The sequence below is a fragment of the Eublepharis macularius genome, chromosome 14 (assembly GCF_028583425.1).
Source record: "Eublepharis macularius isolate TG4126 chromosome 14, MPM_Emac_v1.0, whole genome shotgun sequence".
Lineage (NCBI taxonomy): Eukaryota > Metazoa > Chordata > Lepidosauria > Squamata > Eublepharidae > Eublepharis > Eublepharis macularius.
Genome location: NC_072803.1, coordinates 43,996,636 through 44,284,993, shown reverse-complemented (window position 1 = coordinate 44,284,993; position 288,358 = coordinate 43,996,636). Strand labels below are relative to the sequence as shown.

Genomic DNA, 288,358 nt, shown 5'->3' with positions numbered 1-288,358 from the left:
GTTCAGGGGTATTTCACTGGCAGCTTTTGGAAGCAGGATGCTGGACTAGAGGGAACCTCGACCCCACAAGGCTTTTCTCATGCTCTTGAGACAGGTGGATAACAGGGTCAATGCAGTCAAAGGAGAATTGCTCAGCAAGCCACATCCCCCATTGCTCTCACGTGTGGCGTTTTCTATCCTGAGAACTGCTGTTTCCATCACTCGACCTCCTTTCAACATCTGGATGCATCCAAGTAAGCCAGACAATGCCTGCCAGATGGTGATGCCTACGGGGTATCCTGGGGAGGAGGGGGTCGGCATCATCAGTCAATGTGAAACGGCAAACAAAATGTATTACCTGTTTCATTACTGAATTCATTTAATTGGAATAAAAGTACACATTAAGAAGTGGCCAGCACTTTTCAGTCTTCCCAGGGCTTTGCGCTAATTAGTCAGAAAATTGGAGGCAGGAGCATGTATCTTTTTGACTGATTACTTGGGCAATAAACAGATGCATGAATTTTCTTCACATCTCTTATAAACAAAACAGCTAGATGTGCACTTTTTAAAAAATGAAAGTTGGAAACTGGAGAAGGGGCTTGGACCACTTGGTGGGGTGGAAGGCCCTTGCAGAGGCTGATCCCATTCTTGTTGTGCCATCTTTGGCATGAGAGGCTCTCATGCATATGAACAGGATCTCACCGGAGAGTCCCCAGAAGAAAGCCTTTACAGAACTCTTCTGTTTTGCGTCTGGAGTGCCTTTCCAGCGACACTGTGGAGCCCACCTTTTGGCTTTTGTGGCCTTTGGCCAGTGTTTCATAGCTGTTGCAATTCTTGGCAAGCTGAGATGGTTCAGAAGAGTGAGAACCTGCGGTTGGGCTGTAATGGCCTGTTCCAAGCAGGTTATAAGCAAATATTGTATCCTTTGGGGAGCATTGTGGACTCTGCCCAGCATGTCTTATCCCAAAAATAACCAAGGAAGTTCGTGGAAATTTAACATCCCTGGAGATGTTTTCTCCTCAGCTTTTCCAACTAATCTGGAGGGGGGCGGTTAAACAGAAAGAGTTTTGTTTAATATTTTAGGGGGGGAAAGCATAGTGCAATAATAATTTTGATGTGTGTGTGAAAGGGAAACTCTTGTAACCAGTCAGAATTAATCCCGGGGGGGGGGACATATTTTGGATAATTTGGCTGCACCTATTTAAGGCATAACAATCCTGCAGACTTACCTGTTTTGGACCTGTCATAGTTTCTCCCAAAGATTTTTAATTGTAGTTTGTTGAAGGACTGAGAATTCTGTTATGTGAGATCCAGCCTCTCTTGCACTGCACATCCCAGGATACCTTAGGAAAGATTTCAAACTATATTAAGCCTGTAGTATACCCTTGCCCTTTTGATGCCGTTTTCAGCTGCCTCTTGCTACCTCTCCTCTGCTCCTTGAGTTGGTCAAATGCAGTGGCTTTTTTCATATTGAATTGCGCATCATTTCTCCTGCCTCTGCACTTCCGAGCCATCAGAAGTCCCAAGGGCTGCTTCTGCTAGGCTAGTTTCCTTATGAAGTCCATGACATTGTCATGATATTTGTTTAATGTGCACAGTTCTTCTAGCCTTTAAGACAGCAACATCTCTGAAGCTGTATTGGTGGTGGTGGTAGAAAATGCCATCAAGTTGCAGCTGATTTATGGCAACCCCTGATGGGGTTTTCAAGGCAAGAGATCAACAGAGGTGGTTTGCTATTGCCTGCCTCTGAATAACAACCCTGGTCTTCTTAAGAGGTTTCCCGTCCAATTTCTAACCAAGGCTGACCCTGCTTAGTCTTCGAGATCTGATGAGATTGTGCTTGCCTGGGCCTCCCAAAAGATTCTGTCCTACCACTTTCTGTTTTTCAAAAGCAAGTAGCTTAAAGAAATACTTGCTTTTGAAAAACAGAAAGTATGATTTCCTGAGTAGCGAATTCTGTCCAATAGTATCACAGCGTGTGTTTTTATAGAGCACAGGTCTTGTTTGCATGTGTGTGTATGTGTATGCTGCCCTTTGATTTTGCCAGTGCCTGATGCTCCGTGTGCAAACCATCACCCCTTCTATCCTGTCTCACAGACACAGATGACCCACACTTCAGTTTCTTCTTTTGCTTTGTGCTACAACCCCAAGTCTTTTCTGCTTGGCAAAAACATGCAGCTGCAGGCTGTAGAAAAGAAGAAATGGAAAAAAATACACTCCGGTCTCTTTTTTCCTGTGCTCAGCACTTAGGAGTATATTAAAACAACATTCTCTCTGCCAGGTTAAGAAACAGGCCAAGAAAGAAAGTTACTGGCTAGGCAGGAAGAGCTGAGAACTGCTATGCCCCATCCTGGAAAAAAACAGACTCCAGGCTTCCCAAGAGGAGGAGAGAACAAGTGAATTCAGTTATTTTTCTGTTGGCTTTGGTTGAAGTCAAGATGTGGGCAAACGTCTTATTAGTTCTGTCCTCAACGGAGGGTCTCAAGAGCTGCTGTGCCAAGTGGCTAATAGTGTAAACTGTAGGCCAAGATATCTCAGGTTCAAGTTTATCCTGGTGTGACCTTACTCTTCCACACACCCCAACATCTGCAATAGGGGAGAAGCTAATGATACGCTAGTAGTGCAATCCTAAGTAGAGTTACACCCTTCTAGTTCCTAAGGTTATCTCTGTTTAGGATTGTAGCATAATCATAAAGATTACCGACATCATGTAAGTAAAATGCCCTGTGCAAATGCAATTACATTTTCTCATAGCAGCCTTGATGCTCTAATGTCTATTAGGGGGTAGGGCTGCACACAGACAAGGCTATGGTTTTTGCATAGTTGGGAACTATAGACCATTTTCACACTCTTTAGAATTCCACAAAACTCACAGAACGAGGGTGTCTTCATGGCACCATTTCTGACGTCACTCTGCCATGATTCTGTTTTTGTGATGCGATGACGTCAGAGATTGCACCAGGAAGACGCCCTCGTTCCACGAGTTTTGCGCGATGTTAAAGAGTGTGAAAACAGCCATAGTTGGATTTTGTGGGCAAGAGAGAAATGACTCTGCAAATTAACCACAAGAAGAAACAAACCCTGGTGAGGAGTGAGCATGCTTGAGGAGGAGTGGAATACTGAGCATCAGTGAAGGAGAAAACAGAGAGGAAAAGTGAAATTGACCTACTCCAGTACCTAACTATCCTGGGGAGTGATGTTGGAGTGATGGGCAGTTTCTCAGTCGTTTCTCCTGAGTCCCTCCTCCCATGACACCTTGCAAGGCTCCAACTTCCTCTCCTTGTTATGATGCCATCAGTGTGGGTGATACTTGTTCAGAAGTTGGATTCCTGCCTTGAGAAGGGGCAGCAACAAAGGAAGGTGGGCTGATGGTCAACAGGAACCAGTATGTGTGTTCAGTTCAGGTACATGAGCTTCTTAAGCTTAACTTAAGAAGGAGTTGCGGAGGGCTGTATATTGGTCTATTATTGAGCCTGGCTCCCAGTGCCAGATTGTGTAACACCCAGCTCCTCCCCCCCTTTTATTTCTGCTGGTAACCAGATTTATAGGCTTGAGCCGGAGTTTTCTGACTTTCATCTTTCAGGGAATAGAGTCCATGCTGGCTTGTTTGGCAAGGAACCCCTCTGGTAGAGTGGTTAGTGTCAGACTAGGATCCGGGGGACCTAGGTTTGCATTCCCACTCTGCTAGGGAAGCTTGCTGGGGTGACCTTAGGCCAGTCACACACACTCATCCCAACCTACCTCACAGAGTTGTTATGAGGATAAAATGGAGAAGGGGCAAATGTTGCAAGCTGCTTTGGGTTCCCCTAGGGGAGAAAAGAGGTCTAGAAATGAAGCAACAAAGCGAATGAATATGAGTAGCATAACTTCTGTGCATTGCTGTCCATGCCAAAGTGGAATTGGTTTGTGCAAGAGGGTTATCTGGGCTCATTTGTCACCCTTTGTGAACAAGGTACAAGCCCTAGAATAAGCAAACATGACCTCTGTGGCTCCAAATTACAGGAGAAGGTAATAGTGTTGGGCAAACCACCTTTTGAAGAATCTGCCAGCACTGGTTTTCTCATTGAGGGCCCCCTGATAAGCATCTGTATTCCTAAAAGCATCCTGAAAACCTCCAGCTTAGAGCATCGTGATGTGCTGAGTGAGCAAATCTGTACATCCTTTAAAAGCACTGTGAATCGCATTCCCTGTTCCGCTGGCATTTAACACCCAAGACATTTCACACTGCTTTCCTTACAAACAGGCTCTGTCTCATTTAGTGATATTTCTGAATGAAGTTGCAATCTGTCTCATACACCAAGGGTGTCCAATCCAGAGTCAGGCATGCCGCCATGTGATCGGAGAGATGCAGCCGGCAGATGCAGATCAAACATTTGCGTGCGTTTCCCCAATCAAATTTAGACTTGCAGAGAGCAGAATTTAGAGGCTTCTGAATCATGAGTGCATATGTGGGAGGGGAAGGAGGAACCCACAGGGAGTTGGCAGACAGGAAAGGGGTTGGCGGTTTGCTTCCTGCATTCTTCCCAATGTGAGTTGTGCGATGGGCTCTTGAATCCAGATTTTTCACAAGGCTGTCTTTGCAGCCTCCGGGGCCAGGGTCGCTGTTCCTTCCTTGTAACCACACAGAAATGACCATTCACAAAAGGTGAAAATAAAGCACATTCTTTCCTTTTTCAATTAGGCATATTCCCCCCCCCCGCCCCCCTGCCATCGGGCATCAGAAGAGAGAGTCCCTTGAATGTGAAAGAGAATTGCAGAATGTCTCTTCTACAGTCTGCCGTCTGCATAAATACTTGTCTTAAAAATAGAAGGACTAAGAAGGATGGGTTGCTTTTCAACCTGTTCCACAGGTTTAGCTTAAAGTGGCAGCAGGCCTTGGAGATAACCAGAGCCCATGACAAAAGGGATGGTAATGCTTTTCAGTGACTACAGATATCTTTTCAATGGCTCTTAAGTGTCAGGAAACCGGTCTTACAAAGGGCTTGAAAGAGCTGAGGCCCCAGTCCTAACTGGAGAGAAGGAGCAGGTGTGTGTCTGTTTAAAAAAAAACACCCCATAGTTTTAGAGCCTGTGGACCAAACCAGATGTTACCTTTGACCACACACAGATGTGATAGGAAACTAACATTTGCAAACAGGCCAGGGGCTAGTTTGCCTCAGGACCCCCATAGCAGGAAAATAGGGTCCCCCAACCTAGGGGAAATGGCCCAAGTGGAAAGGAAATGCCCCTCAGTCTCTAGCTGACTATCAAAACACCAACAGTCTCCAAGTCTTCTGTCCTCTGAAGGCAAAATGGTCTTGTACGTTTTTGCTACTCAAAGGAGAAAATTGCAGCATGTAACATGATTAAATAACAACAACAACTGCACCGCTCTTCTGGAGAGATTAGTGCCCCACTCAGAGCGGTGAAAAAAAAATCAGTGTTATTATTATCTCCACAATATAGCTTACCCAAGACTACCTAATTGTTTCAATCATAATGATGATATGCTATTTATCAAATTTGCACACCTCTGTTTGCAGCTATTCCTCTAAGGAATCCAGGGGGGTGTACATGGCACTATTTCATTTTATCTTCACAATAAGCCTGTGAGGTAGGCTAAGCTGAGAGAGAATGACTGGCCTAAGGTCACCCATTTAGGTTTGTATCTGAGTAGCTATTTGATCTAAATCTCAGTCTCTGCACCATCCATCATGTTGGACAAAGAAAAGCTTGCTCCTTCGTAGTTATTTGTTTCTGGTTGGGCTTGGTATTGCCAGAGAAAGTGTCCCTCTTATTCATGACATCTTTCATGCCACGAGGTTGGTTTTTTTTAATTCAAAGGAAGAAAGCACTCCAATATCACGAAGATGAAAGCGCTGGAAAGATTTTCCCATGTTTCCTTTTTTCAATAACCTTTTCTATGTAAGTGGAGAGGGGCTTGAAAATAGGCTTGCCAACCTCCAGTTGGAACCTGGATATCTCCCCGAATTACAACAGATTTCCAGATGGCAGAGATCAGTTCCTCTGGAGGAAATGGCAGCTTCGGAGGACAGATTCTATTGCATCATCTCCCCACCAATCTCCTTTCCCTCTCAAAATCAACAGGAGGCTGGAGATGGTTCTCACTTCCTTATTCACATTTCCTACTCGCGAACCAAAACACAAATATCGAGGTGAGCTGAAAAGATCTGCAACCCAAACCGAAGTTTGAAGCATCATATGCCATCTTTCCCAAGTTAGAGTTGGCAGCTTTATCTATGGCTGTGATCTGCAAATGTCAGCAACTAGCAGACATCAGGCCAAACCAGGGCCGCCTGCTCGATGGCCCCTGCTCATCTCAAAATAATCCAGCGGGAAAGCAAGGAATGGAAACAAGTTTTGGGAACCAATATGTAATGATTTATTTATCTTCATTTTTACCCCACCTTTCTGCCCAGCTTTCACCATTCTCTCCATTTTATCCCCATAACAACCCAGTGAAGTAGGTTAGGCTGAGAGTGTGTGACTGAGTGTGGCGAGGTCACCCAGCATGCTTCCATGGCAGAAAGCGGAATTCAAACCTGGGCTCTCAGATCCTAGTCTGACCCTCTGACCGCTTCACTACACTGGCTCTGTCTATGCTGTACTATTCTCCCTGGTGGCGATCCAAAGTGGTTTGCAACATTGTTCCAGAAATATTGCATACCTTGATAAGGGCCACTGAGGCCACAAGAAGCAGAACAGGTGAATTGTAGGAAGGGACTGGGGCAGCAGCTGAAAGAACCTGATGGGGCAAAGCTGGTGCCTGCCAGCATCTGGCATTTATTGGCTTCTCTTCCTCCCCTGTACATGCTTCCTGATGACACAGGTTTTCTGGCTGGACCACTAAAATGCTGGCTGGTAGCCAGATCTGGAAAAGAAGTGCATTTGTATGATCTGAGGCTGCCTCACGATGTCCACATTCCAGCAGCCCGGCCTCAAGGTTATAGACAACTGGGTCAGACAGGCCCAGAACTCCCTGGTGAATAAAAAGGATGTTCCTTAGCAACCTAGCAGAAATGGACAAGAATATGCAGGATTTTGGATTGCAGAACTCATTGAGCAAAATATAATGGTGGGGGGGGGAACCTTTGTTCCTTTGCTTTACAAATAGCCCCTTATCATCTCTTTGTGTGTTTTAGGTGGGGAGCCAAGATTTGAGTCCAGTAGCGCCTTAAAGACCAATAAGACTTTTGAAGTCAACTCCCTTTGTAAGATGCAAATAGAAATGGAGATCCCTGAGCTCTTACATCCCAGTCAGAAGGTGGGGGGGATGTTGCAAAGAAGGGAGTAGGGCTGCCACTGCCAGTCCCCCAGTGGGGGTGGGGGATCCTCCTCTTCTAGCCTCTGTCTTCTGCCACCATTCACCTGGATAGTGGGGGGAAAGGCCCGGGGAATGGGCCCGGGGGGCAACAAACCTACCAAGCCAGCATGCAGTGGGAGCGCTCCCGCTGGGTGCAATGTCTCTTTCTCAAGTGACGTAATCATGCCCAGCAGCAGCAGGCATTCTCCTGCTTTTCACTGGGGCCAAAATTCCAAAAGTGACCTCATCACCCCTGGTGGGAGTGCGCACGTGCTTCGCACATGTGCAAGAAGATCACCAAAGGTAAGTGCCAGGTACTCCCTCTCCCGCCAGGAGGGTAAGGGGACGTGGCAACCCTAGAAGGGACCCAGGATGCAAAGGTACATTGCAAGTTGTAATCAGCTTGATTAGGGCAGGGGAGGAAATGCAGAACAATCAGCATCTGTAGAGATAAGAATCCTATGTCCCTATTCAGCTTCTGGAAGGGAGGGGAAGGAGTCCATGGTTCTGAATCTGTGAATGAATTCAAGTTTTGCAATCTCACCTTTTAATGTCTCCAGTTTCTCTGCTTGAGGTCTGTTTTGTGATTCTGGAGAAGTGCAGCTGAAGAGCAGGATGTGAAATCCTGGGCGCAGAGTTCTACTTCCTGAGAATTTCAGGGTTCACTTTTAGAAAAACCGATTTCCAAAAATTAAGGACACTTTTCAGATATGTTCAACAAAGTGCTGGGATTTCATCCATTGTAAATAGTGAATGGTGCAGTGCTTCAATACCTTGTATATGCGTAGAAGCAAATTTGCTTTTCTTGGTTTAGAATTCTGATTTTATTTTTAGAAAGAAATCTCAGCTCGTGTACACAAAACCAACGAGATAAAGGCCTTCAGACTCTCAGAACATTCTCTGTATATGATTGAAACTTGGCTTCCTTTGTGGTCTTCCCAACAAAGAATCATATGAAACACAAGTTTACTTTTACAAAAATTCAGTCTTACAATAAAATACATTTTCTTTCTTTCTTTTTTTCTTTCTTTCAAGCAATTTTATCTCTCCTGTCTTTCAGTATCAACACAGAGTCCATCACCTACTGGGAAAAAGTCTTTCACCAGATGTTACAAATATGTGTTTTAAGAGTTTAGTTTAGGAGGAATGGATTGGGGGAGAGGGTTATCCAGATGTGAATGGCTTAGGATCAGACGCCAACCCAATGCCATAATTAAACACCCTTCCATCTCTTCCTCTAAATCTCAAACATCTCTTCCTACTATAACTTTCAGAACTTTGATGATTCAAGATCATGGCAAATACTATCCAGTAAAGAGCAAGGGAGTATTCATAAATATTTCCAAGCTGAGATCATGTTGGAAAGACTGACTCGGTGTGGGAGATTGTTCTGCAATTTGTCTACCCCAAAAGCGATCTTCCTTGCTTTCGGCTGGGAAGAAAAAGGGCACTAGTCCAAATACATTTTTTTTTAAAATGTAGAATGAGGCTTCAGAGAGGCGTCACTCCAATGTTTTTATACATTTTACTTCAGAGTTTCCTATCCCGGGATCATGTCATGCTTCTCTGGAACAAGGCTTGAAGCTGTAATTTTGTGCATTCCAAAAATAGGACAGCGGAAACCACAATATGGTCTTTGATCGAGTCTATCAGTAAAGGCTGGAATGCATTGCTGATCAGCATATGGGTATTAGTATTTTTGAGAGCCTTCTGCTCGAAATTCTGGCTGGCATTTGCACTATGATTTCTCTAGAGAAGAAATCTTTATAACGATTGACACGTGGAAGAGGCATCATGAGCCACAGAAGCAAGCACGCAAGCAGAGCAGTGCTACTCTACTCCCAATGCCACAACATTGTCCTAGTCCCCATGATCTCTCCGTTCCCCCCCCCCTCAAACTCTCAGGGTCATAGTTGCATTAGCCTGCCTTAGGGGGTTGTCATATGGGTGACTATCTGAGCAATTCTAAGCAGGTCTATTGGGAATCTTACTCAGGTCTGTCTAATGGGGGGATTGCACTGTATATGACGTGCTTTGAAATCTTGAAGCGGACAGTATAAACATTGAAATATAACATTGAAATATTAAGTAAGGAAGCCTGCAGTCCTAAAATCACTTTCTTGGGAGTAAGCCTCGTTGAATAAAATTGGGATCTAGAGTGCTTTAGAGTGCTTTTGCTGATAGAGGAAAAACAACAGCCTTGATTCTGATTCCGGATTCAACTTCTAGACTCCTCTTAGCCTAATAGCTAACCCTGCATTATTCTTCATTCCTGTATGTCATTTATCATGATGCATTTATTTAGTGGTGCTCTCTCTTACTAGTTCATTGAGGTTTCATGCTTTTTTTAAAATTTGGATTTTGGTTGTTATCAGGGCTTTTTTTCAGCTGGAACGTAGTGGAACGGAGTTCCAGAACCTCTTGAAAATGGTCACATTGCTGGTGGCCCCACCCCCTAATCTTTAGACAGAGGGGAGTTTAGATTGCCCTCCATGCCTATCTAAACTCCCCTCTGTCTGGAGATCAGGGGGCGGGGCCACCAGCCATGTGACCATTTTCTCCGAGGGCAACCCACTGAGTTCCACTACCTCTTTTCCCAGAAAAAAAGCCCTGGTTGTTATAATAGATGAAAAGAGAAGGAAAGTAAACAAACAAAACAACAAAGTCATTCTGGAGTCCTGCCCTGAAAATTTGGGAGAAAGCTCGTGGACAGGGAGGCACAACTGGATGCAGAGTGTTTCTGTCCCTGAGTTCCTCATGTGGCTATTCCTCGTGGCTATCTGTGCCCTCCTCACTTTGATTTGTGTTCTGCAGTTCTGTGCAGGCTTTGAGGGCGGGGGGGGGGGAAGCAGGTGGGCAGAAGTTGTCACATTTCCACCCTTGTGATTCCAGCAGTCTTTTCTAGCTCAAGGCAGCCTGACTGTTTCCACTGAGTCCCTGCTGATGTGGCTGTGGCTACTGATGCCGATAAGGAAGTAGAAGCCTCGACAATAGCAGCCTCGTTATTTTCCGTCTCACAGAGAGCCTTATAAAAGAGTGTGACTCTCCAGAAAACAATATGTCCCTTTGTGCAAGACAATCAGCCCATTGAATCCCCAGCTCTGCATTCACAAGGATGCAGCAAAAGGAGTTAATGGGAATTCAGTTGACTGAGCTGTTCGGAAAGAAACCACGCAAACCGCTCATCTATTTCAGGCCTGGCAGAAAAGGACTGTGGGAAGTAAAGTGGGTGGAAGTGCCCTTTGGCCAAGTCCTTACTTTTAATTGACATCCCACTCACAGCAGGCATGGAGCTGCCAATCTGTCAACCCCTCCGCCCCGCACTGACATTTGGTTTCATCATACCAATCTATGCATATGATGGTGTTTACACCATATCACAGATAGCCCGGGCAAAAGCCAAGATTGTGTTGCTGTTGGATTGCGATCAGCATTGCCAGGGAGTTCCAGGAAGCTGTTGACCAGAGGTTCACAATATGCCTACTTAGAAAAAGGGCATTTCAAGTCCAGGAGTCATTCTCCGGCCAAGGCCAAAGGTGAAATGTTGACCCAAAGGGACAGATATGAACAGGCATGGAATAAGATAGGAAGCCAGCCAGGCACAGTCCAAACTAGATTGTTATCCAGCAGCCAAAATGTTACACTTAACCTGAAAACATTTATCATCTGGGAAAGCCAATAGGCCTGGGGTACAACAACATCCCACCCACAGGCTGCATGCAACCCAGCAAGGTAGGGTGTGGTCCACAGCTCCATCAGCCCAATATGGAGATAATAATACCAGCCTACCTTACAGGGCCCTCATAATGATTACATCATGATAATATATGTGAAGAGCACTGAATATCACAAGTATTATTTAAACATTATTCCGGAGGAGTTAGCCTTGTTAGTCTGTAGTTGCAAAATAGCAAAGAGTCCAGTAGCACCTTTAAGACTAACCAACTTTATTGCAGCATAAGCTTTCGAGAGCCACAGCTCTCTTTGTCTGATGCATCTGATGAAGAGAGGTGTGGTTCTCAAAAGCTTATGCTACAATAAAGTTGGTTAGTCTTAAAGGTGCTACTGGACTCTTTGCCATTAAACATTATTGTTATTAAACTGATGGCAAAAAAACCTATAGCCAACTTGTTCCCATAAAACCCCATAAAAAGTCCTCCAGTGGTGTAGTGAAGAGGACGACCCTAATGGAGGACTGATGCACGGAAAGTATGGGGGACATTAGCGAGCGTGCTCTGTTGCTGCTGTAGAAGTCACATTGGCCGTGGAAGAAACATGGGAAGCAGTTGCCTTGTGGAAGCCACCAGTCTGTACCATCCAGCCAATTGCCCTCAAGAAGATTCACGGCTAAATACAACACAGACACTAATCCTACCCCCCCCCCAATCAATCTCTTAGCCAGAATCCCCATTTAAAATTTCCATGTTCAGAATAAGAACTTTGACCTGCAATTTTCCCCCTCCTTGCTGAAACAATAGGAGGCCTCCTTTCCCCTTCTTCTGGCAGCCTCTTTAGTCAATGGAAGTCTTTGCAGTATTTCTACAGGCAGGATTTTGTTATAAACTGGCACTGCAAGCAAGAAAAACAGAATATCGAGATAAATGAAGGGGCCCACCTGCTTTTGGAAAAAGGAGCAAAGCAACTTTGCAGGATGTTGCCACAGTTGACTCTCACAATCGGATTCCTGCCATTAACTTTGCTTGCAGAAACCCACGTATTTCCACAATTAGATGTTTTAAAAACTCTGCAATTATAGATGTCGATTCTTTTACAGGAGATTCAGCACAAATGTTAAGATCTGATGGTTCACAGGAAGGGGAGTAACTCTCGTCTTACCCCCCTCTCCTTACACAGAGATTGTGATCTCTGGGAATAAGGGCTAGCCCTTAACATAAGGGATCTGTAGCCAAATCGGACCCCCAGGGGCCTGCCTTTTCCACAGCAATGGAGCTTAGCAGGAGATCGTGTGGCTTTTACTGGCTAATTGGTCTGATGTTGTGTGTGTGTGGGGATCCTCGCCTGCCAGGATCTTGCATCATACCATTATTAAATTCTCTCTCACTCATGGAAAATAAATGCTTAATTGGATACTTCAGACTCCGGCTGTGTGTAAGAAATGGCTAAACTTCCTCATAAGTTGTGCAGCTGGCATAGCACGTCAGATAAGAGAATGAGCTGTGAGTGGGTGCTGAGGTCCCTAGCTCAAATCTCACCTGTGCTGCAGACTCAGTTGGTGGCTTTTGGCTAGCCATACTTTCGCAGTCTCAGCGCCTTCTTCTGTAATACAGGGATAATAATATTGGTCTACCATACAGGGCTGTTGTAAGAATCACAACCAGGCAATGGAAATGAAGCACTTTGAATGATTGCTGCTGCTTGTTGTTGCTATTTGATTAAAGAACACTTCTGCTACATTTGCATGGTGATTTGTGGAAAAAATTTTGTAATGGCAACTTCTGTGGCAAGGATTCATTATGCTGCCATGATGTCACAGAAGGAACTCTGGTTATCACTGGTTCAGCTGCTCTATCCCAGAAAGGGAACACCTAAAGAAGGAGGAATCAAATAAGCAATGGCCTGGGAAAGGAGGGAGAAGGGAATATTTAACATCAGATAGGACTTTCTGTCTTCAAAGTGCTTTATATATATTAACTTCCTATAATCCTTAAGACAACCGGGTAAAGTAAGCCACTATTATTCTCCCAATATTGCAGACTGGGGATGGCGAGAGATAGAAGCTTTCCTTAGGAGCCTAGTGTATTTGTGGCAGAGTTGAGATTTCAACTAGAGATCTCTGAGATCACAGCTTGCCTCTTTTTCTTTGCTGCTATGCCACACCAGCTCCGAGGGAGGGAACAGAGGGGGTGGGGTCTAAGAATGGTGGGCAGGAATGGGCGGTGGTCTAGAGGAGTAAGGGCAACAGGAGAATGCTAAGGGAAGGCTAATGGAGGAAGGATGCCCAAGAGCAGGAAGATTCACAGTGCTGCCCTTCCACCAAGCAGCTCAGGGAAGCATCTCTGCTCCTCCTTTCTTCCGTTGCATCCTCACAACAACGCTGTAGTCTAGGTTAAGATGTGTGACTGGTCCAAGCTCACCCAGGGAGCTTCATGGCTGAGCAGGGGCTTGTGACATTCTAACTACAACACCATTGTTGGTAATCAAGGAGAGGACAAGGACAAAGGTCAGTTTTCAAACCTGGCAGCAAACCCATTCTTTCTCCAGGTCTTTTCCACTGTTCATTTCCTGCAGCCCAGTGATATGGATCATTCTCTTCACAAGCTGGCTTTTTATATAACCTTTTTTTAAGGGCACAGTGGGGCCTGTCTCTGTTTATCACTCTTAATTGGAGGAGAAAAGCCTCCTCCGGCCAGTCACAGCTGATCGAAGCTCATCCACAGGAGCCAAGAGGCACCCAGTAAATGCCAGCTGTTCTCTTGACCTGCCAGCTTGCAAATTGGCTTCCCAGGAGCCTTTAGCACTTGGTAAGCTCTTGACCCACAAGCCGGGTCACTGTGTCTTTTTTTATCCCATTACTGCACAGAGAGGCAATAAGGCAGGGGTTGCATCTCTGCACCCCACCTGGGAACATCAGATACAATGCAACAATAAGAAAAATATTGCAAGTATAGTATATACAAACACATTTATATCTTGGAAACTTTGCACAGAAAAGGTCTTGGGGCTCATAGGATTCTGTTTAGGCTGTTCAGCAAGATCCACTAATATTGTAGACTAAGCTGTAAATGAACTTCTGCAATAGGTGATGGGTGCCTGTCAGTCCTGAATGGGAATTAGACAGGTACCCTTGGAAAGCTGGGGTGGGATAATAGACTGTGATTGAGAAACCTGTGTCATTTCACTTGGGAGAGAACCTACAGTTTTAAATAATACCCCTTTCTTTTCTCCCTAGGAGCTGCACTGGACATTTGCTCTGCTTTTAGGGAGCCATGGATGTCCAAGTAGAATCCACAGCTGTTTCTCCAGTTGCTGCTCACATCATAGTTCTATTTGCATGTCTAGCAACCAACACACCTCATATTCATCTTTGATCTTTTGCTTTCAGGGCTGTAAACATGGCATTATTCTAAGGGCCAAGATCCACATAATTTTGAGGCTCTGTAATTTAACTACAAAAACTAGCTGAAGTGTGCATGCTGGCATCAGTGCTGTAGTGCAGAAAGGGGTTTAACTCTTTGTCCTTGCTCTGTTTCCTCACTGATTAAAATGCCTCCTGAGCTGCTGTGTCTATCAGACACTGAGTATATTATGCAAATATATGCACATATGCCTAATCTGCATAGTTAATACAGGTTGCAGAATTAAGTTCCTGGTTTTGGGGTGTCTGTTATAAAAACTCCCAGCTGCACGCTGGTTGCTGTTGGCTGCCTTTGCTAATTACTTTCCCAGACAATAGCAGCTGAGCTAAAAATAGCAAGAGGAAGGCCCATGATTGAGGCTTGTAGCCTGGGAAGAGAACAGAGAGCAGCTGGCCAAGGCTGGGCACAGAACCAATCATGCTGGCTACAGTTGCCAACTCTCTGGGAAAAAAACCTCTGTCCCTTTAATAAATGTTTAATGGATGGCTATTTACCTCTCTGCTATGGAAAGCTTGAGCTGCCCATTTCCACACATTAAGCCTCTGTTAAAGGGTCAGGACATTTTTTTCCCCCTCCAGATCTGTTGGCAGTGTTTGGGGGGGGGGGGGCTCATTGGAATCTGACAGGCAAGGCTGTTGAGGGTGGAGTTGCCAGTTCCAGGTTGCGAAATTTCTGGAGATTTTGGGGGTGAAGCCTGGAGAGGGTGGAATTTAATGATGGAAGGGACCTCAACATTGTATAAGGCCATACAATCCATCCTCTAAAGCAGCCATTTTCTCTAGGGGAACTTCTGTCCATGGCTTGGAGATCAGTGGCAATTCCAGGAGATTTCCAGCCACCACCTGGAGGCTGGCAATCTAGTTGAGAGGGAATGTAGGGGTGAAAACCTCCCATGTTCAGGTTGTTTGGGGGGCTAAGAATCCAGGTAGCCTCTTCCCCTTATTCAAGAGCAAGTAAATAGCTTGCACAAAGCCTTTTGGGCTTCAATCTTGGGGCTTCAGCCACAGCTAAAATCTTCCTCATGAATCCAAAATTGGTCATTTTAATCCTTTGCTTGACAGCCGATCATAGCAAGAGCTCAGCTGCAAACGGATACTTGCCATGTTTTCCATTTAAGTGAAGAGTTAAAGGGAAAGACTCCAGATTTCTAGAAAGACTTTTTCTTTTAAGCATTGTTGTGTTCCTTCCCCAGGTGTACTTTCCTCCTTGTGTGCAAAGACCTTTCCCTCTCTTCCCTTTCTTTCCTAATTTTGTGTATCTTTAAACATATCAGGAGGATCAAGAGGGAATCCTTGCCTTGGGGTCTCTGATAATTTCCTGGAAGAAACCAGGCATGCCAACTGAGAATTCTCTCAATTCCTCTGACCTTCTGGGGTGATCTATGCAAGTGAGAGTATATGCCCTCTGTTTCTGGTTCTTGGGAAATGATGTGATTTCGTTCCTTTTTGTGTGTCCTTGAGGGACGCTTTGTGAAATTCTTTAGTATTAGAGTTGTCACTGATTTTTTCTCCCCAGGGTCTCCCTGAGCTTAATCTGTAAGTGTGTGTGCGTGGGTACATGTGCATCTTGTTCTTAATGCATGCGCATGTGAATGTAGGCACATTTCAGTGGCACCCAGCTAATGTTTTGACCCTGCAGTTTTTGAGTCATATTTTGATAACCCATAGAGAGTGGGCTGCCTGTGCACGCTGGAGTGGAATATATCAAGAGAAATGTTGCAGATTTCTAGCAGCATATTTTGAACCCAAAGAACAAACATCATTCAAGCTTTTAAATCATGCTCTTGCAGAGCAAAAGGATACAGCATACAGAAGGCAGAGTAGAGCTTTTCATGGTGGTGATGGAGGAGGCAGGAGAAGGGGCTTAAGTCGCAACCCCTTATATAGGGATTAGGGGGTTATAAGTTTATCCCTGGTTTTGCCTGTGAAATGTTGGAGAGGATGCGCTGTGTGTGTCTTTCATGTTTCTTGAACTCTTGGCAAGTGCTGATCTTGCCAGTCTCTGTGGCAGGACCTGAAACATCTCCCTGTTTGCCATTTCCCCTCCCTCCATCCTGGGTGTCTTCATGATTTTCAGTAGATGGGTGCTATTGTGTTGTGAGAACAGCATCAATTTCTGTGCTTAAGTAGGAAACTATCTGGAAGACTGAGGACATATATTAAAACATGCCAAGTAATAACTAATGCTTTTCTATTTTTGGGTATAGCTCCTCAGGTGTGTTTGAGATGAAACAGCAACTGACTACTGCCTGAAACAAAGCAATGTGTGTCTTACTGACTCAAACTGCTGCAAAACTGCTGTAACATATTGTTGGGAGACGTAGTAAGAGAGTTACAACATTCCAAGTTGCTTGGCTTGAAGAACCAATTCATCTCTGCACATGCTGCTCTGATTGTTACTCAAGGATTTGCAGCTTGACATGTGAACTCCTCCAAGAGGAAAATAATAGAATTCCAGCTGATGCTTAGTGATGGTCAAGTTCCAGCTATGAGTTTTGATCTGCAATGGCAGTTTCATATTTGCAGTTTGTCCTTTGATGTTGCAGTCCTTGGTATCCAGGAAGATTCTGGGAATGCCAAGGGAGGATTCTTTTGCACTGTTTCTGAGCATCTTAGATTGTCTATACTGAGTGAGACAATGAAAAAGCTGAAAAATAGAGGACTGGCAGAGTAACTGCCAAAAAACCCAGAAAACGCAGTAGAAGGCCACTCTCGCCAGCTCCACCTGTAGTGTGGGTCTTTCATGCCAGTCCAGCCCTAGGATCATCAGCCAGCCCAGCTGTGCACAACAAGGACAGACTCATCCTGCAATGACCTGTGCAGTTTGACATATGTGCATCTGGCTAAAGGAGACGGTGTGGAAATATGTCAGGTGGTCACAGCATGCTGCCCAATTCCTAGATGAACGAGTCAGCCAAGGGGACACCAAAGGCAGCAAATCCATAAAACGAGGAGGGAGTGAGGCCTGCCTGACTACTCGAAATGCAACATAAACCTTCATCTTCCAATCTGCAAAATAATTGCAAATAATTGAATGGGTGGATGTTTAAATGAAAGATGTTTGCATTAGGTTCAAAACAATGAGTTTAGCTGAGAGGCTGAATGCAGAGGCTGGCAAAGGTGTATTTGCAGGGAGGAAAGGAGGAATGGGTGCTTCATTCTTCCCTACCCAGGTATCTTTTGGAGGAGGTGGGGGTAATGATATGAAATTTAAGCACCTACACATTTGATTGGCGAGCCCCACCTATCCCTTCCTCGACTCCTATCATCCTAACCAGGTTGAATCCACATTACTCATTCTAAGTCGCATGTTCCCCGCATTCCCCACGCAATCCCGAGTGCCGGTCACATTACCTCATTAAACAGACGCATTTCATTCGCATTTCTCCCGAATATGTGGTCACAGGTTTTCAACGGGAGTTTCACGGTGGCCGTGAACGGGCAAATGCGCAATTTACGCGTTTTTTTTAAAAAACCACCCCCCTTCCTGTCTCTCCAGCCATTCCGAGGGTTCCTATTGGCTGATTCAACTTGCAAGTGCTCCGTAGTCTGCAAAAGACTGTTTTTGACTTCATAGCATTGGATTTATTGATTATGCTGTTTCTGAATCAAATCTGGTATTTTGAAAAATCATTTTGGGGTGAATCCATCCTCAGAACGGACTCGCGAAACTTCATTTTTAACTGTTTTTTTTTATATTACTGTAATATTGAAATTACAAAATATCGAAATAATGACACTCCAAGGAAGTGAAACTTCAGTAAAATTCAGGCACTGAGCTGTCCTGCATAGGAAATGCCCACGAAAGCTTCCCACATGCTTCCAAATTTCCAAAAAAGAAACGGGAGAGAGCCATCAGTGCTGTCAGTGGGGGAAAGAGAGGCATCATTATCTTCAATGATGTTTCTTTATAAGGCAAGATCGAAATAATGGAAAAGTGTGCTCAAAAAAATTTTAAAAAATGGGCGGGATAAAAGGTCCCGCCCAAAAAAGTGGTTTTCGAGCGGCCGTGTGACCGGAGGGACGAGCGAGAAAGACGGATTGGAAGCAGGAATGTGAACGAAGAGGAAAAAATCGCGGATTGGAGGCAAACGGAAGATATCCGATAAACATGCAGGTAATGGGTGAATGTGGATTCGACCCAGGAGTCAATCATCCGCCCATCTCCATCCTGCTTCTCATACTATATGAAGTAATGAGCTGCCTCATGCTGAGTCCAAATATAAGCAGTTTGGAATCCTAACTTGCTAAAAAGGGGAAAGTTTCTAGCCCTCATGATTGTGAAGAAAAGTTTGGAGATAAATGAACAATGCCTAGTGAAAATCTAGAGGTAAGTCTCTTTTTGGAGGATAGTTCACAGTGGCTGTTTTGACATGTCTTACCAGCCACGCAAAACTCCCGGAATGATGGCATCTTCCTGGTGCGATTTCCCGTCATGACTCCGATTTGTGGCGTGATTCGTGCCACAAACCAGAGTCATGATGGGAAATCGCACCTGGAAGACGTGGTCATTCTGGGAGTTTTGCACAATTTTGCACAGCCAGTAAGATGTGTCAAAATGGCCAGTGATTAAGGGGCTTTAGTGCTCTATATGACTTCATGCCACTCTCTGCCTCCACGAGCTATACAAATATGTGCAAGAATGCTTGTTTTGGAATTACGTCTGTATAGTGGTTTTTCTCCGTGGTAGTTATATTTGTATTTGAAATGGATTCTGAACAGACTGGCTCAGAAATTTGACCTCCCTCCTTGCTTCTCCCTCTCAAAATGCCATCAAATTAGCACTTCTGCTTTTATCAGGGGGAAAAGCAATAGTCCCACATCCAAACTTTCAGCAGCCTCAGGAAGCTGTCACTGTCAGATATTGGAGAATCTAAAAATACCAGAGAGGACGCAAGGCCAAAGATAATTCGAAACCCTGGAGGCTCTGCTGTCTGTTCCATGAGGCAGAGAGAAAGAGGAATTGAGCCTTCTTTCTCAGAAGAGAGAATCTCTCTTCTGAGATTGCTGGAATGTGCTTTGTCTTTCCTTTTCTTGAGGAAAGAAAATGAAGGAAAACAAACATTTTCTTTAAAAAACACACCCTACATTTAAAAAAAAATGTTACTGGTGCCCAAAATATTGCTCTATTAGCAGAAGTCCTTTGCAGTCATACAGGAGGAGAACATTTGCTTACCAAAGAGCATCATAATTATTAACAATAACAAACACTAACTTTTTTTGCACTTAAGGCTGGTTTATGTGCACACATCTGTGGTGGAATCTCTCCTTGGCATGAAGAAGGTCCCAGGTTCTATCCCAGCTATAAGAGATTTTGAATCAGGCCAGTTCACACATTGCACAGCACAGGTAGGGTCCAGGGTCTCTACCCTATAATAGTAAAGAGTCCAGTAGCACCTTTAAGACTAACCAATTTTATTGTAGCATAAGCTTTCGAAAACCACAGCTCTCTTCGTCAGATGCAGGAAGATGCATCTTAAAGGTGCTACTGGATTCTTTACTATTTTGCAACTACTAACTCAGCTAACTCTTCTGGATCTACCCTATAATACTCACACACTCATTTCCTGTGTGCATGGGGCCTGATTCAGATGTGTCTGTGATACATATGTAAGCAGTCGGCCCGGCCTCCACCATCTTTAATAGCCATTTTATCATGGCTGCCTGTGATATTAAATGGCACCAGGCCTCTGCATTTAAATTGGCAGCTTGCATTGCTACCAGAAGGCCTCCAGCTAACTGTTGCTGAGTCCCGCCCGGGAGTCCCTGGCATGAATGGAATGCTGCATAGGAATGCGGTGTGATTAGAGGTGATTGGATTTACAGTCACCCCAGCTCCTAAGGAATCCAGTGCAACAAAGGTCTCACAGCGTCATCCCCACTTAACACAGTCCTTTCCCTCCTTCTGTGAGGAGATCTCCTGTCCTTGACTGAGGAGCTAATCAAATGACATTCATAAGTTTATACAGTTGTTCCTAGCAAAGTACAGTCCCTACCTAAATTCATTAACTTAGCTCTGGTGGACTTCACTAATCAACTATCCCTTTTGTTAGTGCTAGAACAAATTTTGCATTCTCTTTCACACACCCTGGCAGCTACCAATCAAGGTAATCAAACCCTTTGTCAAACCCAGGAACTGACCATTGGAGTCTTTGTTCTAATGGCTGGGTGGGTTCTCCCACCTCAGGGCACATTTTACTCTAGTGCCTTGGCCCATTTAAAGTGTGCACACTTCCTTGCTGCTCCCTTAGGGTTGGTTCCCTAAAACTGTCTCTCTCCTTACACACTTACTGGATCCAAAGCGCTGTTCCCTTGAGGTTTGCCCTAAGCCTCTTGCCCTCCTGGCCGAGAATGCTGATGTTTGAAGCTACTCTTTTCCCCCCTGGATTGGGCTACTCTTTGGATAGGTAGATATACTTATTCCCTCTCTCTATTCTCAACTTCTTGCTAAGCTTCCTAGGACTGCGTGTGTGTACAACCATTTTACCCCACAATTCTGTGTGTGTATGGGCATGAAGTCTTGTTCTTTAATAAAAGTTGTTGTTTGACTTTAAGCACCAGCCTTGTTTGTTGCAACGGAAGGGACCCCGTAAAAATTAGTGATAGATCCCTGTGGTTACTGACCTCTCGCATAGCTGTCTTCCTTGCTTGCTAATTCTCCCCACAAATTCTTTTATTGCAAGGAGACCAATTCCGGTAACACATGTAGTGAAGAAGCTTAAGCATGTCTCCTTTGCCATCTCCTGGACCAGCAATGGTCTTTGGGGTATGCTATTTGGCCCACTGGAGAAAGCTGCATGGACATTTGTGGGCTTCCCCCAGCAGACCACATGCACTGTTTCAGCTCAGGAAAATGTTTTGGGGGAAGGCTGAAGCTCCTTCCCCAAACTCTGCTGTATCTGAAGTAGCAAAAAGGAAAGGAGAGCTGAATGTTACCTCACAGTTCAAACCATCAACTGAAAACTCTGAATGCAGAACTACAACAGTTCTTGTGGGGGAGAGGGAAGCGCCAGAGAGGCCCTGAGGAGCCTGTTCTCTGTCGCTTTCCCAGGCCCCACTCTGTCATTAGTGGTTGATCAGAAATTGCTACCTAACTTCCACCCCCAAACCAAGATGGGCCTCCACAGGCTCTTCCCAGGCGCCACTTCTAGCTCTGGCTCTGAGACGGGTCTTTTTCTCAGAAGTTCAGAATTTAGAGTATTCCAGTCTCCAGGTCAGGGGGTGACTTGTCTCGAGTATCAAGAAAAAGTCTTTGAGTACTGTAGGAGATCTTGAGGAGGCAGCTCTTTTCTGTTGGGCTGGTCCAGTAGCAGTGCACCCCAGTTTGTTCTTAGCATTTGGCTTTAGAGGTCCTCTTCACACACAGTCCTGACTGAGTCCTGACACTTACTTCCATGTGGGACAGCCCCAAATGGCAGGGATGCTCGTGTGAATAGCATGACCGAATGGGTGTGGGTCCTGTCGTAAGGGTCTTGGCCACTCAATGGGCAGTATCCTTCCTCAGTGTTGTGTGGCCTCCTCAGGTTATTCACCTAGGCAGGGTCATGCATGCCAGGAGCATATGTTAATTATACGACGATAGGAGTAGGGGTGACTGTGAGCCTCCCCCCCCCCATTAGTGGTTCTTATTACAATGTACTTGATGTTGGATTTTCCTGTCCCTAAAGCTAACTTGGAAACTTCAATTAGTGCAAAACACAGCTTCTGTGCTGCTGATTGAGGTAATCTGATGCAAGTGTATAACACTTATGCTAAAATAGCTGTTTGTTTCCAGGCTTGGTAATTCTCCTTAACAAGCCCTTCAGGACCATAACTCATATAACAAAAAGACCCCACTTTCACACATCTTTAAAATAGCGTGATACTCACGGAAGGCTGCCGGCTTCCTTGCACGATTTTTGATGCTATCTGTTTACAAATCAGAGGCAGGCAACCACAAAAGTGCCATTATCATGGGCGACGTCAAAAATTACGCAAGGAAGCCGGCAGTCTTCTGTGAGTATTGTACTATTTTAAAGACGTGTGAAAACGGCCCATCTTTCTGTGCCAACAGCACAAGTCTTCCCTCCTAGGCACTACTTTTACTTTTGGAGGCCCCACCTTGGGTTGCCAGGTGTGTTTGAAGCCAATTCTCAAAGAGTGCGACTGCGTACCCTCCCCACAATGATGTCACTTCTGGAAGTGATGTCATCGTGTGTGGTGCTGGTATGGGTGAATGCCACCCTCCCAGCAGTTGCCAGGAAGACCTGACAACCCTAACCCCACCCCAAATCATATCAAACATGCTAAAATACACACACATACCACGTTAAATATAAATTTTGTGCTTAAAAACATTGAAGGGATTTTTACACTTTTATAATGACATATGAGTTGAGTTGACTAGTTGACATAGTGTTATGTTTTGTAGACATTTAATTAAATATTTATTACTTTTGATTTTGTGGTTTTTATGTTTTGGAGCCAATAATTGTTTTTTCCAGTCTCAAACATTTTCATAGGCTCTTGAAAAGCTTGTATACCTTAGCCACTGTACATATAGTTGCTAACCGATAAATCAGCCCTGATTCTTTTGATATTTTGGTGACTGTGAAAAGGTCAGCTATCTGCTCTTTCTGGCTGTATATTGTAAATAACTATAATTTTTTTTAAAAAAATGTGGATTGGAAAAAATGGTATACAGATGCCTATTGGCATTTTTTTTAAAATTTTAAATAAACAACTTTTATTAATTATAAACAGAAACAATAACAATAAACATTAAATTGCAAATACATAGAGTAATATATTGGTTATACAAGCTTGCAGGTTTCGAAGAAAAACATTTAAAACACTTGCTTACTATAATTTGTAGTTCATATACCACAAGAATAAGTCACAGTATATTGGTATAGTTGGTTTAGTTCATAGTGCTAGACTTTCAATATATCTTGGTATAGATGGTTGGGAGGAAGTGTTTCAGTATCGTCAATGAAATTTAAGAAAGACCACCATTTTTCATAATAGTTAGATGTCGAGGAATTAGCCGATAAATTGTCTGTTATTTTATCTATAATGAGCTGATTCCACACTCTGGAGTACCAATGGTTCAAGGATGGTGGAGACTGGTTTTTCCAAAAATATGCTATTGATGATTTTGCTATGGCAAGTAGATTAGTAATTAAATCTCGTTGAGGCGTTGGCACATTTACCCCTTGCCATAGATTCAAAAAAATTAATTGGGGCTCCAGGGGTATGTCGTAGTTCGTTATTAATTTTATTTGCTTTAGTATCTCCTCCCAGAATGTTTTGATTTTGGGGCACTGCCACCGAAGGTGGGCAAATGTGCCGATATTTCCGCATTTTTCCCCTATTGGCATATTTGATTGCTTCATTGTGTCATCTGGGGGGCATTTTGCGTTTTTTAGTTTTTAGGGAGAAAAATGATGATTGAGGCAAGAACATGATAGAGGTTTCCAAATTCAGGGACAGCATGGAGAGAGTATAGAAAGATTAACTTTTCTTGCTCTGTTATAAGAGAATTCAGAGGCCCCAAGTTGGTACCAAGTTCAGGACTGACAAAAGAAAATTATTCACACATCACTAGCTTGTGGAACTTGCTGCCAGAAGAAGCGCCAAAGGCTACAAGCATAGGTGGCTTAAAAAAAACAAGAGGATAGGACAAATGCATAGCCCGCTGATGGCAATTATCCAGCATTATGTACAGCAGCAGTCTACCTTGAGGTACAAAATGCTGGGTCAAACATCAGGAGAGGGCAATCTCCTATCAGACCTTGCTTGAGAGATTCCCAAAGGAATCTGGGGGCTGTTGTTGGCAAGAGGGGATTGGATGAGGTGGAGGATCTAATAAAACAAAATACTTCTGCTGACCTTATGAATGAGATTTTCTGCCGAAACTTTGGTGCTTCATGCTCAGAAAAGCAGGACAGCAAAGGAAACAGAGGTGTTCTGGCAGGTTTCTTCTATCACTACATATGTAATAAAGCCAAGACAGAGAGGGAGCAAAGCCAGACCTGAGGCAGTTTCTTTCACACAAGCTATTTCCAAAAGTGTAGTTAGCAGATGGTCTGTATCAACCATTCTTTCACAGGAAAAAAAGAGAGTTCTGGAGGGAAAGCACTGTTTGCTGGCTGTCTTCTGGGAGAGATTTGGTGCGGGGGCCCAACCTAAATTAGGAATAAAGGCTATAAACACAGAGAAACATTGTTGAGCTTGTATTCATGGCTGCTAACCCAATCAGGCTTCCGCTGCTACAATGGGGACAGATGGGCACATTCATTCGATTTGGCTGTGAACACAAGGCAGGTCTTTCCCTCTCTCTTCGTTGCATGAGAAGCTGCCCTCACCTCCATGTTCTTCTGGAGCAGTTGTGGGTTTTTCTCCCAAAGTCCTAGGTGGAACAAAGCCTAGTATGGAAGAAGCAGGTGGTAGTGAGGAGGAAGGATGCAAATGAGGAGGAAAGAAGTGGGGGGAATGCAGGGCAAGTCAGGAGCACAGCTGAACACATGGAAGCCTGTACAGCTGGAAGTGTTGCTTTTCCTTTGCAACAACAACCAGAGAAAAAGAGGGCAACACAGCTGTGGTTCCGGAATCTTTTCCCCACAATGGTAGTCTGAGCACAGCTGGCTCACCAATGTCCAGTGAGATGGACGATTTTGGTTCAGGATCAGCATGAAGAGCTGAGTTGTGAGTGCTACATGCTCACCCTCCCCCCCCCCAAATTCTGATCCAAAGTGCAGCTATTGAGGGACTCCAGGCTGATTCCCTCTGGGGCTCCCTTGCATTTGCAAACACACAAGATACTATGAGCCAAGCTACAAGTGACGCCTGATACAGGTTGGACGCTTGTCAGCATACCTCAAGTTTTGATGGGAAATGTAGGCGTCCTGGTTTTACAGCTTGGCTCTCCATTACAGCTGCAAGACCAGGATGCCCACATTTCCCATCAAAACTTGAGGGAAGCTGACAAGTGTTCTACCTGTGTCAGGCATCACTTGTAGCTTGGCTCTCAGAGCAGGAATGCTGCTGTTTTACTTTGTTGCTGGGGACACCAACAAGACCCAGCCCCTGGAATTTTATACTCCCCACCCCCCACCCCAGCAGCCTGATTGAGGCTGCCTGCCGGAGTTTGGGTACCTGACACATGAGGTGTGTCGCCTCTTGGACCCATGTCACTGTTACTGTTTGGGGAGGCAAGATGACCCAGCCTAGTCCGATCTTGTTAGATCTCAGAAGCTAAGCAGAGTCAGGTCAGTACTTGGATGGGAAACCATCAAGGAAGTCCAGGGTCACAACACAGAGGCAGTCCATGGCAAATCACCTCTGTCTCCTGCCTTGAAAACCCTATGGGGTCACCATAAATCAACTGTGACTTGGTGGTACAGAGTACACACACAGAGCAATGAAAACAGCTGCTTGTTATTTTTTTTTTGTGCTGTTGTTGATGTTGTCTGTCAGTCTGGGCAGCAAAAATGCCAACCTGTCAGAATTGCTCACGGTAGAATAACTTATTTGTTGTTCTTGTGCTGACCATCAGAAACACACACCTGCTATCTGGATGGGAAAAGGATACAGGGAAAGGCAACTCAGACTGAATCTGCCCCCTCCCCAGATCTTTGCACTGCACAGCAACAACAAACAGCTGTCTAACACTACGCAAGTGTATCTGTCTCTGCTGTGACCAGACTAGGAAGCCAGAATTATGAAGATGGGGAGGCCTCTTGGTCGTGGCTGAAGGGCCTGTCCCAGCAGATGCCAGCGGCTGAGTTTGCACATCCCTCTCCCCAGCTGGATCCCTTGGTTTATTTATAGCTGCAGCTGGAGGGGCGGTTCTGGCCTGCCAGCCTTGGTTCCTTCTCAGGGGGGTTTCATTCCAAAGCGTGCTGGCTGGAGTATTACCAGCTGTCAGGCTGGAAGCTGGAGCCAAATGTTTGTTGGCTGTGTGGCTGCAGCTCCTCCACACCCCTTTGCATAGAATAACAAACACAGACTCACAACAAGGGCGGGAGATTTCAGCAGGGAAGGGAAGCCCTTGGCCTTGAGGAATTTGGCCGGGGGAAACTGGGCCTGCATTCCGGAAGAGAGGAGGAAAGAACTGTCTTGCTTTTAAAAAGCAGCACTGAAAGATTCAAGCAAAAGGTAGAAGGCACACACGATCTGTATTTGCGTAGGGAAGCTAGAGTCCCAGTTGCGAAATTCCTGGAAATTTTGGGGTGGAGCCTGGGGGAGGGTGGAGTTTGGGAGGGGAGGGGCTTCAACAGGGTGCAATACCATAGAATCCACCTTCCAAAGCGTCCATTTTCTCCAGGAGAACTAATCTTTGTAGACTAGAGATCAGTTGTAATCAGGGCTTTTTTCTGGGAAAAGAGGTGGTGGAACTCAGTGGTGGAACTCGAGACCGCACAAAGACGTCACTTTGGGTCAGCTGGAACAAGGGGGGAGTTTTTTAAAGTTTAAATTGCCCTCGGCAAAAATGGTCACATGGCCGGTGGCCCCACCCCCAATCTCCAGACCGAGGGCAATCTAAACTCCTCTCTGTCTGGAGATCAGGGGGCGGGGCCACCGGCCATGTGACCATTTTAAAGAGGTGCCAGAACTCCATTCCACCACATTCCCGCAGAAAAAAAGCCCTGGTTGTAATTCTGGGAGATCTCCAGGCTTCAACTGGAGGTGAAGAGGAAAGGAAGACGCCCCAAAGCAAAATGAAGATGAAGAAATAATTAGCGCAAAGGAAATGAATCTTTAATATTTGTATAACACCTACGCCTTTCGCATTCAGCTTCATCAGGGGGGATCTTCTGTTCCCGTATACACACTTTAGCAAAGGTGGGCAGACCTAAAATATACATCTGAAGAAATCATTTTTGTGTTGTTACAGCCACAGTTGTAGGTGCTTTCGTAATGGTGGCCGTCGTCACACGGGCATCTGTTCCGTTAAATTTACAGCATATAGCGTCATCGCTGATATTGGCACAGTAACGTTTCTTTGGGTCACCTCGCGTTTCTTCGTGCTCCCAGCTGTCCACACCTAAGCGCTCTGTTCCGTTCTCTCTAATGGGCGCAGAAGCAGCTCCTCCCCCCCTTTTAAAATTTTTTTTGGTGTTTAATTCCGCTATAACGGAATAACATTAGCTTCCTAATCTACTGCTGTTTCCTTAATAATCTGAAATCCGTGTGCACAACTGAAGTTGTTGTCAGCTGGATGAGGCTGCAGTCTTCCGCGCCTAAGATCCTCTCGGTAACGCAAAACTGAGAGCGGAAGTCGGATAGAACGGTTGCGGAGTTTAAAATTTTCCCGCGCAAAAAAAATAAAGGCATTATATCGATATAACATCGTCATTAAAAAAAACAAAAACGGAAAATGACTGAACACGGCCATTTTTAGCGAGGTGTGGTTTTGGGTTAAAATAAAAATTTCTCTAATGGCAATTCAGTCATTTTTACTTGTTTTCTTCAGCAGAAAATTTTCATTGTGTGATGTCGTTATCGCGATATAAGGACATTTTTACAAAAAAAAAGGGGAGTCGCGGGAGAAATGGATTCTGGGATTGAGGAGAGAAAAAAGGGTGGGCCTATGGCGTGGCGAGGCGAAAAACATCGATGTGAGGCATTCACACTGAGGCGCAAAATATCGCGACTATCAAGCACAAAGCAGAAGAGAGAAAATCGCATCAGTGTTGGAATAAGGTGGGTGTTTGCCGGGAAATTGCGCCATTTTTGCGCTAAATAGAAGCCCGTGTGACAACGGCCTGTGTTGCTCAGGGCCTCTTAATCACCATTTGCTTGCAAACCTCTCCACTGCCCCATGTTTTGGGGGTTGTCATCTTCATGGGTCTAGATACAGGAAGTAGCTCTCTTTTATCTGTTCTTGTCCTTGCACAAGGATGATCAGGTAGCTGAAATAGCATCAGGAAACAAATACAAAATCTGCCTAGTTTGAAGGTTATTCCTCTGGAAAGGGGCCCTGGCTACTACACTAGCAGGGATAACTGTGTTCAGAAACGGGAAGCAGCTGCTCAGAACAGAATCCAGCCAGCTCTAAAACCAACCAAGGAGATGGCCAAGCCAACTTCCAGGTCTATCAGAATACGCCACCTGCTGTTGGGCCCTGTTGGCTGCAACTGTGAGCTGAGGAAGGGGTCTGCTACTCTGCTTCCAGGCAGATGCGTGTCTGCGGCTCTTTATTTTACTGTTGCAGAGGGAAGGATTGTGACCAGAGGAGAGGGGAGGATAAGGATGTTTTGCTTTTTTCCTGTTTTCTGATTTTGAGTTAGTCCCCTTGAGTGGCCCTCCCTGCTTCAGAGGGTTGTCACTGCATGTGTACTCCTGGGTTTGAAACTCCACTGCTGGGGGCAGGCTTGCCAGTTTACTTCCAGGCTAGATTCAGAGCGCTGGCGATAACTTTTAAGCCCCTTTCCGGTATTAACTGGAATACCTTCTTCCAGTGGTTCCTTCCTGCCCACTGAGCTCTATAGGGGATGATTTAATCCATAGCATTTTTACAGTGCTCTCTGCTTTCAAAGTGTGACAATTTTACTTATTTTTATTTTTACTTATTTCATCTATACCCCACCTTTCTTCCCAATGGGAACCCAAAGCAGCTTATGACATTCTCCTCTCTGTCAGCTTTCCCTCACAACAACCCTGTGAGGTAGGTTAGGCTGAGAGTGTGCAACAGGCCCAAGGTTGCCCAGCAAGTGTCCACAGCAGAGCATAGAATTAAACCTAGGTTGCCTGGATCCTTGTCCATCTCTCTAGCCACTACACCACCCTGACTCTCACTAGCCCCACACACTGCAACAGGGTGAGAGGCTGAGAGGCTTGCCTAAGGAGGCCAGATGTGAGCTTGTGTCAGAGGTGAGATTTTAACTGGCACCTTCTTGGATAACATTCTTGTTCATAGTTGGTGGCTATTTCTGAGTGGTTGTTCTCTGTTGTGGCAATGGAACCCCTTCTCTGCAATGGCTTGCAGGAATCAAAATCTTACCACTTTTAAAAAAACTATCTTTAGTTTAGATACCTTTGTTTGGTTGATAAGGGTTTGTTGTTTACAGAGTTTTGTCTTCTGCTCAGAACTGTAAATTAAATGACTGATTCTACTTCTATGTACTGTAAATCATTTGAAGGAACTTTTCTCTTGGTTGAAAAACGAGACATTAATTCTCTAAACAAGGAAATACTTGGTGCTGGGAAATAATTGGTAGGCAAAGGGTTAAGCATTTCTCCTATGTTCTCGCTCCTTCCCTCCCCAAAACCGCTTTTGTTTTGCTGATTGTGTTGTATAGGCTCTTCTGTTCTGGGATTAAGAGCAGATTTTAGTAAATGGGTGTTTTGTGATCTTCCTGGTCAGAGTTGCTTTGCCATTGTTGACATTGGCTTACAACAGAGGTTTACTAAATTATGAATGGTCTGGAGAGAATGAATAGAGAGACACCCTCCCCCCAAATTCTAAAACTTGATCTTGATGGGCAGTAGTTCCAACAGAGACAAAAGGAAATACTACTTAACATAATTAACTTCTGGAACTGGCTGCCACCAGATGTCCTGGCAACTACTAGCTCAATAAGCATTTAAAGGAACTACACAAAGTCAGGACAGGCCTATTATCAGCTATGAAACCTCCTTGTTCAGAGGCAGTATACCTTATGGCCTTGGGGCGGACCCTGGTCCAGCTGTGACCACTTCTAAGTAATGAGTCTCAATTGCTTAAAGTATGTCAGTTGCAGTCATAGGGTACCGTAAATCAGGGTTCCCCGATATGGCATCTGTCACTACTTTCCCTGGTGCTTGCTAAGTTTTTCAGAAAGTAGGCGCAGTCATTGTAAAGCAGGGGTTGTTACTGGCTGCCCTCATTCCAATGAAAGGATTTGCCATGGTTGCAATAAGTTAACAGCTATAGCCACTGGAGTATCAGGAGGACTGAAAAGCACTCAGGGTTTTCTTAGCCAGTGTGTAATTCTATTCCCTCTTCAGGCTTGATGAACCAGTTTGGTGTAGTGGTTAGGAGTGGCAGGGCTCTAATCTGGGGAGCTGGGTTTGATTCCCCACTCCTCCACTTGAAGCCAGCTGGGTGACCTTGGGTCAGTCACAGCTCTTCCAGAGCTCTCTCAGCCCCACCCATCTCACAGGGTGATTGTTGTGAGGATAATAACATGCTTAGTAAACCATTCTGAGTGGGTGTTGTCTTGAAGGGTGGTACATAAATCAAATGTTGTTGTTACTGCCATGAGCTTCTTTTGCAAAGCAGGAATGGAGCTGTGTTCTAATCTTAGAGTCCATGCTTCCAAACAAAGTACAGATAATATGACCCTTGATTGACAAATGGTTGGAGTCTGAATAAAGCTGCTTCATGTGTCCAGTGCGGTGATCATGCAATTCTTTTGGAAATGAGGCAAGAAGTATTGTGTTTGGCTTCCCTTCCTGTGACAGCCCATTTTGAGTATGGCTATGCCTTCTGTGACAGTCATTTAGGGGGGGCACTCTCCATCCCCTTTCAAAATTTCAAAGGTGCCTACAGGTTAAAAAAGGTTGGGGACCCTTGCCTTAACTCATGGCAACTTTATTCTTGCATGTATAATTATAGTCATTACAGATGTCACAACTGACTGTGAAATATATAATCTGCATATAAATAAAACAGTCCTGAAAAGCTTTTTCTTGGAAGAGACATTCCCTCTAGGGAGACTTTCCCATAACAATAACAACAACAACAAACATATGCTGCTCTTCTAGAAAGATAGTACGTCACTCAAAGTCAGTGTTATTATTTTCCCCATAATACAGCTGGAGAGCTGGAGCTGAGAGGAGTGGCTTACCAAAGGCCGCCTGCTAAGCTCATGGCACTAGTAGGATTCAAACTAGCAGAGGGCTGATTTGCAACCCAACCACTATGCTACAGCAGTTTATATGTATGAAGCAGAAATGCCTACAACAGTATTCTAAAGTGTTAAGGTGTTGCTTGCCACTTCAGTATATTAAAAACAATTAACAATTGGAAAAATCTGTGTGATTAAAACATGCTGTTTCTGATTGATCAATGAAAAGCTTTAGGTCAGTAGTTTTAAGGGACTCTAAATGGATTAAATCTGAATAGTGTTGCAGCCTTAATTATCGCTTGTTTCATAGTATGTGAAGTTAACAATAGCAAAGGCCATGAAATTAAACGTATTGTGAATCACAGCATATTAGAGGGGGATGGACTGCTCTTGTATGGAAGAGCTGAGACAAACAGCACTTCTTCACAAAAAATGCATATAGAACTCTGTGCCCCGAGATGTCCTAGAGTAAGGTAAAGGTAGTTCCCTGTGCAAGCAACAAATCATTACTGACCCACGGGGGAACGTCACATCACGACGTTTTCTTGGCAGACTTTTTGTTACGGGGTGGTTTGCCATTGCCTTCCCTAGTCATCTACACTTTACCCCCAGGAAACTGGGTACTCATTTTACTGACCTCGGAAGGATAGAAGGCTGAGTGAACCTTGAGCTGGTTATCTGAACCCGGCTTCCGCCAGGATTGAACTCAGGTCGTGATGTGAGCAGAGCTTGGGCTGCAGTACTACAGTTTACCACTCTGCATAGGGTTGCCAGCCTCCAGGTAGTGGCTGAAGATCTCCCAGAACTACAACTGGTCTCCAGGCCACAGAGATCAGTTCACCTGGAGAAAATGGCTATTTTGGGGGGTGGACTTTATGTAACTATGCCATGCCAAGGTCCTTTCCCTCCCCAAACCACATTTTTTCCAGGTTTCACTTCCCAGATCTCCAGGAATTTCCCAACTTGGAGCTGGCAACTCTTAACTCTGCGCCACCGGGCTCTTCTGTCCTAGAGTTGGAAGGGGTTTAATAGACTATTGGGTCCAACCCCTGCTCGATGCAGGAAATCCAAAGGTAGAGCTTCCCAATCAGATGTGGCCATTGGCTTGGACAAATTAATAGAAGCAAACCAACAGAAATTAACCAAATAGAAGCTCCGTGTTCAGAGGCAGCATTCATTTGAATACAAAATGCTGAGAATGTATAACGTGGGAGAGCTGTTTTTGACTGTTTTTAAGACTGTTTTTGGAAACATCTGCCTGGGCTATTCTAAGCAGAGCGTGAGACTAGAAGGACTAGACCCCTCTGATGTTTTTGGGGTGCAGCCTTTCTTCTCAGTTTGTAACATTTTCTGCTTCCAAAAAACAATTTGCGTGGGAGAGCTGAATAGGTAGTTGTATATAATTTACATATATGTACTTTTCTTGTTGGATAGATAAAATGGCTGTCGAAGGTGCCTGTTTGAGCAGCTAACCTGCATAGAAAGAAAGTGAAGCACTGATTGGCTAAGGTATGGGATGTGATATAAGCTTCGCAAATGATTTCTGTTACTTTCTCAAGTACAAATTGTGCACGAAGGAGCAGATGTAGAAAGAGAGAATGCAGCATTGCAGAGTTTCCCACCGGAATGGAGGCTGAAAGGCTAAAAAATTACCACCGTGTGTGGATGGGTCTAAAAATAGAAACAGCTTCTAATTTTAAACTTCCCTGGCTGTGTTACTGAAGCAGCTAATTACAATCCTACCAAGTTGTTGGCTTAATTTGCTAATTAAGCCTGTCTGCTTCATGAAGCAAGAGCCAAATAATGCTGAGTCATCTTTTGCAGCTTAAGTGGATGTCACTGACTCAGGAGAATCCGCTGGCCCCCAACCAGCCAATGAAGGCTACAAGATAAGGGGTACTTCTCTGTGCTAGCTGGCTGAGCATTGCTTAGTAATTCTGAGTAACCATGCTCTCCGGAGGGGCTGGATTGAAGCATTATGCTCATTACTCAACAGAACAGAGGCATCTGCTGTTAAAGAATATATTGAAAAGGTATATTCAGCTTGAATTTGATTTTGGCTGCTTCTGGACTTAATATCAGACCCAACCTCAGTCAGTTTCCTGCCTTTTGCTGCAGCACTTGTGGGTTGACTCTTTGATTTAAGGCTGGAATATGGAGCAACTGCCTGAGTTGAAACTGGATGGGGGTGCAAAATGAATAATAATAATTTTTAAAAATCTTGCAATATGTGGATTAAAAGAATGTTCAGTTACAAGTTTTATTTCTGGTTTAGAATAATTTGGCAGGTATTTAAGTTGGTATATAGAAATCAGATTGCAGCTTCCTCAGAATGTAAGCTTTTGAGAGTCAAAGCTCCCTTCCTCAGACATGAGAGAGTTCTGACTCTTAAACGCTTATACTCCAAAAAGCTTGTTGGTCTCTAAGGTGCCACTGGACTCAAATCCTGCGGTTCTTCTGCAGACCAACACGGCTACACACCTAAGGGGGTTAGTAAGGGCATTATGCCAGGAAGGGCTTTTAACACCCTTATTTTCATAACAAACTTCATGTGTGTTTGAACACACACCCCTCTCTCCCTCATTAATGGCTCATCTCTGCCATTTGCTCTACAATAGCTTGTCCTTCACTAAAATCCAGGATGGTGTTCATACTTTTGTTACAGAGATAGTGGGGAAAATGTGTTACTGATAGTTCCAAATGTGTTATTAATAGTTTCAATAGATTGTGTGTGAAAGGGCAGGCTGTGCCTTCATGTTCACACACACATTTATACACATGCACTTTCATACTCATGCATAATATTCATAGGACATTGACCTTCAACCCAGAGATTTCGCTAACAGAAACTCTGGAGCAGAAACTGAACTGTGAAGAGCTTGGGCATTTCACACTAGGAAAATTTTTAAACAGGAGACCTCCTCCCAGTGCAAAAATAAGAAATGTGATTTATCAGGAACAGTAAACAGGGTCAGAGTTTGAGCAAAGGTACCACCCTGTGCCTGGTGTTCATGGTTCTCTCCTCTTCCATTTTATCCACCTCAAAACAACCCTGTGAAGTGGTTTAGGATAAGAAAGAATAACTGGCCTGAAGTCACTTACTTAACTTAATTACTGAATGAAGATTTGAACCCCTAGCGTCTACTAGTACTCCACCTGGTGCCTGTTGAGCTTTTCAGAAGGTGGGTAGGGCTATTGTAAAGCAGAGCTTGTTATTGGCTGCCCTCATTCAAATTAAACGGTTTTCAGAGCTGCAATAGCAGCCATCTTGTTGGTCTCCTGAGGATGAGGAGGACACTTTGGGTCGGCCCTGCTGGTGTTATTAGATTTGACGGCAGCATTCAACGCAGTTGATTATGATCTTCTGACCCTCTGCCTTGCCAATGTGAGGATACTTGGGGCCACCTTACAATTGCATGAGGAAAATGTTTTATATTACAATGACTAGTCTCCTTTCTCCATGGTCAAGAACAGAGGGTGACGCTTGAGGAACAGATGTTGCCCAGTACCTGCTGATATGCCGTGTTCCTCAGTGGGCGATTCTGTCCCCCGTGTTATTTAACATCTATATACGCCCCCTTGCCCAGTTAGCCCAGAGCCTTGGACTGGGTTGCTATCAGTACGCTGATGACACCCAGTTGCATCTGTTGATGAATGGCTGGCTGGATGCCTCTCTGGAAGTTCTGGCCAGGGTTTTGGACGCCGTGACTGAGTGGATGAAGCAGAGTTGACTGAGACTGAGTCTCATGAAGATGGCGGTCCTGTATCAGGGCCGGAGTTTGTTGGGTTTGGGGATCTGGCTCCTTGCCTTGATGGGGCACCTTTGACGCCCATGATGGCAGTGAGGAGCCTGGGTGTGATTCTGGATGCCTTCTTATCAATGGAGCCCCAAGTTGTGTTTTTCTGTCTCCGGCAGGTCAGGCAACTCGCTCCCTTTCTCTCTGCCCACGACCTTCCTACAATGATCCATGCAACAGTCACCTCCAGACTGGACGATTGTAACTCACCCTACAACACAACTGCAACTGGTTCAGAATGTGGCAGTGCATGTCTTTATGGGGACCCCCCCCCAATTTAGGGCACATATACAACCTGTGCTGTGCCAGCTGCACTGACTTCCAGTTAAGTTCCAGGTTAAATTCAAGGTTTTAGTTTTAACCTTTAAAGTCCTTAGCGAGATTCATATCTGGGATAGGGATCCCAGACCCCCGGTGCGGGTAGAGGATCTCCTGACCCTGCTCCCCACCCCCACCCCCACTTACCTGAGCAGTGCGGGGGGGGGGGGTGCACCTTCCTTGCACGCTCCCCTGTGGCGTGGCGCGCTCCTGTGCACCGCAGCTTCCGGGATCAGCCCCGTTTTGGCCCAGATCGGGGCCGCTGCCGAGCACAGCGCTCCTGCACTCTGCAGTGCTCAAAACTGGCCCGATCCACAGCAAACTGGGCCTGTTTTCAGCAGCTATGGAGTGCAAGAGCACTCCTGCACTCTGCAGCACCCCAAAATGGGCCCATTTTGGTGCGGATTGGGCCTGGTTTTGAGGTGCTGTGGAGCGCAGGCGCTCCGCAGCGCCCAAAACAGGCTCCGCAGCACCTCAAAACCAGGCCCGATCTGTGGCAGAACAGCCCATTTCAGGCGCATTCTGCAGTGCCTGGCCATGTGATGACATCACCCCCGAAGTGACGTCATCGCACCTGTGGGGGCACGCGCGTGTGCTCTGCACCCGCGCACCCCCCTCTCCACAAAGGTAAGTGCCAGGCCCCTGGCCCCCGCCGGGAGATTGAGGGGGTCTGGCAACCCTAATCTGGGACCTTCATATCTGTGGGATGGTCTCCCTTCCGTGGCAGCCATTTTTGTTTGGTACCGCCTCCTGCAGCAGCCATTTTGGGGTGGTTCACACCACACCTTCTCAAAATTCCCAAAGTGCCAGCAGGCTCAGCAAAGTTGGGGGGGGGGGGGGCTGCTCCAATCACTACACCACACACATTGGGAAGCACTACATTTCTGCATGTCAAATAACTGGAACAATAGCACACTGTGTGGTGTGGAACGAAAGGGGTAAACCTGCTGCTTCTGGGTTGTGGAAGATCAGTGACTGAACTGGGCTAAGAGAGTCATTCTTGTGGGAGCGCCTATTGGCAAAGAAGCAAAGCCAGGTAAAAAAACATTCTTAAGTACAGTAGATCCTAGGAGAAGGAGAGTGTGTGTGAGTATAACCAGAGACTAGCGTTGTACCCCCCCACCATCTATATGCACCCCTTGGATCAGAAAGTAGTAGCATCAGATAGGGTTGCCAACTGCAGGTTGGGAAATTCTTGGAGATTTGGAGGTGGAGCCTAGGGAGGGTGGATTTGGGGAGAGGAGGGTGCTTAACACGGTATATTGCCGTAAGTCCATCCTCCAAAGCACCCATTTTCTCCAGAAGAACTGGTCTCAATAGTCTAGAGATTGGAACTCTCTAGGCCCCAACTGGAGGTTGGCAGTCCTATGAGAAGTGTATGTGTGTTGGGGTGTCTCCGTTTTTACCAGCGGAGGACTGCTGTTGGGCTTCTTCCAAGATCTTTCAAGTGCTAAATCATGCTTTAGTAGTGTCCTGTGGAATGAAAACAGTGGCAAGCAGCCTTTACAAGCAGAGGATGAGAAATTGCCTTTAACTCTGATTGGCATTCTGCAATGAATGGAATCTCTCTGCCTTGGCCACGGCCTAGCTTGCTAACAACAGCAGCAAAGTAGTCCAGAAATGTGTGGATTGCCATGTGCACTCCTGGCTTTCCCTTGAAAGCCCACAGGCCAGCTGCCTCCCTTCCCCCACCTCCATTACATTCACATGGCCAGGGCAATGCAAGAGAATTGATATTTGACGGGTGGGATGGGAAACATAGACAAACACTTTGAAAGCCAGGAAAGCAGACAAGGAACATAAGTTGGAGGCAGATAGGAATGCTTTGGATCATGGCTTGAAGTTTGATACCATTTGCACTACTGCCCCTATGTTCTGGTCACTGTGTTTGGTAAACCACTGTCCATGAAGGATTGCTTTCTGGGAATGGCTGTCTTACAAATTTTATCAGCATGATCTGTTAGAATTGTCACTCCTCGGGTTCTGCTCCTTCTCCATGGCCTATCGTGCGAATTTCTGTGGGGAGCTGATACATCTTTGCATGTAAATCATGCACATCAGCACTAAGGCACCACGTGGTGTGTAGCCTGCCCTTTCACACACACTGCAGCTCCTGAGATACATCTTGCACCATTGATAACCTAACCTGTTTTAGGACAATGGCATTTTCTTGGTATATATTTGATAAATAAAAACTCTCTTGGCTTTTAAATTAATTTAAGAGAGCCCTTTGCGGACTATAGCTGAGGGAATTGAGCCTTTGGCAGTGTGTAGAGGATGGGCTTAAGAGACGTGGATATGTATTTGGAGTGTTGCTGAGGTGCTCCAAATTCCACAAAAAGTTAGAAGGTATGGGAGTCCCAATGCAGCAGCGAGAGAAATTGAGGGGGCAATGTTATGATGGGGCTCCATAAACAAAAAAGATGGGTTGTTGCCCAAGGAGGTTGCATTTGAAACTTCAAGAGATGTGTGTGATCCCTGTTCAGCCATGATAGTCACTAGTGACTTTCTCTCAGCCTACTTCACATGGCTGTCATGAAGATTATCCCATTTTTGCTATCTCAGGGCTAAGCTACAAGTGACGAATGACACTTGAACGGCAAGTGGATTGAGTGGAGGGCAAGTGAACAGGGAGAAATACACTTGCCGTTCAAGTGCCATTCGTCACTTGTAGCTTGGCCCTCAGACTGCTTAGAGAAAAATTGGAATACAAAGGAAATAAGCCAGCATTTTAGAGATGGTGATTAAAAATTCACTCTTAAAGTGATGCTTTCCTCAAATCCTTGTAGAACAATGCCTTAACTAACTTCCTAGAACAGGGGTCCTCAATCTTGAGCCTGTGGATACTTTAGGAATTTTGAGTAAGGCAGTGGTTGCCACCACGAAATGGTTGCCATGGGAGGCACTGGCAGGACCAATTGCAAAATGGCTGCCATAGGGAGAGCAGTTATATAAAAAGTTGGAAAGTTCCAAGCCAAGCATCCTGCTGAGATGGTGGCAGGTATTTCTGAATTGATGCTCAGGTACAAAGATGGTGTTTCCTGGAGTTTTCTGAAGCACTTCCTGTTCCAGTGACGTGAAGGAAAGCCATTACTCACTCTTTTCTTCGGAGAAGAAGGAAGTGGGCCCCAGGAAATACATCTGTGTGACCCTGATGAACATGCATGCCATATTGGGGAAATGTGAAAGCTGTGAAAGTGGTATTGGCCCTTTCTCTCTTCCTTTCTCCATTTTATTCTCACAACACATTAAGGCAGGTTAGGCTGAGTCATTCACAGCCTGATACTAATGCATGTCTACTTGGAAGTAAGCCCTAATGAGTTCAGTTGGATTTTATTCCAGATTGCATCCTTAGTAATGTTTGTGACTGTGAGGATTTGAACCCATGACTTCCCAGTTAACTAAATGTATCACGCTGTCTCTAATGCTCTCTTATAAAAGCATACTGCCCTATCTGTACATGCTTATATTTCCTTGCATGACTATTTCCCCTCTTTTTCTTCTCTTCATTGCAGATATATTATACAAATCGAATAAAGCCAGAAAACCGCAATGCATTGCATTGCCCAGCCTGAATTCTAAACTTCCTGTATTTAAACAAACACACCAAGAATCCAGTGGCCGAAACCCTTCTAAAACGTGTGGCGTGGGAGGCAGCTGACCCCAAGGTAGACGCATGTGCTCCAAACGTGCTCTGGGGGCGGGGGACAGTAAGGAGGCCCAAAAGCATGGTTGGCTTTGGAGAGAGGCTGGAGTGAGAGAAGGCGTGAGTTACCTTAGCCCACCCTGTTCTTGGACAATAATGGATGCTCCACACGTGTGTTCCCAGACAGCAGCCCTGTTTAATAGAAGGCAAGAGTTCAGTGTCAGTGTAAGAGGTTCTCTAAAGCTCTGTTGTCAGAGGAAACTATTGTGGGGCTGAGAGCCATTGATAAACAATTGCTGTACCAGTTATATCTGTAGCTGCTTCTATCCCTGTCTACAAACAACAGCGATGGGGGCCATACAGGCAGAAAGATGGCAGCTCCTAAATTTGGAATCCATGACAAGGTGGTATATTGGTTCAAATGTCAGGTGAGGATTGGGCAGGCCTGGGTTCCAATTCTCACTCAGCCATGAAGCTCATTGGGGGTGACCTTGGAACAGTCTCTCTCTCTCTCTCTCTCTCAGCATAATCTACCTCACTGGGAGGATAAATGGGGAGAACTATGCACACTAGTCTGAGCTCCTTTAGAGAAGAGCAGGTAAAAGTAAGGCAGCTTGAGCTCAGGGGTAATCATTCCAGAGCTTGCAGAAAGCCACATTCCCAATTACCATTATTCAAAAGAGCCACATTGACTTCCATCCCTGGCATGAGGCCTACACCGCAGGGAGGCTTGCAGTTTACCCGTTCCTTTGGCAATGGTGGTTTCAAGGTGGGAACCACCTGCCAGCTAAAAGCCTTGCCTTTTTTCTGAAACATGGGGCAAGTACTACACCGGGGATCAGTGCCCAGAAGAGCCACGTGACATGTCAAAGAACTACATGTGGCTCCCGAGCCACTAAGTATCACTGCTTTAGCTAAAGCAAAATTTTGAAATGAATTTTGGAGGTTCCTTCTCATGTCAAATATCCAAGCAACAAGTTTCAAGTAAGCTAGCATTGAGCTTTCAAGGAAACTCGAGGTTCCTGGTGGGTGAATGATTCCACTTGGGCTTAATAGCTACTGGCCCTAAGTGTGTTGTTTCTTAAGTGACATCTCTGAGGACTATGAAATCATTGTCTTATTTGTATTAGCCAAGCATTTGCTTTTACTAGTAAATGTTACTCAGAACCATTGTGGTGTGCACTTGAAATGCATTAAATGCTATAGCGTGTTGTCCCGTCTTCGGATCTCTCCACTTCTCTTTAGTTTGAGGGTCAATAATTAAAGAGAATAGAAATTCTGGTTTGAGACTGCCTTTCTTTGCAGCCTGCCTTTTATAACTGGAAATTGGTCTGCTTCCTTGATGCCCCTAAATTATTTTCTCCTCAGGGCTTTGAGGTGCTGTTGCTTTCTGGTCTATATAGGGCATAAGCTGTACTTGCTGAGGGGGAAGCATATGAAAGTATGCCTTTGAGGAGAGAATGAAAATAGATGGACTTTGAGATTCCTCGCCACTTGGCAGTTTGGAAGTACCTGGGTTACCTTTTGGCATTGTGTTTGCATACACAACACGTTCATGGACACATGCATCTTTACTGCAGCCTGTGCTGAAGGTTATTTTTAGCTGCTTGCAAAATTGCTTGGGGAGGGGGAGTTAAACAAATCCCCTGCAGGCAACAGTGGTATCTAGTGGCCGTTCTGAGACAGTAGTTCTGTGTTTGCCTCACACTCTTTCACCGATGAGGGAAAAAATCCTGTTCTGAGGCAAAACGAGTTGTTATGAACTTTGATTTCTTCTGAATCTGGTAACTGTGTGTGTGTGTGTGTGTGTGTGTGTTGGCTGAGAATTGTAATGTGGAAAATGGCTGCTTTTCAGGTCTGTTAAAGGGCAACCCAGATTATGTAGGCTGTATCCAGCCTTCCCTATGAGAAAAAGCTTAACAGTTGGGGGGCTGGGGCTTTCTGTATAGAGAAAGGGATGACAGGAGAGAAACGCGATTGAGGTTTATAATATCGTGCACAGTGTGGAGAAAGTGGATACAGAGAACCTTTCTCCTTCTCTACAAATACTAGAACTTGAGGATCATCTAATGAAACTGATGGGTGGTAGTTTCAGGACAAACCATTTGACTTGTGGAACTTGTGCAACGTAGTGTAACAGTGACCATTAACTTAGCTGCCTTTAAAAAAGAATTAGACTACTTCATAGATCAGCCGCTATTACGGACTCTCCATGTTCAGAGACTGTGTACCATTGAAATTCTAGCTGTCTAAAGACATCTAGAGGGCTTTGGCCTCTGTTCCCCTGTTTGTAGACCTTCTGGGGTAGGAACTGGATCTTGAACTAGATGGTCTGATCCTGCCGGGCTATTCCTAGGTCTTAATTCAATACGACTGGCCTTAGAAATGCTGCAGTGCAGTTCAAGGCTGGGGGAGCTGCCCTGTTCTCCTCTAGAGTTGCAGCCCTGGAAACATGCATGGTTGGTTGTTTAAATTAAGATGGCAACCTAGAGGAATGCAAGATAAGTGTGATATTTTAAATAACTTTTATGACATGAACATGCCCACAGTAGCACAGCGTGACCTCAATAGGAGCAGACAGAGGAAATTAAAGAACAGATAGCATGTTTCCTGTGAAAGCAGCTTTTGTTTATGGCCTGAGCAACAAGCTTCATTGCTGACCTGAGAACAGCAGTTCTCAAGCAGAGAAACTTCAAAGGCAAATTACGGCATGAGATGGCTGAAATTGAGTTTATTTGCAAATTTCGAACAGTGGTTGAATTGGGGCATGGGATTTTCCTCACATCACAGATGCTAATTTTCTGCCCTTCATACCCAGGCTCTATCAAGTGGACAACAACATGTATTATAGCTAAGTTCCTGACACTCTGGTTTAGAAAACCCCTCCCATCCTCTGTCTGGATTATAAGGACTCCTTACTTTCCCTAGCCCTGGTATCTAAAGAAGGGAGCTCTGACTTTCAAAAGCTCATACCCTGGAGATCCAGTTGGTCTTTAAGGGGCTACTGGACCCAAAAGTGAAGTTTAACTGCCATCTTCAGGGTCATAGGAGAACTACAACAGAGAGGCAGCAACTGGACCGACAATCAATGAGGTCAGACGGTGGCTCAGGCCCAGCAGGAATATGAACGTGCATTCTGTAACACTGAAAAGCAGATGCACCTTTACTCAGGAAGGGGCCCACTGGGCCCCAAGGGGCCAACTACTGGAACAATTGTGAATACAGAAGTGAGCCAGATATATGGCAAATTGCAGTTTCTTCTCCAGACTTGAACTTGGCACTAATCCTCTGGGTCCACTGTATTTTCAACACACATATGAAGAGGATTGAACTGAAGCTTTCCCCAGCCTTTATACCTCCCTCTCCTCCACTAATAATGGCTGCAGCCCTAGTTTTGAAGTGAGCAAATGCAAAGCAATTTTTAAAAGCAAGAGTCATGCAGTGATTAGTATCTAGGACACCCAGGTTTAAATTCCAGATCTGCCATGGAAGCTTGCTGTTGATCTTGGGCCAGTCACACTCTCTCAGCCTAACCTACCTCACAGGGTTGTTGTGAGGATAAAAGGGAGGAAAGGATTGCAATGTGAGCCACTTTGGGTCCCCATGGGGGAGAAAGGCAGGGTAAGAACGAAGTAAATAAATAGACCTGCTAGAGTTTCAAAGGGAGGGAGGCAGATGCTGTGAGGGAATGAAGGCATTCACAGGGTAAGATCCTGCTGAGGATATGACACCTGTCTTTCCTATTCCTTCTCGTTGGCCTGTATAGAGAAGGTAGAAGGAGGGGAGTGTGAGAAGTTTCGGAACTTTTTCAGGACGTTTTTTCTTGCATGTAATTTCTCCTTTCATCCACAAGAGGGCATACCAACCACTAATCAATATTACTTTGGGGTGTATGTGCGTTTGTGCGTGTTTATATACACGTATAAAGGAGTTTGACAGCTTTGACTTAAAAGTGTTTTCCAATAACATGCAAACATCAAACAGAGAATTTGAATCTGTGTTACTGGGGCTGACAAATGGCAAATGAACCTATAAAAGAGATGCTGTAGACTTAACAAATACACACAGAACAATACAGGATGCTGCAGATCAAAAGGAGACAGGCTGTCTGTGATGATGCTTGTTTAAAAACGGGGCTTAAGAATGCAGCTACTGAAGGGATATCATAAGGCAGAGGTGTGTCCTCCTAAAAATGGATCAGACCAAAGTCCATCTGTTCCAAGAATACTCAGTTTCATGTGGTCTGCTGCTTTTACTGGAATCCTGCCCCTCCCTCCAATGATCAGTTTGCAAATCGGAGTGCCTATCTAGAATCTCCCGGCAGCAGAAGCATAATGCTGATCCACTTCAGTGGTCCTGGTCAGGCACTCTAGCTTGAGAACAGACCCAGTGCTGCCCTGCAGGGTTGGATACAAAGCTTGCACTAGTTCAGGATTCTTGCAAGTATGAAGATGCTTTCTGCCACATCAAGCTATCGGTCCATGTAGCCCAGCTTGTCTTTTCTGGGGGGTGGGAAGGATGAGTTTAGTAAATGATTTATTAACTAGTGGACTGATGTATTGGATATCTGTGATCTGCGACTGGTGGTGTGATTAGGGTTACCAGGCCCTCTCACCCTCCGGGCGGGAGACCTGGCACTTACCTCTTGGCAGTCTTTGGGCTCTGCAGTCGCTCAATTTGGCCCAATTTGGGCAGAATTCAGCTGCTGCAGAGTGCAGGAGTACTCCCAGGCTCTGCAGCGGCCCAATTTGGGCCCAAATCAAGCTGAATTCAGCCCTGGGAGGTGCATTCCCCTGCCTTCCTCCCCCCTACCCCGCTGGCCAGGTAAACAGGGGTAAGGGTCTGGAGGTGGGAGCGGGGGATCCCCTGCCCCTGGCAGGGGACTGGCAACTCTAGGTGTGATGTTGTTGGGTGGGCAGGCTGACGCAAGGTGACTGTCAATAAGGGCAGTAAGCATGGAGTCCCATTGATTGGGGGGCAAGGAAAGTATGGTGGTGAGGCTAGGTATAGTAGAGGGTGGAGGGGAGATATGAGTTTGTTCAGCTTCCTTCCAACCATCACCCTATCCTGAGGCAAGTCGGTCGAGGGGCTAGGAAAATGTGCCTCTCCCTGACACTGGTGTTGTACAATGCCAGGTCCGTTAATACTAAGATCGTGAGTCTGCAACATGGTTTTGCAGTGAATGATGTGGACCTGGTATGCATGACTGAGACCTGGATGAGGGCGAGACAGTAGCCCTGAAGGAGTTGCCTCCCCCACCCCCACCCCCAGTTTTTCGGTCTTTCAACAGGCCTGGGAAAGTGGGCGGGGGAGGGGTGGTGATACTTATTCGGGAGTCTTTCTCCTCAGGCTACTCCCCTCACCAAAGAGTGCTGGCATTGATTGTGTGGGCCTGGCGTGGGATGCTGAAGAGAGTTTGGCTATCTTTCTGGTGTACTGACCACCACCCAACGTACCCGCAGCTACCCTGCTGGGCCTGCTGGAGGCAGTGGCCAGCTGGGTCTTGGAGCACCCCTGATTGTTAGTTCCGGGGGGCTTCAACGTCCATGTCGATGACGATGCCTCCTTGCAGGCCGCAGACTTAGTATCATCCATGGCAGCCCTGGGACTGTATCAGCTCCCACAAATCAAGCAGGTCACATGCTAGATTCGATCTTTGGGATGGGGATAGATGTGAACCCGGATGCAACTGAAGCAGTGCCGCGGTTCTGAGGGCTTGTCAGAGTATCCCACCCACCCTCTGTTTGGGTAGCAAGTTGATTTAGGCTTGCCCGCAGAGCTTGATGAATCCAATTTGGTTTCCAGAGCACTCGGAGGAGCCGATGCCCCCTGGAGATTCGTAGGATGATCTGGTAGAGGACTGGTATGCCTGTCACTCTGAAGCCATTGATGAAATCGCTCCCCATTGCCCTCTCCGCTTCCATGCCAGAGTAGCCCCTTGGTATACTGAGGAGCTGCGAAGGATGAAGCGGGAACTGAGACCGTTAGAGCGAGTGTGGTGATGGGTCTGTGAGGAGCTGACAAGAACATCTTATAGGACATTTATGAAAGCCTATGAGGTGGCAGTGAAAGCCACACAGAGAGAGTTCGATGCAGCTTCCATTGTGCCTGCAAGCTCGTGCCCAGCTCAGTTGTTGAGGATAATTGGATCTTTGATGTCCCTTTTGCAGGGGGCCAAAAAACCTGTTAATTCTGTCATTAGCTGTGAGGCTTTTGGTAGCTATTTTGCGGACAAATTCTTGTCACTCTGCCAGGACCTGCCAGCCACAATTGATACAGTGTGTGAATTGGCGAGCCTTCTGAGCTGATATTGGATCAGTTTAGGTGACTCTCCTGGGATGAAGTGGACAGGATCCTGTGTGCTGGGAAGCCCACCACTCGCCCCTCGGACCCGTGCCTGTCATGGACCCGGTGAAAACCAGCAATGCTGGGATATGGACCCCCCCCCACCAGCTGACATCATTAATTTGTCCCTGAGTTCTGGGACTTTTCCAGGTTTTTTAAAAAAGGCAGTGGTGCCGCCCTTATTGGAGAAACCATCTCTGGGATCCAACCCGTTACCACCCAGCATTGGACCTTCCATTTCTGGGTAAGGTAATTGGGAGGGCGATGGGTGAACAGCTCCAGGTATTCCTGGAGGATTCCTCTACCCTGGACCCATTTCAGTCCAGCTTCTACCCTGGCCGTGGGATGGAGACAGCATTGGTTGCCCTCACAGATGAGCTTCGCCAGCACCTGGATTGAGGCAGGTCAGCGCTGCTGTTATAGTTAGACCTTAACAGCGGCGTTCGATCATATGATCTTTTGACCCACTGCCTCACCAATATGGGGATATGTGAGATGGCCTTGCAGTGCCTGGTCCCCTTTCTCCATGGTTGGGGACAGAGGGTAGTGCTTGGGGGCAGATGTCATCATGACATTTTGCAGCTCTGCAACAGCCTTTTTAGAATTGACGGTAGATGCCTCTATACTTTGTATTCATTATATTTACTTGGTTTTATTGTTTTAAAGTAAATTGTATTGTACTTGATATTGTTGTGACCTGCCCTGAACCGGCTTGTGGGGCTAGGCAGGCTATACATGGAATAAATGAAATGAAAATGATCAGTGGTGGGTCTCCAGCAGTACCCCCCTGTCTGTGATGGTTTATGGCAAGGTTTGAGTTTGGGATCACCTGCATGCATAGGCCTTCCAAATCAAGGCTCTTCAGGGTCCGAGGCAGAGAGGTCTTTTCCAGCACCTGTTTCCTAAGACCCTTTAGCTGGAAATTGAGGGGGGGGGGTTAAACTTGGGACCTTCTGTGTGAACCACGGCTTCTCCTACAATCCAGCAGGCACTTTGTTGTCCTCCAGAAATTGGCCCTATGGCCACAATCTGCTTTCTGCCACCCCAGTGTACTCCTTCATTCCTTTCAAAACTTTCCACTGACATCCCACCCCGATAATCTTATTTCCTGTTATAGGCATCTCTGTGACCTTTGCTTCTCCAACCCTACCCTTTTCAGCCCACTCCCCTCACAAATTTCTTGCTGACTTCAGCAGCTCCTCCCATTCCGTCTTGTGCCATTCTCTGTTTCCTCACATTCAAATCTCTCCCCCAAAGCCGCTTTTTCTTCTGTGAGGCCTTCGTCTTGACCCCTCAGCCTTCATCCCCAGGTGATAGCAAACCAAAATGCATCTAACTGCGGTGGTGCACATCCACCTCTTCTCTCTTGCTGACAAAATTTGGAATAAAGGCCAGTTATAGTTTTATTCTTCTGGGTCAAAGGTGATTTAAAAGAGGGCTCAGTATTCCTCCTGATGTGTGCTCTCCCTTCTGGTTTCTCTTGCAGGTTTTTGTATTATTTCAAACAACAACTCAACAAAATGTGTGGGAAGCCTCTCTCAAACCACAATCTCTTTTCTCCAACCTTAAGATTGTAAGCCCTTTGGGTAGAGTTGCCAGGTCCAGGTTGGGAAATTCATGGAGATTTTGGGGGTGGAGACTGGGAAGGGCGGAGTTTGAGGAAGGGAGGGGCCTCAGTGGGGTATAATGCCATAGAGGTCACCATTCAGAGCAGCCATTTTCTCCAGAGGAACTGGTCCCTGTTGCCTGGAGACCAGCTGTAGTTCCAGGAGATCTTCAGCTACTACCTGGAGGCTGACAATCCTACCTTTGGGGCAGGTATGTCTTTTCTGCTTATGATACTTGATCCAAGTGCTGGACTCAAGAGAGCAATTGAGGAACACCTCTAAGCCTTGATTCAGCTGCTCCAATTCATCGATGGGGCCTGCTTTCTTTTCTGTCTGTTGTGAGGGATGTACAGCAATTAACCACTCAGGCGTCTGTTTCCTGCGCTTGCTTTCCCCTTCTCTCTCTCATATATTATTCATCACTCATACTTGTTTAGAATATGTCAAAGTCTTCCTCTTTGAGCTGTGTTTGGGTTTGAATGCCTTGACAGCTCGGTGGAGAATGCCAGAGCATTAAGGCCTCGTTCACACATGCAGGCAAGTTAGGTGGGAATGGTGTTGGAGAATGCTGAGTTGCAGAACTGATCGGGACTGTCGGTAGACAATCACGTCTCCCGTCTTAAAAAAAAGCCTCTCTGTAAACAGAAAACCTTCACAAAATGCAAATATGGGTGGGAGAAACGAACTAGGAGGGAGCTTTTATGCAAAGGGACATCAAAGGCTAGAATTTGCCATGCAGCTTGAATTGGTGCGTTCCATCCTGCCAGCTCAGGGCTCTGCCACCTCATTCTCGTGCACCCATGAACCAGAACCTTAGGGTATAAAGAGATCTGGCAAGATCGCAGATCTCCATCTGTGTGTAAAAAGAAAATGGTGCACGAGTCCCCCATTCAGATCCGGACAGAATTAGAAAATTTAGGGCGTGCGGCCAAAGGCCATTAAGCAAATAATTAAAACATGAACAATAAACAATAAATCTATAATGTTAAAAATGCATACATATTAAAACATATCATCTTTGTTATACACAGGTGGAATGTTAACTTTTCACCCCCTGTTCAGAATTGCTAATCAAAACCAGAATACTCTCACTTATTAGCATTTCCGGTGGGCGGGGTGGGGGTATGAATCCTTTAAAAGTTATGCATTATCGTATACAGGGAACTGGTTTAGGGTTACTAACTCTGGCTTGGGAAATTCTTGGAGATTTGGGGGCGGTGCCTAGGGATGGCATTGCCTGGGGAGAAGAGGGAACTCAGTGGGGATGTGATGCCATGGAGTTCACCCTCCAAAGCTGCCATTTTCTCCAGGGGAACTAATCTGTATAGTCTGGAGATCCATTGGAGTGCCAGGAGAACTCCAGGATCACCTGGAGGTTGGTAACCCTACCTGTAATCAGTTTGCGAGAGAGAAGATTCTCCACTTTTGGTTCCACCCCCTTGCTGGACTGCGCTGTTAAGAATTCTGCTTACTGGTGCTTGTAGTATTCTACTTTGAAGGTAGCCAGGCCTGTCAAGTTTAACCTGAGGTTTATCATCTTGGGGTGCCATGCAAGGTATTAGTTTTTCTGTGGTGCCCCCTCCTATTGCAAGATCTGAGTTGTTTAACTTTATGACTCTAAAACAGGATGCTTTGATGCGATATCCAAGTAGGTCAATAAAACCTCCTTACTGACCCTTTGAGGGCCAAACTAAAGGGCAAGTTGGTCCAACTCACGTTCCCTGCAGTTACACATCAGCTGCAGAGAAGATCATTTATAAATCAGATTCAGCCCCTTTTAGCTTAGAACTGAGGCATGGCGGGGAGGAAGAGCTCCAGTCTCCCCTCCAGACCATTTTCAGAAGCTGAAACTGCCCCCTCCCCAGAGTTATCTTCCACATGCAGGTCCAAAAGTTATTTAAATAACTCCCTGCTGGGCCCATTTCAGCTTCTCAAAATGGTGTGGGGAGAGGCAGGAGCCCCTCCTGTCCTCACACCACAGTTTCAAGCTGAAAAGGGCTCCCTCTTATTGTTAAAATTATATTCCCTGCAGGCGCAGCTACTATATGACTGCAGGGAACTCGAGCTGGGTGGGTAAACTAAGACACAGCGCGCAAAAAACATAACCTCCAATTTGGGCCTGAGGCGTCTTCATTCCTATAATGTTTATTTTCCCTTCTGTCAATCTTCTAGGTACTGAACTGGATCCTAAATATCTTGCAATATTTGGCATTCTTCTTTCTATCTTACATTTTTATCTCAAGTTGAGAGCAGTGTACATGGCTCTAATTTCCTCACAAAAATCCTGTTTGGCTTAGGGAGTGGCTAGGCCAAGTGCACCCCTGTAAACTTTGTATCTGTGTATTCATTTGAACCTGTGTCTAACCAACATTTTGGCTCTGTAGCCCTATTAAGAAACAAGATTCTGGACATAGGCCTAATCAGGGCTTTTTTTCTGGGAAAAGAGATGGTGGAACTCAGTGGTGGAATTCAAGACCACACAATGACTTCACTTTGGGTCAGCTGGAACAGGGGGGGGGAGTATTTTAAAGTTTAAATTGCCCTCAGCAAAAATGGTCACATGGCCAGTGGCCCGCCCCCGATCTCCAGACAGAGGGGAGTTTAGATTGCTGAGCAGCATGGAGGGCAATCTAAACTCCCCTCTGTCTGGCCATGTGACCATTTTTAAGAGGTGCTGGAACTCTGTTCCACCACGTTCCTGCTGAAAAAAAGCCCTGGGTCTAATGATTTACACGATGTGAGCAGCAACAATGTTGCTATATGGTTGCAGTGGATTGGATCCAGATTAAATCTCCTGTTAGTGGAACACAATTTTCCTGCCTCCCGTTCCCACTGCAGCTCATTAATCTCCAAAAAATGCTGCTCCTAGGGAAGACATGGGACTCTGCGGAATGACATGAGGGGGGGTCTGCAGTGTGAAAGGGAAATCAGTGTAAACTGACAATTTAGTCTGGATCCAACCAACTGACATTTTTGAGATAGTCTGTCAAGTTTGTGAAGCTACCAAACTTCATAGAAGTGTCCCCAATGGAAGATATTAATTGGAAGTAAAAATTTAAAAAGTAAATGTAGTTAGTTTTTGAACCATCTTTGGATTTTTATAGCATATGCAAATCCTGTGAGGTTAAATTGAAAAATCCATATTGGCAGCCACAGGAACACGGTATAATTTGTTCCACAGAGAATCTGCATTGGCTTTAAGGATGTATAAAGAGGCCCTTTTTCATTGGGGAGGGGGGGTGTTTGGCATTGTGCAATTTTTTTTGTTTTGCCATTTGTGTTTCTGTTGTTCCCAGTTTGTTTGAGTTCTTGATGCCAAAAACCGACATCAGTTTTAAAGGTTCTATTGAATTTCATTAGTATGGTCAGGAAAAATGATGGCTGCCATTGCAGCCCAAGTGGAGAAAGCCTATGTCAGAGACTGTCATTTTTTATCTGAAATAGTGTACTCACACAGTTTGCTAGCATCGTCCTTAACTGGCACAGTGGATAGTGTCAGATTACAATCTGGGAGACCCAAGTTCACAATCTCCCTTCTGTCATGGAAGTTTGTTGGGTGACCTTGGGCCAGTCACAATCTCTCATCTTAACTTACCTAACCAGGCTATTGTTGTGAAGGTAAAAGAGAGAAGGGCACAATCCTTTAAGGTGCTTGAGTCTCTGTTAGGTAGAGAAGCAGGGTATAAATATACAAATACATATTTTAGCCCCACCTGATGCTGAATTTTTGTGCAAAGAGCATCTAGCCCTATACACTTACTACAGTGAATGTGCATTTTGCCTGCATATATGTGCATATAGCCAGGGCTTTTTTTCAGCTGGAACGCAGTGGAACGGAGTTCCGGCACCTCTTGTCCCAGGTGCAAAATTCTGAGGGGATGTTTGGTGCTGTGCGGAGATTCGGCATGAGTGGCTGCTTGGGGAGGGGAGTCTGGATTGTTGTGAGGAATGGGCCTCCCCAATAGATATGAGGGACTCACCTCGGCTGCCCTGGGGAGGGTATAGAGGTGGGTCTGGAGAAATGTTGCACCCCTCAGAATTTTGCGCTCAGGGTAAGAGTTCACAACTATTGTGATAAGTATGATCCTATGTCGTTTAATACCACCACCACCACCCACACACACAAGTTAGGGGGTTCTGTCTCACAGCTTATGTAAGTCCATAGCATATGAAAATAATATTACAAAGAATCTTGTGTGTTTCTGCCTCATTTCCCTCTTGAGAGTTCCACCACCTCTTTTCCCAGAAAAAAAGCCCTGCATATAGCTTTTTGTAAGAAACAACTGATGCATGTTTGCTTTAAATATAAAACAGGGACCAGTAGCTGGGTAACTGTGAGGTTTAAATTATATATTAAGCTCTACATGCATTGAATGTAATTACTCAATGTGCATAAAAGAAAAATCATGTATATGCTTTAAACGAAGCATATGTACCATCAGTGTAATGTATAGGGCTTCTGTTTTGAAGAGCCATGGATTGGCAAGAATGCATTAGCTGAAGCATTTTACAGCAGTGCTGGCAACAGCTGCACCAGCTTATCTTTGATGTGGAGCTGTAAAGAGCCACTTCAGTTAATCTATACAGGGTTATTTTGTCTGCCCAAATTCATTGTGGTTCCCAATTTGCCCAAGCATCCAGTGTGAGCTGTGATGCTGAAGGGCGCTAATACAGCCATGCACCCTACACTGGTAGTTCTTCAACCTTTCCATATCTGAGTTGCAAGCATATGACATCAGAATCATGTGACAGGAAGAGGAGGATCCAGAATTATGACCACAGCAGTGTCAAGGCCAGACTTCAAAGCAGCAGACCAAGAAAGCCAGGGACAGGAAGCAGAAGCCAAACACCAGAAAATATAATATAGAGAAGAATAGGTCAGAATCCTAGAGGCATCCTCTCCACTGCTGTAAACTTATTTCATCATCCTGCTGATTCTCTCAACATGTGTACAAAAAGAAGCAGGACTCATAGTGCCCTTATTCTCTACACAGGGGCACTAGCAGCAGGTTCTTCCAAGAGGCAGTAAAAAAAAATGGTGGCTCTAGAGGGGCTCATACGACCCAGTGGGTTGGGTTCATATACCTACCTGAGAGTCCTTCCCCCCCCCCACCCCGTTTCCTGTTTTTATTGGTTATAAATTTTATTTAACCAATAAACAGTAAACATAAAAGATAAGAAAAAACACAACGATCTAAAAAAACACACTAACAGTACATATAAACATGAAAAAACAAACAGGACAAGCAACTAATAATAAAAAGAAAATACAATTTTAAAAGACAGGAAAAAGAGAGAGAAAAAACCCTAAACTACAAGTTGAGTTATGATTTTCTCAGTGACAAATATATATTTTCAAAGTCCCACTTACTCTATGTTAAACATAAGAGCCCTATTTTTTCTATTGTTCATGATTCTTAATCCATAAATCCAGATATCATCAAATCATTATTGTCTATTTCATGTAAAAAGTCTATATACGGATTCCATTCAGTCAAAAATGTAGATAATATCTTTTCTCTAATCAGTGAAGTAAGTTTTGCTATTGATGCAAACTCCAAAACTTTTATCCACCATTTCTTCATTGTAGGCAATATGTTTTCTGTTTTTGTGCATACAGTATTCTTGCTGCTGTGGTCATATATAAAAATAAAGTTCCAAAACTTCTTTCCAACTGGCTGCCCATCATTCCCAAAAAGAGACTCTCTTGCTTCAACTGGATTTTAACCTTCAAAATCTTCTGAATCAATGATTGTATCTGCAACTTAACGCCGTAGCATGGGTTGCCAGCACTCTGGGCAACTCCAGTCAGGTGGCACCCCTGTGACCGTGTGCACGTGCGCATGTGTGCATGTGCTCCCAGGACTGCGCAGGGCTCCCATTTGCTAGCCTGGATAGGAAGGGAAAGCTGCTAATCCCAACTCAGGCAGGAGGCTGGGTGCACTGCCCAGTGAGGCATTCGTTCCTGCACTGAGTAGGCAAGCCGAGGGGAGGGGAGCAAGCTCGTCTGCTGCTCGGCGAAGTTCTCAGGGTGGCAGAGGTGAGAGGAGCGTGGCAGGGATGGGGCTGCTGGTGGAAAGCGGACCACCCCTGCCTGGCCCACGCTTGCGCATAAGGCGCTCCCTGCTTGGCTCTGCCGGCGCCTGTGCTGGGGATGTAGCAGGCAAATTGGGGAAAGGGCGTGAGCCAAGGGGTGGGGAGGGCTGGGAAGTGCTGCGGGGCCGCATCGCCTCCCACCTGGCCCAGCTTCCACACTGAGCATTGCTGTGCCTGCTGGCTTCCCGCGCTGCTAGTTCCGTGCGCTCCCAGCCACCAGCAGCCACGCCCGGCACCTTCTCTTTGGCAGCCCCCAGGGCAGGCGATCCCCCCCCCCCAATCCAGCCCTGCTGCAACCAGAAACTTTTTGCTTTCTTTCATGTCCACCACATATGATAAAATGACCCTTCTTGTTTAGCACATTTCCAACATACATTTGAAGCACCCTAATACATTCTAGGCATTTTTTTAGGAGTCATCATCTTATAGAAATTATCCTTAATACTAGAACTTAATGTAAATTTCAACCCTTTTGTACACATATTTTCTCACTGCTCCATTAATATCTCATGTCCACAATTTTTTATCTATTTAATCTTTTACTTGCTCTTCTTTTGTCTCAAATGTCAACAAAAGTTTATACATTTTAGAAATAACATGTTCATCACTTGTACAGAGGGCAATTTCAAATTCAGTTTAGGTTGCTCAAAGTCATAGTGTCTCTTGTCTAACTTAAATCTTTCAAAAATTTGCATATAAGAAAACCATTGGCAAACATGTCCTTCTGCTACTAAATCCTCTCTTAATTTAATTTTAACTTGACTTTGAGAAAATTCCAACAAAATAAGTTAACCATTTAATTGGAGTCACCATTTCCCTTCTAAAATGAGCTTCTTGCAATGATAGCCAGAGAGGTATTTTCGAACAAAATCTAACTTAATATTTATTCCATACTCTCAAAATGGCACGCCTGATGTAATGATTATTAAACTCTGCATTAACCTTAGCCTTATCGTACCATAAGTATCCATGCCACCCAAATTTTAAGTCATGCCCTTTGAGATCCAATAGTCTTCTGTTTTTTAACAAAATCCATTCCTTCATCCAAACCAAACAATAAGCTGCAAAATATTATCACAGATCTGATAAACCCAAACCTCCTCTTTCCCTTGCACCCTGCAGAACCTTAAATTTAACCCTTGGTTTTTTGCCTTGCCATATAAATCTCGCTGTATCTTTCTGCCATTGTTTAAATGGTGCCTCAGTTGTCAAAACTGGAATTGTCTGAAATAAGAATAACATTCTAGGTAAAACATTCATTTTCATTCTTCCCAGCAGCGATAGTTGAATTTTATCCCATCTTAACATATTCCTTTTAATTTCATTCCAAGTCTTAATATAATTATTTTGGAATAACATACAGTTCATATTTGACAAAGTGATCCTCAAGTATGTTACCTTCTTCTCAATTTTAAATCCTGATTTGTTCTCCAATTTCTTTTGATTCTGTGTTTTCATATTTTAATTAATACTTTGGTCTTGGCTTATTGACCTTGAAACCAGCCACTGCACCAAATTCTTTCCATTATAACATTAGGGTTTCAATACCCTTTAGGCTCTTATCTTGGAAGTCTCCTGTTTAACCTTTAAACCTCCAATTCTCTCATCTTGTCTTATATCTCTGTTCAGGACTTCAAGCACCAGTATAAATAACAAGGGTGACAGTGGGCAACCTTGTCTTGTGCCTCTTCGTATTCCACATAGTTTAGTTAACTTCCCATTAACCACTTTGTGTGCGAACTGAGATGTATAAATTGACTTAAGTCCATTTTATAAAATTTTTTCCAAAGTCCATATCTTCCAAAAACTTAAACAGAAATTTCCAGTTTAAATTGTTAAAGGCCTTTTCAACATCTAGAAAAATTAAAGCAGCTTGTTTTTATTATGTTTTTCCAAATACTACAAAATATCCAATACTATTCTTACATTGTCCTGTTAATACAGTATCTGCCTCTTGTATTTTCAATATCATTCTCTTTTCTCTATCCTTTCTCATGCCAACTATTTCCTTGGCTTACTTGCATATTCAAATGTTCTTTGTTTAGCATAATTCAATTTTATTTTCATTTCTCTTGACATTAACATCGATAATTGTTGTTGTAAAATCTTAATATGTTGCAAAATATTTGTATTTCCAGGAGTTCCCTTTCATTCTTCCTCTTACTCCAGATTATGTTGCTTTTTCTCTTGATTCTTTTTCTTTAGTTGAACATTGTGTTGAATTAAATAATCTCTAATAAAAGCTTTACTGGCATCCCAGACTGCTCTCATGTCTGTACCTTTAAAAAAATTAATTCAAAAAATTATTTTAGTTTACTTTTACAATCTTGAATAATCCCTTCATTTTGTAACAAAGCTTCATTTAAGCTCCACCTAAAGGTACCAATTTTCCCTCTATAAGTCATAGATACAGGATTATGATCTGAGAAGGTCTTGGGTAGGACCTCTGTTTTAACCCCCTTGGAGGCAATGGCCCTTGATGTCAAAAATGTCAGGTCCAGTGTATATCTAAACTGTACTGACTCCATTTTCTAATGCTTCTAGTGTTTAAGTGCTTTCTTCCCAGGTGCACCAGTTCCCAGGCAGCATTCCCACCGGAGGCGACTGTTTTGTCTAACACCGTTCCACCAAGCATTGGCCTTGAAGGAGAGCAGCTTCCCAGGACTGAGAGATGTTGTTTTGAGAACTGTGGGGGGAGGCAAATCCAGATGGGTATTGTTACTTTGTACCTCATGCTTTGCCCTTCATTGGTAACAATGACTGTGTACCATCCTGAGTCTCCTATTCAGGACAGTGGACTATAATGGACCTTTTCTGCAGTAAAGTTTCCTTGTTCAATCAATGGACTCCTGTTTGCTTTTGAAAGGGAACCTGTAGGAAGAGCCTTATCTAGCCACAAGCTGACATTTTGTTACCAATCATGTCTGAGTCGGGCCCAGCGGAATCCAAGGTAGTCCCGGACAGGGATCCTTTGTTTGATCCGTATGCGTCCCCCGACAGTCAAACAGTGCAACCCCAAGAATCTCATGTGCCAGCCGGGGCTGGAGCTTCGACGTCTACACCGCCTCTCATCGACCTCAGCAGTGAAGGGACAAGGCCGACGGCTACCGCTCTCCCCTTGATCTCGCTACCCACCCCGTCGGAGTGGGGAGCCAGACCCCGAGAAACGCGAGAGCGCAGGGCCGGAGGGCTTCATCCAAGAGTTTCGATGGACGGACGCCGAAGCCTAGAGACTGTCCCTGAGCTGGATAGCAGCCAACCGTGGCTGTTTTGGAACAGGACGGCCGAACAGACGGACGGGAACACATCTCGCCGCGGCGCCCTGAGTTGGGATTATTCGGAACTTGCCCCATGGAAAGAGCCAACGGAAGTTCCTGAACATAGTTGGGTGCAAATGCAAAGTCGCACCCATGCTGTAGATTCCGGCATCTCGGCAGTGACGGGCCTAGCCAAAGGAATTCTAGCAGCGAGATCACGAGTCGATCAAGGAGATCCTCTGCCTTGGGGGCCGTTTTCCCCGGTGAGTACAACCGAAGGAGGTTCCGTGATGGGGCAACCGGGTCCTAGCCGAATGCAACAGTTGGAAGCTAGGCTGATTGATATGGAGGAAAGTTTGGCTCATGCCATTCACCTAATCTCAGCGATGGGGGCAGGGGAGAGAATCTCACCTGAAGAAATGGCGGTACAAATCGCCACCCTCCAAAGTGTCATGTCCTATCCAGTGGAGGACGCCCCGCAGCAGCCTTCGGGAGAGGAGGAATACTATCCTGGAGAACTGGGAGAGTCGCCCGCGGAACTCCCTAGAAAAGACGAAACCCCGCCGCACGGGGATACTCCAGCTGAGATACCTGGAGAGACTCCGACGGAAACCCCTAAATCGGACGGGGATCCATCTCCCAAGGAGACTCCAGCGGAGGAGCCTAGAGAGGAGGAAGAAGGGCCAACCCGTCCAACTGAAACGACGGTGGTACCCCCTCCCGCTTCTCCAACGACAGTTCGGCCGGATCAGACGGAAGAGCCTCCGGCCCCTTCTGAGGAGGAATTACCGCAACAACCGCTAGAAGTGGTTCCCATTCAACAAACCCCGAGCGCCCCGACGCCACAAGACCAGCCTTTGCGTCCCAGAGACACGACGCCGAGAGGGGAAAGACCGCACGGCCCACCACCCATCAGGCCGTCGCCGCTGCGGCCCCTTCCGCTTCGACCGCAACTAACTCCTCCGCAGCAACCGATACGTTTGCCACTTGAGCAGCCCGTAATACCACCTCCGAACCAACCGGTGGGGCCTACACCACTACGACCCCACCAACCCGTCCCTCAGCGGCCGGTCATTACTCAGCCGCACCGGCCACCTCCACCTCAACCGCTACTGCCAGCACCTCCTGTATTGCCACCACCAGCCCGACCGAGATTGCAGCCGCCTGTCCGACCACGACTGCAGCCACCGGCCCAGCCGAGAGCACCACCGCCAGCCCAGCCGAGAGCACCACCGCCAGCCCAACCGAGGCCGCCACCCCCGGCTCAACCGGTGATACCGCCGCCAGCGCAACCAGCACCGCTACCACAACCGGGTCCCCCCATACCTCAAGTGCCATTGATGCTTCCGACGGACTTCTACCCAGCACCGGCTCCGAGGCAAGACCTCCCGATGGGTTGGGTGAAACTGGAAGCCACGTTTGATGGGGATCCCTCCAAACTGGGATTTTTCCTAGTGCAAGTCGTGCAATTCTTCAACCGGTGGGGACACCTCTTCGGCAGCGAGGCCAGTCAAATTGAACATCTCGGCTCCCGCTTACAAGGCAAAGCAGCGGACTGGTATGTAGGACTATACAATATCGGGGCCCCGGAACTTAATACTCTCCAGGGGTTGGTGGATGCTATTCGAGCGCAATATGAAGACCCCTTAGAGGAAACCAGGGCCCGAACAGAATTGCATGCCATTAAACAGGGCAGCATGTCGGCGAGAGACTATATCACGAAATTCCGACAATTGGCCGCCAAATGCCCTAGGTGTGAGGAGTCCACCAAAATCATTCTGTTCAAGCAAGGACTAAATCCGAGACTTTTGGACAGAGCCCTCATGCAGGACAATCCCCCTACGTTGTTAGGTTGGATCCAACTTGCATGCGAAGTTGAGAATCGCATTTTGGAAGTCCGTTTGGTTGAACAACAACAACAAACGGGACAAAGACGACCCTTGACTTTACAGAAGGGAGGACGGGGAGCTGGGTACGCCACCCGTGGAGCGAGAGATGCTAGATGGCAACAAGGGCTGTGTTTGCAATGCGGACAAGCCGGTCACTTTGCAGCACAATGCCCCTACCGGCCTGTGCAAAGACCTCCGCTTCAACTAAGGCGCCCAACCCTTGCTCCCTTTCCTACTCTCCAACGCCCGATTCCCGCGCCACGCACGAACAGAGGCCGCGGCGCTTCCCAAAGGCCCGCCTCAGAGAGAGGACTGGAAGCGGAAGAAGTTATGGAATACGACCCCGCTTCCCCAAACACAGAAGTCAATCCAGAAAGCCCCCAGTCGGGAAACGAGATGGATCTGTCGTAAAAGGGCCCAAACGACAGATCCGCCCCAAGCCCGTCCCTGCACGGAACCGGCCGCCTGGGTCCATCTTATTCATGCCAGTAACTCTAATCAACCCAGAGAGAAGAATGCACATCCGAGTGCAAGCCCTTATCGACTCGGGCTGTTCGAGAGACATCATCGCCCCAGCTCTAGTCAATGGACTAGTCTTACCGACTCGGGAATTACAAAATCCAGTAATCTTTGAACAAATGGATGGTACCAATATGAACCCTGTTACCACTGAGACCATCCCAGTGATCACAGGCATGGGACAACATTGGGAAAAGAGGTCTTTTGTCATCAGCTCCACTGCCAAATACCCGTTAATTCTAGGCAGCAAGTGGCTATGTGATCACAATCCCTACATAGACTGGGCACAAGGATGTATCACCTTCAGTCATACCAACTGCAAAAATCACCGTTGGAACCAAAACTGGGGCAATGATCCAACTCATACTGAAAAGGCCCTTCTTACTCAAGAAGAAATCAACCAAATACCCGAACCGTATTGGCCTTTTCTAAACGCTTTTTCCGAGGAGGAAGCTGATACTCTACCCCCGCACCGACGAACGGACTGTGCGGTGGAAATTTTACCCGGAGCCTCACTGCCCAAAGGACGACTCTATCCCATGAGTCTCCATGAACGAGAAGAGCTCCGGAAATTCATCGACACCAACCTCCAACGAGGGTTCATCCGCCCAGCCAACAGCCCCCACGCCGCTCCGGTTCTCTTCGTGAAAAAGAAGGATGGGGGACTACGACTGTGCACGGACTTTCGAGGACTTAATGCAGTGTCCACCAACAACGCCTATCCTATACCACTCATCCGAGACCTTCTCAACGTCGTGGCCCAAGGTAAGATCTTTACAAAATTAGACTTAAAAGATGCTTACTTCCACGTCCGTATCAAGGCAGGGGATGAGTGGAAAACCGCATTTAATACGCCCCTCGGACAATATGAATACCTAGTCATGCCTTTTGGATTGACGGGAGCCCCGTCTGTATTCATGTCCATGATAAACGAAGTTCTGCACGAATTTCTATACAAAGGGGTGGTGGTGTACCTTGATGATGTCTTAATTTATTCAGACACAGAAGAAGAACATATTCAAATGGTACAAAAGGTCCTGGCCACCTTGATGAATAATAAACTACCCATCAAGTTGTCCAAATGTGAATTCCATAAAACCGAACTCACTTACCTCGGGTATTGCATATCCCAAGAGGGTTTAAAAATGGATCCAACCAAAATACAAGCGATTCAAGAATGGCAAACACCCACCACCCGTAAAGAACTACAATCCTTCCTGGGTTTTGCCAACTTCTATAGAGACTTTATAGCAAATTTCGCCCAAATCACGCTCCCCTTAACAGAATTGTTGAAAACAAAAGATAAAGGGGACCAAGCTAAAAAGCCTTCCTCCAAACTACAATGGACCTCCGATTGCCAAACGGCTTTCGAATGCCTGAAAAAGCAATTTGTAACGGAACCCATCCTCTCCCACCCCAACGAACAGTCCCCTTTCGTAGTGCAAGTCGACGCCAGCGATACGGCAATAGGGGGAGTTTTACTGCAGAAGGGGGAGGATGGAAAGTTGCGGCCTTGTGCGTTCTTGTCTAGAAAATTTTCGGAGGCGGAAAGGAATTGGAATGTGTGGGAGAAGGAGGCTTTTGCAGTAAAAGCAGCCCTTACTAATTGGAGACATTGGCTGGAGGGGGCGCGATACCCCTTCGAGGTTTGGACAGATCATAAAAATCTGGAGGCCCTCCGAAGCCCACGCAGACTGAATGCCAAGCAATTGCGATGGGCGGAATTCTTTTCCAAATTCAACTTCACTCTAAATTATCTCCCGGGCAAAACTAACTTTTTGGCGGACGCCCTATCGCGCATGCCCCAACACAGGAGCAAACGGGAGGAGACTGTCGACACGGTCTTCTCGCCTACGCAACTTGGGGGCGTGGTGACTACTCGCAGTCGGGCCAAACAGCCCCTCCCGGCCAACCAGGAGTGGAAATCAAAACTTAAAACGGAGGTGGAAAAGGAGGGGGATAAGGCTCCGCGAAACAAACTGGTCCAATCCCCACAGGGGGATTGGCTAGCTGGGAGCAAGTTTTATGTCCCAGACAGCCTCCGGCTGGAGGTCTTGCAGCGCTGTCATGATGCTCCCACTGCTGGTCATTATGGGTATCTGAAAACATTGCATCTAATCCAAAGGCAGTTCTGGTGGCCGGGCATGCGCAAAGACATTTCCCAATATGTTAGTTCCTGCCCCGTTTGCCTCAGCGCCAAAACCAGAAAAGGAAAACCTCCAGGTCTCCTGCAACCGTTGGAAACACCCAACAAACCTTGGGAAATAATATCTATGGACTTTATCACTGATCTACCTGTTTCAAAAGGACATAATTGCATTTTAGTCGTGGTAGATCTGTTCTCCAAACAAGCTCATTTTGTTCCCTGTACTGCTATACCCACCGCTCGCAAACTAGCAGATTTATTTTTAAAACACATCGTAAAATTACATTCTTTTCCGTCCAAGGTGATTTCGGATCGCGGCGGACAGTTCGTTGCCAACTTCTGGCGGGAGCTTTTGAGAATGTTGAATATTGAGCAAGGCATCAGCTCAAGCCACCACCCACAAACCGACGGACAATCCGAAAAAACAAACCAGATACTAGAGCAGTTTCTTCGTTGCTACATTAATTTCCAACAAGATAATTGGGTAGACCTTCTCCCTCTGGCCGAATTCTCATATAACAACAGTGTACACGCTTCAACTGGAGAGGCCCCTTTCAAAATTGTCTATGGAACTCACTTCAATCCCTTCCCGTTGGACGCTCCCCCTCTCCATTCCTCTAATGTGCCAGATGTATCGTCGTGGTGGGGGGAGGCGGCGCAACAATGGACTCTTATTAAGAAACATCTCGAAAAAGCCAAACTGGATTACAAAAAATACGCAGATCGCCATCGTGTGGCCGAATGGGATTTACAACCTGGAGATCATGTGTATATTTCCACAAAGAACCTAAAACTAGCTCAGACAAGCCGCAAACTCGCTCTGAAATTCTTGGGACCTTTCCCTGTGCGCAAAATAATAAATAAAGTAACTGTTGCTGTAACGTTGCCCAAGAACTTACGCCACGTACACGATACGTTTCATGTCAGTCTTTTAAAAAGAGCTCCTACCGATGACAAGTGGCACATCAAAGCTCCACCCATTCCAACTTTGATTGACGACCAAATACACTATGAGGTGCAACAAATTTTGGACTCTAAACTCAAGCGAAATCAGCTTTTTTACCTCATTAGATGGAAGGACTTTGATTCTGGGTACGATGAGTGGGTGAACTCTGTACATGTTCATGCTCCTAGATTAACCAATGCTTTTCATACCCGCTACCCATATAAACCAGGGGGGGATCTGTTTTAAAGGGGGCAGAATGTCAGGTCCAGTGTATATCTAAACTGTACTGACTCCATTTTCTAATGCTTCTAGTGTTTAAGTGCTTTCTTCCCAGGTGCACCAGTTCCCAGGCAGCATTCCCACCGGAGGCGACTGTTTTGTCTAACACCGTTCCACCAAGCATTGGCCTTGAAGGAGAGCAGCTTCCCAGGACTGAGAGATGTTGTTTTGAGAACTGTGGGGGGAGGCAAATCCAGATGGGTATTGTTACTTTGTACCTCATGCTTTGCCCTTCATTGGTAACAATGACTGTGTACCATCCTGAGTCTCCTATTCAGGACAGTGGACTATAATGGACCTTTTCTGCAGTAAAGTTTCCTTGTTCAATCAATGGACTCCTGTTTGCTTTTGAAAGGGAACCTGTAGGAAGAGCCTTATCTAGCCACAAGCTGACAAAAATTATATCTGTTCTTGAAAAAGATCTATGCCTTTCTTTAAAAAAAGTATATTCTCTTGCATTACCATTTTTCTGTCTCCACAAATCAATCAAACCCAAATTATCCATCAAATTGAAAAAGACTTTGGGCAATTTACTCTGATGAATCTTAATGTGTTTCTCAGAGCACCTGTCTATTTTTGGGTCAATCACTCCATTTCAGTCCCCCCATCAAGCAACAATTTTCATATGATAAATCTGTTAAACATGCCCCCATTTTTTTTTGTAAAATCCAACTTTATCCTCATTTGAAGCTTAAAGTCCCGCCACGAACATTTTAGTCCCCTGTAAGTCCACTTCTACTGCCACATATCTTTCATGATCATCGCTCAGTATCAATTTCGGCTTTAAATGTGGTTTGATATACAAAAGAACTCCATTGTTCTTTTTAATATTTGCTGCTATAAATTCTTCACCCAATACTTTATAGGTCAGATATTTCATATATTTTTTTAATATGGGTTTCTTGCAAACAAATCGTATCATGTATTGTTGAAGGCTTTCACGGCCGGAGAACGATGGTTGTTGTGGGTTTTCCGGGCTGTATTGCCGTGGTCTTGGCATTGTAGTTCCTGACGTTTCGCCAGCAGCTGTGGCTGGCATCTTCAGAGGTGTAGCACCAAAAGACAGAGATCTCTCAGTGTCACAGTGCGGCCGTGAAAGCCTTCGACAATACAATCTCACTGTATGTCTTTAGAACACTCTTTCCTTACATACAGGGTTGATATGACGATGACATGGAGGAGGCAAGAACCAGTAAGGATCCTAAAGCAACCTAAGCTCCATGGATGAACAGCAGGATAAAAATGTGATAGACAAATCACATCTTTAGTCTCATGTCAATGTATTTTTACACTCTGTTGCACTGCAATATGGGTTTTACAGTCTTAAAGCTATTTGCTCATTTTATTTGTGTATTTTTACTCTAGGCCACACTGGATAGCATAAGATTGGATGATGTCAGTTCTGTGTCACAGGGCTAAACTATCAGGAGAACAAATTGTTTTTGCACAAGTGTATTTTTTAAAATTCCAGAGAGTTCTAACATTTGTTGATGCAACAAGAAGGAAAACATTATGGTCCAGAAGGAATGAGTGGCAGATTTGTTAGAAACTTGGCAATGAATTAATGTTTGCACTTTTCAGTAGCAATCCTCAATGCAGCAAGTGGTCCAAAATGCTGAAAAACATGCCTGTATCTTCAAGAAAAGTATATATTTAGGCTATTAATTTTTTTATAACCTATTCAGCAAGCTAAAAAAAAACCCCAAGAAACCAACAGTAGGCAAGTTTTGCACAAGATGTGGAAGAAAATTACATTCCAAGGTGTTCAATTTAATGTGGGTTAAATCAAAACAGAGATTCAAGAGCTGGCTTGTCTGAACTACTTCCCTGCTGTTTCAAGCCCCACTGAATGTGCGTTACAGGTATTTTGTGGCGTGTTAACTAGGTCAGTTATTTCTGTCGCTCATTATTACTTGTGAAAAATGTGTGCGGCAAATGTACGCCGGTGGCTTAATTTGGGTAGCTGTCTTCAGTTCTGACACGCTGGAGGATGTGTCTAAATGACTCCATTTCCTGGGAAGGTCATCTTTCAGTGCTCGACATTTTTGGACGTGCCGATTGGGAGTCTAATTCACAAAGCACGACAGCCTCTGTGGAAAACATCCCACCATTTCCTTAGAACTGAGCTCCACCAAGGGATTGTGGGACCAATGGGCTGGAGAGGCTGCAAACTCCATTATAGCCATGGTCGTGAGTAACAATTTAGGACTCCAACCCTGAGGAGATAGCATCGGAAAGCTTGAATGCAATAAGGGTACATTGGTATTGTGTGCTCGGGTGGTGGTGGAGGTGGAGAGGAACCAAGAGGGAAAAGTTGATAATATTTTTATCCCTTCCTTTCTCCAAGGACCTTAAGGCACATATCATTCTCCCCTCCTCCATTTTTTCCCTGAAACACCCCTGTGTTGTAGTTTAGGCTCAAGGAGAATGACAGGCCTGTGGTCATCCAATAAACTACATGACTAAGCAAGGGTCTGAACTTGTATGTCCCCAGTCCTAGACTGAAACACTAACCACTATACAACACAGTCCTTAGATCTGTGGGAGGAGACAAATAATACATTCTGCAGATCAGGGCTTTTTTTCTGGGAAAAGAGGTGGTGGAACTCAGTGGGTTGCCAGCACAGGGGGCAACTCTTAGCGGGAGGTGGTGCCCCCGTACCACATGTGCGCGTGCAAAGTACACACATGCTCCCAGGGCCAATGACGTCACTTTGGGTCATCTGGAACAAGGGGGAGTTTTTAAAAGTTTAAATCACCCTGGGGGTGTGGCGTCGCTGCCTGCGGGATGGACGCATGCTGAGAGATCTCCGATCCTCCCATCCCCTGAATCCCCATTAAAAGCAACACAACGGATCTTTTAAACAATAGAGTATGAGAAATTCAAGTGCTAAAAAGAAGAAAAACGATTCTAGAGCAGTGAAAAACTTACAATCATTCTTTTCGGCATCAAAAGAGACACTACTAAGCGAAGAAGGAAAAACGGAGCAGGCCAAAATGGCCGACGGAAGCTTTACAAATGGGACTGAAAAGGTAAATAATTCTGAAATTATACTGGATCCACAGCTTGCAAAACTGAAAACTGACATTCTAGACCAAATGTCTAAATTAATTGCCCCATTAACTTCACAACTTGCTGAAATAAAATTCGATCTGCAGTCAGCAAATCAGAAAGCAGACAGAGCCTTGGATATGAGCTCTGCTGCACAAAGTGAAATAAAAACGCTGCAAGAAACCATCGAGACCCAACAAGAGAGACTAATTAATCTTGAAATCAATGTCAGACAAAATCACCTTAAACTAAGAGGAATTGATGAGCTTTTTACACAAAAGGAGGACTTAACATCTGTGATTACAAGCTGGCTTGTAAAGCAAATTGAATTAGAGGAGGGTATAGCCCCCCTAATCACCAAAGCATATCGAGTTGGAACAATCAAGCAATATAGAAATAAATCAGTACCAAGGGACATAATTATAGAAATTCCTGACCAAAGAATAAGGATGAAGATAATTGAAAAGGTTAAAATAACTGGATCATTTTTATTTAATGGATCCCCTGTGCAAATATTCAATGACTTGCCAAGAGAAGCCTTACTGATACGGAAAGAACTAAAGCCTATCACAGAGACACTGAGGAAAGCCAACGTTAGATATAAATGGCTAAACTACGTGAAAATATTAGTAATACAGAATGGGAAGCATCATATTGCTACTAACTTGGAAAATGGAACAGAACTTCTCAACAACATCGGGGTGGAGATCCCTATGGAGACAAGCAAACAGAACCAGAAGAGGAAATCAACGGACTTACTTTCTCCGCAGAAGGGAAGTAAAATTCCCATAAGACATGCTTAAGGTGCCTTGAAGACAGGATTGATATCTCAGTAACAAGTAGTTTTCGTTGTGTACTAAATATCTTTAATAAATGCCAAATGGGGATTTGGGGGGTGGGAGAAGGGTGACCTCGGCATAGCTCCTTATTTGTAGAACTTTTCATTTGGAAGCTGGGCTGTCCAAGACTAGAGTGGGTATTGATCGCTCTAGTCTGAAAGTTCTATATTGAGCTGGAATTGTTGATATCAGGTGATAACTAGTTAGAATATACTTATATATAAGAATATTTACAGAGTTATTAGACAAATTGGGGGGTTGGGGGATAGAGAGTGTTTATAGGGCTGTTAGATAGTTTGGGAAGAGGGGAAGGGGGTGTTGGTTTATAGGGGGGGAATTCATTGTTGGAACAAGGTTCAAAGTGTTTGGAGAAGAAAGGGAAGAGGTGCAGAATTTTGCATGTTTAAAGAAAAGTTAAACTAATAAGAAGTCATTTGTTATTTACAAGTTATAGAAAATTAAGCTTGTTTGAAACAATTTTGAGGAAAAATATATTAGTTTAAAAAGTGGTTAAAAGTGTTAAAGTTGATTGGGAAAGTCATAAAGTTACTTGATATTCTAGGGGTAAGGGAGTGGGGAGGGGAGGGGGGACGTTTGAGGCTTGTATTCATTCTTATTGGAAGTTTTATACTAAGGGAAAGAGGGGGGGAGTGTTGTACAGGATAGTTTAGTGCAGGAGGCAGTAAAATCCCAAAGGAACGTAAAACACAAGCAAGGATAACATCGTTTTTGAAACTGTGGGAAATAAAAAAGAAGGAAAAAATACAGAAGCAAGCAAGGTTGATCAATAAGGTATTTATCTAGGGACAAGATTCAAGGTTTGGCTGCACGTATATTGATAGTATGTAAACTTGTAAAATTATATAAAGTAATATATTGTAAGCTCATCGCTGCTGATAATATTACAGGAATTCTGAAATGATATTTTAGTGCAACAGTAGAAATTTAATTAGTATAATATGGCTTCCAAATTTAAAGCAACTACTCTGAATGTAAGAGGTTTGGGAAACCCTATTAAAAGACGAAGACTATGTTAGCTAAGACTAACTCTCAAATAATCTTTCTACAAGAAACTCATGCTAGAAACGATGTTCCATGCTTACTAAAAGCAAGCTGGATTCAATCCCAATATTGTGCAGCAGGTAACTCTAAGTCAAGGGGGGTGGCAATAATACTGGCCAAAGGTCTTCCTTTCCAACACAAAAAAACTCTTAAAGACCCTAAAGGAAGATACATTTTTGTGAAAGGTTTACTGGGGAATCAACCTTATACCTTGGCATCTATATATGCCCCCAATAGTCAACAACTGAACTTCATAGAAGAAACTTTAGATAAATTGGGAAAATTTCAGGAAGGTCATCTCATACTGGGGGGGGACCTAAACCACATAATGGATTATAAGTGGGACAAATCAAATTTTGGGAAAAGTTCCACTCAGAAACATAGTAAAACGAAACTGTTTCCCATAATAATGAAGCATAAAATTACTGATATATGGAGACAACTACACGAAGGGGAAAGAGATTATACGTACTATTCCCAAAGACACAACACATACACTAGAATTGATTTCATATTGATCTCTAATTCAGTGATTGATCAAGTGACTGATTCAGATATTGGTCCAAGCACATGCTCTGATCATTCTTGGGTCAATGTGTTAATAACAGTAGAACCACATATTCAAGGCTCTAAACAATGGTGTCTGCCTAAGCATTTGATTTATAACCAACAGTCAGCTGAAGAAATAGGTAAAATTTTAAAAAGAACCATAGATGAGAATATGTCAGAAGAAATAGGGGCTAGCACTCTTTGGGACACGATCAAGACTGTGGCTAGAGGTCATATTATAGCTTTGTCATCAAAAATAAATAAAGAAAACATGAGGAAAAGGAAGGAATTAGAAGAGTCCATTAAAATATTGGAGGAGAAACATAAACTAACAGGAAATAAAAAGACATACATGGCTCTAACGGCTCAACGTAAAATCTTGGAGACGCTAGAAACAAATAAAGTACATAGAAGTTTAATTAAGACCAAGCAAAGATACTGGTTTAATACTCCAAAAGCTTTAAGGACCCTATCGAAAAGAATAAAGCAGAGGAACACTCAGAATGATATCCATCTTCTTCAAGATGTAAACAAGGTTAAATTTCACGATTCCAAATCAATTCTAAAAATTTTTAGGGAATTTTACACGAACTTGTACTCATCAACGAACCCTAATCAATCTAAAATCATGGAGTTCTTACAATCCCTCAAAAATGTCAAAAAAATAGAAAGTTGCCATAGGACTCTCTTAGACAAACCTGTCTCTTTGCAGGAAACATTAGAAGCAATCAACTTGGCAAAAAATAACAAAGCTACGGGACCGGATGGTTATCCATCAGAGTTCTATAAAAAATATGCGGTTCTTTTAGCTCAACACTTAACCAATGCATGCAATGTAGTTTTGAATGAATGTAAAATGCTCCCTACTTGGAACATGGCTGACATTATCGTAATACATAAACAAGGGAAAGACCCATTAAATGCAGAATCATATAGACCGATATCACTGCTCAACCATGATTATAAAGTATTCACATCCATTCTAGTCCGGCGTCTAAACTCATTCATAAGCAATTATATCCACCCCAACCAGGCAGGTTTTATCCCAAAAAGAGAAATCACAGATAATATCTACAAAACTCTGTCTTTGATAGAACATTGCAAAAACAACAAAATTGAAGCCTTATTTTTGTCTTTAGACATTCAAAAAGCTTTTGACTCTGTGGAGAAAAATTACTTGAGTAGTACCCTCCAATTTTTTGGATTTGGGGAAAAAATTTTGAATGCTGTAGGGGCTATATACTCACACACCTCGGCCAACATCAAAATTAATGGGTTACGATCAGAGAAAATTGTAATAAATAGAGGTACCAGACAGGGTTGCCCACTATCGCCCATACTTTTTGCAATTGCCTTAGAACCACTTGCAATAGCATTAAGGGAAAACATGGACATTCATGGTATTCCCATTAAAAATGACTCCCTTAAATTATCCCTCTTTGCGGATGACATGCTTATTTATCTATCACATCCAGTAAATTCTTTGAAACATCTCCATCCCTTATTATCGGAATTTGGTAATATCTCTGGCCTGAGGGTTAATCAATCAAAATCTCAAATTCTCCCCATAAATATAGCTAAAAATTTAGAAGATCAAATTGGCACACAGTACAAATTCCAATGGGCATCAAAATATCTAACATACCTTGGCATTAATATTTCCTCCAATTTAAATGACCTTATTAAATTAAACCACCAAAGGATAGAAAAACAGATCAAGATTGAGATCTCTAATTGGAACAAATTACAACTTAGCTGGTTTGACAGATACCAACTAATAAAAGCATTCATTTTACCCAAATTTCTCTTCATTTTTAGGGCAATCCCAGTGGTAATTCCCATAACTCTAATCACTCAATGGCAGACATTAATTAATAACTTTCTATGGCAAAATAAACACCCCAGGATCCCATTCTCCACACTGCGTCGGAAATCCAGAGATGGTGGTTTTAATTTCCCAGACCTCAACCTATACCAAACAGCAATCAGGCTTCTCAATTTACTTCAACTTATCTCTGTAAATAATACAGCAGGCTGGGTCACTCTCTTCAAGACGCTTATAGACACATACACTATCAACGATCTAATGTGGAATAAGCAAACAAACAGGCCCAATAGCATTCATAAAAATAGGTTTTTATTTGCAATACTGAACTCATGGGATAAACATAAAAATAAACTGGTTCCAGACATATCCAGATTCTCTTCCTTCATAAATCAAACCTGGTTTTCTCCAGGTAAAGATCCAGTTTTCCAAAACATTTTTCGACAAGCCAACTTGACAAGATTAATTGACTTAGCGTCACCCGCGGGTCTGCTGGGAAGACTAGAACTAGAACGTAAACTGAAACAAAAACTGTTATGGTTCAGATATCTACAGGTTAAAAGCATGTCAGAACAAATAGGTCTGAAGTCAATTATGAAAGAACCACTGACAGAATTTGAAATGGTGCTACGCTCCTATACAACACAAAAAAAGGGTATGATATCGATACTTTATTCTATCCTTCTAAACACGGTGAATAAAAAACAGATTTCATGTCAATCCAGCTGGGCCAAAGACAGTAAGGTAGACCAATCCTTGGAAACCTGGAAAAAAATTTGGACATCAGACATTTTCAAATCAAATGTTATTTCAACTAAGTTACAATCTTTCAAGATTGTGCACAGGTGGTATCTTACCCCTAAGAGAATATCACATATATACCCATTGGCCTCCCCACAGTGCTGGAAGAAATGTGGAGAGGTAGGAACATTCGCCCACTGTTGGTGGGAATATGCACTTATTAAAAATTATTGGGGTAAAGTGCTTGAAGAAATCAGAGTAATAACAGAGTATATAATCCCGTTAGACCCCAAGATTATCTTCTTGAATCAGTGGGGTGATTTACCTATACCTAAAATTAGAAGAGATCTGATTGCAACTTTTCTTGTAGTAGCAAAGAATGAGATAGCTTTGGTTTGGAAGAAAAACTCAGCTCCCTTAATTGAAGCATGGTTGGAAAAAGTGTGGAATTATTTCATTGTGGAAAAAACACACAACGATCTCTATGTAGCAGAGAAGTTTCCGGTGAGCTCTAATTTTGTGGAGAAATGGTTCCCGTTTTTTGAATATGTTGAAAAACATAACATTCAGCCGAAATCAAAAATCCTTCAAACAATAACTATGTCAAAGGGTTTTACACTATAAAGTTCCACAATGTATATAACTTTGTTGACATGTGCTGACTCTCCTTCTGTAACAAAATTCCATGCATTGAATTGATTGTTTGTTTGTTGTACATGTTCAAGTTTGTATGTTGTAATTGTTTTCGTTTAATAAAAAGTTTATAAACAAACAAACAAAAAAGTTTAAATCACCCTTAGCGAAAATGGTCATATGGTTGGTGGCCCCGCCCCCTGATCTCCAGACAGAGGGGAGTCTAAACTCCCCTCTGTCTGGAGATCAGGGGGCGGGGCCACCAACCATGTGACCATTTTCAAGAGGTTCCGGAACTCCTTTCCACTGCGTTCTGGCTGAAAAAAAGCCCTGCTGCAGATGATGGCATATGTCTTCTCATAAGTGGGGACTGGGTATACTAGCCAAACAGATGAAGAACAAAGGGTCTGTTGGAGACTCAGGCTTTGGGGTCAGCTTACTGTCAGTTCAATGGAGCCAGAGTACTGGACTGGTAAGACCATTTGCATTAGATGATCCCATGTAGTTCAGAATTCTGTTTCCTACAGAAGCCAACCTCTTGCTCTTTGAAGGCCTGCAAGAAAGACACGGAGGTCAAAGCCTTTCCTTGGAACTGCCCAACTCTACTGACTGAAAAGCCAAGGCATCTCTTGCCTACTAGAAAGATATAAGAGACCTGTAATGCAAAATATACCTCATCCAGTACAGAGTGTGAAATGGCATGCTTCGTGGCTCTCAGGTTCATGTGCAGGCATATATACACATGGGAAGTACTGATAAGATGCACCCCCCTCGAAGAGATATTTAGAGAGCAATCCTACACAGGTCTACTCAGAATCCTACCAAAATCTATTCAATGGGGTTTTCTCCCAGGAAAATGTTCTTAGGATGGGTTTATCCATTTTTGAGGAGAGAGCTGAACCAGGATGAATGGCAATGTGAGCAAACCAAGCTCACAGTATTTTAACAAAGCATCTGGGACTGTGATTGGCAGGCACCAGAAAACAGGGACTGTCTTTGTTAAATAGGGACAGCTGAAGCTTATGATTCTGTAGCCTGGGAAACCTTTTGTCCTGTCGCCCTGACTGGTTCTCCAAGCACAGTCCAGAGTCCGCAGACCTGACAGTTGCCAGATTTAGCTCTAGTAGCTCTAACAACACACCTAGAAACTTCAGAGCATGGCAGGATGCAAGGAACACCTCCCCCCTCCCCTTTATAGTAAGCCCTCTTCTTTGCAGAGAGACAAGAAGTCTGGGAAGAGCCATCATGGCTTCTTTGAAGGCCTACTAGCTTCTTGGTCCAACATGTGCTTGGAGCTGTCCAAGGTCTACAAGCGATCCTGGGTGTTTCTGCATGGGTTATTTACCCCAAGTTTGATGAAGCTGGAAAGTAGTTTTTTTTCCTGCTTGCCCACAGCATCATGGTGCATTCATGCACCTATTGGTGTTCCTCAGCTTTTCTCTGATCTACGTACTTTGCTCTGAAGTTTTGGGAAAGATCACAGCAAAGCTTGGGTGGCTGCCAAGTAGGCTGAAGAAGTTTGGGTTTCCCTTGTCTTGCTCACACTGCAGCCATTTCTCCCTGTGAGCTTCTGCTCCCCGGGCATCAGAACCAGGGGGTGGCACCCCCTCCAGGTTGGCCCATGTTTCCTCCCAGCAAGGCTAGGGTGGGTCTCAGAAATGGGGGGAGGAGGGTTTTTTTGGGGAGGGCCTGCTGGGCGGCCTAGCTCGCCTCAGTGAGGTACGGACCGATAATATAAGACCATTGGGACTTTGGCCATTGCTCCATCTCAGCTGTCCTTTCAAATACCTCTAGGTAGGCCTCAACATCCTCGTCAGGACCTAACCACGTCAAGGTGAAGGGCAGGGCCCTGGGTACCATTCCCAATGGGGCCGACGCCCGAACAGCTTGGGTGGTTTCCCAGGCATGGCACAGGTCTCTCACCAGCGAGGTATGAGCCTCCTGCTGCTGGGTCATCATATCCCACATCCGGCGTTCCTGCCTCTCAGCCAGCCACTGACCAAACTGGGCTAGGTCCACGGTGGATGCCCTGGAGGTCTCCACTGTCATCATCGCACTTGCCTCCATGGTGTTGCCAGGGGGATGTTTGTCTCTGTGGGAGCTGCGGCTACGGGCCACTGAAGCTTGGCCAGGAAGAGAACTTGGGAAATCCACAGGGTTCAGCTGGCCAGCGTAGGAAGGTGGGGCTGCGGTCAAGCTGCAGTCCCCATATGGACCACCAACTTGTGAGCCTCCACTCCCTGGGGGTCGGAACCAGGGGGTGGCACCCCCTCTAGGTTGGCCCTTTTTTTCTCCCAGAAAGGCTAGGGTGGATCTCAGAAATGGGGGGAAGAGGGAGGTTTACAGCACCCTCAGCCCTCTCTTCCTCTGCTGGGCAGGCAGGTCTCTCTTTCCCTTCGCTCTCTCTCTCTCTCTCTCTCTCTCTCTCTCTCTCTCTCTCTCTCTCTCTCTCTCTCTCTCTCTCACTCGCTCTCAAAGCCAAGCTACAAGTGATGAATTACACTTGTAATTCACATGTATTCACATGTATTCACTGTTCACTTGCCATTCACTTGCGTTCCACTTGATCAAGTGGAGTGGAGGGCAAGTGAACAGGGAGAAATACACATGAGTCTGTTCACTTGCCAGGCAAATGTAATTCGTCACTTGTAGCTTGGCTCTCAGTCTTGCAGCAATTCAGGGAACTACTGCATATTTTGGTACAGTAGTTTATTGATATAATGTTATTAAATCACTTCCTTATACAGGTAATAGGCTGTACTGTAAGGCAATGGTTCAAAGAGATGCTTTGATAAGGGATAGGGACTGCAAACTATACTACTGTGCACTGTCTGTTACCATTGTTAATTATGTCATGTCAAATTGCTTATGTTTGTTTCAACATTATTTCAGCTCTATATCAGATTTCTGTTTGTTTTCAAATTTCTGCAACCCATATCAAATGTCCCAGCTGTTGATTGTATTAAATGATATTATGCAATCTACCTTAAGTTTCAGTGAGAAACGCAGACTATAAATAATGAGAATAAACAAACTACCGGGGAAACCTGCTATGTGAAAGCCCTGTCCTGCCGCACTATATTTAGCATGGAAACTGTACAAGCCTTTCTCTGTGTGGCAAACATCCCTGTGTCTTTGACAAGAGACTTGCTCAGTTGTCACTGAGAGGTGATATTCAATCTGTCTCTGGTCTGTACCCTTACAAACTGCAGGGGGGGGGGGCGGGCGGCGGCTCTTGATTAGCTTTTAAGTGCACACAGAATGCTGCAACAAGGAAAACCAGCACATCAAGAAAAGGCTAAGCATCTAGTTTTCTATGTGCAGGGATATTTTGGGTCAGTATGGGGAAACTTGTGTGCTCCCAAATGTTGCGACTTGCATGCAGTGAGAAGGAAGGTGGTCTTAGCATTGCATGACATTGGAGTTCTGAGGTGTCATTTGGTCTTAAAACACAAGCGGTCCCAATATGGATGAGGTCTGTAGTGCTGTGGGAGGGAGGCATAATTCTTCCTCCTCTGGGCCTGTTCCCCATTTGCAAATGTTCCCCATGCAGCAGGGGGGTGGGGAGGCCCATTACTGGCCCTAAAATTAGTGGAAGAACTTGCTATCAAAATACTGCTTATTAAGTGTGGTATAATAAACACACAGAAATTTGAAAAAAAATAGCTGACTCTCTAGAGCTCAAACTATATCTGCTAAATGAAGACCCATCAAGCAAGAGCTTCAGATATTTTTCTCCTGGTTTTGACATGTTATTGCTTAGTGATAAACTGTGAAAAATTAATTTTGGGGGGGGGGAGTTGGCAGTGCCCCCAGTATTGGATTTCCTATAACTTAGCAGCTACCAGAGCTGGAAAATGTTCAGTGCCTGGCCTGTGTTCTCTTCATCACTTGTTTGGATTTTAGAAAGCCTGGTGAAAAAGAGCAAATCCCTAGGGGGAAACCGACTGTTTTTGTTGATAGTTTTAGACTTCTGTATTTGTATTCATAAACCCCACAGCTAACAAAATGCTCTGCAAAAATGCTCGTCATTGGATAGGAGATGTTGCTGTATGTTAAAGGATAACTAATCCACTTTTAACAATCTGGAATCCATGCTCTGAAATGTTTAGATTGGAATTGGAATATTTGAGCTATGCACAGTTTAAAGCAGGCAGGACAATGCAGGGGCTGGAGACTGTGGGTTTCGTGCTAGAATTCAACCTCCTATTTTGATTTTCAAAATAATTTTGAATTGAATTATAAAATCGAATGAAGGCATTTGATGTTTTTAGAGTGGAAAAGATGACTTATTTATCTGTTCGAGAAGATCTCTATCCCACTTCTTTCTGCAAGAATCATGCAAGGAGACTCGCAAGAGGAAATCGAGTATTGTGAAATTGTGCAACAGATTTTAAAAAGAACAAAAATCTAAGTGATTCAAGCCAGCAGTAGAATAAAAACAGGAAATGATAAAATCACTAGCAACAGAATGTAAGGAGTGTCAGACTAGGATCCGGGAGAGCCAAGTTTAAATCCCCACTTTGCTATAGAAACTTGCTGGGTGACCTTGGGTCAATTACACACTCTGGGTTTAGCCTACCTCACAGGGGTTTTGTGAGGATAAAATTGGATGAGAGGAGAATTATATAAGCTACTCTGGGTCCCGTAGGGGACAAAGGCAGGATATAAAATAATTAAAAGTTTCCAAATACTCTCTGGAAGAAAATTGTTTACACATTTTTCTGGAAGACCAAAAGAGAAGGGGCATGGCAGACTTCTTGGGGCAAGGAGTTCCACCTGCTGGGCTCAGCACTGAAAAGGCCTTCTCACACAGGGCATTTGCAGCCAATCTCAGATTATAATCAGCTGTGTGGTTTGGTATTAACATCAAAATTAGTTAATTCTAAACTTCAATTTTGGGATTGTAATAATAACATTTTACATTTCTATCCCACCTCACCCCAAATTCAGCAATGTCGCACAATATGAGGATAAGAAGAGAAGAGCCATACGACAAAATATTGGATCTCCAGAAACCTCTAAAATAAAATTTTATTGCCAGTTTGCATACAGCAATTCTAATTTTGTGCAAGCAAGAAAAAGTTGCTTAAGAGTTTCCCCTTCTCCCTCTTGCAATTTTGTTTCAGCTGTAGTTAAAATTCAGCATGCACTTATCTGTTAATGTTGTAAAACAGGACAGCCCCCCCCCCCAGTTTCTATTATAGGCTTCGAGCTTCAGAAATCGAATGCAAACTACATTCCAGTGGCTTATTTATAGATCTAGTGGCAAGGATTGCATTCTTCCAATCTGAGCAAAAACAGCGCCCCTACACACACTTACCACCTTCCCCTCTGGGATGATCTCTCTGGTTGTAAGATTTTTGAGACCAAGTCAGAGGCTGCATCTGAGCTCCAATATTCATCCTCTAATTTTCAGTAGAATTCTCTTTTCAAATCCTCTTTATGTATTCTCTTTGACTCCTGGGCAAAAGCTCATAAAACCTGCATGGAGATCCAGGACTGGCGTTCTTCAGTGTTTAAGATAAGGTTTTAGGGAAGGGGTGGGGACGTCCTCAAGCTAAACCTGGATTTCTTTGTTAACACAAGGGTATCAGAAGTGTCTTGGGGAATGTCTTTCTCAGAGAGGATTTCTCAGAGAGGATTTCATTTTGAACAGTGGCTAGCTGCATGCAAGGGGGCATCGAAGGGAAGAGCCTGCCCTTAGAGTGTGATCTGATATTCTATACTCGGAGGTAGAATTCCTCTGGGGCATGGATATACATTCTAGCTATGATAGAAACTAATAGATATGAATTTGTCCAATCCTTTTCTCCCCCCGCCCCCCAAAAAGGAAACCAGGCATGTCCAATGCTTTCCTACCTCTTTCCCCATTATTCTCCATTTTGAAACAATAAAAATGCTTAGGAGGTTGAAATGGAGATAAGAACTTGATAAAAAAACCCAGATCTATCATGCTCTGCAGTCAGGCAGGATGCACTCTTCTCTCCACCAGTCTCTATCTATGGAGTCCACACGGGCAGTTTTAGGAGGAAACCCAGCCTATTTCCAGTCCGGGGCAGGGGCAGGGGGTCAGCATATTTCAAAATTGCTCAGACGAAGTGGGTAAAGTAACAATCTGTTTAGGATTGACTCTGCCAGGCAGCCATCCAGTTTCAGGGTCAAGGGAGGTAGTTTTGCCCCCAGCATAAAAGCTGATCAACATGCAGTGCTTTTCTCCATAGACATGAATGGCAACCATTTGCTTCTATGGGAGAAGCCTAGCTAGCTTCTGGAGGGGCCCTTCTGTACCATCCGAGGGGCTTCTGTTGTTTCTGAAATGTGGCTGGCATTGGCCACAGAGAGCTCTTGGAATTGAGAGAACCACCTCAGCTTCCAGTTTAGTGGGGTTTCTTTTTAAAAGTTTAAAGTTCTTCTGTTGATTTTGATTTTTTTAAAGCCCTGAATTAGCATTTCAAGGAGGGGTAGCAGTGTTGGTCTGCAGTAGAAGAGCAAGGTTCAGGTCCTGTAGCACCTTAAAGACCAACTAGATTTCCAGGGTATGACCTTTTGAGAGTCATAGCTCCCCTCATCAGTGGAAAAATGAAGGAGTCCGTATAATCCAGGCAGAACGGGGGTGGGGTATTACAAATTAGACTGTCAGGAAGCCTCTGATTCAACCCTGGTGGGTCCATTGTTCCAAATTTGCAAATAAACTCAATTTCAGCAATCTTGCGATGTAACTTTCCTTTGAAGTTTCTGTGCTTGAGAACTGCTGCTCTTAGGTCAGTGATGAAATGTCCTGCCAGGTTAAAATGTTCTCGTACTGGTTTTTTAACGTGGTGATTTTTTAAATCAGGGTTGTCAACTCCAGTTTGGAAAATTCCTAGAGATTTGGGGGCGTGGCTTGGAGAGGGTCCAGGTTGGAAAGGCAGGAACTCCGTGGGGCTGTGATGCAATAGAGTTTACCCTCTGAAGTGCCATTCCTTCTAGGGGAACTGATCCTTGCTGTCTGGAGAGCAGTTGCCATTCTGGGAGACATCCAAGCTACACCTGGAGGTTGGCGACCCTAGTCAAGACATTTGAGTGTGATGCCATATGTCACATGGGTTGCATCAGCCCCAGTCTACCAAGATGGCTTATTCGGTGGACCTTGTTCAGCACGTTCTGTATAGGAACTTATTTTATTTGAGTTAATGACAACATTTCTAAGTTACTTGTCGACATTCCAAAACAGTATATATGTAACATAATAAAAACAACCTCAGTGTTAATAACATCATAACAGAAGAATGATCTCATAGCAAAAGTATAGCAATAAAAAGCAGGACCTAAAAACAATGTTTCAAAAGCCCTCCTGAAAGAGAAAGAAATGTCTATTTTTTTTTAACCCAAAGATCTGTGGTGTCAGAATATGGTGGATTTTTCATGGGGAGGCATGGGTGGGTGGAAGGAGTTTCTTTTCTGTCCTGAATCACTGTACATTAACTTCTTTAAGTGACCCAATCCTAATATTGTAGGAGAGGAAGAAAAGGTCCTCTGTATCTACTTTTTCCATGCTGTGCATAATTTTATAAACCCTGAACTGTGCCTCTCCTTGGTGGTCTTTTTCCTGAGCTGAGAAGCCCAAAATTCTTTACCCTTTTCTCCTAAATGAGAATATAATAAACGCTGAAGAGCATCCTCAGGTTTTTTCGGATAAATCTGATGTTGCCACATAGCTGCAGTACTCAAAGACATAATACTGTATCTGGGTTATATATAATAGATGCATACATACATATCTAAACATATATAAACACTTAAACACTTGCAAGCTTCTTCGCAAATCAGCACACTATGCAAATATAAATTCCTGATGAAATCACAAACCGTCAGAAGCCAAAACAGGCGTCTGAAGGTATAAATGCAGGGCCTAATAAATATTTTATTGGCAACAATTTCAGAAATGTCATCTTCGAAAATGTGGAAATGCTGCCTTGAGAGCACCAAAATATTTAATTTCTCCAGGAATGATTTAAAAGTAATTTGTTCTTTATCAAAACCATCCCAAGGAGGAAATTTAGGGGGAAGGTTCCTGATAGTGGAGCAGGCTTGATTTTTATTCCCCTTTATGGTCAGAGCATTGGATGCAGCTGGAATGAACAGCTGTAATCAGGGCTTTTTTTCAGCCAGAACGCGGTGGAACGGAGTTCCGGCACCTCTTGAAAACGGTCAGATGGCCGGTGGCCCCGCCCCCTGATCTCTAGACAGAGGGGAGTTCAGATTGCCCTCCATGCCAAGGGTGATCTGAACTCCCCTCTGTCTGGAGATCAGGGGGCGGGACCACTGGCCATGTGACCATTTTCGCCGAGGGTGATTTAAACTTTTAAAAACTACTCCCTTGCTCCACCTCACCCAAAGTGACGTGATTGCGCGGTCCTGGGAACATGCATGCACTTTGCGTGTGTACATGTGGTACCAGGGGCACCACCTCCCGCCAGGAGTTGCCCCCTTGCTTGGCAACCCACTGAATTCCACCACTTCTTTTCCCAGAAAAAAAAGCCCTGGCTGTAATAGTTCCATAGAACCTCATCCATCTTCAGGGGCAGCCTAACTTTGAATGAGGGAAGGGCTTCTTACTTGCTTTTGGGCTCACTGGTGGAATCTAACTGGCCACTGTTGGTAACTGGAAGTTGGGCCCAGTGAAAGGACCTTAAGAGGATCACACGAAGATTGGTGCTCTTCTTAATATTCCCCTCCCTCCAGCAGCTATTTCCAACCTCAGGAAACTGCTGGAGAGTAGGAAACGGTGGGAAGGTCAGCACCAGAAGTGTCTTCTGCTGATGGATCCAGCCAGGCTGCTCTTATGATGAAGCCAAGTTTGGGATTGGAAAGGTTGTTGTGGAAGGTAATGGGCAATTTGCTCCACTCCTCTCTTTGGTAGAGATGAGGTCACATTTTGAAAGCTGCCTGGTTCGATTCAACCCCCCCCCCCCCCTGTGTTTCAATTACTTCCTGGAAAGGAACAAAAGTTTGCTCTGATTTCATACCAGTGTTTCTTTCCTTGTTTTTCCCATTAAAAGGAATGCCCTTTTCAGTGTTGATTTTGCTTATCAAGAGTGGAAAAGAAACAAGAGGAGAGTTGATGACAAGAAAAAAGGGGCAACCGAAAAGCAACCAACATGGTCGCATAGTTTCCGTACAGTAGAACATTTCCATGCAGTGTGGCATTTATTTATGTCATTCCCTAGTTGTTGTCCTGGCCTTTTGTTTCTTTTTTTTCTTCATTTAAAAAAAAAAGAAAATTCATTTAAAAAGAAAAGATGGAAGTGCATAATAAAAGGCTAAACGAACACTATACATTAGAGATTAAGCTGAGACTTATACAATCTTATATAGACAATACATTTTGAATTAGTTTAAGAGTTGTACAGCACGACATTTGAAATTACGTTGAACTAGTAAAGAAGACATTCAAAATTTGCCATAACTAAACAAAATTATGTAACAGCCTTTTTTGTCGTCATGGCCATTTCCTCTTCCAGTTAGCAGCCATTGTGCACTGAAACAACTGTTGCACACAGCTTTCAGACTTTCTCCTTGCCTGTTTGTTCCCCAGGCTACAGTATCACAAGCTTCAGCTGTTTGTTTGGCTCCTAGTCCTGTGAGCAGGATCAACAGCAATGATGGACAGAGGACCCATTGCCTTTCGTTCTGCTGCCGCTGGCAACAGGAGGACACAATAGGCAAGCCTAGGCCAATTGATGGTGGGACAGCTATTTAGGTCTAAGCAGAGCAGCTCTGGCTAGCACCAGTAGAGCTTGGCTTGCTTTGTTCTTGTATAACTTTATAATATTATAATGATCCATTGTAACACAATGTACTAGTTCCCAGCTTTCAAGTGAGAGCCAAACTACAAGTGACGTCTTACACAGGTTGGACACTAGTCGGCTTCCCTCAAGTTTTGATGGGAAACGAAGGCATCCTGGTCTTGCAGCTGTAATGGAGAGCCAAGCTGTAAAACCAGGGCGCCTACATTTCCCATCAAAACTTGAGGGAAGCTGACAAGTGTCCAACCTGTGTAAGGCGTCACTTGTAGTTTGACTCTAAGACTCTAGCCCATTTGGTTGCAGAGTTACATGGAAAAATGTGCACCCAGTGCTTTCCCCCTTATAACTCTGCAATGAAAAGGGCCAGAAGCAAAACATTGCATGTTATTGGAAACAACCAATGTGGCCTGGCAAATCAAAATGGTTCTTAACGATCTGGAGGTTACCAATTGTCAAACTACAATCGATAGTAATTCAAAATTCTAAGAATATTTTAGTTGACAAGAATTGGCAGCAATTGTCTGGATTAAAAAAATCCTTAAACTGTTAGAAATGGTAGGCAAAAGTAAAGGTAGTCCCTTGTGCAAGCACGAAGTCATTACTGACCCATGGGGGGATGTTGCATCATGACTTTTTCTTGGCAGACTTTTTACAAGGTGGTTTGCCATTGCCTTCCCCAGTCATCTACATTTTACTCCCAGGAAACTGGGTACTCATTTTACCGACCTCGGAAGGATGGAAGGCTAAGTCAACCTTGAGCCGGCTAGTTGAACCCATCTTCCGCCAGGATCGAACTCAGGTCATGAGCACAGCTTGGGCTGCAGTACTACAGCTTACCACTCTGCGCCACAGGGCTCTTACTTGTTAGAAATAAATGGATGAGAAAGGAATAACTGTGTACATTCTCTTCATTTGTTTTTAATTTGTGAACTGAATACTGGTTCTGATTATGTATGGCTGCATTTTAATAAAATTCAGGAAAAGAGCTGGAGGCTAACTTTTTTTAAAAGTCAAAGGGCAGGACAAGCTGCCCCAGTTGTCTTGACTTGTCCCTAAATCATATGCTTTGGCAGAGCCATAACCAGACTTCCGTGCTAAGCAGAGTTGCCATTTCCTGGAAAAGAAAGACATGGCAAATCAGACATTGCTTCCTAACCATGCTAATCTCGGTATCTTTTAGTGTCTCAGTATCAAACAATGTCCCATTGAATAAGATTTTTTTTTAAGTTCAGAAAATTTTGCCTACTTGTAACAAACCTTCCTTCAATGCTCCCTTAAGGCTATAATCCTATGTATATGTAACAGGGTGGAAGTGCTGAGGCTGCATACTGGTGCTGGACTAGGTCCCTGGAGCCCCAGGTTTGAATCCCCAGTCAGTCATGCAACTCACTGGGTGACCATGGGCCAGTCACACTCTTTCACAGTATTGTTATGGGAATAAAACAGACAAGGGCAGGACTATGTATACCCCTTGAGCTCCTTAAAGGAAAGGCAGGATAAAAATGTGATAGCTGGACAAGTAAACATGCAGAAAGTCACACTGCACATTATCCTTTGGCCTGTCTAAGTGGTTTGCCTGCAGGTATAATAGTAAAAGTTATTTATTATTTTGGCATTCTAAGGATGATTGTGATCTTGAAAAATCTATGGGCTACTATGAGTGAGTAGGCCCCAGCATGTCCGTTGGATAGGGTTGCCTGCTCCAAGTTGGGAAATTCCTGGAGATCTGGGGGGGGGGGGGGTGAAACCTGGAAAACCTGGAAAAAGTGGGGTTTGGGGAGGGAAAGGACCTTGGCATGGCATAATTCCATAGAGTCCACTCCCCAAAGTAGCCATTTTCTCCAAGTGAACTGATCTCTGTGGCCTGGAGACCAGTTGCAATTCCGGGAGATCTCCAGCCACTTCCTTGAGGCTGGCAACCCTACCACTGGAAGATGTTTGGAGTGCTACCATCTTTGCATAGCAGTAGCTGCCTCTGATTACTTTTAATCATCAATTTCCCTAAAATAAACTTGAGAAGAACCCATCATATCATTAATTATAAAACTTGCTTTCTAAAAAAACTCCTTAGGTGGGGCAAGTTGGTGTGTGTGTGTGTGGCGGGGGGGAAGTTATCCCCCTCATCGGTCCCATCTTGATTCCAGCCCTGTTCCTTGGCTTTGCCCTGTGTGGGTACAAATCCTCCTTTTCTACACCTGAGAGATCTTGTTCTGTAACTGAGGGCTCAAATACACAATACACCTGATGTGTCAAGTCACAGGTGTGCTACCAGACTTGCATTCAGACGTATATCAGGGAACTTACTTGAAATGGTGCTTGTTCACTTGGGGCTGTGAAGAAGGAGCAGGAACTTCTGGTTTCCATCCCACCCGATTTCTGCTACCAGAAATGGGCAAGGAGGCTTTTTGCCCCCATGAAGCCAGAGAAAAGGGGTGAAAAGCCTCCTCTCGTGCTGTTTCTGCTGATGGAAATGAGATGGGAGAGAAAATGGAAGCTCCTTCCTTCCCTTGCGAGTGAACAAGTCCTGTTTAAAGTGAGTTTCTCCAATGTATGTCTGAATGTCATGCACCTATGACCTGGCACGTATCAATGTGTCAAGCGAACCATGTATTTGAGCCCTGAGTTGCCCACTGGCCAGGAAAGGAACTCTAGCTTGTTCTTCCACCTTTAACTGCATCTTCCTTTTGCAGAAATGAGCAGGCCAAGTTTCACAGCATGATCACCTGCTAACCCCAGATATCTAGCTATTGTTAAAGGCACTGTAAGAGCAAAGATGAAGATGCCCATATGATAAAGATGAAACCATTGAACACATGATTATAGAGTGTCTAATATTTAATTTGTTGAGGACCAGTTTAATTACCCCTTTGCTTAAAAATACGGAACTATGGTTGTTGTGGGTTTTCCGGGCTGTATTGCCGTGGTCTTGGCATTGTAGTTCCTGACGTTTCATGAAAGACACTGCAGACTTGGACAACCTGAAAAATCAGCAGTGGCTGAACATAGCCTAACACAAACAGTATCTTATTCCAGGACACCAAAACACTGGACAACACTTCCAACTACTTTGTCAGACTGCACAGGGAAGCCATTGCAATTCACAAGCATAAGCAAAATTTCAACAGGAAAGAAGAAACCTTAAGAATGAACAGAGCATGGTTTCCAGTTCTGAAAAACACCAGGCTAACAAAACACTCTACACCCGACAATAGCCCTGTGGAGAAGATTAGCACATCAAGCACCAATCCATATGCAAAAGAACCTCCTCAGGATACAGTGAAGCCTCCCGCCATTAGCATTCCACACCCTGGGAAACTCTTACAGGATGACTCAGCTCAACCCCACCCCTCCTGAGTAGATATAAATGACCTGCCAACATCCTTTCCACACTGTGACACTGAGAGATCTCTGTCTTTTGGTGCTACACCTCTGAAGATGCCAGCCACAGCTGCTGGCGAAACGTCAGGAACTACAATGCCAAGACCACGGCAATACAGCCCGGAAAACCCACAACAACCATTGTTCTCCGGCCGTGAAAGCCTTCGACAATACGGAACTACTTAATATGAGAGCCCAGGTGATGTGGTTATTATTATCAGATACAAATAATTCTTCCCATGACAAAATATATAGGGGCAATAATTAAATATCAGAGAAATAATATTAAGTTTTTTCCCATTTTAATCTCTACTTAAGGCAATGGCTGTATGAGCAGCGACGGATGGATGGATGGGCACTGTTACAGATGCGGGTTTACAAGCTGGCACTGTAGGTAACCAATTTCATTGTGTAACAGGTTGTGTCAGCTGAATCACTGGAGTTACAAGATGCAGTTGTAGAACTGAAAGTAGACTGCGGAATGGTTGCTGGTACCAGAAAACAGAAGGTAAGATAAGCTTATGTAGTCTTGGGCTCAATGTCTCATAATCAGTTTGTTTGCTGGCATTTAAAAGGCAGCTCCTCCCCTCCTCCCTTCGCTCAGTGCAGGGTGTCTTTCATGTGAAATGATGAAATTGCTAATTAGAATTTTCTGTCTTTGGAAGGAAAAAAAATTAAAAATGTATAACCTGCTCTGCGCAGTGTATGTATATTTTATTGTTGTATAATTGGGGCGGTTGTTGGGATTTGGGGCAGATGCGATGACAGCCTTTTTCAAGTCATAAAGAAATTAGATGCGCCCACATCTCATTCCCCCCCTCTTACAGCTAGGTACCCTCCCCAAGATGATGGTTCTCCCTGATTAAAGTGCATGCTTCTAGCCAGACCAGAGCAATGTGCCTCCCACAAAGGGGTGGGCTGGCCTTGCAGCTTACCTGGGAAGTTGCTGGTGGGCTGAGATCTTGGTGGGCTGGCAGTCAGGAACAAGGCAGTGGCAGCCCCCCAGAGGCTGCTCAGCTTGCAATTGCCCATAATTATTGATCTTAATGGTTCGGCTCCAAGCTCAGCTGCCCCTGCAAGGCTAGCCTCTCGGCTTTCTCCTGGCTTCTTTTTACATCCCACTCCACCGAGGCAAAAATAGCCCATGAGCCACATCTGGTGGCTCATCAGGAGCTCAATAAACTCCCTCCTTGGAGGTATTTAAAAAGAAGCTCGATGGACCCCTGACAACAATGATGATTCTGTGAGTCTCTCTACACAAGACTTCTGACACGTGTTCTTCACGTGTTGGGAGATGCAGTGTTAGCCAGGAAGCATAGTTTTGAAAGACAGAGCCAACAGAGATCACTCCAGAGGGGACAGATTCTCACACAGCCCTCTGGCGTCTTCCCTTCCAGAGCCTTTGCCCTGCCAAGACTCAATTAATTCAAAGTTTTAAGCAGCGAGGGCAACAGGGTAAAAGCTCTAGAAGGGGAAGACAGTCCAGCATGCCAGAGGTGGCAGAGGGCTTTGAGAAAATCCATCCCCTCCAGAGCGATCTCCACCGGCTCTGTCTTTCAAAACTATGCTTCCTGGCTAATGTTGCATCTCCCGACACCTGACAGACGTGTGCCCAGGCATCTCATGTAGAAAGACTCTATGACTCAAGATGAATTTAAGCAGATCAGGAGAGAGAGGGCATGAAGGGATGAGCTGGTCCCAGGCTTTCGTGGCCCTTTCTTATATGCCCAGGATAATGCCAATCATCAAATCACCACTTTGGGGTCAGGAAGGAATTTTACTGCAGGTGAGATTATTACTCCAGGGACCCTGGAGGGGTCTTGCCTTCTCTGGGCATAGAGCAGGGGTCACTGTGTGTGTGCAGGAGGGGTGATGGGGGGAGATAACTGTGAATTTCCTGCATTTGGAAGAATTTGGACTAGAAGACCTTTGGGGTCCCTTCCGGCTCTATATTTCTGTTTCCCTCCCCCTCCCCCTCCCGTTTTGATGCTTGCTTAGAACTAAAGTAATAATGGGGGAAATTGTCCCTTGAGTATCTTGTTGCAACTGAAAGCCTTCTAATTTCCTCCAGGTGCCTGGACAGGAGACACCACAGGAAAGGAAAGGTGTGACGGTGCATTTAAGATGAAAAGAGTGTCTGGTGATCTTTGAATTGTATTCTGATGCTGCTTGAAAAGATACAGAGTAGGAGGTAGGAACTTGAAGTCACCCAGAGCAGCATGAAATTTTGGGCTGATTCTGGCTGAAGCCCTGCTCTCTGCGCATACTACCACTTGGCCACCAGTTGGGCCCCATTTTCTCATCTGCAGATTCAGCCTGTGCCTTCCATAACTGCTTCTTCACCGGGAGTAAACAGCTGAGAAAAGAACCCCATGGTGCAGAGTGGTAAGCTGCAGTACTGCAGCCCAAGCTCTGCTCATGACCGGAGTTCACTCCTGGCGGAAGCCAGGTTCAAGTCACCAGGTCAAGGTTGACTCAGCCTTCTATCCTTCCGACGTCAGTAAAATGAGTACCCAGTTTCCTGGGGGTAAAGTGTAGATGACTGGGGAAGGCAATGGCAAACCACCCTATAAAAAGTTTGCCAAGAAAACTTTGTGACACGCCGTCCCCCCATGGGTCAGTAATGACTCGGTGCTTGCACCGAGGACTATCTTTACCTTTACCTAAACAGCTGAGGTAGTGCAGGAGTAAGTGACAGAGGGATGAATCTTGCCTGTGTGGGGTACTTTCTTGGTGGCCTCAGACAAGTCTTTCTCTCTCAGCCACTATCCCCCTGGGGATATTTAATACTTGCCAACCTTGCAGGATTGTTGGGAAGACTGCAACTAGATAATGTATGTGAATTGTATATATCCTCCCTCCCTGTGCACCAGCAGCCCAGAATCTGAATTGGACTCTGCATGCCTGAGAACTGAGGTCCTAGTCTGGATCTCACAACACATGTCTGATTGTGACTCAGGGAATGTCGTTAGGCCCTGATTGGGAATTTGAACCCAGGTTTCCTAGTCGATCTGATGCTCCACACTGACATATTTCACCCACAAATGGTGAGAACAAGGTTACTACTAGAGAGAGAAAGCTTGAAGAAAGGAAGCCCATGAGTAGGCCAGGAGGGCCTCCTAGTGGCCACGGAACTGCCTGGCAGCCCTCCTTTACCTCAGGTCTCCTAGCCTAGCACCTCTCTCCCGCCATCTTTTTTCTTTGCAGAGGACACATGGGAAGGAGACTGGCAAGAATACAAAGGATGCTCTCAGCTCCCCCTTGCGCAGGTACTTTGTGGAAAGTTTTGATGGGAGGGAGGAGGGGAGCCAAGAAGGGGGAGACTTTAGTGCTGTCAACATCAAGATGATCTAAAAGGGATGTTAAGGATGCTTCATGTCTGCAAACTGTAGGCCCTCAGGGTACAGACAAGCATTTGGTAATGCTCCATTGAAGACTGCGGAAGGAAGAAGTCAATATTCTCTCAGTGATGGGTTGAGGGTTGTGCTCATCTGGAAGCAGCCCGATTCCCAATACGATACTGAACGTGAGTCCTCAGAACAGCATAGTCCAGTGTGGTTTAAACTGACTTTTATATCCGAGGCCTAGATAGCCTGTTCTTTAAAGCGATCAGCATTGCCCAGTTGCAAAGAAGAATGGGACAGCGTTGTATGAATTAGGAAGCAGAGAGAAAAAAATGGGTGATGCTTTTTCTTACTCCTACCTGATATATGAAGCTGAAAAACAAACTTGGATCACAGTGTAAAAAAAACAAAACAAAGGCCAATGACACGGTGATTTATGGCGACTATATTGTATCATAAAATTACAAGTGGGCTTAGCAGATTACATAGATGACAGAAAAATATGAAGCTGCCACATTTGGAGTCAGACCTATCTCGCTCAGCACAGTTTACTTGGACAGGTGGCAGGTCTCCAAGATCCCTGGCAAATAAGGGTCTTTCAACACACCTGTTAGTTCAGATCCTGAACTGGAGATACCTGCGATGGAAAGCAGGATCTTGTGCATACAGGTGTGCTGCCACTGAGCCTCGTACCTTCTGAAATATGAAGTTGAGTCATATCAGTAGTCCACCTGTTTCCGTGTTTTGTGTTCTGGCTGGCGGTGTCTCTTTCACAGTACCTGTTATCTGAGATCCTTCAACTGGAGCTGCCAGGGACAGAACTGGGGACCTTCAGCTTGCACTGTCACTGAGAGGCCACCCCCTAGCTTACACATAAAGCAAATTGTCTTGGCCAGAATATCTTCTGTACATCTCTGTGAAGACAGGCCCATGTGAACTAGATGCCAAAAGGGAGGGACAACCAGTCCAAACAGACCCGATATCTTCGATTCCTCTCGTATCACAGACAAGAAATTTCCAAAACAATGTACACTTAAAGAATCCACATCTTCATTCTTTTTATTTCCAGGGTGAATTTTCAACCCACAAAATTATTATGCAGTGAAGTCATCCTGCCGTGCTATCCCGGAGGGAGCTCCCGGCGGGAGATTGGCAACGGGTTCACCAGCCTCGGTTTTTCCCGTTTCACCGAAACCGCTTCTTCACGGCCTTTCCCAACTGCTTATTCTGGCTAACTATATTGCTCTACTCCAAATCTTTTCACCTTTTGGTGGATTTTAGGCAAAAAGATTTGGAGTAGAGCAATATAGATAGCCAGAATAAGCAGTTGGGAAAGGCCATGAAGAAGCGGTTTCGGCAAAACAGGAAAAACCGAGGCTGGCAAACCCATTGCCAATCTCCAACCAGGAGCTCCCTCCAGGGCAGCACGGCAGGATGACTTCACTGCATAATAATTTTGTGGGTTGAAAATTCACCCTGGAAATAAAAAGAATGAAGATGTGGATTCTTTAAGTGTACATTGTTTTAGAAATTTCTTGTCTGTGATACGAGAGGGATCGAAGATATCAGGTCTGTTTGGACTGGTTGTCCCTCCCTTTTGGCATTTATACACAGACCTCCCCTTGACATATTGCATCCATGTGAACTAGAAACAGTTGTGTTTTTCCATTTATTTGTAAAAAGAAACTTTTCGTAGCATAAATTAATCCTGGCATGCCTTTTGTCAAGAATGCAAGAGATGATGTTTTATATCTATGATAAATCTCTGACTATAGAACCTAAACATAGTTTCAGGTCGGTAGCTGTGTTGGTTTGCAGTCAAAGAGATCTGGGTCCAATAGCATCTTAAAGGCCGACTAGATTTCCAAGGAATGAGCTCTCGAGAGTCAAAGCTCCCCCCTTTGTCAGAAACAGGCGCTGTCACCATTGCATGCCCTAATGCAGGGGTGGGCAAATTGCGGCCTGCGGGCCACATGCGGCCCGCTACAGAGTTTTTTGTGGCCCGCCAAGACAGTCAGAAAAATGCAGCTATTGATGATATGAAATTAGCACAATAAATAAATTGAATAAAACTACCACTATTTTATTTAACTTATATTTACTGATTTTTATGATACAATTTATACCTTTTCTGAAATGCAAAGTTAACTAATGAATGCAATCATTTTAAAAGGTGCGGCCCTCCGCTAACCTCCGCTCCCACAAAGCAGCCCCCGAGCCAAAACAATTGCCCACCCCTGCCCTAATGCAAAGCAGATATTCGCAACACTTTTTTGTGTGCTTGTGGCAACTTGTGTCCCCTCCAATGACAGCATGGGAACATTTCAGGAGGAGAGAAAACGAAGTAATCTGTATCTGTTGTTTCCTCATGTCAATTTTCTTCTGTGCCATTGTTCTGCCTTTCTACTTAATCATTCTTGCTTTGTCATTTAGGAGATCTTCCGGCAAGAAGACATGACAAGGAGTGAATTATGGGATAATAATTCATGCCTTGCAGAGTTGTCAGAGACAGGCCTGAAAGCAGTGGGCCATCCAGAGAACTGGAAGTAACTGCCTGCAGTGTCATTCCACTCCTGGCCTAGGGAAATAAGGAAGAGGTAGGTCAGGTGGGTAGGGCAGACTTAGGGAGGGATGTGAATCTCTGCTTTTGTTTTGGCTGCTATAGCAGAAAGAGCAGTTTCCCAATTTAGTTTAGCAGTGGTGCTTTCTGGGCAAATATGGTGGTAGGGCTGAACTTGCAAAACTTTTTTCTGGCAAGATTCCTCCATTTGCATCCACTTATTTAGAGCAAGGATCTCCTCACTGTCAGGGTTTTTTTTCAGCTGGAACGCGGGGGAACGGAGTTCCGGCACCTCTTGGAGCGGCACAGAGGGCAATCTAAACTCCCCTCTGTCTGGAGATCAGGGGGCGGGGCCACTAGTCATGTGACCATTTTTGCAGAGGGTGATTTAAACTTTTAAAAACTCCCCCCTTGTTCCAGCTGACCCAAAGTGACATCATTGTGTGGTCCTGAGAGCATGCGTGCACTTTGCGCATGCTCATGTAGTACCAGGGTTACCACCTCCCACCAGGAGTTGCCTCCTTTGCTGGCAACCCACTGAATTCCACCACCTTTTTGCCCAGAAAAAAGCCCTGCTCACTGTAGTGTCTTTGGTCAATGTAAGATTGACATCCATCACAAAGAGGGCCTTTTTGGTAATCCCACCCCATCATCGAATTCCCTTCCTAAAATGTCCATTTGTCTCCATCACTGATCTTTCTGCAGGCAACCAAAGTCTGCAGATTTCTATCAGACTTTTAATATTGAAAACTGAGACTGATGAGAGATTGAAACGTCTCAGTTTTGTGCTATTTTTATTCTATGTTTCGGGCTGCTTTTATGATAAATTGTTGGGGTTTTTTTTTAGTGTTTCATGATGATGATTTCATGTGATTGTGTTTTTAACAAGATGTAAGTCACTTTGAAATCTTTATTGTTCTGAGTGGTAACCTCCCCCCCTTCGGAATAGTTCACAAAAGGCAGATGTTTGGATGGTGCTGCCCTTCTGGGCATGGAGGTGCAATAAATAGGAACAGAGAGGTCTTCCTTTTTCTATAGGTTACAGTCAACCTCACTCAAGACTTTATCTATGCAGTCTGCCCAATCAGCTACCAGTTTTCAAAGTGTGTTGCTTTCATCTGGTAAGCAACTTTGCTTTGGGGACTTTGGAGAGATGAATTGATTTTACACCCTCCCAACCGTTCTTCTTAAAATTCTTTTTGACAATTGTTGAAATTTCCACATTAATATTTTGACTTGTGATGATATTTGACATTAATCAATAGCTGGATACCTGTCATTATTTGGCAGCTGATATGCAATGGGCAGTCAACATTTGGCAGGATCTGATTGTGCAAGATTGCTGCCAGAATTAACTTCAGACAAGATCTGACCTCAGGCTGTTGACATCTCAGTGCAAGAACCACTTGCACAATGACCAAGGGTCGCATTCGAATGAGGGCAATTCTGGTCCAATTGCTTGCTGATCTGTGAACCTGTAATTGAGGCTTTCTTAGCCCTTGAGGAAATTTCCTTGCTGGTGTGCCTGGACTAGTATGGGACACTTATAGCCTCCCCTCCTTCTGGGCAGCCGCAGTACAGTCAGAGGGCCAAACTACAAGTGACTCCTGACACAGGTTGGACACTTGTCAGCTTCCCTCAAGTTTTGATCGGAAATGTAGGCAGCTTGGCAGAATGTTGGACATGTGACAGTCGAAAAGTCCATTGGACAGCAGTCAGAGAGCCAAGCTGTAAGACCAGGATGCCTACATTTCCCATCAAAACTTGAGGGAAGCTGACAAGTGTCCAACCTGTGTCAGGCGTCACTTGTAGCTTGGCCCAGAGAGGCAGATTCTCCCATAATCCTCCTTTTTCTTGTCACCTCAGAAGTCCTTCTTCCTTCTGCCTCTTCTCAGCAGCCCTATCCAAGCCTCGATTTTTTTTCTGTTCCACAACTCCCTATATATTTGTAAGTAGGACCTTGAATTTATTTATTAGGAAATTTATAGTAGTCTTTTCTCCCATTGGAGAGGAGACCCAAAGCAGTTTATAACATCATTCTCCACACACCCCTCCATTTTATCCTCACAACAATGTCCCTGTGAGGGAAGTTCAGCTGAGAGTATGTGATTGGACCAAATGGGATTTTATTTCTTATATAGCAGCTCCTTGGGCAAAGTGGAAAACCTCTTTTGAAACTGAGGGGAACTTCAACATAGGGATCAGTATATTCCCCCTGTTCCATTCCTTTTTTTAAATAAACGATGTGCATGCAGCCTTGAGAGTATTTGGGTATGTTTGTTAGGGGAACCAAGTCCCATGTGATATATATGTATATGCCATACCATACTTCAAGTACTCCAGTTAGGTCTGTTTCCAGACCACTTTCATTTCTAATCACTAATATTCACACCTTTATGGGCCTCAGGCTTAGTGATGGAGGAACCAGTTTCATGGGAATATAAATACTTCAAAGCCACTCATTCCTCTTTTGTTAACTGGTTCTGAGTTGGTTCTTTCTATTGTTAATATAATTAGACATACATTTTGCAGTTGGCTTGGAATCAGTAGACTTCATTCTTTGCTGAGCTACTTGACAAGACCAGGTGTTAGAGGGATTTCTCAGAACAGATAAAGGCAGATCTTGTTGGGCTCTCAAAGCCAAAAATTTACTCTTCAGTATTGTTAATTTGTCTGTAATGGCCTTTCATTCTATTTGAGGGAGGGCTGTATAAGAAGATAAAACAATGTTCTTCCTCAGATTCTTAATGGAAAGTACTGAAGTTAGCTTTTTTTCTGAACGCTTCAAGATGACATCTTTACTGGTTAGGCCTTCCATTTACCCACTTAGGATGGGGAAATACCTACTCCCAGTCCAAATTTCTTGCCTCTGTGTATTTGAAGAGGGGGGGGGGAGGCCTCCATATAGTGACACTATAGGAATTTCCCTAAGTCTCTGTGGCAAAGGTAATAGAGACTAGAGGAGGCAGCCTAGACAGTCATCCAGAAGTGACATCACATTCTCCTAAAACTCCACTCCAAACCTCCCAGCATTTGCTAAACCAGTGTTGGAAACCCTATTACTGAGTTTAACATGTGTCATGTCTGGGTTAACAATGGGTTACCCCCAGTTGATCAGGTCTATCACTGGCCTGATAGCTTTCAGGCTGTGAGATTTAATCCCAGAATTTTCAGGACATACACCCTGATTTCCTTTCTTGAGAACAGTAAGAGTTTCTCAGAGTATGAATAAATACCCTTGAAGAAATTAATCCATATTGATATATTTTGTCTAATCCTGTATATTAACATTGGTACCCTTGAGCTTTTAAAGGTTAAAATGTATCCCATGAAAAAGACTCCCCCACAGAGTGCTTCCAATCAGATTTATTTTATTAAGTGGTAGTCATAAAAGACAGGTTAAATACTGAATGGCTTTTTTTTTTACCCCAATACCCCTCCTGCCCAAGACTTTAGCTTAACTTGGATAAGAGAAGGAGAGTTCTGGGGTCTTCTAGGCTCTCTGTAATGTTTGCTCTTCTTTGCAGGTGGAGTTACAGGTGCTCCTACAGCCAGGGCTTTTTTTCTGGGAAAAGAGGTGGTGGAACTCAGTGGATTGCCCTTGGGGAAAATGGTCACATGGCTGGTGGCCCCGCCCCCTGATCTCCAGACAGAGGGGAGTTGAGATTGCCCTCCACGCAGAGGGCAATCTAAACTCCCCTCTGTCTGGAGATCAGGGGGCGGGGCCACCAGCCATGTGACCATTTTCAAGAGGTTCCAGAACTCCGTTCCACCACGTTCCTGCTGAAAGAAGGCCCTGCCTACAGCACTTCTCAGAGACATGAACTCAGCATCAGAGTCACAGTCGGAAACTTGTGCAACCTCCCTGCCTCAAGGCTCCACCCCAGTTCTAGCTAGTAATTCCTAGCTCTCCCTTTCCTATCCAAATTGTTTGCCTGTCCCCAGTTTAGGACCAAAATCATACAACACTTGTAAAATGTAAGAAGGTTGAAACATGATAGTAAATCATTCTTACTGCATGGAGAGTCCTGGTGCCTTTGAAGCTGCCGTTCTGAAGCTGGCTTTTGGCATACCAGAAATGGGAGAGGTGTCAAAAAAGTGGCAGAGGTGAATTCCGTTTAGCTGTCTGAAGTTTTGCCTTTGGAAGGCAGAAATGCAGGCCATCAGGAAAAAACAGCCCCAATATTCTTTACATTAAGCCCTTGACTACTCACTGAGATGTCCAAGCACACAAAACACCTGTTCCCATCATCCCGGAGTTTCACAACAATCCATGTAAAGCATGGCTTGACCCCAGAATCTGATGCTTTTTGAGTGGATTTTAGGACTGGTGTGGGGTTGCTAGTCCCACCACATTGCTTGCCAGGCTGCCCTGGAAAACTTGGAGTTGCTGTGGAGGTTGCTTTCCTTTCCAATGCGCCTTGTCCTCTAATATGGAAGGGATGGAGCTGTAGAGCCACACCCATGGCACCTGCCCATGATACTTTCCTGCTTGCCTCACTGGACCACAGTGAATCCACTTCTACACCTGGAATGAGGAAATACATTTCCTCGATTAATTATTGGTGCTCCCTTCTCACTCTCTTTTTACAGATCAATTACGGGGCTTAAATTAGCCATGCTCAATAATTATGGTGCATTTGTGAACATTCCTAGTACAGAAGAGCCTACTTTGACCACAAGGGGGCAGCACCTCTGCTTCAAAGCTCATTGAAATGTGGAAAATAAACACATGCGCTCCTGCACATATACTCTGACTTTTGGTCAGGCGAACAGTAAACAAGGTGGCACACCGAGGCATGCTGGGATATGTCCTTATTCTAGGTGTCAATTGACTGAGTTACCTTCTCTGGGTCTTTAAAGCTATACAACCTCTTTTAGATGGAAGAAGGCCGTGTAGGCGATTCTCTCTGCCTTTCTCCTACTTTCACCTAAGAATGATTTTGGATTTCCTCATCCCTGCTGCTTCATCTCCCAAATTTCTGTTTCAGTTTCATTTCTCCCTTGTCCAAACAGAGCCTGTGAGTCTCTTTTCTTCAAACCACTTTCTGTTTCCTTGCATTGCCATTCCCCCTGTATAATATATGCGTCTTCCAGCACTATTTGTGCATCAATAAATCAGATTATACATTTAAATGACATAAAAACACACTACAAATGAATCTACAAAACTAACTGCGAAAAGCAGAGAGCTGAAACAGTCAAGAAATATACAAGCAAATATGCAAAGAAATGAAATGGGAAACCTTTGCTCATCACTACTTCTATCATTAACAGTTTGCGGCTTTATCATTTTAATTCAGTTTTATTGCCCACTTACCCCCTCCAAAGACTGCTCTGCTTCTAGCCTGAGGGCTGTTTCATGTATATCATTTTAGGCTTCTGAATGTTCTTTTATGCTATTTTAGTGATCATGGCTTGTTTTTATGGGGTGGTTATTACTGATCACTTCTATTAATTGTTTTTAATATTTTTTTAATTTTGCTAGCCACCTTAAGGAGGACTCTGGAGAGGTGACATATACATTTTATAAATAAATGCATATATTTTCACATACATGATCATCACAGCCACACATCATCATAGATATGACACCCTTATTGAAGGTTTTTTTTCATGCCACCTTAATATAAACAGCTGTCCAGTGGAGCCAGTTCACATATCTAGCGTCCGTCATTAAGTGGTGATCAAGGGATGGGCATAAATGTGTGGATCAGCCTGTAGTGAGTGTTAGATGAATATTCAAATGGACTCCATTGAAATGGTTGCATTTGCATCGATGTGGACATATATCTATGCATGACATCACTTGGTGTGCTCTTCCAAAGCTGGCTCACTGTGCTGATTACAACCTACAAACCCCAATTGGCTTTTGCTCAGCATGCCCAAGAGGTGATTTGCCTGTGTCAGTGTGTCCTCAGAGGCTCACCGAGGGCCCTTTCTTAATTATAATATCTATAGGTCAGCTTCAGACTGTAAAGGTGTGAGGAGAGGCATTCCGGGGCTATTTCCTGATTAGGAAATTTCCTCCCACAGGAGACAGCACAACCTGAACATCTTTCAGAAGTCCAGGCATCAGTTCAGGGTGGAAATGGAGGATGGGGGGAATTTCAGTGAATGTGATCACTTTTTTTTTTTACTCCTTTCTCTGCAGATCTTAAATCTGTCCCTGGCTTGTCCTCAGCTTGCTGGATGGATAACAGGGGCCCTAAATCTATAAATAATGGCTTTCTTTCAAAGGCAATGCCAAGGATCACTGGGCAAGTGCTGAGGCCCACCATCGTCACAGAGGTGGCACTGAGCCGCCCAGGGAGGACTGGGCCTGCCCACCCTTACTTCTTCCCTTGGCCGATATTCTGCCTTCCTCTTCCTTCTTTGCCAGATAACCACTGTGTAGACTGTAGTACCCAACCAGAGGGAGGCGAGTCCTAGCCTCTGTGCCTAGCAATGGCAGTAGTGGTGATGCAGTAATGGGCAGTGAGGGGCAATGATGTCGTCACAATGGAGACTAGGCACAACCATCACTACTCCTTTGGCTTCCTTCATTATGTACTTCATAGTTGTGCCTGGTGCAGGAGGGTTGAATAATGCACTTTCAATGCACTTTAGCAATACTTTGGAAGTGGATTTTTTGTTCCACACATGGAAAAGCAGTTCCAAATGTTCACTAAAGAGTATTGAAAGTGGATTATCCAACACGTGTGGAAGCAGCCTGTGTGTAATGCACAGAATCCTGCCAAGCCTTCTCAAAGCCTGGAAACTCGCCCTGTTTCAGTTTCACTAACCCGGTTCCATAGCTGAGTAAGGTTGCTCACTAGTGGAGAAGAAAAACATTCATGCACACTTAAGCTGGCAGAGAAGCGTGCCAAGAGAGAGGACAAAACATGTCCTGGAAGATCACATTGGATGCATTCATTACTCTATGCCTCTTGAAGTAGGAAAGGCCTAAGCAGCATTTACTTCTTTATCTAGAAAAATGTACGTACTCGCTCTCAAAAGACCTGCTTGAGATGGCTCACAAAATAAAAACAATACAACAACAAAAAATCACAGCACAACAAACATAATCATTAGTATTAAAGTAAAAAAAAACAAACCAGAAGTCCACCGAGGACATAAAAAATAGCATAAAATAATATTCAGCCACCTGAAATAGTATGCATAAAACAGACATTGAAAAGATGGAACTCTTCAGTAAAAAGCCTGGAGGAATGTTTTGGCATGACACCTAAAGGCCAGTAAAGCAGGTGCCAAGTAAGTCTCAAGGGGGACAGCATTCCAAAGGTAAGGTACAACCTCGGAAAAGACCTGTCTTTAGTCACCACTCACTTCACCTCTGCTATAGGGGCATAGAGAACAAGGCTTGGGAAGAAGATCTTAACTGGTATAGATGGACAATACAGGAAGAAGTGGCCCTTCGAGTAGCCAGGTGCCATTTAGGACCTTAAAGGCATGAACCAGCAAGGGCTGTCAGCCAAGGGCTGGCAACCCCTGGGAACTTCTGGGGGACACATACAAACTCTCTTCCCACACTTTAGGGCTATGCTGCTGGAAGTAATGTTCTGGTATCACCACAGCATCACTTTTTCTCCCAAATTTGTTCAGCTGCTTCACCAAGCAACAGTGGAGGACTATGGCAGGAGACATGGTCACCCTAGAACCAGAATTTTGAATGAGTCCTGGAGACAGAAGGGCAGCAGATCTTTCTGCAGAGAGGTGATTTGCCTCTATCCAGCTGCGAACAATAGCCTGGCTAGTGCATTTTGAACTAACTGGAAGTTTCCAGACAGTTTAAAATGCAGCCCCATGTAAAGTGGATTATAGTAATCTAACAGTAGTAACTAACACCTCAAGGTGATACCTACAGTTCCTCCTTCCCATGGAGGAAATGGCTTCTTGGACTCTATGGCACCACATCCCTGCTGAGCTCAGACTCTGAACTCCCTAGGTACCACTCCCCAAACTCGTGGCATTTCCCAAGCCAGAGCTGCCAATTCTAGACAGATTGTCAGCGCCCGCTGTTGCTGCTGCTGGGCAGGGCGTCCGCTGGGCCAGCCCTGACATCAGAGGGGTGCCAGGGATGCTGCAGGACCCTGCTCTGTGGAAGGAGGGGCGGTATACCTCACCCAGACTCCCTCTCAGTCCACTCGCTGGTCTGCTCAACCTGGGCTGCTCACCCTTTGCAATCTCCACCCTCCCTCCAACAACTCTCCTCCAAGCCTCTGCTCTCACACCACTCCACACCATCACTACTCCTCAAACCCACCACCCCAGTGCTCTGCTGAGCCATCCTTTATAGGGCCTTCTCTCCCCGCCCCACCCTCCTTGCGGGCTCCACCTGCCAAGCCACACCCCTCCCATGCCTCCCAGCACTGTTCTGGGGTGTCTCAAGCTGCTGCAGCTCGGGTAGCTGGCTTGGCTGCACAGGTCAGCAACAGCTGGCTGCCAGGCCTCTCTGGCTGAGCTGGTTGCTGAAGTCAGGCCCAGCTGTGGCCCCTTGGCTGGCCGCCCTGCCTTTCCAGCAGAGTGCCTCCAGCAGCTCCACCTGGAGGGGCTTTGCTCTTGGCCTCTCCTGAGCCAGGTTACTGTCTTCTAGCTGAGGTGTGGGCTGGGGCATGGCTCTGAGCTGTTGTGGCTGTTTCTCCTCCTTGGTTGGTAAGGGCTCTGTTTGGGCAGCTGCTGGGTCCCTATTCCCCCTGTCTTTGCCCTCTCCCTTCATTCTGCTTAGCCCCCTATGCTCCACCTGGAGGGTGGGACTGGCTGTCCTCTCCCTGCCCCTTCCAGCCCTCTGAGGCTTTGGACCTTTGCCCCTTTCCCCTGGGCTGGGCAGGTTCTGGCCCTGGCTGCCGGCTGGGGCGGCAGGGCAGCTGCCTCCCGGCTGCCTCCCATTGCTTCCTCCCGGCAAGGCCGGGGGCTGTGTCTCAGACCCCGGACACAGATCACATTTTTTTGAGGAATGGCTGCATCAGCCAAAGCTGATAAAAAGCGCTAAGTGCCATGACGGAGACCTGTGTTTCCAATCATAAGCCAGGATCCAGCAGCAAGCTCCAGTCTATGAGCCTGCTCCTTCAGAGGAAGTGCAATTTCTCTCCAGAACAGGCTGACTCCTCAAACCTTCAGCAACTTTTTTTGCTGACCAACAGTCTGGACTGAGCTTTAGTTCATTGGCCCTCATTCCTTCCATTATCTGCTGCGGATATTTGTTTCGGACTTCCACAGACCCATATTCTCGCCATCAGGGAAATGTAGGGCTGGATTTCATTCACATATTGATGTCACTTCACTCCAAATACTCAATCATCTACAAGAAGTTTCTTGTAGATGATAAACAAGATGGCCACCCTAGGGACCCCACAGCTCAAATGCCATGGGGCCAAGCAGCAGTCTCCCACACCATTTTCTGGAACTGGTCTACCAGGTAAGAAGAAAACCACTGAAACATGTCCCACACCCCATCTCTCAATCTAGCCATGTTCTCTAGAAAGATATCATGGTTAATGGTATAAAAAGCTGCTGAGATAACCAAGATAATGAACATGATCATGTTTTCGCTCACTTTCTCTGCAAAGAGTATCAGTCAGGGCAACTAAGGCCATGTCTATCCCAGGCCTGAATGTGTATTGAAATGAATCTAGGTAATCTGTCTATTTTCCTGACCACCAGAAGCTACATATCCACAATCTGCTTGAGGACTTTGCACAAGCATTTGGCCTCTGACTGGTAATTATACAGGTAATTTGGGTCTAGAGATACTTTCTTCAGGAGGGGTTTTATGGCCACTTCTTTCAAAGCAGTTGGAGCTACACCCTCTTGCAGAGAGGTGTTTTATTAACTCTTGGTCCCACCCACCCAAACCAACCCACCTAGGTATTGTCAACACAAAATGAAGAGTCAAACTTTCTGTTGCCCATGCATGGGCGGGCAACAGAGAGTTTGGTGTAGTGAGAGCCAGTTTGGTGTAGTGGTTAAGAGCGCAGGGCTCTAATCTGGAGAGCCGGGTTTGATTCCCTGCTCCTGCACTTGAAGTCAGCTGGGTGACCTTAGCCTGCTCAACAGCTGGACGATACAAGGAAGTCCCGGAAACATTATATCTTATTTACTTGAGAGCAAAGATTTCCCCCCTGCTTCCCTTTATTTTTTCTTTTTTTCCCCCTTTACTTTTCGTATGAGGTGGGAACTGTTGTGGTGGGCAGTTTCTGGCTGATGGTTCTACTTATTATGTTTAAATCAGCAAATTTTTTTGCCATGTATACTTTTTTTTGCTATTTTTTAATAAGTATGTTACTTATAATAAAATTCTATATGTGATAGGGATCCCATTCCCCTGGTGGGGGTGGAGGAATCCCCCGCTTTTACCCTCCTTCCCCTGCTTCCACGTACCAGGCTGGCGGAGGAGGAAGGCATGGGAATGGGCCTCCTGGGCACGCTCCTGGGGTGGCGTGATGACGTTACTGATGTCATCGCACCACCCCAAGAGCACTCCTGCACTTTGTCACAGGCTGTTTTGGGCCCTGAATGGAACCAATTGGACCTGTTTGAAGCCCAAATTGGTCTGCTGAGAAGTGCAGGAGCACTCCTGTGCCTGCGTAGTAACGTTACCAGAAGTGACGCAGTCAGGGACCATGGGAAAGTGCATTCTCGGAAAAGGCACCAAAAAACCCAGAAGCCAAACAACAGCTATTGTTTTGAAATCAGAGCCGTGTGGAGTGAAGAAGAAAAGCTGGCAGCATTTAGAGAATAGGCCGTCCCTTTAAGGACATGTGAAAACGGCCTCGGTTGGAGAGGTATATGTTACAGATACTTCTACTCAGTCTAAGGCTGTGGCTAAATTAATACATAAACATGTCTCTCTTCAGGTCAAAGAAGTAATAACAGGCCCAAATGATTGATTTATTATTTTGGTAGTGAAAAGTTTTGATTCTGTGATGGTTATTATGATTAATGTATACGGTCCAGATGAGGATTCTCCAGATATGTTTCATCAACGTTTTAGTAACCTGGTAGGTCTTTTATATGATTATTTTTTAGTGGGGGGAGGTTTTAGTGAAACACTAAAGGGAGCCAGTTTGGTGTAGTGGTTAAGAACAACAAGACTTTAATCTGGAGAACCAGGTTTGATTCTAATCTCCACTCCTCCACTTGAAGCCAGCTGGCTGACCCTGAGTCGGTCACAGCTCTCTCAGAGCTCTCTCAGCTCCACCCACCTCACAGGGTGATTGTTGTGAGGATAATAGCAACACACTTTGTAAACCGCTCTGAGTGTGGTATTAAGTTGTCCTGGAGGGCGGTATATAAATCAAATGTTGTTGTTTTTGTTGTTATTAAGACAGCTTTAGATTGAAGTACACTCCGCTCCATATACAGGACGTTCATTGGTGAAATTGTCACTTAAAGCCTATATAGCTGAACTAGTTTTGATTGATCCATAGTGCATGTTACACCCTAAGGACAGAGACTATACCTTTATTTACATCATAATTGTTTTCGATTAGATTGATTTCCTTGTTTTAGCTGTGCTGATGCTGCAGATTAAAGCATGTAATATAGATGTAATTGTTATTTCTGCTCATTCCCCTATTTCATTAGTTCTTCAGTTTCCTGATTGGGTTAGACCTCCAAGCTTACGGCATCTTTACATCTCTCTGCTCGGTGACGAAATTTTTAAAACACAGATGATAGCTGAACTTGCAGAGTATTTTAATATTAACCAAGGAACTCTGAATACTCATGCTATTGAATGGGAAACTTGTAAAGCCTGTATCAGAGGGAGGATTATTGCATATGAGTCTCACAAGAAGAAGCTCAGAGAAAGGGAAGAAATGAACATGAAAAGTAAATTGAAATATTTGTTAACTCAGTTTGCTACGTCTCCCAATCCAGATCTCTATCGAGAGTTGCAAAAGGTTAAATGTGAGTTGAATAATATATTGTCAATGAAAGCAGAGCATGTTTTGACGTGCTTATGCCAGTCATACTGGGAAAGAGGAGAGCGTGCTGGAAGATTATTGGCCCATCGTTTACGGCAGCAAAAGAACAAGAATTATATCCCTGTGACTGAGGATGAGGAGAATGTAATACTACCTCTACTGAAATAAATGTGCAGTTTCAAAAGTTTTCCTTTAAGTTGCATTGTAAGGGCAAAGAACGATCAAGAGAAGACTTGGAAACATTTTTCTTTCACCTTCATCTTCCACATTTAGATACGGCTCAGCAACAGCCACTTGCTGAACCTTTGCATATGGATGAAATTAAGGCTGGGATAATGAATATGAGCACTAGTAAAGCTCCAGGACCAGATGACTTCCCTATTGAATGGTATAAAACCTTTTCAGATTTTTTAAATTCCAAAATTATATCAATTGTACAATGAGATTTTTAAAAATCTGGTATATTGCCAGCGTTACTGCAGAGTGCTTATATTCTTGTCCAGGCAAAGGCAGTACTCAACGTGCAAAATTTTGACCTATTTCTTTGATGAATGTGGATGCTATGATATTAACCGCCATTCTTGCTAACAGACTTCAAACAGTTATTAGAACTTTGGTACATGTAGACCAGGTAGGATTTATACAAAAGTAGGCAAGGTTCTGATAATCTTAGATTGGTTGCTGATTGATTGGATTAAATAGAAAGAGTCTGATCAAGTTGCTATTCATTCACTTGATGCTGAAGTGTTTGTCAAAATATATTGGAAATTTATTTTCTCTACATTGACTAAATTAGCTTTCCCTTATAGATTTTTGAAATAGATTATAATTTTCTATACATTCCCTACATCTAGAGTACAGACTAATGTTTTTTTGTTTTGTTTTTTGCGCCATTCCCTCTTGAAAGAGGTACTAGGCAAGGTTGTCCTCTTTCTTCTCTCATTTTTTATTTTTGTTTGGAACCTCTGGCTTGTGCTATTAGACAAAGTAATAATATACATGACTTTACAGATAAATCTTTAGAATTTAAAATTATTTTATATGCAGATTATCTTTTATTATTTATTTCAGAACTTCAGTCTTCCATTGCTGAATTAATGAGTTTGATTAATAATTTTGGTGATCTATCTGGTTATTCAATTAATTGGACAAAATCAGTATTGATGCCACTGAGAGCGGAACCACAAGTGACAAAAGGCACAGGTTGGACACTTGTCAGCTTCCCTCAAGTTTTGATGGGAAATGTAGGCATCCTAGTCTTGCAGCTTGGCTCTCTGACTGCTGTCCAATGGACATTTCAACTGTCACTTGTCCAACATTCCGCCAAGCTGCCTACATCTCCCATCAAAACTTGAGGGAAGCTGACAAGTGTCCAACCTGTGCCTTTTGTCACTTGTGGTTCCGCTCTATGAGACAATATATCACAAAGTGTAATTACTGAGGGACATTTTTTATGGTGCCCAGATGCTATTACCTATCTTGGAATATTGATCCCAAGGAATATTAAGGACATGATTTCATTGAATTTTAATAAACTGATCTCAGATATATCCTTAGATTTGGATAGATGAGCAATCCTAAACCTGTCATCATAGGGGTAAAGTAAATATACTCAAAATGAATATTATACCCATATATATGCTCTGACTTGGATAGTCCAGCTGAGCCTGATCTCATCTAGATCTCAGAAGCTAAGCAGGGTCAGCCTTGGTTAGTAATTGGATGGGAGACTTCCAATGAAAATCAGAGTTGCAGAGGCAGGCAATGGTAAACCACCTCTTGCCATGAAAATCCCACCAGGGGTTGCCATAAGTCAGCTATGACTTGAGGACACCACACACACACACACACATATGTATATATGTTTATTTATACATATACATATATGTTATGCATGCAACCTTTTTATATATTCATAAAATGAATGCTTTGTTTTGGAAATTTATGTGGGGTTGAAAACCACCCAAAATTTCTTTAAAGAGGATGCAATTTTCAATTAATGAAAGAGGATTTGGTCTTCCAGACCAAAGCGCTTATCATCAGTCATATTTCTTGTATGTACAAATTATTGAGATCCCTCTCATCAGCTGGAGTATCCATCTTGGGCTCTTTTGGAGGCTTCTTGCATTAGAGTCTACTTATGTTAAAATGGATTTTGTTCCTTCACCAATTTCTGCAGCTAGAAAAGTATGGCGTATAATATCACAATATCAATTTGGACCATTCTCACATGCTAAACTAACATTATGGTCAAATCCAGACTTAAAAATTTATTTTTATGTATGTATTTATTTATTTTCTTTCGATTTCTATTCCGCCTTCCCCATGAAGGGCTCAGGGTGGATTACAACATTTAAAAACACATTAAAATTAACTTATACAATTAAAACCATAAATAGATTTTTTAAAAACTTCACACGTAAAAATATACACTCAGATGGCAGCAATCAATAGCAGCTGACACAGCTCGACAAGATAAGGTGGTGGACAGCCCCGGTAGGAAGGGATTCAGATTTTATTCTTCTCCATTTTTTCAGCCAGTGGAGGCCAAGCCTGACCTCAGCCATATGCCTGGTGGAACTTCTCTGTCTTACAGGCACGGCAAAACGATTAACACATCCTGATGGGCCCTGGTCTCAATGGACACAGAGTTCCACCAGGCTGGAGCCAGGACCGAGAATGCCCTGGCTCTGGTTGAGGTCAGGCAGGCCTCCTTGGGGCCAGGGACCACCAATAGATGTTTCTCTCCCGATCAGAGCATCCTCTGGGGCAAGTATGGGGAGAGGCGGTCTTGCAGATACGCTGGTTCCAGTCTGCATAGGGCTTTGTAGGTTAATGTTGGACTTTTTGCAAGTGTCCTATGCTCAGTCATGAAAGAGTTAAATTGTTGTTCTGTTTGTTTAGTCAGATAGCTAGTTAGCATAGGACCACTTAGTCTTCGAGAGAAGTTCCTGCCAGAGAAAGTGGGTGTCTTTAGCGTTAATGAGAGACTCTAAAATTGTCTATTGGATGAGCCTATTTATTGGAGGGCAATTAGCTAGAAACATATACTAAGGTTTTATTGCTCTTTGTTCAGTCTGCTACTACAGTCTACTACTACTACTTCACAAGACCATGCAGTCTATGCTTTTCTCTCTCTAGTACCTAGCTGAGACTATCAAGATGTAGTTAGAAACTGTTTGTTGTTTTTCCTACCAAATGTAGGATTTAATTTCAGTCGAATCTGTTTCAACCAACCACTCACAGCATCAAAGGCACACTCCAGGACATCCAGGGATGAGCCGGATGTGAAGAAATCTTTCTTATGGAAGGGAATCTTTACTTTAGATCAATTGATTGGTAATGATAATGAATTCTTGTCATTTTTCCAACTGAGGTCTAAATATGATTTGCCAGCTTCTGCTTAATTAACAATTGCAACATTTGTTGGTATCCAAATATGGTCTGGCAGCTTTGAGAGCTTCCAAATCTCCCCTAGTTTTGGAGATTCTTATCAAATCAATACAGAAAGTAAAATCTACAATATTTGTATATAGATATTTGAGGTTGGTCAATAAATACAATACACAGAGCTTTAGAGATGAATGGAATAATGATCTGGAGACTCCAGTTTTGCTATAGCAATGAGATAAGGCTTTAAGCCATATCTGTTGCTACTATGGCTCTTAAAGTTGCAACTTATACAGCAAAAAATTATGAATAACGTATATTGGACGCCACAGTGGCCCTTTTCACACTACATACCTGCTTCCAGAACATGGCGAAACGCAGCGCAAAAAACGCAGAAGATAGCATCTTTTTGTGAGCGTTTTGCGCGATGTCACACAAAACTCGTGCGACATCGTACAAAACTCTCGCAAGAATATGCTATCTTCCGCATTTTTTGCACTGCGTTTGCGATGTTCTGGAAGCTGGTATGTAGTGTGAAAAGGGCCAGTGTCTTTTTACTAAAGGTTTAAGCATAGTGTCTAACTGTTGGCAGGGTAAGTCACAAATGCATCTCTTAAGCATATGCTTTTAGTCATTCAGCCATTTGGGGAGGAAGTTATATTAATTTTGTTTTAAGAAACTCACTTATTTTTGAGGATATTAATGTATTGTTAAACTACCTGCTTGTCTCTTGGAATCTAACTGATGGTCAATGGAAATAGACCAGCCATGCCTTATATTTCAACACTGGAAAGACAAAAGCCCAGTTCCTAAAAATCACTAGGTTGAAGATCTTATGAACTTATCAACATTTGAACATATCGCATAGAGAAGGCAATAGCATATGGACTTATTTTTAGATACTTGGAAAACTTTTATAGATACCTATAAATAAATTTGCCAATAGTGTTTTTGTAGCCAGGATTGTTTTCTGTTCTTTCTTCTGTTTGCTTTTCATTTTTTCTGTTTTGCACTAATAAAATAATAAAAATTAAAAAAACAAACATTATATTTGCCGGCAAAGAAAGTCCCACCTCTGAGCCCTGGTTGGGCAAACTGGGAGAAGGTGAGCAGTTACCAAAAAGGCAATACTCAGCAATTGCCAGGATGATGCATGCCATCCTGTTCTAGAACATGATCAAGATATATTTCATTTTTAATTTGTTATATGGCAAACCACCTCTGTTAGTATCTTGCCATGAAATCCCTGCCAGGGGCTGCCATAAGCCAGCTATGACTTGAGGGCACTCTCCACCCCCTTATATAAATTACTTGTGTATGCATTTCTCTCTCTCTCTCTCTCTCTCTCTCTCTCTCCCTCTCTCCCTCCCTCCCTCCCGGTATAGAAGAAAGCAGCCAGCCCTATATCTGGGAAATACAGAGAAATTGAAAAAGCAGACAGCAAATCTGAAATAAGCATGATAAAAGGCAGTAGAAAGTTGTGTGTGTGTGTGTGAGAGAAGAAATAGTGTTTATTTTTCTACTCTAATTGCAATAGGATTCATCATTGCCCTTTAATAGAATACACTAATAACTGATATTATTACTTCTGCTAATGTTTTCTTTCAGTGTTTCTATTTCCATTGTTCTCTTAAGAGCAGCTACATGAAGGTTAGCCTAGAGCATGGTGTTGCTTCTTGCTCAGAGAAATAAAGCTTTCTTTTTTAGTGAAAGGAATTCTGGGTTTTTTTTTAAATCACCGTATTAAAGAAGTAGATGTTAAGCGTGGCAGATTTAGCACATAATAAAAACCCCACAAATGGTTTCATTTTCACTCCTCACCTCTTAAACGTACATACTTTTGGTCTTCAAGGAGAAACTTTTCTTCTGCTATTTAACTTACATGTTTGCATAAGTAGAAAATAAAATAAGGTTGTGAAGATCACAATGCAGGAGAAACATATTAAAAAAGAAACCTTTGTGACGTAACAAAGTCTATGGGATGAATATATTGGAATTGTAATTTTCCTTAAGACCCTTAAAAAAACTAGGACAGGAAATATTATTTCATTAAGTACTTTGAAATTTGGCCAATGCTCATGATGCTGTCAGCATTCCAGTAAAAGCCGGTATGTTTCACTTTACTGTGATTTTTTGTTTGTATTCACTAATGAAAACTTTAGCATGTCATACCAGTTAGGAAGTAAGAGGGTGAATGTGGAAGATAAGAAAGCCCCCTGGATGAATTCAATTTTTGATTCTTCTGGTTAGGATTGTTGTCAGCTTATGAATTTACAAGTACTGAGGCAGCCTGAACTACATGCAGGGTTTTGTGGTTAGAGAGGTGGAGCTTGGAGTTTTTGGTGGGTCAGAAGGTAAATCCTGATGGATTTTGACAGGCCAGCAGCATGGTGGTTGTTTGGCACATCAAATGGTGGACCCTAGCAGAATGATGGTGGTTGCAGTCAATAGCAAAAATGCAACCCCCCCAACATATCAACTAAAATATCTGATATAACAGAAGTATCTGGGCAGCAGATTTCTTTGGAAAATATGGCTTGCAAAATTCTGAATTTTTGGTAGGGGTTTGATTGCGGTTGACAACGTCCTCCAGGTAGAGGTTCGTGTTCTCCTGGAATTACAATGGACCTCCAGACTACAAAAATCAGTTCCCCTGGGGAACTGACAACTTTGGAGGGTGAATTCTATGGTATACCATATAGTCTAGGAGAAATTGAAGTGTCTCCTCAGATACAGCCCCCAAATCTTCAGTAATTTCCCAAGCCAGAGTTGGCAATCCTAAATTTGAAGCAAGTCAGTTAATTTAATCAAGATGGGTAGCCATGCTAATCTGTCTGTAGCAGCAGAAAAAAACAAGAGTCCAGTAGCACCTATAAGACTAACAAAATTTGTGGTAGGGTATGAGCTTTCATGAGCCATGGCTCACTTCAGATATAGCTAGAAACAGCTACAGTTAATTTAATGGCATTAATTTCTTGCTTTAAGTAACAAGATTGGAAGTTTTGGTTATGCCTGAAGACATAGGAATCCCCTTACATGAAAAAATATGGCCAAACTTTTTGAACTTAATTGAAATCTCTCCCTACCTCACACCCAAATTCCCCCTGGTGCTTTATTGGAACCTCTCTCTGATTCTGACACAAGCAAAATTTTTTTTTTTATAAATTTTTTTATTTTTCATAACTACAAAACACTACACAGCACTACACAAGACTATCACAAGGAAAGGGGAGAGGGAAGGGACAAAGGGGGGTGGAAAAAGAGAAAGAAGAAAAAGGGGGGGGAATGAACTACAAACACTAAACACTACACTTCAATGTTTCCCTTCATACTGTCATAATACAAAAATAGCTCCATAGGATAATGATGGAGTGGTTAATCATACAGAGAATAGGCATTTCAAATTCTGATTAAACTTTCCTCCCCCTTCTAGGTCCCGGACGGAGTTCTCTCTGTGCAACCGCTGTTGCGGTGCTCTCCTCCTCCTCCCCCCCCTCCGGCTCCTCCTTTTCTTCGTTCTCGGTGCAGCAGAGTTCTGGGTTTTTATTCTCAAAATCCTTTAGTTGATCTTCTGATAATATCTTATAGGCCTGATCTTTATATCTGAACCATATTCCTTCCGGGAATAACCATTTGTACTTTATTCCATGGTCCCTCAGAAGAGCTGCAAACTTTTTATATTTAAAACGCCGTTTCCGGACTAGAAATGGAACGTCCTTCAAAATCTTGACTTTCAAACCCATAAAGTCCAAATCCGCATTGTATGAGTTATATAGGATGGTGTCCCGAATCTTTTTAGATGAAAAGTCAATAATGATCTCACGAGGCAACTGTCGCTTTGTTGCATATTTTGAAGAAGCCCGACGGACCTCCAAAATGGCGCTTTTAACCTCTTCTTTAGTCGTCCTCGCGGGTATCGCCAATAGTTCCGAGACCACCTCCCACAGATCCTCTTTTTCCTCCTCTTTCACGTTTTGGAGACGCAAAATTGTCTGCGTTCGTTCCATCTGTAACCCGATCAGCTGGTTCTCAACCAGCTTCAGCTCCTTTTTTGTAGCCTTCACAAGTGACGCACTTTCCAGAGCAGACTTTTCTGCCCCCCCCCCCCGCTGCTGCCTTAATGGTTTTCACTTCGCTTTCAATTAAGCCCACCCTTTGATCAGTTTCGTTCAGCTTGTCAACAAAGGGTTTTATGGCTTCCACCACCGCCCTGCGCACCAACTCTTCGAGCGACTCCCCCTTCAAAGTAGCCGAGATTGACTTACCGAGAGCGGGACTTTGCTTCTTTGCTGCCATTTTGGGGGGGGGGGGCGCCAACAAAATTCTGGAACTCAACGAAGGGGAAGAACGAGTCTTCTTCAGATCAACCTCTCCTTCACAAACGCTTGTAGAACAGAAGGGATTCGCTTGTTTACGGGCTTCCGCCTGTTTCTTTTATTTGCCGTTTCTCGTTGCCCGGCGGCACTCGAGGCGCCGCGCACGTCTGCCGGCCTCCATAGGGACAAACGGGCAATTCCCCCCCCGCATTGATTTCGGGGAGTTCTTCCCGCCGCGTCCCGGACCCTGGCTCCCTCCCTGGGAGTCCTGGGGGCTAATCCTTGCGGATCAGCCGCCCGGTCAGGGTGCCCGGTCGTTTCCTCCCGGACCAGCCGAGAGGAGCGTCCGGCATGGCTGAGAAAACGAAAACGAATCTCCTGACACAAGCAAAATTGAGTGTCAGCGACAACTCTATGAAACCCTCCTGAGATAATCCACTGAACTGAGTGCAAACCAGAGCCAGTTTGATGTCTGTGTTTTTTCAGCACCTGGCACTCCTGCTGATGCTACAACAGTAGCTAGGTGTTTGGGCATGGTCATCTTGTTTAAGGTAGGTCAGGAGGAGACCTGTTAGTGTAGCTAATCACTGGTTTGTATTTCTTCCAAAATACCTATAGCCCATTATAGGCTATGTATAGCAAAGGGAGCTAGCTGTGTGGTTGAGTTTAAAAGCTTTTTAATTAGGCCTGAATTTGGGATGTCCACTTTGCTTCTGCATTGCAAAGACACAGGTGCAAAGCCCAGGGCACCTCCAATTATAAGCTGTTAAAGTTATTTATATTATAAAATCACAGTCGTCGTGTGTTTTGAATTTGACATTTTGTGGCAGAAAAGAGCACCCTGGTTGTCAGAGTGCTCTACTTAAATGTTAGATTAGATAAATTGTCCACATTTTAAGTCATTAAATCGATCAATGAAACTGTTTGAGTTTAAATAAAGGTGTATATTACCAAAATCTCATTATAAGACCCTTCTTGAGGCACTGGAGAAAGAATAAGATTAATTTCCCAGTTTACTAATCTAATGCTGGCACTCATTTATAGAAAGAAAAGTAATCTCTAATCATTGTTTTAATCCCTATTAATACCATGAGCAAAACCAGTACCTTAATTTGCAGGGTCTTTTTTCCCCTTCTTATTAATCTCATTCCACTGGTTTCCAGTGTTCACAGCTCCTGCTCGTTCTGTTTTGAATTGAATTGATATTCTGGGGCTGGTTTGTTAGATTCTTCTGGGGACAAATTGTAGCTCTATGGCAGAGAATGCATGCCTCAGGTTCAGTCCCAGGTGTCTACAATCAAGAGTTTCAGGTAGCCTGAGCCCATAATGGAAAGACCTTTCTCTGCCTACGACTCTGAAGAGATGCTTCTAGTCAGAATAGAGAATGCTGAGCTGGACCATCTGATGTTTGGAGCAATATAATGCGGCTTCATATGTTCATATTTTGGAGAATATTTTTTCACACACACACCCTAGTTTTGCTCCTATTTTTTCCCCCGAGGTGAGGCTTTCAGTCTGCTATAGGATCAGGCCTTCATTGCTAGAGATATTATAGCAGTGACAAGGTTCCTTTCAGCCTTTTTCTTTATATAACATCCCTGACAGAGGCCTGATTCTCACTGAGGTGCGTGTCTATCTAGGCTGTACTGTACTTCTTCAGGAACTGGGGGAGAGAATTACATGACTAAATGCTTCTCCACACCAAGAAAGAAAAAGAAAAGCAAATTTGTGCACATAAAAATCCAAGATTAAAGAGAAAAAGATTCTAACCTACCCTTCTCTGTGACTTACTAGTTTTCTCTGTGCAAGAATATTTTTTGAAGGCAGAACATTCAGTGACCTCTATTATAGTCTGCAGCAGGGCTTTTTTTCTGGGGAAAAGAGGTGGTGGAACTCAGTGGGTTGCCCTCGGAGAAAATGGTCACATGGCTGGTGGCCCCGCCCCCTGATCTCCAGACAGAGGGGAGTTGAGACTGCCCTCTGCGCCACATGGTGCGGAGGGCAATCTCAACTCTCTGTCTGGAGATCAGGGGGCAGGGCCACCAGCCATGTGACCATTTTCAAGAGGTTCCGGAACTCTGTTCCCCCGCGTTCCTGCTGAAAAAAATCCCTAGTCTGCAGTGATATAAACCTAGCACAGGTCAACCACTTACTCAACCTAAACTGCAGGCCTAAACTGATTTTCTAGTGGGTCTGTTTTCTGAAGGAATCTATGGAATTGTATTTCTGTGAGGGGGATCACGGACAGAATTCCTGGCATCCACACTGAACTACAGTTCCCAGGATTCTTTGGGGGAATACCATGAAACCTGTACATATTTTGCAATGTAGGATATTTTATTGGGATCATTTGTAATCCTTTGTTTTGCTGGTCTTTTTCTAAAGCAGGTTTGCAGGGGTAAAAAGTGGAAGAAATCTAGCGAGTATTGTATGTGTAGGTGGACATACCATAAATTTGCATAATGGTATTACCGTATCCTCTCTTACTTTCTCTTCCTCGTTTAATCATTCATAATATTGTTTGCCCTTTTTTTAACCACTTAAGGGCCTTGAGGTCATGTTTTCAGAATGACTCCTCCTTTCCATGTAGGAGGGGGAAAATATAAATATTTTTATGTAATTTGGAAACTAGTTTAGTAATATTTAGGGCTCTTCTTTCAACACACACCACATTTTTACAATCTACACTGCCAAATATATTATTGCGCAAAGACAATTAACATTCTTACATGCTTATTAAAATGTAAAGTTCCATTTTAGTCTACAAAGCTTATTCCTAAATGACTGAGGTTAGCATCATGTGTGTTGCTGTTAACTGTATCATCCTAGGCAGTTTTACTCAGAAGCAAGTTCCACTGTATTCATTGGGACGCACTCCCCAGGTAAATGTGCACAAGATTGCACTGCAAAAGTACAATCCTATATGTTCTTACCTGTGCAAAAGTACCATCCTATATGTGCTTACCTAGCAGAAGCTGCATCAAACTCAGCGGGACATGCTTATAGGTAAACACGCATCGCACTGGCCTGCAGAATTGGGCAGCCATCTTTAATAAGCCTAATTGGCATGTATGTATTTCTGTTTGAGAGGTTACAGCACTTCATATCATTTTTTTTTAAAGTAAACCTCAGAACTACACCAGTAAGGTAGGCTTGCATTATTATCCTCCCTCAAAGAAATTCCAGCAATTGCTGTCATCTTTTCCCATGAGGTTAGAATGTGGTTGAAAGGGTCTTCCGCTTGCATGCTGAAGGCAGCCATGCAAAAGCTTTGAGAAAACAAACCAATAAAAAACAAGAGAAAATCCATGAATTTTTGACTCTCTCCATGCTAATCGTTGGTATGCGAGTAAAAAATACTGTTTCCCTTGCAACCTGCCTCTGCCCCCATCTTAACTATGTAGTGATGTATGGGTTCCTTATTGGACTGAGATCCAGAGGAGTTATTGGACTGCGTGACCCAGCAGTGTGAGAAAGAATGAAACTTTTGGTTTTGTATGATGTGTTTAGAGGGACGGGGGGAAAAGAAAGAGGCTGTTTGTCTGGGAAAAACCTCACCTAGGACTAGTGACACAGGAGAGGCTGTATCCTGTGTGTGTTGGCACATACAAAAAGTTGCATGATGTGGTGAAAGAAGCTGCTTGCTACTGAATCAGATTATTGGTTTCTTAAAATCAGTACTTTAATCTACCAGGACACTCCATAAAGGATTTAAATGTCACCATAATACAACAGAAATATTTCAGCAGCAGAATCCAACGGGAAGCTGCTGAATTGGAATTAATATGTAAATTTGACTCAATCAGACTTGGATTGAATAGAGACTCTGGATGGTTATCTCATTATCAGAAGTAACTGCCTTTCAGGCATTCCATTCAGATGCAGCTATGGAGGGGAGGGGGTCACACCCAGCCTGGATTGTGCACTCCGCCTCTTTCATGACTTTTGCAATTGATTTGCATTTACTCCCCGCCCCCGCACCTATATATTGCTGGCCAGTTTCTTCATACCCTCCGTGCATCTGACAAAGAGAGTCGTGGTTCTTGAAATCTTATCCTACAGTAAAGCTGGTTAGTCTTAAAGGTGCTCATGGATTCTTTACTATGTTGCAACTACAGACTAACACTGCAAGATCAGTATTGTTTTTAACCAGCAGAGGCCCTTGGGATCTCTTTCACATCGCCTACTACCTGATACTTTTAACTCAAAATGCTGGAAGCTGAACCTAGGACCTTCTGTAAGCATACAAAGCAAGTGCTCTGTCCTTGAACCACAACCCTTTCCTGTAGTTTGAAGGAGTCCTTCTGTCTTTTGCTTTAAAAAAAAGATACATTAATTCCTTGCAACAAAATGTCAAGTCTGTATGAATAAACATTCTGCTTTTGAGCATGGGTATGAGCGAGAGCACATGTTTAGGATTCATTTTGGTCAGTGCCAGGGGTTGAGCCAGAAGTTTCTCAGAAGGGGAGTGGACAGTCTGGACTCTCTTAACGGGTTGGACCCCATAACTCTCCTCTGCTTCCTTCAACACAGAATGACTTTTTCCAATGAAGAATGATTTTCCTCCTTCATAGGAAACCTTTCTTTGTTGTGGGAAGCCTTCTTTTGTTACAGAAAGTCTTGATGAATGGGAGTCATAGGATTCAACTTAGCGGAAGGGAGTTACACGATCCAGCATAAAGTATCTGAAGGACTAGTTTCTCCAGCATGGTTCTGCCCCCATCCTAAAGATCACCTCTTCTCCGCTTGCCCCCAGCAGGGTTTATTCATTTAAAATATGCATACCCTCTACACTCAATAGCATTGTTTTCAAGGAGGCACCCAGCAATATGCTCTAACCCACAAAAGAATTTCCATTTAAATAACCACTTAAGAGGAATATAAAAATCAGTAACAGGCATATGAATGATAAAACCCAACAATGTCTACTGATTTATAAAACTATTATTTAAACATTTTTTAAAGAGTCTTTTAAAAAGGCTTGGTAAACTGGAAAAGCATTCTACTAAAAATAAACTGAGAAATTAAAGTGGAGAATGGTTGTACTGTGAGGGGAGGGAGGGGGAGAGACAAACATCTAAAGCAAATCAACAGAGAGTAATCAAAAGCTTGGGAAAATAAAACTCTGCACGAGAGTGAAAGCGGAGGAAAATCTAACCGTGGAAGGAGTCCCATAATTTGGATGTCACAGCAGAGAAGACTCTGGTCTTTGGTGTTCAACATCCTTACCCTGAAGGTACACAGAAGGCCTTTGATGCTGATTAAAGGTGATGGGAAAGAGTAAGGGGCCCTTCTGGTATACTATTTCTCATCTTCGTCTACCAGAGATAATGCAATAATTTCCCCTGTAGAAAGCTTTTGGCTCACGCTTATAGTCTTCAACTCCAACCAAAGTTAGGTTAGATAAGTGACAGGACCATCTCAGTGGTGACACCTCAGCTGTGGAATTCTTGCCCTAGAAGTACCCATCTTGTGCCAATGTTACCTTTTAGGTGTTCCTGCATGTCTGCTACAGCAGCAGTGCTAATCAGACTCACTCCTGATTAACTTGGAGTTCAAAGTATGCGGAGTCATTCCGCATTAAATAGGTGGAGGCACTCGAGGTTAGTTCCTCTGGAGTGACTCCCTATACCTTGGGATCCAGATTACGAACTGGGTGGAGTCACTTCAGTTTAACTAATCCAGAGTGCAAGGTATGAGGACGCATTCCGGGTTACGAAGTGTGTGGAGCCGCTCCAGATTAACTCATGCGGAGGCTAAGGTGCGTGTGATGAAAGTATCGGCGCCGGGCTGGGCCCAAACTTGGCCGCAGGCTCATCCCCGAGAGCTGCGGCGCGCCCTCAGCGCCTCGCGCTTTTGTGTGCCGCCCGAGCCGGGCGAGCGAGGCCGGGCCGGGCTCCGGGGAGGAGGCGTGCTCGGGGCCGCCTCGTCCCCCTTTGCGCCGCCGCTGCCGCCGCTCCTCCAGCGAGGAGGCGGCCGCATCCGTCCTAGCCAGTGATGGCGACGGCTGGTGCGCTGCGCTCTCCGCCCCGGCGAGGCTCGGCCGGGCAGCGCTGAAGGCGGCGTCAGGAGCGGCGGCGTCCTCCGGCCCATGCCCCGGGAGGGGGCGGAGAAGCCCGAGCCGCCCACCCGCGCCGCGGCGGGGGCACCGCAGGCGGCTGCTGCTGCTGCTGCGAGGAGGAGGGAGGCGGCACCGGCGGGCGCTCTGCATTGTGCGCCGCGCAGCAGTGGCAGAAGGCAGGCCCGGGAGGAGCCGCGCTCGCCCCCAACCCCAGCCCCATGAGCGAGCCGGGAGGCTCCGGAGCGGCGGCGGCCGGAGAAGGAGGAGCCGCCGCCGCCGCCGAGCACGCCGCAGCGCAGGTAAAAGCTGGGGCGGGGGGTGGCCGGGCGAAGCGGCGGGGCGCACCGCATCGCTCCCCCGCGTTCCGTGCGCCCTGGCCTGGGAGGCGGCCGCTGCTGTTGCGCCTCCGGCAGCGTGGCTGGCCTCGAGCGGGGCGCTGGGAGCCCAGAGCCCGTCCCGGGGGCCCCTCCGGGTCGTGAGGTTGCCCCCCCCGGGCCCGATCCTTGCCCCCCGGGCCGCTCCGGGCCGCACAAAAGCGGCCCTGGCGGAGTCTCCAAGCGGCAGGCAGGAGCAGCCATGTCAGTCTGGCCAATTCGCGCTTAGCCAAAATCAGCCCCTCGCCTTTCGCGAGCGCCTTCTCCGAAGAGGGTCTCCCTTTCGCCCTAGGGGCGGCTGCGGGGTGCCCTTCCTGCGCTGCCCGGGCTCCCGGGCTTGGCCCCTGCTTCTACGCGTCCCGCCGCCCGCGATTCCTCTTGTTCTCCCCCCCTCAGGGCCAACCTTTCTCTTTCTCAATTTTTTTTCTAATTTTTTTCTCCAAACGCTAGTTTTTTTCCTATTAAAACGACGCCACCTAGAGGAGACTATTTCGTAAATAGAAAAAAAGAAATTAAAATTGTAAAAAAAAAAGGAAATCTTTTCTATTTCTTTATTTTCGAAGGAAAAGTTTCAATTCTTGAGATATCCTTAAGGAGTTTTAAACGTCTTTTTTTGCTTTGTTTTATTAGCTTCCTTTCTGGGGTTTTAAAAAGCGCCCTTAAAACAGCCAGTGAGTGCTTCTGGTTGCTGTCAGCAAAATTTGTTTTAAAGCAGGAGTCTTTTAAATATGCAAATTAAATTAAACTTGAATTTGAATGAAATCGGGGGGGGGAGGGGATTGGTTGAAAAACAGATTTTTTAAAACACCGATTGTGTTTGGAAACGAAATTAAGTTGTAGGAAAACCTGAGTAATTTCAAGAAATGAACAGTTTAGGAGAAGCTGCTGGATTTGAAAGAAAGCAATTAAGAATTGTACTTATTGCAAATTTCAATTGTTTAGTACTGTAAAAATACGGATTTTGTTTTTATACCAACCAAAAGTTGATCCTAAGGTTCAATTTTAAAATATATGCAATGAGAAATTTTCTGGGGACACACCCCAGTTTTCAAGGGGGGGGAATAATTTTAGGGCTTTATGCAAATCTATTTTTGAAACAACCTTCCTTAAAACACAATCCAAAACTGAAACGTCATAGAGGGTGAAATTAAGAATACAATGAAGTCTTTTGTTCTTAAATGTCATATGTTTTCTGAGGCTATTCGTTTTATGCCAGAATTAATTCTGGCATTTTAATTTTTAAAACCTTATGCAGTGGGGGGGGGAGAGACCCTTTTGTGGGTGTTTTTGCCTACATGTTAAGATAACTTAAGATATTCTGAATACTATTTCTTTGTAATAGTTTTGCTTCATGTGTGCCATAATGCTAATTGTGTATGCAGAAATAATAATTAGAAAAACTAATCATTAAGTTGCAGATTTTTTGAAAAAAAGCAAAACTGAAGAACTGCTGTTTTTTCCCCCTTTGGGTGATAATTTTTACCCCTGTAGCTAAATGCTGATTTTTTTAAAAAAAAGCTAACACTAATTTATGCTCCTTAATATGCACACTTGCATTATTGTATGATGCTAGGTGATTTGGGGGCTACCCACACAAATTTGTTGTGGTAAGATTTGTCTCAGAGTTTTTGGTTCTTGTTTCTATGTTTTTGTTTTTTTTTCTTTTTGTATTTGAAAAGGAGAATGAGCCTTTAATTCTTAGAATTTCCCTTTAAACAAATGCCTGTGAAATGATCTTGAACATGCAGCTTCTGCAGTCTGAAATAAAGAGAGGAAAAAGAGCAGGTCAACACAGAATTTGAAAAAAAAAATCTTGTCAGAGTCTCCACTTTAAAATGGGAACAAAATATCAAGATGGCCGACTGCACAGCTGCAGCAGTGAATTTGAAAAGGGCATTTCTGTGTTGGAACAGAACTCTTTTTTTTTCTGCAGCTTTAACTTCCCTCTCCAGTCCAAGAACCTCAATTCAGGCAGACGTATTTAGAAAATTTAAAACTTTTTCTAGCCTGAATTAGAAAAAAAATTCAGAATTTGGGGGGAAAAGTTGATGTCTTGTTAATTTTGCTTAATTGTCCTCTAAATTGTAATGGAATATTTAATTGAAAATTCAGTGTTGTTGAGATGAGTGTGTATTTGTGTGAGGGATTAAAGATTTTACCTGTAACCAATCCTGACCTCCCCCAAACATTGGAAGGGAAGAATGTCAGGCATTTTGGAAGTTTCTAGAATAGCAGCAAAATAGACAATTTAAAAAATCCACCCAGTGGCAATAGTGGTAATAATATTTTTTTCTTTTGCAACAGTTAAAAAAGCCTTCTTCTTGATGACTTTTTCTTGTACTGAAAAGAGGCCAGAATTGTTGTGAATATATATTAATGTGATACAACAAAATCACTTAGTTGCAGATTGTAGGAAATAAATAATTGTTGCTGGACTTTCAGTGTGTTTTAGTTACCGATTTATTCTGTGAGTGTGCTTCTAACTTGTCTAAGCTGTATTGGTGACGCTATTTAAAATTTGATGCAGATCTCAAATTTCTCATTTTTAAAACTAATTTGTGCCATGTGACAATTAGCTATGTCAGTTTTACTTGCTTCCCTTGCCACGAGTTTTGAAAGTCTTACCCAAATTTTTGAGAGAGAGATTTATGGTTGGCTTTCTGGATGGTGATAAAACTCTTGAGTAATTTTCTTTTGATTCAGAATCAGTGACTCCTTGAGCCCTGGCACCCAGCAAAAGAAGCCATGTTGGATTGTTATTTTAGAAATATATATAATTTTTTTTACAACATTTTGTGAAAAATTGGAAATTTGCATGCCTCTGTCTTCCAAAGCTGGGTGCAAAGAATTTTAAAAGAATGTAGAGCACATCTAATTTTCTGGGAGTATTTAATTAGCTTTTCTAGCAGGTAAAGTCCTCCCAAAAAGGTGGCACTGTAATTTGCAGTGTTGCCCTTGCATCAGGGATTTGCAACTACAAGCTCTTTGTGACAATCTGACCCCAAGGCAGGGATCTTGTCTGGTCCCCCCATTGCTGTTAGAGATGGGGGAGGTGTTTATGTAGAGAATGATGGCTTAATTCTGGGGCTGAAGTCTCTTTTGTGGTAATTTTTTAAATTGTACCCTATTTTTCTGTCGTGGATTAGCAACAGCATCGATATAAAAATTTTAAAAAGAGAAAGTCAAACAAGCCTATAATCCATGAACCACCTGTTATTAAACTGCATTACTATGGGAGCCAGGCAAGTATCCCTTAGAAAGGAGTACTGAAATTTAGATGCCACCACTGAGAAGGCCCTGCTTTTGTGTAGCTCTCTGTTGGACCTCAGCCACTTGGTGAAATAGGAAAAAGGGCCTTGGAAGATTATCTGAATGACTGGCTGAGAAGGTGGACCCTGGTTACAGGCAGTTTAGTCTCTGAACAGGATCAAATGCCATACAGATAAGTAATAAAATTCTGGGGGATCATTTTCTTGTAAACGACTGTATTGGTTAGAGAGGCTGCCTCAGGGATGAAATTATACTTAATATTTAAACTATGTGGCATTAATATTTAAACTACATGGCATCAGTTCTCGTTGTCTTCAGATTTTACTTTTGGTTGGTGGTGGCTTTAAGGATTTGGATGATGAGCTGGTTCAGATGTTTGAGTCATGAATTCATGTTAGTATGATGTAGATCCAACTGTGCGCTTGTGTGCATGCTGTCTTTTCTCTCATATGCATAATCTTATTTATTATATTTACACTCCACCTTTCTTTGTTTGTGGAACTCATGTTGGTATATGGAGTGGGAATTAGATTTCCCAAAAGGTCTCCAACCAGGTCTGTGGGGAAGATGATGATGCGAACGTACTGGCCTACCCTATAGGAATGATGTGAATGTGGTTGTGAGGAAAGAAGCCTTCCAGTCATATTCCTTGGGCAACGGGATTTACTTCCTGTGCACTTGCTTGATTTGAGACCCCTATGAGAGCCTGGACACCCTTATGAGGCATGTATGTTATGCAGCAGTACATTAAAGAGGGGCATTTCTTATCCTTGCTCTTCCTGGCAGGGGCAGGAGGAGGATTAGGCCAGCCTCCCCTCCAGTTCTGAGCCTGGCTTTGGGGAACAGCAGTGGGAGGTGAATACTAGCAGGAAGGGAAGTGGATGTGTTGTTCCCAGGCAGTCCTGACACTGCCACCCCATGTGAACTGAGGCCTGGTTCGCATGTGCAGGGGGAATGAAGCTTTAGAATGGTGAGGTGGCTTCAGGCCAGTGGTGGAGGATCACGTTTGGGAAAGCCTCCTTTCCTTGGTAATGTTCTGCAAACAGAAGCCAGAGCAGCAAGAGGAGGCGGGGCGGGGGGAGAAGTTTTCTGCCTGCTATGTTAGTATCCCATTTTCATGGACTTTTAAAAATGTGAATAAACCCTAGTTTTTAAAAAGCTTCCCCCGTGGCAGAAATAATTGCAAAATGAGAAGTAGATTTCATTTTTTTCCTACTGGTTCTCCCCATCCTTCCCCATATGGAAAACTGGAGCTCACATTGTTTTAAAACAAGTTGAGTTTTGTGTATGTCTAAAACACGATTGCCACTGCAGTGTTTTAAAGCTAAACTGGATATTTCTTTCATTTACTTGGAGGGCTACAAAATCTTTTTTTTAAAGTGCTTTTCAGCGGCCTAGTCAGACTTGCCTCAGGACTTTGTATGGTTTTGTGTGGGATTTTAACTATTTTTTTCTAGCCCTTCCTAGAGTTGATGCTTAATCATGTGACAATTGACTTCTAATTATCTGCTCTTGGCATATAGGAATTTAAAACAGGGTGTTCTGCCGTAAGATGTTCTGACAGCCACTATTTAATGAGCTTAAAAAACCATGACATTCGTGGATCACTTGCATTTGTCCTTAAGAACTAAATGGAACCTCCATGTTCAGAGGAAGTGCTACCTCTAATGGTTAGGCTGGCAACCCGTGCCATTGGTCAGTTGCGTGTATTACATCCTTGTGAGGTTCCCAGAGGCTGTCATGGGTCATGGAACTCTGGATTAGAATGGACGCAAGAGAGAATTTCTCAAATACTCTTCAAAAACTTGCTGTCTTTTTGAGTGTAGTATTTATTCATTTTAGTTAAAATATTTTTATGTTGCCTTTTCACCCAAATAAGATCCCTAAAGTGGTGAACATTGGAAAATTAAAACGTTTAAAAATATATAAATCAGTAAAACATATAAGCGCACAACACCAAAACCGTGGAGGAGGGCCAGTGACAGTTACTGAGGGTATACCAAATGAAACAAAAAAGCCTTCACCTGCTTGCAGAAGACAACAGTAGTTTTGTATATAAGTTAATATCATTTCCTAGCCCCCAGTGATTTTTTTTCTAGTTTAAGTGCCCATGCAAACCAATGTTTGAATGTATTAAGCTGCCTTATACTGAGTCACACCACTGATCCGTCTACCTTTAGTATTGTCTCCTTTGAGTGGTGGATGCTGTCCAGTATAGTCACGTCTCTTCCATCACCTGTTCCTAGAGATGGTTGTAACTTGAAATGCTGGAGATTGAACAAGGGACCTTCTGCATGCAAGGTGCTTTCTGCTATACCTTTCTTCTTTGCAGGTGGTTTATGGTGCAGCTGTGATCTAAAAAGAGGATTTTGTATGAAATTGATATGGGGCTTTTTATAAGCTTCCCCCCTCCCCAGATATTTTAAGGGAGCCTCATGTACCTCTTGCCATTCCCCTTCTTCACACACAATTGAAGGTTGTTAACTGGTGGCAGGATTGGAAAATTTCAGATGACTCAATGGTTAGGTCATGTAAAAATCTGGCATCTTGGAATTTGAATTGTTTCCAGCCTTGGCTGTAGGGCTTTTTCAGCCAGTAGAAGTCGGGTCTAGGAAAGGTGATGAGATATCTGAAAGCAGGAACCATCTTTGATGAGGCAGTGTGATTGATGCGGCAAGCTGTGTATGCATAGTGCCTTGCAGTCTTTTGTTGTTGCTTCCAACGGTCCTGCAAGGTTGGGTGCAGCTGGTCCCGTTTTCCAGATCACAGCCTGCAGTTGAGAACAGGTACATTTCCTAGGTGTGCAGAGTGAATCTGTGCCTTAAAAGGAGAGTTATTTTCCTGATTCATTGGTGCGTTGTCCAGTGCGCTCTTGTGGAAGGAAACCCTGTTCCATAGATGCTGCAGAGCACTACTTGCACAAAATGTAGAGTTGATTAATCACAAAGTGTTTAGATGCCTGCATGATAATGTAAAACATAAATGGTAAAGTGCTTGGCTATACAGGGCAGTTGTGTTTGCAGTTGTTAGGGAACCAAGGATGGCAGTGACAAAACCAGGGTTTTTTTTGCTACAGACTATATGATTGAACCAGTAAGAAGCTGCAGTTAAAAGCAAACCAATAAATTCCAGTAAGCTTGGTTCAGTTCTGTAGCTGACATTAGCAGGATATGAGTCCCGTGGCATCTTAGGTTCCATTGTTCTGAATTTGTGAATGAACTCCATTTTAGCAATGTCACGTTGTGATTTCCTCTTGAAGTTTCTCTGTTTGAGGACAGGCACTTCTAGGTCAGCAGTGGAATGTCCTGGAAGACTAAAATGTTCTCCACTGGTTTTTGAGAGTTGTGATTTTTAATTCCAGATTTATGTTCATTTATTCTTTTATGTAGAGACTCACCTGTTTGTCCAAAGTAGAGTGAAAGGGCACTGCTGACACTTGATAACATATATAACATTGGAAGATGAACAAGTGAATGAACCTGAAATGGTGTAACTGGTGCTGTTAGGAATAATACATGCTGTCGGAGTAATACTGGGACAGAGCTGGCATTTTGGTTCATTGCAGGTTCTGATCCTAGAGTCTGTGTCAGTGTTGGGAAATACATTATTATGAGTGAGAAGTTGTTTGGAGGGCTGCCTGTGAGCAAGAAAAGATTTACTTCCAAATGCTTGTTAGAGAAGAGGAGTTGAGACTGTGTGATGTAGTGGTTAGAGTGTCAGACTAGGATGGGGAAAATGAGGTTCAAATCCTAATTCAGCCCCTGGGTGACTTCCAGATGGTCTTCTCCAGTCCAGCTTACTTTGCAGGGTGGTTGTGAAGATAAAATGGAGGAGGGGAGAACTATGAATGCAGTTCTGTCTTCACTAAAGGAAGGATGGAATAAAAATTTGATAGATCATTAGGAAAAATTCTCACAGCTCCATCTCACAATGGCAACTCACAGTTGGGTTGTGGTCCCCCCCCCGCCCAGTTGGGCTCATGTGTTAGAGCACTTTGCTCCGTAAGTGTGTCTTGGAGGTCATTTGTGTGCCTGTCTTGTTTATATGGGCAGGCTGCCATTTTTGGTTTGGGGGTTTGGCTGGATGGCCTTTGGGGTTACTTTTTTAGTTCATGGACTCAGAAGAAGGAAATCTGCTACTGGTATGAATCTGTGGTATGCTGTGCCTGGCTCTGGTGTCAGCTGGTATCCAAAATGTCAACCTAGCCGCTTTTTCTGGCCATACAGCTCACTATCTCCCCGCCCCCCACCCCCGCCACTCCCAGCATCCCAGGAACATTCCAAGATCAGGTATCTATGGACTCTTGCTGTAGGAAAGAAACGACACAGTTCACAGTTAATTGTGAATGTGTCGGCCAGAATCAGCCCTCTTCCTCAAAAGCCACCTTTGCCTTTCCTGTTTCTTCATAGTTGAAATTTAGTTTGCAAGCTCCTTGGGGCAGAGAGAGTTTTTAAATGTTCCTTATTTAAATGTTAATTTCTGCTGCATTTCTTTGTTTTACCTTTGATATTGGCTTTATTGTTCCTGCCAGCTTTACCGAAGTACCTGATTTATTTATTTGGAAAAGGAGCCTATGAAAGGATGCAGAAAAATAAAGCTGGCACTGCATTCAAGAATGTTGCCAAATGACCAGGGAAATAGATCCTAATCTGTTCTCGTGAATTTAATCTGCAAAAACTGACACATGAAGTCTTTCAGGGGCACAGAGATAATACGCATGTTTATTGATTGATTTTTATTCGGCTTATATCCCGTCCTTCTGATGGAATATAAGCCGAATAAAACATATTGTAAAACATATAATAAAAACCTCATAACCATATGAATCAGATAGCATGAAGAAATCCAGGCGCCTCTAAACAATCACTACAAAATTCACTTTCAACCACGGGCGCCACCAAGATGTAAATCCAGGCGGCTGCAAAGGGAGGGCATGGTGGTCAGAAAGGGGGGCAAAGCATGCTGTAATAGCATATGGATAGAAAGATGCCTCTAAATGGACTTTGGAAAGATGGAATTGGTATTTATATGAATGGATCCAATCAGACATTTTATCGATACTAAAACAGGATAAGACATGGGGAAAAAAGACGTTAATGATAAGGAAGAAATGGTCTAGATATATAAGATGGGTAAGAGGAGGAGAGACCAACCAAATGATATTAACGAAACTCCAAAGAGTGTACTCATGGTTAAAGATATAAAGCAGATGACTCTTATGGTCGTTCCTCTTGGGGGGGGGGAGAATAGGGGGAAAACAAGTTTGTATCGGATGGATGGATAGTTAAATTCTATATGTATATGTACATGAAATGTAGATTGCATGTGGAGGCAATATAAGGCATACATCAGTACAATAAAAACAATTTTAAAAGTAAAGTAGAAAGGGGGGCAAAGTGCATCCTCCTAATCAAAGGCCGGGTGGAACATCTCCATCTTACAGGCCCTGTGGAACTGTAACAGGTTGTGCAGGGCCTGGATCTCCATTGGGAGAGCGTTCCACCAGGCCGGGACCAGGGCAGAGAAAGCCCTGGCCCTAGTCGAAGCTAGCTGAATGTCCCTCTGGCCGGGGGCCACCAGAAGCTGCTTATCCACAGAGTGTTAGGCCCTGTGGGGGACCTAATGTTATTCAAATGACTGCAGTTAAGTTGCTGTTGAAGTTACAGGAGCAAGGGTTAGTAAGGATGCTGGCATCCCTGCGCTGCTGCCCGTCTTCTTTTGAGCAGTTTTGATGGATAGGTTTTGGTTTATTCTTGATTGATTCCATGATGAGGATGCCTGTAAGATTGCGCCTGTCCCTGGAGTAATTTTTCTTGGCTCCTGGTGGCCCTGTGAGATTTTTTTTTAAAAAAATCAGGGTTAAAATGTTTGCCGCTTAGGATAGATTTGAAAAGAAGCTTTCCGCTTTCAAGAAGTAACCTTCAGTGCTGCATCTTTTTGATCTTGCATCTTTTTAATATGTAAACTTTGTATTGCTTGAAACTTCTCAAAGCTGTTTCCAATTAAAACAAAAGTGCAACATCCACAATCAGCAAAAAGATAAAACTGAAGGATACATATGTATTTGAATGTAATGCTAAGCCTGTGTACGTGTAGTCCATAATTGAAAAAGGCTTGTGAATGCTGAGCCATGTGAGTTTTGTTATGGGTCCCAACCCCTTGGGTAAAGGTCATTTTTGTATTGTGAAAGATGCTTCCAGTCCCCAAAACTGGGAGACTAGAAGGGGCTCTGAGAATACAGAAGTTGGCAGTCTCTGATTGAAGCAACTGTTGTATTTGGGGCTTGAAACAAACCTTGCTACATTTGGAGCGAGGAAAGAAATTACACCTGCGAATAAATTCACTGTGCAATCTGAAGTATGTAGTGGGTGCCATCCTTAAGTATGTATGGGTTGGATGAATGTCGCAATGGGGAGTTCTGGATTCAAATTCCCAATCAGCCATAATGCTCATTAGGGGACCATTGGACAGTGGTTACATCTTGGCTAATCCCATGATAATAGGGAATGGGAGAGGGACCTAGTACATCCTCCTGAGCTCCTTGCAGGAAGGGTGCGGTAAAAATTAATAATATTTGCACAACTTTGCTGGCTCTGCCAGCTCTGCAGGCAACTTGGTGTGGCATACCTTTTGTACAGATGCTGCCTCTGTGGCACCATGGAGTCTGGGTTATATGGGTCAGTTTTTGACATAGGGGCCCAGCTGACCTTTGGAGGAGCCTTTCTTGGTTCTAGATTGAGCCTAGATGATTTGCTTCCTGACCAAAATGTGCTTTAAAAGGCTTTTGCCTCCTTGGGAGTTCTCCCAGCATGCTTTGGTGTCACTGAATGTTCACAGGCTTTGCAGCGCCTGCAGGGGAGGGAAGGATTGGTCACTGGGTGGCCTTTGGCCAGTCACACACTCTAGACATCCTACCTCATAGGGTTGTTGTGAGGATAAATTGGAGAAGAGGAGTATGTTGTAAGCCCCCTAGGGAGAAATGTTGGGTATAAATGAACTAAATAATAGTGTTGAGTCAGTCCAAAAGGAAATTGAAGGGTGATTTGGTTGAGGGACAGTCCAAGTATAAACAACATTGGAAGACCTGAGAAACTGTGTGGATACTGGTGGGAAAGAGAAGGACTTGAGGGATAGTTGGTGAGCTGCTGTGTCAGTAAGACTAGATTTAAATTTTGTATAGTTTAACTATATAGTTTAACATCACTGATAATGGACACGATTAATAATCCATAACGTTTCTGCAGCCCAAACACTGGTTGCTGTGAGCCTTTTACTGGGAAGTGTTGTGCATGAAGTCTCACAATAAGACCTAAATACACAGAGGAGCATCCTGTGCAAGTGTTTGTGTGCATAGCATAGATCTTTGCATACTTTGCATTTGAATTACTGGCTAATGTTCACCTCTCTTATTTCTCTTTTTGGAGAGTAAAGCATTTCTGAGAAGCCCTTTATGCCCATAAAATTTTGCCTGCCATTCCCTTCCCGTGTTGGTTATTTTAGCATCCCATTTAGATTTGATTTCTTTTTTTAAAGAGCCATATTTGGTTCTGTACTGAGCAACACTTGGCTCTACCATAAGTTGCAGATCCTTGGACTGGAGTGTCAGGTGAGAACTAGGGACATTGAGATGGGTTTCAAATTCCTTCTCAGCCTTGAAGCTCACTCGGTGACCTTGTGCCTGTCTGCGCTCTCAGAGCTAAGCTACAAGAGACGAATTACACTAGGACATGCACAGGGAGTGGCAGTGTTAGCAGGGAAGCTGAGTTTTAAAAGAGATCAGAAGGCTTTGTCAATTTCCTCTCTCTACAGAGCCAGGGAGATCTGCTCAGAGGGTTTGTTAATTTTCTCTTTGCTTCCAGAAGGCTCTGTCAGTTTCACTTCCCCTTCTGAAAGGCAAAGAGGAAATTAACAATCCCTCTGAGCTGGGATCTCCCTGGCTCTATAGAGAGGGGAAATTAACAAAGCCTTCTGATCTCTTTTAAAACTCAGCTTCCCGACTAACATTGGGACTCCCTTCACATGCTCCTCCTCATATAATTCATCTCTTGTAGCTTAGCTCCCAGCTGAACACACCTCACAGGGTTGTTGCCTGGCTAGAAAGAGAAGAGGGAAAACTCTGGATGAGTTTCTTGGAGGAAGGAAGGGATAAAAATATAATAGATTTTCTTTGAATTAATTGGAAATAGCCAGCCAGATTGCATGCTGCCGTTCTAAAATAATTCAGTGTATTGTTTTTGCCAACTCCTGCAGCCTTAATTCAGTCTTCACTTGCTTAACATGAAGCCTCAGTGCTGTGTTTTGATAGACAGTTAAATAAATTTTAGATTATGCAAATTTGGGAGTCTGCCATGACATCAATGGAAATCGGTTCTTTAAACAAAATTTATTTATTTGTTGCCTGTTGTTTTTTTCCCTCCCCTCTTCTGAGAGTTTGAAACAGTAACCTGGAATTTTATAACAATGTATAAATTTGTAGCTCAACAAACATGGCAAATTGATTCAAAAATCATTTAATGCTTTTGCTTCCTTTTTATTTATTCCTGCTCTTCTCCCTCCCCACCTCCCCATTTGATTTTTTTGCAAATCTGTTTGGTGTGCCAGTTGAGTAGTTTAAAAAAAATAGTATGCAGGCTACATCTGGAAATGTTGACTCTGCATTAACTACCATTATGTTTTTTTGGATTGGTTTTGTGTGTGTGTGTGTTTGAGATGAGGGGATATAATAATTGGCAGTGCTTTTTTATCATGTTTATTATGTGAGGAATAACTGTTAGGGGATGTGCTAGTCTCTGCTGCTTCCTTTGGGGGCAAATGGCATCCCCCCCCGCCTCTTGTGCAAAGCCACTGGGAGTTGGTAGTTCTGCAGTCATAACAGGAGAGGTGAAAACCAAGTCAGCAAGGTGGTTCATTTTCTTGGATTTCTAAGGGTGGTTGTGGGCCAGATATCCTGTAGAAGAGATGAAGATGGTACAAAGTCACTATTGCTTGGCGCTAACAAAAATTGGCATACAATACTGGTACAAGACTGGCACCCAAAATAAGATTGTTTCTTACTTTGTTTTTTTTCTTCCAGAAATCTTAGGTCAGCTTTGGAAGAAATTTGGTAGCACCTTTAAGAACTTTGGTAGCACCTCTAAGACTAACCAACTTTACTGCCGCGTAAGCTTTCAAGAATCACCGTTCTTTTCTTCAGATGCACCGTTCTCTTCTTCAGGTGCAAGAGAACGGTGATTCTCGAAAGTTTACGCGGCAGTAAAGTTGGTGAGTCTTAAAGGTGCTACTGGACTCTTTTCTATTTTTGTTACTACAGACTAACACAGCTAACTCCTGTATGACCTTTCCCAGGTGTAATTTTTAAAAAACTCATGTTCCAAGGTGCGCGCGCGCGCATGTGTGTTTAGATATCTCCTTTTGTACAACTGCAATATCCCCATTTCCTTACGTTTTTTTTCCAGGTACTATTCAAGTAGGAATGAGCTAATAATTACTATTTTAGTTTCTTTTTTATTTAATTTATAGTTAATTTCGGTATGCCCCCATGTTTTCTGTTGTTGCTTATGGTTCTTTTGTTTTTGCTCTTTTTAATGCATGTGTCTGTGTGTTTATGTGCTCTTTAAAAAATATTACACACCATTTGGGTGTGATTAATGGTAAAACAATGTTGGAAAATGTATAAATTTTATGAGAAAAGTTTGGTGTGAGGAAGGAGAAACTGGCTCAGAAGTAGAGGTTTGGACATTTTTTTTCCCTTGTGAGAATCAAAATTGGAACTAGGATATTCAAATGTACCAAACCGCTTCTAAAATTCACTCTCGTTACAAAATTCATGGGGCTGGTTTGACCTACAATAATCAGTACAGTTACCAAATTTGAGTACCAGAGCACATTCGTAGGCAATAATAATTCCATTTAATAAGGGAGTCCTGTGAGCTTGCAGTTTTGGCCCCTAAAGAGGGTGCCCGCTGTGTCACTGTGAGTCACTGCTCTGGCTTTCCTTTATCGCAGTCAGCATCCTTTGACAGAGAGTAATTATGTCCCCTTTCTGTTAAGTTTGGTGGCATCAGAAGTGGCTAAATGCTTGAGAGGTCATAAAGAATTGCCTGGCTTGCAAAGGAGTCTTTCTGTACTACCTTATGAATTACAGATCTGGGCTGTTCTACTTTCAAGTGAGGAGGTATGCTCAGAAGAGTGATTTGTGCAGAAATTAAGGGTGTAGGTTTATCTGAGAGTGGATGGCTTATACTGTGATGTGATTTGGAGTGCAAGAAGTGATTTGTAATATTAATATTACTATGCATGTAATGTAATAATATGTTAATGGTGCATTATTGTTACTCTTAATTTTATGCTTCCAGTTTTAATTAAGGAAAAATAGTGTGATTCAGCTATCAGGAGACTGGGAAACCATAGTTAAAGTTTTTTTGTGGTATAGTTTGAATGGCCAGTACTCTTTTTTCTTTTTAAACATTTTATTTTTTAAAAAACAATGATAGCGTAGAGGGGATACAGAAAGAAAAAAAGGAATTGTATAACATAATTATGTAGACCATAAGTAATTATATATAACAGAGTATTGTATGTAAGACAAAAAATATTTCTCCCCAACATTGACTTCATTATACTTTTTAAGACCCTGTCTTTAAAATACAATGGTACTTACTTGTGTTGGGGTACATTTATGTTCAACATTTTAGGTTTCATATTTCATAACTAATTCATTTTGTGACTACGTTATTGGTTTCATCATTACTGCATATTCAGTATGACATATTCTCAGCACTTCTGCCTACCTGCTATAAGTTTTAACAAATCACGAAGTTTATCAAACTTTTAACAAATATTTTGATAAGTAATATATCAAAATACAAAAAAGTCTGTTATCTCATAATAAGAAAATAGAAGATGTTTCTGCTCGGAATCTACTTCCTTATGTTACATTTAAAACTCATTCTGCTTCTACAATACAATGCATTTATATACAATTTTTGAAACTTTCTCATTCTAAATTTGTCTCCTGCTTGCATAATACACATTCCATTTCTCCTCAAATCTGATGATTGATCTGTTTCTCAAAAATATTAATTTTGCCATTACTGCATATCCTGCAAGTTTATTTTCCCATTCTTCTAAGCTTGGATAGACGTCTGATTTCCATTTTGCTGCGTAGATGATTCTAGCCACTGTCACCAGATATTCAAATATCTCTTCCAAAACTTTTGGTAGTTTATTAGGCAATATTCCTAATAACATATTCTTAGCTTCCATAGGAAATTTAAATTTTAATGTATTCTGCATTTTTCTGCGTATTTCTTTCCAATACCTTTTTGCTTTTTTTGCAAGTCCACCACATATGGTAGAAGGTTCCATCCATATCTTGACATTTCAGACATTTTCCTTTATAATTTTTATCTACTTTCTCAATATCCTTTGAAGTAATATACCATCTGAAAAACATTTTATACCAATTTTCTCTTAAAGCCTGGCTGGCTGTGAACTTAATTTCTTTTTCCCATAACCGTTCCCATTCATGCATAGGAATTTGATCTCTTAAAGTTCTGCATCCATTTAATCGTACATTTTTTCACTTGTTCGTTGGTTTCTGACTGAAATAATAACATATATCCATTGTAGTAAATGAACTTTTTGTGTTTTAATCAGTTGTTCAAACTCAGTCATCTCTCTTAGAACTCCAATTTATGTTTTAATAATCTTCTTTCATCTTAAACTGATTGATAATATAGCCATTAAATATTGATTCCTTCATTTCTAATATCTTGCCAAGACTCAAGTTTCCCTGAGTGTCCAATCTGCAATCCAGACTAGACCTGCCACTTGATAATATAATTTTTTATTTGGAACTATTAACTGTCCTCTCTTTTTCTCATCTTGGAGTATTTTAAAACTTATTTTTAGTTTCTTGCCATTCCAAATAAATTTATCTGTCTTTGCCTGTCTGTTAGTATTCTTTCTTCTATATGTATATAGGTAGCATTTGAAATAAAAAAATAATTTTGGCAATACATTCATTTTGATTGCTGAGATTCTTTCCAGCCACGAAATTTTTAATTTTTTCCATCTCGATAGATACACTTGTATTAGTTTCCAGGTCTTCTGATAATTGTTTTTTAAAAGATTACAATTTTGACAAGTCCCTAGATATTTAATAGAATCAGTAGCTGCTGTGCATTCTATACTGTATAATATCTTCTTGTTGCATCAAAAATTTCATTATTTTTGGCTTCTTCCTGTTGATTTTATATCCTGAAATGAATCCAAATTCTTCAATATGTTCCATTACATACTGTAACAATTTTTGTGGGTCCAAAACTTTCAAAACCATGTCGTCTGGTTAACTTTTCATTTTAAATTCTTTGTCATCCACTTTTATTCCTTTGATCCTTGTGTCTTGTCTAATCTTTTTAGTTAAAGTCTCTATCACTAATATAAATAATAGAGGAAAAAGGAGACAGCCCTGGTGTGTTCCTTTCTCTATTGAAATTGCTTCTGTTAGTTTTCCATTTATTAAAATCTTTGCTTATTTGTTCGAGTATATACCTTGCATCCAGTTCCAGAATTTTGGGCCACAGCCCATATTCTGAAGTACATTCGATAGAAAAGGCCAAGTTATATTATCAAACGCTTTCTCTGCATTCAAAAATAACAATGGTGCTTTCTTTTCTTATTCACAAATTCAGTTGCATCTGTTATAAATTGTATATTATCTTTCATGTACCTCTTTGGTACAAGCTTGATTGATCAATATGTATTGAATTTATTATGCGTTTTCTTAATCTTTCTGCCATTATTGTAGAGAGGAATTTTAAATCTACATTCAATATAGAAATAGCTCTTTATGACTGTGGTAATGTTGCATTGCTACCTTTTTTATATATTAACATTATATATGCCTCTTGCCACGTTGTAGGTATTGTCTTTTATCTCATTCATAACTTTTTGTATTGGTATCATTAAAACTCCTTCAGAATGTTTGTAATACATTGCTGTCAGCCCATCTGGGCCAGGTGCTTTGTCTTTTTTCATATTTTTTATTTCCTGGGAGATTTCTTGAATTGTTATTAATTGATTTAAAATTTCTCTGTGTTCTAACAAACTTTGTAATCAGGATATCTTGAATATTCTCTTATTCCACTTTCTGAAACTGTCTTCTTATTATATACTCCTAAGAGAGCATTGATAAATTATTATTGTATTTCTTTTTCTGCATATGTGATTTGATCTCCTTTCTTTATACGTGTTATGACCACCGCCCCTTAAGATAGTATGACAAATATCTGCCAGGTTTGTTCGTATGTTCAAAATGCCTTTGTTTTAAAATTTTTAATTTTTTCTGTACCTCTTCCATTTCTAATATATCTAATTGATTTTTAATTGTCTGATTTCTGCTAATGTATTTTTGTTAGAAAAAAATTGTGTTCTTGCTCCAGTCTCTGAATTTTTGTACTGATGTCTAGATGTGTTCTGTTTTTTGTCTTTTCTTCTTGGCAGCTAATAAGATTCCTCTGATGAACGCTTTACTTGCTTCCCAAATTGTAGCTGAGGACATTCCTTTAAAAAATTCTTCCAGATCTTTTTTGCACTTATTTATTACATCATCTTGTAATAAAAGAGCATCGTTTAGTCTCCATCTTCTTCTAGGTTTTCTGTTCCATTGCCAAACTACCTCTGTAGTTGAGTCTCTGCTTCAGATAAAAGACTGAATGTCCAGCAGTCTTGATGTACATGTATCTCAGCCATTCTAACTGTCTTGCAAGACAGGCCAGTGCTGTTTCCTTCATAGTGCAGCTAAATGTTGCTGAGGGTGTTCCAGGTAGCTTAAGTTGGTAAAATGTGTCAATTTTTTTTCAGAAAGAAAAGTGGGGATTAGCTTTTTTTAAAAAAGTGTTACACATAAGAGAATTCAGTTGCCCTCCATCACCATGTTGGGTTCACCAAAAGAATGGATTGAGTTGTTCCAAATGTATTTGTGATGGAAACTATTGGATTTACAGAGCGTTTATATCAATATTTGATGCAGCAGATGGTCTGGACAAACGAGCAGAAAAGCTAAGAATAACAATTAGCAAGCGGAGTGATTATTCATTTTTTTTCCTGACTCTCTCTGTGTTCGTTTGTAGAGATGGCCACGAACAGGAAAAAAACCGAACACAATGTTCCTTGTTCATTGCCATCCACGAACAGAGAATCACGGAACAACCACGAACATGACCCTGTTCACGAACATGTTCGTGGTTGGCTGTTCATGGGAGGGAAGGGGGAAACTTGGAAGGGAAGAACTTTCCCTGCGCCGTTTGCAAACGGCGTGGGGAACCTCCTTCCCTTCCAAGTCTCCCTCCTTCCAGCTGGCTAGAGGGAGGGGGAGGGGAGACTCTGAAGGGAAGAAGGTTCCCCATGCAGTTTGCAAAAATAATAACTTATTTTTTATCGCAGATTATTTTGTTTTACTAGCTTTTGCTGTAATAATAAATGACTGATTCTGTTTTTGCTTCAGACCTGTCCTCAGGACAGGCAGTAGAAACGGTGCATAGGTCATATTCCTTCTACAGGATGTAACATTTTAAACCACTCAAAGGATTTTTAAAAAAGAATTGCAAAGGTTGTGACTTCTTCCTTACTTGGGGGTAGATGGGTACTTATGGATCTACTATTCTTTCACAGCAAGTCCCACTGGTATATCCTGAGAGAACAGCATTGCAACAAGTGAATAAAATTCAGGGGTCATTTTAGCTTGCAGAACCCATTGAAAGAGGAGGCTGACTGTTGGATCTCCGAATGATTTTTTCTTTTTTCCCAGCTAAGATTTTTTTTTTAATTTTAGAAAACTATAGGAATACACATTCAAAACATCTTAACACAGTATTTACAGTTATTATAACACAGAAATGCTTAACAATTAAATTTATCAACTCCCTCTCAGTATACCATAACAACAGAAGCTAGCGTGCTTCGTAATGCTTTTTAGAGCATTTTAGTGCAGTTAACTTTAACATCTTAACTATATCCCAGTTTTTTTTAGTAAGCATTCTTTCCAGTTGGCCTTCTCCGAAGTCATTCTGCCTTTTGCATCATCAGGTGTGATTGACTCACTCAGTTACTCCTTATGGAGAAGGAGCTGCCTGTTGTGTTTCCATATGAGTTGCCCCTCTGATTGGCAGCCATGCCCAGAAACGAAAGACATGAGGGTCCTCTGAGTAGTCCTTATTCTAAAAATATAGTCTATTTGGTTTGGCAGAATCAGTTATGCTCCCAGCTTTAATTCAGGGGTTTCGAAAACATAGGTATCTTAAATAAGCCTTTGCAGGTGTAGAGAATGCAAAGGGAAACTGCTGCTTGGTTTGGTCAAGTGTCGTTTGATAGAATTCCCCCTCCACCTTTTTTAATGATCAAAAAAAGAAAATCCTAGTGTTATTGTAGTGCTATTCATGCTTTGTTTTGTGGCATTCTCATTGCAAACATGTCTCTGACTAACTTAATAATTCAGTTACCTAATACCCATGCCTAGCAATTGAACTTTTAAGTCACAATTTCCATAGCAGGCAGACATTTTCACAACCAATGAAACACTGTTCTCTGAGACCAAATACTGTTGCTGGCTGATTTTTATCAGGGTTATAATCAATTAATGGATGTTCTGAGCTTATGTTAGTGGTTGGTGTAATTTTAAATGTGTGTGTACCCTTCCTATTTTTATTTCTGCTAAATCATTTTGGAGCATGCTGAATGAGAAGGCATTTTAAAAATGCTGTTGTGGGTAAATTTTTTTTGAAAAAGAGAAATTGACTTTATCCTGATAGCTGTCTCCACGCTCTTAGCTTGTTTATAAAATGTTAGTAAATGAAGTTTTACATTTTCCAAGCATGGACGCATGTTCCTTCCTGGCTATTCTTCCTGAATTCCAACAGCTCAACGTTCTGCCCCTGTGCTGTGCTGGAAATCTGACCTGTGTTATGAGAGAAACATTGTGCCTTATTTTGACAATTAAGCTCAAGCATGTCCCATTTTCCTACCTAACTGGGAAACAGCACGGTTTGAATGTGTCGGCACCAATTTTTACTTTTAGGATGTTCTAGAAGCACTTTAAGCATTTTGGGGCATGCTGTGAGCTCATAGGTATGGCATAAAAGCAGGGAAAGCAATAAGCACACCTGGAGGGTGACATTGCATGCATTTGTCATACTAGAACCTGTGGGGACACACCTTTCCCTGTGACTGAGCCATGTGCCTATAACGTGGGGAGCACACAGATGTGGCCAGCATGCCCAGCACCAAGAAGTATTTCTTCTTCGTCTCCTGATGCGTTCATTGCCATGTATATGTTTATGGTGTCTACGGGACTTTTGAGTTCCCTAGTTTGTAGGGAGCAGCTTTCGAATGTCTCCTGTGTAGTCAGTACGACTCTGGTAGTATGGCTGGGGTTTTTTTTTTATGGGGGTGGGAATGGGTTTGCTAGCCTCTAGACGGGGCCTTTGGATCTCCTGGAATTAAAACTGCTGTCCGGGCCATATATATCTGTTCCTCTGGAGAAAATGGCTGCCTTAGAAGGTGGGCTGTATGGCATTATACCCAGCTGAGGTCTCACCTCAAACTTGCCCCATCCCCCCAAATCTCCAGGAATTTCCCAGCCCAGAGCTGGTAGCCTTAGGGAGTAATCATCTCTCCTATTGGAGTACCTGAGCTCTTTTGGCTTGCACTTGGTTTCCCCTGTTTTGGAAGAAAGTGTTCAGAATTATTTGCAGTGGATTCACTAAGCTTTGAAAGTTGAACAAAAAGCACAGCTGTTGTCATCGATGCCATGGACATTTACAGTCTTGGCTATGTAATACACTCCGGTTAGGTTTACCCTTGAGGTGTGTACAGAGATATCTGCTATAAGTAGGATCTTCCAGGTAGTTGCTTACCTGTTCCATTCATTAGCTTCCTTTTTTAAGGCAGGTGAAGATTTCCCTGCCCTATCAAGTCTCTGATGATTTGGGTGTTTTTTGATGTGCTACTTTAGTAAATATTGATGTAGTGATTCTTAAATTAGTGTGTGTGTGTGTGTGTGTGTGTATATATATATATATAAATTTTATTGGATTAGATTATAATATCATTCAGAAATTAGTATATATTTTTTGACTAACTTTGCTTGGAATATTTTATTACTGTGGTGTGAAATGTTATAAATATCCTATTTTCAGATTTTTTTGATAATCAGGTTTCTTTGGGAGTGCCAAATGCTGGTCTGTGTCATGTACAGAATATTCTAACAATAACCATACTCTTTAATGGAAAAGAGGTCTATTTGAGATGGTGTGAATAGATGACCTTGCAAAATTTTTACATATACATTTCAGAATCAGCAAGAACAGTAGTAATATTGGCACCCCTCTTGAAGAAATATATTCAAATCTTTCCTATAATTTAATAACTCGTTGGCTTCAGTCATCCAAATGCCATTCTATGTTTCTGAAAGTTTCTGCACATATTTTTGAACATTACAAAGTCCACCAAATTCATGTCAAATAGTTAATAGCCTTATTAATTTTCCCTGCTTCCTGGTTTTGTTTTTTGAACTAAATCTTTTTGCTCTTAAAAGTTCATATGATGTTATATGATGCATGCCTCTATTGCTAGCTAGAAGTGCGACTTTAAGTAATTGTTCATTTCTTAATTCGGTTTTTCAACAATCCCACTCCAAGTCTGCACCCAAAACAGCTTACAAGAATTTAGAAATGAATACAAATATCAAATAGGCTGAGTACAAACATTTCCATACTGGAGAGACAGTGTGATGTAGTGGCTAGTGTGATGGACTAGGATCTGAGCCACCCAGGTTCGATTCAGGCTATTGTATGGAAGCTTGCTGGGTGACCTTGGGCAAGTCACACACTCTTAGCCTTACCTACCTACCAAGGTTTGTTGTGAGAAAAAATGGAGAACGATGTTTTTTTTTTAGGTCCTCATTGGGAAGAAAGATGGTGTACAAATGATTTTTTTTTAAAAAAATTGAAGTATAATTGCAGTTACCAGACTGAATAGCTCAGATTAGCTCAAGCTTGTCAGGTCATGCATTGCAGTGCAGTGGAAGATTCTGGAAAACCACCTTTGCTCCTCGAGGGGTCACTGTGAGTTGGTTGTGACTTGATGGCACTTAATTGTAAATTAGAGATGGGCATGAACTGGGAAAATTCTGAACTGTGCAGTTTGTGATTCATCGTGTTTCACAAACCATGAACTTTCACGAACTTGCCCCGGTTCGTGAACTGGTTCGTTCGGTTTATGAAAACATCACTTCCAGGTCAGCAGAAGGTCTGCATAGAGCCCATTCCCCCTGTTGCCTAGGAAACTGATTGATTGGTGCCAGGCTGTCTGCAGTGACGCAGTGATAAACTGAAAATACAAACCAAATGAACCGAGCTAAAATTCGTCACTGTTCGTGAGAAATGAGCTCCCATGAACCCCCGCTTTGCGAACCACGAACCAGTCAGGTTCATGATGAACTTCAGTTCATATTTCAGTTCTTGCCCAACTTTATTGTTAATAAAGTTTCAGTGAACTCTTTGCATAGTCCTAGTAGAGGGGTGCCTGGCTGCTGCCTCTTTTCCTATCCTTGCTAATGGCAATTTATAGTGGGAAGGAAGGGACCTCTTAGCTGAAGTGGATCAATGGTGGAATTGTGTGTCTGATTCAGGAATTGCAGTTGATAGATGGGAGGAGGGGAGAGCTACCCCGGAGAAGGTGGGACAATAGGATACTAACTAAAGCTCCATCCAGGCATGATGCAGGATTGCCTGACTACTTCCTGCCTTCTCCTCGCTGCTGGCAATTAGTAATGGGGAGGAGAGTAGTTCTTAGCTGGAGTTAGATCCAGGTATGCTGGAAGGATGTCTGTCATTGCATTTTCCTGCAGTTGGGTCTGGCTCTCAACTGGAATTGTCCGGCTGCTGCCTCCTCTCCTTCTGACTTCAGAGATGGGAACTGAGAGGAGGGGAGCTCTCCCGTAGAGAGGGTGAGGCACTAAAGCACTAGCTAGGGCTGTAGCCAGGCACAATGGAAGGGCTCCTGGCTGCTGCTATTTCTCCCTCTAATGACCTTAGCAAGGGCACTGGGTGATCTTACCTGGAGCCAAATCTAGCCAGGAGAGAGGGGTCCCTGTGCACCCCTCTTCACAATTAGAACTTTTAATATGGTGAAAGGCACCTTTTTGTGTTGCCTTTTAAAAATGTATTAGAGGAAAGGAGCAGAGGTCACCAGCTTCCCTAGCATGTAGCTTGTTCCATCAGCTTGTCTGCAGAATGATCCGGAGAGCTTTTGAAATTTGGGGAAATATGTGGGGGGGAAATGGGAGACCTGAGCCATCAGAAACCAGGTGAAAAGCAGTGCTGTGAAAAGTCTGAGCAGATGCCGTTGAGCAGCTGGCTTTCTAAAAGCGTGAACAATCTGGGCATGTGGGTGGGCAAAACTCTGTAAAAATAAGCAGAATGGTAGATAAAAGGAGAATTGAGGAGGGAAGACTGGAAAAAATACATAGTGTAAAGTCTAATTGCAAAGAATATTTTGTCATCTGGGATCTTCAGATATATTTGTTTCAGTCCAAAATCAGAGAAAATCAACTCACTGAAACTAGTGATTTGGAAGCTTTAGTGTACTGAATCTACACGCGTGTAATTGGTGATTTGATTTGTGTGCAGGAATGCTAAAGAGTTTAAAGGTGTTGAGGATTTAGATGTGATTGATAGTGCTAAAGGTAATATGGGTCAAGGAACATGAATGTAAGACCAGGCAGGGTCTGAGGGTGGCCATCCTTGGATCCATGTCTGGATTCATGAATTCTTTAATCTGAAGTTAATTGTCAGAGTCACGGCAAAGGCTTTTAGGACAGCTTTTCTTTATGCTTCTGATTGTTGGATTTTTTTTCTGGATTACAGTTAAGAGAAATGCTTCACTCTCCAGGTGATTCCATAGTAAACCTCCCCTCAGTTACATGGCCATTTGTTTGCTCTTTTATTCCTGAGAATCCAGACAGATGCTATTCCCAAATTGCTGCATACTGTATTTTCCCCATAACTTTCCCCTCTCTCCTTTTAAAGTTCTGTATAACTTGGGCAGCTTCCTTTGCAAACAGAGTCCTAATGCTGTGGTTTCGTCTTCTAGTTCAGGTTTTGCATGATTGGCCTGGTGCAGGATCCTCCCTCTTTTTCTGGGGCCCCACCCTTTCTTTACCTGCTAAGATTGGGTTGGAATGGCATAGGCTGCAACTGAGAATCTTGTTATAATCTTCTTCCTTTCTTTGGAATGATAATGTTTTCCAGGCAGGCTTATTGCCATGGTTTAGGTGTCTTCCTTAACTGGATAACTTCAGAGCTTTGTTTATTTATTTATGTCATTTATGGCCCTTCTTTCTCACTGTGACTCAAGGCAGATTACACAGTGTGAGTCAGTACAATCAATATAAAGACATTTCTGTATATATATAATGGGCATATACATGCAATTTTGCAAGATTAAAGAAAGAATTTTTTTTTAAAGATTTAAGTGTTGAAACAGAATGACTGATATATATTAAACAACATGGAACTACCCAGTAGGACCAAACTTATAGTAATAGTAGTGAAGTCTAGGGTCCCTCACTGTTTAGAGCAATAATAGTGAAGTCTGTGGTCCCTCTCTATCCCTTTACTAATGGATCTCTTGAGATCACTCCTTACAGTACAGCCCTCCCATCTGAGCAACAAGCCTTCTTGGACAATTCAGTTTTGCATCATTTATGGAAGGCCAGGAGAGTGGGAATTTTCCTAACCTCTTCAGGGGGTTGTACTAGATGACCCTAGAGGTCCCTTCCAACCCTGTAATTCTATGATTCAGGTAGACCATTCCATAAAGTGGGGGCCACCACTGAGAATGCCCATGTACAAGCAGCTGTTGATTTTGCCCATGTGCACAGTGGCATCTGCAGAAGGCCCTGTTCACATGAGTGAAGTTGCTGTGTTAGAATATAGGGAGAGAGGCGGCCCCAGATTTCCCCACGTTTCTCAGACCTCCTTTGCTTCAGTGATTCCATCCAGTGTGCATTGTAGGTGTGTGTTTTTTCCTTTCCCTAAGATCTGACCAATTTTAAAAAGTGCCGCCCACCCCAGCACCATTTAGCATGGATGCCGAGGCCAGCAGAATTTTAAAAGAAATTGAATAATAGTGACATATACTGTTATAGCGATACCAGTTAAATGGGTATTCATAGGGCGTGTGTAATTTTTCTATTTTGGGTGTGGTTCATGTTACTGATACATCACTGTTCTGTGAGTTCAAGTTGAATTGAGGAGATGACCCATCAGCTGTCTTTTGTTAGGTCAGAGCCACCTGGACAAGCACCCCGTCAAGTGTCCCTGGGAGGATTCCATCAGGAAAAGCCCACCTGAGACACCACACCTGAGCACCACTTCCCTGTTGCTGCTGCTGTGTATGTAGGGTTCCTATGGAACATGATCATATTTTGGCAGAAAGAGGATCAACGAGGCACAGTTTTCCCACCCCCCACCCTCCAGGACAAGAAAGAGGTGGATGCACTCAACGTGGTGGCTTGATTTTTCTTAGCACATGTCAGTTGCTCTTTTGTAGGAAATGCCAAAGTCTTTTCTACTGGCTGCAGAAGCTGATACCACACATCTTCTGTGCCTGAGGAAAGCTCTGCACCCTGAGCTCATATAGTCCTGGATAAGTTGTACCTTGAATTCCTAAAGAGGCTTAATTTGGTGAGTCTTTGACAAATATTTGCCTGGAGGATGGTTATTGGAATCACTGAGAGCAGATTGTGTTGGGTATAATGGACAGAAACCAGATAGTAGATTAAAGCCAAACCTGTGTGTGTACCAAGCACTGAGACTTGGGCAGGATTGCCAACTGATTAAATAAAAAGCTGGCTTGGTCTGACCTTATACCTTTAACAGCATCTTAAAGTTCAGAAATTGGCAGCTCAGGCTTTTCAGCACATGGAGAGAAATGTTAATACATGCTAATTACCGATGATGCAATGATTGTGAAAGGTACAGCTATAAGGCTTGCTTCAAAATTTGGCAACCCGTATCTTGGCTCCTCTGAATGAATTGAGCTGAGACCCTTGAGGATTCTAGAGAGCTTTCTGTTCCTTCTTTATGATAAGAGGTGCTTATAGGTAGACATTTTGCCTCTGCCATGAACTTATTAGGTGGCGTTAGGTAAGCTCCTCCCCCTCAAGCCCCACCCCCAATATGCCGATAATAATACAGTTCAATCAAAGAGGGAAACCCGCAAGGATTGGGCGTGTCTCTTCCATTCGACCGAGTGGCTATTGCATCGAAGTGGATTTCAGTGAGGGGTACTTCTGCCCCCGTATGCACTGTCTACACACCTGATTTTTGGACTGTATGAGTTGCGTTCAAGAAGATACTGAACGGACACTGGTTATTCTGCTTTGAAGGTTCATTCTGTATAAGTTTTTATTGTATTGTAGCAAGTTTGCATTATAAGCGTTTCTGAATATACAAAACTGCTGGATAAATATTGAATATAGGATATTTAACCCTCGCGGGTTTCCCTCTTTGATTGAATCGTTTGGCGGGGGTAGCCCTTTGTTTGATAATAATACAGGCCTACCTTTCTGGTGACCCTGACCTGGATAGCCCAGGTGAGCCTGATCTCATCAAATCTCAGAAGCTAAGCACGGTCAGCCTTAGTTAGTAATTGGATGGGAGACCTCCAACAAAGACCAGGGTTGCAGAGGCAGGCAATGGTATACCACCTCTGTTAGTCTCTTGCCATGAAAACCCACCAGGGATCTCCGTAAGTCAGCTATGTCTTGAGGGCACTCTCCGCCACCTTTCTGGCACATTGTAAGGATTACAGCAAAGTAATGCATGTGAAGGAATACTACCCTTATATGAATACCAGATTGTTGTTGAATTCAGAACTGGGATTTCTGCAGAAAACTTGCAACACTCAGCCCTGTTTTCCTTCTGCAGACTCCTCATTTCAATAGTTCTCTGTGCTCTGACTGTTTTACTCAGAGGAGGAGGAAATGTACCAATCTAATGCATTTCTCAGCCATCCGCTCTGTTCCTTCAGGTGCTTTTAATTGCTGCTTTCCAGTGCTGCAAATGTTTTCCCAGGAGATGAACAATAACTTTGGGGTTTGGAGGTTTTTTTAGTTTTGCATGTGGCTTGCTTATCCGTGGCATCCGTGGCATGCAGTGGTGGTCACTTATGCAGTTGGTTTTTGCCTCAGGATCCCAGGTGATGGGGACAAATGGGAGGGGGTATTGCCTCCTTACCCACTTGGTGATCCCTCCCCTACATCAGGCTGGCTGCTGGAAGACAGAGAATCCCAGGCTAGTCTGCTGTCTTCCTTTTTTCCGCTTTAACTAGTGCTCATCTGCTCTCAACATTCTTTGCATCTTGGAGGGCAGTGAGCATGCTCAGTCCTCTTCAGACTGTTTGCTTTTTTGTACCTGCCCCCCATTTTATTGTGCACACCTGCAAAGGCCGTTCCCCTAGCAGCTCACCCCCTCCCATGCAGAAACTCCTCCTTTATTTCTCTGTGGTCTGTTCTCCTTTATTTCTCTGCTCCGGATAGGCAGTCAATTTTGCCATTTGTTGGAGTGATGGCTGTTATTAATACATCCCAACATCTGTTGCACTTTATGAAGTGACATAAGCAAAACATATGGCTAGCTTGCAATCCAAATTTGGACAGTGGGAGGGGAAGATGGGAGGGTGTGCTTGTTTAGGTATGTACAGCTACACATTTGGGGGTAAGGAAGAAGGGGTTATGCTCACATCTCATGGAAGAAGAGACTGGTGTCAGAAGGATCATCTAGTGTTCAGAGAGGGAGTTACAAGAGCCAGAAAGAAAGAGAACAGAGCCTACTCTTTGACAAGCCATTTCTGCTCTGTGGCTCTCAGGTGTTGAATATTCTGAAGTAACTAAAGCAGGCCTTGCCACTTCTTGCCTGTTACTCTTGCTTAGACATGATGTGGGTGTAGCCTGTAAGCCACTTTTCCATATTTTGTTTTATGTATTTGTTTTTGCCAAGGTGCCACATTCAATTTTCAGGTTTACGAAGGGTGCAAAATTGACAGGCTGCTTTTATCCTGTTGGTGGATTATTATCATTTCTGTTGTTGTTCACACAAAACCAGGAAAAAAAATAGGATGTTAATGGCATAGTGCCCCAGTTTGGCCCTTCAAAAATAAATAGGATGCCTTGGCAGAATATTCCAGAAGCTGAGCTTTTTGTGCTGATGCTCAAAGAGGTGCTGTAATCTTGTTTCTGCTCTTGATCTTGCGCCCTGTTTTCCTTTTACAAAGGTTATAGCAACATGTTTGTGCAGAAGGCTTCTGCCAGGCCTATTTTGGGTTCCTAAAATGCTGAACAATGCTTAGGAAATTGAGAAAAATTCCATCAGAGACTGGTTATACTGGTAATAAAATTATTAATACATCATCTGTGTGCCTGGTGCTTTACAAAATAGCAGAAGACAGGTCTCTGCTTGGGGGAGCTTTCTAATATTGAAGCAAGGGAGGCAACTTATTTATTTAAAACATTTATTAGCTGCCGTTCCTCCAGAAGTGCTCATAAACAACATAACTAAGAGTGTTGAAAGCAAGGGAAAATGCAGGAAGTTCATGCATTCCAAATGTGGAAGCCAGAATGTTGTAGCAGTTAGAGGGCCAGAATGGGAGAGACCTGGGTTCAAATCTCCTCTCAGCTGTGAACCTTACAGGGTAACTAGGACAGGTAATTACATTCTGTCTGTGTAACATACCTCACAGAATCCCTGTTTACAAGTTACAGTGAACACATGCCGAATACATGTAAAATGAACACTTGATTGTTCTTTATACATGTGTTGAGTAATTTTCATGTTACGTTTAGTGCATGTACAGCTGAAGGATCAAGATGGGTAGCCATGTTTGTCTGTAGCAGTAGTAAGGAGCAAGAGTCCAGTAGCACCTATAAGACTAAGAAAATTTGTGGAAGGGTACGAGCTTTTGTGAGTCACAGCTCACTTCTTCAGATACAGCTAGAATGTGAGTCTCTCTGTCCTTATATCTTGGAAAGTGGAGTGATTACAGAAGCTGAATGACAATAGCTGGTGAATGACAATAGCAGGTGTGATTGGATAGGGTAGGGTGTGCAGAGGGGCAGTGAGTGTGGAGAAATCAGCATTGGTCATGAGACAGGAAGCCTAGGTCTCAATTCAGACCAAGTGGATGCATTGTCTTGAGCTTCATTATCAGTTGTAATTCAGCAGTCTCTCTTTCTAATCTCCCTTTGAAATTCCTCTGCAGGATAACTGCTACTTTTAGGTCAGCAACTGGAAGTTTAAAATGTTCACCACAGGTTTTTGAATGTTTTGGTTTCTGATGTCAGACTTTGGTTTCTGATATCAGCTGAAGGAGTGTTTGAAACCCCATATTGATCCAGGTACCTGCTGTCATTTTTATATGTAAAGAGAACACTTGCTGGCTCTTTGTTACTACAAGTGTACACACATTCATGCAGTTGTACATACTTTCGCTGTAAAGTGAACAGGCCTAGAATGTGATGGTGCTAGAGATGGAGAGGTGGAACTGTGTATGCTGTTCTGAGCTCCTCAGAAGAAGTGTGAGATACAAATCCAATGAATAAATGTGAAATGGTTTAAATACTTATATTAGGCAATCCTATAAGGTAGGCCAGCATCGTTTTATTTTCTAGTTGACAAGAGCTAATTACATTTGGATTTCTGATGGTATTTCTACCCTTTGACATGTGCTCTTCAAGCAAAATGATTTTTTCTGGCATCTTAGAATTCTGCTGTCCTTCTTTCCACAATAAGAAGAGCCAGGCTGGACACAACTTCCTTTTTCCTACAGGGTCCAACCACACACCTGCGGAAGGCCAAAACCAGAGAGTTTTTCGTTATTGCACAGCAGGTGGCGTTCAGAGGTGCACCAGCACTGAGTGCCAGTGTGGCATAGGGGTTAGGACATGAGACGGCTGGGGTTGATTCCTTGCTTTGCCATGGAAACTCACTGGGTGATCCTGAGGCCATCAAAATATCTCAGCCTAACTTATCTCTCAAAGTGGTGGCTGTGGAGATAGAGAATGATGTGATAAGCTGCATTGAATCTCAATTAGAGAGAAAAGGTTATAAATTAAATAATAATAATATTTGATTTATATACCACCCTTCAAGACGACTTAACACCCACTCAGAGTGGTTTACAAAGTGTGCTATTATTATCCCCACAACAACAAACACTCTGTGAGGTGGATGGGGCTGAGAGAGCTCCTAGAAGCTATGACTGACACAAGGTTACCCAGCTGGCTTCAAGTGGAGGAGTGGGTAATCAAACCCAGTTCTCCAGATTAGAGTCCCGTGCTCTTAACCACTACACCAAACTGGTTCTGAAAATTTGTTACGGCAGCTATTGATGGCCCCTGTCCTTGATGAATTTGATATAATCCCCTGACAATGCCATCTCTGTTTATTTGTCCTGGCTTTCAACACTGCTTTCTTACTCTCCTAGGAAGTAATTTCTGTCCTACACATGTGAGTAGCCCCAGCGCTAACAAATGCTGTAGCCACTCAGGGCCAAGCTACAAGTGATGAATGACACTTGAACTGCAAGTGAACAGACTCACTTGTATTCCTCCCTGTTCACTTGCGCTCCACTCAATCACGTAGTGAACAGGGAGGAATACACGCGAGCCTGTTCACTTGCCGTTCAAGTGTCCTTCATCACTTGTCGCTTGGCCCTCAGATCCATAATTGCTGTAGAAGAAACCCTCCCTCTCTTTACTAATTCATCAAATAGTATCCTTGCCACTTGTAGGTGCATGACACATTGTTTTGTTGTATTAAGACATGGTTTAGCTTTCCCCTTTGATGACAAAGTCTAATTCATCTTTGAGAGGAAAGGGAAACCCGTTCTGTATGTAAATTTTACTCCTCTGGGCTGGGGAGGGATTGTGTTCAATTCAGTTCAGTTCAGTTCAGTTCAGTTCAGTTCAGTTCAGTTCAGTTCAATTCAATTCAAATACCTTTAATGGCATACAAAAGATCTAAGACAGCAAACAGGTCACTATAAAATTACATAAAATATCAGGGACTGTGTATATTTTCCCTTTATTTTTGAACTGTTATTAAAGAGTGGAGCTGTTAGGCCTTTGCACAAGGGAAAAAACCAAACCAGATTACCTTAAGTGATTTGAATTATTACAGGGAGGGGCAGAAAGGGGAGAGGGAGCATGTTAGCAGGTTTGTGTTTAGAAAACTTACTGGTCACAGGGAGGTTTACTAACCTGTCTGCCTCATTTCTTACCTAAAAGAGAAGCAAGCAAGTGGCGATTTCCAGTAATGAGGTCTAGAGGTTTATGTTTGGACTCTGATGAACATAGGAAGTGGCATTATACAGAGAGCTAAACCACACAAGACAAATTACATGAGGATGCTCAAGTGAGACGCAGTGTTAGCTAGGAAGTGTAGTTTGACTTTAATCTCTCGTTAATTTCATCTTTGCCTCCCCAGATGCTCTGTCAATTATTAACAAATCCTCTGAGGATCTTTGCAGGTTCTGTAGAGAGGTGAAATTCAAACTACACTTCCTGGCTAACACTGCGTCTCCCTTCACTCGTGTAATTTGTCTCGTGTGGTTTAGCTCAGAGTCAGACCATGGGGCCATCTAACTCAATTTCCCCATTCTGTCTTGTGGAGACCTTTCCTATCCCTGCCATCTAAGAGCCAAATTAGATGTGTCATCTGCCACAGGTTGAGCTTTCCTGACCCAGTTTAGATGTCATGTCAGGGAACCACTGTTTTTTCCATGCCCATGAGAGTCCCTAAGAGTCTACCCTCCTCCTCCTTCTCCTCTGGCATCTTCACTTAAAGGCTCAAGTATTGCAAAAGGCCTTTCTCTGTCTGAGATCCTGAACTGCAGCTGCCAATCAGAGGAAACCACACTGGACTCAATGATCGTACTTGGTACAAGGTGGTTTCGTAGGCTCATCAGCTCTCTTTTGCCACAGATCTTCTAAGGCCTTAATAGGAAGGGGGGAAAGCCCCACCAGAAGATTTTTCTGTAACATTTCCTTCAACAAAAGCCAATGCAAAGCAAATTTGTTTTATGCCTCCAATCTCTCCCACCCCCAATGCTTCATTTACCCCTTTGGCAATAAAAAAGCCCCATTGCCCCCCCCCCCCCGATTTCCTGCATCCAACATACTGGCATTTCTTTGTTCCCCAATTATGAATTTACTCTTCATAATTCTTCATTTGCTTACCTTATTGCAGATCTAGATCTTAATGTGTTGTTCTTGGAGCACAGAAAGGGAAGAGGGTAGGGAGAGGATTGAGCCAAATTTAGAGGGTGTGTACGTCAAGGGTTGGGACTCCAGAGCTTAGGAACGAGCTTATTGTTGCTATATATGTTTCATATCTGTTCACTGCTTTCTAAGGAGCCCAACTGGCCTTCTTGATCACCTGACTGCTGCTGAGCTATTAACCACAATACACATTCTGGCCATTTGCAATGGGGTGCTGAGGAGCAGCCCAGCAGCCACCTTCTCTGGCAAGGCCCTACAGCTCTGCAAGAAAAAAAGGTGCCCAAGTCCCCATTTTTAGGCACCTTTTCTCTCTAAGGTTAGCAGAACCACAGCAAAATTATGCCAAGTAGGCAAGTACATGTAACTTTTGTCAGAAAATGTAATGTAACATATAATGTAATGTAATATATGAATGTAAATTTCATATGTAAATTTGACTCAGTCAAGCTGGGATCGAATAGAGACTATGAATGGTTATCTCATTATCAGAAGTAACTGACTTCCTTAACAGAAGCAAACTGATCTCCATATCAGAAGCTACTGTTTGCATCTACTCCTCCCTCCCCTCTCCATCTATATATCTAACCAGTTTCTTCTTGCCCTCCATGCATCTGACGAAGAGAACTGTGATTCTCGAAAGCTTATTCTACAATAAAGTTGGTTAGTCTTAAAGGTGCTACTGGACTGTTTTTTATTTTAAAACTCTGTCTCACTAATGAGCCAGTCTCATGAATAAAAGAGAAAAACCTCTCCCATACCCCATCTACTGTGGTACTATTGGATCAAGGAAAGAAAGAACTCAGTAGCAGGAGACCTTGAAAAGATGGATATCCCCCCATTCCCATCCCTCAAAAAACCCTGAGTGACAAAAAATTAGTTTCTAGGAATCCTCGCATCCTGCTGAGACTCATGGAGTGAGACAACAGGCACAGGCTTGGCTGGCATTCACTGATTTTTCTCCCTGAGTCCCTCTCCCAATGCCTTGCCCCTTAATCTGAGCTTGACTTGTGTGCCCCGAGAGTTCTTTGCCTTGTATTCCCCCCTCCCCTCTGCCAGCGACTCTAATTTAAGCTCATTGAAACGAAAACACTTAACCTTTGGGAAGAGTTGCTTTCTCTTAATGAATACGCAGCAGCTCCCTATTCATTACAGCCAGGAGGAAAATGGCAAATCCGTTTCTGCTGCATTAGGCTGACAAGAAGAAGGCCTTTGCAAGCCACACATGGAGAGGAACCCTGATGGCCTGGTCACTCAACAGATTATCAGCAGCTCTTCAGAAGGGGAAGGGGGCTGAATGTGACTTTCTGGAGATTGGTCACCTGCCAGTTCATGGCAGCAATGGAGGTCCCCTAGATTTAGACACAACCTAGAGTACCACAGCAGGATATTCTGCCCATGAGTATCCAAATTGCCCCAGAAAGGCCGCTTTTGTGGCTCCAAAGAAGCCATTTGAAAGCGATTCAGTGTTGCAACTGACCACCATTTACACAATGATGCTTTTAGGCTCCCTCTGTCAAGGCTGGATTTTAGCAACAGACAAACCATATTTGGACTGTGCCCTCTCCAATCAAGAGCCCTTATGGCTAGGAGATGAAGGGATGAGGCTGGCACCTGCAGGAAGACCAAGTTAGGGAACAAAGCCAGGCTCTGCTGATGACACAAGGCTTCATACAATCTGCCAGTCACAAAGTCCACTGCATACTGACTCTCTGTCATGCTTTCCTAGGAGGGAAAAAAGGATCTCTTCTCTCCAGTAAAAGGATTTCAGGCAGCAGGTCTGGGAAAGGTCGATGGCCATGAGCTTGGAAAACTAGTCAGAATCAAGAATATCAAACGAAGTGGGACCAAATGGTCTGACTTGCTTGGGATAAGGCAGCTTCATCTTACTGGGCCCATTGCTCACTGACAGAGCATATGCTTTGCGCACAGATTCTACCTCTTGCCTCTACAGCTCAAGGAACTTAGGGCCAACTACAAGTTATGTCTGCCACCAGACGTAACATCAGGGAAAAGTGCTCTGGGTCCAATTCAGGTCGGGAGCACAGCACAAGGAGAGGAGGTGCTTCAACCTTTTGCCCTGCACTGTTTCCTCAAACTGAAATGGCTACTGGGGTCCCCCTGTTTGCTGTGTTATGGGGCAGTATGCACCCTGAGTGCAGCATGTGGATCCCCAGAATGGGGTAAATAAGGCCGTTTTGGCTCAGAAAAATGGTATGGGGGAGGCTGAAGCCCCTCTTTCCCCTGCGTGCCACAGAATTAAACATTAATTCTTTTCCTTTCCTCCTACCTTCTGATTTACATGTTTTGTTTTTTTATGGACTGTGGTTTGCAGGAATTGGGCCATGATCCATAGTGTATGTATTCAGTGTTGTGTCACAGATGCATAGTGTCTGGCATGCATGATTATGTTATTGCTACTTTTAAAAAACAGTGCCATCAACGTATCATGCAAGGCACTTCTAGAGTGTACAAGATTAGTCCCTGTCCTGAGGAGCTTGCGGTTTAAAATTGGACACAGGGAGGCAACAGAAGGAAGAGGATGGGGATAAATGAGAGGAAGTATCTGCTTTGATTCCGGTTACAATCTTGGGCTGCATCTGCACATTGACAGTCCTCTGTGATTCACTGCTGTTGCAAGTGCAGAGGCATTCATAGTAACAACAGAATATCGACACAACAGTTTTCTCTGGCCTTACTTTGGATATTTTCTTGCAGCCGTTGAGGTGGAGCAAAATATCCAAGGGGTGCAACTTTAATTTTGATAGGGGAATTGCTCAAGGGTGGGCTGAGAGGAAGGGATTTGAAACAACTGAGAGTGTGTCCTAGGAAGTAATTCCAAGGATACAGAGATGGCAAAGAAGGACGGAGACATTTGAGAGAGCAGGTGAGCAGAAAGTGGTAGCACTGACAGAAGTAGCATGACGGCTTACAGGTAGTATTTCAAAGATCCTTAAAACTTTGTGCATAGGCCCTGAGTAGTGTTGTCTGTGGTGTCCAGAGCTCTTGCAGCACAGTGGCTGAAAGGCCATGCTGTGTACCGAGAAGATCCTGTGTTCCAGTCTTACCTTGGATTCAAGCTCACTAGATGCAGTTCATTTGCTTTAAGGCTCAACCTGTCCATCTGCACTGACCCACCTTACAGAATGGTGGGTGTGAGGGAAATAATGTACATGAAGCACTTCAAATGCTTAATGCTTTTTCCAAGTTGGTGCTATATGCAACTGCATGTGTACCTTTCTAAGCTTCTAAATGTGCTTATCCCCCTCCCCCTGCCGCCTTTCCTGGGTTGACTAGGGCAGCCACTCCTGCAAGTAGAAGGCTGTAGCTGTGCATGGCTCTTGTTTTCAGCAGCACCCTGAATTCAGGGGACTGGGCTAACAGCTGGAGCTGGCCTCTTCTGGTGCAGTGGGCCAGTATTTGGCTGCCTGTCAATTGTCAGTGCAGAAGAAAGGTGTTGAAATTCAAGCAGCTGTTTTGTTTGTGGGAGAAATACATTTCCCCCCTATTTTCTGGTTGTTTGGACACCTTCTGTTCTCCTGGAAAGCATTGTATTTATCTTCCCCCCCTTTGGGCTTTGCGGACTGTGTTCAGAGAGGGAAAAAACAGGATGAACTGGTTTGTGGGGTAACGCATTTATGCAATGTTTAAAGCCAAATGAACGAAAGGTGGTTTGCACTTTTTTTTAATATATAAAAGTTGGAAGGAAATCTTCCAAAAAATCATTTTAATAGCTAGTGAGAACTGGTTGGGGATAGGGAAAATTGTGTAACAGAGTTCTGGGTAAAGCTTTGTGAAGGACATAAATTTCGAAGGTGGTTTTCTTTTTCTTAGGAAATGAAATGCAAATAATTACATATCAGCATACATGGTGCTTTATGGTGAAAGCAGTAGGAATAAAACCCAGAGGTCCCTGCCCCAAGGAGCTGATACTCTAGAGTAGACTTGTAAGTAGATTCTTTCTTTAAAATCTGTGGCAGTTAAAGATCACCTTCAGCTGAGCAGGTAGGGAAGTTTGCGTAAACTGGATGAAAATACGTCCTTCTGGGGAATGCTGGGGGGATAACCTTAATTCTTTTTTGTGAACCTTAGAATCTTTTTGTGAATTAGCAAGATTTGAGACCAGTCACACCTTAAAGACCAAAATATTTCCAGGTATAAACTTTAGAGAGCCAAAGCTCCTTCGTTAGATACCTTCATAATACTACAGACCAAGACAGCTACCCACTTGCAACTTTTTTTTGTGAATTAGTAACTTTTATGGAGTAATCTGAGAATCTGATTTCAAAGTATGGCAGCAAAGTTGGAGGGAGAGGGGAGAGCAGGCGGAAAGGAAGTATGCTGCTTTGTATGCTCAAACTTCGTAGTTGAATGGAAATAAAGGCTGGAGAAGGGGTTGATTATCAAGGATTGAGCCTGCTTGCATGCAGAAGGTTGCAGGTCCAGTCCACAGCCTCTGATGGAGACCTTGGAGAACTGTTGCTAGTCAGCATAGACACTTTTGACTTGAAGTATAAGGACAGCTTTAAGTTGATGCAATCTGATGAGGGCGACAGCAGCCAGTGAAAGAAACGAAGTGCTGAAAATTTGGTGCCTAGAGTTGGGTTGGTGCTGCACTTGAAGTCTTTGCATTTGTGAATTGGCAAGAGTTCCTAAAGCAGTACAGAAGGGATTTGGACTTTATTGTAGAGCGAGGGCTTTTCCTGCAAGCAATGCTGATGTATGCCTTGCATGGTGAAGGTCCCGGGTTTGGTTCCTGGATCTCAGGTAGCAGTGCTGGTTGTGTCCAGTCAGCCAGGAGAGAGGTGCCACGTCAGAGTAGAATGCCCTGGGCTAATAAACCACAATGATGAAACTTAGTGTAAGAGAGCTTCCTACGGCTATGTGAATCTGTTGGATTGGGCCCCTGGAATTTACCAAGACCAAATGGTAACTTACTCTGCAATATTATAGATTTATCTTTTGTGGAGCTTATAAAACATTTTGCATATAAAAGTACCATAAATATGCTCTTAATAGTCTTGCATAAGAACTGGCTGATCAAGTGAGACCAAACATCTGCCTAGCCTGGCGTCCTGCTTGCAGCAGCAGCCAGCCAGATATTCCTCGGAAGCTTGCAAGCAGGATATTAAGAGGATGGCCTTTAGTGTAGTTTGCCTTTATCACCTTGTATTCATATGTATATGAAGAGTCCATTTAGTTATCATGCACAACTACAGATAGATAAGAACATTAAGAGTAGTCTTGCTGCATTGTGTCAACATCCTGTTTCCTAGAATATCCGGTCACTTACTTCTGAGAGTGCATGAGAGCAACAACTTTATCCTCCTATCCCTTCCCAGAAGTGTAAGATATACTGCTTCTAGACATGGAGATTCTGCTCTGAGCTAACAGCTATTCACAGGCTTATCAATAATTTTGATCCTTTTTGAATTCTGCTTATTCTGGTGGCTCTTGAAGTATCCCATGCAAATGATATTTCAGATGTTAATGATGTTCTGTTATGTGTGTGTCCATTTTTATTCCAACAATTTATTTTGCATTCGACAAATACTTATATAGGATGTTTTTCTTCCTTTTAAATGTTTTTTTAAAAGCCTGAAGCCAAAAATTGCCTCCTTTAAACAGTACCAAACTGTTTATATCAGATGCTTTGCCATACCTAGGAGATGAGGAAAAATTTGAAAACAGCATCTGCTCAGTTAGGCGACTGTTTTCTTCCCACATTTCAAAAATAATATTTTCATTTAAAAGGCCCTCAAAATAGTATTTATTTTTTTACCTAGAATTTGAGAAGATAATGAAAGACGACTTTTAATGCCATTCTAAGAGCATGTTCTTGTGAGTAAGCCCCATCAAGTAGGCCTGGGTAGGAGGATTCTGAGGAGATTTGTTGGGGTTGCTTTCTTAATTTGGTTATGTCCGACCATTTGGTGCTGCCGTTTTACCCCTCACTCCTCTTTTTCCAGGTTTAAACATTTTCTTCCATCTGGATAAATGGTAACAGCAAAAACATGACCTGCTTCTTTGTGAGCTGGCTGGTGCTACCCTCACCCCACATCTTTATTGAATTTTTCTGAGTCTTTCCCCCCCACATGCTGGGTCACATATACACTGCAACCTCATAAATGTGGCAATGGAATTTCTCCCACCCCCCTCTGAATTCTGTGCCTCTGGCATATTCTGATTCCATTGTCAATGCTGAACAGGAAAATTGCTGAAAACCTGAAGCAACAGATTATTCAGTCAAACATGCTAAATTTAGTTGTGGTTTCTGTCACTGCTTTTCCCTTTTGCTGGCCACATATTATCTTGGTTTATAGCCCTACCTGTCCAAGAACTTTTGAGCAGTTTTCTGAAATGAAAGATCTTACAATCCAGTCGTTGTCAGAAACCATGCAAGTGAGACAGCTAAACCACAAAGTTAATTACTCCTCCACTTTGCTTTGTTCACTTATATTGGCTGATCTGTGATGGCAGAAATTCTTTTTGCAGGTAGAATTTTCTTTATTTAAACTGTAAACCATAACATAATAGCTATAAACTATAAACATAGAGAAAAAGAAAAAACACAATATTCTAAACATAAGACACAGTAACAATACATATATTTATATAATTAAAAAGAAAAAAAAACCCTAAATTACATTACAGGTTGAGTTCTGATTTTCTTCGCAACAAGTATATATCATTTCTAGAGTCACACTTATTCTAGGTTAGTCAGAAAACCCCTCTTTTTTCTGTTGTTCATGTTTCTTAATCCATAAATCCAGATGTCATCAAATCCTTGTTATCCATTTCATGCAAAAAGTCTGTAAATGGTTTCCATTCACTCAAGAAGTTAACTAATGTCCTTTCTCTAATCAATGCAGTAAGTTTTGCCATTGATGCAAACTCCAAAACTTTTGTCCAGTCCTCCGATGTAGGCAATGTTGGAGTTTTCTTGCCACCGTAATAAAGTATAAAAACAAAGTTCTAAAGCTTTTTGCCAACTGGCTATTCATTATTCCCAACAGAAAAGTCTCTGGTTTCAACTGAATTTTAATCTTCAAAATCTTCTGAATTGATGATTGTATATGCAACCAAAAACTCTTTGCTTTCTTACATGTCTACCACTTATGAAAAAATGTCCCTTCTTATTTAGCACATTTCCAACATACATTTGACGCCCCCTTATACATTCTAGCCAATTTTTCAAGTCATATACCAATGATACATCATTTTGTAAAAACTTTCTTTAATACTAGCGCTTAATGTAAATTTCAGCCCTCTTGTCCACATATTTTCCCATTGCTCCATTAATATATCATGTCCACAATTTTTCGCCAATTTAGTCATACATTCTTTTACTTGCTCTTCTTCCGTCTCAAACCTCAACAAAAGTTTTTACATTTTGGAAATAACATGTTAATCATTTGTACAAAGGACCATTTCAAATTCAGTTTTAGATTTCTCAAAGTCATAATGACTCTTGTCTAATTTGAATCTCTCTGAAATTTGCATATATGGAAACCACTGACAAGTAGAGATGGGCATGAACAGCAATACAAACAAAAAACCATGAACAGCCCAATCTGCTGTTTGCAAACAAGCTGTTCATGAGGCCCCATTCTAAATGAACAGGTGGTAGTTGCAAGCCTTGTTCGTTGCTGTTCATCAAGCCAGACAGTCTGGCACCTGCAATCAATTCCCTTGGCATATTAGGCAGGGATTGTCTGAACTCTGTCTGAACTCCTGCTGTTGCCCTGGAAACCCCAATCTAAGCACAATTTAGCTTGATAGGCAGGTCTTCCTTTCAAGTGTGCAGCTCCAAATTTGTTATGAGGGAGCAAAGACCGGGGGGAGGGGGGCTCCCAGCTCTGGCTTAGTTTGCAGACAGTGGAGAGGGAGAGACAATTGCTGTTGGCATTTTGATAGAGAGCATTGGAGCTTGAATTTTCTTTGTAAGTGGTAGGATAGGGATCTACCCCTTCAAGTTCCAGGTCTGCTGCCTGGCTCTGAGGCCAAGCTGTTATTTATTATTGATACCTTTCCTGGTGCCTGCTCAGGTCAGGTTCCTGGGAGTGGTGCAGTAGGGATCTTGACAAACTTGAATGATGGCTGGAGGAGAGCCTGCTGGCCCCCACGAACAGCCAAACTTGAACATGTTTGTGAACAGGGCCATGTTCGTGGTTGTTTGTGAGTCCCTGTTCGTGGATGGCAACAAACATCACGTTCGATTTTTTTCTGTTCGTGCCCATCTCTACTGACAAGCGTGCCCTTCTGCTGCTAAGTCCTCTCTTGATTTAATTTTAACTTGGTCCTGAGAGAATTCCAATAAGTCCTGATAAGTTAACCATTTAGGTGGACTAACCATTTCCCTTCTAAAATGAGCTTCTTGTGATGACAGCCAGAGAGGTATTTTTGAACAAAACCTAAGTTTGTATTTATTCCATACTCTCAGAATGGCATGGATGGCAGAAATTCTTATGGACTATGGAGACCACATTATTAGAAGACTCCATCAGAAGTCTTTGTCTAGCTCAGTGAACTCTCATCCACAAAAGCTTCTACAGTGATAAATGTTAGTTGTTTCAAATGCTACAAAGCTCCTTGTCTTTATTTTGTTTGTTTTCCATAGTTAACATGCAAGCACTAATAGTGCTGTGGAATAAATTTGAGTTGTTGAGTCTGGAGGTAGAGGCCTGCCTTGTGCTGCATAGAATCTGTACACAATGACAACACCATACAAAAATAGCGAAAACTGCACAGCAGCAGATTAGCACTCAGATAGTGGCAAATCACAGTTTGTCATATTGGCCGAACTTGTTCTCTTTCCTCCAAACCACGGTTTAGTCATGGGTTGGAGTCCTGATTCGGAGAGCTGATAGCCAGCCATAGCTGGTGAATACAACTTGCTGAGGTTGGACATGAAACTGGAAATCTTTCCTTTCCCAGCTCTGTACAAGGGGAAGTTTTTCTCTCCTCTAGCGTCTCTTTCTTGCTTATCACCTTCTACATGCGATCTTTTAGCTGGAGATGCCAGGCATTGAACCTGGGACTTTATGTATGCAAAACAGGTGCTCCGCCACAGATCCTTCCCTCCAGCAACATCTTATCTCTTACATTTTTATCTCATCTTTCCTCTAAGGAGCATTTTAATAGTTGAATGGCTTTTAATTGCAATACAGTCACAATAAGCTCTTCACCCAGGCTTTTAACTGATGTTCCAATAGTCTTATGTGACCTTCCCCCCTCCCCATCATCAAACATTGCTGGTTTTATTTCTTAGATTTTATATTTAATTGGGAGGTGCTATTTTTGTTCTGGTTCCATGGGCTATTTTATTAGTGATGCTTTTGTATTAACTGCAATTTGATATTTTAATTGTATACCACATGCCACCTTGAGATCCCTCTTGGCTAAGAGTTCTAGAGTACAAGTTTGTTTGTTATAAATAAACAAAGTAGCCTTGAGGTTCCTTTGAGAAAGGCGGGGTAAAAATCACACACAAAAAATAAACCAACCAGTATGTTTTTTTAAAAAAGTTAGGCAGTCTAAAAATTCATCTTACAGCCCCCCCCCCCAACATTCCTCATTTTTTCCCCTCATTTCACTAACTATTACAGGATGCAGACAAACCAGGCTTTCTTGACGTAAAAAGAATTCAGCATTTTTTTTTTGTAAACTTGCTGTTTGTTTATTTTTATACCCGCTTGAGAAATTAATCGAGGGGTATTTATAGACTTTGTGGTTGGCCGGCTGGGAGTTAGTTTGCAACAAGAATTTCTAAGATTTCCACATTAAGCCTGCTTTTTTTCCTTATTTTTTGCATACTATCTTAGTCTTTTTCCTTCACTCTGTAATTATTGTTCCAGCTAAAAATTTAGGAGAGGAAAAAATTGTTTTCCTTTATGGTCTGATTTGGGGATTGGCTTAGTGGGTTACTGTGCCCCCTTCCTGTTTAAAAAGGAGCATACACACATACCAACTTATAGAATGAGAAAATAAAATTCTCAGGTTTCCAACTAGCCAGGTGAAATGGCTGCAGCTGCTCTATTCCCCCCTTCCATACTGGGTTTACCAGTATGATTGATCTGTTCACCAGGTTACCTCACTGTTCACCCTTACCGCCGATCACTTAGGAATAAATGAAACGGCATTGGCCTTCATATAAATCCTTGCATTTCCCCCCATTGTGCTCTTGTAGGGATCAGCAATTGGCAGACCAGGGGCCAAATCAACCCTCCTGAAATATTTTTTCTGCCCCAGAACAAGTGTGTGTGTGTGTAGGCAGTGCCAGCTGTAAACTTGTTCTTGTGTGGTAGTGCTGGTGGTGGGGAGACTATTAAACTGACCTGCCAATTCCCATATGAATAACTGCTGACTTTTTAAATTGATTGTTTTGTTTAATTTTTAAAGATTATTTGAAGTGGCCTTAAAACTGGGCTGTATCTACATGGGGGTGGAAAAAAGTACCTCTGCCTGCAGCAACAAGTGGGGCAGGAAAAGCAACCCCTCCCGGCCGCCATTTTCTTGGTCTGCTAGGTGCTGGCACACTTTGACTCCTCCCCCTTTGCCCATCATGCCTGCACAAAAACACAAACACAGTAGTTTTTGGTGGGCTGCCTCCACACACTAGAACCCCCTCCCTTTCCTTTAACCTTCTGTTTCCCTGTTGAGCCACACTGTAAGGTTAAGGGAGAAAACAGGCCCATAAGAATTGTGCCCAAACTGGGCATGGTGTCCTGTGGATGTTCCATTTACGGTGGGAACTTCTGCTGTCTGTGTGGAGAAAACCCTTGTGGAGATACAACCCTGCTTTATGAGGAAGCTGGATCTTCATATAAACATGTTAAAGCCTACCGTAATAATGTTGTAAAAAAGAACAGTGACTGTATATCCACCACATGAAGCTAAAGGTTAGTGTACATGCTTGTTCAGAAAAATAGTGAATTTCAAAATGGAAAGATTTAACTTTACCAATGAGAGCCCAAATCTTAAATTGTGATTTGGACTATCTTAGTTAAGATCAATCCAAGTTGAATAGTGTCTTATCTCAGAGGTTCAAAGTTTACTTTGAAGGAAGGGACTTAAATAAGCCTTTTCGGAAATTGGATTGTATGATGGCTTTTCTATCATACAAGAGTTCCTTTTGGCAAAGTTCTGCTTGTTCGTCCTCAGCAAGATATTTTTGGATTATATTTGCCAATTTTTAAATTCTTCTGCCAATTTTTTTTGGGAAAGAGCTTAACAAGACCAGAACTTCCTGAGTTATTTTTTTTCAAGTGGTGCTTAATTGGCTTCCATCCAAGCATCTTTATTGGAGGACGGTTTTTGGTGATAAGTTACATATTTTTAGTTAATAGTTCAGCAGTTTCACATGGGACTTCTGTAAGCACTCCTGGGTGAATGCCACCAGGCTCCTGTGGCTTGTTACTTTTTAACTTGCCGTTTAGATTGGAAACGTCAGTCCTTTGTCATTTTTGTTTTGACGAAGTTCTTCTGGAGCTCTGCCAGGAAAAAGGCATGGCTGAGACGTGAATGCACCTCAACATCTTCTGCAGGGAAGACAACCAGCAGAAATTTTGTTGAGCTGATTTTATGAGGGTTTTTTCCCCATCTTCTTTTTACGTCTTTGTCATTTAAGCGCCCCACTGTTTCTCTGCCATTTTTCTTTGCATTACTTAAAAAGAAGTATTTGTTACTGGCTTGTATATCTTGAGAAACTCGTTCCAATTCTTCTGATGGTAAATTCATAATGGATCTACGCTGGAAGTTCTTGCTTACGTTCAAATTCATTTTTGCAACTGCCAAAAAATGGATCTTTGACTTTGGAATTGGTTGGGCTGGCAACCTCACTCTCAAAACTAATTGCATTACAGGAATAATGTGCTATAAATAGTCCAGTGAAAATTGGTGCGCTCCTAATTTGGGATGGGCTGTGTGTGGTTCAGAGGTAGAGAGCTTGTGTTGTGTTCAGAAGTTTCCGAGTTCAATCTCCAATTTAAATAGAATCTTGGGCACTGGAAAAGATCTCCCTTTGTCTGAGACAATGGAGAACTGCTGCGTTCAGGATAGAGTATTCTGAGCTAAATGGGCCAATGCTTTGATGTTGGTGTAAGGCTATTTCATACATTTATGTTAACAGTCATCTCCTGGAAAGGCACTTAACCTGCTTGTATATTTCTTTATTTGAGCAAGATTGCTATACATTATTGGGGTTTTGTCTATTTAACCTTATAAGCATGCTATTTAACTGCTCCCCCTTTGTGTCTTTTCTAGTCCATGGTATACACTTTGGTTAAACATTTAATGTTTTTTTTATAAAGATGGTCTCCAAGTTCCTGAAGGAACATAGCCTTCTTAAATAGTGTGCCTTAGTGCACGCGCGTGCATGTGTTTGTGTTTTGTGCTAACCTTCTCAGTTTTCAAGATGATCCCTGTTTTGAAATTCAATACAGCTATTAGATTTTTCTGGACAACGTTCCATTCACCTGTATGATGAATTTGATAAGGCTGTAGTCAGTTTTTCCTTGTAATTCAGCTGCTTTAAATCTTGCAGTCGATTTTGTTTTAGCATTAAGACATGCTGCTTGTCTTCTTGTTGTCCCCTGTAGTTGATTTTACTCAGATATTTTGCCTTTTTTGTGATGCAAGTTTATATTGACCCTCAAGTCCTTGCTTGTATTAATGTATATTGCTTTTCTGTAGAGTTGTCACCATAGTAAAGAAATGTCAGTTGATTTATCATGTGCATTTTAATCAATTACATCTGCATAGATTTTCATATGAATAAAATTGTTCTGGAAAGGAAAGCATACTTTCTTTAGACAATACATTTTACAGAGGGTATTATGGTAGAAGTGTTCCCTCTGTATGTTTTATGTGTGAGACAAAGAGGGAATGCCTCTTCTAAGGCAGCTGAAAAGAGGCATTCCCTGCTGTGTAATAAAATGTGAAATGTCTTTTCTGAGGTGGCCCAAGCCACCTCCATTATTTGTATGGAATGAAAAATATGGCCTTCCCTTCTCACACTGACAAGTGACTTCCTTATATTAAACCATAAGATTCCTTTTGTGAGGAATTGGTAATACATTAGACTCTCATCATTCAAGACTCACAATTTCACCTATTTGCAGACCTGACCACATGCAATATAGCATAACACTTTTTTGTACATCCTTAATTATGTTGCTGAAAAGAAAAGAGAGTGATGCAGTGTGGGAAAGACAGTGGGGAAAGGTGATGAGCAGGAATAAAATGCTAGTTAGTTTATTGTCATTACCAGCTTGTTTTTACTCCCACCATGCTGTCACGGTAATCATTATGTTTTTACATTTTGCGGGCGATATGGTGAATTTGCTACTAGGAGGCAGCAGGCCCCTTGCCACCCAATATTTCTGCCTTTTACTGATCATGATGATCCTGGGAACAGATCCTCCATGAATGGCAACCATCTCCGGTTAAGTGCATTTATTTATAGCAAATGATGTGGTGTGGTGTGGCTGAGAAAATGAGCCTCATTCAAGAGATCACCAAGTCAAACCTTGCCTCTGCCACAAACTCATTAGGTGAAATTAGGCAAGCTACTCTTTCATCTTCAGTCTGTAGTATGGGGATGATAATATTGGCTTATACTGAGAGCCAGTTCGGTGTAGTGGTTAAGAGCGTGGGACTCTAATCTGGAGAACCGGTTTTGATTCTCCTCCACTTGAAGCCAGCTGGGTGACCTTGGGCCAGTCACAGCTTCTAGGTGCTCTCTCAGCCCCACCCACCTCACAGGGTGATTGTTGTTGTGGGGATAATAATAGCATACTTTTGTAATAGCATACTTTGTAAACCACTCTGAGTGGGTGTTAAGTCATCCTGAAGGGTGGTATATGAAACAAATGTTACTGTATTATTATTACTTACCTTACAGGGCTGTTGAAATCATGTAGGTGAAACCGTCGGACCTCAGTGTAAGTCTGAAGGAGCCATGGCACAGTAATTTTGCTGAAGCTAAGCAGATGTAGGGTAGGTCCGGTCTGGTCAGTGGTTGCATGGAATACCGCCAAAAAGTTGACTTGAAATCCTTGATGGAAGGAAGTGGGGGAGAGAGAAAGAGAGAGAGAGAGAGAGAGAGAGAGAGAGAGAGAGAGAGAGAGAGAGACACACACACACACACACACACACACACACACACAATTAAAATAGTATATATACTATATATATACTATTAAAAAATAGTAATGGACACGGGCAGATGTTTCTTTACATGAGTGATTGATCCTTACAAGAGGAGATGAGCCATTTTAAGATGATCCATCTTGTCAGTTAATGGATCCAGTAGGTTTTCCAGAAGGCTGTGATGGTGTTGTCAGCTAACTTTCACTGGCTGCCTTATTGTAGCCCTATGTGTTACTTGGAATGCTGTTTTGACTTGGGCTGTTAATGTTGAGGGGTGGAACTGTTGTGGCCATTTTCATTTTTTTATTTTGAACGTTGTCATTGTTAGTTTTTGTAGCCATTTGATGATTCTTTTATTTTATACCATTTATATACAACAGATGTGAAACAACAGTGTTGAGAGATGTTGATTGTAATAAAAAACCAGGTCCTCTTTCTCCATGCCAAGTATGTAAATAAAGGCTCAGCTCCTCCTTTATCATAAGGGAGGATTGAAATCAAAGAATAGGACCAGGTAATGTTTGGAAATGTTGAGTTCCTCTTTGCTTTACATGATGCTTCTAAGGTACTTTCTCCTGCATGGAATTTATGAATCTGCTTGGTATTTCAAGGAATTCTGGCTGGTGACTTAGCAAGGAGCTCGGTTTGAGCAATGATGACAGAAAATTCCAGGCAAATCCATCTGAGCACAGATAGGAGCCCATTTGAAAACTGATGCCAGGGGTACCTAACCTTTTTGCTCTTTTGGAATTCTGATCTCTTTCTCATTTCTATTTTAAAGCAGTTGTTATCTGTTGCTGCCCTGACTTCCTGTAAAGCTATGTGGAGGCAGCAATTTCAAATAGCATTTACGTCCCATTTTGAACTGTATGTGAATCACTGTGGCCACTTCAAATAGCACCACTTTTTCTGGCTGTGGCTGCCCCCTCCCCTGGGCCTCCATGGCTTTTGCATTTTTTAAAAAAAGGCACAGAAATATTGCTATAGCATTGTAACGATAGATGTAGCAGTTTCTCTGAATTTCCAGCTTTTATTTTTTTAAAAAGTAAGTCTCTAGCCCCTTCCATTGTGGAGATATAAAGGAAAAGATATATGTCTGCAACAGAAGGAGCTAGAGACTTACATTTTTTAAAATGAAAGCTGGGAATTCAGAGAACCTGCTACACCTATTGTTATAATAATGCTGTAGTGCTATAGAGCTAATATGTATACATTCAGAATGAGGTGGAATTGGATGGACAAATGAAAAAGGTGGCACTGTTGGAAGCGCTATGGATGTTTTAAACAGTACTCCGCAATGCCAAGTGCATTGAACACTTGCGAATGGGCAAAACTGTATTTTGTTAAAAAAACTGTTCAACCTTGCAGTGCAAATGGGGACACAAGCAGCTTTGTCTGAAAAGTCAAAAAAAAAGTTAGCTAGCAGCCAGCAGCCAAAACAATTTACAAAGGCTGTGTGAAAAGGGTCCCTGATACAGGTTGGTGGGTGCAACCAAAAAATTGCTGACACAAGGTGGAGGCAGTGAGAAAATGAATGCCACAGGAGGTGTAGCCAGCTACAAAATGTCCAGGAGTGAGGTTATACACATAGTAACTCTTCACTGTTTCAGGCAGAAGTTCTGCTTAACAGTATATCTTTTAAAAGGAACATATTATTTTAATTTTTTTTTACATGTACACAGCTTACCTTCAGTCATACACTGAAGATCCTTGAGCTGTGGTGGCAGCTGCTGCCAAAGCAATTTTAAAAAAAACCTGCATAGCCAATTACATCTCCAGTGGTCAGTCAGAAGCCCTGCTGGGCAAAAGCCCCACTGGCCCTGCGCATTTTCTAAAAGCCCTTGAAGGGCTCCAGAAAAGGTGATAGTAGGGACTACATTGGGGACCCTTAACCTGCGCTGTGGCTGTGGGGCCAGTGAAGACATCTCTAGCACCATCCAGCAAAAGTCTGTAAAAGCCTGTCACAACTCGGCCATAAGGATGAACTAGTTGGGCCTGGTGTATAGTATTGGCCCTTTGGTCAAAAAGGGCTTGTCAGTTGACTGGTCACTTACGTTTAAAAATGGTTCAAGTATTTTTCAAAGCATTAGTTTGTTTATCACAACACAAAATATATATCTTTAATCATCAAAAGATTTAATATTTAGGCTAGCCACCAAAACAGGTAAGTTAACGGTTGTTGTGAAACAGTGAAATTAACAAACTGTAATGAATTAAAGTTTGTTTGTTTTTTAGTAAATGTGGCCAGTTAACTGTTCTCTTTAGCTTTTCTCCAGAAACATGAGGGTCACTGTGGCGAAAGAAAGGATGTTTATAAGGATTTTAGTAAATGTAATAATCTTATGGCTGCAACATTTTATAAAGGAAATTTTAAAAAAAACCAGAAATGAAGCAAAAGTAACATCAGATATTTTAAACAGTCAGTTTTTAAGTGGGTTGTCATGGTTTTCAGCCTGGTTTGCCTTGCTACTAGATTTGCTCCCAGCTGTTTAAGGGCTGAGAGCCCTTAACTCCTGCTCTTATTGACAAAAAGACACCAGAGTGAAATTAACCAGAGATGCTGCCCCTGACCACTGCAGCTTTCTTAACTATGGAGGATATCTGACAGTTTTTAACTGCAATCATATAATAGGTGGTCAGCTGACAGCATTTGACATGTCTGTTGATTGGTGTGGCAAGCCTTCCTGTTACGGCATCTTTGCAGTTAAATTTCTCCCATTCATTCTAGTGTGAACGTGTCATGGAGTGCAGATCTGTTGACATCCATTGAATGGCTGGGTTAGTTGATGTTCATCTAGGTGTTCGGTGAGAGCCCTTAGAAGATGTCCAGGTCAAAACACTGTGTTAATATTTTATGAGTGAAATGTATTATATTGGATTGTTGTTTAGTTGTTGTTATAGTTCAAAAATTTTTTTTAACAATTTTTTTTATTTTTTAAAAAAACCAAACAAACAAACAAAAACAATGTACAGTTATAGTTCAAAATTGGATAAAAATATTTTTTTTAAAAAGAAGTTGTCCAGTTGACTATTTGACCCTTTGGAGGCTAGCTTTATGCAACCAAGTTGCTCCAGCGTGTGGCCAGTATCAGTATTACTCTTTGACTGGGTTTAGTTCCTGTACCCTTGTGAGAAAGGTAGCAATCTCCTTCACCACCACCCAGGCCTTTGCTCCTGCCTTGCCTGTCCCCTTGGTCAAGAGTTGGAGGAGCTAAATTTTCTTCACTCCTTTGCAATTGCCAGGGTAGTTAAAGTGTTCGCTGAACTCTTGTGGGAATCTCATGAGGATCTAGGATGTCTTATAAGGTTTGCACCTCTTGCTGTACTGGTTTTTAAAGGCTTGGGGGAATGAAGAGGCGAGAAGCAACAATTTGTGGGCTGGAGGAGGCATCTACAGTCAGGCTGGGGTGGTTGGAGGAAAATGTATTGGGCCACAACTGTAAATAATTATCCCCTAGACAAAAAAAAAAAATCCCCTAGACCAGGGGTCCCTGTTATGGTGCTCATGTCAGCAGTCACACCCCCGCCCCCACCATGTTTAATAGCTATTTAATATAGCTACCTGTGAGATAAAAATCACAAGGTTCCTGGATTAAATGCAGTTTGGATTGCAAACAGGGGAATTCCAGCTAGCAGTTGCTGAGTCCTGCCTGGGAGATCTAGGCATGAATGGAACGCTGAATGTAAATGCAGAGTGACAGTCCACTGAGCTCCGGGTGGAGCCAGAGCAAGAAAGGCCTCGCAGTGTCATCCCACTTAGCACATTCCTTTCTCTTTTTCTGTGATGAGATCCCCAGCCTATGATTCAGGAGAAATCAATTAGCACTCATAAGTCTTGTAATTTCTTCCTTGGAAAAGGTACATTCCACAGCTAAATTCATCAGCTTAGCTCCAGGGACATTAATTTGCAAATGTACCTTTATGATTCTACAGGGGAGCAAACCTTACTCTTTTGTCCCACCCTGGCAGTGCCAATCAAGAAGTAATCAAACCTTTGTTACTCCCAGGAACTGACCATTGGAGTCTTTGTCCCAACAGCTGGGAGGGCTCTCCCGCCTCAGGCTATGTTTTGCCCTATAAGAATAGGGACTCTTGCCCCATTCAAACTGCACACTTACTGGATCTGAAGTGCTGCTCCCTTGAGGTTTATCCTAAGTCTCTTGCTCTCGTGTCTGAGGACACTGGATGTTTGAAGCTACTCTCTTCCCCCATGGACTGGACTACTCTTCAGGATAGGTCCCTCCCTCATTCTATTCCACCTTCTGCCTAGCTTCCTAGGACTGTCTCTCTCTCTCTCTGTGACCATTTTATTATTTACTCCTGTGTGTGCGTGTTTTTCCTCTTCAATAAAATACTGCTCTTTGGAACTTAAAGCACCAGTCTCATCTGCTATCTTGAGAAGGGACTCATGTAAAAATTGGTGGAGAGATCCCATCATTACCCCTCTCGTATAGCCTTGCTCCTTGCTGCTAATCCCCCCCACTCTTTTACTTGCAAGAAGACCAATTCAGGTAACACCCATGGGTGCCAGGGTGCCCGCTGACACCAAGTGTTTTTAGAAAATGTGTGGGGCCAGGTGGGGCGCTTGCTCAGCAGGGCTCTTGGCTAGCCGCTGAAGATCTGATGGGCTGTGCAAATTAAAATAATGGTGTTTCAGCAGCAGCTGCCACCACAGTTTTGGTTTTATTCTCTCACTCCTCTTTCCTCTTCTCCCTACATTTGGCCTTCCTCTGTGTGTGTGGCTGCACCTCCTGTGGCAGCTGTTTTGTGGTTAACTCTGTCTCTCGAAACAGCCACTTTGTGGCTACCTTTATGCTGTGTCCCCGGTCATTCCTTGCATAAAGTCAGACTGGCAAGGTCAAGTCGCGGCGCTTTTCCAGCTGAAGCTCTTTGGAACTCCTTCTCCAGGAAAGCCCACCTGCCTGGAATTCCTATTAGGAACTTCCTTTGTTCAGTAAATAAGCTGGAGATCCGTTTTTAATGGCTTGTTAGTTTTTGCTGCTCTTTGAGGTTGTGATTTTAGTTCCTGAAATGTCATTGATAGTGTTTTAATTGAATGAATTGGTTTTAGCCACTGCTGTCAGTGTGCTGTGGTAGAGCACATGCGTTGCAAGGAGAAGGTTCTGGGTTTAATTCCTGGCATCTTCCAGTGCCAAGGCTGGAGAAAGACCCCTGGCTGTGACTTTAGAGAGCTGATGCCAGTCAGAGTAGACAGTACTGGGTTAGATGGACCCAGTGGCCTGATGCGGAAGAAGGCAGCTTGACTTGTTTGTCAGGGTCTATATGCACTGTATCATGGGATATGTGTCCACCCCCCTCAAAAGTAATTGCATTGATCTGCCTTTATGCAAACCAGCAACTGTTCTTTAGATGGTTGACAAACCTACATTCAAGAGCTTGATCTTACTAGAATCTACACTCAGTTTGTGCAATGAAGCTGCCCCTCTGGAGTGACCTACACTGGCTGTTTTACGGATTTTTCTACCTAAAGACATCTGTATCCTATTGATTATGCAGTTGTGGAATGGACACGGATGGAGGGGCTGCTATGGCAGCAGTGGGACTTAAAATGCAAGCCGTATTAATGCTTTGGGGGCGCTTAAGTGTCTGAACTGCAGCTCTTGAAGCTGGACCAGAATTTCAGGCCATAGTGCAAAATTACTGTGCTAGGAGTCTAGGATTCCTCCCCTCCAGTCTCCCCCACATAATTTCTCACTGCAGTAAAACTGATCAATTCCTGCTCACTTTAACCCTCAACTCAGGGTGTGGTTGAAAGGCAATGAAAATTGTAGCCATGCTGATGACAATCAGGTTTGGAACTGGTCAGTACCTGGAAAGGAGATAACCTGGGAATCCTGTGTACACCATATAAAAAAGTATGATTATAAAAGCAGTGAATAAAAAAAATGAGCTGAATTAAACTGCATACCTGCTGCATATCCCTCCCTGAGCCTGCTCGCGGGGAGGGAGGGCCAAAAAGCAAATAAATAAATAAAAATGCTGAAGGTCCAAGTTTCAAATTCTTGGTTAAAGAATCTTTTTGTTTTGCTGGACTTGTACACCAGACTTCTGTTAATAGTTGGGTGTTCAGGGATACAGGTAGCTTCTAGCTTAAAAAATGCCTGCCAAGGAGAGCCAAGGCAGAAGCTGGCAGGTCAGTGACATAACCAGGACAGAATTTAACAGATTAGGAGGCAGAGCCACAGGTGGATTATGGCAAGTTATAAGCAGTGTTTTGTGGCTGTTGCCTGGCTTTTTACCCTATCTCATGGTGGCTGCCTAGTTTTACAGGTCTAATACGAACTGGCAATCTTGTTCAGAGCAAATTTGTGCTGCTCTAGTGTAGGAGATCAGATGTTCCACACCTTCATTACATTGGCTCTTCATAGGATGTTCTTGCAACACGCTGGTGTGCGCGGCTGTTCACACAACAGACAGGAGAGACCCTGCTAAACTAGTTCTCTGCAGTGAGTGGGGTAGGTATTTGTTTCTTCCTGAAATGCATCCTACTATTGTGGTTGGTGCTACAATATTTGAACTAGGGGTATAAGAAACTATCGTTTGGAAATGCTTGAAGTGCACTGAAGGCAAAGAACAAACCACCCTCCCCCCATGCAAAACGTACGAAAGTAACCCAAATCCTTGTAATAGCTTATATGAAAATAAGTTGTTATGCTTATTTTTTGTATGATTTAACTCTTCTGTGGTCCCAAGCAGCAGTAATCCTTAAAACAAACCTTCCAGGGATAAGTCAAGAGGCACTCCAGTGGACCAGGAAGAAGCAGGGGATGAAAACTGAGAATTGGCTGCTTTTCTTAGGTGTTCCACCAAGTGAGAGCAGTGATGCAGTAGGGACATTGGTTGTTGCACCTTGAGGAGCCAGCCTGGCCTCTGACTCAGCAGCCCATAAGTTTTGGCTTGGCTTAGCAGCCAGCTGTTGATGGCTGCCTTCTGAATCTTCCGGCATGCTTAGGGAGGTGGGCAGAGCCAGTCTTCCATTTCATGCTGGACTTCAGAGGAAGACAGGAGGAGCGTGAGTCCTTTTCTGTGTTCTTCTCATTCCTGTTGCCTGGTGCATATCATTCCCCACTTCTGGCAAAATGAAACACCTCTCTCCCTGCTCTCTGGACATTGTGGATGGGAAGGAATTTTGTGTTGGGTATCCAGGACAGGGGCAGTCAGCCCTTATTGATTGTATCTGTAGCACTGGAAATGGCTTCTGAGACTTCACAGAGCATTAGCCATACACTTTCAAGGTCATTTTGCAGCCTTGTGGACTAGAAACACGATATTTGTTCAAATGAGAGCTGGGAATCTCAACATGTTGAGTTCTGGGTACCAGATAACCAAGTCAGCACTTGCGTGGTACAACTGCCAAATTATATGGGCCTGCTTAATCCATGAACTGTGGTCTGTATCAATGGCACCATAAACTATTCCGTTGCCATTTGGGATCCTGCCAGACTTTGCATTATGGGCTTCCTTTCCTTAATCAAAATTCTATCTGGAATTTAAAAAGCTACATTCACATCACTTCTCCAAATTCCTACCTCAAAAACTATGTTTCTAAAACCTTGGATTTTTTTAGTATCTGCTATAATTTTTATTCATTTCCCTTCCCTTTGAAAAGTTACTACACAAAGCCCCCCTCCCCCCATTAAATGTGTGTTCTCTGAGTGAGAGGTTTCCTTGAAAAACCACAATATTATTTTGAACCCTGAATTTTTTTTAATTTCAGAATTTGCGTAAATGTACTTCAGGGAACATCAGCTGCATTTCACATTTTTTGCGTGAATGGCAGAAACCAGCCAATTTCATGTGCGGCGGGGACAGCAGCTTCGATAAAATAAACCCCTTTTTTAATTTAAATGCTAATGCACTGAATTAAAATTTAATAACTGAGGAAATTGAAAAGCCAAGCAGGAATATTGGAAATAAATCCAAGCAGAAACAGCTAAAATTAAAAATTCTAGAGAGTGGGAGGATAGAAGCTAAGCTGTCTTATATGATTACATTTTTTTTTTCAGAATGAAGGGGGAAAATCCTATCTCTGGCCAGCCTTAGGGCAGTAAATCGAAAGCTGGGTGATTTATTGTTCAATTTTCCTGAGGGAAAAGGGCTCTCTTTCATGCTGAAATATTTCATAAATTTCAAGCCAGCATAAATTCTTAATTTAAAAGTTATGGAGGTCACATTTAGTGCGTTGGAGCAATTCTGTAATCTTAAAGGAATAACAGCCCCCCAAAAGGGTGGTGGTGGTAAGAAATTGCTGTTTTATTTATTATTTTCATTCATCACCTGAAACTTTGTGAGCGGAGATGTTTTGGCTGCAAACATCAGGGGCTGGAACATGAAGAGAAATATTATTTTTAATTACACCTTTTTTATAATCCTTACTGTTTTTTTTGTTTAAAAAAACCCTTTTGTATCTTGAAGTTTATGCTTAAGTATTCCCTTTTGTTCAGCACTCAGATAGGAAGAGCCAAGGGAAGTAATTGCTTCTGTTGGTTCTCCAATCTTTTTAAAAGAGCGAATATGTTCATTTGTTATACAGCTGTTAGGCTGCAGAAAGGCTGTCGGGGTGCCCATAATTCAAAGCAATCAGTCAAAAATTAATGATTTGTCATGCTTACACAATAAGAATGAGGGGGAAGGGGGCTTTTGAGGGCTTGGGAAACTGGTAGATTGCCCAGATCTTCCGGATGTTCTGTGAAGTATCGGGTACCTGTAAAAGAAAGCCCAGCATATGGAATACTGGCCAGAAAACATGCTGGGACAGAAACTGGCATCAGGGAAGCGATAATGTATTTGCATGGACAACATGCCGCTTCATAAATATTTGAGTCTGCCTTATGACAAGCCAGACCATCTTAATTGTGTAATCTCAAGTCTGACAGTGTCTCTGTAGCAAAGAAATGAATCTCCCCACATTGACATGGAGGTTGAATCTTCTGAGCGCAAAGCCGGAGGTCTACCATTGAGGCATCACCTTTGTCTATAGAAAGCTGCCTGGTAAAGTGAAGCCATTTGTCCATCTAGTTCAGTATACTCTCCTCTGACGGCTTTCCAGAATTTCAAGCAGGGGGAAGGTCTTTCCCAGCACCAGTTACCTGAGATTCTTTAATGGGAGATGCCAAGGAGTGAACTTTGGATGGTCTGTATGAAAAGAAGTTTCGCTGCCCTTGAGCCAGTGCCCCCCTCTGACGAATATATTTTAAGCATTGGCTTGGGGTGATATTGCGGAGTTTCCACAAACTTGTTAACTTTTGGGAAGAGGTGAGGCTCAGTCCTGGATCATTTGAAATTATGGCTGTGTTTTGGGTGGAATGTTAAGGAAAACCTGAGAGCTGTGGGCTGGTAAGTAAAAGGGGGCAAAGGAGAACAGCAAGAATTTGGTGTTCTTTGGGGGCCATGTAGAGGATGTTTGGATAGGGTAGCCTGTACGCTTGAGGGGGAAAGGGGGTTTGGGACACTGGAGGAGAGTTAGTAGTGCCCTTATCAACAGCAGATCACTACCTGGCATCTCTTTGGCTCACTAAGGAAGACAGTGCTCCGATTGCTGCAAGGAGCAAATACCAGTGTTGCAAGGCTGTTGCCAAACTGCTGCTAGCAGAAATCTTGAGCCTGTCATTGCCTTTGGTTCTCACTTTGACCTAAATAGCAAGCCAAGTCTGAAAGAAAATCTGCCTCATAGGTTTAGCATCATGGTGTTCAAACTCCCAATCTGGGCTAAGCCAAAAAAAGAAGAAGAAGAAGAAGAAGAAAAGAAAGCCCTTGCTTGGAAAACTGATAACAGAAAGAACTCTCAAAGCAGAGAAACACTGGGGGAAGGAGGGGAAGAAGCTTGTAAATAATGGTTCGACTATTTTCCCACTATGTAGGCATATCAGGGTTTTGAGATGGGAACCTTGTGGGCCATGCCTGAAGCCTACCTTTTATTAAATATGTAGACACCATGTGCCCCCTCTTTCATAGTACAAGAATTCAGGGGCATCTAAACAAATTGATGAGGTACAAAAGTACTAGATAATGGAATGCGTAATTAAGTTGTAGAACTCAATGTCCCATGATAAACTCATGGTCACTAGCTTGGGAAGCTTTAAAAGGGGGTTAGACGGCTTCATGTAGGTCTGGCAGTGGCTGTTAGTCATCTTGACTGTTAAATGGAGCCTCCATGTTCTGAGGAAGTACAGCTCTGAGCCCCAGTTGCCAGGGTCATCATGAGTGGAAAGCTTTGGCTACAGTGCTGTGTTTGTAGGTCTTCTGGGGCTGGCCATTTCCACACACGTTGAATAATGCACTTTAGCAATTCTTTGGAAGTGGATTTTTTGTTCCACGCATGGAAAAGCAGTTACAGATGTTCACTAAAGCATATTGAAAGTGGATTATCCAACGTGTGTGGAAGCAGCCAGTATCTAGTTGACCACTGTGAGAAACAGAATGCTGGACTAGATAGACTTCTGGTCTGTTTCAGGAAGAATCTTAGGTTATTATAAGTTTATCGGTTTCCACTGTTTGTGGATTTTGTTATCTTGCCCCTAATATCTGTGTGGTATAGTGCTTAGGAGGATACCTGTCTAGAATTGAAAGATGGGGGACCTGACTTAATGTTCTTACACAGTCAGTAAGATAACAACAAAAACAAGATTCCATTTATATACCGCCCTTCAGGACAACTTAATGCCCACTCAGAGTGGTTTACAAAGTATGCCATTATTATCCCCACAACAAAACAGGTGGGTGGGGCTGAGAGATCTCCTAGAAGCTGTGACTGACCCAGGGTCCACCCAGCTGGCTTCAAGTGGAGGAGTGGGGAATCAAACCTGGTTCTCCAGATTAGAGTCCCACTCTTTTAACCACCACACAAACTGGCACTGGGTGATCGTAGTACAGTCACTCTCCGATCAGCCTGATTTACCCCTTAAGGTTGTTGGGAGGATAAAATATGGGGCAGAGAAGGGGAGAACCTGTCTTCAGTTCCTTCAAGAAAGGGTAGGATAAAATATGATAATTGCTAGATAAATATTATTGGGTACCTTATATGTTTATACAGTATATATAATTATAATTATAAAATATAATTATAAAAAAGAACAATGAGAAATTATCATTGTTACCATTTCTTTCATGGTTTCTGTCTTCCTTTCCCTCTTTTGGGGGGGCATTTTTCTTTGATGTCCTTAAAATAAATGATCTATTAAAAATGGCAACATCCAGAAACCAGTGGGAGAACACTTCAATCTACCAGGACATTCCATCAAGGACTTAAAGGTCACTGTAGTTCAACAGAAACCTTTCAAAAACAAAATCCAAAGGGAAGCTGCTGAATTGGAATTCATATGTAAATTTGACTCAGTCAAGCTGGGATTGAATAGAGACTATGAATGGTTATCTCATTATCAGAAGTAACTGACTTCCTTAACAGAAGCAAACTGATCTCCATATCAGAAGCTACTGTTTGCATCTACTCGGCCCTCCCCTCTCCACCTATATATCTGACCAGTTTCTTGCCCTCCATGCATCTGACGAAGAGAACTGTGATTCTCAAAAGCTTATGCTACAATAAAGTTGGTTAGTCTTAAAGGTGCTACTGGACTCTTTTTGATTGGGCAGATAGGGAGTGAACATCCTAAACGGTAATTATAATTTATTTTTATTAAATAATATTTCACAAATAAATCTTGAGTTCCATGGAAGACACACTGTGTGGGGATGGGGGTGGGGAGCTGTAAATAATGGTATGACAATATTTACCTAGCTTTTAAAAATACTTCGGCAGGCTGTGGAGAGGAGGGGCAAGAAGCGATAACAGAATGCTGTAGGTCCTCCTGCCACATATGTTTTGCTCACTGCATGCCATCCCCTGTTCTTTTACTGGGTGTTACCCATATATTTTAAGTAAGGCTTTGTCATGATTACAGTAGTTGATTGGTCAGTTGAGTCTGCATAATTTTCCTTCTGAGAAAATGGTTCTAAAGAAGAAGCAAACTTTATTCGCAAGTCATGCATGTGCATGTCACAGGAAGTAGCATCTTAGAAGAGGCATTCTCTATTCTCACATGTAGGAAAGAATACCCTTTCAAGATTCTTTGTCATCTTTAACTTGAAAATAACATTTAAAAAATGCTAACGGGAGATATCAGGCTGGATCCAACTTCTACTGGTGAAAAAGTAAGGTGGGGTTCCCTTTGAACACCACATACCTTTAAACACCACATACAAAAGTCATGTGAGAGGAAGGCTATTATAAAGTAGAAAATTAGGCAAGATTCAATAAAAAGTTACCTGGATCCAACCCAAATTTTAATCTATAGAGCTGTTTTAAAATCTATTTAAAACCTGATAGAGAGATTCAGTCATAATTTTCAAGCTCCTTGCCAACCAGAAGGACTAGAAAACTAGTTCAAAATAAAAGTCAGAATCTGAAGATGGGGGATTCTGTGCTGGCTAGAAATATCACAAACTATATTTTTTCATTAGAAAATAGCTACCTTTGAATCATATCTTGGCCTAATGACGCCTGTGCATTTAAACACGGTTATGTTCTCAGTAATATTTCTAATCCTTTTAATTTAAAAAAAATTAAAAGTGAAGGAAGCTATTGTGGCTTTATAGAAATGACCATAATGGTTCTCAGGGATTCTTATTCTCATTCTTTCCCCTCAGACTGAAGGAGGCAGCAGTGTGGGGACAAGAGCATCCACGGGCAGGTGAGTAGCTGGATTTCTTTATCTATGGTAGGTAACAATCTGATTCTTTAACAAATTGAGCTGAAATTTCCAATATTTATGTCCCACCAGAACAATTTTAGAAGTGAGAGAAGAAATCCTGTAAGCTTGTTGAGGGCTTCCTGGGCCTTGTAGAAAGTGGTACAGAATGTTTCAAGAGACACACTCAGTTACAAAGAGCTCTAGCCAGACCTGTTGGGTCTCAGTGAGTACCCTGCCATTCCCCTCAAGATCTGTGCATAGTAGATGAAAAACAATAGTGGCAAACAGGGCTTTTTTCTGGGAAAAGAGGTGGTGGAACTCAGTGGGTTGCCCTCGGGGAAAATGGTCACATGGTTGGTGGCCCCGCCCCCTGATCTCCAGACAGAGGGGGGTTTAAATTGCCCTCTGCGCCGCTTAGCGGCGCAGAGGGCAATCTAAACTCCCCTCTGTCTGGAGATCAGGGGGCGGGGCCACCAGCCATGTGACCATTTTCAAGAGGTTCCGGAACTCCGTTCCCCCGCGTTCCTGCTGAAAAAAAGCCCTGGTGGCAATCAAGCTGTCTTTCAAGAATTTTTTTCTATCAGAGTCCACAGAGTTGGGCTTGACTTAAGTCATTAGGCATTATTTGTGGCTGCCATTGACTCCTCTCCTCCCACAACTCCTTTGATGTGCTCAGAAGACCCGTGAGGAAAAGGGTATTTTCAGGTCTAGGGGATCAGAGAGAAGCAGTGTGAGTCTCTGAGCTTCTACTTTCTGCCATTCAACTAAATTCTCTGCATGTCTTGGAAGACTTGTAAATTGGAACAGGACAAAATTGGGATCTCAAAATTGGCACTGTTGGCAGTCTCTTTTCAATTCGTGTAATTTGAAGTGGTTGTGGAGGAAGAGAATAGGTTCTTTGTGCTAGGCACCTTAGTCTAGGGGAGTTGCTGGTAAGAAAGTGGCAGTTGGCAACTTGAAAACAAAAACTGTAAATCTGCATTACCAAGCTGCTTCTCATTAGGTTCAGGTAGTCCTGGACCTACCTGAACCTAATACACTTTTTGAGAAGCATTGATCCAGACAGAGGTTAGCACTTTGCTATGGAAGGATCACAACTTTTCCTATATAACCCTAAAGCCAATCTCTCGGGCAAGACTTGGCAGTGCCCCACATCTTCGGTGTAAGAGAATTGGGCGAACGGAGCACCTGTTCTGGGCACAGCCGGGAAGGATGTTCAGGGTGTGCTTCTCCAGAGAAACCCCAGTGCTGCTGTGGTACAGCTGATTTGCTTTAATGTAAACATGTGTAAGCCTTAAGGGGCACAGAAACCAGCTCACCTGGATGTAAACACAGGCAAGCCAAAGTGACTGTGGGCTAATGTTAAGGACTTGAGCTTCTACACCACAGAGCTACAATATGTGAAATCTGCTCTTGGTGTTGCTTCAGTTCTGAAAGTGTTTACTTGTGCTCCTGCTCAGTTAACGTTCAGCTCTTTTTTTTTTTTTGCATTTTTAAAACAGATCCCTACCTCTGTGTGTGTGTGTGTGTGTGTGTGTGTGTGTGTGTGTGTGTGTGTGTGTGTGTGTGTTTGGAGGCTGAAAATGAAAACATGGAAGATATGTTCTTATTTTCCTTTGCTGTCTTTTTGCCAGCTGCTTCTGCCATATTGAGTGTTTTGGGTTTTTAAATCTTTGAATGGTGCATTTTTATTGTTGATAGTTCTGGAAGCCCTCTCCAGAGGCAGGATAAAAATGTCTCAAACAGATTTTTTTCCAGTACTTAGGAACTTAAAGTGTGTTTTTCCAATGCAGCCTTACATTTGAGCATGTATGAAATTTTAGTTCCATCAAGGAGTGTATGTATTTCTGTTGCTGTCTTCCAAGAAATTGTATGACAAATTATTCCTAGCTGGAAGAAATGTCCTCTTATAATTGGGTCCTCCCCCAATCCCCAGTTTTTCATAAGGGAATAGTGTGCGTTTTTAAACAGTTTTTAATTCCCTGATTTATTATTCATACCAGTGCTGGTCTCCATTTGAAAAATGCAAACTCTAGATGCGGCATTTGTTTCCAACTGCAACATGCAGTCCAGTCTATTCGTTGTGTCACAGTTGACTTCTGTTCCTCATTGGTGGGAGGAACGCAGAATAATTTCTGGTGAACATTGAAACACATCTTTTAACGCTGATGCCAAGAACTGGATCTGAATTTCCCACATCTTTAGATTAAATAAAAGAGCTGCATGTGTCAATTTTTAAAAGCCTCTCTTCTGCTTCTTACATGGCTTTAATAGCATTGAGAAACAAAGCAATGGAGACGAAAAGGAGATCATAGCATCACATAGTGCTGCCTGCATGCTTCCATCCGGCTCAACCTGTATAAGTGGAAATGCATCAGATGTTACCGAAACACCGTAAGTCTGCAGTTCTGTTTGCATTCCTCATAGCTGGAAGGAATCCGGAGTAACTTCCGGTGAAAATTAAAATATTTCTCTTAAAATAGATGCTAAGAACCAGACCTTAATTTCCCACATCTGTAGATTGAATGAGGGCCACAAAGATAAATATTAAAACCTCTCTTCTGCTTCTTATATGGCATTAATAGCATTCAGAAACAAAGCAACGGAGATGAAAAGGAGATCTTAGTGCCACATAGCACTACCTGCTCGCTTCCTACCTGCTCAGCCGATATATCTGGAAACACAACGGATATTACCGAAACACCGTAAGTCTCCAATTCGATTTCCATTCCTCATAGTCAGGAGGAACCAGGAATAATTTTCCATCAAGGCTGAAACACTTCTCTTAAAATAAATGCTAAGAAACAGATCAGAGTTTCCCTCATAGTTTGATTGGGGGTGAGCCACATAGAGAATTTTTTTTCAAAAGCTGTTCTGCTTTTTATATAGCATTAACAGCATTCAGAAATGACAGTTTTTGGAATTAACTACCTTTGATCCAGGCACAGGTACGCTTCAAATATTTATGCAGGATATTGGTGATTTGCAGACATGAATTAGGTGCTAGCTTTTATGCTCTGTTCCAGAACCCTACATCACGTGCAAGGGAGAAAAAAATCTGGGATATTATACACAAGTTAATATGGACAGGAGAGTTCCTTTGTCACTTGTGGGCAGTTGGCAACATATGATCTGTGCAGGCACAGTCAAAATGGCAAAACTTTTTAGCACCTATGAAGCATAATATGAAGCACTTCTTCCCTCTCCCCTTGGCTAACCTTTTTGTTGTCAGACGCATCTGTTCGTTTCCCTTTTCACGCAGTGCAGTGGCATTCAAACTCTTGCGCTTCAAGGAACCCTTTCCACTGTTGACTCCACTGAGGAAATCTCATGTGCTTACTGAGGACCTCCTGTTCCTTGCAGAAGATTGTGAGGAATATTCCAAGACATACAGTCAGTCATAAAGACATTGGACAGGCCTGACATGCATCCTAGCAACAGCATATTACGATCGGAGAACAATAGTGACAAGCAAACCTTCTTTTTAGGAAAAAAAATCTATAGGTGTCAAAAATGTTGTCTTGATTTAGCAAGGAGCTGCTGTTTGAGGTGGCCACCGATTCCTCCCACAACCCCTTTGAAGTGCTTAGAAGACCAATGAAGAAAGGGTTATTGTCGAGTCTGTCTCAGGGGGATCAGACAGAAGCAGCGCGAGCTTCTGTGCTTTTGCTTTCTGCCGTTCCTCCAGTAAATTCTCTGCAGGTCTTGCAAGCCTTGGGACAGGACAGGATTGGGGTCTCAAAATTGGCATCAGCGACAGTCCTCTTTCATTTGGTGTAAGAAAATAAGATGTTTGTGCTAGGCATCTGAGTCTAGGATTGTCACTGGTGAGAGGGGCAGTTTCCATCGGAGACCCTGAATCCACATTTGTGAGACTCTGTATAACAGTTCAGATAGCCCTGGGCTCCCTAATTTACTGCTTGTGGAAGGGTTACAACTTTGCCTGTGGCCAAGCTCTTGGGCCAGGCTTTGGCAGTGCCTCATGTCTTTGGCATAACAAGAGTTGGGTGACTGGAGCAGCTGCTCTGGGCACAGCTCCTCCACAGGTATCCCAGTGTCACTGCAGCACAGCTGATTTGCTTGAATGTAAACATGCATGAGCCTTAACCAGTTCACCTGGATGTAAACACAGGCAAGCCAAAAGTGATTGTGGGATGATGTTAAGGACTGGAGCATCTTCACCACTGAGCTGCAGTTTGTGAAACCTGCTCTGGGTGCCACTGCAAGTGTGAAAGTGTTCAGCTGTGCTCTGGCTAAGTTAGCATTCAGCTCTTTCTTCTTTGGTTGTTTTTTTATTTTTGCATTTTTAAAATGCAGCCCTACCTTTTTGTGTGTTTGCGTGTGGATGTTTGGAAGCTGAAAATGGAAATATGCAAGATGTGTTTTTATTTTCTCTTGCTATCTTTTGCCAGTTGTTTCTGCTGTTTTTCTCTGGCTGGCTTGTTACCATTTTTAGTGATTTTCCCTCCTTAAATTACTCTTGGTGCTGTTTTATTGTTGAGAATTCTGGAAACCCTCTCCAGAGGCATGATAAAAATGCTTCAAACAAAAATCCTGATGCAAGTTTATGAAAAGATAAGATGCCAGTACCTTGGAACCTAAAATACTATTTCCCCTTCCAGCCTTGCATTTAAGCATGTATGAAATTTAAGATCCATCAAGGAAGAAAATGAAGTCTGTGTACTTCTATTACTCTCTTTCAAATAATGTATGACAAATTATTCCTAGCTTGAAGAAATGTCCTATTATAATTAGGTTCCCCACTCTTTCCTAAGGGAACACTGTGTGTTTTTAAACAGATTTTAGTTCCTTGTTATAGTATACATGCCAGTGCTGATCTTCATCTGAAAAAGCAAACTCCAGATGCAACGTTTGTTTCCAACTGCACCATTCAGTCCGGTCCATTAGTTATGTTACAGGAGATTCCCCATCCTTCATTGGTGGGAGAAACACAGAATAATTTCTGGGGTACGTTGAAATGCATCTCTTAGCACTGATGCCGAGAACTGGATCTGAATTTCCCGCATCTGTAGATTGAGTCAAAGAGCTTCATAGATCAATTTTTAAAAGCCTCTCTTCTGCTTCTTACATGACTTTAATAGCATTGTGAAACTAAGCAAAGGACATGAAAATGATATCTTAACATTACATAGTGCTGTCTGCATGCTTCCCACCCGTTCAACCTGTATATGTGGAATGACAGCAAATGTTACAAAAAACTGCACGCCTCAAGCTCAGTTTGCATCCTCATTGCTGGGAGAAACTCGGAATAAGTTCCAATGCACATTAAAAATATTTTTCTTAAAATAGATACTAACAACCAGTCCTAAATGTTTCACATCTGTGCATTGAATGAGAGAGCTATGTAAATAAATTTTAAACCCTCTCTTCTTATATGAAATTAATTGTATTCAGAAACAAAGCAACGGAGATAAAAAGGACATCTTAGTGCCACATTGCACTACCTGCTCACTTTCCACCTACTCAGCTGATGTATTTGGATACACCATGGATGTTACTGAAACACCGCAAGTCTCCAGGTTGATTTCTGTTCCTCATGATTAGGAGAAACCAGGAGTAATTTTCCATGAAAGCTGAAATAATTTTCTTAAATTAGGTCAAAATTTCCTACATTTATAGATTGAATTGGTGAGCAATTTTTAACGAAGCTCATTTGATTTTTATATGGCATTAATAGCATCCAGAAGCAATGCACTACTGAGGAAAAGAAAATCTTAGCATCACATACTGCTGCCTGCATGGCTGCCACCTGGACAACCTATATATTTGGAAACAAAGTTGATACTGTAGAAACACCGGCCTTGAACGTTCTAACTCCTGTGGTTGGAAATATGAAATAGCACTGTTGGCCCAGGCAATTGGATACTTTAAGAAAGAAATATCTCAAATATTGGGGCTTTTCAGGTTGACGTGCTTCACCGTTCTGCATCTCTTATCTGCTGGAATTTTTAAGTGGTTATTCTGACCTACTTAACTAAGTGACTGCATGACTGTCTATGTACTTAACACAATGATCATGCAATTTAGCAGTGTGTGAGTGTGTGTGCATGTGCATTCCCAGTATTACAATTTGCTTTGCTAAATGACACCCCCTCCCTGGTAAGAGGCATTTAAACCAGATTTCTAATAAGGGTTAAAATATGCCAGAATTTAAAAAGTAAAGAAAGAAAAGACAGTCTGAAGGGGACAGGGGACGGTTCCTGGGAGGGCCATGGGGCACAGTCCAAAGCAGGTTTGGGGTGCAGCTGTGAGCAGACCCTGGTGATTTCTGGTGGGCTTAGTGCTGGTGCCCAGGAGCTTTGGCAAGTTCAGGAATAGTGTCTAGTGCGACAGCTTTTGACAGAGGACTACTTGGTAACAGAACAACTGTGAAGGGTGGGTGGGTTGGGAGGGTGAGTTGGAGCCCCAGCTTTCTCTTGCTGTTCTGCCAACCTGTCTGAAAGCGCTGTCAAGCTGTATGTATATGCTTTTTGATTAATTGGGAGTTTGATTCCTAGCACCATGTGCCATGGTGCTTTTTCATTTCTGAAGGCACCCAATACTTGGTTTTATGCAAGTCTTGGGAAAGGCGTAAATGTTGTCAGTGGATCCTCTAGAAGACTGATGCCCAGGTCTCATTCATGTAGTCAGTGCATTAGTAATTTATGGAGGAGGTTTCCCCTGGAGGTCACAATTAATGTTTTCTGATATGCTTACCCCTGTTGCTATTTCTCCAAATTGTAAAATTTCTGGATATTTTGAAGCCGGGGTGTGTGTGTGTGTCCCCAGGGGGGAAACCCAAACATTTGGAGGGGCAATTGAAATACATACAATACCTATCAAACCTAAACTACTTTTACTCAAGGCTTTTTTCTGTGAAAAGAGGTAGTGGAACTCAGTGGGTTGCCACCACAGGAGGCAACTCTCGATGGGAGGTTGGCCCCCTCGTACCACGTGCGCATGCGCAAAGTGCGCACACACTTCCGGGACTGCGCAATGATGTCATTTTGGGTCAGCTGGAACAGGGGGGGGGGTTAAAGTTTGAATCGCCCTCAGCAAAAATGGTCACATGGCCAGTGGCCCCTCCCCCTGATCTCCAGACAGAGGGCAATCTAAACTCCCCTCTGTCTGGAGATCAGGGGGGCGGGGCCACTGGCCATGTGACCATTTTCAAGAGGTGCCAGAACTCCGTTCCACCACGTTCCGGCTGAAATAAAGCCCTGCTTTTACTTATTTAATGATATAAAATGCACCATTTATAACTCAGTGTATAAAATTGTTCTGTTCGGCATATTTATGGAATTTAAAAGAATAAATACCTTCATTTTCTCTTAAGAAAATTTTCTAGTATACACAGTACTTGAGAAGAAATTGCAAACTGCTGCAACCTTTTACCCTAGCAACTTGTCTTTAATTTTTGATGTCTGAAAGGTAGGAAAAAATAAAAGTTGAGGGGAGAAAACAGATTCTGTTATAAACAAACAAATTAACAAGTATTATTTAAGAGGCAGTCTCAGAGTCACAATAGGCAGGACAACCAGTATGCTTGGATATTAAGCTAAACTTTATAGCATTGAAAACACTAAACTCTCTAATAATGTATGGTCATTAAACACAGTAGAACATATTAACTATTGCCAAATTATTTACATTTTCAAGATTTTTTGTTTAAACGTTTATGTCTACAGTATAAGAGGGCTTCCCCCCACCGTGATCCTCCCAAATGTCCCAATTTTTCTATTAGGAAAATTGAAAAAAAAAGCACCAGACTCTTTTATACTGTAAAGATATTAAAAAGTGTAAAAAATCTTGTCTTAAGAGGCATTTTATTCATTCTAAAAGAAAATAATTTAAAAAATTTTGCTCTCCCAAATTTTCCAGTTTTTCCATCAGTAAAATTGAGAAAAAGTTTGTAGAGTGGCCAGAAAAAAAAATAACCTTCCTGCCTCTGAATTTTCCCAGGCTTTCATCTCTCTGTTACTGCAATAGGCAGAAAAATTAAATAACCCCCACCCCTCTTTTGCTTTCTGTGTACAAACTGCATGGATCCAAAATTACTTTTGGGGTTTTCACAGAGCTGTGGCAATTCTAGTTCACAGAATTTCTTTGTTACTTCTATTGGTCCTGGTAACCATCCCACAAAGTAGGCCACTTGCTTACCACTCTTCCTGATGACAGAAGGGTGCTAACTTCGTTGAAAGGGGACTGGGACAATTTTTCCAGTTGTCCCACTATAGCCCCCCACTTTGCCCCCCTGTACTGTTCCCGAGGGTCCTCTGACATAACTCTGGACCAAAATTTCGGAAGGAAGGCTCAGTAGGCTGCACTGAGAAAGTGGAAGTGGGAAAGTGCTCTTCTGCAAATTCAAATATTTATATTGTCTTTTGAACTCTCAACCCACACATTGACTCAGAACATTAACTTAAAGTTCCCACTATCTGCTAAAACTGAATTGCACTATTGCAGGGGGAAAATAGCACTTTTATGAAGCAGCAACAAAAACAAGCAGAAAACAGAATCAACCAAATTGGCAAAATGAGTTCAGTTTACAGATTAGGGAAGCTCTGGCTTTGTGGTTTGACTGTTGCTGCCCGTGGCGTGTGTAGCTATCTTGGCCTTTGAATGGCAGGCCTTCTCTTTTTTTGAGAAAATGAGTGTGCACATGCATGTTTGTTCCTTTCATAATTGTGAAAGATAGATACTATGTTGAAAAAGTCATAGAATGGATAGGCACAGAAACTTGCCCTCTGACAAGGAGCGCAGAAGTATATTAACTGTGAATTCATCTATGTTACAATAGCGACAAGCTACAGGGGGAAAGTGTGGAGGAGGTAAGAAATAATTAACTCAAACATGTATTTAGCCAAGATGGTTTTTACCCTGCCTCACCCAAGAGTTCCAGGTGGTTTAGAAACAAATCAGCAAATCAAAGTATCCTGTTAAAGAATTCAGCCAACGTATGCAACAGCCTTCAGTCATGCAGCAGTATAACAATATGGTAGATCATGTGAAGAAGCCTATGGATCTGACTGTTGGTGCATCTTGTCTACTTTGACTTAAAGGAGTCTGGATAGGAGACAGGAAGTCTTCAGTTTCCAGGCTGCAAGGAGAGGAATTGACAGACTTCCAAGCTCAGACTTGTCATGACCAAATGGATCGCAGCCCTTGTCTCTGGTTAAAATTGTATTGGTTGCATTAAAGGTGAATGAGTTTAGTATTGGTCACTAGGTATTAACCTGAGTGCTCTTGTTTTATATATCCTCTCCCCACCCCCAAGGGAACGCTTAAAAAGAAGCCAGAAAAGCATGAAGGCAGAAGGCACGGATTCTGCAACTTCCCATTCTTTGCCAAGCGAGGAGACTGCGACAATGTCTGAGGTGAAAGTGAAGACAGAGGTACCAGATGAATATGTTCAGGAAGTGATCTGGCAGGATGACGCCAAAGATTCTAAGAAGAGCCTGAAAGATGAGGCAGGGGAAGTTCCAGCTGAGATCTGTGTGGTGATTGGCGGGGTCCGTAACCAGCAGACGCTTGGTAAGCTAGGTCGGTGGTCAATCGGTTTAACCTTTACCCAAAATGGGGGTGGGGGGTGGAACTACAAAGGGTATGGATAGAGCTGTTTTGGCCAAGTCTGTACAACTAACCTGTTGTTCAGTGGTTGTCTGAACCCTCCCTTCAACAAATCACTGTGATGAGAGATGTTTTAAAAGTGGGTATAAAAACCATGTGGTGTGAGTAAACTTGTTCTGATGTGTTTCAAGTGAATGTTCTGTTCTCCAGTGAATTTATCAGAGGAATTTTAATAGTTGGTTCCTCAGAGCAAAACTAGGTGTGATTCCCTGGTTTGAGCATCCAGTCTGCAATATGGTGGTTAAAAAACGCCCACAGAGAGCAAGGATTCTGAATGGGTGGTGGTAGTTGCAGTGCTGGGAACGGACATGTGTGTTATCTCCTTCTCCTCCATGCCAGTTTTGTGATGGAAAAGAAGCGCCTTTGGGCTGCTGTCAGCTCCAGTAGGAAAATGAGACAGAAATACTATGTGTTCTACCTTTTTTTCGCCCTGCCATGACTTAAAACATCTGGGAGCAGGGGAAAGAGTTCTCCAGTACCACAGCCCTAATCTATATTGGGCCCCTGTGACTGCCTTTTAGGATCAAATGATGGCTCAGGAATTCCAGTCAGGAAAGTCCTGTGTCCCTTTTAAACAAAAGGAAATACTTCTTTATTCAACAAGTAATTACATTGTAGAATTCACTGCCAGAGAACGTGATGGCCATGAGCATAGATGGCTTCAAGAAGGAATTAGGTTCATGAAGGATAGGTCTATCAATGTCTAATAGTTGTGGGTGAATAAAAGGGGACCTCTACAGCAAACCACTGAATTCCAGTGCTGGGAGGCACCACCCAGGGAAGGACCTCTGTTTTTGCCCCTCCTTGGCAACTGGTTGGCTGCCATGGAAACAGGCTGCTGGACTAAATGGACCACTGGTTTGATCCAGCAGGGCTCTTCTTGTGTTCATATAATTTTCCTGGGACTTCTTTGTTTCATGAGCTTTGAATAGAGAAGAAAAAACAAGGAGCTTAAGGCCATTCCCAGCTGACTGACTGGCTCAACTTCCTTACGTTTCTGTTCTGTGGTTGTGCAGGGAGCAAACCCTTCATTTTCTCTGGAAACAGAAACCAGACCATGCCTCCTTGTACCCAAAGCAAAAGCTTTCTCCTCCACCATCTCAGTACAGGAAGCACTTCAGAAAAGTCCAAGAGGCCTTTACCTCTTAGCTTCTCTCGCATTTTCTGATTGGCCCATCCCTTTGCCATCTATTTTGTGATTGGTCCTACCACCAGAGCAGCCATTTTAGAGTGGTGCCCACTATCTTTTCTCAGATTTCTGTATATGCCCAACGAAGTTGGAGATTCTTGCTCTAGTGTGTCACTCTATTTATGCTTCATAACTGAGGAAAACCATGTCAGAAAGCATTAGGCATGCCCCCCATCCCAAAGCTCATTTTCTTAATGCACCTACTCTTTTTGTTTGTATAATTAAATGCACTTGTGTGTTGGGGATGGAAGGATCAGCTAATGTGTTTGGGGCAGTAACTTGAAGACTAAGGGCACCTTTCGAGATGCTTTTTGCTTATCTGGAGGGGAAGAAAATATGGTTGCTTGTACCATGCTGCTGGTTTTCCCCGAGTGGAGCAAATAGTTTGTGTATGAGTAAGGGAGTATAATTTAGATTGCACACCATTGTTGTTGTAATGGTTAGTCTTGGTGTAGGACCTTGGGAGCTGTGGTTCAAATCTCCATTCAGTCATTGAGCTCACTGGGGCTACTTTGGACCTAACTTTCTCTATTAGTCCAGCCTAATTCACAGGATGGTTATGAGGCTAAAATGGTGAGGAGAGCTATATACTCATCACTAAGTTCTTGGGAAAAGAGTGGGATAAAAGTGGAAGCTGTATGGATATGCGTTTGGCCCTGGTACACTGACAGAGGGCTCTAGCTACCACATTGGCTGCGTGGTAGAGTTCTTCCCTCATGTTCCGTTGAGAACAAGTGACTGAGAGTAGAACCACACGAGATGCACGTGTGCGTGTCAGATCCTGCAAGGATCCCTGGGAAATGTTAGTCTTTAAAAAAAAAAAACAGCCACTCAATGTGATTCTCAGCTGGGGAGAATCGCAACTGGAGGGACTTTCTCTTTCACACACAGACTCTCTCTCTCTCTTTCAAAAATTCTTTGGGAGCTCAGGATGGGGATGGGAGGTGGGGAGCAACATAACGAGGCAGGAAAAAAGCTGAGGTGTTTTGCGAACAAGAGAGAAACCTAGTCCCTCCCAGGCATCTTCTCCCGGCAGGGAATTGTAGTGCAGATTTCCCACCTTCCTCTGTCCCATCCTTGAACTCCTGAAGGAAAACCGAAGCAAGTGGATTTTTGAAAGAGAGACTCTCTCCAGTCAAGTGGCTGTTCTTTGTAAGAAAATCCACTCAGCTCAGTTTTCCTCCAGGAGCTTGGAAAGGGGGGAGAGTAAGACTACTGCTCCCAGGGAAGCTTGTGCGACCCAACCTGTGCTCTTCACATGTAATTCATCTTGTGTGTTTCCACTCTGAGGTGCAGGGTTTAAAAGGGAGCCCTTTGCCTTGGTTCACAAGAGAACGAGGCAGTGAGTGGAGCCAATGGAGCCTCTGCCCCATCCAGGCTACAGTCCTCATTAAAAGCAAATCAGTTTCTAACTGGAGACACATGATCTTGAAGTGTTTGGAGACTATTTTTATTTTTCTCCAACGTCACCTATTTTAAACTTTTTACATAGCTTGGATAAGACTTGTCCTAAATAAATAAATGCGTGATCATCATTCTGGCTCATTAGGAGAAAAATGGTGCTGGCACTGCTCTGGACACCAGCATAGCTTTTAGGCACCTCTGTCTGCAGTAAGGATACTTGAACTGCAGGGGGCAGACTAGGAGTCCAAATTAGCCCTGTTAAAATGCCTTGCAGGCCCACCTTGGCTTTGCACCTCCTTGCCCTGCCTATGTGGCACTTGGCCTGGGCCACCTTCCCTGCCCTGCGTGGGGTCTGACTTCCATCCTGAGGTAGCAGCAGTTGCTACCCAGCCTCACAGGGCTTCGGCCTCCAGCTTGCAGCAGCGGTGGCAGCTTCAGTCCACCTCTCCAAGAGTGAAGGCTACCCATTGGTTGGACAAGGGTGGCCCTGCAGGTGGGTGGGTAGCACTGTTTGTGAGCCGTTTGAGCTAGTTTGATGGTTTATTTTAAACGTATTTGTATCGTACACTGGATTTGTCAGCCTTTTGTACATTTTCTCTCACAAACCAGTGGGAGTCATATAGCCTCTTCCCCAACAGGCCTTCTGTCGCTCTGTGTTCCTCCATAGGCAGTTGTTTAAATAAAAAGCGAGCAAACCAGTAAACAAGCACTTTTAAAAAATGTCTTATCGTTTGGTGTTTGTCTAAGTCTGGGTTATCGATGGTAATAGCCACTGATTTGTTTGCATCAGCAGAATTTTACAGTTGCTAATTGTTTGAATAAAAAGCTGGAAAAGGGGGAATCAGTCAATGATTTATATATAACTACTGTGTACGTTTTTAATTTAAAAGTCTGTTTAACACCAATACAAGAGGAGTGACTCCGGCCAATTTTGATCAGGAAAAAAAAAGAATAAATGTGACTGTTTCATAAATGGGGAATTAACTCAAAGACTATCCAAGTCTTATTGCTTACACAGGCCTAGAATGTGAGCAACTTTCCATCAATTACAAGTATATGCTTATAAGGGGCTTGTCATAAAGCTGAAGGCGGACTTTGCTCCTTCATCTCACACAATCACCAAGGTTACCACGGGAAACAGCCCATGACCACAAAACAAAACATGTGTACATAAAAGACCTTTGCATCCATTTTTAATTTGGGCCCTAAAAACCTCCAAAATCATCACTTTTCCTCCACTAACATGGGATTTGCACAACCCACCTTCTGTTTCTGAATGGAGTAGTGGAAATTTAGTTTCATTGCTGTGTGCGTTCAAATAAACAGTGTAACTTAATTTTTTAAAAGTCTAAACGATTGTTGTTCATCCGCTTCAAGGCTACAGATCTGTTTGCATTGGCAGCGTTTCACGCAGCCTGATGGGAGTTGTAGTCTCCTTTTCCTGCACAGCTTAAGCTTTAGATTTTCAAGTTGCTAGTTTAAAAAATGAAAAATTGCTTGTGCATCGAGAATCAATCAAACAAGAACAATTCAGGGACAAAATCTGCAATGTGATCAACAGTTCATTGAGAATGTCTTTCCTGTCAAGAGAAGTCCTGGTGCTTCCTAAGGAAGTGATTGTAACATGTGCAAGAGCTGCTGTGATTGGCTGCCTTCATGTGCTATCTGTTTGGGTTGTAAAAAATGGAGGCACAATGCCAAGAACAGCGGCGGCGTAGGCTGAGGCGGGACCAGCAACATCTGGACAAAGTTCCTGTGGCTGCTGAAAGACAGTGTGTTTGGTCCTCCAGCACTTCTGCCAGCAGCCAAGTCGCAGTAGCTAGCATCAAGGGAGGCAAGTAAGTATTAACTTCTTTAATTTTCAAACTAAAACTCTGTGAAGCCTCTTTCTTTAACATTAATGCTTCACAGAAAAATGTGTGTGTGTTTTAAAAAAAGCTTTAAAAGACTACTTGGGGAGGGACTTTTAAAACTTAATTTCACAGTGATTATAATTATAACAAATTTACAATTTAAAATAACCACACACTGCTGCTGCTGCTGCATGCTCTTCAGCTAGGTGAGCCTATGCCAGAATGGGATTTTTTGCCTTAGTAGCTTGTGAGTTTTTGTTGTTGTTTTGGTTCTTTTTTACTTTATCTTCTGGGTGTCCTAGCTTTCTGTGCTGATAGTAGGGATGTTCCAGTTACATTTACGGGGAAAGAATGGAGGGCCTGTCTTCATCAGTGTTTAGGGGAGGAGCAAGGATTCTTCCTTTGCAGATCCTGAAACACCACTAAGCATGGAAGTCATGCAAAAATTCATAACTCTGTTCCTGATACAGACCCCTCTGGCTTGTGCTTTAGCTGTTACCAGCAAATCAGTGCAGTAGCCTTAAATTTTATTCATAGAGATGCTGCTTGAAAGGGGCTAGTATCTACCATCAGCTCTTGATCACTGTGAGCTAAGGGACAGCTAAGAGGTTGGGAGAGCAGGGAGAAATCCCAAGCGGCATGCCTGTTGGAGGGGAAGAACCCTGAGAGCAGAATGAACCCTATACAGAGATGTTTCCAAAGGGTAGAAGTATAACTGCAAACAGTAACTGCAATCATAGTGAGTCACCTTGATAACCTAGAGTGTGGAGGAGGTAGCAGACTGACAGTGCAGTCCTAAGTAGAATTTACATCCCACTGATCACTTGGAAAAGTGTAACTTTATTCAGAAACATAAATTTTCTGGAGACTTTGTGGGTGGAAAAAAATTGGAAATTTAGGGGACAACTGAAATATATGCAATACTCAATGTCCTAGCAAATCTAAACTAATTTGACTGTTTTAACAACTTAAAAAGCATAATTTATCATTTATTTAGCATATAATATTGCAATATTTAACAGATTTATGGAATTTATTTCCGGGCTGTATTGCCGTGGTCTTGGCATCAGGAACTACAATGCCAAGACCACGGCAATACAGCCCGGAAAACCCACAACAACCATTGTTCTCCGGCCGTGAAAGCCTTCAACAATTTAAAAGTTATTTAAAAGTTATTTAAAAGTTATCTACAGGCAAAATTGCAAATACTTGAGAGAAAACTGCAAGCTGATGCTACCTTAGCATGTGTATCTTAATTTTTGCTATCTGAAAAGTAGAAAAACTAAGAACTCTAACTTTGTAGTAAATAACATAAATTGTATTATCAAATATATTATATTTGCATTCACAATAAATTGTAAAAGAGTCCAGTAGCACCTTTAAGACTAACCAAATTTATTGTAGCATAAGCTTTCAAGAACCACTGCTCTTTGTCAGATGCATACAGATTCCATATGAAAAGAGCTGTGGTTCTCGAAAGCTTATGCTACAATAAAGTTGGTTAGTCTTAAAGATGCTACTGGACTCTGTCCAGTTTTGCTGCTACAGACTAACATGGCTAACTTCTCTGGATCTATCACAATAAATTGATAATCTTAGCTTTCTAGAATATCTGCACAAATCTTCAATGACAGAATTTTTTTGGTCTTACAAACCCCCAAGAATTAAATTCAGTGTGATTTCTTACCCTAAGTCACAGGGTGGCCTAAATTTTCCAAATTTGCAACTTTATTATGAAGCTGCCATATTAACGGCACTGCTTAGAGTAATTATGTTCAATCCAGATGAACAAACAAGCTGGCAACATATTGATGAGGCCTTTTGTGACAACCGTACAATTCTAGAATTTTTTTGGAATTTACCAATGGATAGAACGCCCCTAGTCCAACAAAAATCTATTTTTATGTATATCTTTGAAAATTTGGGATAAATATAGAAGTGAACTCCTTCCCTTTAACCTCCAGATATGCCTCTTATACTAATCAAACTTGGTTCCCTCTTGCTCAAGGAAATTCTCCTTGTAGACGATGGTACCTTAAAGGCTGTTAGATTGGGGGATTTTATTTCGAATAGTCAAATTCTTTCCAAACCAGATATAGAAGCTGCAGTGCAAGAAAGTATATCTTGGTTAAATTATTATCAGATAAGACATATTTTAGAAACCCTAGGTATAATGTGAAATTGGGCGATGCCTTTAACTGCTCTAGAAGCACTATTTAAGCCATAAAGGTCTCCTTTCTAAGATCTATAAAGTATTATTATCAACATGTAATATTATAACAGCTGAAAGAGCTTGGATTGCAGATTGTGAAGGTAGAATTTCCAAAGAGGATTTTGAAAAAGCATGGAAGGCCCCAAGTTTTAATTCTAAAATTTTAACAATTCACCTTAACTCATTTAAGATATTACATAGAAGCTATTTAACTCCAATGAGAATTGCTAAATTTTTTAAAAAATTGAACTTAAAATGTTGGAAAGGTTGCAGACAGACAGGAGACTTTTTACACTGTTCTGGCTTTGCCCCACCATTAAAAGGTTCTGGAATAAAGTATTATTGCAAATAGAAAGTATAGTGGGCCAACAGATTCCAAGAAATCCAGAAAATACTTTTCTAGAAATAGATTTGTTAAGACAAGTAGATAAAAACAAACTGGTTACAATAACAACTTTGTTAGCAATTGCTAGGATTGAGATTGCCAAGAAATGGGGAAATAAGAAAGGGCCCTCACTACAAAATTGGTACGATTCCATCTGGAACCATTTTATATTGGGTAAAGTGGATTGCTCTATAGGCATTCAGAATCTGGAAGCTTATTGGAAGAATTTTCAAGCAATTTGGTTTCCTATTGTGCAATTTTTGCAGGAAAAATGTTTCTTCTAACATTCATTGTCAAGAGCTATTGAATTTCTAAATGTATGGAACTCTTTAGGAATTGTTATATTTTGGGTTTTGTATGGTTACGTTTTAAGTTAATGTGTACAAAGGAGAAGTTTGTATATACACTGGTGTTGGTTTGGTATTGTCATTAAAAAAAACTTAATAAAGTTTTTTTTTAAAAAAAAATATCTGCACAGCTAGATGTAGTTCCAGCTAGATGCTGTCTTCTTCCTTCTGTAGCTACTGGTTAAAGAGAGCTCTGTTCTCAATGAAACTTTCAGAGTTCACCTCTGAGGCTTTGGTGCAGTTTCTGTCCCACCTCCTTCTAATCTTTTTTTCCCTCCAGCAAGGCAGGGTAATAAAGCTACTTCTTACCCAATTTGTGGATATATGTGACACAGTGGTTTGAGGGAGAAGTGAAAAGGTCAACCACAAGAAAAGAGTCCCAGTGAACAGGACAACAGAAGGCTTGCAACATTTGGAAAGTAATGAAAGCTCTGCACGCTCCCTTCATGAAGATTAGGTGTAGATATGCAGTTTGAATTTAAGAGCTATATATATATATTTATCTACGGCCTGGCCACCTTGACTTTAAAAACATTCCGCTCATCGTAAAAGAGAAAATATTTTATAGGATTTTTTCCCAGTACTGCCCAAAATTTCCAGTTTTTGTGATGGAAAAATTGTGGAGGGAGGCTTTGAAAAAAAAGTATTCCTCCCCCACCAGTTATTCCAAGTTTTTTCCTGGCATTCACATATCTAATTCTATTTAGGATTGCACTGTGAGTTATAGGCTTCCATTATGGAGCGTGACTGTGGGGGGGGGGGGCTGAATTGGCTATGAAAAGAAGCCTCTTAACTATGCTGCCCTCTGTTTCCTAATGGTGATCAATGACAGTTGCTTATATGTACACAGATTACTAGTGAAATGGCACTGTGACATCTGTCTGTTTTGTTTTTCTCAACAGGTGGCCCTCACTCTGTTTAGGCCAGATGTGACTTCCTCTTTTTCCTAACCCCCCCCCCCCCCATGCATGATGAGCTGTTTTTAATTGCCCAGGTGGCTTCTCTTTTGTCTGTTATATTTACGCATTTTTGTTATATTTTTAAAAGTTTTTATATTAAAGCTCATATTTTTCTCATATCTTATTGTTCATGATAGCCTTGCTTTTCGTTTTGTGTTTTCTGTTACCTGTGCTGTGGGCTTTTTCTACAAATCTCTATACACCGTAGTCAGTGTGGCTGCCTTCAAATGAACATTTATAGTCCAGCTTTTTGACAAACTCAAGGCACAGTACAGTATATAAAACAGTGCATTCAGGCAACACAAATCAACCAGTCAACAACGTAATTGGAGTAGGATTGCACAGTTAGAGAACAATGTGAACAACAAACTATCTAAGCCTAGGCAGGGCTCATTTCGAGGGGGAATGCACAGGAACGCAGTGGTGGATCAATCTCCTGCTCAGCAGTGGTCCGATCCTGACCATTTTGGGCCCCTTTTCGGCCATTTTCAGCCCCTTTTTGCCATTTGGGGCCCAATTTCGGTCCTGAATGGCCAGGATTGGGTCAGAAACAGCCAGGATAGGTGATGTAAGGGGGTGTGGCATATGCAAATCAGTTATGTTAATGACACATTTCCAATGATGTCAAGGGGCATGACATATGCTAATGAGTTATGCTAATTTGTTCCTCCAGCTCTTTTTCTACGAAATGACGCCTGAGCCTAGGTATACTATAAATGTGTGTGATACACTGTAAGGAATGGGATCCACACACACCTATTATTGTATGTGAAGAACTATAGTACAATGCCTACAAATGGTGCATCTGGGAACAGGACGAAGAATAGGGTCAAAAACATCACTAGAAAGAAAAAGCATATTTGATATTCATTTTTCTAGCAGTTTGTATTGAATTTGCAGATTAAATGTAAAAAATTACGTTTAACCCAAAAGTAGTTTTTAAAAAATAAGATCTATTTATTTAGGGACTGTGTGACCTGGATATTTTAATGCACTATCTGCATACAGCACTAATTTGACTTCTGTTTCTCCTATTATTCTTTTCATGTCTTTTGTCCTGACATATCACTCAGGCAAGTAGCTCAAGGAGCAAGGTTCAACTTTAAAGGGGATGAGGAGCGACTCTGCCTAGTTCCCCTGCTGACTGCAGAAGGCTGCAAGAAATACCTGTTGGGGATTATAGATACCTGTTGGGCTCTGTATACAACAGCCTAATCCATTTAATAAAGTCTGGAGCTAAACCCATCATTTCTAATATGCAGTGCGGAAAATTCAAGTGAATTCTTCTCCACATATTGACCAGCAGACAAAGATCATCGGAACCCTGCCTTGAAGACCCAAATCCTATTTAGGAAGAGGATAAAAGGGTAGAAAGACAGGCATTAAGATAATTTGCTAATGCTACAGGGATTATTTTGGCATTTATTTATTTAAATTTACAAAATTTATGCCCCACCTTTCTGCCCTCATCAGGGCCACCAAGGTGGCCAGCAGATTAAAAACGTATGCAATAAAAACACATCTTAAAAACCATTAAAACCAAACAAAAGGCATCATTCAAATAATTAAAACCAAGTTGAAGCATATACTATACAATAAAACACACATACATTAAAACAGCAATTACAAGTAGCCCAGGAAGGAGGGATTACTGAACTTCAGACAGAACAAAAAAAGTCTTCAGTCACTTGTCCCCTTCTGTTGTCTTTTTCCATCATCGAGTCTCTGTGGGGAGAGAATTTCAGAGTTTCACTGCCATTACTGAGAAAGCCCTCTCTGAAGTTGCCACTTGCCTAATCGCAGAAGGTGGAAGCATCCGAAGCAGAGCCATGGAAAATGACTGTAGTGGTTGGGTGGGTTCGTAAGAGATTAGGCAGTCCTTCAGGTATGCAGGTCACAGTCTATGTAGGGCTTTGAATTGGGCCAGGAAACAGATGGGGAGCCAGTGCAGATTGGCCAGGACTAGAATGATACAGGCCCTGTGACCCACTCCAGTAAACATCTCGGCCGCAGCATTCTGTAGTAATTGAAGTTTCTGAATACTTTTCAAGGGCAGTCACATGTAGAGCACATTGCAGTAATCTGATCTAGATGTAACCAGGGAATGCACCCACAATGGCCAGATCTTTTCTGCCCGGAAAAGGCCACAGCTGGTCAACCAGTTGAAGCTGGTAAAAGGCACTTCTGGCCACAGCTGCCACCTGTATATCCAGCAGTAAGCCTGGGTCCAAGAGCACCCCCAATTTACAGACCTGTACCTTCAGAGGGACAGCAATATCATCCAGGATAGATGACACCTTCAATTTTGGATCATACTTTCTACTCAGCAGTAACACTTCCGTCTTGTTAAGATTAAGCTTCGGTTTATTAGCGTGCATCCACTCCAAAACTATCTCCAGGTACTGAGCCAGGGTTACTACAGCCTCTCCTGGGATCAGCTGTAAGCATATAATACAGCTGAGTGTCATCCACGTATTGGAGACAACCTAGCCCAAATCTCCAGATGATTTTACCCAGTGGTTTCATGTAGATGTGAGATAGAGCGAGCCTTTTGGGACCCCACAGGCCAAAGCCCTGAACAACAGGCCCCCAGCATCACTTGAAACTTACTTCCAGATACGACCAGAACAATCACAAAATGGTGCCTCCCAGTCCCAGCCTAGAAAGGTGGTCCAGAAGGATACCATGGCTGATAGTGTTGAAAGCGGCTGAGGCATCCACATCGATAAGAGATACGGGGCAGTAATTCTCCCATTGTGATGGAACTCTGCCAAGTTTACCAATAAGTCATATCTTTGCTTTGTACCTAGGTGGAATTCTGTTCCTTCTTCTTTTTGGCCATCCGTTATACTGCATAGCTGCCTGGTCCAGGTGCTTACCCAATTTCATCATTTAATTGAATTTTCTGTTTTGAAAATTGATATTGGTGCTGCTAAAGCTGCTGCCTGTTCTTTTGAAATTTGTGGGAGCTGAATACTTTCAGAAAATTTTTAATTTCATTGGCATGAATATTGACTCTCTCAAATATTTTTTTACAGTAATTGACAGATAAGCCATTAATTTCCGGTTTCCTTCATAGTGTGGTGTTTGGGCCTACTATACCAGATATAATTTTAAACTTACTTCAAATGGTACGCTAACATTTTACCTTCTTTCCCTCCTAATTCCCAGTACAATTGTTTAGGGCAGGCTAGATGAAATTCTGCCTGCTGTGAGAGGATCTTATTGACTTCAGATTTTAATTTAAGAAGGTTACAGTGATGAACTGGGACTGGGGTGTCTGCGGGGCCTGTTGGAGGAGAGTTCCAAGCTGCTGAAAAAGGTTTTAAATGATATGTACACAACTATATGCCCTTGTGTATGCTATGAGAATATTCCAAAGAATTACCATGTTTACCTCTCCATTATCCTTCAGCTCTAAGAAATTCTTTATATGTCACTTCAAGAGGTTTAATAAATATGGGGTCTCTCTTTACAGAGCAGTATTAAATTGCCAATGGGGAGCTTACAGACACTGTTAACTGGAGCATGGTCTAAAATGAGCAAGGGATTTATAGAACATGCCAGTATTGATTGTAGTATGGATGTACATAAATAGTTTAGTTGATTTTGATTTTGGTGGTTTTGGAAAAGAAATGTAAAATATTTTTCAGTTGGATTTGGAAAGAAAATATTTGGAAAGGAGCAATGCTTAATTAGGGGTCAGTAAGTTTATTAATGTCACCACCATAGATTATCTTAGTTGCATCACATTGTAAAATGCATGCATATAAATGGAAGAATTGTTTAGTCCATACATGTTTACCAGACAATACTGTTCTGCATCTATTAAGATACCCAGTATAATGCATCCTCCATCATTTGCTGTTCCAGATTCCTGTACAGTTACATTCAGACATTTTTGGAATAATAGGGCCACTCCTCTTGTTTTGCTAGAGTTGCCCGTCCCACTCAGCTCTTTTGCAGTGTTTATCACCCATTAAGGAATGCAAGGTCTGTATGCAGTTTTTTAAGATGTCTTTAAGTATTTGCGTACCTGTGTTAGGAGAACCAAGTCCCTTACATTCTCTCTGATTCTGGTCTTCTCTCAGTCCCTTCACCTTTTCTTTCTGTGCTGCTGGGTGGCATCAGAGAAACAGTGGCCCACATCTAGGCCTTGAAGGCCTCTCTCATCACAAGTGTTAACTTGCTCTCCACAGTATCAGATTGTCCATGTATTGGCTGTCCTTCTATACCAACACTCACCTAGTGGGGTGAGTAAGGAAGCACATGGCAATCATTTTTGGTTTAAAGTATTATGACGACTATTGCTGAGCTACCTTTCCGACATAAACCAGAGTGCTTGGCAAAATTAGTTAGACAATTCCTTTATTTTATGAACCTTCTAAGAGGTACACAAGAAATAGATGCAGCAAAAACACATACTTGACAATGGAAGAAAAAGGTGCTACAATTTGCCTAGCGAACGTGTCTTGGAACCTCGGATCAAGAAAGGCAGCAGTCCATTAGATCTTGTCCTGCATCACTGTCTCGAGTCAAGCTGTTCGTTCCATTGGTTGAATAGCAGACACAAAGGCAGCAGCCTCGCTGGATTGCCCTCTGGTGTTTCACGATGCACCTCCCTCCAGTCAGTGACCTCACAGTATTCTGCATTGGCAGCATGGAGCTGTGAGTTACACAGTGGCTTTGCTGAATTCCTTATGGGCAGTGCCAGAGGAACGCAGAATAGTGATCATTTCCCAGAGGAGAGCTTTCTGCCCTTGTATGAGATGCAAGCACCCAGAGTCCTCAGAAAGCTTTACAATGGCATGCTTCCCCCCCCCAAAAGTCTGCATCATCTATTCCAACATGTGGCAATGTCCTGGATGAACTTGTCTTGAAGTTGTAGCACTGTGGAAAATCCTTGAAGCAGTTGTTGGTGGAGGGACTCTGAAATGACTGCAGGTAGAATATAGGTAAAGTAGACAGTGCCTTCTTCTGCAGGGCAGTGTGGTGGAAGGAGGACAGGGTGTGTGTGTATGTACATGCACGGACGTGTTGCTGACTGTTGCACTGCTGCCTCCTCCTCCTCCAGTTCTTGCATGCCATCTGCAATGATCACAGATAGCATTGCCCTTTGAGGTGGGATACATCTTGAACTGCTGCTAGGATGTTCTGGGACACTTGGCAAGACGCATGTCTGTAGCACTATAGGTGGCACAGTAACAGTATTGCTAGTATTGGAGGGTTTCTGGAATATGATAGTTTATATATTGTATGTTTGTTGCTCTTCTTCCTATGCAGAAGTGCAAGTTCTGGACAGTAGGGGCAGTGGGATGCCCTGACTTGGATAGCCCAGGTGAGCCTGATCTGGTCAGATCTCAGAAACTAAGCAAGGTTGGCCTTGGTTAGTAATTGGATGGGAGACCTCCAATGAAGACCAGGGTTGCAGAGGCAGGCAATGGCAAACCACGTCTGTTAGTCTCTTGCCATGACAACCCCACCAGGGTTTGCCATAAGTCTGCTACGATTTGACAGCAATCACTACCACCAGAGGCAGTGGGATATCTGTAATGGTGTTGTTTGGAGACTGGTCCCCTGGAGGCTTCAGAGCTGATGGTTTAAAAGATGGCATTCTTCCTATGAACACATAAAGCTGCCCTCCACTGCGTGAGACTGTTGCTCCATCAAAGTCAGGATTGTCTTCTCTGACTAGTACTGCCTCTCCAGGGTCTCAGTAAGAGTTTTATTCACATCACCTGCTTACCTGATTCTTTAAACTGGAGATGCCAGGGATTGATCCTGGGACCTTCTGCCTGTCGAGCTGATGCTCAACCACTGAGCCATGCCCCCATGCCTTATCAGATACCTCTGCCTCTGCATCAGATGTCTCACTCCCAGTGATCGTCTCCTGCAATGTTTCTTCCTTAAGCTGCTGTAGGTTCTTCTTGTCACTGTCAGCATATAGAAGTTGCTAGTATACAGGTCTTGCTTGGCTGTCTAGGAACAACTGGGGCAGGAGGTCAATTAACACCCGTGATGAGCTGGCCTAACCTTGAAGATGGTGCCCTGGAGGCTTCCATACAAGCCACTATATAATACTCTTCTCTGGGCAGATATGATTGATTTCTGCAATGGGGAAAAAAAGCTTCATCACGGGTTTCTCTTGAGGCATCATGTGCCTAAAAAATAAAACGGAGTTGCTTCAACACTGGGGATTGCTGCTACTAACTGATAAAGTGAAAATGAAAGTATGGAGTCAGGGATGAACAGAAATTATAATTAAGCAGCACCTGTGGGAATAAAGAACAGAACAGGAAAAACTGGAGGCACTTCCTGTCTGCTGAGAGCCAAAACACACGTTAAGAAAAACCTAGGTTCAGCACGTGTTCTCTTACCTCAAGGTTTGCTGGGATCTGTAGGCGTCCTGGAAGCTTAAAGTTTAGCATTTACAGAGCAGCAAAAAGGGAAAGGGAAATACAGGCGCCTGTATTTTAAGCTTTAAGCTTCCAGGACGCCTTTAAGCTTCCAGGACGCTTACAGATCCTTTAAGCTTCCAGGACTTTAAGCTTCCAGGACCCCTACAGATCTTTAAGCTTCCAGGACGCCTACTTTAAGCTTCCAGGACTCCTACAGATCCCGGCAAACCTTGAGGTAAGAGAACACGTGCTGAACCTAGGTTTTTCTTAACGTGTGTTTTGGCTCTGAGTAGGAGGAGTATAGATGTAGCCAATTGCATGACTGATTTTGCTATCACTAAAATACTTGCATGAGAAAAAAGGTAATGATCAGGGCACAGTAATAGAGTAATGCCAACAATGGATGAAAGAACCACAAATTGCAAGGAAACACTGAAAGAAACTGGAACTGAGGCTTCTCCTCCTCCTGGACACCCAAAGCAAGTTTGGAAATACGTTGCAAGGTCAGATGGAATTGGTGGGGGGGGGGCTTGAGCTGTACCCGCTCCCCCCCCCCAAATCACTTAACAAAAGACACTGTACTTGTTCATTAGAAAAATGCTTCAGCCCTCCCCCTTCCTGGTTATTGGACTGGGTCTCCCCCCGGTCCTGGTGGGTCTTCAAAAGCAACATGGTCTTTAAAAAAAATCCCCGCCACTTCATTGTTGATTGACCCACTCATTATACCCATGGCAATGTAATTGGTTCATTCCCTTTGAATTGATTGGTTTACTGTTTTCTTATTCATGGCCCCACACATGATGCACATTTGGAATCTGTTTTCCAAAGTGGCTTATTCAAATGCTGCTTCCTGTTGCATGTGCATAAGAAGATGCAAACTAATTTGTGTATTTTAAGGACATGGTCTATCAATGCCCCATGGGAGAAGGATGCCCCCTGCCACAGAGGTACCAAAGAAGGCCAAAAAGGATGAAAAAAACAAAAGCTGGCAACCACAGCCACTGCCCAACTGATTGGCATGTTTCTTGAGCTGAGCTGCAGTGAGATGAAGGGACCTGAGGGTTGGTGCAAATGTGATCCTGACTCTTGAAAATATTTGCCTCTGTGAAGCTTTTGGTATCTCATACGTGCAGAGTCCAGGCTTTCAGGGAGGGGAGGAATTTCGATGAACAGCCAATAAATATGTCCATGTCACACCTATGATTAATACAGTAGACCCAGGGATCACTGTGAATGATGAAATCCGTGAATACTGAGGAGCAGGGAGTCTGCAGTCTCCCAGTAGCAAAACAACCAAATTTCCTGCAATATTTAACAATTTGTTTACTTCATTTATGCTCTGCTTTTCTTCCTGCTGGGGACCAAAATGGCTTATAGAATTTTCCCCTTCATTTTATTATGATGATAGCAAAGTAGGAGAAAAAACAAGCTGGAGAATGGAGACCATATCACTTGATCTGGGCAGCAAATAAGGGAAATCATAAACCACAAATACATGAATGGTGAAGGTCTACCATAAACATGTTTACATAGGGTTGATCTGTCATTGGCTGTCAGCCGTGATGGCTAAAGGGCACCTCTTTACTAAGAGGCAGTTTACCTCTGGTTATGGTATGCTGGGGCCAAAATAGAGGATGGCCATTCTTATGTCCTTCTTGAATGGTGCTGCTTGGAGGCATCTGGTTGGAATGGAGCACACCAAAAAACTAGTTAAGCAAAGAATTGAAGATATAGAACACCAAACTGACTGTTCCAGCCTACAAAACACCAAGGTTTGGGCAAATATCAAATACTCCGCAGAACTGGCAAATTATTTAACAATTCTCAAAGTAAAAAGGGTTTAGAAGAGCCTTCTCTCTGGCAAGGTGTTCTGCCCTTCCTTCTGCCATACTTGAAGGCAAGTACAACACCCAAAGGTTCTGTACCTGCCAGCAAAGGGAGATTGAGACCATGGGACATATGTTTTTTACATGCCCATACTATAAGGTGGCACGTAGTGAGATCATTATCCTGTTGTTCAAAAAAACTTAGGCCTCTCAGAAAAAGCTAGACTTGAGTTCTTTCTGATAGAGACGCCAAGATTACTTTCCAAGTAGCCAGTTTCTGTATGGCAGAACTCAGGAAATTTTATGGTATTTAGATATTCTTAATATTCTATTTAAAGCTGGGTTTTAAGCATGTATTTCCTTTTGTATGTTTGGTCTAAGGACCGCAACAATAAATGACGCTGATACTGAGGCATCTGGCTGGCCACTGTCGGAAATAGAAAGCTGAGTAATTATTAAATATTTTAAAGAAAATACTTAATAATTGGAGCCCTACAAAAGGAGCAGGGCTCGGCAAGAATATTCTGTCTGTTTTAATTAATTTAATTGAAGTAGAGTATATAGTAAAACAGGAAATAAGAACAATTTCCCCTAACTACAGTACACACACTCAAATGTATGATGTATAATATATAATCATTTGTCATCTCTTTAAATATATATTTAGATATATAGTTCTTGTTGGGAATTAAAACTATTGACCAGCAGTGCCCAGTTGATCTAACATTTTTTCCGTTAGGGTAATTGTGGGAAGAGCACCACTGCACACAGTACTTTTGACTTTTAAGTTTTATTTTGATGGGCACTGCCTTTCCTGCCATGCTTTGACAGCATATAAATCTAAGGAATGCTCACACGGCACACACTACAGCTGCCTAACATTTTGATGCTGGCAGCTAAAATGTCAAAAGTTTCCTCTGTACTCTGTGATGGCTGTTTGAAGATGTTGGGTGTTTCTTTTGAGAGTGCATGCTTTGAGTTCACTGGTCTTTGCCGTATACTGTAATGCAGAATTTTAAAATTCATTAAATATATCAAATCTATGCATACAGCACAAATTAATTTAGGAAACAGAAAAATTCATTTAAAAACAACTCCTTCGCAGCGTGCTGCCCTGAAGCAAGAGATTTACAGTCTGTTGCATGGATAAGTACAAAATTTGGCAAGACTAAATAGCCACCTAGGCAAAATTTACTAAATTTTGCATAGCCTAGGCACTTTGGTTTGTTTGTCAACAAGTCTTCCAGCTTTTGTGCAATACACATAATGCTTGAGAAACTTGTGGAGGAAACATAGGCTTTGGATTTCCAGAATTGGACCGCGTGGCAACTAACAGAGAATACTGTGTGGTAATAATGGTGATGGAAAAGCTAAGAAATATAGTTTCATCAATTCTGTTTTATCTCACTGCTACAAAAGTTGAGCAGTGATGGTTAGGCAGAGCACAGAGGCAGAATGGTGCTGCATCCGGGGCATCTTCCAGACTGCAGCTTCAGTCTATGTTTTTTTTTTTTGTCTCCAGGATGCTCCGTCCTGATTGCAGCATGTTTGGGGTGACTGTTCCACACTGCAGGTTTTACGTGGAACTTCCCCATATGCGTGTTCTATCTTCCTTTACAATTTGTGGCAGTTTTATTTAGTTTTGGTGTTTGTGCTATTGCCATGGAGCAGTCTATTGAACAGAATCTCTTTGCACGTACTCTGTGTCACTAGGTCAGTAACCGTCTCCCAAAGCCCACTGGCGAATCATTCCTTGCATATGTGCCTGGCCTTTGATTGGTTAGATGCTTTCTCCTGTTTAACTGGTTGTTTAGATTGGCTATGCTGTCCTTCCTTCCGTTTTTGAATTATGGAGAGTAGCTAAAGAATTCAGCACAGCTGTGATCATGGCCAATTGATGGAGATGGTGCTTTGGAAGTTTATTGTTGAAGGCACCCATTCTGTTCCTCAGTAAAGACTTCTGCTATGCGTATACTCCTTATGTCAAGATTGAATTTGTTGTTACTGTGCACAGATTTTGTTCTAAGGTTTGTGTGTTGTTGTTGTTGTTGTTGGTAAATTCTGTTTCAGAATCGCCTAACCACCAGTAAATCATCATGAATGACAAGAAATGTTTTTGTATTTATTTATGTCATTTATAGTCTGCCTTTGTTTTTAAAAGGTATGAGTACTTATATTTACAGTTGTACTGATTTCCACCAATTCCCCCCCCCATCCCCAGAACTTGAGAGAGCCCCCCTTCAAAGGTGCTGGTATTCCATGCTGGTGAGTACCACCACAGAAAAAGGCCCAGGTGTCCCTTTGTTTGGTTCCTGTGGAGGGCATGCTGGGCGGAATATAGGGCACAAGTGAGAAGAAACACCCTAAAGCTTTTCTTCACCCCAGATCAACAGCATGACAATGGTTTCCCTTTTTCTCCAGGAGACCCCCACATACTTCTGCAGGCTTGCCTTTTTTCTCTTTCAATTGCATGTTGAAAAGGGACTTAGCACGCAGTGCACAGAGAGCTTGAAGATGATGTCCAGTCATAGTGTTCAGGTGTGTTCTTACAGTGTTCAAGGTGGCAGCAAGGAGAGGACTGGCTGCTTGTTTCTGATGTTCTTATTGATCATGCCAGTTTGTTTAATGCATGTTTGGTATACTGCTGTTTCAGCATCCATACATTTTATTGCATTAGCACATTGCCTTAGCAAATGGACACCAGGAGAAAACTGCAATGCAAACAATCTCCATACCAATTAAAACCATTAAAATGTCTGTTTAAAATCATGCAAATAATGATGATAAAAAGTTGCCCTCCCCTCACCAAAACAGAATGGTGAGGTGGGTAGGGAAAGGTGATGTGGCACAGGCTTTACAGATGGGAAAAACCCAAATCAGGTTGCTTCAGAAAACAAGGTCAGGGAAAACAGGCTTGAGAAAGAGTGGGGTGGTGGTGGGGAAACAGAGGAGCCAGGACAGCAAGGAGTATACAGCGAAGCTGAGGGGGAAACGGTAACAAAGGAAAATGAAACTAGAATATTAAGGTTGTCTGGAAGATGCCTGCGATGGCTACTACTAGAGTGAGAGGAAGAAGCCAAAGCTGGAGGGACACGCATAGATGGCTTGCCAGTGCCACACACCCTTTAAAAGAGGAGGACGTTCTCAGCTCCCTATTCTAGGCTACTCGGGAGGAGAGCCAGCAGGAGGAAGAGGAGACCCAGAACCCCCTCCCCTCCTGGCCCATGGGAAAAGGGATGTGGGGCTGTAATAGGGAAGCAAGGCCTGGCCACCCTCTTCTCTAACAGGCTCCACAATGTATCAATTACAGCCTCATAAAAACAACCCAGCACCTCTGAATTCTTTTAACAGTTGGCTATTCTCCAGTGCCATACAGTGCATCAAAAGCTTTCGCTAAAACATTCATCTTCAAATACTTTCACAGGTTCTGCAGAATAAAAGCTTGCCTAAGTAGGAATATTTTGCAAATTCTCCAGAATCTAAGCAAAGAGGAAGGAGTCTTTCCTCAGTTCTTCAGGGAGTAAATTCGAACAAGTTCTCATTTTGAAACTTCAGGTTTCAAAATCTAGCTTTACATTTTGGTACAATCGTACGTAGTTGGTCAAACTGAAGAATTATCTGCGGCCTTCAAGGGCTTCCAGTTCCTGCTGTGAAAGAAATATTTGCAAAGCATAAATTGGGTGTGTTTGTGTAGGCGGATATTTTTATTAGCATCCATAAATTACTGCCTGTGGCATTAACTGAAATCTTCAATTGTAAAGAGTTCTCCTTAGCAAAGCTTTTGTAACAAGCAAGGTTGAATTTCCGGGCATTCCTATCCTGATATTTGTGTAATGTTTTAGCCAAGTGGCAGATGAGTGCCGCTGTTAATTTCCATCCCCTCCCCAAGATGTTGGGGTTTTGTATTTGTATTATTAGCAATTGTTGTGGCTACTTTGCTAGAATTTTATCATGCTAAAAGTTTGCAAAGAGGAAGGTAAGCTGGCATGTGTATGTGTGCAGAGCTCCAGGTCTCCACTTATTAGTGGCACTTCTGTCTGAGGAGGTCTATAGTACGATGTACTCCAAAACTACACGGGAGCTCCCCCTTCTGAATAGCTTCTACCAGGGGGACTGGCAGACAGCAGCTATGTTGGGGTGCAGCAGAACTTGTCTGTGGATGACAATGACATGCTGTTGCTTGGGAGCAGAGTGTGTGGTTTCATGCTTCTTTGTTGTAAAGGAGATAAGAAATGTTGCTGTTAAATATGCTAAAGTGTGTCTTGGTTCGTTTGTTTGAAAAGGGGAATTGTGTATGAGGCCTGCCTTTGACCACTGTTTGTGGACTCTCTCCCTGGTGACATTCTGCATTCACTTGCTGTTTTGGGATATATAAATGCACAAAGCTGCTTTATACCAGCTCAGATCATTGGCCCACCTATCCCAATATCTACTGTTCCAAGCAACATCTCTCCAGGGGCTCAGGCAGAGAAGTGACCTTCTCAGCATCTGCTTCCTGAAACTATTTAACTGGAGATGGTGGGGATTGAACCTGGAACTTTGTGCATGCAGAATGGGTGCTCTGCCACAGATCTGTGGCCCCATCTACCTGGAGTACCATCCCATCTCATCCATTGCATGGGGTTGGCTTGATTTTATCAGTAAGTAGGCATATGCCACCCAATAGGTGTCTTTGAAGGTACAGGGTTTTTCCTTCCCTTGCATCAAGACCAAGCCTTCCTTTTCCAAGAACATCTGCCAGGTCTCTCTGGGACATTAAAGTAAGGCTTTGGAGTAACAAGCAGATGAGTTGGCAGGGGCATGCAGGCTGGCTGCTAGCCAAAGCCCTGGAGGTTTTGGTCCTTCCAGTTTCAAAAAAAATTGCTGTGAAGCAGTCCAAGCAGTTTTACAAATGTCTACAGAAATTGGAGGGAAACATGGTTATATGTTCAAAGAACCAGTAGTTAAGAATCTTCCTCCTCTTCCTTCTCCCAAGTAGTGATTCGCTTTGATAAAATCAGTTCATAAACACATAATTGGTAATTTTAAAAGGAAATGAGTAAAACTCACAGCAATGACAACATTAAAACAATAAAAACCTAACGGCAGTTTGAAATTTAGAATTGTTTCAATTAGCAACAGATATAACCTTGCTATTTTAAGTCATTGTAATTTAACAGCAGATCAGAGATTCAAACAGTGACCTGGGGAGTTTTGTGACTCAGGCCCTAACTGTATGTGACATTTTCAGTGTATTTGCCCTGGGTCTGTGCTGAAAACATAATTCCCAGGTACAAGTGAGTCCAATTTGAATTGGGACCACGAGGTGAAGGGGACTTAAGCCTTCCTTCCCCCACATATCTATATGTGTGGTTTCACCAGCAAATAGTAGCTTTGATTCTGATTTGACCTGTGCAGCCAGTCAGGTGAATTGGATTATTTTATGTATATTTGGTTCTATCTCCCCTCCCCAAGGTTATAAATAGATAAAAGCATACAAACGCTTCTCATGCACACCTGGAAAACATTTAATTGCAACTTTGAAACTGCCAAACTTGCTTAATACTGCTCTGTCTATGGCAATCTTTTCATTCTTAGTAATTTTATGAAACAGTGACCCTTAAGAAATGGCAGCTTTTCCATGTAAAAAATAAATCACTGGAAAGTTTTCTGCCCCCAAACTCTGACTATTGGTCACATGTCATTCATTAGCAGACTGACTAGAAATATTTCAATTGATTGCTCAACTGAATTCATTGAAAGAGAATGTTGGCTATTTGGAGAAAGAATTTTCCACCACCACCAAAGATCATCTGTCAATTCAGACATTCATAGCAAGAGCACCCTCTGCTGTTTGGAAGTATCTAAGCATGGAAAAATAAGATATAGTCATGCCCTCATGGAAAACTGTGTTTTCTTGCCCTGGGCTGTCGTCACACGGGCTTCTATTTAGCGCGAAAATGGCGCAATTTCCTGGTAAACACCCACCTTATTCCAACACTGATGCGATTTTCTCTCTTCTGCTTTGTGCTTGATAGTCGCGATATTTTGCGCCTCAGTGTGAATGCCTCACATCGATGTTTTTCGCCTCGCCACGCCATAGGCCCACCCGTTTTTTCTCTCCTCAATCCCAGAATCCATTTCTCCCACGACTCCCCCTTTTGTTTTTTGTAATAATGTCCTTATATCGCTATAACGACATCACACAATGAAAATTTTCTGCTGAAGAAAACAAGTAAAAATGACTGAATTGCCATTAGAGAAATTTTTATTTTAACCCAAAACCACACCTCGCTAAAAATGGCCGTGTTCAGTCATTTTTTTTTTAAATGACGATGTTATATCGATATAATGCCTTTATTTTTTTGCACGGGAAAATTTTAAACTCCGCAACCGTTCTATCCGACTTCCACTCTCAGTTTTGCGTTACCGAGAGGATCTTGGGCACGGAAGACTGCGGCCTCATCCAGCTGACAACAGCTTCAGTCGTGCACACGGATTTTGGATTATTCAGGAAACAGCAGTAGATTAGGAAGCTAATGTTATTCCGTTATCGCGGAATTAAACGCCAAAAAAAATAAAAAAGGGGGGGAGGAGCTGCTTCTGCGCCCATTAGAGAGAACGGAACAGAGCACTTAGGTGTGGACAGCTGGGAGCGCAAAGAAACGCGAGGTGACCCAAAGAAACGTTACTGTGCCGATATCAGCGATGACGCTATATGCTGTAAATTTAACGGAACAGATGCCCGTGTGACGACGGCCCTGGTTTAAGATTATAGTCTAAATAAACTGTCGATTGGGTGCCTTGTGAATAGAACTGCTCACTTGGTATTCGAGCTAATATATGGGTGACTGGTTTTGTTTTTCAGGATCTTACGAATGTGGGATATGTGGGAAGAAATACAAGTATTACAACTGCTTCCAGACACACGTGCGTGCTCACACAGGTATCAGTAGTCTTGCTGTATTTGCAATCCCTGCCAAATGTTTGTTCATATGTTAAGGACTCTGACAGAATCCCAAGAGAGAACTTCTTGTGTTTGCTATCTCTTTATCAAGTCCATATTTACAATCGAGATGTCCAGGAGCTTACTTTTCTTTTCTACAAAAGTAGAAGGAAGCTGAGATTCTTGGAAAACTGAACTCTGTGCCAAGTTCCACTCTGGCATTTCTGGGATATTTTATCCACATATCCTTATCAACTCTCTCTCTCTTGTGTCAGTTTTTCCTCCGCGCCCCCCCCTTACCGTGGAGCTATAAATGTCACCTACCAGAGCAAGCATACTGAGTGATCTGTGTGCTTTTCCATATCCCTCATAATACACACAACCATGTGCAATACACACATGGTTGTGTGTATTACAACCCTTTTTTTAAAAAAATCAACATTCACGAAATCAGTATATTTTGTCTAGGGAAGCTAAATTCTGTGACTAGATTAGGCCATGGGAAATGAGCAGGAAATGTTTGCATCATTTCCTTACTTTTATAAATCTGGCATTTTTTGCTAGTTTGCATAATCCTTTTGTTAATCATAGAGAAGAGCTATGTGATACATAGGGAGCTGAATCTCTTGCTGCTGGAAATATCACTGAGCCCATACTATCAGGTCTCTAGACCTCTATGATTACTGAAAGAGAATTCATTGAAGAAAAAAGAAAAAAAAAGATTCTTGGGAAGCTAAATTCCACAACCAGTTCTACATTCTGCACTTTTTCTGCACACGTGCAAAAATGAGCCCCTGATATTGCCAGGGGATTTTGACTCTGGTGTTCTGTGGCATTTGTGGCATAGGACGGGGAAATTGAAGCCAAGTGTGCAGTTCGTGGGTCTGCATATAACTTTGTGCCACTGACTCTGTAGCCCACAAGAAGCTCCAGGTGACTCAGGGTAGTGAGCTAAGCTGCGTGCAATAGGGGAACGCCTTGAGGGCCTTATCCCAATTTAGCTCAGAAGAAGATGCCTTCCAGCCTCACATTTCATGCTGGGGCAGAAGGGTGCTTTTTGCCATGGAAGTCTATGCAGTGCACCAGGGGGAATTGGGGGCCAGGATCTTGGGGGCCCACTCTGCAGGAAATCTGCTTTTGAGGCTTGTAACGCAACTTCTAAGCTGGGCTTTCTCTTTGTGCAGACACGGAAGCTGCCTCGGGTGAAGGAGCCTCCCCAGGCAGTAAGTACAACCTTCCTGTATGTATATCAGGGAGGGTGACGGGGTGGGGCGGAACAGGATGGGAGGTGATGTGTGTGTGTATGGGTTATTTTTATTGAGTTGAGCTATTCTGTTCCTCGGTCAGCCTGCTGGCATAATTCATAGGTAGCCCACACTATCTAGAAGGCTCCAGACTTGCTGTCTTGTTTGTTGCGCTGAACACACTTATGGCGATACACAAATGAAGTTGACAGGGTCACAGGTGTAGAAGGGGTCATGCGAGTCCCCTGCCCATGTGAGCAGCATCCCTTGCTTGCTGCCACCACCCACCTTACTGGCCTTCCCCTATCGCTGCTGCTGTTTTCAAGTCAGAGGAACCAAATGTCTGTAGTGTTTAAGCATGCACTCAGTGCCTTCACTTGAGTGCTTGCTTGTTTTCTCTATCTAGATTTCAAAGGGGTCCACAAAACCTCAGCTTTGTGTGCTCAGCAAGCAGAGGAAGGCTGGGGTGGAGGAGGGATTGGCTGTCTTTCCCCTGCTCTCAAGGTTTCTGTTTGCATGAAGGGTTTCTTTATGCAAAAGAGCATTCGAAGCTGGAATCCAACACCTATACTTTGCTCTAATGCAGCCAATTCTGTCACCTCAGGGCTATGACGCATTCTCCTGCATGTGTGAATTTGGTCTTGAAGTAGAAAATATCCTGACTTTTACCACTCTTTAATGTGCACATGTACACACACACACAGAATTCTACCCAGGATAGCTCAAGTGATCTTGAGAATATGCCGTCAACTGGGGTTAGGAGTACCTTTGCATCTTATGCTGTGAGATATTTCTGACAACAGCCTATATCCGATCCCTCCATCTTAGATTCCTAGGTTTCAAGAATTGCAAAGCCTCTGTGTGCTTTAGAAAATGTCCAAGATCTGTAGTTACCTGTGAATTTTCTCGGCTACACTTTTGATTGTGTCCTTTGGAGATAATTGTACTACCTCTGTCAGACTTAAGATATACCAGAATGGCATTGTAATAGACTAGGAGGAGAGGGGAAGGGTGGGGAATAACATGTTGCACTTACGAAGGCTTTCTGTGATATGGCAACATCTCTTGGATGTGTAGATATCCAGTCTCCCTACAAGCAGTGGGAGACTTAACTTTGGTGGGGGGCCTTGCCATCAATGTCATAATGTTGCTGGAAATGTTCTGGTCTCGTTCTCTGTGCACCCAGAAGTGACAGCAGTGTGCCACCAGGAATTATCTGGTATTTCTCAAACCTCTATGGTTTTACTATAGAATCTTTGAGAAATGCCAGAGTGTCCCTTGTCACTTCCTGTTTAAACTAGAAGCAACACAGACATGCTGGGATGATGCTGGTGCACCAGCCCCCCGCTCCCCACCAGCAGGCATAAAAGGGCCCGGCATCCCTACTTGGTAGAATTTCAAACTTTCTCTTGAGCTTCTGAACCCACGTTCTCTTTTTCCTCCTTGCAGACAATTTTCGGTACACGTGTGATATCTGTGGGAAGAAGTACAAATATTACAGCTGTTTCCAAGAACACCGAGACCTGCATGCTGTGGATGGTGAGTAGGTTCTCCTGGGTTCCTCAGCATGAGAGCGAAGGCGGGAAAGGAGTGTGTGGCTACAGTGTAGCTCAAGTGTGGCTTCTGTACCTCTCAGGTTTTCACCCTCCAGCTTCCTTTTTTAACAAATGCAATTTGGAGCATTTAATGGAGTGATGACTCAGTGGCAGAGGACCTGCTTTTGTCTGCAGAAGGTCCCAGATTCAATCCCCAACATCTCCAGGATGGGGGTAGTAAGTGTTGGTCTGCTTGAAACTCCAGAAAGCTATTGCTGATCACAATATACAATAGTACATTAGATGGACCAATAGTCAGACTTTTGCTATAAGACATCTTCACATGTTCATAACTGACCACGTGGGTTGAAGATCCTATTCCCAGCATGGCCTGGGCAAAATTGCCATTTTACTGTATCAGCTGCTACAATTTATAACACTGGAATAACTCCACCTCTGCTGAATACTTCCCATCTAGAGCCCAGTGTGACATTCTCCTCCCACTCAACTTTCATCTGCATCTTCTTTCTTCTCCCTCAGCTGTCTGGATTTTGTCTGGCTTTTCTCCCTGCCTTTTTGATTCTAATTCCTTCTCAGCAGTTGGAATGTGAGAACGTATTCTGTGACATTGCACCATTTAGCCAGTGCCCAGAGACAGGGATGGACTTCGATGTGGGACTGTTGATCGTGCATTACAGGGAGGACTTATCTTAAGATCAGTGACGGCTAGTGTCCATCAGGGCTCTTTGGGCAGAGGAATCCTATGGTGCTAGTTTACAAAAGAAATAAAAATGAAAACAAACTCCATGTTGTCACAGATTGTACTTTCGTACACTGTATTGATAACTTTGGAGGTAATGGACAGACAGGTTTAACCTTAACACAATTATGGCTACCCAGACTGAGTGAGTGAGTAGAATAAACACTAGTGGGCAAGAAAAGCTTCCAGTGTCACAGAAAAACAAAACTAAGTGCACCTTTCTTCTCCCTTCCTCAGTTGTAGTTGCAGCAGTGGGAGTCCCGTGCAAGCAAAAATCAGCTATTCCTTAAGAAAGAAAGATGGCTTCCACATGGGATATCTGCCCCAAGTTCAGTGCTTTGGGGGAGCAGGTTTTTTTCCTGCTTCTGCACAACATCATGGTGCATTTGTGCTCCCCTGGGGGGTTCCCTGGCTTTTCTCCAGTCTTTCTCAAACCAACTTTGCAATGAAGCTTTGGGAAAGAGTGCAGTAAAACCTGGGTGGCTGCTGTGTGGCTGGGAAATTTTGGATTTTCCAGCCCCTGTGGCAGCTGTTTTCCCTAATCCTGTTCCTGTGGCAGCCACTTGCTCCACCACTGGAGTCTTTTAATTTAAATTGATGCTAGAATATTATACCAGTAGACCATTGTAGCAATAGATGTAGCAGGTTCTCTGAATTCCCAGCTTTCATATTTTTTTTCTTACTGGAAGCCTCTACCCCCTTTCCTTGCCTGTGCAAAGTGGCAACTGGGTTACAATGTCATGATACTGAATAGCTTTCTGTTGTCACTGATTTTGTTATTGGGAGATGAGGGTAGCCATAGAACCAACCTCTGCTTGTCAAGAAAGTCTCTTGCCTTGCCGTTGCTTTGGAGTGAGGTGATAGCTGCTGCAGGTTGCTTTAAGGTCTACAACCCTCTACACAACAATGACTGGGGTATGATTGACTTAGATTGTGGTATTGTTCAGCAAGGCAGGCATGCATATCTCCAGGTGCCAAGGGAAGAGCCGTGGCTCAGCAATAAAGGATGTGCTTTGCAAACAGAGGTTCAAACCCTGGTATCTCCTGTCAAAGGGTCTTCTTGAGTATTGGCTCACAATACCTCTGCCTGAGTCCTTGAAGAGCTGATGCCAGTCAGCGTAGATCTGAAGCAGGTGGACCAATGATTGGATTCAGCATAAAGCAGCTTTGTATACCTTTCAACTTGGCCTTACACACACAACATCAGTGTCGTGAAAAAAGCTCTCGGGATCCTTTTAGCTCTTGGGTTACCAGGACATTTGCCATTTTCCTTGCCTCATCCTGGGAAAACAGGAAAGGAAGGAACTTTGGTTAAATGGTGATGAAGGAGTTCTGAACAGCTTCCATGCAGGACTTTATTTTCTGTCTTGTATCTTTGTTTCTATGAAGCACTCGGGAGGCCTTCCAGCCATGCCCTTTAGCCACATTGCACTGCTTCTCCCACTAAGAAAAATGTAGATGCTTGTTATTACCTTTGGGAGGATTGAATGAGACATTCTGGGGAGTGCCTGAGACTCTGCTGAATATCACAAACCATGTTGGGGGAGGGGGGTACTTTGGAGGAGAGAATTGGCTGGGTGAGAGAGAGGTGCTTAATCCATCCCCTGCTTCTTCCCCACACTCCCCTTCCCTCATCAGGATGCCCATGCTGCAGCTAGGAAGAGGAGAGCAATGCAGAAGCAATGCATTAAGCATCTTTCCCCCATCTGCCGCATTCCCCTTCTCTCCAAATGATGTTTTTTAGGTGCATGGAAGAGACCTAGCTGCAGACTTAACATGTGTTCCGGCTTGGCGCTTTACTATTATATATAGCCAGTCACACTTTTTTGAAAGAACATGAAAGGAAAATTATCGTGCGACTGGATATTGTCCAGCATGAGCATCTCCTGAACTCCTCTTGCTAAAGCTGAAAGTCTCTTTCTCTGAAAGAGCTCCATGCAGAGCTCCCCACAATCTTCTGTGTACTTTGCAGCCCAGCTTTATGAGGTTCCACACATCCGTTGTTGTAGATTGCCAGGTGTGGGGGAAACCATGGATTGGTAGGGGTAATTTACTTCCAGACTGTGCTGGATTAAGGAAGTGGGTGACGGATACCCACTTTGAGGGGCCCCTGCTGGACTGTGGTTCAGGCTTGTCCCTACCAGTTTTTATAGGTGTGGGGCAATTTCAATTTACAGGGCATGGAACTGAGGCAGTTCTTATTTGTCTGCTTTCATTCTGGCAAATGCTTGTAACTAGGAAATGAAAGGAAACCTGAAGATGACCTAACAACATGTGACTGTGTGTTGCATTGTAATTGTAAACTCATTCATACTTACAATATCCTCCCGCCACCCCAAATTCATTGTGCAAACACCGTTAAATTGAATCAATGCAAATGCTAGTATCTTTTGCTGGTAATATGCCAATGTATTTAAACTGAATCAGTCCATTCAATGGATAAAGTATTTTGAGTATAATCAGTTAATGGGCCTTAGTTCAAACAAGCTTAGAAACAGGTAGGGGAAAACGGGCTGCACGTTGCAGCAGCAGGGGTGGGGCGAGGGAGCATGAATTAGTTTGTAAAATGTCTCTCCCTGTATAGTTAAATCATTAGTGGAATTAATACTAGATGATGAGAGTGCAAGGAATTTAAATTAGAAAGAAAGAAAAGGGGAGAGTTTATTAGAGATTCGAATGTCAGAGTAGGGTCTGAAAAACCCAGGTTTGAATCCCCACTCTGACCTTGAAGTTCACTGGGGGTGACTTTGGGCCATTCTCACTCAGCTTAACCTACTTCACTGGCTGGTGGTTGTGAGGATAAAGCAGAAGAGGGGAGAAGGATGTTGTCATCTCCTGTTGATCCCCATTGGTGGGGGAGGGGGAAAGAAGAGTATGAATATCGAAATAAACGTAGGAGTGTCTCTGCCTGCTGTCGCTTGCCGATTACTCTGGACTTGGGGACCTTTGCCAGCCTGGGGCTGCTTTTTTTGTCTTCCAGACCCCTACGACCAAACAATCATAGCCAAGGATGAGGTGAAGGAAGAGGAGCCTGAGCCGTTTCAGAAGATTGGTCCAAGTATGACTTACCGAGTTTGCAACTTAAGTAATTAACCAGCTTTCGAAGTATACAGTGTGGGTTTTGTTGAGGCCCAGCCTTTGCCACTAGATATTTAGCAAGAGAGTAGTCTGTGGGCCAGAACTTTAGGTGCTGTGGCCAAATGAAGGATGTGCATTGGGAGTGGTGGCTGTATGAGCTGGGTGTATACATGTTGGCCACAGTGTTCATTGAAAAGGGGAAGGTGGGGAGCAAGCCTTCAAAATCCCAGGTGCGCGAGAAAGTCTTGAGTCAGGCCTCCAGAGTGTCTACGTGGCTTGTATGCAGTGTGGCGATTCTAGCTCGCTCTTCCCTGCTCTGGTCTCCAGGCCTGTCCCTCCTTCCAAGTTTTTGTCAAAGGTGGCCCTTGGAAAATTGGAATTAAAATAATGCAGAAAGCTTGGATAATCATGCAGTCCCAAATTTGGACAAGAAGGTCTGCAAACAAGGGCTAACCCTTCTTAGTGGTATTGCATTCATGCTGACCCTAATAAATTCCCAGATCTACTGTCTGGACAAATGAGGATGGGTACAGCCTTAGGAAGGGGATCATAGTTCAGTGGTCAAGTATCTGCTTTCTGGGCAGAAGGTCCCTGATCCAATCCTTGGAATGTCCAGTTAATGGATTTTAGATAGGAGGACTGGGAAAAACCTTTCTTTGTCTGAAACCATGGAGACCCACTGCAGGTCACAAAAGATGCTGACATCTAAGGCAGCTTCTTATAGTCATGTGTGCTATGCTCAGTCAGGGCAGGCAGCATCCTTTGGGTGCATCCATGTTTTCCTGTCTCCAGAAAAGGGGTTGTCTGCTGTTTGTGGCCAGGTGTTATTTAGCAGTGAAACTTGTTTTGCATGCAAGAGGGCCCTGCAGCTGTTTCTAAATGGCTGTAGCATAGATTAAGGGCCTATTCATACAACCATGATTATAGTTTGGTGATTGTAACACTGAGCCACCAACTCGCACTTGGGAATGAAGTCAAGCACCTGGATGGAGCTTCCGTTAACCTTGTGCCCTCTCAGAACTCAGTGAAGCCAGTTTGTACATGCAGCTGGCAGTCTTTCAGTGAGGGGCACAGTTGAGTGAACGAACTCTAAGCTTATGGGTAGCACACAGGGTGGGTATGACAAAGGCTTTTTAGTGTAACAAAAATAGAAAATAAAAGAGTGGGAATATGGATTTATAAAATTACGTGTGAAGGAAGTGGATCAAGAGAACTTTGTCTCTCTTAATAATAGAATTTGGAGTCAGCCAAGTAAAGCTGATGAGAAATAAGTTCAGAGGAGACAGATGTATATGTTACTTCATACAATGCCTAATGTATCTCATGGAACTAACCACTGCAGGATAAACTTGGGGCTTTTTTTCAGCGGGAACGTGGTGGAACGGAGTTCCGGAACCTCTTGAAAATGGTCACATGGCTGATGGCCCCGCCCCCTGATCTCCAGACAGAGGGGAGTTTAGATTGCCCTCCGCGCCGCTGAGTGGCGCGGAGGGCAATCTAAACTCCCCTCTGTCTGGAGATCAGGGGGTGGGGCCATCAGCCATGTGACCATTTTCTCCAAGGTCAACCTACTGAGTTCCACCACCTCTTTTCCCAGAAAAAAAGCCCTGGATAAACTAATAAGCTACTACCATAGATGGCTCTGGTAGATAGATTCCTAGAGAATAGGCCCATCAATGGTTTTTACTCATGACAGGCAAATGATACCTCCATGTATAGAGGCAGCACAACTCTAAACACTGGTTGCTGGGGAGGGGAGGGTAAAAACTGGGGCCTCTTGTCTCCTAGCTTGTGGGCCTTCTGGGCCCTCTTGTGGTCCATTGCTAGAAACAGGATGCTGGACAAGATGGACTTTTAGGTCTAATCCAGCAGGACTTCTCTTGTATCCGCCCTCCTTTCTCACAGTCTTTTTCTTTCTTTTTTTTCCTTCCCAGAAACTGGCAACTACACATGTGAATTCTGTGGCAAGCAGTACAAGTACTACACTCCCTACCAGGAGCACGTGGCACTTCACGCCCCTATCAGTGAGTGTCTGGCTGCAATGTGTGTTACATTGAGGGTTCTGCTAGCTGCCTGCAAGAAAGGAGAGCTGGATTTTGAGTGGATGCCCACGTAGTCACTTCATGGTGGCAAAGGGACTGCAAAGCGGTCATGGAGGAGGAGGGAACAGCTGAGAAAGGGATGAAAAGCAAAATAAAAAGGCTAGAATTTGTCCTTTGGAGGTGGGGCAATAGCAGTTTCTGCATTTCTGGAAGGGAGGTAATAGTTGTTCTATGTATTTATAGACTCCAAAGGGGAAGGGTACAACCTCCTCCCCCCAAAAGAGGAAAAACTGGACAACTGATGCAGCCTTACCCTGTTTGTGTATAGTAAGTCTTTGGGGTGGGTGGAGTCAGAATGGTGTGGTGGAAATAAAAAGATAATCCTGATGTGTTTTTCAAATTCTCCAAAGGATTTTTTTAAAAAGGATCAGACTCATTTGTGTAAGGAGAAAAAGTGGTGTTTACCTTAAAAAAAATCCCCTTCCCCAAGGAAACTTTTGAAATGTGTAGGGAATTTTTTTTATCAAACTTCAGGCTGTGCACTGTGATTGGCTTTGTGTTGTTTTCCTGTATTTTATGCCCAAAGCCACTTTTATATTATTGGCTGCAGTTACAGGGTTGGCTCCTATTAGTGCTTCCAGTGTAAAAAAGCCCCTTTTGACAAATGGAAAAGCTATGGCAGGAAGCATGGGACTTGCATGGGGCGGGGGGAGTCACATGGATCAAGGGCTAAAATGAGGAGGGGACTTGATTGAAATCACTCAGAAAAGCTAGCAGGATCCTCCAAACCATTAATTTATTTCCTTGTGGCATCAACTTCCTTGACATGTTATTTTTGAGATAATTACCCTACTTTTTTTTGGCTGTAATAGCATTGAAAGTGTCTTAGAGATAACAATTAAAAAACAACCAATATGTGTTTTTAAAATCATTTGTCTTTTTATTCCTTGGCTTTCTCCCCAATGGGAACCTAAAGTAGCTTGTATTGTTCTCCTCTCCTTTTTATCCTCACATCAACAACCCTGTGAGGTAGGTTAGACTAAGAGAAAGTAACTGTCCCAAGGTCACCAAGCAAGGTTCCATGCTAGAGTGAGGATTTGAACCTGGGTCTCCTGGATCTTGGGACAGAAACAAGAGGAGGGGAAACCCAACCTGATGAACAAGTCAGGAACCAGAAAGGTAGAATGACCAAGAAAAAATAAAATAAAGAAGAAATATAATAATAGTTTATTACACAGTGTAAAAGCAATAAAAAACCTTGCTCAGTTGCATACTATGAATCCTCAGTTACCAGAGTATGTTTAGGTAGTGGACTCAAAGTGGCCTATAGCAAGATCACAGTGAAACATTAGAAGTACGTAATAAAATCCACTACAATCAATGCATAAAATCAGTAAAAGCAGCAAAACCAAAATGAAATAAAGCAGTACTGAAAACAGTAAAACCATTTTAGTCAGCAAATTTAGTGAAACTGTAGATGCCAAAGCAAAAAAACCAATAAAACTATCAGTAAAACCGGAGACTTCAGAATATTAGTTAGCTTGTATACATCATTAAAGACAAGAGGGAATGCCAGTTTCAATAGAGGGAGAGGAGAGCTAGTGTGGCATTAGTGGGACATCTAGGCCTGTAGAGACCCAAGTTAAAATCTCTACTTGGCCCTCTGGGTGACCGTGGTCCAGTAACACTCTTTCAATCTAATCTTACCTCTCAAGATAGTTGTGAAAATTAAATGGAGGAAGAGAGACCCATATATGTTTCTCTGAGTTCTGTGGAGAAAGCACAAGAAAAAAATACAGTGCCTTGTTTCCCAACCAGCCAGCACCATTGCTGGGGGGACAGGGGAGGGACAGGACCAGCCGCTGAGAAAAGATCAGTGTAGGAGCTATCCACAGAGTTCAGGAATTAGGGAGGCAGGCAAGGGTCTGGGGAACTAGGATCTGCTCAGCAGAAGCACTCTGTAAGCTGGAATATGAACTGGTCTTCTGGAATGTTGGAGCAGCAAAGGAGTCTTACAGAGCTCAGTGGCTCTGGCCTTCCTCTTGTTTGAGTGAGAGCCATGATCCTGGCCAGACTGGGTTCAGCTCCCTCCTTAGGGCCATAGTTTGTGGCGAGAATCCTTCTTTGAGGTTCCATTGTGCTTTGAAGCTCATTCTGGCAGATAGGAGGATGATTGAGGCAAGAGGTAACATATAAATGTAGTTTATCATGCTTGCATTTGGTTTCAGTAGGCGATGAAATTCAGATGGTTTTCTGAGACATTTCCACTTAACTACCTAAATGTTGGCAAAGGCAATCTTGGGGAATTAGGGTTGGTCTTAGCACACAGTTTTCTTCATCATGCAAATTCCCTGCTCACTTCCATGAGACATTTTTGTGGGGGAGAGACTCTGAGCAGCCACTGTTGCCAGCAGTGTTTGTCAACTTGAGGTGAAGATAGTGCAAACTGAGTTGTTTGCAATATCAAGTAAAGAGATGGTGTTTGATGTGACAAGGGCCTTCGTCTAAGAAATGAAGGATGGGGGCTGTGGCTCAGTGTAGAGTTTCTGCTTGGAATGCTGAAGGTCCCAGGTTCAGTCCCAACTTCTCCAGTTAAAAGAAACAGGTAGTAAGTGATGTGAAATACGTCCACCTGAGATCCTGGAGAGCTGCTGCCGGTCTGAGTAGACAATCCTGACTTTAATGGACTAGTGGTCTGATTCAATATAAGCACCTTCATGTGTTATGCTCTGAGTGGACGGCCAAGGATGATTGCTTACCAACACAACGTCAGACACAGGCTGTCCTTCTGCATATCTGGCTCTTCTGATTATCACCTCTTGCAGCTTGCAATGAAACCCAGGCTGGTTAGGTAGTTGAGGGAGATGCAGACTTGGACTTTCATGTCCAAGGGGTTTGTTCTATGCTCATTCCTGCTGGATGAGTGAGACAGTTTTTTTAATGCCATTACAGTCTTCACTGGTGCTTCTGGTGTCAGAACTGAATTTCCCCTCAGATGTCCAAAACAAATACAGAGGGGTTTTCACCACAGAGAGGCCAAGGCCTAGAGTGACAACATTCCGTGCCCATAAAGATGGCCAATGGCAGTTTTGGCCTTTTACTAGAAACTTAAGCTGGGATAATAACAACAACAACAACAACAACAACATTCGATTTATATACCACCCTTCAGGATAATTTAACACCCGTTCAGAGTGGTTTGCAAAGTATGTTATCATTATCCTCACAACAACAATCACCCTGTGAGGTGGGTGGGGCTGAGAGTGCCTAGAAGCTGTGTCTGACCCAAGGTCACCCAGCTGGCTACAAGTGGAGGAGTGGGGAATCAAACCCAGTTCTCCAGATTAGAGTCCCGCACTCTTAACCACTATACCAAACTGGCTCTTGATATTTTGCTCTCTTTCTGCCTGTATGGGGAACTGTACCCTTCCTGATTCATTTCTGTTTCTTTTGAGCTGTATGAGGTTTAAAGGGGGATGGATTGAAAAAGCTGTGGGGCAGGGCAGCATTGCCTTAACAGAACTTTATGGAGAGGCATATGGAGGGGGCTTCTTTTGGATTCAGGGAGGTCTGTCTAGGGGTGGCTAGTGATGTTACATTAAGGTGTACTTTGTGTTCACGTCTTGCCTTTGTGATTGGGATCTGGGTAGTAACGTAAAAATTCTCATTGGAAAAATGGTGAAGGGAGGTCTTAAGGGGGAGAAATGGGGTGGGCTTGTTTTCCTCATTTCCCCCTGATCCCCTGTCAATCTTGAACTTGCTCTTCCCTTAAGAATGCCAATAGAAGTAACCTTTCTGTAGAGCAGCCATCTTATATACTAATAGCAAAGTGGTCCTGAATGGTGGATACCTAAACCTAGAGACTGAAGCCATGAGCGGACAAGACAGATCTTCCTACACACCTGAAAAATGCCTCAAGCTTGCAAAAAATCTGAAATCTAAAAAAAAAAATATATTGAGGTTTTTAAAAAACCCAAATGTTAAAGGAGCTCTTGTAGCATTAACCAGATGCCCTCAGTAGCTGTTGCTAGGCAACCATTAGCCGGTATTCCAGGTTTGGTTTCTGTCAGTAAAAGGACAGGAGAGGAGGGATTTCTGTCAGTAAAAGGAGAAGGGGCAGGGCCCCTTCCAGTGTTGTTTGGGCCTTTGAGGGAGGACTTTTTGGGGCCTGGCCCAGAAGCAACCACTGGGTGACCTGATACTGCATAACTTGCATGACTCACCCAGGTCTGGCTGCTTGTTACTGCTCAACAGCAGCCCCCCCACCCCTCCAAGCTAGTGTAGTGTAGTGGTTAGAGGTTCAGAGTAGGATGTGGGAGATCCAGGTTTGAATCACCGCTCCGCTGTGGGAGCGCACTGGGTGACTTTGATCCAGTTACACATTCTCAGTTTAACCTTCCTCTCAGGGTTGTTGTGAGGATAATATGGAGGCAAGGAGAATGATGTAAGCTACTTTGGGTCCTCACTGTGGAGAAAGGCAGTATATAAATGAAATAGTAAATATAGATGAAGAAGGGAGACAGATAAAAGGTAAATTATTTATTGGGTTTGAAGGAAAGATGTAGGGAAAGGTGAGTATATGGGGGCTGTAAAAAAAAAACTAGTGAGGGGAAGGGGATACAGGGAAAAGTGAAGTACCTTCAGCAAGTCCTTGCATGTTCCCCACCATGCAACTGGGCCATAGGGGAGAGTCTGCCTGGAGTAGAAGGGGTAAAGGTGAAAACAGGTGGTCAGACAAGGTAGGGGGGAAGGAGAAAAGGAAGCAGGGAAATGGAGATAGGCTATGGAGGGCAGTGAAGGGAAAGAGGACATGGTGTGGGAAGGGAACATGAGATGCCTCCCACAAGTTCTTGCGGGTCCCCCACTTGTGATATTCTGATTCTCTCACTTCCTGGGTCTCTGTTGATCCTCCCCTTGGAGCGCAAGTAGTTCTGCTCTGTATAATGGCACAACAAGGTTTCTCCATTACATTTTTGTGTGTTTGTGTGAGTGTCAGGACAGGGAGGGTTAAGTGCCACTTGTAACATACAGGCAGTTCTTAAGACTGAATTCCTCTGAAGGAAGTCAGTCTGAGTTGTATCTGGAGGTCGGGAGGTTGGAACCGTATCTGTTGGGAAGTAGTATTGAAGTACGATCTTGGAGGAATAGGATGTTGCTTATTGATCAGGGCATTAAAATTGCAAACCAAAAATAATTGAGAGGGGCTCTTAGCAAATATGAGAGATCACAAAGAGATGAGGAAGAAGGGACCAAGGTGTCCTCTGATGTAACAAGGACCTGTAAGTTACAAAACCAGCACTTGCAATTGTGCCTAGAGGGTGATGTGGGGGGAGCAGTGCAGATGTCTCTATGAATTTGTGTTATATCAGTAGACCATTGGTTCATCTAGCTCATGGTTATCTCCTCTGACTAAGGTATCTTAAGTGAAGGTTCTGGCAATGGAAACTAGGACCTTCTTCATGCAAACCAGGTGCTCTGCCAATAAGCCTATGGGCCCTTTATGCCAAGGTGGCAATGTAAAGGGCTTTCACCATGCAGGTTTTTTAGACCACCCCAGAGAAGACAATTCCCCCCTCCCCCAGCTCTTGATTTATTTATGTAGAACATGTCTGTTCCGTCTGAACTCCTGAGTCTCAAGGTGGTGAACAGTGTAGCAAAGACATAAATAATCCAATGGTTGGGTCCAGTAGCACCTTAAAGACCAACTAGATTTCCAGGGTATGAGCCTTTCAAGAGTCAAGGGAGTTTTGACTCTCGAAAGCTCATACCATGGAAATCCAGTTGGTCTTTAAAGTGTTACTGGACCTGAATCTTGCTCTTCTACTACAGACAAATGTGGCTACCCACCTGAAGCTGTAAATAATCCAGTTGATATAAACAAAATGGATAGAAAAATACACCATTAACAGTTTAAAAGTATTCAGACTTTAAAACATTCAAGAGTTAAAACATACAAGATAAGCAAAATTATGGCCAACTCAACTGGAAAAATTCACCTTCCACAAAATGCTCTCTGGAAGAGACTGCCTTACAGGCCTTCCTAAATGTAGCCATTCCTCTTCCACTCTGGCAGGTGTTCCAAAGTTCTGGGAACCACTACAGAAAAGCTCACATTTAGTAACGTTGTTGGAAGCAGCTTTGCTGCCTGCTTCCCTTTATGCATTTGTTATTGAGAATTCCTGGTAATTTCCCCTGCTTTTCTTGGGGCATGAATGGGGCTGCCTTTGAAAACAACCCGAAAACTTCAGTTGATCCAGAATGCAGCAGCCAGGCTACTGTAAGGGATCATATTACCCCGGTGCTGAAAGACCTGCACTGGCTGCCCATTTATTTCTGGGCACAATTCAGAGAACTTGATTCTCGAAAGCTTATGCTACAATAAAATTGGTTAGTCTTAAAGGTGCTACTGGACTCTTTGATTTTGCTACTACAGACTAACACGGCTAACTCCTCTGGTTCTTATCCTGAAATCCTTAAATGGCTTAGGGCCAGGGTACTTGAAGGATCCTATCCTCCTATATTGTCTAACCTTCCAGTTAAGCTGTGCCTCACAAGCCCTGCACTCTGTGCCCCTGCCTTCAGAGATGAGGCGGATGGTAACCAGAGACATGGCTTTTTCATTAGTGGCATCTTGCTGTGGATTGCCCTTCCCATTGAAGGTTACCTCACACCTTTGTTGCTAATATCATTTTATAGTGTGCTTTTATCATAGAATCATAGAGTTGGAAGAGGCCTTACAGACCTCTAGTCCAACTCCCTGCCCAATACAGGAACAGCCTTAAGCTTCCCCAACAAGTACTCATCCAGTTGCTCCTTGAAGATTGCCAATGAGGGGGAACACGCCACATTCCTAGGCATCCTATTCCACTTCTGGATTACTCTTAATGTGAAGAAATTTTTCCTGATATCCGGCTGGTACTTTCTCTCGTGTAGTTTAAGCCCATTGTTCCGAGTCCTATCCTGTGTTACCAATAGGAACAACTCCTTTACCTCTTCTAAGTGATAGCCTTTTAAATACTTAAAGAGAGCAGTCATGTCTCCTCTCTACTTCCTCCTCTCCAAACTTAACATTCCCAGGTCCCTCAGGCTTTCCTCATAGGGCTTGGTCTCCAGGCCCCTAATCATCCTCGTTGCTCTCCTCTGCACCCGTTCCAATTTGTCCACATCCTTTTTGAAGTGAGGCCTCCAGAACTGCACACAATACTCCAGGTGGGGTCTGACCGACATGGTATATATTGGGATAATGACATCCTGTGATTTGGATGTTATGCCTTTGTTGATACACCCCATGATTGCATTTGCCTTTTTTGCTGCTCTATCACACTGAATGCTAATATTTAGCTTCCCATCCACCCGTATTCCAAGATCTTGTTTACACACACTACTACCCAGAAGTGTATCCCTCATCCAGTATGCATGCTTTCCATTTTTGCTTTCCCAGTGAAGAACCTGGCATCCATGTTATCCATGTTAAATCACATCTTATTCAAATCTGCCCACTTATCCAGTGTGTTCATATCTCATTGAATTCTATCTCTGTCCTCCTCCCTGTTTGATGTCATTTGACGATCTAATAAGGAATCTCTTCACACCCTCATCCATATCATTTATAAAATTATTGAAAGGCACTGGGCCCAGAACCTAGCCCTGTGGCATTCCACTGGACACCTCCCTCTGATCAGACCTGATGCCACTGACAACTACTTTTTGGGTGCAGTTACCCATCAGTTCCTGATCCATCTAACCATCCTAGAATCCAGTTTACCCATCAGAACACCATGAGGAATCTTGTCTAAAGCTTTACTGATATCCAGATAAACTACATCTATAGCATTCACACAATCCAGTAATCCTGTCACTCAGTCATAGAAAGAGATGCAGTTTGTTTGGCAGGATCTGTTAGGGACAAATCCATGCTGACTTCTCTGTATCACCTTGTTGTCCATCAGATGCTTAGTGTGAAAAATGTTAATTCATTTTAAGCTGCTCTGTGGTTTATTACATGGTTAAATGTTGGGTTTTAATTTATAACTTGTAATGTTATGTTTTATTATGTAAGCTGTATCGGGCTGGTTCCCTAACAGAGGCAGCATAACAATTCCCTAAATAAATAAATTGGATCTTCCTCTCCTTGGTATGACTTAGTTTATACAGGATTTACAAATATATAAAGTAGCAAAAAGTAATTGTATCAAGATGAGGAGAATTTCATTTCTCTGCAGCCCCTCCCCATTTTTTGAAGGCAAGGTCAAGGTAGGCCTGGTTATTTCCAAGACTGAGGAGCATCATTAGAGGCCCCAAATCTGAGAAAACCAAAGTGCTCCATGGGTTTATTCAACATGTCTCTCTGTGTGCTCAGATATTGTAATTCACAACCAGCCAGTGTTTTTGCAAATGCCCAGAGATCTTGAATGCATGAAGTATGTTGGATGTGGAAGTTGGGGAATCTAGGTGGAATCTAGCACTGTAGGATGAGTTGGGATTTCTCATGTGTTGGGTGGCATCAGAGAGGTTTACAGTTGTGTAAAGAAGATGTGTCCCTTAATGCAGTGGGATTTGGAGAGCACAAATTATAGATGTGGGAACACCCCAGGTGGGCACAGATTCTGGGAATTGATTTGTCTATCCCGGCACTAGTTCTGAGTGTTCATATCCAGAATATTCTCGATCTCCACTCTTCGTGGCAGTGAAGACAGAAGCGAATCCATCGGGCAAAAAACCTCCGGCTTCCATTATCCGCTGTTCCACCCTCTTCCACCGTTCTCCCTCCGGTGTCCCGCCGGCATCCCAGTCCCAGATGTTCCGTGCTCCAAATTCTGGATCCCCAGGAAGCAAAGCCACCACAGGTACCAGTTCCACTTTCTACTGTCAACTGCCCTCAGTTGCATGGCTGCCATCACCTCCTCCATCCCACACAGTCAGGGTGGCAGTTTCATCTCCAGAGATGGGGGGTGGGGGAATAACCCCATAGTATGACACCATGCATTAAAATAAGCAAGAAGACAGTAAACCCCTTTCCCAACCAAAGTTTAATGGAACTTGTAAATGAAACTTTTTTAAAAAGATAGTAAATTAGACTTTTCCCCATCCACCCATCCCACCTACTGCGGGCAAGAGAAAGAAAGGTTTAAATGTGGTGTCAAAAACTTCAGTGCCCATGTGCATGGGAAGCGGAGCAAAATAGACTAAGCCAAGACTTAGAGTAATGGTTACAAGAGGCACTGCATTGGATTTCCTCTTTTGCAGCCATAAGAAGAAAGAAAATTATAACAGTGGTCCATGGAAACAAGAATTAGGTCTGAGATGCAGCTCCATAATTTCCATGGGCCTGGTTTGCCAAAGGCCAGCTATAGGGCCTTTTACAGCTCAGAGGGTGTGTGCGCACGCATGTGTGTATGGCCAGGAAGTCTCCTTAGTGCTTGTAGGTGGTGCTGTGTGGAGTGGGGTGGAAGCTCTTCAGTTGCATATTCAGAGTGGGAACAAATTTTAAATACTTTTGCTGGGTGATTCAGGTCCTCTTTATGAAAAAAACACACCAAATAAATACTTATTAAAATGTAAGTTTTCCCCAAGACACGATGAAAATATGTTGAAAGGAACAGTAAACTGGACCCGGCAGGAAAACTTTTCAGCAGTGGTTCTTAGAGCAGGGGCATACCAGCCTTCCTCCAGTAGATGGGAGGACCCTGAAACTCCTTGCTGTGGGTGGGGAGAGCATTGCAAACCAAATACAACACAGTGCACTGCTCAGGATTCTTCCTGTCGCAGAGTCCTTGAATTTCTAAGCAGAATACAAATGTAATAACTGAAACAAAAAAGATGCAGGTTGGAGAGATGCAACAAATAGGAAATGAAAAGTCTCCGAAAAAATTGGGCAAAGAAACTGATAGGTATGAGTGGTTACAGGCAGGAGACCCTGTTTCAAGTGTTGGGTGGTTTTTAATTCTTTTTAATCCCTAGGAGATGAGTTGTAACTAGAAACATTACCTGGTGTGCCAGGATTGTGTCCTTTGACAATAATCCAGCAGATGATAGGGGAGGGCCATTCCTTATGAACAGGCTGTAACATCTGATGACTACAGGATTTTATGGGGCCTTAGGCACTGGATGTCTATGGATCCATCTATCACAGCTCCCTTCTCCCCCCTCCCCCAGGCATGACTGCCACCACGACCACCCCCTGCCTCATTGCACCTACCCTGCAGGGAACAGAGTGTGACTTTCTTGTATTTCTTTTAGCATTTGGTGAGTTCTTTTAGCATTTGGAAGAGTTGCAGCAGTGTTGCTGGAGTAGGTAGCAGCAGAGCATGAATCTTTTGTGTTCTGCTTCCTCTGTCAGGAAGTGGGTGATTGACCCCATGTCTCTAGTTGGGGATGGGCTCACCTGACAGGCTGTGGACCTTAGCAGGTGCCTGACAAGGCAAGTCCCTGATGCCAGCCCTGCTGATGCCAGTCAGCTGCTGTTCTTGCTTATCGTGGTTAGCAGCTCCCAATACTGTCTCAGACATAACAGTCCAAGGTTTGCAAAAGCAGAGTTCAAGGGATGCCAGGTCTCCCTTAGCTCATCTCCTTCAGTCTGTGGGTGGCTATCTAGAGCTTGTCTTAGCAGGCAGACAGGAGCTGTCATAATACAGATCAGTTGTGAAGACTCTGCTTTGTTGAAGATTGTTTAAATAATTCAATTGCCTGTGAATTATCACTTGACCTTGGTTGCTGCGTGGTCTGCACGTGTGTATAAGGAGTGTGCTCATTTTTAAGAGGCAGTTCTGGGATTGGAAAAAGGGTGTCCTTTCCCTAAAACACGGTTAAAGGTTGCATCTCTTCTATTAAAACCCTCCAGACCTCATTGTCATTCCCTTTCCATGGGTTCTGATATCTGTTCCGATTACCATACTTTCAGGTATAGCTTTCAAAAAATCAAAGCTCCCTTCTTCGGGTATCTTCAGTGCCACTGCACTCAGATCCTGTTATTCTGAAGATGAGAGAGAAATACAAAAGAAGGGGATGTGTCACCAATGTAATTTTTGTATTGTGAACAAATGGAGAAGCGTTTAGTGGTATTACCTAATGGTCATGTACCATGGGAAGGGCCAGAGCTTGAGGTCTAAGGCAGGTCATCTGTACTGTGGTCTAGATCTTCATGTGCTGCAGATTGAAGTAGCATAGTGTACTCTGCAAACTCAAGAGTCAGGAACTATTTTTAAGGAATATTTTTAACAATTCCCCCTGTAAAAGCTTTTCTGCAAGGAGAAAGCTCCTTGCAGGGAACTTTTGAAGTTAAGCATAGAGAGTCATTAAAAAATGAAACTTTTCAGTCCTGAGTGGGCCCACGCTGAACACTTCCTGCTGTGTTCTCAGTGCCCAAGAGATCTGCTCAGCTCTGTTCTAGATTGGCACTCACCCAACCCCTTCCATATTCTTCCTCCGTGCAGAAAGTGCTTTCAGCCGCAGAGTGGAAAGTAAAACACAAAACAACTTTGAAGAAACAAACAGCAGCTCCCAAAACTCAAGTGGTAAGTACCCTTGCTTTCTTTCTACTGGTGGTTTTTTTTCTTTCAGTGCCACTCTCCCCCCTCCCCAAGAGTTGGGCTGATCTGAGCTCAGATCAGTTATCTGGCCATCGCTTGGAGTGGGAAAGTGGCATGGATGGTTTGTCCTTTTAACTTACTAGGAACGTAAGGAGCTGAGGGGTCCACTTGGTTCAACTTGCTGTTGGGCTGGTTTACCTTCTCAGTTTGTTGCAGGGGCGGGGGGTGCATCACAACTGTGAACATGTTCCATTGTTTTCTCTTGCCGTTTTGTGAAAATCTGCCTCCCTTTCCATCTTGTGAATTTACTTCACTTGGCAGCATCTGAACCTTGCCTCTGAACTGGGTTGGGTCTGCAGGTTTAGGCAAGAAAGCTGCCAATAGGGTAGCCTCAGAAGATGGAACGGAATTTCTGTTTGGCAGAGGAAACCTGCTGATAAAGCTTTTTGCATGAAGTGCAATTCTTTCTGTGTGGACTTTCCTGCACTGAGCTGCAAAAGGGATGTGGGTGAGATGATGTGCCAGTCTTGTGTGTGCTTAGCTGTCACTGGAGTTCTACTCATTCTGATATAGCCAGATGATCCAATCCTGCATGGGACTGTAACCATTTTGGGGTGAGGGACCACAGGTTTGAACACTCTCAATTCTACGAACAAAACACCCTGCAGATAGAAACTAGCACATCAAAGAAAAGGCTGTGACAGAACTCTTCTTCCTAGCTTTCTGTCTGCAGGGAGATTTTTGACATGGAGAAACAGTCACTTGCTCTGCCTATGTTCTACGGTATGTCCCAGGAAGGTTGTTTGTTCTTGTTCAGAATGCGTAGATCATCCATGCATGTATATTCAACCTACATGGGTCTTGTCATAATGGATTATATCAATATGTGTAGGGGATAGATGACACTATAGGGAAAAGAAACTGCTGACCAGGGTACACTTAAATAGTTTGGTGTACATAGTTTTGACTCTGTGCTGTGTTAGAAGGGGGCCATGGCTCAGTGGAAGAGCACCTGCTTTGCATGCAGAATGTCCAAGTTTCAGTCTTTAAAGGGGGCTTGGGTTGCAAGTGCTGGAAAAGACCTTTTTCTGCCTGAGACCCTAGGGCAGGGGTCCCCAGTGTGGTGCCTTCCAACATGTTTCTTCACACTTCCCAAGTGTTTTTAGAAAGCTGTCGTGGCCAGGTGGGGCTTTTGCACGGCAAGGCTTCTGATTGGCCAATGGAGATTTGATTGGCTGTGCAGATTTTTTAAAAAAAACAGTGCTTTGGCAGCAGCTGCCACCACACTGCAAGGAGCTTCACTGTGGTAAGCTGTGGCAGCCATTTTGTGGCCAGCCGTGCCTACTGTAGCAGCTGTTTCATGGCAGCTGTTTTGTGGCTGGGCCGACCATGCTGTTGTATCAGAATTCCAAAGGTGTCCACACTCGAAAAGTTTGGGGACTCCTGCCCTAGAAAGCTGCTGCTGACAATTCTGAACTACATGTAGTTGGTATAAGAAAACTCAATGTAATTCTCCGCCTTCTCCAAATGATATCAGCAGGGTGGATTTGATTTAAATTGAATCGATTTAAATCACTAGTCAGTAAGACTAGATTTAAATCATGGTTTTCTGCATAAAGACTCCTCACACATAGCTTCTTGTGCAGATCTGTTCTACTCCCAAGAATCTTCTATTCATTGAATTTTTTGAAACTTAGCACTTAAGAGGTAAGGGGTTGGTTCTGTGTACATAGATTTGCAAAGGAACAATGGGATTATGGTCTTTTTCTCAGCTGTGTATGTTTATTTTATAGCCTTTTTGCTGTGAAGAAGAGACATGCAGTGGCGTAGCATGGGTTAGCGGCGCCCAGGGCAGGAGGTGGTGCCCTTGCCCCTATGCGTGCACACAAAGCACGCACGCGCTCCGGGCCCTGCAGGATGATGTCACTTCCATGATGTCATCGCACAGGGGTGCTCCCCCGTCCACCCAAGAGCACTCCTGTGGTTTGGGCAGCTTGCCTCACCGCCCCTTACCTCTTTGCTGCAGCTGCCTGCGCCACCGCTAGGCGCCAAGCTGATGGCAGCGGTGTGGGCGGCTGCAGCGCAGAGGTAAGGGGCGGGGAGGCAAGCGTGGCCCAAACCACAAGAGTGCTCGGGGGGGGTACTGAGAGGTGGGCTGCCTGCCGTGCTGCTAGGGCACACACAGGAAAAGCAGGTTTAAGTAATACCAAACAGCTACCTCTGTCCCATTGCCTAACAAAAGAAGAATGTGAGATGCTTGGCAGAAAGGGTGGGGGTGTTGTGAAGGGGAAAAGGGCTTTTTCTAGGAAGTTCAGTCTACATGAGAAATGAGGTGGGGGGAGTATATATGCCACCACCTTCTGTGTGTGTATGTGAGAGAGAGAGAGGCCTGTGAAGCTGGGCAAGCAGCTCATCAGAATAGTTTGGCTCAGAGAGAGCATTAAAATCTTCTGATCACCACATGCAAGCAACTCAAAGAACACAAGTCGGGCATGTGAGTGATGATTGCCATTCATATGTATCTAGATAGCTAGCTTTCCCTTCCCAAAACTGTTCAGTGACCATGTATCCACCCACCTACCCCCGGTTTATTAGACTGCTGCAGATGTTGGGGCAGAAGTGGTGTAATTAAATTCAGTAGGGATCTACACAGATAACTGAAGGTGGCCATAAAATCAGTGTGGCCTTAAAATCACTTGGTAGAGTACAAGATAGACAGGTTCTGCCCTGAGGAGCTCACAGTCTAAACGTTGCTACTCTGTTATATCGTGTTGTTACGCTTTGTTTCCGCCAGGAAGGGAGGAGTTTTGTGCCCAGGGCTTTCTGGAAAGGAAGGGTTTAAAGAACGTGAGTGAGAAGGCATTGTGCAACTTCTTCCCATGACTGTCAGGAGTGGAGTAGCAATGTTCTTGTAAAAGAATACATATACATACCATTATTCCCGTATGTGCAGTGTCTGTGCTCAGCATCCTGCAGGCTTTGGATACCTCCTCCAGCACATTTGGTATATTTTCCATGTATTCACAATGTGGATTGAGATAAACAGGCACTGGCTTTTTTATTTTCAATTTTATTTTATTTTGTAGATTGGTAACTTTTTTGTTATGGTGGTGTCCTTTGTATATCAAATTCTGTTTATAAGTGTGCATTTTTGCCTTGTCGGATCAGGTATTCCAAGAAAAGTGTATTACACTAAACTTCAGGTCTGCTTACACCTGGTTTTGGCTGACCTCAGTTTGTTCACTTCAGTTGAGAATGTGGACGCATGGGAATCTCTTCCCAGAGTTTAATAAGAAGAAAGGGGAACTTTGGGGAAAGGTCCTTGGTTGAGTTGTGGAACACATGCAGAAGGTTTGATACCCCTTTGAAGCGTCTTGGTGACAGGTGCTAGCAGGAAAGATCTCTGTATCTTGAAACCCTGGAGAGCCACTGGCCATCATAGGAGACAGTCTTGTGTCAGAGGAAATGATTGGCTCGACCTCTGCATAAGGCAGCTGCATATGTGAGAAGCAAGGACTGTATAAGGGGCATCATGGATATTTTTCCATAGCATGCAGAAAGCATTTCTTTTGGAGATCTTACTTGACCTCACAGGTCTTGATAGTAGCTAATGTGTGATTCTGTCCGTCTCTGCCTCTTCTGTTCCTCATCCTGCATAAGCAGGTCTTGAAGGTCTCCACCTTCAAAGCAGTTCCAGCACTTCACCCTTCAGTCAAGCTTCAGATGTACTCTAGTATGCCTCAATGCCCTTGTATCAGTCACTCCACTATGTAAACTGTTCTCCTCATCAGCCTTGCTTTCGTGCTTGTGATTATTATGATATCCAACCTAGTCTCCAGAAGCCTTAAGAAGAATGACCAGGGGCAGCAAATCTCATCTTGCAGCCAAATCCTGCAAGTACTCTTAGGAAACTTAGAAGAATAAGTGTTAAAAATGCCTTCTTTTTTCTCTCCAAAGAGGTCTGTCCTTTCTCCCTTACTGGTCATTTCCTCCCCAGACTTACTTACTTTTAGACCTTGCCTTTCTCCACAATGAGGATCCAAGTGGTTTCTGTTATTCTCCTTGCCTCCCCTTTATCCACACAACAACTCTGTGAGGTGGGCTAGCCTGAGTGTGTGTGTGACGGGCCCAAGGTCAGCCAGCAACCTTCCATGGCAGAGTGGGGACTTGGAGTCTCCCAGATCTGAATCTAACTCTAACCACATCACCAGGTTGTCCCTTTGTGCTAACACAGTGACCTTGTCCTCGTCCCCCCACCCTGGTAGTGGACTGCCGCAGAAGTTAGATAACTGAGGTGCTGCAATTACATTTCAAGATGGAGCCTTACAAATGCCTAAAGATCACCTTAAACATTTTTTTAACGTTCAATGACAGTGAAATATTTTTTTCACATTTCTTAAGTGGCCTCAGAAAAGAAAAAGAAGACCCATGGCAGCTGCTTCTATAAAACAGAGTTGGTTTCAGTGTAAGAGCTTGTTTCAGTGGACAGAGTATCTGCTTGGCATGCAGAAGGTGCCAGGTTCAGTCCTTGGCATCTCCAGTTAAAGGGTCTTTGATGTTTGGAAAGACCTTCCTTTGCCTGAGATCCTGGAGTGCCATTGCCAGCCGGAAGAAACAATACTAAGCTAGATGGACCAGTAGTTTTTTGTCTTGGTCTATGGCAGTCCTTATAATCCTTAGCAGATTTATTAGGGTAGCAAATGACCCTTCTTTCATTTGTTGTCATCCTGGGGAACGGATTTTGCAGCCCACACATCAGTGAGCAGATAAGTATGTCCAGAGTTTTTGTGGATGGATGACATAGGCTCTCTCTCTCAGTCTCAATGTCTGAATCTCTTTCTTTTTTTCAGAAACCGCAAGTCCCCTGGTTTCAAATCCTTTCCCGCTTTTGCAAAGTAAGTGTGATGGATGCGTGTGGTGCTGCACTTAGGTGGCTCTTTCCATCCAGTTTCCCTCTAATCCAACCCAGCCAGCTTTCTTCCATACATGTTTTACTGCTCCACCTTTATGCATTGAGCAGGAACAGCCTAAATAGGAGAAGGAAAAATCCCTCTTCTAGTACTATTGGTGTTGATCCATAGTACCGTCCCCCAGCCCCTTCTGTTTTTAGCTACAAATATTTAAGATCACCCTGCCCTTGCCAGCTTTATCAGTTTGGATTATTTATACCCAACCTCCCAAATCTACTTGAGATGGCTAATAAACAACAAAAATGCAAATTTAAAACCATGCCGAGTGCCAAGGATTAAAAAATGAGAACTCTATTTTTAGTCCTACAGCCATCTGATAAATGTTAAAACTGGCTGCAAATTGATAAAACAAATAGCATAAAGCAAGCATAGGTATAAAAACAGGCTATATAAGTATCCCCTAAAAAACTTCAGCAGGTGGAAAAAGAGGTCATATTAAAACAAAAACAGCAATGAGATAAAAGTTTAGTTAAAAGCATGGCTTGGTGCCTAAATGCTAATAAAATTGGTACTGGGCAAGCTACAAGGGAGTGCATTCCACAGATGGGGAACTGCTACCCCTGAGAATACCACCCTTTCTGTGGTCACCACCACCTACCACATTTCCATGGCACAGAGAACAGAATTTGAGATGAAATCTTTATAAACAACAGTTTTGCTAAAGATGGCAGAAGTGTTGATGCTTATTATAAGCACATCACATGCAGTTTATCTTCACAGAATCCTCACAGTAGACCTCCAAGGTAGGCCAGTGTAGTAGAACCCCTATATGCAGATGGATCAGATGGTGTGAGTTGAGGCAGAAAGAGTGGTTTGGCAGAGGCCACCTAATGAATCTGGCAGAGGTGAGAGTCAAACTCGGGATTTCCTGCTAGCACACGTTGCCCAAAGATAAAGTTCTTGTTTTCACAGCTCCTCTTTATTTAAATGATGTTCCATCCACCAAATTTTAAAACAGGTTATGCCAATTAAAACATACAGTTGATTAAAACTCCTAGTAGGGCAGCACTCAGAAGCCAGCAGCAGCAAGTAGACTGAGGGCCAAGCTACACATGACGAATGACACTTGAACGGCAAGTGTATTCCTCCCTGTTCACTTGCCCTCCACTCAATCCACTTGCCGTTCAAGTGTCATTCGTCATGTGTAGCTTGGCCCTGAGACGAAAGGCTGCAGAATCTCTTCCTAAAGAAAATGGTCTTAATTCTGGCTCCAGCAACAAAATTTTCCTTGGGAGGGATTTCTACAGGGCCTTTCCTAGACGGCCCTATCCCGTTGGGTCATCGTGTGGAATTTTCCACAGTAGCATTCACTGGTCGAGCAGGATCTGAGCATGTGTAGTTAATGTGGGAGCAGGTGGCCATTTAGGTGTCTGTTTGGGGCTTTCAAAGTTACAACCCGCACTAAGTTGGGCCCAGAAACCATCTGGAAGCCAGTGGAATTGGCTTAAAATCAGCATGATAGGTGATGAACCTATGAAGCTCCTTTATACAGAGTTCTGGCTCAGCATAGTGACTGCAGGCTCTCAGGTGGAGAAAGCCTTTGCTGCTTGAAATCCTTCTGCGTGAGAGCCGGTCCCAGGGTTTGGATCTGGGCCATTCTGAATGTGGATGCCCTGTGGCTGCCTTATATCATTGGTCCATCTAGCTCAGTATTGTTTCCTCTGACTCTTGAGGGTTGTTAAGGTTTGTTTCAGGTAGCTGGTGGCCATGAGTTGCTACTGGTTTGTGTGCATTGCCATCATGTGCTTTTCCGCCCTTCAAACCATGTTTCATGTTTCCTTTGGTTTAAAAAGGATGAGGGAAATCATAATGTTTCAGATGAGGGAAATCATAATGCATGGATGCCATCACTTGCACATGTGTTTGCCTTGATCTCTGTACTGAATTTGAACTAAAATGAATCATCTTCTAACTATATGGGAACTAGTGGAGAGTGCCGTCAGGTCATAGCTGACTAATGGCACCCCCTGGTGGGGTTTTCATGGCAAGAGACTAACAAAGGTGGTTTGCCATTGCCTGCTTCTGCAACCCTGGTCTTTGTTGGAGGTCTCCCATCCAATTACTAACCAAGGCCGACTCTGCTTAGCTTCTGAGATCGGATGAGATCTGGCTCACCTGGGCTGTCCCGGTCAGGGAATATGGGAACTACAGCTGGGGAAAATGTTTAAATAACAGAACTGCAATGGAGAGGATGATAGCATGAGTCTTCCCCTTCCAGTGCGGTACTGGTACTTTGGGACAGACCTACACAATCGGCTTCCTTCCAGCCACGCCACAGGAAAAGGGGATGCCACATGGTTGGGAGAATGTTGAAAGGGCACCATTGGAACCTGTGAGTTTGGATTGGATGAGCCACATTTTAAAATGAGCAGCTCTGTGCTAAGATCATCACTATAACAGCAGCATCTCTCTCAACGGGTTGCTTAGTTTTCATGAGTGTAGCCTCCAGTTTCTGCCAGATGTTCTTGTGCTACAAGAAGGTATTTGCATGGCTTGAAGGGTAACGTGTATGAAGGTCACAGAAGTATGGCTGACTGAGAGTGGTGTAAAGAGAGGACCAAAGGTTATGGGCAGAGGGATTGGGATATGAAGCTGAAAAACTGAGCAGTGCTCAAGTGTAGACTGAAGAATTTTGAAGATGAGGGTGTGCTCAGGGCCGGCTCCAGCGTTGCCAGCACCTGAGGCAGCTTAATGCTGCCTCTGTGCACGTGCACGTGCACACATGCTCGCCGGACTGCATGATGACGTTACTGCGTGTGACGTCACTGCATGTGATGTCATCATGTAGGGGCTGGCACGTGCACAGGGGGCCTTCCAGCCCTCCCGTTCAGTTGCTCTGTGGGCCAGGCACAGCCGGCCGCCCTGGCTGCTGGCCGTGCCTGGCCCGCAGAGCAACTGAACGGGGGGCTGCCCACTCAGTTGCCCCATGCTGCCGCCACCAGCATGCGCTCCTGGCCGGCGGTGGTGGCAGCAGCTCTGTGGTGCATGCCCCTGCCCCTGGGCCGGCGCCCCTCTGGTGCCTTAGCGCCCTGAGGCAGCGGCCTCACCAGCCTCAATGGGCAGGCCAGCCCTGGGTATGTTGAATAGCAAAAACAGTAGGAAAAGTGCGGGGAGCTGAGAAGGTGTCCCACATGGGCTTGAGTGAGCAGAGAACAGAAAGATTATGGCAGCAGGCAATCTGGGGCACGGATTTTTTCAGTTTTTGTCCCCTAGGAAATTGGTGTCTGTTGATTTATTGCAAGCTGCCCAGAAGTGTTGGGCCCCAGAGTGTGAACTCTGGGGTGTGAACTTTGCACATGCAAGACTAAATAGCTAGTGAAGTGAAATTTGTTAGCTGTCAAAGTGAGCTTTTGGAAGAAAAACAGACCCCAGTCCTGGAATCCAAATCTGAGAAAGCTTTTGTGAAGAATAAATGCAAAGCAGAATGGAGCTGCTCTGATAGATGAGCGAGAGGAGGGAGAAGCAGGAAGTCACTTGCTGCCATGGTGATGAGGACAGAAAGATAACTGGGGACATTTCATCATACAGACATGAACCTAGTCCTTACCGAGGCAGCCAGTCTGTGTCTATGCTGTACCAGTTCAGGCTAGAGGATTGTGTGAATGAACGCTCCCCCAAGCTTACCTGCACATAAGAAGTTAGTGTGTCAAAGAGAAGAGCCTCATGTTCTTCCTGCTGTTCCAGTTTTCTGTGTCACCCCTCCCCCCCATGAAGGAGCATTCAGTCATGTGAGCCCCCAACTAGAGTCATGGGACAGCCTCGAAATAATAAATGCATCACGATTATAATGAGCGCTTCATAAACATTACCACATTAATTCTTACAGCCAATTGGTAGAAAGTGCCCTCAAGTCAGAGTTGACTCATGGCGACCCTTGGTGGGGCTTTCATGGCAAGAGACTAACAGAGGTGGTTTGCCATTGTCTGCCTCTGCAAACCTGGTCTTCGTTAGAGGTCTCCCATCCAATTATTAACCAAGGCCAACGTTGCTTAGCTTCTGAGATCTGATGAGATTAGGCTTTACCTGGAATATCCAGCTCAGGGTCCAGCCAGTTAGGTCCATGGTATTATCTGTATCCTCTAGCTGGGGGGTGGGCAGTATAGAAGATGAGAGGGAGTGGCTTGCCTGAACCCATCTACCAAAGTTCAAGACAGATGAAATTCTGAGGTTGCAGATCTGCTGCTGTGTGGACCAGCTCAGGCACAGTTTTCCTCTCTCTTAGAACTAGAACATGCTACAAAAGGTTAGGTTCTGGTTTTCAGAATTGTCTCCAGAGGGCACAACTAGACAGTACAGCATCCCTGGGAATGCCGCGGTCATTTTACCTCAGGACTTCTGTTGCTTTAAAAATGCATCAGGGGCCCGATCCTGCTCAGGACTATGGGAGAGTTTCTGTCTCCCCCTCGGTGCCATTTTTCAAGAGCCCAAACCTTCTGGGCATTCGAGCTTTTGGAAAAACAGCAAGGGATTGGGGGAGAGACAGGAACTGCCTCTCCCATGCTGCCTCTCCCAGGAACTGCCTCTCCTGTGGCATTTTTTAAGCACCAGAAATCCAGTGGTAAAATGGCTGCAGTATACCTGGTTTGTCCCTGGGGATGCTGTATCATCTAGTAGTACCTTGAGATGTCTTGGGGCCTAGCACCTGCTGTCACTCTCCTGACCTTCATTTGGAAATGTGATTAGTTCTCCAGAGCATATGGATTGCATTGGTAAGTACGCTATCTGTGGTCCACACAATATGCACTGTGCCAGTGCATCCTAACAGCAGGGGATACAGTCTTCTTATCAGGTGGAATTGGAGAAGGATGCAGTAAGCCTACAAAGAGAGGCTTGCTTGCCCAGAACTGCTAAGTTGACATTTGGCTGCGTAGAAATCTGTGGTGGATCTTCCTGTGGATCTTTGCTGTGCTGATAACTGATGAGCGTGGAAAGCTGAAGATTCTCCATTTCCATCGCTCCTGCAGTGCATGATAGACTCCTTAAACCAGCCACAGCATATTGTGTTCATTTGAGGTTCCTTTAGAGTAGAAGCAAATCAAGATGGAGTGCATCCAGAGCCAATTCTCACAACAAAATTGACATCCCAAGTGGCACAGTGAAGCCATTGTATGACGGACTCCATGCCGAACTCCAAAGAAATCAGACCCATTCACATTTTCAGGTTGCTTGTGTGGGCTAACCAAAGAGGAAGGAGTGGATTTCTAACCATTTCTTTGTGAAGCTGGTAAATAAAATACCTCAGAGTATTTCACAGGCATTACTCATTGCAGCAGCCCCATAAGGTAGGCCCTGCATTGCAGATGGGAGGGCTGAGGCTGATAGAGAGAAGCTTGCTAAGTCCACCATGAGAGCTTGTGGCAGAAGGAAGATTTTAAACTGAGGACCTCCATCCATGATCATTCCTGTTGCCCCAAGCAGAGCTGACCGCAGGGAGTTGCCATTTGCAGGGCTGAGCTGCAAGATTCTGTGGACTTTGTAGAGGTGTGGGCAAGCTGTATCCTGGCAGAGTCTAACTCTCCCATTCTCGCCTCCCTCTTTCAGAACCATATACCTGCGGAGCCTGCGGGATTCAATTCCAGTTCTACAACAATCTCCTGGAACACATGCAATCCCACGCCGGTAAGCCTGTTAAATTGCATCTTTAAAGCCACAAAAACAAGTTCAGATTCAGTAGAGCTTTCCGACCCGGCGAATGTTCCCTTCTGTTGGGAGTGCTTGTGGAACAGTTCCTAGAACACGCGGGAAACTTCCTGGGATTTAAAATCTGTATGGATTTTTTTTCTGGAAAGTTCTTGTGGTAAGATATGAGTGCCTTCCTCATGGATTTGTTTCCCCCTGGGAAATCAAATCTGTGTTTCTGTCTTGGGCAGCAGCCAGAAATGCTGTATCTAGACATGTTTGTTTCTTTGAGTGGGGATCACAAATGGAAGGAAGACTATGGAGAAGAGTCCTGTTGTATTGGATCCTAAGGTCCATCAAACCCAGCCTTCCATTTCCCACACAGCGGCCTGCCAGATGCCCCCAGGTGGAGGTGCACAAGCAGGGCCTGAAGGCAGTGTCCATCCCCAGTTTGTTATCTTTGTCTAAGTAAGGGAGAAAAGGTTACTTTTCACTAGTGGACTGGCTAAATATGGCCTATAAAGAGAACAACAGGCAGAGCCGAGACCACATGTGAGCTATATGAGAATTAAAACTGGAAATAATGAATAAGGTCACTGGGCTCCTTTTCCTATTCTTTCCCTGCTTCTTTTCTCTCTCCTTGTTTGGCATTTACATACAGAGTTGATAAGGGCTGGCATTTGTGTGGGGGTCAGAGAGCGTGGATAGGGAAATTACCTTTGGAATTGGATCATTCTGAAAAACAAAGGCAACTTTAGTGGATGTGAGATGGCATTATGGAGGAAGTGGCTCCCTTCTGTACAATGCAGGCTTCGGGTGTACATTTGGTCTCATATTAGAATGCAGTGTGCCCTTTGCCTCTGAAGTTTGCGAGTGAGTGAGTTATGCATGGCTCTTATAATCAAGGATGCCGGAGGTGGTAACCTTGAGGATGAGGGCGAAGCCCAGCTAGCTCTTTGGTCTTTTCCTGGGGGCTGCTGGGTAATTAAGATAGAAACAAGCAGAGATCTGTGTGAGAGGCACAAGGAATTAGAATCCAAATGAGAGACCTGGAGACAGCCACTTACATGGCCAAGACGTTTGCCCTGTGGATTATCCACTACAGTATAATTATGCAGTATAGGATATGACTGCCATTGAGAGTACTTTGTTCTGATCTGATGATACTGCTGCAGTGTTGTTTTGGCAGTTTACCACTAATGTACACAAAGGACTGGCTAGGCAGAAGTTGGTTTAATGGATTTGGAGCCAAATAGAGAAATTGAAAAATTGTGCTTGGTCCAGCTCCTGTAAAGTTTTAATAACCCAGATTTACAGCCTGGATGGTGATAGAAGATGAAACTCAAACACATTAATCTTATTAATTGTTCAGTGCTTGCCAAGTAGTGGTGTTTCACTGGAAAAGGAACTATAATCTCGTGCGAGTCCAGGAGTGGGTTGGTCCTTCAATTTACAAGGGAAGTTCGCTGGAGGCCACTGGCAGCTAGCAGCCTGCCAAGCCTTAGCTAAACAATCACAAATAACAGCATCTGTTTGTGCAGGAAATGTAATGTCTGAAGGGGGAACTTCTACTGCAGCACACTGGGCCATTTTAACATCCTAGTCCATTCATGTATGAGTCCTCTCTTCAGATATTAAATCGCTTGCACAAGTGGACCCCGTTATTTGTAAACATTTAGCAGTGTGTTGTCTGAGCTAATGCTTAGAAGAGATGATGACGTTTCTACTGTTGGGGATGTAAATGCTATTCCAGTGCACCATAGAACAGAGGCAGACTCTGTTGGGCAAGTGGCTAGTAGAATTGAATGAGTCGTTGCTACATGTTTTAGGGATTTTTTAAAGTCAAAAGTGAATCATAGATTCTCTTGTGCCCCACAGCTGACAATGAGAATAGCCTCGCCTCCAACCACCCAAGGTCACCTCCGGCAGTGGTGGAAGAAAAATGGAAACCACACCTCCAAAGAAACAGTACTAACAACAGTATGTACCTGTAAGCGTTTGTGTAATAAAGTGATTCAAAGTGGGGAACGGCAGCAGGTAGCCCAGGGACCTTCTGCACACAAAGCATGAGCTCTGCCATTATGCCTCAACCCTCCCTAAGAATGGCCCCTTTCCTGGAAAAGTTTAAGGGACCAGCTCAGTGTGTAGTCAATATTATGCCAGAACTGGTCCATACGTAGAGAGTCAAGGGCACCTGCTTGGGTTCTTGCTCTGTGGTCAGTTACTAGTATAAAGGGAATTCAGGCTGTTTTTAAATCGCCCTGCTGCCAAGTCTCACTTCTTGTAGCTAAAGGTTTGTTGTGTCCCCCCACCCCTTTTCCTACAGCATCAGCCAGCAGCTCACTAACAAACAGTGCAATCCCTGAAAAGGAGAGACAGAACATCGCAGAGAGGCTGCTGCGGGTGATGTGTGCTGACCTGGGGACATTGAGTGTGGTGAGCGGCAAGGAATTCATCAAGCTGGCTCAAACCCTTGTGGACAGCGGCGCCCGCTATGGTGCATTCTCAGTCACAGAGATCCTTGGCAACTTCAACACACTGGCTCTGAAGCATTTGCCTCGGATGTACAACCAGGTGAAAGTGAAGGTCACTTGTGCCCTAGGCAGCAATGCTTGTCTGGGCATAGGTGTCACATGTCACTCGCAGAGCGTTGGCCCTGACTCTTGCTACATCCTGACTGCTTACCAGGCAGAAGGCAATAGCATCAAAAGTTATGTATTGGGGATTAAGGGGGTGGATATTAGAGATAACGGGGACTTGGTCCACCATTGGGTGCAGAACGTGCTGTCTGAGTTTGTGATGTCTGAAATCAGAACAGTGTATGTCACGGACTGCAAGGTGAGTTCCTCAGCTTTCTCCAAGGCAGGTATGTGCCTGCGTTGCTCGGCATGTGCCTTGAACTCAGTTGTGCAGAGTGTGCTGAACAAACGGACTCTTCAGGCTCGCAACATGCATGAAGTCATTGAGCTGCTGAACGTCTGTGAGGACTTGGCAGGTTCGGCAGGGATCTCTAAGGAGACTTTTGGCTCTCTTGAGGAGACATCACCCCCACCCTGCTGGAATTCTGTGACAGACTCTCTCCTGCTCGTCCACGAGCGCTACGAGCAGATCTGCGAGTTCTATAGCAGAGCCAAGAAAATGAATCTCATCCAGAACCTCAACAAGCACTTGCTCAGCAACCTGGCTGCCATTTTGGCTCCGGTGAAACAAGCCGTCATTGAACTAAGCAATGAGAGCCGGCCCACCTTACAGCTGGTGTTGCCCACCTATGTGAAATTGGAGAAGCTTTTCACTTCCAAAGCCAATGATGCGGGCATCGTCAGTAAACTGTGCCACCTCTTCCTGGAAGCGTTGAAGGAAAACTTCAAAGTTCACTCTGCACACAAGGTTGCCATGATTTTGGATCCACAGCAGAAGTTGCGTCCGGTCCCACCGTATCAACATGAGGAGATCATTGGCAAAGTCTGTGAGTTGATCAATGAAGTAAAAGAGTCGTGGGCAGAGGAGCTGGAGTTTGAGCCTTCCACCAAAAAACCACGGACCTCAAGCGAAAGCTCACCAACTCAGGAAGATGACCGGTCGGGCAAAAATGAAGTCTATGACTATCTGCAGGAGCCCCTCTTCCAAGCCACCCCCGATCTCTTTCAGTACTGGTCCTGCGTTACTCAGAAGCATACAAAACTGGCCAAGTTGGCCTTTTGGCTCCTAGCAGTACCCGCTGTTGGTGCCAGAAGCAATTGTGTAAATATGTGTGAGCAGGCCCTCTTGATCAAGAGGAGACGTCTGCTCAGTCCGGAAGATATGAACAAACTAATGTTCTTGAAGTCTAACATGCTTTAAAACTCAGTGGGAGGGTGGGAGAGGGAGGGAGATGGGGGGAAAGTTACCCCCCGCCACAACCCTCTACACATGCAAAACACTGTTCCAAACAAAGAATCCAATTTAAGTTCTAAACACTGTGGACCTCATTTCTGATTGCCCTGGGAAACAAAATTGCTTTTTATATATATTTAATGTGTGTATAAAAAGCTATGTTGGAAAGGAACGCTGGGTGTGTGCCAGAGCCACACTTCTACTAAGAACACACTCCTTCCTTGAGAGTGAGTGTGTGCATGTGTGAACTTGATAAACATACTTACACTGGGGAGGGGGGGCAGACCAATTGGATGCTTACACTCTGACGTCTTCAGGCAGCTGAGTTCTAGTGACTTGAATTGTTGGTTTTTCTCTTTCTCCTTCCCTGCTTTTCTGTTACACACCCGACCCCTCCAGCCATCTCATGGGCCCTCCTGCCAGGGAGAATCACACCTGCTTTCCCAGATCCACACTGGACTTTGCTTCTAAGATAACTGTATACCATGAAGGCGTCTTGGCCTTCTGAACATAACATAACAAGTTCACAAGGGCAGCTGTGTTTCCGAAACACCAATTATCTCTAGTAATCAGGAAGGGAGACTTGAAGGATTTTTTTTAATTATTATTATTAAGAGTTTGAGTTTTTTAAAAAAAGAATACTATCTATTCTGTCTCCACTCTTGTTTTCTGAGTTTGATATCTAGTAATTTTACCTTTTGAAAAGATTTTAAGTTAGACCTGAGAGAATTTATTATGGCAAAGAATGTCTGTAACAAATTTGTTTTTTTCTATAGGTGTTTCTATTTTTTTATACACACAACATGACCTCCTCCCCTCCCTGGTAAAATTCCAGGATCCACCAGCTCCTTGCCCTGGTGTATCACAAAAGGTCTCTGTGCGGATTCTAGCATTGGGGGAGGGGGCGAGTGCATTGGTACAGGATTCTTGCGTGTGCTCCATGGTGAAATACCGTCAGCAGTTGACCTACACCTGTGTTTGTCAAACCCCCTTCCTTCTCTGACCTCTCCAGAATTACTGTGAGATTAAGAACTTTTGCGCATCTATGCCACGAGCCTTCCCTGTAGGATACCCATATTCAAAGCAATAGTTGACCTCTGTGCAGTGTATTGTCCTTTATGGAAGAGCTGGTTTTACTCATCACGGGCAGACAGTAAGATAAACCTGTAGATCTGCTTGCTTCCGCCAGCTGTCTGTCACTGAATGTGTCCATTTCCTTCCTGCTGCGTAGGTGTGTAGATAGGCCAGTGGTGAAATCCTGATTTAGGCAGCTCCTGAGCCAGTTGTGATTGCCATAAAACCTTACAGAGGATGTTTTGCCAATCAAAGTGGTCGTCATCCAGACACCTGTTCCTGCAGGCCTGGGCTGGGCCAGAAAGAGTGCCCACGAGGGAAGGTCTCACCTCCCAATATGAAGCCGCTCCATGTCAAAGTGCTGGTTCTTTTCCAGAATAGTTGGGAGCCTGGTCCAGGGTGAGTGCCTGCTTCTCCTTCATCTCCACACCCTTGTCATATATATTTACCACTTCAACTGTAAAAGCTGCCAAGTTTTAACTTGCTTTATGGGAGGGGACGGGGTGTGGAGGGGGCTTGCAACTTCCATGCTGCATGTCCTCGAGACAGGATATCCAGTAAGACAGTGACTTCCCAACGTGGTGCTCGTGGGCATCATGGTGCCTGCCGACACCATTCCTGGTGCCTGCCGAGTGCTTTTAGAAAGTGGGGCAGTGCTTGGTAGGGTTTTTGACCAGCAGGGCTTCTAAATTACTTTTAGGCCCATTTCACACCGCCTTTGTAAACCGTTTTGGCTGCTGCTTGCTAGTGGATTTTTGGTGCCATTTTAGACACAACTGGTTTGGCTGTTGGTTAACAGATTTTTTTTAACCTTTTCAAAGCTGCTTGTGTCCTATTTGCAAAATGGGGTTGAGCTGGTTTTTTGGAAAAAACTCTTCTGTAGTGTTCTGTGAGCTTGTCACTGCAGTACAGTTTGAAATGTCAGTGGTGCTTTCACCAGCACTATCGTTTTTATTTTTCTGCCCATTTCCAACGTTGTTTTTTTTAATGAATAATGATTAGAGCTGTGGTACTATAGTGTTGTAATGATAGGTGTAGCAGGTTCTGTTAATTCCCAGTTTTAATTTTTTTTTTAAAAAAAGTAAGTCTCTCACCCCTTTCCTTGTGGAGATAAGCCTTTTCCCTTATATCTCTGCAAGGGAAGGGGCTAGAGACTTAATTTTTTTTTTTTAATGAAAGCTAGGTATTCAGAGATCATGCTATACCTATTATTACAATACTATGGAGATATTTTTGTGCCTTTTTATGTCAAAGCCCTAGTGGCCCAGGGGAGGGAGGGGGGGGGAATAGCTCCTGGCACCAGAAAAAGCAGCACTGTTTAAAAGGGCCCCAGCAAGTCACATACAGTTCATAAGTGGATGGAGATGCTGTTTGAAGCCTCTGGTCCCCACATTGCTTTACATGAAATAGGGAAAGCAACAGATAACAACTGAGAGCAGGACCACAAGTGACGCCTGACACAGGTTGGACACTTGCCAGCTTCCCTCAAGTTTTTATGGGAAATGTAGGTAGCTTGGCGGAATGTTGAACAAGTGACAGTTGAAAAGTCCATTGGACAGCAGTCAGAGAGCGAAGCTGCGAGACCAGGATGCCTACATTTCCCATCAAAACTTGAGGGAAGCTGACAAGTGTCCAACCTGTGTCAGGCGTCACTTGTGGTCCCGCTCTGAGTTAAAATGGAAATGAGCGTTATATATAACTTTATTCGACATTTTGTGGTTGTCTCTGCCTCCTGTGGCAGCCATTGTGTGATTATGCAGACCACTCGGTGTCAGAACTTCAAAGGTGCCCGCAGGCTCAAAAAGGATGAAGACCCTGCAGTAAGCAACGGGAAGTGTCAGTTCAGCTCACTAGGACGTGTAGATGTTGCAGGCGTGGATTGGGAGAGAGTATTAGGGTGAAAGGAGATGATGTACATGAGTCAAGCCTGCTGTCAGCTGGCACATGCCCCTTTGGTGTCAGAGCAACATTCTTCCCATAGGAACATTGACTAGCCTCAGGCTGGATTGTCACAGTCCTGTAGCTGTTCTCCTCCATATGAGGCACAGTGCCACAAGGGCTACCTACATCCATACTCCCTAACACTTGCTTCAGGGTTGGTGGGCTTTTCCTTTTCTCCTTAACTTTTTTTTAAAAAAATGCTAATTTCATTTTAAAAGGCTCTGTTTGGCACTTGCCTGTTTTTCAACAACAGTACAAGTCTGCTCTTGCAGCAAGATGAGTCCATCTTCATCCTAGCTTGAATTTCGGTGGACTAGGTTCCTACCTTCTTGATGATGTAGCAAGAGAGTAGAAAACACTAGTGGCTTGGGCCACCTTGTCTGATATCTGGTCCAACTCTTCTAGTGGTTGTCTCCCCCCATTAGCAGCTGATCTGTTCTTTTAGAAAACAGGCTGATTTCAGGCAATGGTAAGCAGCCTTCAACCTCCCAGGCACTTTGTTGAGGAGGGCTGTTAAATCACCCCTCCCTAGCACAACCATGGTGCCTGCCAATAGGTTGAAAAGGGATTTGTTTCTCAAAGTATACCTTTCATTGTTTGCCCTACCAGCAAAGATCTGTTTGAAATCCTATGAAAGCCTCCCAGACTTGCTGAGCAAAAATAGAAGTGGTGCCATCCCTCGTGTAAGCAGTTACTCTCCCATTTAAGACACAATTATCACAGGCAGGGCTTCCTTTGGACAGAGGTAGAGAGATTTTTTTCCTAGGACGGCTCTGGAAAGTATCCCTGACCTGATTAAGGTGGCCTTCCTGTAAAATGTGTTCATGTTACCACCAGACTCTACACAGAGAGTCCTAGGTGGCTTCAGAATGGCAGGGGCCAACAGCTTATCTTAACATCAACTGCTGTGACGTAATTACAGGGTGAGTAGGGCAGGCTGTTCTACCAGTGTACAGACATACCAATCCATTTCAGTGCAAGCTGCTTCAATATGCCACCTATTTCTATAGCAAACCAGGGAGAACACAGGCAAGTTCTAATAGCTGCTTCTATCCCAGGCGCTGCAGGCTTCAGCAATGGGCAGTTAAATTCAATGGCCTCTGGAGATTTAAAGCTTTGTTGAGGGTCTTGGTATAAGTATAGTTAGAAACTGTAACAAAGCAGGAAAGGTCTTTGTACCAAACAACTTCTAACAAGCCAAAGCATGCCAGAGGCATTTCCTACTGTTGTCAATGCTGGACTCTATTCTGGATTTTAAAGGTCTTAGGGGCGGAATAGGAACAAGTAAGACCCTGGGGAGCTGCTGCCAGTCAACATAGACAATACTGATGTGGCTAAACCAATGGTCTGGCACACTGTAAGACAGCTGCATGTGTTCATGTGTGTTTATGTTGGGCTAGCCATGAAAGGGATGTGGACAGAGAGTACTGGGCAAAGAGGTAGTTTGCTTTTACTTCCAAGGCCTTAAGTGAGCAGCAGCCAGATGCTCAGGAAAACCAAATCTTGACTTACACTCTTACAGAACTGTTTATATGACAGGACAGCCTACTTTGCAACGTAACAGTTCTTGCCTATAAGCCCCATGTTAGACTGTCATCCTCCACAGTCCAAAGGAAAAAAAACATTTCTAGTGAAGCAGACCACCCACAGTAACCCTGGAGCAGCAGGTACAAATAAGGAAGGCTTGGTAGGCAGGAGTGGCAAAATCTGCGTTACAATTACTCAGTTACTTTTTAAGTTTTGCACAGTATGAATAAAATCATACACTCCTTCAGAGGATGCAGGTACAGGCCACCATAGGTAGCCTTGCAAAGAAATGAATTGCCTTTCCTCTTATGGCACCAACCTCTCCATGGTCATGTCCACATCAGTGTGTCAGTGCAGCTTGGTGCTAATGTGAAGTGGGGGTTTTGTCCATTGTTTTCGTCCATTCCAACCAGCTCGGTGCATTCACGTACCAGGCACTGGTTAGCTTTTCCTGTGATCTTTCTTAAACCTGGCTTACTATGTTTTTTTAAAGATTTCAGGAAGACACGGGATGGGCAAGTGTGGATCTGTCCTAGCCCTGCACACGTTGGCACGGCAGTGGCCATCATCCCTCCCCCCCCCCATGCCACAGGAAAGCTTTGGGGGCGGGGCTTAGTTGGTAATTGACATATCACTACAGTATTCAACAGCAGTATGTTAATTACCAGTTAAGAAAAAGGTGCAGGAAATCATACTACGGAGAAGCTCAGTTGCCACCGAACTTGATCAGCAACTGCTACAATAAAACCATGGAGAATCCTCATTCTGTGGAAGACCCTAAAGTATTGTGTACTTACATAGTAAAAACATTTATGCTTCCTGCTTGTATCTTAATTGGCAGCCAGCTGGGTCTAATTCTGCCCCCCATTATAGTGGGGGGGGGGGGAGTTAGGAAGGTGCCAACTGACTGCTAATATCTCTTCTCCTATGCTCAGTTCATACACATCACATAAAGCCATGTGATAACGCTGAGCCATAGCTATAGGATCTGTTGGGCTACGATCTGAAGCCCTGGCATAATGCTGGTTAGGATACCGACTGGATCACTGTAAGCAAAGAAGCAAAGGCAATGGGAACCGGCATCTTACCAGGCGAACTAGGATTTGAATGAGCGTCTGTGAGCCAAAGCCGGGCTTCAGACCATCAAAAGCTAAAATAAACCATTTTCATATTATATCTGAACTGAATCCTATTATGGGTGGTAGGAATTCAGCTAGGAGGAAGGGGAGGAAGTGTCTTTTTAAAAAATACCAATGACCTTTCTTCCCCTGCCGCCTTTCCCCACAGTGAAGTATGTACATTTCCTGTGTTGTAGATCAGTGTTCCAGGCAATACTAGAGATGCACCACCCTGCATCTTTCTACCTGAGAGTTACAGAAAACTAACATCTTTAAAAGAGGGGGGCGGGGGGAAAGATTACAGAAAAAAGTTTAAAAATATAAAAAAATATTTTTAGGCCAGAGTTTTCTACAGGTATTAATGAATATTTTTCTTAATCCTTATAAGTTTTACTGTGTTTAATATTTCTTAATACCGGTAGCATTAATTTATACTTTTGTAGCAACACACTATTTTTATAAAGATCGCCACCACTGGCTTGTCTTCATGATTGGGGCGGGGAGGGTGTGGGGAATTGGGCAAGGGCAGCCGACCCTCCTGTCAAACCATGTACTGTATTTAAAAAAAAAGGTTATCTACTGTCACGCTTGCTGTGTGTTAAATAAAGAAAGATTCTTGTTCAAAGTCTCCTGTATTGTTGGTGCTCAAAAATTGTCTCCCAAGCGCGTTATTTTCGCAAACGCAGTAGCTGACCTTTCTCTCCACAAAGAAACACTTGAAACTGTTAACCATTTCTCAGCTTTTGCTGGGGGGAGTAGGCAGATACAAGATTTAAATATAAAATTAATGGATTCCCTGCTGTTTTGACATTGGTTGGTTTCAGAGTGGGAAGCTATTAATAAGTAACACAAGCCACTTTAACAATAATTGCTATTTGTAATCAACCTGAACCGAGGTACTCTTTATCCAAGGATGAATGAAGCCGTCGCTTCCTGACAGTAGCACAGAAGAAACTCTAAAGCAGGGCTGTGTGTATAGTTCCTGTTGGGTAGCCATGTTAGTTTATGGCAGCAAAAAAACCCAACAACCCAAGTTCAGTGGCATCTTAAAAGACTAACAACATTTATTCCAGCCTGAGCTTTCATGAGACAGGGCTCACTTCTTCAGATACGATATGGGTATACGGCCACAGTAATGCAGAATGCCTCAAGTGCAGAGTTTGGCTTCCAAAACAGCTTGCATTTAAATCAAGTTGCTGGGCCTTATAAATGTGTGTTGAATCAGCAGCTTTAAAACTGGGAGGGGGGATGTCTTTGGCTTTCCCACAGTATACTTTGAGTGAGGGGTCCTAGCTCAATTTAAGCAAAATAGGAGAAAAATCTACATTTTTTTTTATTCACTCAATTTGTATAAGCAAAAAAGTTTTCTTAGCACAAATGTTGTTACCAGAATGGACACAGCCCTGCTCTAAAGTTACCTTGGAGGTTCCTAAAGACAGGTTTTTTCCAAGTTAAATGCCCAGGTAGAAGACAGAACATAAGAGCCTGTACCTCTAAGAAGCTGTTTCTTGGGAGATTCATGTCAAGTGTTGTATTTATTATTTTACAATAAAACAGTCTTTGGAAAATGTAGCATGTCTCCTTTCCCCATTTTCATCTCCTGTGAGACCAGACTGAAGTCCCACCAAAGATGCCAAATGTTCCCCACAGAACCAAACAGCCAAAAATGACTTAAGATTTATTTATATAATAATTTTTTTTAAAAAAGACAGTTAATATCTGAGGCAAACACATAGCCAGGTGGCCAGAATTTGACCCTAGGCTGCAACTGGATTGTTTGTCAATTCGTAAAGCTTAGGAGCAGCTCTTTCATCAGTTGGAAAACGAGTTGAGCTGGGTGCTCAGCAGCACGGAGAGAGAGAAAACCAGGCGGCTTCCTTTGTTGCAGCAGTTCCAAGAAGGCCCCACACGGGGACCTCCAAGTGCCACGGGCAAGCCCCATCCAGAAAATAAAATGGCATCTGTTGGTTTAGCAAGTTCCCCGCATCGTTCGTATTTAGCGATTAGATGCTGTGCCACAAAAAGGCACTCCTTGCAATACACCCAGCACTACCACAAAAGCAGACCTGTTTAATGCAACAATGGAAAAGACGGCAATCACCGGTATTCTTCAGGAATGCTTCTTGCATTCTGCTGCTGAACCAGCCAGACAGCAAGCTACTCTGGGAACCTACGCTAAGTTACAACTGATGGCAGAACTATCCTGTGGTGCAGCGCATCATCCAAGTTTGAGATCATTAGATAATCAAGATGTTTTCCAACCTGCAAAACACGCCAGGGAGCAGGCACTCCTTTCCAAGGCATCATCTGAAAGCTACCACCACCTTGCTGAAGATTAGTTTCACGCTAAGTGACCTGCTGCAGGAGGACAAAAGTATTAGCCTCCACTTGAGAAATGCATGTTTGGTGGGCCAGATTTCAGTGAAACGTTGCCGCCAACAAACTTAGTTGCATTCAGACCAGAACCGCCTTACTGCCTATGTCTATCCCTCGTGAGCCCTGAAATTTAAGAGGTAAGTACACAGCTGGAAAACAGCGCATACCTTCTGCAAGCAAGATGACAGTTTCGGGAGGGCGTACACTCAAACACCGAGTAGGCCCACTGAAACTGAAGAGCAAACTAAGCAGAAAGGCAGCTTGTGTTAAGTCTCAGCTACAGCTGCACAGTTCTTAATGCTGCATTCTTAACAGCTGCAAGGCAAGGGCCAGTGAGAGATCAAAACTGGGGCTGACCTGCCTGATGCACCATTTCTATCCTAGAATAGAATGCCCTCCCTCCCTCGGCTGACATCTCCCTGTCTCTCTAGATCATGAAAACCAAATGTGTAAGGAGAGAAGAAGAAAAGATGCTGGTTGTCACAAGCCAAGGGTGATAGGTTGGGAAACCAGGCTGCTTCTTGAGAGGATGAAGCCATCTTAATTGTGGGTGTCCCACAACAAGACGCAGGTGTTACAGAAGGGAACTGGAAAAACGTCTTTGGGGAACAAGGCCATTTGGTCTTCACGCTGTCTTCCAAGGGACTAGAAGTAGGACTGTGCCTGCTCCATGCATCTTCTTAGGAAAGCAAAACCTCTATTTGAACCAAACAGCAAACAAAATCTCTTTGAGACCCAATTATGCCCTCTCGCACGTAAAGAATTAGAGTGTTCATGGCACCTTTTCACTCAACGTGACCTCGGCTGGTGGGGAAAAAAGGGCTCTGATGGCATTGCACAGCAAGCTGGTTGCAGTCACCAGTCTAGTCCATTCTTCTGACTTGTGAACTTCACACTGTGCGCGCTGTAGAACTGGGAGTACCAACGCCGGTGCCTCTGGATGGCAGCATCCTCTTTCACCAGCAGTGGCTTCGAGAGGTACTGCTTGTTATTCCAGATCATGATGTCCCGCTCAAACTGGGTGGACAACAAGATTCAAAGCATCTGTTTATTAGAAAGGCCAAGCAACTAAGATGCCTAAGGCAGACTAAGCAGATCAACATGCTTTCCTGCATCATTTACTGTGATTAATAAGAAAGAGCAAGGGCAGGACCCAAGCCTAACCTTTTGAAATTTAAGCATATGTTTCTGGTCCTTACGGTTGCTATGCGTAGGAGTTGTCACCCCACCCCACTTAGTCTGTGAGTGAGCAATGCTTGGCAGTGTTCTGTGCAATGAAGACACAGGCAAGAGATACACGGGGAAGAGAAGCTTGCCTTGCACTGGTGCAGTGCAAGTAGTGCACTGCTTGCTGCCCTCACCAAAGCTTGCAAGGGAGGTTGCTTCTGGCCATTGCTCAGCCCACTACAATCATTTTGCCCCTGTCTCCCATAAGGTCTCCTTTCAAACAATGCAATGCAGCAACCTGCCCCTGTACAAAGAGACCTGCCTTCAGGCTCACCTGGACTTTTTCTGCCCACAACATGAACTTGGGGATAAAGCCAGGTATGCTTCTCTGGTAGTAAATCCGATGGACCACATGCTGCAGAAGAGGTTCCACAGGTGTTACAGTCTGAATCAGGATCCCCTCACCCAGGAAAGAATGCTTAAAGAACAGGAAAACCAAGCCAGGCCCGATCTGGAGAGAGAGAGAGAGAGAGAGAGAGATTGTCACATTACACAGCAGGCGGGAATGTTGATTCATAAGTTAGAATAAATGGGCATGGTCTATTTCATAATCTGTTTCAGCTATAGGATTCATCATTGCCACAAATTGTGGTGAAATCAATTAACCAAAATAAGCTTCTTAAAAATATTTTTTTAAAAAACAAAACAAAACAATTTTAGGCTGCTTCCACACAGATTTTTCCCCACATGGAAATCAGGAGGAGGAACATCCACATAACAGCATGCCCACTCCAAGCATAATTCATGTCATTCCTGGGATTTTGCTGTAGCACAGTGGTTAAGTGGTTCAGCTGCGAATCGGTGCACTACTGGTTCGAATCCCACTACTGCCAGGAGCTCAGCAGGTGGCCTTGGGTAAGCCACTCTTCTCAGCCCCAGCTCCCCAGCTCTGTTGTGGGGAAAATAATAACACTAACTCGTTCATCTATCTGAGTGGAGCACTAATCTGTCTAGAAGGGTGGCATGTAAGCATAGTTACTATTATAATTCATGCCATTCCTGGGACTATTTTTCTTCTTTAAACTTGAGAAAAAATAAACCTGTTTTTCTGTGGCTTGGAGTCTACAGAGTGGCTGCATGAGAGCATCTCTGTGGAAGACAGAGCTTCAAAATGATGCCCAAATGTACCACCTGGTGGATCTGTAAAGGACAGCATTGACCCTACATTGGAAGCAATGGAAGAACAGCTATTCAGACATGGCACATAAATGGTTCTTTAAGGTCTAGCCTTTGGCCAAGCTGTGGCTACTTGTCAATCAAACACTATGTCCAAGCCTACAATGCTTTGGAGCTTCTTTTGAATAAATTTAATCCTAATGGTAGAATTCAGCTTGTTTTTTTGCATAATTTATTCTGCTTTTGCGAAGTCTGAAGGAACTGCAAGGGCTCTGAAGCTCCAACTCCATGCCCAGTGTTGGAAATGCTTACTGTGCAGTTCTCCTGACATTTCCAAACCACATACTTCCAAGCATCTCAGTGGCCATAAGGACGAGGCAAACTCTGTTGGTAAGAGTAACACGCAAAGCAGAGATTGTCGGGGCAGGGACTTCTCTGTGCAGTAACAGTTTCTGCCTTTGTGCATAGGATAACTAGAACATGTTCAGTTATCTGTGTTGGCACTTCTGGTTTTGGCTAATAATGAATGATGAGTTTTTTAGTTAAAGAGAGCTGGACTAATGATCTTTCTTAGCATCATTTTCCCACTGGGCAGGGCAGGGCAGAGGATCTTGTCCACGGCAACAGAATGCCATACCTGCTTGGCTGAAACAGTTACATCGAGCAAGGGAATGCATGTGCCAAAAACAGTTATGTTGTGTTTGACAATCAAGCAGGAACAGTGGGTGTCTGGCTCTGGCTCCGGTTGCCATTCCGCCTAGGAGAGAGACAATAAGATGCAGTTTACGAATGAGGACTCCAAACTCTCTTCTGACAAGGGTGGTCGTACTAACATCAACAGCAAGGGGTGGGTGGCAAACAGTATCAGAATCAGGTCTGCGTGCAGGACATTTTTATTTTTAAAATATTCGTAGCACAACTTTCAGACAAAATGTCCTCCAAGGCACAGAGTGCTCTAAGGATTAAAGTCAACACGTGATGGCAGTACACGTGATCAGATAAAGAAGCATGTCAAACAAGAAGCCAAAAAAAGAGAAACTACTGCAATCAAACCACCCAGCTCCAAACCTTCAATAGCTTTCACCTGTAAAGGAGCCACACCTTTCACCTGTGAAGGAGGCTCTGGAGAACAACCACATTGCAGGCGGACGCCAGCTTCATAGCCACTCTCTTGGGTATTAATCTGGAAGAAGTCATCTAGGATGCTATCCAGGGTATGAAAATCTCTTTTCTGTGAATCCAATGGCTTAAGATCTTAATAACTCTTAATCGCTTGAACCAAGTCCAAATAACACGACTCTGTATAGGTTTACACTCACCGCTCATAGAAAAAAGTTGCACATAGCTGCATTGGTTCAAAGCAAAACCAAGAAACAAAAGCTTGCATACAGCTGTGTCATTTTGATAGGTCCTAATAAACGGTTTTACATCTGGCTTTTGGCTTTGGGCAGTCGTCCCTTGTTTTCTGGGCCCCCTGCTTCCCCTCCCTTCGTTGTTTCTTTCCGTATCAAAACTTGGGCTGGAAACTTCCAGAGTCAGAGACCTGTCTTTTCTCCTTGTGACTCTGAAGGCAGGGCATCAGAAAACATCCAGATAAAGTTCATGGATACCACATATGGATAGTCAGTATCCCGTTGACAGGGTGGAAGGACAGGGAACTTAAGAGCACAGGGAGAGCCCTGCTGGATCAGTGGTCCATCTAGTCTCACACAGAGGCCAAGTTACTCTGGAGGGCCGACAGGAGAGCACAGAGGCTGAGGCACTGCCTCTGTCTGTGGACGTCCCTTTTAGTCACCTTGGCAAGTAGCCATTGATAGACCTCTCCTCCATGCATCTGTGTAATCCCCTAGTAAAGTTGTCTCTGCCTGTGGCCCTCACCACAGCCTCTGGCATCGCATTCCACATTATAATCATTTGTTGTGTAAAGTATTTCCTTTTGTCCATCCTCAATCTACCACTCATCGGCTTCATTGGACGCCCTCTAGTTCTAGTATTTGGGGAGAGGGAGAAAAAGTTCTCTATCCAATCTCCCTACCCTGTGGATAATTTTATAAACCTCGATCATGTCCCGCATTAGTCATCTCTTTCCTAAACTGAAAAGTGCTAGCCTCTTCAACTTCTCCTAATAGGAAAGGTGCGCCAAACCCCTAATCATCTTAGTTGCTCTCTTCTGTGATTTTTCCAGGGTCATTATAATATTGACTGTTTTGTTTTTAATCTCTTGCCTAACACCCCCCACCATAGACTGTGCCCCTTCTACTGCTGAGGCACACTTGACACTTTTGTTGTGCTTGCCACTATGCTCCCCCCCCCCCGTCTCTTTTCCTCTCAGAGCAGAACCACAAGTGACAAAAGGCACAGATTGGACACTTGTCAGCTTCCCTCAAGTTTTGATGGGAAATGTAGGCAGCTTGGCGGAATGTTGGACAAGTGACAGTTGAAAGGTCCATTGGACAGCAGTCAGAGAGTCAAGCTGCAAGACCAGGATGCCTACATTTCCCCTCAAAACTTGAAGGAAGCTGACTAGTGTCCAACCTGTGTCAGGCGTCACTTGTGGTTCTGCTCTCAGTCTCAGCACATTCGACCCTCATTAGTATATATTTAAAGTTGTGATTTTTTTTTGTTCCAATATGCCACATTGTTGGTCATTGACCCAATTTGGAGAGATCCCCCTGGAGTTTGTCACTGTCTGCCTTGTTTTTACCTTCCTGAATAATTTTGTGTCATCTGCAAACTTGGACAACTACACTGCTCACCACCAGATCCAGATCATTCGTGAACAAAATGAAACCGCACTAGCCCCGATACGTTACTTCCCTCCACTGAGAGAACTGGCCATGTATTCCTGTTCATTGCTTCCTGTTGCTTAACTAATCTGTAAACCATAAAAGACCCATCCTCTTTTCCCATGGCTGCTAAGCTTGCTCAGGAGGAGTCTTTGCTGATGTACCTTGACAAAAGACTTTGAAAGGTCCAAGTATATAATGTCTATCAGGTCATTATTAACTACGTTTGTTCACTTTCTCAAAGAATTACAAAAGGTTGGTGAGACAGGACTCCCCTTTGCAGAAGGCTTGCTGATTTTGCCTCAGCAGGAATTGTTCCTCTATGTGCCTAATAATTCTACCTTTAATAACTTTCTTCAAATTTGCCTGGGACAGATGTTAGGCTAACTGGCCTATACTTTCCTGGTTCCCCACTGAACCTCTTTTTAAAAATCAGTGTAATGTTTGCTATTCTCCAGTCTTCTGGGACAGTGGCTGATATTAGAGCTATTACATACACATGTTAGTAGATGAATAATCTCACAGTGAGTTCCTCCTTCCCTAAGGATTCTCACATGGGTGCCCCCAAAACCTGGAGAAATTGGCTTTTAATTTTCCTCACAGATCTAGAACTTCATTTCTCATCACCTCAATTTGACTCAGTTCTTCAGACTCCCTTCTGGAAAAGAGTGGCTGTGGCATGGGCACTTGCTCCACACTTTCCACAGTGAACACAGATGCAAAGAATTCATTGAGTTGCTCTGCCCTCTCCCCATTTTCCTTTAGCAATCTTTTTATTTGTTGGTCATCCAAAGGCCCAACTGCCTCTCTGACTGATATCCAGCTCCAGATATATTTAAATAAATGCTTATTGTTTGTCTTGATGCTTTTAGCTATCTGAACCGCAAGTTCTCTTTTTGCATGCCTAATTATTAACTTAGGCTTCTTTTGCTGGGCTCTGTGTTCCCTTCTGTTCACTTCATTAGGGCAAACTTCCACTTTTTAAAAGAAGCCTTTTTTCCTTTTATAGCTTCCTTGACTTAGGTCATTAACCATGCAGGCATCCTTTTAAACTTGGAGGTACCTATCTTAATGCAAGGAATACTTCTATATGAGTTTCAGTCAGTGTGGTTTTAAATATTTATTTGTTTGTTTGTTTATTTATTTATTTATTATACTTTTAACCCGCCCTCCCCACAAGCGTATTGATTAAAATACAACATAAAAACAATAATACAGCATAAAAACAATCAATAAAACCATTCCAAGACAGGGCAGTCCTGCACTCCTGCCCATCAGCATACAAAAAGGGGAGGTAGTAGCGGACAGATAGAATACTGTACCCTTTTTCGGGGCAGCCAGCAGTGGACTCTCCATAACCCCTCATAGAGGGAAACCAGTAGAAGGCTCAGCACTGATGGACTAAAATTAGCCTCCACCATATGCCTGGCATAACATCTCTGTCTTACAGGCCTGTCTAAATGATACAAGATCCTGGCGGGCCCGAGTGTCCTCAGAAAGTTCCACCAGGTTGGGGCCAGGACCGAAAAGGCCCTAGTCCTGGTAGAGGCCAGCCGAGCCTCCAATTGTCCTCTAGGGATTTGACTCTTGAATTTCCCTTTTCAGTTTCCTTCTAACTAATTCCCTAATTTTTGTAAAGTTTCCTCTGGTGAAATCAAAGGTTACTGTTTTGGACATTAAGAGAAGTTAATAGCATTGTGGTCATTGCCCCCACTTGGTGCAGTAACACCTACATCTCACACGAGGGCCTGAGCCCTGTTCAAAAACTCCAAGATCACAACACCTGTAGTTGGCTCTGTGACTGACTGTTCCAATGCTCAATCATTTATGATGTCTAAAAATCTCACTTCTACAGCATGACCTGAGCACATGTTCTCCCAGTTAATGTGAGGGTTGTTGAAATCAAACCAGTTATCACAGCATTATCTGCTTTAGTCACCTTCTCCACCTCAAGATCAGTCACAAGGGTTTGATCAGGTGGACAATAGTACACCTCTAGTAATCCTTAGGGCCCAGTATCATCACCCATATTTCTTGAGTTCATTCCTCCAATGTTTTCTAACTTATTTTACTGTATGCCCTCTTTGGTATACAATGCAACTCCTCTCCCAACACATTCCTCTCCCAGTCCCGCCTATATAGCTTATACCTAAGGTTGGCTGTCATTGGTTTTCCCCTTTCCCCCATGTTTCTGAGACATTCACTATATCTAAATAGCCATTTAACGCAAGCATTCCAGCTCCCCCATTTTATGTATTTATTTATTATACTTGTATTCCGCTCTCCCCAAAAACCAGGCCCAGAGCAGATCATATCAGGAATGTAAAATATGGAGCATAATAGTTAAAACACTTCAAGTAAAAACATTGCAGCATTCTTATTGCACAATCCCTCAATATACAAAGGCCTGTGGGGCAGGTGGCAGACCAGGGGGGGATCATATTCCCCTCCAGCAGGAGACCAATTGGGGGAGGGGGCATTTGCCTCAACCATTGTATGCCTGGTGGAACGTCTCTGTCTTGCAGGCCTGGCAGAAAGATAGTAAATCTTGCCTGGTCTGAGTCTCTACAGACAGAGAGTTCCACCAGTCGGTGCCATGGCCGAGAAGGCCTTGGTCCTAGTTGAGGCGAGTCAAACCTTCTTGGGGCCAGGGACCACCAGCAGATGTTGGTCTGCCAAGCGAAGGGCTCTCTGGAGAATGTATGGCAAGAGGAGGGCCTGCAGGTATGCTGGTCTCAGTCTGTTACAGGCTTTAAAGGTCAATACCAAGACCTTGAGCCTAATCTGGAATTCCACTGGGAGCTAGTGCAGCAGGTGCAAAACCAGTGTTACATGTGACCAGAACAGAACCCCAGTCAGAACGCGTGCCGCTGCATTCTGGACCAGTTGCAGCTTCCAGAGTTGGAACAAGGGCAGCACAGCGTAGAGTGAGTAGCAGTAGTCTAATCTTGGCTAGGAGGCTTCTTGCACTGGCCTACAAACACCTATAACATGTTTCCCTCTCCAGCAACCTTTGCCTCCTTGGGCTCTTTTGTCTCCACATATGGTCCTTCTTTGTCATCTACTCTCACTCGCAAGTTCTATCGTGCTCCTACCAGTATAACCCTTGAGTGTTTATGCTATTGTCCCTTTGGACTCTGTTGTCCCAGTCTTCTTTGCCAGCGAAGCTGCTCTGGAAGCCCAGTGCCTCCCTCAGGAAAAGACCCCAGTTACCTTCCAATTATGCCTGATGAACTTCCAGAATTTTGAATTTGTGTGTCGCAGGTCCACTCCACTCATAATGCAAGGCCCATGGAGAAAGGACAGGTGAGCTATGTCTGCAGCGTTTTCGGGGATTTCCTGGCACAACAGAAAAGAATATCTACCATCATCAAAATGTCAAAAGCAGCTGCCTTATTCTGGATCAAACCTAGTACTGCTAGGACTAGCAACAGATCTCCAAGGTCTCAAGCAGAGAAAGGACTCTTTCATTACTGCAGAAGACAAGGATTAAACCTGGGACTACTTGCATGCAACTATATAGAAAGGGTATGTGAAACCAAGGGCAAGAATCAAGGGGGCAGTTGATCATCTCACAAAGTTTATCCTACTAAACTATGCTCTGTAAGACAAACCTGCCCCTACAAAGGATCAAGCAAGGAATAAGTTTATTCTGTGCATCATATTACTCCCAGTCAACTGCAACTATCTAGAGTTGCCTTGAATTTTGCACACTCTCTCATGTATCCTTGGCCAAGAAATCAAGCCCACTGCATCCAACTCAAAAGTGTGTATCCTGCATATGCATAGATTCACCTCTTGCTATCCTCTTCTCCTTTGTCGCCCCCCCCGCCCCCAATTTTGGTGCAAGTCATTTAGGGAAGATACTTTGCCAACTTTCCTGAGCACAGATGGCACAGTCTAGAGAGAATACCTCAATGTGCGCATTGACAAAATGCTCAGTGATGCCACGAAAGGCCCATGCTCCGGAAACCACCTCCTCCTGCTCTGGGACTTGCCATGTTGGGCTGACTCCATCACAGTGATACCAGACAAAGATCATACCATCAACCTCACATGTTGGCCAAACCTTGATCTTGGCAAATTCAGGCACTGGAGAAGGGGCCGGGGGGGGGGGGGTAGAGGAAGAAAATTAGAAGAAATGTCAGAGCTGAAGAGAAGGTTAGCTTTGAAACTTCCCTATGGCAAATTGCAGATTGCAATGGCAGCGTCCACAGCACCACCACCACCTCTCCCATTCTGGAGGTGACAATTCATATAAGACAATTCTAAAGTTCAGTTGGTTTAAGAGTATTTTGTACCACTCTAATAAAATGAGAATAGGAGTTTATGGAGGGACAGCAACATTAAGGAAGTACAGGATGAGCTCAAATCCTGGGGAGATCAGAGACTAATGAAGACACAACTCACCTTTTTCAGCATATGGGATTCTGGTACACTTGCCATCCTTGCCACTGAATAGCCAGCCATGGAAGGGGCACTCAATGCAGCTGCCCACCACGCGGCCACCGACAGACAGGTTGGCACCAAGATGTGGACAGTAGGCATCTACCACATAAGACTGGCCGTTGAGATCTCTGAATACTGCAAACTGCTCCCCTGCAACATAGAGGAGAAGACCATTTAAAACATTGTGCCAGAGCTAATCAGTGGATGAAAGATGTCTCTTCAAGCTGATGGAAACAGCCACCAAAAATGGTAGAATCAAGCCTAGGCTGTTCTGAATGAGCAGTGAGTTACTAATTGAGATTCAGGACAAAAGAAGCATATATTACTCGGGTCTGACACCAGAGTTGGACTACTAGGTTCATCGAGCTCACTCGTATCTCTTCTGACTCAGGATATCAGGCAGAGAAAGTCTTCCCCTAAACCTATTATTCCAGATCCTTTAACCATGCCTGGGATGGAACTTGGGACCTTCTGCATGCAACGCAGGTGGTCTACCATCAAGCTATAGCCCATGCCCTGTGTCACACAGAGAATAATTCATGGATTCACTAGTAGGAGATGTGTGGTGACTCCTAGTGGTGACTGCTTCGAACTAAGGTGATTGATAAAAGGGCAGTGTACCAGTGTCTGCTGCCTATGATAACTCAATGGAGGCTCCATGTTCATGTGGTATAAGTATCAGATGCAGGAATGTCTCCCCAGCATGTCTTGCTTGTGAGCCGGCAATGGGTAGAAACAGACTAGTGTACTAGATGTCTCTTTGGTCTGATCCAACAACATAGCACCGAAGTGCCAAAGATTCTGAATCAGTTTAGAAGCTGGAGTGATGGTTAGAAGTGTCTGTTAACTCCATCATGATATTGCTAATCATTCCAAGCAGATGCTGTGGATCAGAAGCCACTAGATGGCACCCAAGATACAGCTAGAGGCATTTGGGGAGTGCAACATGATTGCAGAACTTTGGAGAGAGGATGCAAAAAGAAGACTTTGTCCCAGGGAGAGCAAGGTTCAGGTCCAGTAGCACCTTAAAGTCCAACTAGATTTACCAGCATTTTTGCAAAACAACGTAAGCCATCTACAACTCACAACTGAGCTCCCTAGAGAAACAGAAAGACAAGAAACTTTCTGGCCTCTTACTTGATACAGGCCCAAACAACTCCTCCAACAATAACCTTTCAAAGCATAAAATAAAGTTGTTCTTTAAGGTGCTACGAGACCAAATTTTGCTCTTCTGCTACAGAGCAACATGACCACCCACATGAAAGGAGATGCCTGCTGGTACACTTCCCTCGGAGGGTTACATAGCCAGCCAGATCTCAGTCAAACAAGCGAGCTCTGGTGCCAAACAGCAATCACAAAACATAATCCTAAAGTAAAGAGAGTGGCCTGTCTTCTGAGGTTCCCCTCGAAGTCCCGCATCTTTCCTCCCTCTGATCGCTCATGTGGGTTCGGGAGGCTGCGCTTGGGATTCAAACTGGGAATTTAGAACACTCACCCACTTTGACTTGGCCCTCAGTGAAGGAAGGTTTAGTCAACACTGTGCAGTAACTGTTCACAGCATTCTCTAGAGTCGTATCCAGTTAAGGAGAAAAGACCCAGTCTTTCCTGTCCCCCCTCCCCCAATACACTTCAGTGTGACTCTTTGTTGTCATGATTGTAACTGACTAACGTAACTATGCTTTGTCAATCTCTCTTTAAGGAAAACAATAGTGGCATGTCACTTCTGACTTGGCTCGTTCACACCTGATCCAAGGCTTGAAGTTCAAGCCGTCCCTGTTGCAAGACTTTGCAAGATGCTCAAAATTTAGGTAGATATCCAAGATCTAATGCCTGTTATAAGAAAAGTTTGCACAGAGAGATGTTTGCAGGTAGATTAACCAGCATAGCCACAAGCTAGAGCTGAAGCAGCTACTGGGTCAGGAAATTTGCTCAGAAGCATGCCAAGAACATTTGCTGTCTTTCAGGCAATTTTGTTATCTAGCCAAAAGGCAGAAACACACTTTTGCCTATAAGGATTTGCTTTATCTCTTCTGGCCAAGAGGAAGTTCTTTGAATAGCAATCAAGAATTAGCTGTGCCAATTGCAGGTTCCGTGGTCTCTTCCTTTAGTGGGGGCCATGCGGCTATAGGGAAGACAGCACAAAGGTCGTCATGGCTACAGTATGTTTCTTTTCTTCTTCCCCATAGCAGGGACAGGAAGAAGCTGGCAAGTTTCAGCATCTCAGGCTGCTGTTAGTAGAACCATACAAGGAAGGAGGAGGAAAAGCAACCACCAGGCACTTCTGTGGCAACTGCACTCCTGAGGTCAATTCCTACCTCCATCTGCCACTGCATAGATGTTTTCAGAACCAAAATATACATCTTTAATAGACCATATAGAATTGCCAATAAAAGAGAGTCTATACAAATGAAACAACTAATCAGCAACATAAGACTCAAAAGCAATATATCTAATTATCAACACAGTTAAAAATGTGGATGCTTAAATGCAATGCTCTAAAATGTCACATGATATGAGTGGTGCAAGACAGATTTGTTCCCCCTCTTCTGGAACAATTGACTGAATTTTCAATGAATTTGGAGATTTCTGCTTGAGCTAAACATCCAAGAAACCCCACCCCACAAGTGAACAGCTAAAGCAAAGCACCTGTCCACCTCCTTCCATTCCCACAGATTCATTGTTTAAGTAATATTTTGAAGTAATGAAAGAGACAAAACCATGCTACTCAGAAGCTATACAAAAATACGCAGATGAAGACATGAGCTGCAAAATACTTCTACTGCCAATTGATGTGACGGAGATCTCATGTTTACCCAGACTGCAGAATGGAAGATCAACACCTGCCCCACAAGTCAGAAGCAAACAAGAGGAAGGTCAGCAAGCAAGTCCCGAAGAACAGGGAGAGCCTGTGTAGTTGGTTCTAAAAAGAAAAGAAAAAAGGAGACACTGCTAAAAAGTAAACTGGCCCAACAAGGTGAGCAATGATGTTTGCAGAATAGGGGCAAAAAGGAACTTTGTCCAGGCAAGAAGAGCTTATCTAGGGGAGGGAGATACCCTGGACTCCAGCTCAGAGAGTCAGGAGATGATTTGGATGTAGACAGAAAAAGGAATTTATGAATGCAGGCAACGTCCCCTATGTACGCATGGGTCAACTGTGGGTTATGCTTGCCATTGCACATAATACTGAGTGCCCAGTCCTGAAAAAAACTTCTGCTTGCTTTTTTGGGGGGGGAAAACCCAAAACAAAGTGTTCTAGCCCTTGTACTTGAAAACATACAAACAATGCCTGGTGCCTGGTTAGGAAGCCAAGTTGGAATAGTTGTCTGTACAACAAAATCGAAAGGAATCCAGTAGCACCTTTAACACCAACCAACTTTACTGTAGCATATGCTTTCGAGAATCACAGTTCTCTTCGTCAGATGCGGGGAGGGTAAGAAGAAACTGGTCAGATACATAGGTGGAGAGGGGAGAGGGGAGTAAATGCAATCAGTAACTTCTGATAATGAGATAACCATTCATAGTCTCTATTCAATCCAAGCCTGACTGAGTCAAATTTACATATGAATTCCAGTTCAGCAGCTTCCCATTGGATTCTGTTTTTGAAAGGTTTCTGTTGAACTACAGTGACCTTTAAGTCCTTGATGGAATGTCCTGGTAGACTGAAGTGTTCTCCCACTGGTTTCTGGATGTTGCCATTTTTAATGTCAGATTTGTGTCCATTTATTCTTTTGCACATCATCACGGCTACTGGAGGAGCAAAGAGGAGGTCAGTGCCGGGTCCCCGTCCCCCACCTCCTGCTGGGAGGCAAAGGGGATCTGGCACCCCTACCAGACATTCATATTGTAACACGCTTCTCACAGTCAAACATGAGGCAAGTTGGGTTCAATCACATGGCTCTTCTCCATGGACATACAGTTCTTTGGGGAGACACATTTTAATATCACTGCTAATGAAGTAATCCAGACAGCACCAGTTATATAAAATGCCTTCAGTATTGAAGAATTTTAGCTGTGTATACACACCTACTTCTTCCCATTTGTTTTTAATGTAGGGAGTACTACTGATCTGATTTTGTTGGATTTGGGCTTTGGTCCTCTGTTTTGTGGATTCAGGGTATATGGTATAGTGCTAGAAGAGATTTTTTTCAGATTTGGCCCTGCCTCTTTACCAGGTATGGCTCAGCCCCTGCCACGTTCCAGGAATTTAAAATGTTGCTACTAAACACTGGTTTAGATGCTGAGGCAGGGCGTTCAACCACTCTTGCTTTTATTGCTTAGTTATTGTACAGCTTTTATTGGTGTGTAGGAGAGGTACCAAAGCATGTATCTAGCACCAAGAGAGCAACTGTAGGCACAACTAGCAGGAATGGAGCAACAAGAGAATGCTTAATCAGCACGGAATCAGGGCAGGGGGAAAACAAATGCTAAAAATTCCCTGAAGGACACCTTATGAGCAACTCTGCTGGAAGGACACTGTCTCCAACTGAACTACTGCACAGAAGGTATGCTTTTTACAACATGAACTGGCCTTTTGCCAAAAAGGACTCAAAAGCAGGTTACAATGCTATTGAGAAACTGGTAAAAGTGGCTCTGATGAAAGCAGAAAGATAGGGTATAAAGAAATAAAATGCCAATGTTTTATCACAAGCCAGAACATCAGAGCGCACAGGTTCACATAAAGGCCCTTCTGAATAACTCAGATTGGTATCACTTCTGGGGGGAAAACCGGCTGCATCTGGGGGCCTTCCAAACATCCCCAGGAAGGGCCATTCCACCACCTCCAGAAAGCCATTACGAAAAAGCACAACAACAAGTAGCCACTGTCCTTGACAAACCTTGAGCAGAGCTGTCGCAGCTAAGCAAATTTGGAAAGACAGCACTGTGGAGAGGGGGGCCCCAGAAAATGAAGAGCTTTATAGGTGATAACCAGCAGCTATGCGCTTGAAAACTAGTAAGGGAAGTGTTTTCAAAACATGTAAGTATATTGCCATGTGCTCCATATAAGCAAGTGGCCATATTTGGAACCTGCTGAAGGCACTCTCATTATTTTTCTTGTAGAAAACCAAGGCAGTTATACTTTTAAATTTCCTAAATGTGGCTGATAGTACGAATGTAAAAGTTGTGATGATGATGATGAATTTAATGATGATAAAGCAATAAATAAGTTCAAGTTTGACATGAAAGTGTTACAGGATGCCAACTTTTTGCAAAATTTCCATTTTTTCAAAACACACAAAGGATTCCCCCACTGCCCCTCCAGTGGCTTCAAAATTACCAGAAAATTGACACATTTCTGGAGATTTTGTTTAGCCACTCTGAGGACCTGGTTGAGAGGCAGTACGGAAATGCCTTCAACTCCAAATAGGGTTGCCAACCTCAAGGTGGTGGCTGGAGATCCCAAGGATCTCAAGGCTACAGAAATCACTTCCCCTGGAGAAAATGGCTGCTTTGGAGGGACTCTATAGTATTATACTCTGTTGAGGTCCCTCCCCTCGACAAACCCTGCCCTCTCCAAGTACCACTCCCAAAATCTCGAAGAACTTCCCAACCTGGAACTGGCACCTTAACTCCAAAATATAAGTTATATCCTCTGCACAAAAGTTTTCTTCCTCTTTAGGTATGAGAAACTTCTCAACAGGATAACAAAGATGAGCGGGTCACTGGCAAAAGCAGGAGGGTGTCGGGTCCTTTCCAGCCACCAGTTTAGGATGCAATAACTATCGGGGCGGGGAAACACAGATATTGAAATGAAACTTTGTCATGCATATTGATACACAGAGAAAGCTGTATGCCATTAAAGGTACTTGAATTGAATTGACACACAGAAAGCAAGAGATGGAGCACTCTTCTAAGAGCGGAACCACAAGTGACAAAAGGCACAGGTTGGACACTTGTCAGCTTCCCTCAAGTTTTGATGGGAAATGTAGGCAGCTTGGCGGAATGTTGGACAAGTGACAGTTGAAAAGTCCATTGGACAGCAGTCAGAGAGCCAAGCTGCAAGACCAGGATGCCTACATTTCCCATCAAAACTTGAGGGAAGCTGACAAGTGTCCATCCTGTGCCTTTTGTCACTTGTGGTTCCGCTCTAAGTTTCCAATTAATGAAATATCTCAAATCCAAAAATTTAAAATAGGGTGAATTGAATGCACTTTTACAACTTAGACAGAATGCAAGACAGTGGGCCTAGCTAAGGACAATGTTTATATTTCTTATTCAAACTAAACTTGCCTCCCAAATATGTTCTACTAGGACAAAGGGAGGAGAGAAAAAATGTAATGTATACTGCCATATGATTTCTGAAGAAAGGCATCTCAAATACCATACCTTGCTAGTAACATTATAAACAGCAAGACATACAATTTCTATTAAATCTGTAAACTGAAGTTATTATAAGGTAAAGTGTTTTATAGCTCTTTCATCAGAAGCCAAAGAAGTACTCAAAAAGTTGCTCTCATAATAACTAGTTGCACCATAAGGAAGAGACATAATTCACTCTAAACCGGTGAAGCGTATGATCAGTTGTAAGATTAAATTCTTTGAGGGGGCTTAGGTGATTTCTGAAGAACAACCTGTTGGGCAGCACCTTACAAGTTACTTCTTAAGCAACCTCTTGTACACTTTCCTCTAAATCTGTAAAATATGTAATGATAAAAGGAAATCATTTGCTTGTATGATTCAACTGGGCTATCCAAGTAAATAACTTGGAGACATTGGAGTTTCTCTCTCTCTACAGCCTTTAGGGGTTTTTTTTGCTTTTTTAAAGCCAACATAGTAGCAAAGGAATCCAAACTGTTTCCCAGAAGCTCCCAATTCAAATCTACCACAAACTAGGGCTGTCTTTGGCGAGGCCTCAGGTCTTCCGATTGGGGGATATTACCAACCTATCTTAAAAGGCTGCTGCAAGTGTTACTCTACCTAATATTGAACGGCTTCATACATGATGCCCCCTTGTGGATACACACCTTAACATGGTGAGGGGGGTTGAGTGTATCAATGAAGTGGAGAGCAACACCATCAGGAGTGCAGGCTTGGTCAAGAGTCTAAACTCCTGGAAGTGTCACTCAAGGAGGAATGGTCAAAGCTGAGACATCAGACTAAAATGCATCTATGCCCTTCAGGAATCAATGGTCACATTAGCAGAAGCAAGCGGACTGTCCCAATGGTGATGGAAGCAGAGGAGTTCTTGAAGGCTAGCTACTGGGTAGCAGCAGTAGAGCAGGGTGACATGGGCAGAGAATCTTTCACGGACAATGATGAAGGCAATGGTAAACTGTTTCTGCTAACCTCTTGCCTTGAAAACCCTATAATGAGACAATCCAACATGAAAGAAAATATAGTGCTGGAAGACAGGACCCCCAGGTTGGATGTCAATCAATTGGCTACTGGGGAAGAGCAGACGGATTAGTATGAATAACGCTGTTCTTATTGATGGGACTGGATTAAAGCTGAAGGGTAGTCCAGATGGCAATGTGAATAGATGCAAAAGGAACATTCACAGCTGTGTGACACGTATAATAGGAACATGGAATGTGAGAAGTATGAAGCCGGGTGAGCTAGAACTCATAAAACAAGAAATGGAATGCTTAAAAATCACAATTCTGAGTGTAAGTGAACTAATGTGGACTGAATCAGGACATTTTCAATCTGAAAACCATAAAGTGTTATACTGTGGAAATGACAAAACGAAATGATGTTGCACTAATAAAGAGGCGAGACACAGCACAAGCAGTCAAGAGCTGTAACACAAAGTCTGACTGATTAATAGCAATCAGACTTCACAGAAGGCCTATTAACATAACTGGTATTCACGTTTATGCTCCAACTACAGATACTAAGGAAGAAATTGAAAACTTTTACACAAGTGTCCAAGAAGAAATTGGTCATACACCTAAACAAGCTATGCTGATAATCATAGGTGACTGGAATGCAAAAATAGTCTCTAGTCTCTTTGCTAAAACTAGACCAGGAGCTGACTGTGATACAGATCATGAGTTGATAATATCAAAAATTAGGATAAAGCTGAAGAGAAATACTAAAAGAATCTTAGCACCAAAATATAATCTAAATAATATTCCTGAAGAATTTAAAGACCATATAAAGAACAGCAAAATCAAAAAGAGTCCAGTAGCACCTTTAAGACTAACCAATTTTATTGTAGCATAAGCTTTCGAGAATCAAGTTCTCTTCGTCAGATGCATGGTACAGTTTCTGTACCATGCATCTGACGAAGAGAACTTGATTCTCAAAAGCTTATGCTACAATAAAATTGGTTAGTCTTAAAGGTGCTACTGGACTCTTTTTGATTTTGCTACCACAGACTAACACGGCTAACTCCTCTGCATCTATAAAGAACAGATTTGCAATACTAGGTTTAAATGATTGTGAACCAGAAGAACTATGGGCTATTATAAGAAATATTATCAAGGAAGAATGAGCGAAGGCTATTCCTGTAGCCAAAAGAAAGGAGAAGCCTAAATGAATGACGGAGGAAACTCTTAAAATTGCTAAAGACAGATGAGAATCAAAAGACAGATGAGAAGAATCTGCCCACTGCGGAATCAGGCATGTGCAAAACCCATATAGGCTAATCTTAAGAAATGCTTACCAAGTCCATTCTTGTCAGTGGGGAGGAGCTGAAAGGAAGGAGAAAGAACAGGGTGACTTGGCAACATTCACCTACACAACTCAAATGCTAGATGTCTTCCAAAAATGTCTCTTTGAACCAGCACTGCAAAAGCCAAAGCAAGTTCTCTTATCTTTACATCATTAGCTAATGAAGGCAATCTCATGCCAAATAAACACTCAAAATGAAATTGTCTTATCTTCCTGTATCTGCCTACAGCAAGATAAATATAGCAGCTCCTCCTAGTCTTAGGAAGATTATGGAAGTCTTGGCTTTCTACTGTTTTGAGAGCAAGATTTGGGTCCAGTAGCATCTTAAAGACCAACAGTAGCATCTTAAAGACCAACTATATTTTCAGGGTATGAAAAAGGAGCTTTGACTTCGAAAGCTCATACTTTTGATATCTAGTTGATCTTTAAGGTGCTCTTGGGCCTGAATCTTGCTCTTCTACTGCAGACCAACATGACTACCCTCCTGATACTGTTTTTAGGTTTGCTTACATAGTTTGGGCTTCTGAAAATTAAGTACATTTGCCGTTCTGGCAAGCCTCCAAGCAGGCCAAGTTGCAGGAGGCGAATCAATATTTTCCCCAAAGCCACATAGCCAACTCCTTTCTAGACTGTACCACTTCACATTGCAGGTGAGTTGAGATTGTCATGGATGAAAACAGAAGGGGGGGGTGACATTTATGGTAACTGACCAGTGTTTGAGATGGCACCACAGCTGTGAAAAGCCTCATCCTACTTGACAGGCAGAGTTTTTTTAGTCAGGAATAAAAGTAGGGTGATTGCTTTGATATGCTAGCACCTCTCTACTGGCCGAGTAGATTCTGGGGGTTGTTGCTGCCAGAGCTCAACATCCAGAATGGTTAAAATCTCCCACATTTGGGAGGGAGAACTGAAAAGGAGCTGTTCCCTCCCCCAGAGTTGGTCAGCGTCTCTCTCTCTCTCTCTCTCTCTCTCTCTCTCTCTCTCTCTCTCTCTCTCTTTCTCACTCACTCATGGAAGAAAGTATAAACCATGCAAAAGATAGCATCCTCTTTATACATACACCCAATTGAATTTCCAAACAGGAGATTAGACGCTCAGGATTTGTATGGTCAAATAGGTTAGCAGCCTTTCCCCCATTTCATTTCTTTTGTTAGTCTGCACCCTAGTCCTGTAATCTGTATCTGCTCTCGAGTTTTGCCAGAAGAGGAAATTGCATATTAGGTTGAGAGAAAGTGATTACCTTGATTCTTGCCTATGGGCCTTGCTGTGGCTCATGTCACAAAAGCAGCCCTGGTTTGGTTGCTCCCCCTGGCATGAAGAGGTGGTAGCAGTCTACCGAATGGAAAGACTCTGAACCCTGCTTAAGAGGATGTTGGGGAGCAGTGAGGAAATTTCCTCACTGCTTCCTCCTTAGTGTCCGTGCAGGGCTGGACTGCGCTTACTTGCGCAAGGGCTGCTTGCATGAACAGGGAGTGAGAGTGAGGCGCTGGAGCAGCAGGACTAAAGTGGTGCTGGTGGAGGAGGAGGAAAAGGAGGATGAAAATGTCATCTAGTCATAGCTGCCTTATGGCAACCCCTACCAGGGTTTTCAAGGCCAAACAGGTGGTTTGCCACTGCCTGCCTCTGCAACCCTGGTCTTCTTTGGAGGTTTCCCATCCAATTATTAACCAAGACTGATCCCGCTCAGCTCCCAAGATCTAATGACAGCGGGCGTGCCTGGGCTTTCAGGGCTAGGGTGAAGACTAATAAAATAAATGAAACATGGAAAGCCAGATAACCTACTTGGAACTTACAAATCCTGAGCACGTGATCTCGCCTCCTTGCTGGGAGATTCAAGTGGGTACTTGTGTAAAGAGGATACTGACTTTCCTGTTGTCACACCTCCCCCATTGGTCACCTACACGGACAGCTCCTTCTCAGTTCTCCCTCTCACATGTGTAAAAAAGGTCTTGACCAATCCAGGTGTTGGGGCCTGGCAGCAACAGCCTGCCAGAATCCACTCAGCCAACAGCAAGGCACTTGCATATCAAAGAGATCCCATGTGTTCAAAGATATTAGCAGAAAGACTTAAGGTGTGGTTAGTGGAATTTATAGAAGAAGATCAAGCTGGTTTCTTACCGGAAAGACAAATAAAAAATAACTTACGAGTATTGCTGAATGCCATTGAGTACTATGATAAAAACCCAGGGAAGCAGGTTGGGGTTTTTTTTGTGGATGCAGAGAAAGCTTTTGACAATTTGAACTGGGAGTTTATGTTTGCAACAATGGAGAAGATGCAGTTGGGAGAGAAATTTATACAAGCAATAAAAGCAATATATAAAAATCAATCTGCAAATATAATTGTTAATTCGGATGTAACAAAAAAGTTGGAAATAAGAAAAGGAACAAGACAAGGGTGTCCGCTTTCCCCACTTCTGTTTGTAATGGTATTGGAGATTTTACTTAGGCAAATAAGAGAAGACAATTCAATAAGAGGACTGAGGACAAAAGGATTTGTATATAAAGTCAGAGCCTTTGCCGATGATATAATGGTGATAGTGGAGGATCCAGTAGAGTGCATGCCAAAATTGATGAAGAAAATGAAAGACTTTGGAGATTTAGCTGGATTTGTTATAAATAAGGTGAAGTCCAAAATATTGTGTAAAAATATGACTAAACAACAGCAAAAGGAGTTGATGGACAAGGTAGAATGTGAAGTAGTGAACAAAGTTAAATATCTAGGAGTGGATGTGACAGCAAAAAATATTGATCTATATAAGAATAATTATGACAAGCTATGGCAACAAATAGATAAAGATATGATTAAATGGAACAAAATGAATTTGACATGGTTAGGTCGTATTGCAGTAATTAAGATGAATGTTCTTCCAAGAATGATGTTTCTACTACAGACAATACCTATTGTTAAAGACAGTAAACAATTTGAAAAGTGGCAGATATTAAACTTTGTTTGGGCTGGAAAGAAACCCAGAGTTAAAATGAAGGTACTGTATGATGCAAAAGAAAGAGGAGGTTTACAATTACCAAACTTTAAATTATATCATGAAGCGGTATGTTTGGACTGGATAAAGGAATGGTTGACATTGAAGCATTTGAAGCTGTTAGCATTGGAAGGATATAATAAACTATTTGGATGGCATGCATATCTATGGTATGACAAAGTAAAAGCAGACTCTATGTTTTTACATCATTATGTAAGAAGAAGCTTGTTTGCTGTATGGACCAAATACAAGAAATATATGTAAGAGACTATACCAATGTGGATTATTCCTGCTGAAGTAGTAAATCCAAGAGCAGAATATGCAGGGGAAGAGTGGTTGACATATAAAGAAATTCTTGAGATAAAACAGAACAATTATTTGCTTAAAGACAATGACGAATTGCCATTCCAATATGGATGGTTTCAATATATGCAGATAAAAGATTTGTATGAGAAGGACAAAAGGAAAAATGGTTTTAGGCTACAAAATTCTGAGATTGAGAACTGCTTGCTTCAGGGGGGGAAGAAAATAATTTCTAAAATATACAAGATATTATTGAAATGGTTTATAGAGGAGGAGGTTGTTAAAGTTCAGATGGTTAAATGGGCAATAAACTGTAATAAGGAACTTTCAATGGAAGCTTGGGAAAAGGTATGGAAAAATATAGTTAAAATTTCAGCATGTACCACGGTGCGAGAAAATGTTTATAAAATGATGTATAGATGGTATTTAACACCGAAGAAGTTGGCCAATGGTAACAGTCAGATGTCTGATAAATGTTGGAAATGTAAACAACATGAAGGTTCATTTTATCACATGTGGTGGTCCTGTGACAAGGCAAAACAGTTCTGGGGGGATATAGTAAAGGTTATGTCGGATATTTTACAAAGGAATATAATTAAAACCCCGGAATTGTTGTTATTATGTATGAACCTAGAAGACTTTGATGAAATGGACAGAGTTATGGTATTTTATATGATTACGGCGGCCAGAATGTGTTATGCACAGTTGTGGAAGACTCAGGAGATACCATCTATGGAGGACTGGATCTTGAAAGTTCTGAACATGGCAGAAATGGACAAATTAACGAGGAAATTGAAAGAGCAAGAAGTATTGGAATATACATTAAGCTGGGAAAAATTCAAGAAATATGTGGAGAAAAAGTGGGACATGAAGGGGAAATTGTGGTCTTTGGATAGTTGTTAAGGGGGAGATAGAGGTTAAAAGGGGGTATATTTTATGATATTTTATTGGATTAGTATAGAGTTATAGTATTATAGTATTATAAAGTTAAGAGTAAGACAGCGTATTCATATGGGAAGTAATAAGGGAACAATAAGGTTGTATAGGTAATAGGGAGTATATACAATATTTTAGTGATGTAATAGAAGTAATAGATTTATAATATAGATAATAGGTATTTAAGGATTAGTATATTATATATGTACCTATTATAAACTTATATATTTTTATACTCTTAATTTAGATAAGTATTATATTAAGATAGTTAATACAACTAAATAGACTAGATTAGTATGTATTATATAGATATATATTATATATATTATTATAGATTTTAAGAATTTATAGTATATATTCTTTACGTTAAGTTGGGTATGGAAAACTGTTGGGAGTCATTAGAAAAGGGAGGGGGGAAAGGATGGGGAAAATGCAATGGGGTGGAAAATGATAATGATTATTATGTTTATGTTTGTAAACCCATCCAATAAAAATTCTTTAAAAAAAAAGAGAGAGAGATCCCATGTGTTCACTCCTGGCTGTGAAACTACACCTACCCTGCAGAATGAGGTTTCTCGCAGCCTTGGTGCCACCGCTAACGCTGGTCAGTCTGGATATATATCATCCCTCTTCTCTACGAGATACTTCTTACACTAGGATGCTTAAGTGAAGGGAGGTGCAATGTTAGCGGGAATCCGAGTTCTAAAAGACAGATCAGAAGGCTTTGTCAATTTCCCTCACCACAGAGCTAGCAAAGATCGCTCCTCAGGGGGGTTTGTTTATTTCCTCTTTGCCTCCTGGGAGGCTCTGTCCATTTGGAGGTGAAGAGGAAATAAACAAACCCCTTGAGGCGCAATCTTTGCTAGCTCTGTAGAGAGGGAAATTGACAAAGCCTTCCGATCTGTCTTTTAGAACTCGGATTCCCGCTACCATTGCACCTCCCTTCACTTGAGCGTCCTAGTGTAAGAAGTATGGTGCAGAGAGATTCAGCTCTCATCCTTGACACCCCTGCCACAAGCGTGTGCACACAGGAGACTGGCTTTGTTTTCACAGGGGCTCAGTTCCCCACATCGCATCTCACACCTAGGCTGTTTTCACACTGCTTACTGGCCATGGAACATCACGCCAAGCTCCCGGAATGGCAGTGTCTTCCCGGCATGATTTCGTGCAAGAACAGTAGTTCTTGCGCGAAATTGCACCAGGAAGACGCTGTCATTCTGGGAGCTTGGCACGATGTTCCATGGCCGGTAAACAGTGTGAAAATGGCCCTACACAGGATGAGAGTAACGGATTTTCCGCTTGAGTTTTTTCCATCTGTTCTCACCCCATATTGCTTTGGTTTATCCTCTCTAGAAGTTAAAGCTGGAGGCATCTAAGTATAGCTAGGAGCTTCCTAATCTATTAAACCAGACTTTTTTTTACTACATTCTTGGAAGCTGATTTTGAGTTGATTTTTCCTCGTGCATAATATGTCTTTTGGTTTATTTCTAAGGTGGCCAGGTCCAGGTTAGGAAATCCCTGGAGACTTGTGGGGGGGAGGTCTGATCTTGAAGAGGGCAGCTTTTAGGGAGGGGGCCTTAGCAGGTTACAATGCCAAAGAGCCCTCCCTCTGGAGCTGCCGTTTTTTCCAGAGGAACTGATCTCTGTCGTCTGGAGAGCAGTAGTAATTCCAGGAGATCTCCAGCTACCACCTGGAAGCTGGCCATCTTATTTGCCCCACCCACTCCCACCCACCTCCAATCCACTTTTTGATCATAGGATCACTTCTCCCCTTCCTTTCCCCCACTCCTGGTTTTCTTTCTCCCCCATCATTTTCATAGAATTTTATTGACCTACCATTGTAACAATACATGTAGCAGATTGAATTCTCAGCTTTTATTTTTAAAAAGTCAGTCTCTAGCCCTGTTCTGTTGTGGAGATATCCCCCCCCCTTATATATCGGCAAAGGGAAGGAGCTAGAGACTTGCTAGGAATTCAGAGCATCTGTTGCAAGTATTGTTATAATGGCTGGTTTATATAACATTATGAAAAAGATGATTTTTTTTAAAATTGCAAAATCCCCAGGGGCCAGGGGAGCGGGGGGAGCCATTTCTGGTGACAAAAAAAAGCAGCGTGCTTTGAAAACCACATCTCCACTGCTGCTCCAGGCTCCATCCCAACAGAGGTCAGTCTGCCTGCCAGTGCAAGCCTCCTAGCTCTGGGTCTGCCTGAGCAGGGCTCTCCGGTTTGGACCATGGGTGGTGGTGAAGCTGCTCTCCTTTTAGACTTCCCCATGCAAAGACTTCCTCTGTATTCGTTTTTGATCTTTTAAAAAAAATTCAGCCCTTATATCAATATAATGTTAATAGCATGCAAAAATAAAAATAAAAACGGGTGTTTCTGCTGTGACTTCCTGACGATGCCACTGATGACGACAGGACCCACCCTTGAAAATCCTGATTATTGAAGGCACGTGCGGAACAAAATAAACCAACTCCACAACTGTAAAAATGCAAGCAAAGGCAGTCATGTGGAAGAATCATACCCAAACAAATTCCTCCAGTGCTGGCGATTCACTGCTAAGAAAATCAGGAATAAGTTGTGTGGAAAAACCCTAAGAAGGCAAACAGCAAACTTTTCAGAACATGTGATAAAATTCCCTCTACAAAGACTCTCTTAAGTTGCATACAATATTACTAATCACAGCTACATTTAGCTCCAGGATATTTAACAGCTTCATACATGACTTAAACCATCTCAATGTTTTTGCATTTGTACTTTAAGACACTACAGATCTTATTGCGCACATCTTGGTCTTACTTCCAAGAGCATCTAATAAAGGAGCTTCCAAAACCAGGGTCCATCTCCTTTGGGCTTTAAAGGAAACAAAAAGCCAAGCAAAAACTAACATCCTCCCATCCTCTGCCCACTACAGAATCAGGCACATGCAAAAATCATACAGGCTAATCTTAAGTACTGCTTACCAAGTCTAGTCTTGTCAGCAGGGAGGAGCTGGGGGAAGGAGAGAGAACAGAGTATCCTGGCAACAAAGCATTCCCCAACACAACTCTCATACTCAGGAAATGTCCTCCAAGATCGTCTCTTCGAACTAACGTTGCAAAGCCAAAGCAAGTCTTTTCATCTTCACACCTTCAGCTAATGAAGGCAATCTCATGCAAAATACCATGGACTAAGGTTTAGCATCCAAAATACAATTAAGTCTTATCTCCCTGTGTAACTGTATACCGCAAAATAAATACAGTAGCTCCTCGTGTCCAAAAACTAATGATGGAAGTCTTGGTTTTCTACTGTTTTTAGGTTTATCGACATGATTTGCTCTTCTGAAAATTAAATACACTTGCAGCTCTGGCAAGCCTCCAAGCAGCTGCACTAGAAACAGAGGCTCCTCTGGAGGAGATACGCAGCTAAGCTACTAAAAGCTACTCCAAGTAGGCCAAGTTGCAGAAGGCATCCCAGGGCAGATCTATACTTTCAGCAAAGCCACATAGCCGACTCCTTTCTAGACTGCACCACTTCAAATTGCAGGGGGTAGGTGAGAATAATCCTCAACATTTATACAGCGCCTCAACATCCAATGCTCTCCATGGGCAATCATTCAAAATCCTGTAGGGCAGATCAGTACTGGATCAAGGTAACAGAACAATGGTCTAAATCCATTGCCTACCCATCAGTTACTGGGATCAATTAAGGGTTTTGGCTGTCACATACAAAGCACTTCATGGCCTTGGACCCTCATATCTGTAGGACTGCCTCTCCCCCATGCACCGCCCCAGCAGCTTTGCTCATCTGAATAGAGCCTTCTGCAGGTCCCACAGTGCAAGTGGGCCAAATCAACAACTGCTTGTACATGCACATTCTCTGTTGTGCCCCCCACCTTACAGAATGGCTTCCCTGATGAGGTTAGAAGGGCTCCTACTCCCCTGGCTTTTGGGAAACTAAGCAAAGCTGAATTATTCAGGAGGGCTTTTTTAAAACACAGGTAGGAGGGCTCTACAGTAAGGAAATAGTTCAAAGGGATGGACTGGCAAAGAGATATGAATTGTAGACTATACTACTGTATACAGTCTGCCACTGTAAGTATGGTCTTACTGGGTAGTTTCTGCATTGTTTAATATGTCATGTCTAATCCCCTGTGCTTTGTTTCAGCATTGTTTCAGCTCTGTATTGGATGTCTGATCATTTTCAAATTTCTGCAGATTTGCATACGCATATCCTATTATATTATTTATTGAATGTCCCTGCTGTTGATCACATTAACTTATACTGTGTAATCTGCTTTGAGTCTCAGTGAGAAAGGCAGACAACAAATAATATCAATCAATAATATCAATCAATCAATCAATCAGTAATGCAGCTTAGCAAGTTCACAGCAGAGATAAAGTTCAAACGGGGGAATTCTAGGCTCACGCTCCTGTTTCAGGCACTATGTTATCTTATATTTTGGCAGATGAAGTCACTGCTTGAAGAAGACAGGCACATCCAAGAAAAAGACGACTACAACTTGCCCCCGATTTGCTATTTTTTCTATATGGAAGCTGAGGGGCTGGGGCAAGCATGTAAAGAATGCCACCATCATGCACATAATGAGTTTCTAGAAGAAGCATCTGTGCAGGCAGGATAAGCATACGTGCAGGCAACATGTCTTTATGGGGCTGGCACCCCACTTGTACCCACAAACAGTTTGCCAATGCAAAGCTCAGTTGCCCGAGGTGTGTAAAAGTGCCACTCAGGCAGGGAAACTGCTTTTTATGCCTTCTGGGTTACAAATGACTCATATAAATATATAGTAGTTGGGATAAATGGGCCTCCAGGCCCAGCAGGCCACACAGAAAGCACTCCAAATCATGCTAGAGAAGCCACCTGCTGCCTGCCTCCCCCTCAAAGCCTTGCAGAACAGTTGCCACCGGGGCACTTGAGCCTCCATGCAGTGCTGTTTCTGATAGGAGCCATGAGCAATGCTGGTGCGGGAGTAAAGGGGGACACGGTGCAGCATTAGGGTTGCCAGGTCCAAGTTGGGAAATTCCTGGAGATTTTGGAGGTGGAGCCTGGAAAGAGGAGATTGGGGAGGGGAGGGGCCTCAATGGGGTATAATACCATACTCTCCAAAGAAGCCATTTTCTCCAGGGGAACTGATCTTTGTGGCCTGGAGATCCGTAGTAATTCCAGGAGCTCTCCAGCCACCACCTGGAGGCTGGCAAACCTATGCAGCATGGTTGACCATGAGACTGGCCAAGCATGTCCATCCACTTCAACTGGGATGCAGGCTGTAGCTGCCTGGCTGTTGACCAGGGGCCAGATGTGCCCTGTGGCCCACCTGCAGGACAAGGGACAGCCTGAGGTTAGGCTCCCCAACCTGCAAAAGGGGGCAGGTCCAGGTCTAGGCCTGCAATGCCAGTCTCCTGTCGGGGGCAGGGGATTCCCTACTCCCACCCTCCACCACCCCCCGCCCCCACTTACCTGGCCAGCAGGGGGGAACGCGCCTCCTAGGGTGCACTACTGGGGGGCGTGGCCTCCTAGGGTGTGCTCCTAGGTGGCGGGAGCACTCCCAGGGTGGCACATGACCCATGCGATGACACCTCTTCCCAGAAGTGACATCATTGCACAAGCCAGCAGTGTGTGCTCTGCATGCATGATGGGGGAAGCCATAAGGTAGGTGCCAGGCCTCCAACTTTTCACCTGGGGGTTCAGGGGACCTGGCAACCGTAGTGGAGGCCTTGGACGTGCTGCCAGTCATGTCTGAGGATGAACTGATAAACCGTGATAGTACCATCCCTCAGCATGAGCCAACCAGACTTCCCTGGCTCTGGTGAGCTGCAACCCCAGTGGACCCCACTGAGTCTTTTGGGACCTCGGCCCCCTCCTGGCTGTATGAGAATTGCTCTCTCTGGGAGCAATGATGCGCACACCTCTGGAAATAGTCACTCAGTTCATAAATGCTTTGGGGTGTGAGTGTCAATGGGAGGGGTTATAAGGGGCAAAGGGGATGGGGCCCAGGAAGCCATGCAAGCTCCATGGTGCCACATCATGGTGCTGGCACCCAGGGTGTGAAGACGCCCCTACCCATCCACCCCCCAGATGGAAGAACAGCACACAGATGTCAGGTCACCACTGCGGGCCACCTAGGTCACCAGCCCTGCCACCATTTGTGGACTTGCTTGGCAATGCCCTGCATGTTCTGGGATGCCACGGCCAGCTCAGGTGACCCATCTCTTGCATTCCTAGGGCAAGCAGTCTCTCCCATCCAGTCCTAGAGGGAGCTGCTGCTGGATGGCCATGTCTGAAGTATGGCAAAGCCACCCGTGTGGTGCAGGCAATGGAAGTGCATTTTCCGCAGGCTGAACTCCCACTCCGTGACCATGTGCGTCTGAGGGTGGACCTGGTTGCAGGCAGCACAGTCCACTGGCTCATCCCTGCCATATAGTGGGAGTAGGTATGGAAGAAGTGGGTAGCCCGAGTCACCTATGGCAAGGAGGGTAGTTGTCAGGGCCTCCCCCAACAGCACCCGCCCCCAGGGGACTGGCCCAGCAGCCAGCCCTTACCCTTTGGCCAGGCAGCCAGTGGGTAGTTGGTATCAAACACTGTGCAGATGTTTGCATTGTGCATACTGCCTGGAAACTTGGCCATGAGGCCTGCAAATATGCCCTGGGGGTCACAGCTGGCTTTTACATTCAGGTTGTAGAAGCAGAGTCAGTTGCAGTAGACCTGTGGGGTCCTCCTGGGGTGTGATGAGCACAATGTAAGTGCAGTTCACAGCCCCATGACATTCAGGAAGCCTGCAAATGCAACAAGCCTGGGACAGATGGGGGACCGCTCCACCTCCTCCATGGAGAAATACATCCTATGGCCAGGGGGAGGGGGTGCACTTCATGGTCCAGTGGTTCCTAGGGTACCTGGCCCTGCCCACGCATTCCCCTGTGGTATGTTGGTATAGCCAACCTGAACCCTGCAGGCAGCAAGGGCCACTGCCAGCCCAACTAGCCATCAGAGAAAATGCGGCTGCATGGGCTGGTGGTGGAGCATGCCAGTGCTACCACTCACCAGCATGCCTTCTGGCACATAGTAGTAGAGCAGGTCTCTGCCCTGGGCCATGCTGCACAGAATGAAATGCCTGCCCCTGGAAGTGATGGAATGACTTCTTCAGGATGGCTTGCAGGCAAGTGCATGCCTTCACGGCCCAGGCCATTGCCCACACACAGGCAGCGGTGAAGGATCTGCCCAGGGCTGAGGCTGCACTGTGCAGGGTGGTCCTGCCCATCGTGGTGGGTGGCTGCGGTGCTGAAGTCCTGTCTAGCTGGTATGTGACCTTGTGGCTGCAGTGCACCCCTGCAGTAGCGACAGGGGTTGCCCCCTGTTCATTCCTGCCTTTCCCCCTGAGGGCAACTTACTCAATGTGGAGACCAGTGCCAGGGTATCAGGTGCCAAGGGCAGTGGGGGAGCCAAGCGGTACACCAGCTCGGTACCATGAGGGCCTCAGTAAGCCTCACTCCCACCACCCAGTACCTCAGTGGCAAGCCAGTAGAGACGGAGGTCAGCAACTGGGTGGCCTCCCCTGTCATAGCGGCTGCAGAGGTGGGCAGGCACCAGAACTGGTATTAGATTCAACTATCATATAAAAATTGGAATTCAGATTTGGACTCCATGTATCCCTATGTATTGAAAGTCATAAATCATTCATCCAGATTAAGCCAGTGCCAATAGGGCATACTTTGCAGTCGTTTATGGAAGATTAGACACACCCAATGCAAGATACTGAACATTATGACCTAGAATAACCGCTACTGATTGCAAAATTCCTATCATTCCTGTCTTGGAAGAGACACTCTCTCTTCTATGGGAGAAGAGCTATTCCTTCTCAGCATCTGCAGCTGTAGCTTTTGCAAGCTGTTTTTAGAAATTTTAACCTTGCCCTATTAACTTGTGGCATACTTTTAATTTTCTTTAAATGATTAAAACAGCAGTTTTACTACCTCTGCTTGTGCAATTTTTGGCCTGCTTTTGGCCACAATCAAGAACTAATTCTGACTGTTGCTTGGGTGCAGTTACCATGTAATTAGGTAGGCCAGTAGTAGCCCCCTTATATTACTGGTTACCTAAGAAGTTTATCACTAAAGGGAGATTTGAATGTGGCTCTATGCTATACCCGCTCTTAGCCACTATGCTCCCAATAAACAAGGACATAACCAAGGTTATTTTGAAACATCTGTATTCTTTCAGTTATGTGATCCAAAATATTTGACCCATCAGATACAATTGATTCTCTGCAGCTACCCTGTCCCATGTGTGAAGGTTAACATACTGTAGGTTAAGTTGAAGAGGAGAGATGGAAAGAATTACCACTAGCTTTATAAAGGCATTGCAAACCAGTTTAAGCACAAATGCCCCTCTAACATAGGCTTATGCCTAGCTGAATTCTCATTTCTCTGCATTCTCCACTACTAGAGCCCAACTAGATCAGTACGGCAGATGATGCTGAGAGCAGACTGACTTCCTGGTACAGTCTTACTGTGAGCTTATTGCACACTCTTCTTCGGCCTTCTTAGGTATGGGCAGCTGTAGGGTGCCGCTCCCTAGGTGAGCTATTCATTGACTGTGACCCTTTCTCCAGTTCCTGGCTCCCAGGTGGCAGAGCAAGAAAAGCTGGCTAGGGGAATATGGCACACCAGCTAGGACCACAGAATCTTCAAGCGCAATCTCCATTTATTCCCCTTTTACCATTGCATAGCTCAGGTCCTAGTATTTTGGGTGTGGAGGGGGAGGCAAGTCTAAGTGATATGAATTACATGTGTAGTAATAAAAAGATCTGCATATGAACTTTAACTAATGGTGTCGATTTCTGTTAATCAGCACAATAAAAAGCCTGCCTGTCAAATCCATCCACAATGCATGCCTACCCAATTTGCCTATTAGAGGAATTTTCTAACAGACAATTTTTGTCTGCTATTGCACTTATAGCCAAGCACACAACCCAAGGAGACGATGCCTTTGATCAAGTGCAAAGTGCCTTTTGGTTGCGAAAGCAGGTACCTCATCTAGTAGAAATACATCTCAACAAAATGGAAGGAAAAAGAAAAGGATTTTTCAGGACATTCCAGAGTAAAGCCTCTTAAGCAGGACCCACTACAGCCTCACAAAACAGTGATTTCATCTCTCTTCTCCCCATTTTGGAAAACGAAACAATGCTGTCACAGTATTCCCTTAAGGAAAACTTTTTCATACTCTGGCAATATGCAAGCGTCTGAATACTGCCCTCACCACATTTTTGCAAAGGAAAAATATTTATTTATAGCCCACCTTTCTTCCTGTGACCTAAGGCAGAGTACAGAAATTTTAAAAAATGCAATCATACAGGATAAGGTATCCAATGAACAATGGAATTAGACTAGGATTACCAAAATTAGTAGACAAAGCAAACTACAATTGTCAAGGCAAGGTTTAGTGGAATTACAAAGATAGAAAGCCATGCAGTAAAAACAAGATAATACCTAGAATAATCATTGTATTGGACAACAGCCCTTTTCCATTATTGAGGCCCCCTCCTGGCCTGTTCCATTCTACTTCAGTTCTAATCCCTTTATAAAAAATGCCCTCCTGAACATTTCAGTTTTACACATTCTGTGGAATAATAGATCCAGAGGAGTTAGCCGTGTTAGTCTGTAGTTGCAAAAAAGTATAAAGTCCAGTAGCACCTTTAGGACTAACTGACTTTATGGAGGCATAAGCTTTCGAGAACCACCGCTCTCTTCACCAGATGCATCATCAGAAGGCTTATGCCTCAATAAAGTCAGTTCGTCTTTAAGGTGCTACTGGACTTTTTACTTTTGTGGAATGATAGGAATTGCTCAATATTATAATGAGCTGGAATGGTAGGTAGCCCAATGAGTAGGTGCAGACAGTTCTGACCCAAGTCTCTTAGCAAAGAGGGACAGGTAGGAACCTGCAAGCATGGAGACATATCTTAGATAGTCTTTTTTTTTCTTTTTGGATAAAATCACATGTCACAACAGTTCCAAGACATCACTGTTTATACGCTACTAGAGCATTGCAGCTCTCCAAAGCCCTTGCCAAAGTTTACATCTCAGGAATTCCTTCTTAAAAGAGATACTTGTCACCCACAGAACTGACTTGACAAGAGACTACTATATACTCCGACATAATCATGATCAACTGATATTTTTTACATCTCAATAGCCATTTTCAGAGATCAAACTCTTCACAGCCTCAGTGCTGTCTTTCTACAAAAACTGCTTCTGCTAAGTAGGTCACTGGGGCCTGGTTCACCAGAACATGTTTATTAAAATTGTCTAGTGAGAAGAAAGAAGGTAAAGAGAACTTTCTCCTTCAGTCAATGTATTGCAACTCAGGGGCTGATGAATAGTAGGTTCAGAACAGACAAGAGAAAACACTCCACACACACAGTTAACTTATAGAAGTTGATTCATGGAACTTTATCCTGTAGATGTAGTGATAGCAAGTAGCTTAGACTGTTTTAAAGAGGGATATGGCAAATTCATGGAGAAAAGGTCCATCAACCACTATTAGCTATGATGTTCAAGAGGCAGTATTCTTGTTTACCAATTGTTAAGGGGCAACAACAGGGAAGGCTTGGGCTTGTCCCATTGCTTGAAGGTCTTCAGAGACATGTGGCTAGCCTTTATGGGAAACAATAAAACACAACACAGACCTTTACTTTCCTAGCCAGCCCTGAAATAACCCCATCACATGTGCACCACGGTCAAGTTAGTTGAAAACAGCTCATTTATGCGCAGCAAATTTGTCAAACACCCCCCAGGACTGAGGTCACTGACTTCTTGAATTTCAACTGGCTTGACAAAGACACTAATAATTTTCGATATGATACAGTTTTGTTGCTCCCTGGAGGCACCTGGCTGTATCAGCACAACGCAATTAAGAGAGATGACCTGGAGAAGCATAGCCAGTCTCTCTCTCTCCCCCTGTGACCTTCTCCCCACATTCTAAAAGTTCTGCATCTAGTACAGTCTGAATCCCAACTCAGGACAATGCACATGGCTCTCCCTTTCCCATTTTATCCTTACAACAGGTAGGTGAGGCTGAGAGAGGTTCATTCTGCTCTAACGCTATCTGAGTGCGCCACACCAGCTCGCACAGGAGGAACAACTAACACCCTCATGCTCCCAGGGCCAAAGGACTTTTCAGGAGCTGTAATCTCTCAACATGTACTCTGGTTCTAAAAGCCAATTGCACCAGATTTGTATTTGGGCAATAACCCCCGGGAAGCAGGGGTTCACCACACACTCCAGCTTGAGATAACTTCCAAAACACCACTACCCAAGCACAGTCCAAAAATTTTAGAACAGTCATAACATTTCAAACACAAACAACCTACCAATAAAGTATCCTAGACAATATAAGCTCCAGGAGAGGGAAGGGAAGACATCAGCCTCCACCTAATGACTTTTAAAACAGCGCAATGCCTGTGAAACCAAGCAAGTATAAGAGCTCTGCTCCAAAGGGCTGGCACTACATCCCAAGTCACAGCAGATGTAATACACTTAAGGGAGTGTAATTCAGAAAAGAGTTCTGAGATCATCTGAGGGGGCACACAGTTTCATATTGCTTAACCCCTTCCTCCTATGCCATTCCTCAATAATAGCTGAGAGCCAAGCTACAAGTTATGCCTTACACAGGTTGGACACTTGTCAGCTTCCCTCAAGTTTTGATGGGAAATGTAGGCGTCCTGGTTTTACAGCTTGGCTCTCCATTACAGCTGCAAGACCAGGATGCCTACATTTTCCATCAAAACTTGAGGGAAGCTGACAAGTGTTTAACCTGTGTCAGGCGTCACTTGTAGCTTGGCTCTGAGAGAGCCAGTAAGGGGAGGGAGGGATTTCTATGCACCTCAGAAAGGGAGAAACGGTAAAGATCACAGAAACCAGCAAACTGCTATCAGGTAAAATGGCATGAAGGAGAGTTACAGCATGGTGGACCTAGCTCAAATTTCCCCTTGCTGCTTTTTAAAGTTGAAGTACACACTGAATACTATTCAGTTAGTGTCCCAAATCCACAGGAAGCTAAACTCAAATAATAACTGCAACATCTCCACAGCAGATTTAAACTAATCTGAAACCAGTTTAAGCCAAATTGAACCTCACCTCAAAGCCCTTGGGGAATTTTAACTCTGAAAGATTCCTTGTTAGACTCACAAATGGTTTCCAATGGTTCTTCTGTTGAATACTATGCAAAACATGTTTGAAACTGGTTTTTAAGTTTGGCCGTGTAGTACGTTTATTGCAATTAGCCAAGTTTGCCATGTAGATGCATCCTTTCTTTAAGCAGCCATAGAGGAATGATTTCAAACAGCTTCTCTGTTTAACAGAAACACTCACTACAAAGGGAAGCTGTTCATTTCAAGAATAATTCTCAAAGGGCCGCTTAATAGTTGGCAAACTTGGGTGAGCTCTTTTCTATGCAAAAACAAGCAACAGGAACAATGGCCAGCTTTTGTTTGACCTTCCAAAGCATCTCCAAGGCCACTGCCAGAAGAAAAGATGCTGACCTCTCTGCATGTAGACAAACCAGTTTCAGTTGTGAAGAGCAGACAAGGCAGAGTGGAAAAGATAGGTCAGAATTCTAGATGGAGAACAGTGCGGCCAAACAAAGAGACCCAATGAGCAGGGAGGCAGTGAGCTTGTACTGTCAGGTATGGCATACCTACATAAAGTTTAACGAGGCAGAGAAGCCCCTTCACAATAATCTATTCTACATAGAGGGCAACCTCCAAGTTCTGCCTCCAGGAGCATAGCCAGAAATTTGCATTGTGCATCTAATGTAAGTAGGCAGATAATATTTGTAAAAAGTGCCAGACACTCAATGCTCAGGAAGCCAAGAGGAGGCTAGCTTTTTTCCTGAATGACAGGAGAAGACAGCACAGTATGTTTTTCCTTGCATTGATACAAGTAGAGAGACTAGAGGCTTTGGGGGAAACTACACAGATTCCAGCCAGAGCGCACAATTCAGCTTTAAAAAGCAATTGCAGAGGGTGGGGGTGGGATAGGAAACAAAACTGCTGTGCAGGGTGGAGGAGAGGTAAGGTCAGCTCTCACAGCCATTTCCACTATTGCCACCACCAGGCTGTTTAAGCAACTGGAAAGGGGGGTGGGGGGAAGGACCCATATAGATTCCCCATCCTTCTGCCTCCTGGGGCTTGAAGCAGCCCAGAATTGCTATTTCCCATCATGGAATTGACATGCGAAGGAAGAGTTAACCATTCAGGTCCAATCCATGGGAAGGAGGCTGCAACTAAAATGCATGTTTGGTCTGGGGATCTGAACATGGACCCCCAGTGTCATGTGTGCCTTTCCCCCTTCCATAATGAACAAAGAATCCAATGATGGAGCTTTAAATATCCCATCTGGGTTTACAGTTACAAAGAATCAGAAACCACTACAGTTCCAGAAATGAGATGCTGGGTGTTCAAGCTTCACACTTGAAATCTACATTTGAAAGCAAAAACTTGCCAACTGCAATTCAATTATCTGCTCATTACTCCACACCCCCGCCCCTGCCACACACCCATCTCACCGATCAGTAATTGTGGAAGCTCAAAACTATTTTGAGTACAAGAACAAAATTAATATCTTGGCAACCAAACCCAGTCCTTGCGATCCCAAAGGGCAAGACTTTCTTGTCAAGGTTACAAGGAAACACTGCTACAAGCTCACTATTTAAACAGCGCGTTCAAATATAGTAACTATTTTAAAAAAAAACTGCAGGTGGGCCTTCACATTAGGTGGTTTGTAACATAAGGTGCCCATACAGAGAAAAGTGGTCAGGAGAAAGGGTTCATCCTTCTCATCTTAGTAATTGTCTATGTACAGCTATCCCCTCCCCGGAAACCCAGCATGGTTTTACCACCTGCAAACTTACAACCCACCAGCTTTTCTTTGGGGGGGGGGGGCGTGTGTGGAACAATTTAATTAAACCTTTCATTTCCGCGTACTCAGGTTTAAGTTTGCGAAGCGTTTCCCAACTCTTGGCTTAAGGTTTTTGGGCTATTAAACCCAATTTCATGCATCCCAGTTATGCACATTATTTGAAAACTGTGAGCTTTGTTCCACCGAGGCTGCATTTTTGACCATCATAACTAGAGCTGAATAGCTTAGTCTCACACAGCTCATGGCCTGCGTTCGTTCCCAGTCCAGGCAAGCAAACGACATCCACTTCCAAAACTGAACTTTGCCAGTGCTACAAAGTTATGTCGTTTGAGAATATGTATCTACTCAGCGACACCGGTATTGAAACACCCCAAAGCTGAGCTGGAACACTAGAAAAACTTAGCTCTGTCCTGGTCACAGAGAACAAGAAGCTCTCCCTGGGAGCAGTTTCGTGAAACAGGGCAGGGCGTGTGTGCACATGTATGCACGCACGCACGCACACCGGCAAGTCCGCTTGAAAACCCACACCGTCAGAAACCCTGACCCTAAACATCAGCGGCACGCGGTATTCTGGGGAAGGGCGCTCTGCACACGTTCAGAGGCATCAAGGCGGAGCAGATGCCCGCCACGCACCGAGCGGTTATTCTGCACAGCGGCTTTCCCTTCCATCCCTGTCCGTTCCCAGCTAACGAGGCTCCCCCGGCCGCACTCCCCGGGAAGGCCCGCTGCACACAGGATCGCCAACCTCCAGGGGGGGCCTGGAGACCTCCCGGGATTCCAGCTGATCTCCAGCCGACAGAGACCCGCTCCGCTGGAGGAGTAGGCTGCTTTGGGAAACATACGCCCGCTGAGCTCGCCCTGCTCCCGAAGCTCCAGGAATCCCCCATCCGGAGATTGGCAACGCAACGCTCACGCGGCTCACTCACCGAGCGCGGCCACGCTGCGCGCCTCTCCGCGGGCCAGCTGGGCCGAGTCCAGGAGGCGGAACCAGCCGTTGGGGTAGACGGGCGGCAGCGGGCCGGTGCGGCGGCTCTTGCGCACTCGCCCAGCCACCTGCGCGCGGCTCCAGCCCGCCTCGCCCACGTAGCCCACCGCCTCCGGGCCGCGCCACAGCCGCAGGGGCCGACAAGCCAGCCACGCCGCGCCCGCCAGCAGCGCCAGCAGCGCCAGCCCCCAGCAGGCCGCCGCCGGGGGGAGCAGCAGCGCCGCGGCGCCGGCCCAGAGCGCGCCCCAGCCGAAGCCCATCGCGGCGCGGCGCTCGCCTCCCGCCGCGGCACTGGCACTGGCGAGCCCGCCGCCCCGGCCCCGCCGCTCTTATAGCCGCCACCTGGCGGGGGGCGGGCCTGCGCCGACGGGGCTCTGCTGCACCTGCTCGCCCCGGCCCTCCGGCTGCGGCTGCGCCGGCCGGGCTGTCCCCGGCAAGCCCCCCGGAGCTTGCCAAGGGGCCTTCGCCCAGCTCCGGCCGAGACAGCCGGCCAGAGCGCCTCTGAGCACGTGCAGAGGGCTCCAGCCCCCTCCCATCTGCCACCGCGTTTATGGCAGCGGAAAGGCGCCTCCGAATTCCGACGCAGAAGACGGAAAGGAGCTGTCTGCTGGGAAGGAAGCAGAAAGGGAGAGGCAAAACTTTCCAGGACCCCTGGAAGCTGTTTAAAACCAGACTATGGTTGGTACTGCCAGGCATCGTTCAAGTCCCAAATTAAGGAAGTCATAAAAGGCAAAGAGTTTCCTTTGAAAAGCAGAATGCTTCCTTGAACGAGGTGGACAAAAAACAACAGGGGATCCCCCGAGACAAATGTAAGTTGGCAATAAAGCGAACAAGAAAGAGAATGTGAAGAGCAGAGGTAAAAACGTTAAGACAAAACATTTCTTTCA

The 288,358-nt window shown here is 43.6% G+C and overlaps 2 protein-coding genes across 5 annotated transcripts; one reads left to right on the top strand and one right to left on the bottom strand.

Annotated features, from left to right (window-relative positions):
- Window positions 1–115,545: 115,545 nt before the first annotated feature.
- On the top strand, window positions 115,546–242,755 carry ZNF618 (zinc finger protein 618). Of its 4 annotated transcripts, XM_054997562.1 has the most exons (16): window positions 115,546–115,804; window positions 174,306–174,349; window positions 176,624–176,743; window positions 176,935–177,054; window positions 183,627–183,883; window positions 207,400–207,477; window positions 208,662–208,700; window positions 210,171–210,260; window positions 213,997–214,101; window positions 216,029–216,118; window positions 224,794–224,982; window positions 227,569–227,649; window positions 232,515–232,559; window positions 238,176–238,253; window positions 240,132–240,233; window positions 240,580–242,755. In XM_054997562.1, the coding sequence occupies exons 1-16, from the start codon at window positions 115,724–115,726 to the stop codon at window positions 242,091–242,093; spliced, it is 3,033 nt and encodes a 1,010-aa protein (XP_054853537.1). In that variant the 5' UTR covers window positions 115,546–115,723; the 3' UTR covers window positions 242,094–242,755. The 4 variants fall into 4 exon arrangements, with proteins under 4 accessions (XP_054853537.1, XP_054853540.1, XP_054853538.1 ...); XM_054997565.1 differs by lacking the exon at window positions 232,515–232,559 and having other exon boundaries at window positions 213,997–214,074; XM_054997563.1 differs by lacking the exon at window positions 232,515–232,559 and having other exon boundaries at window positions 183,627–183,892.
- Window positions 242,756–249,509: 6,754 nt separating this feature from the next.
- LOC129342293 (cholesterol 7-desaturase nvd-like) lies at window positions 249,510–287,753 on the bottom strand. Its single transcript, XM_054997982.1, has 7 exons — window positions 287,413–287,753; window positions 259,702–259,890; window positions 259,205–259,383; window positions 258,505–258,630; window positions 253,143–253,262; window positions 251,664–251,840; window positions 249,510–251,179 (listed from the first exon to the last, which is right to left on the bottom strand). Exons 1-7 carry the CDS (start codon window positions 287,729–287,731, stop codon window positions 251,018–251,020), a joined length of 1,272 nt encoding a protein of 423 aa, XP_054853957.1. The 5' UTR covers window positions 287,732–287,753; the 3' UTR covers window positions 249,510–251,017.
- Window positions 287,754–288,358: the final 605 nt, after the last annotated feature.

Excerpts from the sequence above, each read along its gene's own strand:
- LOC129342293 (XM_054997982.1), bottom strand. The coding sequence starts at position 287,731 with ATGGGCTTCGGCTGGGGCGCGCTCTGGGCCGGCGCCGCGGCGCTGCTG. Across the intron at positions 258,631-259,204 it reads TTGTCAATGCGCACATTGAG|GAAATCCCCGAAAACGCTGC; the intron begins GTATTCTCTCTA and ends CTGTTGTGCCAG. Across the intron at positions 253,263-258,504 it reads TCATCAGGCATAATTGGAAG|GCGGAATGGCAACCGGAGCC; the intron begins GTAACTGGGGTC and ends TCTCTCTCCTAG.
- ZNF618 (XM_054997562.1), top strand. The coding sequence starts at position 115,724 with ATGAGCGAGCCGGGAGGCTCCGGAGCGGCGGCGGCCGGAGAAGGAGGA. Across the intron at positions 210,261-213,996 it reads AGACCTGCATGCTGTGGATG|ACCCCTACGACCAAACAATC; the intron begins GTGAGTAGGTTC and ends TTTGTCTTCCAG. Across the intron at positions 216,119-224,793 it reads GGCACTTCACGCCCCTATCA|AATATTCTCGATCTCCACTC; the intron begins GTGAGTGTCTGG and ends GTTCATATCCAG.